Genomic DNA, 253,860 nt, shown 5'->3' on the forward strand with positions numbered 1-253,860 from the left:
GAGGGGAACCTTTACCTTTACCATTACCCAGTTCCTGCAACCGTTCTTCGTAGGTGTCAGCCTCCAGCCCCCTCATCATCCTCGTTGCTCTTCTCTGCACTCTCAACATCTTTTTTATATTCTGGCGACCAAAACTGGATGCAACATTTCAAGTTAGATCTAAATCTCAAGGGTTTAACTCGAGACGTAGCTCGGACCCGAGATTTAATTTTGCATTAAGGGGAGATCATACTCGAGGGACAACCTCCCTTGGGACAGTGCAATGCGCATTTCACACCCAGGGAACCAAAAATGACACCAGCGTTGTTCAGAGTAATTTATTGTTGCTCGCCTACAGACTGCAACCTTGCCAGACTAAAGTACTTATCTGCGTAACTATAGATACACTCTGTGAAGTGCTAGGGAGGATCCACTTCGCCCTCTTTCTACCTACCAGGCATTTCAAGCGGCGTCACCTCTTTGCTCTTTGGGAAAGACAACCCACCCACCCCCATTCTCCTCCTGCCACTCTGCACTAAATTCCACCACATCACAATTTTTTTCATTGCAACACAACCGATTGTCAACCCTGAAGTTAGCCAAACTGTGGCCATTTTCCTTTTTATAGTTCTCTAGGGAGGTTTCTAGGGGACGCAGTGGCTCAGACGCTGTCGCTCGAAAGGTCGGCAGTTCAGCGGTTCGAATCCCTAGTGCCGCTGCGTAACGGGGTGAGCTCCCGTGACTTGTCCCAGCTTCTGCTAACCTAGCAGTTCGAAAGCAGGTAAAAAATGCAAGTAGAAAAACAGGGACCACCTTTGGTGGGAAGGGAACAGCGTTCCGTGAGCCTTTGGCGTTGAGTCACGCCGGCCACATGACCACGGAGACGTCTTCGGACAGCGCTGGCTCTTCGGCTTTGAAACGGAGATGAGCACCGCCCCTAGAGTCGGGAACCACTAGCACATATGTGCGAGGGGAACCTTCACCTTTACTTTTGGGGAGGTTTCTCTCCTCACTGCTTCAGGGCTGACACAAGCTGGAGCAAAGGGAGGGATTGGGATGTAGAGATAGCTGAGGTGTCGTAGCCTAATTAAAATTCTTTCCCTTGGGAATCAAGGACGTTGGTGCAGGGGTTCGAAAGGTGGAGACTGAGGTCACCTTGCAACTGGGCTACATGCTGATTGGACCATGTGACTTGGGACGGGAGGGGGGGGGCAGAACGTGACAATTTTTTACTTTTAATTGGGTGTAAAACCAGCAGGAATTGAAGAGTTGGTTTTCCACCAAGCCTGTGCCAATTTGATATGTCCCAATAAAATGTTCTTTAAAGAAGATGCCGGCCTCAGAGTTCTAATGGAAGGGGATGTATTACTTGGAACCCTGACCATCGATGGAACCTGCAGCCCCAGGGCTCTTAGCTGGGGGGGGGGCACGGAGGGGCCGTGACCTTGCCTCTCAAAGCGACGTCGAGTCTTGGACAGTGGCAAAACTCTGCCTCTCCCTTCCTCCCCCCTTTCTGATCTGGGGGAGCATCCCCCCCATATGCTGATGCCTGGAGCGTAGCTTCTCCTCCGAGGCCGATTCTCCAGGACTCAAGAGCTCTTCGCCACTCCCTTCTTCGTGCACGGTTACGCAGTGGGGTCGCGACCAGACGGTCCCCTTCTCTGGGACTTCCTCTTGCTCCGAGTGCTTGGCGGTCAAGCCGCAGCTGTCCAGCATCTTCGGTCTCGGCTGATGCTCCAGACGGGGTCTCAATATCTTCTTCTCCAATCTGGGACTCTGGGAGATATCGGCAGGATCCGAGCGGCCCCATCTGCTCCGTTCAGCCGGTGGCTCGCTCACCGCTGGATGGCCGGACAGGTAAGATGGATGCAGCATGGGGAAGGCCCCCAATTCTGAGTCTGGCAAAGGACTAGTAGTGGATGAGGGTGTCGAGACCTCCTGCAGGTATAAAAAGCAGGGGGCTGGGGGAGAAGAGACCAGCCCCCTCTCTTTCCTGCCGTACTCCTCCTCCGTCACACTCGCACACTCAGCGCAGAATTTCGTGGGCTTCCAAGCAGAGAGAGGTGACCGGTGGAGGTAGCTCTTGGCAACAGGAGGTCCATGGGTCTCGTAGTCCCCCAGTGACCTGGCTGGGTCAAATTCCAAGCTGAAACCCAGCTTGCTGCTTTCAAGGATCAAATCAACCGGGGCTGGACTGCTCTGGGTGCTGGAGTCTCTATCCTTAAAAGGAGGTGGGGGAGGAATGGCATCCAAGAGAAGTTCAGAAGAAAGGACCATGGGATTCTCTGCCCCAGGCTGGGCCTGGATGCCGGGTTTGGGGAGCAGACCTGAAACCTGGATAAGGTTGAGAAACATGATAAAAACAAGGATATTGTTTAGATGTCCCAGACTTTTCAAGAACCTGCCGTTCAATTAATCATCATGTCAGTATTTGTCAACCCTGGCAACTTTAAGGCGGGTGGACTTCAACTCCCAGAATTCTTGGATTTGAAGCCCACTTATCTTAAAGTTGATAAATTGGAGACACACTGTATCTATTATCTATCTACACTCTGTTTGTCTATCTGTATCTATCTATCTATCTATCTATCTATCTATCTATCTATCTATCTATCTATCTATCTATCTATCTATCTATCTATCGTCTATCGTCTATCTATCTGTCATTTATCTATCTATTGTTTATCTGTCTGTCTGTCTCTGTCTGATTGTCTGTCTATCTGTCTATCTATCTGTCATTATCTATCATCTATCTATCTATATCTATCTATCTATCAATTATCTATCTTTTTATCTCTATCTATTAATCTATTTATCTATCTATTCTCTATCTATCTATCTATCTATCTATCTATCTATCTATCTATCTATCTATCTCTATCTTATCTATCTTTCCTGATTGCTTATTTGTAGCCTAGAACGATCATTAAGTGTTAAATTTGTACCCTATGACTATCATTAAGTGTTGTAAGTGTTGTACCTTGATGAAGGTATCTTTTATTTATGTACACTGAGAGCATATGCACCAAGACAAATTCCTTGTGTGTCCAATCACACTTGGCCAATAACAAATTTTATTCTATTCTAGTCTAAACTAGCTATTTCAATAGCAACAAACCTATCTTGTCAGTAAAACCCAAAATCAAAGTTTCATTTTTTCCCCCACCACCTCAAGCACAAAGTCCAGAAGCGGTTTCCAAATAGAAACAAAAGTAATTGTGGGGGTTTTATTCCTTTCATCAAAGCAATCAATTTTCCCATCTCTGCCAACTCCATCAACTTCTGCAGCCACTCATCCATCGTGGGAATCAAAACGTCCTTCCATTTTTGTGCATATAGTAATCTTGCTGCCATCAACCTATATAGCATCAAAGTTCCACATTCCCCCCCCCCAAGTCTCGATCAGGGGTGGGATTCAGCCGGTTCGGACCAGTTTGGGCGAACCGGATGCTAATTTTACATCTGGTTCGCCGAACCGGTAGTTGCGAAGACTGGCTGGCCTCGCCCCACCCCACCCAGGAGTCTCCACACCGCCTGTTTTGGATGCCAGGTAAGTGGAGGGCCTGTGCAGAGGCTCTGGGAGGGTGCAAAACAGGTGTGTGGGAGGAGGCTGAGTAGGCCACGCCCACCATGGCCACGCCCACCCCAGCAACCGGGCAGAGAACCGGTTGCTAAAATTTTTGAATCCCACCTCTGGTTTTTATCCCAACCTATATTTCGATGCACTCACGTTGATTTTCTCCGAGACGCAAAACACATTTTGGAACCTGATAAGCCGTTCCAATTCAGCAATTCGCTGGTTCCAAGTCTGCCTTTCTTCGGCCATAGTCTGTACCTGATAAGAAAGACGGGTGGGAGAGTTAGACAAAGAGATGGATTAGAGCAGAGGTCTCCAACCTTGGCAACTTTAAGGCTTGTGGGACTTCAACTCCCAGAATTCCTCAGCCAAGTTTTGCTAGATGAGGAACTCTGGGAGTTGAAGTCCACAAGTCTTGAAGTTGCCAAGGTTGGAGACCCCAGGATTAGAACAACGACCTGAGGACAGGCATCGATCAAACCCATAGAAATTTAAATGTTGAATTTATTTATTGGGTTGTTTATCTACCTACCTATTTATTCATTCATATCCTGCCTCAAGGGATGGAAATAACTCAAGGAGGCAGACATGTCCCACATACATTCCTCCTATTTTTGCCACAACAACAACCCTGCAAGGTGTGTAGGGCTGAGAAAGAGGGACTGGCCCAAAGTCACCAAAATGGTTCTTGTGTGCCTAAGGTCGGACTAGAACTCAGACTCTCTTGGTGATTGGTCCAAAGTCACTCAGTCAATTTTCGATGCTTAAGGCGGGACTACGATTTACCGTCTCCTGGTGATTGTTCCCAAAGTCACCAACAAACGTTTGGGCCTAAGGCATGACTAGAACTGCTTCCTGGTGATTGGTGGGACTAGAATTCACCGTCTCCTGGTGATTGGCCCAAAGTCACCCAGCCAATTTCCATTTGTAAGGCAGGACTAGAACTCACTGTCTCCTGGTGATTGGTCCAAAGTTACGCAGCCAATTTCCATGCCTAAGTTTGGACTAGAACTCACTGTCTCCTGGTGATTGGTCCAAAATTACCCAACCAATTTCCATGCCTAAGGCGAGACTAGAACTCACTGTCTCCTGGTGATTGGTCCAAAGTCACCCAGCCAACTTCCATGCCTAAGGCGGGACTAGAACTCACTGTCTCCTGGTGATTGGTCCAAACTTACCCAACCAATTTCCATGCCTAAGGCGGGACTAGAACTCACCATCTCCTAGTGATTGGCCCAAAGTCACCAACAAACTTTTGTGCCTAAGGCATGACTAGAACTGTTTCCTGGTGATTGGTCCAAAGTCATTCAGTCAATTTTCGATACCTAAGGCGGGACTAGAATTCACCGTCTCCTGGTGATTGGCCCAAAGTCACCCAGCCAATTTCCATGCCTAAGGTGGGACTAGAACTCACCGTCTCCTGGTGATTGGCCCAAAATCACCCAACCAATTTTCTTTCCTAAGGCAAGATTAGATCTCACCAACTCCTGGTTTCTAGCCTGGTGCGCCTTAATCATTAGCGCCAGAATCATCAGGCATGTGTTGGGCAACTATTAAAAAATCTAATAAACGAACAAACAAACTAATAAATTCTGCAGTTATTAGATACAGTTTTTCCACGCTGATATCTAAAAAAGATTTAATTCCCATAATTCCTCTTAGATGGAAAAATGCTTGACATGGGCAAGACTGAGAGAACAGACACGGTTATACCAAGTTTCTGCAGCATGAAAGGTTATTTGTGATCTTAATTCATTATCATCGGAAAAGAGGAAATGCAGCTCAACTGCATATTAATCTCGCAGCTATGAGCAAAACCTACAGATAGTACAAGATTTCGGAGCTTTTAAAATTATCTCTCCGAAATTACATTGGGAAACAAGCTCCCCAGCTTAGTCTATCATTGCAATCAATTAGGCAGCTTAATATGCAATTAATTATTATTATTATTATTACTACTAATAATAATAATTTTTATTTATTACCTGAAAATAAGACTCTGTCTTATATTTTTTTAAACCCTGAAATAAGCGCTTGGCCTTATTGCCATGCACTCAAAAGCGCGATTGGGCTTATTATCAGGGGATGTCTTATTTTATTAATAAGTAATACGACAGTTCTCTTACAATCCTCTGCAGTTTCTCTTCTAACAGCTGGTTGGCATGACGGGTGTTGCAATACTCTTCTTGAATCCTAATTGAAGAAAAGGGGAAAGTAATGAAAATTGTTCTGCATGAAAGTTCTTCATAGAGAAATTTGGGATCCGATGGGACAAATAAGGAAACCACTTTTTCTCAACCTTGGCCACTTTAAGGGGGATGAACTTCAACTCCCAGAATTCCCCAGCCAGCATCTTTTAAGGGGGATGAACTTCAACTCCCAGAATTCCCCAGCCAGCATTTATTAAGGGGGATGAACTTCAACTCCCAGAATTCCCAAGCCAGCATCTTTTAAGGGGGATGAACTTCAACTCCCAGAATTCCCCAGCCAGCATCTTTTAAGGGGGATGAACTTCAACTCCCAGAATTCCCCAGCCAGCATCTTTTAAGGGGGATGAACTTCAACTCCCAGAATTCCCCAGCCAGCATCTTTTAAGAGGGATGAACTTCAACTCCCAGAATTCCCCAGCCAGCATCTTTTAAGGGGGATGAACTTCAACTCCCAGAATTCCCCAGCCAGCATCTTTTAAGGGGGATGAACTTCAACTCCCAGAATTCCCCAGCCAGCATCTATTAAGGGTGATGAACTTCAATCCCCAGAATTCCCCATCCAGCATCTTTTAAGGGGGATGAACTTCAACTCCCAGAATTCCCCAGCCAGCATCTTTTAAGATGGATGAACTTCAACTTCCAGAATTCCCCAGCCAGCATCTTTTAAGGGGGATGAACTTCAACTCCCAGAATTCCCCAGCCAGCATTCTGGGGATTGAAGTCCCTTTATCTTAAAATGGCCAAAAAGGAGGAACACTGAAACTCCTCTATAATAATTCCCAAATATCAATGCGTTGTGGGAAAATGTTGGCAACGTTCATATTTGAATATTAAACTCCTCCCCAAAGTGGGTTGGACTTGGACTACAGGGAGCCCCGCCCCTTAAAGACCTCCTGTCCTTTCAATTCTTCCTTACCTGCTGTAATTTTCCTTTAAGGTCTCCAAAGTCTCTTCCCATTTTCGTTGCAGATCTTGTTGGCCAGATACAGGAATTTTGGCTAGCTCTTGCTCCTGAGAAAACCTAGCATGAGAACGGAAACTCATTTTCATTTGTAAATCACCCAGAATCACCCAAGCATGCTGAGCAGGAAAAGCTAGTCTTCCTCTTACAATCGTTCATGTAGTGTTTGAAGTTAGAACGGCCCTGAGAATAGATATTAAAAGGGCAGAATATTTCCCCTAAAAGGGAGGCAGAAACTCGGCTTCCCCACCACCACCACCATAATTCCATTTCTCACAACCTTTGTCAATGGGCCATTAAGGCCTGGGCCAGCCTATTCTACATAACAAAAACTGTCAACTCTTGTCAACTGTCAAAAACTTGGCAACTCCAAATCTCAACCAGCAAATGCTCTGTCTTACACATTGGAAAAAAGAATCTGAACACTAAGTACAAGCTCGATGGACATTACCTTGTAGATGGCCCTCACCCCGTTAAAGACCTTGGAGTTTTCATATCAAATGATCTAAGTGCCAAAGCCCGCTGCAACTACATCGCAAAAAAGGCTTTAAGAATTGTAAACTTAATCTTGCGTACCTTCTTCTCCAGAAACACTACACTACTAATCAGAGCATATAAAACATTTGCTAGACCAGTTCTTGAATACAGCTCACCTGTCTGGAACCCACACCTCATTTCAGACATTAATACAATTGAGTGTGTCCAGAAATATTTTACAAGAAGAGTTCTCCACTCCTCTGATTACAACAAAATACCTTATGCCACCAGACTTGAAATCCTGGGTTTAGAAAACTTAGAAATCCGCCGCCTTCGGCATGACGTGAGTTTAACTCATAGAATCATCTGTTACAAGGTCCTTCTTGTTGAAGACTACTTCAGCTTCAATTGCAACAATAGACGAGCACACAATAGATTTAAGCTTAATGTTAACCGCTCCAATCTTGATTGCAGAAAATATGACATCAGTAACAGAGTTGTTAATACTTGGAATACACTACCTGACTCTGTGGTTTCTTCCCAAAATCCCCAAAGCTTTAACCAAAAACTATCTACTATTGACCTCACCCCATTCCTAAGAGGTCTGTAAGGGGCGTGCATAAGAGCACCAGCGTGCCTTCCGTTCCTGTCCTAATGTTCCCTTTCATCTTCAAAAAAAAAAAAAACAGATCCAGGAAACTACAGACCTATCAGTCACTTTCAGGCATGGGGCCAGGTTCGGGAGCTGGAGCCACAACATTCGCTTAACAACTGTGGCAAGAAAGGTCGTAAAACAGAACAAAGCTCCTTTAGCAATTGTCTCAACTAGGAATAGAAACTGTGGCCCAGTTATGGTTGTAAGTCAAGGAGTGATATAGAAATTTGATGAATAAATTAAAATATATATATAAGCAAAGTATTAGTGACTGGCAGGACTAATTGATGGACGTGTCCAGGTGCATTTTTGGAGATCATTTAGATGGGTTGAATGGGAGTGGCGCGGTGGAGCTCTCGCCTCACAGTCAGGAGGCTGTGAGTTCAATCCTAAGGAGAGGAGGCAGTTATTTCTCTCTTTGGGCACATTGAGACTATCTCTGCTGAACAAAACGCTGCATTGGCGACAGGGAGGGCATCCGGCCATTAAAACACTCTGCTAGCTCCATTCAGTGGCCTAGACTCCACGAGGGATTATGGGGTTGTTAAATGAAGATGATGATTTAGAGGGGTTGAATGAATATTTCTGGATTTGCACCACAAATTGAAAAAAAAAGAAAAAAAAAGAAAACAGAAATAGTATACATCCATTTTGATGGTCTGGAGAATTAACAACCAATATTCCACTCCAGGGGAAGGATACTGTAAAATCTCCATTCCCACCCCACTCCAGGGGAAGGATACTGCAAAATCTCCATTCCCTCCCCACTCCAGGGGAAGGATACTTGAAAAATCCCCATTCCCTCCCGATCAGCTGGGACTCTGGAGGCAGAGAATAGATGGGGGCGAAGCCAGTCAGAATTTTTACTACCGGTTCTCCGAACTACTCAAAATTTCCACTACCGGTTCTCCAGAACTGGTCAGAACCTGCTGAAACCCACCTATAGTCAGTAGGCTTACAAGGATGCAGTCTTACTCACCTGGATGGCTTTGGGTTCACTTCGACCAGAAGTTCCTGAAGAACAAAAGGAAAATATATATATATAAATATTTCAATTCTCAGTCTTCATCCCCTTCAAAATAAAAGGGGGGGGGGGCTTCAGCCCTTAAGACTCCGATAAACAACGAGAGAAAAACCATATCTGCTGGGAACCTGAAGTCCAACATATCCAGTAGACACCAGGTTGAAAATGGGGGCTGTACATTTTTAGTGTGGTCTTTCATATCTTTGCAATCGAGCCAATAGACAGGTGGGTTTGGCCCTAGTAATTTTTCATCCATTGAGTATTCTCTCACTCCCCATTCATCCTTCAAGGCGTCTAGATATCCCCTCCCTGATGTTTTATTATCGTTGTCAAGGCAAAGTGAGCCAAGAGCTGGGTTAAACTAAAGTGGGATTTGAGCCCAGATCAGCCCATATTTTTCTACTGGTTCCCCTTCCCCACCCCCCACACTTAATTCAAATTTCAAAAAGTAAAGCAAGGATCAGAGTATCCCAAAACAGAAATCAAAATGAAGAACTATTCAAATTAAAGGATAAAAAGTTGCACAGAGAGAGAGGGAGGGAGGGAGGGAGGGAGGAAGGAAGGAAGGAAGGAAGGAAGGAAGGAAGGAAGGAAGGAAGGAAGGAAGAAAGAAAGAAAGAAAGAAAGAAAGAAAGAAAGAAAGAAAGAAAGAAAGAAAGAAAGAAAGATAAAATATAGTTTTTCAACCTTGGTATCTTTGCAATGTGTGGACTACAGCTCCCAGAATTCCCCAGCCAGCATGCTTTAAGACGTGTGGACTACAACTCCCAGAATTCCCTAGCCAGCATGCTTTAAGACAGGGGTCTCCAGCCTTGGCAACTTTAAGCTTGGTGGACTTCAACTCCCAGAATTGGCCAGCCAGCTTTGCTGGCTGGGGGATTCTAGGAGTTGAAGTCCACCAGGCTTAAAGTTGCCAAGGTTGGAGATCCCTGCTTTAAGATGTGTAGACTACAACTCCCAGAATTCCCCAGCCAGCATGCTTTAAGACAGGGGTCTCCAGCCTTGGCAACTTTAAGCTTGGTGGACTTCAACTCCCAGAATTGGCCAGCCAGCTTTGCTGGCTGGGGGATTCTAGGAGTTGAAGTCCACCAGGCTTAAAGTTGCCAAGGTTGGAGATCCCTGCTTTAAGATGTGTAGACTACAACTCCCAGAATTCCCCAGCCAGCATGCTTTAAAACTCATAGACTACAACTCCCAGAATTCCCCAACCAGCTCCATGCCGGCTGGGGAATTCCGGGAATTGAGGTCCACACATCATAGAGTTGTCCAAGGTTGTGAAACACCAAATTCGACAAGTGATTGAATCCCTGAAAAAAAAATCGGAGGCAATTTTAGGGTCAAATTCACCATCCTGACCGCTACGTTAATGAAGGCGAGAGACAGGAGTCCCACCCACAAAGATAAACCGCTTGTCTTCTCCTTCTTCAGGATGTGGAGGACCTGGGCCAGGTTTGCCAGAGAGTCCCTTGTTTTGAGAAAAACCCTGGTACCTTATACAGCATCTGACTCTTCCCAGCCACGGTCCTTGACCGTTCTTTGCCATCTGACTTCTCTGCTCCTCGGGGCACCGCCATCCCCTCTGCTTTCTTGAAGGACCGTTCTTGGGCCTTGGCCTTCAGAACATGCTCTGATGCGCCTTCACCATCTCTCCTTGCTCCACAAGGTTCTTCCAACAGCTCAGGCAGGTTGGCCAGGAAAGGCGTAAAGAGGCCCGATTCGGAACTGCTGCTGGTCTCATCCAGAGTCCTGATAGGTTTGGCATTTCCTTGGTTGGGACGGACGGAGGTGGCTTCTCCTTTGGCTTCGAAAGGTCCGACTCTATTCCTCTTGGGCAAGGACATTTTCCCCTCGCTTTTGTCCAGCAGGGACTCCGATGACATAGACTTGGTGCTGGGCGCTCTGTTAGTTGGAGAAGACCCCCGGGACTTCCAACCTAGGGACATGAGATTCGAAGGGCTCATGATTTGTCGGGTGACTTCGTTGAGGAACTCCGAAAAGCGGAGTTTGTCTTCTATCCGTCTGTTTTCTCCTAGGATGAGGGACTTCTTGGGGAGATTGAAGTCCAGGCTTTTAGGAGAGGAGGGCTTCTCCTCCTGTTGCTGTTGCTGGCATCTCCTGGGCTTCGGAGCCACGAGGGGCTTCGTTCCTGTTGGCCGTTCAGGGATGGTCTCGCTGGATCTGGTCTTCCACAACCGGCCGTCCTCTTCCACCACCCCATTTCTCAAGACCACCCGACCGAGAGGATGCTGGATGGTCTTGGAGGGCTGCTGCGGAGCTGGAATCTCAGCCTCTTCACCGAAGGCTGGACCGTGCTGCAGGCCGGTGGCCTTGTAGAAGTTCTGCTCCAGGCCTTCAGCTTGTCCCACCTGCAGCCGGCACTCCGGGTGGCCCTGACGAAGAGGCAAATCTCCCATCCCCACACCTCTGACGAACGGGGTGAAAGACCCACCCAGTCTTCTCTTCTCCCCGGTGGGGTGGTGGGAGGCCGTGCCCTCCATGTCGACCTCCCTCCCAGGTCCGGATGGAGAAGAACGATACTCCTTTTCGAGCCTGGCTTCTAAAGACCACATGGCCGAAGAGGTGGACGTGGACGAGCTGGAGGAGTGAATGGAGAAGCGGTCATCCAGGCTCTCCATCTGCAGGGGCAGATAGACCTTCTCCTTCCTTCGCTTGGCCTGCTGGACGGGCGTGAAGAACTTCTCAAGAACTTGGAGCTTCCCAGCCGGGACACCGCTGCCACCATTCTCCTCCGACCAGTGGGTTGGGTTGAATGCTGCCGCCTGCTCTTTTCTCTCCAGCTTTTGCCCGACGGTTGAGGCACTCATCTTGAGCAACGGGCTCTTGTCTGCTCCTAACCACGTCTTCTCTTCTCTATTCATTTAGCCGGGGCCGGCTGATTTAGTGGAGCAGAAATGTGACTTGTCAATACGATCAGCTTTGGATGTTTGATTGAACGAACAGAGGCCAGAAGTTGACCGGAGCATCCGCTGAGCCTTCATCTTCCCCACCAAACCGGGTTTCATAAGCAAATTCCTCCTTTGCCAACAACATCCTGGTGAAGATCCGAGTTTAATGTTAATAAGGGAGTTGAAGGCCTTTTTGGTATTCAACGGACAACGGCCCAGGCAGTTTTACGGATTGGGGTTTTTGGTTATAGTTAGACCACTGAATGATTGACAGACTGGATTTCATCACAGGTCTTAGTTGTTATTTATTATTTGAGACTTGAAGTTTTTAATTGTGTGTGTGCTGAGTGTTTTTATTCGTTTCTGGTCTCGGGCTATAATAAATGGAATTGAATTGGGACGGAGTTTAATGTAACCTTGCCTGCTATCCAACAAAATGCAATGCATTGGAGAGAAACCTAGGCAGGGAAAAAACCACAAATACATAGGTACAGAATTCTATTCTATTCTATTCTACTCTACTCTATTCCTTATTTTATTCCTTATTCTTTCTATTCTATTCGCTATTCTTGTGTTATTCAATTCAATTCAATTCTATTTTCTATTCTATTCAGAATTCTCTTCTCCTATTCTAATTCTCTATTCTATTCTATTCTCTCTTCTCCTCTCCTTTCTATTCTATTCTATTCTATTCTATTCTATTCTATTCTATTCTATTCTATTCTATTATGTCCTCTTCTTTATTCTATTTTATTCTATTCTATTTCCTCTTCTCTTCTCTATTCTATTCTACTATATTCCTTATTCTATTCCTTATTCTTTCTATTCTATTGTCTATTCTTGTGTTATTCTATTCTTTTCTATTCTATTCAGAATTCTCTTCTCCTATTCTATTCTATTCCCTCCTCTATTCTATTCTCTCCTCTCTTCTCCTCTCCTCTATTCTATTTTATTCTATTCTATTTTCTCCTCTCCTCTCTATTCTATTCTGTTCTATTCTATTCTATTCTATTCTATTCTACTCTACTCTATTCCTTATTTTATTCCTTATTCTTTCTATTCTATTCGCTATTCTTGTGTTATTCAATTCAATTCAATTCTATTTTCTATTCTATTCAGAATTCTCTTCTCCTATTCTAATTCTCTATTCTATTCTATTCTCTCTTCTCCTCTCCTTTCTATTCTATTCTATTCTATTCTATTCTATTCTATTCTATTCCTCCTCTATTCTATTATGTCCTCTTCTTTATTCTATTCTATTCTATTCCTCTTCTCTATTCTATTCTACTATATTCCTTATTCTAATCCTTATTCTTTCTATTCTATTGTCTATTCTTGTGTTATTCTATTCTTTTCTATTCTATTCAGAATTCTCTTCTCCTATTCTATTCTATTCCCTCCTCTATTCTATTCTCTCCTCTCTTCTCCTCTTCTCTATTCTATTTTATTCTATTCTATTTTCTCCTCTCCTCTCTATTCTATTCTGTTCTATTCTATTCTATTCTATTCTATTCTACTCTACTCTATTCCTTATTTTATTCCTTATTCTTTCTATTCTATTCGCTATTCTTGTGTTATTCAATTCAATTCTATTTTCTATTCTATTCAGAATTCTCTTCTCTATTCTAATTCTCTATTCTATTCTATTCTCTCTTCTCCTCTCCTTTCTATTCTATTCTATTCTATTCTATTCTATTCTATTATGTCCTCTTCTTTATTCTATTTTATTCTATTCTATTTCCTCTTCTCTTCTCTATTCTATTCTACTATATTCCTTATTCTATTCCTTATTCTTTCTATTCTATTGTCTATTCTTGTGTTATTCTATTCTTTTCTATTCTATTCAGAATTCTCTTCTCCTATTCTATTCTATTCCCTCCTCTATTCTATTCTCTCCTCTCTTCTCCTCTTCTCTATTCTATTCTATTTTATTCTATTCTATTTTCTCCTCTCTATTCTATTCTATTCTATTCTATTCTACTCTACTCTACTCTATTCCTTATTTTATTCCTTATTCTTTCTATTCTATTCGCTATTCTTGTGTTATTCAATTCAATTCTATTCTAATTCTCTATTCTATTCTATTCTATTCTCTCTTCTCCTCTCCTTTCTATTCTATTCTATTCTCTCTTCTCTTCTCTTCTCCTCTCCTCTCCTCTCCTTTCTATTCTATTCTATTCTATTCTATTCTATTCTATTCTATTCTATGTCCTCTTCTTTATTCTATTTTATTCCATTCTATTTCCTCTTCTCTTCTCTATTCTATTCTACTATATTCCTTATTCTATTCCTTATTCTTTCTATTCTATTGTCTATTCTTGTGTTATTCTATTCTTTTCTATTCTATTCAGAATTCTCTTCTCCTATTCTATTCTATTCCCTCCTCTATTCTATTCTCTCCTCTCTTCTCTTCTCCTCTTCTCTATTCTATTCTATTTTATTCTATTCTATTTTCTCCTCTCCTCTCTATTCTATTCTATTCTATTCTATTCTATTCTATTCTATTCTATTCTATTCTATTCTATTCTATTCTATTCTATTCTATTCTATTCTATTCTATAGCAAGATGGCCATGGTGAGCTAGAAGGGTGTTTTCACAGCTTTAGCTGAGGCAAAAAAAACCCATTTGGTTCCAGCAAATTGTGCCTTCGGTGCCACCCGCTTGGATTCTAGGAATATATTTACGCAATTTAGAGATCCAAATAGTTCTGGATGGATTTTACGCTTGCAAAATTAACAATAAAATAAATGGCTGCCTGTCTGGGGAATTCTGGGAGTTGAAGTTCAGAGGTCGCAAAGGGGCCGTTCTTGCCCGCCCCTCCTTTAGAGGAATGTTACTCAACCGTGGGCGCTTTAAGAGGGGTGGACTTCAATTCCCAGAATTCCCCAAACCAGCGCGTGTTGGAAGTCCACAGAGTTTACAGCTTGTAGCTGGTGATTATAATCGTGGATTAGCTTTTGATTGGGATATCCCAGGTGTTGTGGTTGATAAACTGTGTCCTAAAGTTGCCGATGGAGATTCTCCATCATCCAGGTCAGGGGTCTGCAAACTTGGCTCTTTTAAGACTTGTGGACTTCAACTCCCAGAATTCCTCAGCCAGCAAAACTCTGGGAATTGAAGTCCACAAGTCTTAAAAGAGCCAAGTTTGCAGACCCCTGATCCATATGTCCCACAGGGGCTTTTTTTTCCAAGAGGCAACTGGACTTTTCTGGTTTTCCTTTGAAGACATTTCGCTTCTCAGCCAAGAAGTTTCTTCAACTCTGACCGGATGATGGGTAACGGAAGGATTTATATTCCTTGCAGACTGCATCCTTTTAGAGGGTCCCTGAGGCCACTTGGAGCTTTGTCTGGGTCCTCAGATAAATGGGTCCTTTTGCACCACTCAGGTGACCCTGAGGACACAGACAAAACTCCGAGCAGCCTCAACGACTCACTAAAAACATGCAAATGACCAGCTGCCTGCAAGGAATATAAATCCTTCCGTTCCCCACCATCCGGTCACAGCTGAAGAAGCTTCTTGGATGAGAAGCGAAACCTTTTTAAAAGAAAAAAAAACAACAACCCAAGAAAGTCCAGTTTGCCTCCTGAAAAAGCAGGGTGGTACAATCCCAGGCCATCGTGGCTTCGTTCACAAACCAGGGTTTAACCATCCAGTGGAGCGGACCGAATTCGCATTTTCTTTAAACCCGGCTGAGCTGAGCAATCACACCAATAAATTGCATAAAGGTGCTTTAATGATTTAACAACGGTGGAGAGAGGAACACGGTATCTGGGCTTTGGCTCATAAAATGGAGCAAATTCCACGCCGAGATTCGATAACAGAGATGAGAGATTAGATAAAACACCTAACCTTGGCCAGATGAAGATGCGCGTGGATTTCAACTCCCAGAGTTCCCTATGGCTCCCGACATTCTCCATGCTAGCTGGGGAATTCTGGGAGTTGAAGTCCTCACATCTTTAAAAAATGTTCAGGTTGAGGAACATGGCTCTATTATCTAAAATCTCTTTCTCATCCCACTCCCATCCATCCATCCATCCCTTTGAATCCGAATAGAGCTGGAAGTTACCTTAGAGGCAGTGGTGGGATTCAGCCAGTTCGCACCACTTCGGGAGAACCGGTTGTTAACTTTCTGAGCAGTTTGGCAAACTTGTTGTTGGAAGAAATCATTAGGGCAGAGAACCGGTTGTTAAATTAGTTGAATCCCACCACTGCTTGGAGGTCTATAAAGCCTTAGTAAGACCACACCTAGAGTCCTGCATCCAGTTTTGGTCACCATAATATAAAAAAGATGTTGAGACTCTAGAAAAAATGCAGAGAAGAGCAACCAGGATGATTGGGGGACTAGAGGCTAAAACATACGATGAACGGTTGCAGGAACTGGTCTAGTGAAGAGAAGGACCAGGGGAGACAGGAGAGCATCTTCCAGTATTTGAGGGGCTGCCCCAGAGAGGAGGAAGGGGTCAAGCTATTCTCCAAAGCACCCGAAGGCCAGACAAGGAATAAGGGATGGAAACTGAACAAGGAGCGATTCAACCTGGAAATAAGGAGGAATTTCCTGACAGTGAGAACAATCGACCCATGGAACAGAAGTTGCCTTTGGACGTTGTGGGAGCTTCATCACTGGAGGCTTTCAAGAAGAGACTGGACTGCCATCTGTCAGAAGTGGCGTAGGGTCTCCTGCTTGGGAGTGGAGGGGGTTGGACTAGATGACCTACGAGGTCCCTTCCAACTCTGTTAATCTGAATCAAAGATGATCAAAGGCCTGGAGACTAAAACACAATGAATGGTTGCACGAATTGGGCCTGGCTAGTCTAGTGAAGAGAAGGACCAGGGGAGACAGGAGAGCATCTTCCAATATTTGAGGGGCTGCCCCAGAGAGGAGAAAGGGGGTCAAGCTATTCTCCAACGCATCTGAAGGCCAGACAAGGAACGATGGACCAAGGAGAGATTCAACCTGGAAATAAGGAGAAATTTTCTGACAGTGAGAACAATCCATCCATGAAACAGAAGTTGCCTTCGGAAGTTGTGGGAGCTTCATCCCTGAAGCTTTCAAGAAGAGACTGGACTGCCATCTGTCAGAAGTGGCGTAGGGTCTCCTGCTTGGGAGTGGAGGGGGTTGGACTAGATGACCTACGAGGTCCCTTCCAACTCTGTTAATCTGAATCAAAGATGATCAAAGGCCTGGAGACTAAAACACAATGAATGGTTGCACGAATTGGGCCTGGCTAGTCTAGTGAAGAGAAGGACCAGGGGAGACAGGAGAGCATCTTCCAATATTTGAGGGGCTGCCCCAGAGAGGAGAAAGGGGGTCAAGCTATTCTCCAACGCATCTGAAGGCCAGACAAGGAACGATGGACCAAGGAGAGATTCAACCTGGAAATAAGGAGAAATTTTCTGACAGTGAGAACAATCCATCCATGAAACAGAAGTTGCCTTCGGAAGTTGTGGGTGCTTCATCCCTGGAAGCTTTCAAGAAGAGACTGGACAGCCATCTGTCAGAAGTGGCGTAGGGTCTCCTGCTTGGGAGTGGAGGGGTTGGACTAGATGACCTACAAGGTCCTTCCAACTCTGTTAATCTGAATCAAAGATGATCAAAGGCCTGGAGACTAAAACACAATGAATGGTTGCACGAATTGGGCCTGGCTAGTCTAGTGAAGAGAAGGACCAGGGGAGACAGGAGAGCATCTTCCAATATTTGAGGGGCTGCCCCAGAGAGGAGAAAGGGGGTCAAGCTATTCTCCAACGCATCTGAAGGCCAGACAAGGAACGATGGACCAAGGAGAGATTCAACCTGGAAATAAGGAGAAATTTTCTGACAGTGAGAACAATCCATCCATGAAACAGAAGTTGCCTTCGGAAGTTGTGGGAGCTTCATCCCTGGAAGCTTTCAAGAAGAGACTGGACAGCCATCTGTCAGAAATGGTGTAGAGTCTGCTTGGCCGGGGGGTTGGACTAGATGACCTACAAGGTCCCTTCCAACTTTGTTAATCTGTTTATCTGGAGGTCTTGCAGTCCAGGCCCCCTGCTCAAGCAGATCCTATACCGTGTCAGACAAGGGACTGTAGAGTCCCTTCTGGAAAACCTCCAGAGATAAAGAGCCTTTGCTTGCCATTCAGTGGGCGGGTGCCACATCTGGACAGTTACATAAACGCAGATCCCCGGGGGCGCTCTCTGCTTGTGTTTCAAAGCAAACTGTTTTTAACAATAAAAATTGTATATTGACCCATTGTGCCGCACGGGGGGGAAAAATCAATCCCGTGATTAGATTATTTTTAAACCACCAAGTTCCGGATGTACGTATGAAAGCAAATCGGGTGCAGCCTTCCATAAACGCGGCTGGGCATTCGGGAAGGATCTCAGTCACGCTCCTCTGCCCCCCCCCACTTTCCCCGAGCTCTGATCGGCCAAGAGAACTTCAGTTCTGAAACATGGAAGACCCTCTCAAGGGGTCACCACCCCACCCCGCCCAAGATCAACAGCCTGGTCATTGTCGGACTTGAGCACAGGGTACCGGTTCGGACCGGATCGGGAGAACCGGTAGCGGAGATTGGGGATGTTCCGCCGTACCGGTAGCAATTGCTGGCTAGCCACGCCCCCAAACCGGTCCTCGGAGCATCTAAGGAAACGTCTTCCAACTCTTCAAGATCGACTTTAAGAGCTCCGAGAACCCGACTGTCGTGTCCCACCCCCCACTCCGACGAACGAGTCAAGGAAGTCCGTGACCAACTTGGCAACGAAGCCTCTGCAGCTTGCCAAGTTCCTTTGAGGTTTATCAGGGCAGGCAGGAGTCCAAGTTGTGACTTCAGCGATGGGGTCCGGTATCAGCAAACTAGATGAGACTTTGCTTGACTCAAGGTTGGAATGCCAAAAGGAGGTCCTTTATATAGGCTGTGGGGTGTGGCTCCATGACTCAGCATTTACCCAGGCCTGCCCCACCCCTCCTTCTGCTGGCGTTGCCTCTCAAATCTCCGGAAGCGAGGATCCTCCCACCCTGAATTGTCTTCAGCTGGATCTGCTGTCACTAATTCCAGCACCTGGCTGGCTTCCTGCTCACACGCTGTAGGAGTGAAGTTTATCGGGCTTGTCCGTTCACTCCTGGAATCTCTCCGGGCATGGGGCCAGGGCCGGGGGCTGGAGGAACGACAGGCCGTTCATCTTCATTATCAGACTCGGAGGCCCGGTTGGAGACGGGAGGGGCCCGGCTGAGGAGAGGAGGGAGGACGAGTCACAACACCAACATCTTGAAGAGCTGGAAGACGTTTCCTTAGATCACCAAACGTCAGCAATCTAAGGAAATGTCTTCTTTAACGTCTCCATTTCTGTGCCTGGATTCCGCTTTTTACACCTTCTCCTCCCCATTCCTCCCCCCACCCGTTTTTTCTATTTCTGTGCCTGGATTCTGCTTCTGCAACAGAAGGCTCAGATGTTCGCTTGAATTGGTGGAAGGAAAGTCAAGTGTTGGGTGGGGTGGGGGCTTCAGAAGGGCAGCAGGTGTTTCAAAATATGCAGCTCCCGGCTCTAACAGTGAGTGATGTCAAGTTGGCCCCGCCCACCCGGTCACGTGACCATGAAGCCACGCCCACAGAACCGTTAGCAAACCTTTTTACATTTCACCGCCGCTTCAGCGGGTAGGAAAGCTGACCCAGGAGCTGGATGCCAAAAAAAATAAAACTCCCCAAAGTGCTGGCATTTCCTCTTCGCATTGAGTAGACCGGGCTGGCCCCCGTGGGCTTCGGGTTTGACACCCCTACCCTAAAAATCAGGGAGTCCGCAACCTTTCAGACCTCAGGGACCATTAAATTCATAATTTGAAATCCCGTAGACTGCTAATATAATTAAAGAAAAAGATTAATGTATGTAGCACAATATAAAAAATGTAAATAATTTTTCTCGCGGCCCACCCGTCGGTGACCGCCGCCCTAAATCATTTCTCAAACGTTACACGTGAGTAGTTAAAGACAACAAGGGAAAAAACTGAAGGAAAAGTCTTTTTAATTTTCTCACCATTATTCTAACAGGGCTGCACTGTGAAACATCCCTAAGACACAAAGCGAACATCAAAAGCTTCGTCACTGCGAGGAACTTCCGTTAAGAAGGACGGCCAGAGAGGGGCTTAAGAACGGGCTTAAAAACAGGCCTGCATCACCACCCCCTAAAAAGGGAAGCTGGCTCAGCAAACCAAATTCCCCACTCCATTTAAGCATATAGGACTTTGTTGAAGGCAAACGCAGAAGAAAAATAACGATGAAAAAATAAAACTGCTGGAGGAAACTTGTGGATGGGTGTGCTCTTTCAAAGGCTAGAAGGCACCTTCACATCTTTGCCTATTTTTTTATTATTTTTTTGCCTATTCTAGGAATAATGGCAGCTGAGAAGGGGGGGGGGAGGAGAAAAAAAAACAACCAAAGGTATCCAAGCCGTTTGCAAAAATTGTGATACCGCGTAGAATCAGGATCCTTCCGCACGTTATTTTCAGGTTACAGCCGAGGGAAAGAAGAAAACCATTCTCCTCAGAAGCCCACAGAATCAGTACAGTATCTTTTGTTTTTGGGCATCGAGAAAAGTGTTAGCTGCCTTTGGTTAGTGAGTAAGCCTTAAAAAAAAAGGAAGATTTTACAGCTTTACGCCAAGAGAGCTTAAGCGTCCTTCTAGGGGCGGGTGTGGGAGATTTATGTACAAGGAACATTGTGGCCACCCGACGATGCATTTTTTTTCACTCCACAAGGAGGTCAAATTTCTCGGCTTCTTCGAACTCGGCGTTCATCTGCGCGGCCCACTCGTCCATCTTGGATTTCTATAAAGGCAATAAAAATGGCTTTTTATTTGGATAAAAAAGGACGCTCCTTGCTTTGACAAGTCAACCCACGCTACGAGATAAGAAGAGTCGGCTAAGGTTCTGCACCACGGCCACTAAGAATCCTGCAATACCTCTGGATTAAATTCATCCGCACATCTTTATAGAGGTAGTCCTCGGCTTATGGCCACAATTTGGGCCCCAAATTTCATCTGCTAAGCGGGACAGTTGTTAAAAAGTGAGCTTTGCCCAATGTTATTTTTAATTGTAATTTTTAATTGTAATTTAATTGTAATTTTTAATTGTAATTTTAAATGGGTTTTATCTCGGTCTTTGACCGTTTTAGTTGATCTGGCCATTAAATATTTGCTTTTAATTCGTTTTTTAAATTGTTATGTGTATTTGTTGTTTTAATATGGCTGTAAACCGCCCTGAGTCCTTCGGGAGAAGGGCGGTATAGAAATTAAATTATAAATAAATAAATTTTAAAAAAATGTTACAACCTTTCTTGCCAAAAGTGAATCACTGCAGGTGTTAACGTCGGTAACCTGGTTGTTGAGTGAATCTTATTTTCCCGTCGACTTTGATTGTCAGAAGGTCGCAAAACGGGGACGCTGCCACTATCATTTATTTATTTATTTATTTATTTATTTTATTTGATTTTTATACCGCCCTTCTCCCGAAGGACTCAGGGCGGTGTACAGGCATAATAAAACCGACAATACAATATACAAGTTTAAAATACGATTTAAAAAACTTATTTTAAATTAGCCCAATAATTAAAATTTACCATACTAAGAAAACCCCGTTTAAAATTAATAAATTTAAATAAATTTAAACATTAAATTAATGTTTAAAATTAATAAATTTAAATAAATTTAAACATTAAAATCCCAATTTAAGCCAGCCCTGCGCGGATAAAAAGATGAGTCTTGAGTTCACGACTTATATCATAAATATAAGTCAGCTGCCAAGCATCCAAATTTTGGCCTACATGTCCCTGGGGATGCGGCAATGGTCATAAGTGTGAAAAATGGTCATAAGTCTTTTTTTTTTCAGGGATGCTGTTAATTGGAACTGTCATTAAATGAACTCCAAGTGGCTATTAAGTTGCTGCGCGAAGACAGTTGTGAAGTTGAGTTTTCGCCCCATTTTACGCCTTTTCTAGCCGCGGCTGCTAAGTGAACCACTGCCATTGCTGAGTTAGTAAACCCGGTTGTTAAGTGAATCTGGCTCCCCTATTGACATTGTCTGTCAGAAGGTCAGGCAGACAGATCAACAGAGTTGGAAGGGATCTTGAAGGTCATCTAGTCCAACCCCCTCCCCCAAAGCAGGAGATCCTACGTCAGTTCTGCCAGATGGCAGTTAAGGTCGCAAGAGGGGGGATCACGTGACCCTGGGACACTTGCAACCGTCATAAATACGAACCAGTTGCCAAGTGTCTGAATTTTGATCGCATGACTGAATGGTCATGTGATCAAATGGTCGTAAGTGTGAAACAGAGTCACTTTTTTCAGCGCCGTTATAACTTCAAAAAAATCACTAAACGAAGGGCTGCAAGTCAAGGACAATTTATGTTTTTTCCTTCTCTTCTTTCTTTCCATAGTTCTTTATTATAACCATTTTTCTATCTCTTGTACCAGATATTACAGGCAAAAATGTATTACTTATTCTTTGTACTCCACTAAACTTTTTATTTCTAAATTTAAACCCCATTGTTTAATAGTAAATTGCTTTTCCGGGCAGAAAAGCTATTTATACTATTGTGTTTTTATTATTCAACTAATAATAAAAATAAAGGTAAAGTTCCCCTCGCACATACATGTTACCCGTTCCCGACTCTAGGGGGCGGTGTTCACCACTGTTTCAAAGCCGAAGAGCCAGCGCTGTCCGAAGACGTCTCCGTGATCATGTGGCCGGCATGACTCAATGCCAAAGGGTCACGGAACTCTGTTACCTTCCCACCAAAGGTGGTCCCTATTTTCCTACTTGCATTTTTTACGTGCTTTCGAACTGCTAGGTTGGCAGAAGCTGGGACAAGTAACGGGAGCTCACCCCGTTATGCAGCACTAGGGATTCGAACCGCTGAACTGCCGATCTTTTGATCAACAAGCTCAGCGTCTTGTCGTGAGCCACTGTATATATAAGTATATATAAGTATATAATTATTATATATTAGTTATAATTATATATTATAACATATTATATAATAATAATAAAAATGCAATAGCATACAAGATCTAATAGCAGAGGTAAATTTCCAGGATAGAAAATAGAAACGGCTGCCAATTATAGATGGTTGACGGTAGATTAAATGGACCTACAGTATGTAAAATCATGCGCATTAAACTCTAGTATTAACGTAGGATGTTGCTTGTTTCCTATCCAGATCAGGCACTTACTTGAGGCCACATAATTGTAATACAGGCCGATCCAGTCATCCTGCAGCCCTCTGCCAGGTGAAAACGGGCCCCGCAGAAGTCCCGCACGGCCCGTTTTGGCCAGCAGAGGCCCCGCGGGCCAGATTTAAGGCCCACCGGCCTTGAGTTTGTCACTCCTGCACTTAAATACCGTATTTTTTGGAGTATAAGACACACTTTCCTCCCCTAAAAGAGGGTGGAAATATTGGTGCATCTTATACACCGAATACAGCCATTTTTGTCCTCCAGAAACCCCGCCCCGCACATCCTGTTTTCGCCAAAAACAGGTCCGTTTTTCGCAAAAATGCGACGCTGGGAGGGGTTTGGGAGGCTAAAAATGGGCCCATTTTTGCCCTCCCCAGCCCCCAGGAACACTCTGCAGGCCTCCCAAATCCTCTACGCGTCCCGTTTTTCATAAAAACGGGGCGCGCAGAGGGTTTGGGAGGCCTGCAGAGTGCTCCTGGGGGCCGGGGAGGGCAAAAGCTGTTTTTTTTTCCTTGTTTACCTCTTTGAAATCTTGGTGCATCCTATATTCTGGTGCGAAAAATGTCCGATAAAATTATAGTCTGAAAAATACGGTAAAAAAATAAGCCCAGATGCCATCCTCTACGATTTGGAACGGATCTCTTGGTATGCCACGCAAATAACAACTGCTACCCCCATGCCTGGAGAGAGCAGTACTCTCTCCAGGTATCCACAAGGCAGTTTCAAGGGAACTGAGCAGGCCCTAATTTTAACACAAAGTTTACAGCCGCAGCTTGGCTGTTAAACCCCCAGCGCCCGAAGTCCTACTCACATCAAACTCGGGCACTTTCTTCTTCCTTCGCTTTTCTCTGCAGAATGAGATGCCAGGGATGTCGGTGTCCGGCTTCCGGAAGGCCCCGCTTTCCTCAACCGCCTTGGGGGCGCTGATTAGATGCAGAGTGGAGGGCTCAGCTAGCTCCCCCGGGAGAAGCAGCTTTTCGAAACCGAAAAGGGTTTGCCGCTTGCCAGGAGCACCGGCGGGCGTGGAGGTGCCCGCGAGGCTGAAGCTGGGGAATTCTGGCTTGTCTGTGAAGCTGCGGGACAAGGAGACATCCAGGCGGCTGTAAGACCGGCGAACACGTTTGGCCATGGTCAGGTCTCGTTCGCATTCCGGTGAAGAACCTGGCGTATTGGCGCTAACCGGGGACAAGGCGTTAGTCTCTTTCGGCGAGTTCTCTGCGTCAAGATTCAAGGAACAGCATGGGGTAAAAGGCTGGGGTTTCCTTGGGGACTCCCCTCCGTGGAGGCTTTGATTTTCAGGGGTGGCCGGCGGGCTGTTCTCCTTGTTTTCTTTTAAGGAGATCTGCAAAACAGGAATAGGGTTCCGTGTTACTTACTATAAGGTGGAAAGCTGTACTGGGGGGGGGGGGGGAATCTGAAGGTTGAGTCATTGCAACTGGAGTTGTTTTTGCTGTTAGTTTGAGACGTTTCGCAGCTCATCCAGCCTTCATCCGTCAGAATATACCCAATTGGAAGCTAAAACATATGAAGAACAGTTGCAGGAACTGGGCATGTCTAGTCTGAAGAAAAGAAGGATTAGGGGGTGACATAATAGCAGTGTTCCAATATCTCAGGGGTTGCCACAAATAAGAGGGAGTCAAGGCATTCTTCAAAGCATAGCTTCTTCTGTGTAGCTTCTTCTCTGGTAATATTGTACTAGAGCATACAAAACATTTGCTAGACCAATTCTTGAATACAGCTCATCTGCCTGGAACCTGCACTGCATATCGGACATAAATACAATCGAGAGAGTCCAGAGATACTTCACAAGAAGAGTCCTCCACTCCTCTGCTCGCAATAAAATACCTTATGCCACCGGACTCCAAATTTTGGGCTTAAGACAACTTTGAACTATGCCGACTTCGGTCTGACCTAAGCGTAGTACATAAAATTATCTACCACAATGTCCTACCTGTCAATGACTACTTCAGCTTCAACCGCAACAATACACAACCAAATAATAGATACAAACTCAAAGTAAACCGTTCCAAACTCAACTGCAGAAAATACAACTTCAGCAACAGAGTGGTCAATGCCTGGAATGCACTACCTGACTCTGTGGTCTCTTCCCCAAACCCTCAAAACTTTAAGCTTAAACTGTCTACTGTTGACCTCACCCCATTCCTAAGAGGTCTGTAAGGGGCGTGCATAAGAGCACAAACGTGCCTACCGTTCCTGTCCTAATGTTCTTTTTTACTTACTCTTTTCATGTATCCAAATTATGTTTGTACTTTTACCTGTTATCTTATTGACAAAATAAATAAATAAATATAAATAAATAAATAAAGCCCCTGAAGTCAGGACACCTCGAAAGAGAGGCTCTCCAATCATTTGGCCTGCTGGCAGTATATATTTAGAGCAATTTATGCTGATTTCTTTTATTCTGTGCAAATGGACCTGCCTCTCCAAACATCTTTGCCAGATGTTTTTAATTTACTAAAAGTCCTTTTGCCGTCTGTGTGAATTTCAGAGGCATTATACTAGTAAAGACAGGACTTCATTTCCCATTTATCGATATAATATAAAAATGGCTATGTATGTATGTATGTTCCAGCATAACTCTGGAACGCCTCGAGCAATTTCAACCAAATTTGGTAGACGGACGACTTACTCTCTGGAAAGAAATTCTGTGGGGGTAAGACTGGTGGCTCAGCAGACTAAGACAGTCTGTTATTAACACAGCTGCTTGCAATTACTGCAGGTTCAAGTCCCACCAGGCCCAAGGTTGACCCAGCCTTCCATCCTTTATAAAGTAGGTAAAATGAGGACCCAGATTGTTGGGGGCAATAAAAGTTGACTTTGTATATAATATACAAATGGATGAAGACTATTGCTTAACACAGTGTAAGCCGCCCTGAGTCTTCGGAGAAGGGCGGGATATAAATGCAAATAATGATAAAAAAAGACATCCCAACACCCCTCGGGGTCTGGGTGTGTGGGTGTGTCTCTGTGTGTATGTTCCAGCATAATTCTGGAACGCCTGGGCCGCTGAAATGAAAAAGAATGAATTATGTCTATAGTGTCATATCACAGGACTTCTTACAGTGATACTGTGCATTTTGGATTCAAGTTCTGTTAAGATACAGTCTGTTGTGCCTTAAAATGGCTTCTACTGTACAGCACAGTGGAGTTGCCATGGTAATGTTTTCACAGTACTCCAGAGTAGGGCTCCCTCTGGTAAGGGGAATTGGTTCTTAAACAAACAAACATTTTTGCTTGAAATAGATTCGGAAAAGGATTTGGTAAAGGACTGTATGATAAAATGGGCACAGAATATTCAGGAACCAATAATGTTGGTAACATGGGAGAAAATCTGGGTTAGAAATGTTAAGGTTACACAAGCACAGAATCTAAGGAAAATTTTTATAAGATGTTTTATAGATGGCACTTAGATCCAAAAAAATTATCATGTATGTATCCTGATATCCAAGCGAAATGTTGGAGATGTGACTGTGATGACGCTACATATTTTCATATTTGGTGGACTTGTAAGAAAATCAAGGCCTTTTGGATAAGAATTTGGTGGATTATTCAAAATGTCCTGAAGAAGAAGATAAAGTTCCTGCCACAATTTTTCCTTTTGGGAATTATAACGGATTGTACAGTGACTGAGACTAAATTGATCTTGAACTTAATAACAGCAGCAAGGCTGTTGATTGGACAATATTGGAAGAAAAAAGAGTTACCTACAATAGAAGAATGGATATTGAAAGTTACTAACTTGGCTGAGATGGCTAAAATCTCAGCCTTTTTGAAAGACAATACGCAGGAAAGATATTTAATTGAATGGAAAAAATGGATTGATTATTTACAAAACAGATATCAGATTAAGAGATATCAGATTGCCTTTGAATAATTAGGATGTATTATTTTATATAATGGGGGGGTTAGGAAATGAAAAGATTTGGATGAGGTTAATAGGATTAGAAGGGAAAATTTTATTCTATGTTTGGTTTATCTATAACAATACCTTGTGATTGACCCGAGAAGCGGGGGGGGGGGTTGCGGGGAGAAGGGGGAAAAATATTTTTGTTTGTTAAAACTTTTTCAATAAAAACAAACAAATAAACAAACAAACCCCCAGGAGCTCAGCTTCAAACAAAGAGGGCAAGTTGCCAGAGGAGGTACCTACTACTGCACATAATCCCCCTCAAAAGCCTTTCCCTGTAGGATTTTTCACGGGCTGTTGGCCAGGGCAATTAGGTCTCTAATTCTCACCACAGTGGTTGAGCTAGTCCTTTTCCTGTCTAATACAGGATAAATAAATAAATACCCGGGCAATGCCAGGTTACCAGCTAGTATAACATGAAAACTGGCCGGGGCAGAGAATCTAACGGATATTAATATGAAGGCCCTCCAGGGCATTCTCTATTGGAGAACTCAGGCCAAAGAGAAAATCAAACATGCTTAATCTCTCACAGAATCGTTAATTCTATGCTCTCTCATTAACCTCCCCTGCTCTAGAAGATTAGGGTTCTCCAATCCCCCTGGGCCCTGGACCGGTCCTTGGTCAGTTATGAACTGGGTCACACACGTGGCGAACGAAACTTCATCTCTATTTGCAGCTGCTCCCCAGAGTTAGCATCACCGCCTCAGATCATCAGGCATTAAGACTCTCATAGAAGCACAAACCCTACTATAAATTGCACATATCGGGGATCTAATTTGGGTGCTCTTCCTCTCACCCCACTCCACCCCAGTCCGTGGAAAAATTGTCTTCTACGAAACCGGCCCCTGGTGCCAAAATGGGGACCGCCGCTCTCAATGTGTCAGACTTCAATTCCCAGAATTCCCCAGACATTTTGGGGAAGGCTGGGCTTACTTAAAAAGTTCCAGACCTTGGCCTTCTTTTAATTCTCAAGAATTGCTATTAGCTCTGTGCTTACCCTTGGACTCCGACGAGGAATTAAATCACTTTCTTTCACCTGATCCTGAGAATAGAGCACACACACACACAAAAAAGTAGTTAACTTGGCATAAGACCATGATTTAATTTCATTCATAGTTTTATTACTTGTGTGCTGTATGTTTTTAAAAACGGTTCACAGCTCTGATGTTTTAATATTTTGATACACATTTTATATGCTGAATTGGTGAGCTTTTATGCGTTATCGCTGGATTTTGTTACACCATATGAAATGAATAATAATAATAATACAGACGGATCATCACTTGGAACACAACACACCAGATATCACAGTTGTCAAAAACCAAAATGTACAATTTATTGACATCGCTGTACCAGGAGATGCCAGAGTCAAAGAAAAAGAACTGGAAAAAAATCACGGCCATCAAAACTACACGGCTGTGGATGAAACATGTAACAGTGATACCCATTGTCATCGGGGCAATTCTTGGTATCATGTCCAAGAATTTTATAAGATATATCAACAAATTGAAGCTTCCTGCAATAACACCAGTGGAACTGCAAAAAACTGCACTACTTCACTCCCGCCTGGATTATTGCAATGCTCTCTACATGGGGCTCCCCTTGAGATGCACTCGGAGGCTTCAGTTGGTCCAGAATTCAGCTGCGCGGGTGATAGAGGGAGTCTCACGTAGCTCCCATGTGATACCTCTCCTGCGCAGACTGCACTGGCTTCCTGTTGCCTTTTGGGTACATTTCAAGGTTTTGGTTACCACCTTTAAAGCGCTCCATGGCTTGGGACTTGGGTACTTACGGGACCGCCTGCTGTTACCTCATGCCTCCCACCGACCCGTACGCTTGCACAGAGAGGGCCTTCTCAGGGTGCCGTCCGCCAGACAATGTTGGCTGGCGGCCCCCAGGGGAAGATCCTTCTCTGTGGGGCCCTACTCTTTGGAATGAACTTCCCCTGGTTTACGCCAAATACCTGACCTTGGACTTTTCGCATGAACTGAAAACATATCTGTTTGTTCGTGCGGGGCTTTCTTAAATTGTCTAGTTTTAAATTTTAAATTTCTTTTTAGTTTTAACTTGGGGTCTTTTAGATTTTTAACTATTTTAATTTCGGCCACACTGTATAATAAGTTTTTTAATTTATTTTTAACTGTACATTGTTTCTTTCTTACTTTGGCTGTACACCGCCCTGAGTCCTTCGGGAGAAGGGCGGTTTATAAATCTAATAAAATAATAATAATAATAAATAATAATACTTGGAACATCGTACATAGTAAGAAGGTACTTGGTTGATACCTGGGACGCTGGCAGCAACCCGTATCGACCATCAGCACCAGTCAGTAGTATTTGTGATGCATTTTTGAATGTTCAGTTGACTGAGTTTCATGTTTAATGAATAAAATATAATAATAATTCCACAGAAAGAAGTAATAGAACTGGCAGGGATAGCAAAAGTGGTCTTAATTAAGGGAAATAATATATCCGGTTTTGTTTCTATTTGCTTCTCGATTTTTACTCGAAACAGAATAAAATGAAACCTGGACTTTGGATTTTGACTTTGATAATACGATTCAATTTGTTGCTGTAGAAATGTTATTAGACAAATTCCTTGTGTGTCTTGGCCAATAAAAATTCTATTCTATTCTATTCTATTCTATTCTATTCTATTCTATTAATTATATAAAAGGAAAATAATTTACTTTATTACACACTTTACTAATTTAATTACTGCACCGAAAAAAGTTTTTTCTTCTTCTTTTCTTTTTCCTTTGCATTTTCTTTCCCCTTCGGCTTCTCTTCCCTATTTCCTATTACCTGTCTTTTTATTTGTATCTTTTATTCGAATAAGGTTTCATAAAAAATTATTTAAAAAAAAAAAAATCACATAAAAGATGGAACATGTATAAACAGCTTCATAACAACTACCGTGTTCCCCCGAAAAGGCGACCCTGTCTTAATATTTTTTTAAACCCCGAAATAAGCGCTTGGCCTTATTTTTGGGGAGGTCTTATTATTTTGGGGCGTGTGGAGCAAGACGGGGCTCCTCTTGCCGTCGTACCTGATTTCCAGCTCTGTCTCCCTAACCCTAACCCAAGGAAATGGCGGGGACCGGCTGCGCATGCGGTTAAATATTTTCGGGGGGAGGGACTTATTTTCAGGGGAGGGGCTTATTTTAGCGCATGCACTCAAAAGCCCGATTGTGCTTATTATTAGGGGAGGTCTTATTTTAATGTCGGCTGGCAGCCCCCAGGGGTAGGGCCTTCTCTGTGGGAGCTCCTACGCTTTGGAACGAACTTCCCCCTGGTTTATGCCAAGTGCCTGATCTTCGGACTTTTCGCCGTGAGCTGAAAACGCATTTATTTATCCAAGCGGGACTGGATTAAAAGTTTTATTTAATTTTACTTGGGGTTAATTATTAATTTTTTAAGGAAATGGGGTTTTATCATTTTAACTGTAATTTTAAATTCTGGCCTATTTAAATAAGTTTTTTAATTAGTTTTTATTGTGTATGATTTCTGTATTTTATCTGGCTGTGAACCGCCCTGAGTCCTTCGGGAAATAGGGCGGTATAAAAATTTGATTGATTAAATAAATAAATAAATAAATAAATAAATAAATAAATAAATAAATAAATAAATAAATAAATAAATAAATAAATAAGCCAGCCCTAACCAGAGGAAATGGTGGGGATTGGCTGCACATGCGGTTAAATATTTTCAGGGGGAGGGGCTTATTTTCAGGGGAGGGGCTTATTTCAGCGCATGCACTCAAAAGCCCGATTGGGCTTATTATTAGGGGAGGTCTTATTTTAGGGGAAACAGGGTACTCACCTGCTGGTTCCGTGGCTTAATCTTTCTCAGAGTTATCGTGCGCATGATAGAGGCACCCGGGCGCTACAAAGAAGACGGGAAAAAAACAATATTCAGCAGGGCAGCAACTAAAAAGCAGGTTGGAGAGAATTTTTCTAAAGGGACAGAATCTGAGATTCGTGTCTCTAAAATACACTGCATGCTTTGAGAGAACCTGAGCAATCATTCCTACCTTGAATTCAGGTACTCCTCGACTTACACCCACAACTGAGCCCACATTTCTGTTGCTAAGCGGGACAGTTGTTAAGTGAGGCTTGCCCCGGTTTACGACCTTTCTTGCCACAGTTGGTAAGCGAGTCCCTGCAGTCGTTCAATTAGGGGTCGCGGTCGTTAAAAGTGAATCTGGCTTCCCAAACAACTTGGCTAGTCAGAAGGTCGCAAAAGGGGAATCTCGTGACCCCGGGAACACTTGCCACCCTCACAAATACGAGTCAGTTGCCAAGCAACTTGGCAGATCGAATCTCACCAGGCTCAAGGTTGACTCGGCCTTCCATACTTCCGAGGTGGGTAAAATGTGGACCCAAATTGTGTGTGTGTGTGTGTGTGTGTGTGTGTGAGGCAAATAGGCTGACTCTGTAAACTGCTTAAACTGTAAAGCACCGAGAAGCGGTATATAAGTCTTAGAGCTACTGCTAGTTGAATTTTGATCATGTGATGCTGCCATGGTCGCAGTGTGGAAAAACGGTCGTAAACAGGGGTGAAATGCTCCCGATTCGGACCGGATCGCCCAATCTGGTAGCGATGGCAGCAGGTGGTTCAGAGAACTGGTAGCAAAAATCCCCCCCCCGGCCCCAGCTGAGCCATGTGATCATCAGAATTTGGGTTGTTTTTTTTTTTTACTTTTAAAAGCATTTTTTCTTTGGCCGAAAAAATGCTTTTAAAAGTTTTTAAAAAAAATAAAGCCTCTGATGATTGCGCAGCTCAGCTGGGATCGTCAGAACCCTTTCAAAGCATGTTTTCTACAGGCTCTTCAGTCAAAGAGGTTGTAAAAAATGCTTTTAAAAGGTTCTGGCGATCAGGCAATTCAGCTGGGATTGTCAGAACCAAAAGCTTTTTTCCCTCTGGGGATCCCAGCTGAGTTGCCTGATCATCACAGGCTTTTCAACGCATTTTTTTACAACCTCTTCGGCCGAAGAGGTTGTAGAAAAAAATGCTTTTAAAAGTTTTTTTTAAAAAAAAAAGGTTGGCCACGCCCACCCAGTCACATTACCCCCCCAAGCCACGCCCACAGAGCTGGTAGTAACAAATTTTACATTTCACCCCTAGTTGTAAGTTACCTTTTCACTGTCATTTGAACTCTGAACAGCCCCTAAGTGATTATCTGTATGGCTTACCCAATGCATCGCTACTCAAGCAGAATTTTAAATTCATCGAAGAATAAATGAAAGAACAAACAACAATGCTTTTCTCATGTCAATTAGTTTTTGAGTGAAGTTAGGAACTGCTATGTATTAGTTTAAGAAAGAAGGGAATTGATAGTGTGATGGTGTGAAATGGAATATGTTTTATGTTATATTTTAGATTATGTTTGTTAGTTACAATACCCTGTATTCTGTTCTGGGAAGTCTCGGGGGGGGGGGGGAGGGGAAGCTTATAAATTGATTGGTTGCCATTGTACAGGAATAATGGTAGAATTAAACAAGTTGGAATGGTGTAAAGTCGGGACTGCTCGGTAACCACTCCCGAAGGGAAAGGGTAAGGAAAGAGGAGTAAAGAAGGAAGAAAGTAGGTAGGCAGGTGGGTAAGTAGGAAAGAAGAGAGGGAGAAGAAAGGATAGGAGGAGAAGGAGGAGGAGAAGATAGAGGGTTAGAAAGGATGGTAGTGAGAAGTGGGAAAGAGGAGGGGAAGTAGGAAAGCAAGGAGAAGGATGGTGGGGAAAGTTGAAGAAGGATGAGAAGGGAAGAAAGGATTAAGGGAGGGAGTGGCGGTCGAGCAGCCCTGATTGAGTATAATTTGAGTATAGGATTGATTGTTGGATAAGTGATTGTATTGTACACTGGTCAAATTGTGGGAATTATTATGGAAAATAAAAATTTTGCCCTAAAATAAAAAAACAATGCTTTTCTCGTACCGGGGTGCCCGTCGTTTTCCTGGCCACCCCACTGGGGTTACCCTGGAACACTGGACGAGTTGAGGAAGGCAAATTTCTCTCGGACCTCCGCCTGGGGGGAGAGGAAGCAGCACCTGAGGAATACAAAGGATAAAAGGATTAAGTCAAAGAGGTTAAGAAAATCATGAAGTCCATACTCGGGGAAAGAGTCGTGCTACAAGCCAGGGCATCCTATACAGGTAGCCCTCGACTTATGACCCCATAATTGAGTCCAACGTTCGTGACTGCTAAGCGAGACATTTGTTAAACGACTTGCGCCCCGTTCTACGATCTTCCTTGCCACAGTTGTTAAGCAAATCAGTGCAGTTGTTAAGTTAGGAGAGGGTTGCTAAATGAACCTGGCTTTCTCGCGGACTTCGCTTGTCGGACGATCGCAAAAGGGGAACCACATGACCCCGGGACACGGCAAGTTGCCAGCCCCAAAGTCTGATCACGTCACCGTGGGGAATGCCGCAACAGTTGTACGTGCGGAAAAACGGTCCTAAGCCACTTGTTTTCCAGGGCCGTTGCAACTTCGGTCACTAAACAAACCGTTGTAAGTCAGACTGCCTGTAACGCTGACAATTACGAATAGGTGTTGCAAGTTGTTGAACACCTGCTTCCTCTGAGTACTAAGTCTAGAAGCGGCCTCCAAATAGAAACAAAATCAAATATAAAGGTAAAGGTTCCCCTGGCACATAATAGTCGTTCCCAACTCTAGGGGGCAGTGCTCACCTCCATTTCAAAGCCGAAGAGGCAGCGCTGTCCGAAGACATCTCCGTGGTCATGTGGCCGGCATGACTCAACACCAAAGGCGCACGGAACGCTGTTCCCTTCCCACCAAAGGTGGTCCCTATTTTTTCTACTTGCATTTTTTTTTTTTACCTGCTTTCGAACTGCTAGGTTGGCAGAAGCTGGGAGAAGTAACGGGAGCTCACTCCGTTACGCAGCGCTAGGGATTCGAACTGCTGAACTGCCGACCTTTCGATCGACAAGCTCAGCGTCTTAGCCACTATAGTTCTCCTTCATAAAGATAGCGACCGTACAACTGCCTTTTGTCTTAGTGTACACAACAGGCCCGACAGGTTAAAAATACACAAGAGACTTTTTAAGTTGACGGGTGAGGATGTTTTGGGAAAACTGAGCCATTGTCCTATGAAATTTTCTGACTGATGAGTGTACGCCATGAAGTCGCTGTCGACTCCTAGGGACCGGATAAGAAGGGTTTTCTTTGAAATGTTGCGTTCATTGCCCCTGCGATGGTCCTTCTCTTCTTTTCTCTCCTTCCACCTTTCCCAAGATTAATTGCCTTTTCCAGAGAGCTGCATCACTGGGTTACATGTTTGTTTTGTTTGTTTTTTAATTTGAATTTATATCCCGCCCTTCTCCGAAGACTCAGGGCGGCTTACACTATGTCAAGCAATAGTCTTCATCCATTTGTATATTATATACAAAGTCAACTTATTGCCCCCAACAATCTGGGTCCTCATTTTACCTATCTTATAAAGGATGGAAGGCTGAGTCGACCTTGGGCCTGGTGGGGCTTGAACCTGCAATAATTGCAAGCAGCTGCTGTTAATAACAGACTGCTTAGTCTGTTGAGCCACCAGAGGCCCCTGTTAAGTAAATGCAGCCCTTGTCGATTGTTAACTTGGGCTGTTGTGTAAACCAATCTCTGGAAAAGTTATTTAGAAGGCCCATCTCTTTCTGCATTCCCAAAATTTCCTCCTTTCAATGGGCTAAACCAGTGATGGCGAACCTTTTAGGCACCAAGTGCCCAAAGTGCGCGTACGTGCCCAAACTGAAAGGTGCATGTGTGTGTATGGACATGCGCAGTCATGCACGGATATGCGCATGTATGAACATGTGCAAATGTGCACCACAGACCTGAAGACCAGCTGGCCGGTGGGAGGCAGGGGCACCCCAACAGCGGCAGCGCGGCAAGGGAGAAGAACTTTTTCTTTCGTGAGCTTCTGTTTCGTCGTTTGCAGGGAAACGGAAGCTCATGAAAGAAACGCCACGGAGGTCTGACCTGGGGCGACGGCGGGTGTGCCAGCAGAGAGGCCTCTGGCAGGCATCCCATAGGTGGCAACAGAGCTGGCAACAGAGACAGGCAGCGATGAGGCTGAGGAAGAACATGGAAACTGGGAAAGGCCCGGATGAGGGTTCTGCATCGAAGGCAGAGGTGGGGCCAGGGCCATCGGGGAGTGATGTGCGGACTCCAGAGCCTCCAGAGGCTGACAGTAGTGAGGCAGAGGAACAGGAGGAGCCTGTTCCTAATGCACGCATGAGAAGAGCTGCCAGAAGGCAAAAGCAGCTCAAGCAAAAAGGACGACTCGGGAGTAAGGCCAAGAGATGATTGGCCCCTCCCATAAGGCTTAAAAGACCAGCAACGGTGTTTGGGCTTTGCCGGAAAACAACGTTGGTAGCTTCATCTTGTTGCATTTATTTTGTATCGGTGTCTTCTGAACTTTTGCCAAGAAAGGCCTTTGGCAGTTTGCCTAATTGGACCAAGGTTTGCGATAGGACTGAGGAATTTGTGTTGGGAGGAATTTGCTTTAGTTTAGTTGAACTACGCTGAGAATGAGTTAATTCTCAGCTGTTATAATAAAGTTTGTTTGTTTTTTCACCTACTACCGACTTGGGCCTGGGTCACATTGCCATCATGGGGCTAAGCCATCAACCATTGATCATATATCACTTTGAGCCCCCATAAACCCTAACATCTGGCTTTCCCCCACACCCCCAAGCCTACCAAACCTCACTTGGCTGGACTCCCATACAATCTGATTATATAACAAAGATGAAATAAGATGTACAATTAGCACAGGGGCCTCCCAAGGCTGTGTGCTCTCCCCACTTCTCTTCTCTCTGTATACCAATGACTGCATCTCCAACTATCCATCTGTGAAGCTACTGAAGTTCGCAGATGACACAACAGTGATCAGTCTCATTCGAGACAATGACGAATCCGCATATAGACGAGAGGTCGAACGACTAGCCTTGTGGTGCAACCAAAACAATCTGGAACTGAACACACTCAAAACCGTAGAAATGGTGGTAGACTTTAGGAGAAACCCTTCCATACTTCCACCTCTCACAATACTTGACAACACAGTATCAACAGTAGAAACCTTCAAATTTCTAGGTTCTATCATATCGCAAGATCTAAAATGGACAGCTAACATCAAAAACATCATTAAAAAAGGACAACAAAGAATGTTCTTTCTGCGCCAACTCAGAAAGCTCAAACTGCCCAAGGAGCTGCTGATTCAGTTCTACAGAGGAATTATTGAGTCTGTCATTTGCACCTCTATAACTGTCTGGTTCGGTTCTGCAACCCAACAAGAAAAACACAGACTTCAGAGGATAATTAGAACTGCAGAAAAAATAATTGCTACCAACCTGCCTTCCATTGAGGACCTGTATACTGCACGAATCAAGAAGAGGGCCGTGAAAATATTTACAGATCCCTCACATCCTGGACATAAACTGTTTCAACTCCTACCCTCAAAACAACGCTATAGAGCACTGCACACCAGAACAACTAGACACAAGAACAGTTTTTTCCCGAAGGCCATCACTCTGCTAAACAAATAATTCCCTCAACACTGTCAAACTATTTACTGAATCTGCACTACTATTAATCTTCTCATAGTTCCCATCACCAATCTCTTTCCACTTATGACTGTAACTTTGTTGCTGGCAATCCTTATGATTTATATTGATATATTGATCATCAATTGTGTTGTAAATGTTGTACCTTGATGAAGGTATCTTTTCTTTTATGTACACTGAGAGCATATGCACCAAGACAAATTCCTTGTCTGTCCAATCACACTTGGCCAATAACAAATTCTATTCTATTCTATTCTATTCTATTCTATTCTATTCTATTCTATTCTATTCTATTCTATTCTATAATGTCGTACTGGAGCATCTCCCCCCACCCGCCGCCCCCATTGGAGGTAGGTCAGCTCCAACCCTCCTGAGGTTCCATCAGAGCCTTAAGACCCTGACTCTGACAATTGGCTTGGGGGGGAACCCCATTCTGCTCCCGCCCACCTCATCTCTAATTGGACCATAGGGTATGGATTTGCATTTATTTATGTTTTTATTATATGCAATTTTTATCTTCATGATTGTAAGCCATCCAGAGTTACCCTGGGCAGCCCATACAGATAGTCCTCGACTTACAACCACAATCTGGTGGCTCAGCAGACTAAGTCTGTCTGTTATTAACAGCAGCTGCCTGCAATTACTGCAGGTTCAAGTCCCACCAGGCCCAGGGTTGACTCAGCCTTCCATCCTTTATAAGGTAGGTAAAATGAGGACCCAGATTGTTGGGGGCAATAAAAGTTGACTTTGTATATAATATACAAATGGATGAAGACTATTGCTTGACACTATGTAAGCCGCCCTGAGTCTTCGGAGAAGGGCGGGATATAAATTAAAAAATAAAAAAAATCGACCCCCAACATTTCCGTGGCTGCGCGAGACATTTGTTAAGTGAGTTTTGCCCCCATTTTACACCTTTTCTTGCTACATTTGTTAAGTGAATCACTGCAGCTGTTAAATCAGCCTGCACGGTTGTTAAGTGAATCTCGCTTCCCCACTGACTTTGCTTGTCAGAAGGTCGCAAAAGGGGATCATGTGACCCCGGGACCGTCATAAATATGAATTCAGTTGCCAAGTGTCTGAATTTTGATCACGTGACCATGGGGGATGCTGCAATGGTCGTTAAGTGTGAAAGCAGCCATAAGTCACTTTTTTTCAGAGCTGTTGTAACTCCGAACAGTCACTAAACAAACTGTTGTAACTCAAGGGCTACCTCAAGGGCTAAAGAAATAATTCTACCAACTATTCACATCTGCCTATCCCAGGTCCTTGGGAAGGACGCGACAGGTGGATAAAAATGCCAAATCCAACGGGCCTCTGTGGCTCAGACTGGTAAGACAGTCTGTTATTAACAGCAGCTGCTTGCAATTACTGCAGGTTCAAGCCCCACCAGGCCCAAGGTTGACTCAGCCTTCCATCCTTTATAAGGTAGGTAAAATGAGGACCCAGATTGTTGGGGGCAATAAGTTGACTTTGTATATAATATACAAATGGATGAAGACTATTGCTTGACATAGTGTAAGCCGCCCTGAGTCTTCGGAGAAGGGCGGGATATAAATTCAAATAAAATAAATAAATAATTAAATAAATAAATAAATAAATGAGTATCTGGCTCACTGTGTGGCCTAACCACAGTAAAAACAAATAAAGGCAGGATATGATGATGAAAAAGATGGGATATAATAATAATGAATAAAGGTGGGATATAATAAAAGCAATATATAATAATATTGAGTAAAGGTGAAGAATAGTAATAAATAAAGATGGAATATAAGAATGAACAAAGTGTACAGTAATTGAGACTAAATTGATTTTAAATCTAATAGCAGCGGCAAGATTACTGATAGGACAGTATTGGAAGAAAAAAAGAAGTACCTACAATAGAAGAATGGATATTGAAAGTTGCCAATTTGGCTGAGATGGCAAAAATCTCAGCCTTTTTGAAAGACAATACGCAAGAAAGATACTTAAATGAATGCAAAAAATGGATTGACTATATTCAAAACAGATATCAGATGAAGAGATATCAGACTGCCTTTGAATGATTAGGATGTATTATTTCTGATTGCATTGGGGGAGGTTAGGATTTGATGAGAAATGCAGGAGTATAATTGACTTAGGAGGGAAAATTTTTAGCATATGTTTGTTTTATTTTTAACTATACCTTGTGTTTGTTCCGGGAAGTCGGGGGGGGGGGGTTTGAAGGGGAGGAGGGGTGAGGGGTGAAAGAAAGCTTTTTTTTGGTAAAAACCTTTTCAATTAAAAAAAAAGAATGAACAAAGGCGGGAAATAATAAATAAAAGATAATAATAGTAATAACAACAACAACAATAATAATAATGTTAATTATTATTAGTAGTAATAACAACAGCAACAATAATAATGACAAATTATAGAGATGGAATATAATAATGAAGGCATGATGTAATAAAAATAAAAAGATAATAATTATTGATGGTGATGATACCTAGAACGCTGGCAGCAACCCATATCAACCATCAGCGCCAGTCAATGGTATTTGTGACACATTTTTAAATGTTCAGTTGACTGAGTTTCATGTTTAATCTGTTGGAAGAAATATCCATCTGGGTTCAGTTCCAAGTGGGGACAAAGACACTGGAAACATGGAGGCTGCTTGGAAAGACGGTTTAATGGTGGCCAGGATCACATGGCTTGAGATCCTGAACAGAAAAGGGATGAGATCCTGTGCGCTCCCTGGCTTTATGCTTTTTCTGAGCTTTGAACTTTCTGGGGCACAGGAAGAGTATCCTGATTGGTTGTCAGACTCCCAGGGGGTGGGGGTCTTAGCTAGCCTTGCTGGCTGATGTAATCTTCCCAGGTGTCATGTGGTGAGTTTCAGTTGCTAGATGGGTCCTATTATGTTGCTAATAGTGACAGATTTTATTTTCCTGGGCTCCAAGATCACCGCAGATGGGGAAGAAATCAAAAGACGCTTGCTCCTGGGGAAGGAAAGCTATGGCAAATCTAGACAGTGTACTAAAAAGCAGAGACATCACCCTGCCAACAAAAGTGCATTAAGTCAAGGCTCTGGTTTTCCCAGTTGCAATGTATGGCTGTGAAGGTTGGACCATAAGAAAGGCTGAGCGCCAAAGAATTGAGGTCTTTGAACTCTAGTGCTGGAGAAGACTCCTGCAAGTCCCTTGGACTGCAAGGCAATCCAACCGGTCAGTCCTAGAGGAAATCAACCCTGACTGCTCTTTAGAAGGCCAGATCCTGAAGAGGAAACTGAAATACTTTGGCCACCTAATGAGAAGGAAGGACTCCCTGGAGAAGAGCCTAATGCTGGGAACGATTGAGGGCAAAAGAAGAAGGGGACGACAGAGAACGAGGTGGCTGGATGGAGTCACTGAAGCAGGAGGCATGAGTTTAAATGGACTCCAGAGGATGGTAGAGGACAGGAAGGCCTGGAGGAACGTGGTCCATGGGGTTGCGATGGGTCGGACACTACTTTGCGACTAACAACAACAATATTATGTTGCAGATGATGGTCCCATTGACAAAGGTGGGGAAAATGAGTTTCTACCTCTGACCCACTGACAAAGATGGGGGGAGTGAGTTTCTGTCTTTGACCCATTGACAAAGGTGGGGGGAGTCAGGAAGCTGCTTTGACTTGAAAACATGTTTCTCCATTTCTCATCCAGGGAAATTATATTCTGCCTTTTTAAATATTTTCTAAAATATTTCATTCTTCTAGGAGGGGGTGGGGGTAGGTGCTAACTTCCTACAAATCAATAAGAGATAATAATGGCAAAGTAGAGTAATAAAGGTGGAATATAATACTGAATAAAGACAGGGTATGATAAAAATAAAAAGATAATAATAATTATTGAATGTTCAGTTGACTGAGTTTCATGTTTAATGAATAAAGATAAATAATAGTAGTAGTAGTAGTAGTAATAATAATAATAATAATAATACACCACCTAGGATGCTGGCAGCAACCCGTATCAACCATCAGCACCAATCAATTATATTTGTGACACATTTTAAATTTCCAGTTGACTGAGTTTCATGTTTAATGAATAAAGATTAATAATAATAATAATAATAACAACAACAATAACAATAATAATAATACACCACCTAGGATGCTGGCAGCAACCCATATCAACCATCAGTGCCAATCAATTATATTTGTGACACATTTTAAATTTCCAGTTGACTGAGTTTCATGTTTAATGAATAAAGATTAATAATAATAATAATAATAATAATAATATACCACCTAGGATGCTGGCAGCAACCCGTATCAACCATTAGCGCCAGTCAATGATATTTGTTGAATAAGTTTTTTAATTGGTTTTATTGTATTGTATTGTATTGTATTGTATTTTATCTGGCTGTTAACCGCCCTGAGTCCTTCGGGAGAAGGGCGGTATAAAAATTAAAATATTATAATATGATGATGATGATGATGATGATGACACATTTTAAATTTCCAGTTGACTCGAGTTTCATGTTTTATGAATAAGAGATAATAACGGCAAAGTAGAGTAATAAAGGTGGAATATAACGAATAAAGACAGGGTATAATATAAATAAATTATTAATAATAACAATAATAACAATAACAATAATAATATAAAGGCGGGATATAACAACCGTAAAGAAAGGCGGGAAATAAAAAGAGCAAATGAAGCCACCCACGCAGGGAAGCCCTGAAGCTGCCCAGGAAGCGGCGCTTTGGAAGCGAAACCTCCTCCTCATCCCCGGGCCTGGTCCACGGGGTCCCCCCCCCTCGCTCCCAGGCCTCCCCTCACCTTCCCGGGCCTCCCCGGCCGAGCGCGCCCGCCTCCCGGGGCGGCCTCCCGCCATGACGGCCGCCTCCTCCTCCTCCTCCTCCTGCAATCGCTTCTCCGCGCCGTTGAAATCGCCCGCCACAGCCCCGCCGGAAGTGACGTCGGGCCGTCTGCCGGATAAGCGCCGTCCGCCATTTTTGGGCGAGAAGGCGGGGACAGGAAGTGAATGAATAAGAGAGAGAAAGAGAGAGAGGGGCCGGCGTGACGCAATCAGAGCGCGACGTTCCCGGAAGAGACGTGGCAGAGGGCCGGAGGGAGGCGGCGGAGACAGGTGGGCCTCGCCCGTCGCCCGAAGGCCGGACCAGAGGCGGTTGGGCTGCTTCGGCGACGCTCGGACGCTCCTTACCGGCTCCTGGGCCTCCCCGGGACGGTTTCCTCGCCAAGGGAGGCAGGTAGGGTATATCTCCCCCCCCGCCCACCGCTGGTGGCTACAGGGAGGGGCCCGGCAATATGATCTCGAGGACCCCCCCTGGTCCTGGAGGGGAGGGGCGGGGACAGGGAGAGCGATGGGCTTTGGTGGCCAGGAGGGCAGGGGATGATGGGGCTGAGCCCCGATTGCAGCAGCCCCCAGGGGAGGATGGCGGGGGAATCTACCCGCCCCTCCCCATTAGATCGAACCCCTTGCTTCGGAGTTACGGCGGGCGGGCGGGCGGGTTTGGAGGCCCGTCAGTCAAGGAGCTGCCCTGTCAGGTGATGAGGGCTTCTGTAAGGGGGGTGGGAGTGGAAGGGGGGGTCTTTGGTGCCCTCTGAGCTTTTGTGGTTCTCTGGCAGACGTTTCATGACCCTACCAGGTAACATCATCAGCGTCAGAAGGGAAGGAGGAGGATTAATGGAGAGAAGGCGGAAGACCAATAAAAGGAGAATATTTTTATTCTCAGGATTGACATGAGGGGTCCTGTGTGCTCTCTGGGCTTGTTTGTTTTCTTGCAGACGTCTCGTGACCCAACTAGGGAACATCATCAGTGTTATTGGTAGAAAGGAGCAGGGTTTAGGGCGGGAGGAAAAGGAGGAAAAGGACTGTGAGGATCTTGGTGTTTCTCTGATTTGGATTGTTTTCTGGCAGACGTTTCGTGACCCAACTAGGAAACATCATCAGTGCTGGAAGGAAAGGAGGGGGATTAATGTAGAGAAGGAGGAAGACCAATAAAAAGAGAATATTTATATTCTCAGGGTTAACCTGAGGGGTCCTGGGTGCTCTCTGGGCTTCCTTGTTTTCTTGCAGACGTTTCGTGACCCAACTAGAGAACATCATCAGTACTAGAAGGGAGTGGGGTTTGTGGAGGAGGAGGAGGAAGAGAAGGAGGAAAAGGACTGTTGGATCCTATTTTATAACCGGTTAGAAAATAGAAGCAGAAGTTAGTAATTTATAATTAAGGACGATCAATAAAATAAAAGAGTGTGTGTGTGTGTATGTAGGTCTTTGGTTATTCAGGTTTTCTCCCGCGTAAAATTGGAAGTGTCTTGGCGACGTTTCGACGAAGTCTCATTCGTCATCTTCAGGCTTCAGCTTCGTGCTTCTGGGAGCAATGTGAGATTACAGCTCCCAGAAGCACGAAGCTGAAGCCTGAAGATGACGAATGAGACTTCGTCGAAACATCGCCAAGACACTTCCAATTTTACACGGGAGAAAACCCGAACAACCAAAGACCTACACACACACACACACACACACACACATATATATATGTTTTCTGAGGTTTTCACGGGTGTTTGTATGTAGGTCTTTGGTTATATATATTGCTCCCAGAAGCACGAAGCTGAAGCCTGAAGATGACGAATGAGACTTCGTCGAAACGTCGCCAAGACACTTCCAATTTTACGCGGGAGAAAACCCGAATAACCAAAGACCTACACACACACATATATATATATATATATATATATATATATATATATATATATATATATATATATATATATATATATATATATATATATATATATATATATATATATATATATATATATATATATATATATATATATAATATATATATATATATATATAATATATATATAAAATATATATAAAGGAGCAATGTAAAATATATACAAATATTGTATTTTATATATAAAATATAAAATACAAGTGTGTGCATATTGCTTACATATATATAAGCAAGCAGTAAATACTATAAGCAATATTACCACTGGATTATACTTGATTGTAGATTAAACTGTATAGGATGATTAGAAGGGAAGATTACATTGTATGTATTATGAGGAAAAAATGGTTATAATTATGGTGCATATAAAACTATTATGTTTTTAAAAGAGATTTGATACAGACAGTGCCCTGCCATTGCAGACATGGAAACGTTATGTATAATAAAGAAAAATGCATAATAAAAACAAATTTTTAAAAAGATAGGCATTCAACAAGGTCAGGTTTCTCAGTGTCACCTGCTGTCAGGTCTGCCATCGTAAATACTTCAGCCTGCTTCGCTTCGCTGGCACCCTGCCATAAAATGCAGGAGGGGGGAGAGTGGTGGCAGGTACCACAGGTGCCAATCTAGAACAGACCAGGGCATCCAAGGACACGAGCATGAGAACGGAATGTGAAACTACGTCAAAGAGGTGCCAAACCTCAAAGCGGTTATCAAAACACAACATTTTAATATCATTGGAAACTCATGAGTGGGTCAAGCGGGAGCAGGGTGGGGGAAGGGAATGAGAAAAAGGAAAGTTTTGAATGGGAATTTTCAGATCCAGCTTTCCTTTGGCTGTAACCACCTGGCTTTAATAAAAGTATTCTAGCATTAATGATGTTGCCTAGTTGGGTAATGAAACATCTTTTCCTACAAATGGGAGTCGAGGGTCTTTCTTTCCTAAATGCCCAAACTATGACAGGCCTGACACCTCTTTTTCCTTTTATGCATGCAGCTACGAAAGCGTAAAAGCATGATGTAAAGATGTAAAAGTAAGATCTGTAAGCTTAGCATCCCTCATTTGCATCTTGGCAGAGCTTCAAAATCGTTGTGCTCTGTGTATTGTCCAGTTCGTTGCAATTTTTGCCGAGGGAACGTCTTGGAACTGCGAATGTGATTGGGGAAGCACAGGTGAACCATGACCTTCGTGTAGTTCACCCCTCTGTCCGTGTCCTCTTTCTCCAGCTCTTCTCAGCCTAAGCCACCCCTGCGCCGACTACGATGGGGCTCTGCAAATGTCCGAAGAGGAAGGTCACGAACCTGTTCTGCTTTGAGCATCGGGTGAACGTGTGCGAGAACTGCATTGTCGCTAACCATGCCAAGGTAAAGAGAGAAGCCAGAGGCTTTGAAACGAGAGTCCGGAGAAATCAGAAGGTTGCTGCCTCGGATGAGCAGGGTGTGAAACCACGCAGTTAACAAATAGGAAAGGACCTAAGAGGGTTAGTCAAGGGATACAGGAGAAAGTCCTCGACTTACAACAGTTTATTTAGTGACCATTCAAAGTTAACAACGGCACTGAAAAGAGGGACGTCAGACCGTATTTCACAGTTACAACCAGGGGTGAAATGCTCCTGGTTGAGACCAGATCGCCCGATCCAGTAGCGCTGGCGGCGGGTGGTTTGGAGAACCGGTAGCAAAAATCCCTCTCTCCATCCCGCATGCCCAGCTGAGCCGCGCGATCATCAGAGGTTGTTTTTTTTTTACTTTTAAAAGCATTTTTTTTCAGCCAAAGAAACAGCTTTTAAAAGTAAAAAAAAAAGCCTCTGATGATCGCGCGGCTCAGCTGGGATCATCGGAGCCTTTTAAAAGCATTTTTTCTACAACTTCTTCGGCCGAAGAGGTTGTAGAAAAAATACTTTTCAAAGGCTCCGACGATGATCCCAGTTGAGTTGCCTGATCGTCAGAGGCTTTTCTTTTCTTTTAAAGGCAAAAAAAAAAAAGCTTTTAAAAGAAAAAAAAAAAACCTCTGACGATCAACTCAGCTGAGATTGTCGAAGGAACCTTTTAAAAGCATTTTTTCTACAAGCTCTTGGGCCGAAGAGGTTGTGTAAAAAATGTTTTTAAATGGTTCTGACGATCCCAGCTGAGTTGCCTGATCACCAAACCCTTTAAAAGCATGTTTTCTACTGAAGAGCTTGTAGAAAACATGCTTTTAAAAGTAAAAAAAAAAAAAAAGTTCGCCACGCCCACCCAATCACATTAACCCCTCCACACCAAGCCACGCCCACAAAACCAGTAATAACAAATTTTACATTTCACCCCTGGATACAACCTGCGCAGCATCCCCATGATCCTGTGATCAAACTTCAGACGCTGGGCAACTGACTCATACTTACGACGGCTGCTGTTTCCCAGGGTCACCTGATCCCCTTTTGCGACCCTCCCGACCAGCGAAGTCGATGGGGAAGCCAGATTCACTGAACAACCATGTTACTAACTTTATCAGCTGCCGTGATTCACTTAACAACGGAGGCAAGGAAGGTCGTAAAATGGGGCACTTAACCAACGTCTCACATAAGAACAAGAAAGCTTTTGGTTTTCTCTTTTTTTTTTTTATATAAAGAGTTTTTATTGGTCAAAAAAGATTTATGCAAATACATATCAGGTATGGTAAATTTTCATTTTTCTTATACATGATAAGAATTTTACTCAAAATTTTAAACACATACAACAGCCATATGGCAAGCAGGTGATACGAAGTAGCTAAGTTTCAATCTTACATACACAATAAGGAAGGGTCAAGAATAATCAGAATATCATACGAAAGAGAATAAGGAAAACCAACACAATACCAAATATCTTTGTCACTTCCTAGTTTTGGATCTCAGAACTCTGGGTCCAGCCTGACCCAACTCCAGGGCCGCAACAGCGGCAGCCGCCTCCACCCCATGGTCTATCACCTCCCCTTCTTCAATTCCTGGGTCATCTAAATCCAGGAGGGCTTTGTGTTCCTCCACGTAGGCCGCAGCCTCCGCAATTGTACTAATTTTTTTCGTAATGCCCTCCCGGAAAATCATCAATCCTCTGGCATCAGCCATCTGAAGCCCACTCCTTCTGGTACAATTTGCTTGATAAAAGTAATATTTCTTTCTCATTTCACGTACCTGTCTGGGAATCTGCCTCAGAATGGCTATCTCCTGCCCCTATAAGTCAGTGCCCCACTCCTATGTTTTCTAAGAATTTCATCTCTCGCCTCTTTTCACAAATTTGACATGAACCTCTCTAGGAACTGCATGCGTGCATATTGTGAATTAACTCTATAAACTCGATCCACATCCCAATTCATAAAATCAACACCTCTCCCAAGAAATTCTCCCAACAGTTTAGTCACAACATCTCTCAAGTCTTCTTGGTCCACTTCTTCCAAATTTTGAAACCTAAGGAAATAAGACATTTTATCCATCTGTAGTCCAAGCACAGCATTGCTTGTCGCCTCCCTCTTTTCTGCACTGCCCGCATCTCACCCTCCAGACCTTCCACTTTCTGCTTATTTTCTGCTGAGACTTGTTGAGTATCCTTTAAATCCTTTTGGATAGTCACAATTTCTGCTCTTATTTCATCCAGTTTCTTGTCCATATTAGATAACTTTTCCAGAATTCTCCATTTCTCCAGCAGTTGGTCTCTGACCTTTGCCATTTAAAAAAAATTTTCAAAATCCTCAGGCAAGCACAGTATCCTTATAATTTCCTCCGGATCCACCAGGGGCACTCACAGGAGCAACGAGTCCAGAGTACAGTTAATCAACCAGGAAGTCAAGGGAAGTGATGTCATCAAGATTCTCATAGTGAAGGCGGAAGCTGGACGCCACCATTGTTCCTCAGAGGAGGGGGCCTCAAACCTCCCTCCTAAATTTCTCCATCACCTCTTCTCTCCAGAGCTCCACAAAACCGTAATCTTGTTATTTTAAGTTCTCCTCTCTCCAAAGTGATTCAGATTCTTCCAGTCGCAGGGGAGAAAACCCCCACTCCGGAGTACTCCACCACGCTTGCCGATATTCCCTTCCCTTCTTCATTCCTCAATTCTTCTCCGTTCCCTGTTCACCACCAGGCTGCTGCAATTATAAATCCAAAGCCCCGGTGTCACCGGGCACAGCGGCCCAGGCGACGACCAAAGTAATGGCCGCGGCCTGTGGCCTCCGAACCCCGCCGAGCCTAGGACGCGCCAGCATCGGTCCCCCCAGTCCTGTATATCGGCTGGGAGACCCCTGGCGAGCCGTCCGTGCGGCAGGTGTCCTTTTCGGAACACCTGGCCCCTAAGGGCCTCGGCGGCGGCCGGATTCGGACACTAGAGGCAGGAGAAGCCTTCCAGACGTCCGTTGCCACCGGACACCGGAAGTCGTCTCCGCTTTTGGTTTTCTCAATTACAGTGTACAGGTGAGCCTCGGCTTAACAGTTTGCTTAGCAGCTGCAGAGTTGTGACCAATTTTGAAAAAGGAGACTTAGGTGTTTCCTTGAAAATAAGACCCAACCGGAAAATAAGCCCTAGCATGATTTTTCAAGATGCCCTACCCCCAAAATAAGCCCCAGGTAAGACCATCAGCCAGATGGATGCATTTATTTATTTGTTTGTTTGTTTGTTTGTTTGTTTGTTTGTTTATTTATTTATTTATTTATTTATTTATTTATTTATTTATTTATTTATTTATTTATTTATTTATTATATTTGTATACCGCCCATCTCGGGCGGTTCACAGCCAAAAAAAAACAATAGAAAACATATAATACATATAAAACAACAAAAAAAATAGAAAGTTAAATTCAATTGATGCCCTAAAACTTTTAAATACAAATTTAAAACCCCATTTAGTGCTATATTTCCCCGCAAATAGACGGGCCTTTGTGGCTCTGACTGGTAAGACAGTCTGTTATTAACAGCAGCTGCCTGCAATTACTGCAGGTTCAAGTCCCACCAGGCCCAAGGTTGACTCAGCCTTCCATCCCCTTTATAAGGTAGGTAAAATGAGGACCCAGATTGTTGGGGGCAATAAAGTTGACTTTGTATATAATATACAAATGGATGAAGACTATTGCTTGACATAGTGTAAGCTGCCCTGAGTCTTCGGAGAAGGGCGGGATATAAATGCAAATAAAAAAAAAAGACCTAACTGGTAAATAAGCCCTATTTTGGGGAGCAAAAATGAATATAAGACCCAGTCAAGCGTCCCTTGGTCACGGGCAGTGGTGGGATTCAATTTTTTTTACTGCTGATGCTGTGGGTGTGGCTTGGTGGGCGTGGCAGAGGAAGGATAGTGCAAAATCCCCATTTGATTTTTTTTCCCAATTTTTTTCCCCCCTCTGTGTTAGATTGTGATTGTTGCAAATCACCTTAAAAACTGAAATAAGAGGGTCTTCCCATTCTATGACATAAACAGGCTCCCCTTCTCCCCCCCCCCAATTTCTACTCGCTGCCCGTCACACCCATTTATTTATTTATTTATTTATTTATTTGTGGGGGCTCCTATCCTGTGGAACGAACTTCCCCCTGGACTTCGACAACTATCTGACCTTAGGACCTTTCGCCGCGAACTTAAAACCTATTTATTCCGCCTTGCTAGACAGGCTTGATTTTTAAAACTTTTAATTTGATTTTATGGGTTTGAAATTTCTGTCAATTTTATAGGGCGTTATTACATTTTAAATTTGGCCATTTGAATAAGTTTTTTAAGGGTTGTTTTTTAGTATTGTATGTATTGTTTCTTTTGTATTTTATTTTGGCTGTTCACCGCCCTGAGTCCTTCGGGAGAAGGGCGGTATACAAATTAAAATATTATTATTATTATTATTTATTTATTTATTTATTTATTTTCCTGTTTTGTTTGTTCTTTTCAGTGCATCGTCCAGTCGTACCTGCAGTGGCTTCAAGACAGCGATTACAATCCCAACTGCCGGTTGTGTAACGCGCTTCTTTCCAACAAAGAGACAGTTCGGCTTGTGTGTTACGGTCAGTAGAAAACTCTCTGGGCATTGCGCCAGGGAGGCTTCCCCCTACTGTGGCCCCCCAAAACGCTATTTGGGACAGGGGACCCGTCAGCTGAAGAACGTCCCAAAGGTGCTTTTTGTTGTGACCCAGGCCCAAGTAGGTAGTAAGAAACTCAGTCAGTGAAAAAACAAACTTTATTCGAACAGCTGAGAATGACTTCATTCCTAGAGTAGTTGAACTAAATTAAAGCAAATTCCTCCCAACACCTTGGTCCAATTAGGCAAACTGCCAAACGTTCAGAAGACAAAATGATACAAAATAAATGCAACAAGACAAAGCTATCAACGTTGTTTTCCGGCAAAGAGCCCAAACGCCTTTGCTGGTCTTTTAAGCCTTATGGGAGGGGCCAGTCATCTCCCGAGTCGTCCTTTTAGCTTGAGCTGCTCTTGCCTTCTGGCAGCTCTTCTCATGCGTGCATTAGGAACAGGCTCCTCCTGTTCCTCTGCCTCACTACTATTGGTCTCTGAAGGCTCTGGAGTTCGCACCTTACTCCCCGATGGCCCTGGCCTCACCTCAGCCTCCGACAGCTGGTCCTTTGCATCCTTTTACAACCAAGTCCATATTTTGGACAGTGAGGAATGCTGGTTCGGAAGAGGGGCCAAAATCTATATAAAAATTGAACAGCCCTTAGTAATTAGCAATTAGTAGACCGGTGCCTCTATTTTTAAAGAAGGTAGACCGATGCGCTCCCAAGTTTTGTATACTTTATTATTTTTATTATTTATTATTATTGGCCATGCCCATTCAGTCACCTGACCACCAAGCCATGCCCACCAATTAAGCCACGCCCACAGAACCGGTAGGGAAAATTTTTAGATTTCACCCCTGGGCGAGGGAGTGCGTAGGGTTCATAATTGCAGCAGGTGTCACGCTTCCATTGTATTATGCGCTTTCGACGCGCGATGACAGAACGGTTAGCCATCACTGGCATAGTGCCTCCAAGGCAGGATTTTGTTTTAACATCTCCTCTTCCTTCCAGATCTCTTTCACTGGTCCTGCCTCAATGAGATGGCCCACCAGCTGCCACAGAACACGGCCCCCGCCGGCTACCAGTGTCCCTCTTGCCAGGGTCCGGTCTTCCCTCCCACCAATTTGGTCAGTCCGGTGGCGTCCGCCCTCCGAGAGAAGCTCTCCACCGTCAACTGGGCTCGGGCCGGACTCCGGCTTCCCCTGGTAAGAAATTTAAGTCCTGCCATCATTGGGCTCCTTCATGAGCAATTTTTCACACCACCAGATAACACCAATATCTCAGGGGCTGCCCCAAAGAAGCGGGAGTCAAGCTATTCTCCAAAGCACCTGAGGGTAGAACAAGAAGCAATGGGTGGAAACTGATCAAGGAAAGAAGCAACTTAGAACTAAGGAGAAATTTCTGACAGTGAGAACAATTAATCAGTGGAACAACTTGCCTCCAGAAGTTGTAAATGCTCCAATACTGGAAGTTTTTAAGAAGAAATTGGATAACCATTTGTCTGAAGTAGTGTAGGGTTTCCTGCCTAGGCAGTGGGTTGGACTAGAAGATCTCCAAGATCCCTCCCAACTCGGTTAGTCTATTCTATTCAGGTCTAGTTAAACCTTTAATCTGCTTTAAAATGAATCCAGATTGGGGTTTGTTTTTCCAGCAGTTGAGAGCCTCAGGAAACGTAACAGTAACAGAGTTGGAAGGGACCTTGGAGGTCATTTAGTCCAACCCCTTGCTCAGACAGGAGACCTATCCAAGGGATTCAAACCACCGAACTGCCGACCTTTCTGAGTGACAAGCTGAGCGTCTTAGCCACTGAGCTACCTAGCTAGCTGATGGACGGATCTCCATTGTCAGAGATTTGGATTTGAGACCAAGGTTTCCAGCCTTTGATTTTGTCCATATTTTTTTTTTGAAAAAAAGCTATTTTTGTTTAAAAATAATAATCCCTGCAGGCAACCTCCCTATAATTACTTGGCGGCTTCAGTCTTGGTCAGGCACCATGGTACATTAAAAGAGAGGTTTTGCGGGACCTTTCGCAGATAATTCAGTTGTTCATAGGGACCTAAGAGGTCATATAGGCCAGCCCCCTTCAGTACACATATACACTAAATCACCTTGGGTATGGAACGGCTTTCCAGCCTTGGTTTGGAAACCTCCTGCAAGGCCGAGCCTATCCCTGTTCTGTTATGAGCCGTGGTGGCGCAGTGGTTAGAATGCGGCATTGCAGGCTACTTTTGCCGACTGCCAGCAGTTTGATCCTGACCGGCTCAAGGTCGACTCAGCCTTCCGTCCTTCCGTGGTCAGTAAATGAGGACCCAGATTATTGAGGGCAAAAGGCTGACTCTGTAAAACGCTTATGTTGTGCCTCGCCCGCCCCCCTCTCCGCAGCCGGGCCCCTCCCATCTCCTACTATCTCAGCCAGAGACTGATAATGAAGACGAATGGCCTGGCATATCTCCAGCCCCCAGTCCTGGCACCATGCCCGGACAGACTGAGCAAATAAACCTCCCCCCCCACAGCGTGTGAGCAAGAAGCCAGCCACGAGCTAGAATTGTCGGCAGCTGACAAAACGTGGACAGATCCCCGCTTCCGGAGAATGGAGAGGTGACGTCAGCAAAAGGAAGGGAGGGGCAGGCCTGGATAAGTGCTGAGTCATGGAGCCACACCCCATGGCCTATATAAAGGATCTGCTTTCTGGCATTCCTTGAGTCAGACAAAGTCTAATCTGGTTGCTGAAGTCACACCTTGGATTCCTGCCTGCCCTGAGGACTCTGACAGGACTTTGGCAAAGCTGCAGAGACTTCGTGGCCACGCTTGACACAGACTTTCCAGACCCGGCCGTCAGAGGAGGAGTGGGACACGACGGCTTAGAGAGGGCTGTGAACCACTGTGAAGTGGTATATAAGTCTTAAGGGTTAGCTTACCCCTTCCCGCCCTGCCCCTTCCAGGAATCCCCACATGCCCCACTTTGGCTCCGAGGTAAGTTATTCAATCTCTTCTTGAAAAACTCCAGTGTTAAGGAAGGAAGGAAGGAAAGAATAATTGAGTTGGAAGGGATGTTGGAGATCTTCTAGTCCAGCCTCCTGCTTAGGCAGGAAACCCTACACCATTTCTGACAGATGGCAGTCCAGTCTCTTCTGGAAAGACTCCAGGGATGGGGGGAAAAAAGAGATTTTGAAAGGAAGCAAACCGCGCTTAACCACCGCCCTGCTTAGCGACGGAAATTTGAGATGACAACTGGTGGACGTGGTGGCCCAGTGGTTAAGATGCTGGGCTTGTCGACCGCAAGGTCGGCAGTTCAGCGGTTCGAATCCCTCGTGCTGCCGCGTAACGGGTTGAGCTCCCGTGACTTGTCCCGGCTTCTGCCAACCTAGCAGTTCGAAAGCACGTTTAAAAAAAAAAATGCAAGTAGAAAAAACAGGGACCACCTTTGGTGGGAAGGGAAGAGCGTTCCGTGCGCCTTTGGCGTTGAGTCATGCCGGCCACATGACCACGGAGACGTCTTCGGACAGCGCTGGCTCTTCGGCTTTGAAACGGAGATGAGCACCGCCCCCTAGAGTCGGGAACGACTAACAGATATGTGCAAGGAGAACCTTTACCTTTACCTTTAAGCTGCCTTAGACTTACCTTAAACTAAGACAGGTGGCCAACAAATTTTATAAACAAGCAAACAAACATGTCCAGAATACTTCTAAGACAGGAGTCCCCAACCCATGGGCTGCAGCCATGGGGCCATGCAAGTGGCTGGCCGGTGCAAGTGCCCCACTTGCGCAGGAGCCTCATGGCGGGCACTTGTGGCCCCACCCGTCTGAACGTCGCTGCAAATGTGGCAGGTGCTTGCACAGGTGCACCTGTCCTTTCTGCAAAATCATCCCCTCTGCCCCCCCCTCCAGGCCCCCAATCCGAGAAGGATGGAGAACTCGGCTCTTAAAGAGTCCGATCAAATCACCCGTCACTTTTGACGTTCATTCCGGATCCCTTCAGATTATTAACCCGGATTTTTATTTCTGCTTTTTTTTTTTTTTTCCTGCTCAGATTGATGAAACAGAAGTGACTCAGGAGGTGGATACTCACAACGCCTCGGACTGCAGCGACTGGTCCAGTTTCACAGGTGAGTATGGGAGCTCAGGTGAGCTTTTCTCCACGGTAGCAGTTTTTAAGAGGAGGGGACTTCAACTCCCAGAATTCCCCAGCCGGCTGGGGAATTCTGGGAATGGAAGTCCCCTCCTCTTAAAAACTTCTACGATGGAGAAAGAGTGTGAAGAGCTGGATGAGGATGGCCTTGGCAATGGAAATCGTTTTTGAGTGTTCTATTTTTTTTATTGAAAAAGTTTTACAAAGACAAAAATTTTAATCCATTGTTCCCCCCCCACTTCCCTCCTCCCTCCTCCTTCTCCCCCCTCCCCCCCGAGACTTCCCAGAACAAAATGCAGGGTGTAACAATTTTCAATCAGAAGCTAAAATACCACAAAAATCTGACTCATATCCACGCTCTTCCAACACCCCCTTAACTCCCTTTTCCTATTTAAACATATACATTAATATGTGCCATTCATAACATTATTCATAGACTATAACCCCATAATCCCTTGCAGGGTGGAGTCTGGGCAGCTAAATGGAGCTGAGTGTTTACTGGCTGGATGCCCTTCCTGTCGCCAGTGCAGAGTTTTTTTCAGCAAATAATATTCTCATTGTGCCCAGAGAGAGAGAAAAATACACTGCCTCTACCTAGGATCAAACTCACAGCCTCTTGATTGTGAGGCGAGAGCGCCACCACACTACTCTAGAACCTACCACCTTATCCCTGGTGTAATTCCCTCAGGAGTGCAAGCCACAAATCTCATTTAAGTGGAGACCCGCCGTCCTTTTTTGTGCCTTAGAAGCATCTGTATTTCAAAATATAGGGGGAGAAGATTATTCCACACGTCGGGGTGAGTTTTTCATCCATCTTTCTTATAAGCAAAAAAAAAAACCCCTTAAATTCCCTTTCAAGTCTTATTTGAAAATAAAAGCAAACATCTTTGTACTTGAAATACCTCCAAAGCCCCTCCCCCCTTTTTTTTACAGTGCACTAAATTGGAAATAAATTGGAATGATTCATTGAAATTGGTCAATGAATGATTCCTCAAATGCTTTGCATTTGCTCATTGAATCATAAATTAATCAGAATACAGTTGGAAGGGACCTTGTGTTGTGGCCCGTTGGCAGAGTCCGACAGTGAGGAGGTTGGGGAGGAACTTGGGCCAGTCCTGGGGTCTGGGGAAAGCTCGGATGAGGGCTCTGCATCAGAGCCCAAGAGGGAGATAGATAGCACTGAGGCAGAGGAACAGCTAGAGCCCGTTCCCAGTGTGCGCATCCGCAGAGCTGCCAGAAGACAAGAACAAAAGCAGGGTCGACTCAGGAGTAACGCCACACCTTGGAGGGGATTGGCCCCTCCCATAGGAAACAAAAGAGGAGCGAACGGGGAGGGGGCTTTTGCAGGAAACAATTCGTTCGGTCGGCCGTTTCAAGAGTGGGAAGATCTGTCCGTGAATCCCAGAGACTCTGTGCCAAGTTTTGCCTTGCCCTGCGTTTGGAAACTATTGACGTGGCAGCTTCCCAAGCGAGATAAGGTCTGTGTTGATAAACATTCCTTTGAAAGACTGTTTGCCAAGCCTTGCTGACTGTGAATGAAAGGAATTCACAGTTGTGTCAATAAAAGGGGTTTTGCCGTGACCAAGACTCTGCTGCCTGCTTTTTAAGGGAGCCTAGGTCAGAACATCTTGGAGGTCATCTAGTCCAGGGGTCTCCAACCTTGGCAACTTTAAGACTTGTGGACTTCAACTCCCAGAGTTGTAGCTTTGCTGGCTGAGGAATTCTGGGAGTTGGAGTCCACAAGTCCACCACCACCCGTCGTCCAAGTCTGTGTGATTACAACTAATCTTGCTTAACATATTGTGAAAACAGTCACTCTAGAACAGGGGTCTCCACCAACCGCCCCACCCCCCAGGCTCTGGTCCGGTACTGGGCCACGCAAGCGGCAGATACACGCAGCTTCGTTTGAGCGAGCGGCAGACACTCACGCGTGTGCAGGAAGCTCCATTTGCACGAGCGAATCAACCCAGGACCTAAATGAAACTGGTTTGATCGGAGATAATAGATTAGGCAGCTTTATAAGAGACTTGGAAACCGCTTGTGGACTTTCCAGATTGCTAAATATAATAATGGAGGGTTAACGGAAGGATTTGAAGATTAGTGTCATGTTTAGCTCAATCTGTTGACTGATTTTTCTTCTTTTTCCGTGTGTGTATGTGTATCTATCATCTACCCATCCATATCTATCATTATCTATCACTATATATCATCTATCATTATCTATTTCTAGATCTAGATCTATCTCTCATCTATCTATATCATCTATCTTATCATTCTCAATCCATCTATCATTTTCTATCTCTAGATCTCTAGTTCTATCATCTTTCATCTATAGCTATCCATCTGTCTATCATTAATCTCTAGATCTATTTATATCATCTATCATCATCTATCATTATCTATATCTATCCATCTTTCTATCATTATCTATCTCTATATCCCTAGATCTATCTTATCATTATCAATCATCTATCAACCATATCTATCATCTATCATTCTATCTCTAGATCTATCATTATCTTATCATCTATATCTATCATCCATCTGTCTATCATTATCTATCATTCTCTTTATCCATCTATCATTATCTTATCATCTATCTTTCTATCATTATCTATCATCTATCTATATCTATCCAAGACAAATTCCTTGTGTGTCCAATCACACTTGGCCAATAAAAAAATTCTATTCTATTTCTATTTCTATTATCTCTCTCTAGATCTCTAGTTCTACCTATCATCTATCATCTATATCTATCCATCTTTCTATCATTATCTATCTATTATCTATCTACTATATCTATTATCTATCATTATCTCTATCTATCATCTATTTATCATCTATCATCATCTATCTACCATATCTATCATCTATCTTTCTATCATTATCTATCATCTATCATTATCTATATCATCTTATCTATGTCTATCATTTCGTCTATGTAGCTATCTATCATTATCATCTACCTACCTACCTACCTACCTAAATTATTATTATTTATTTATTTATTTATTCATATTTATATACCGCCCTATCTCCCTAAGGACTCAGGGCGGTTCACAGGCAAAATAAAAATACATATAGGATACAAAATAAAACATCAGATTAAAAAACTTACTCAACATACCCCAAAAGTTAAAATTAACAATATACACAATAAAACCCAGTTAAAACCCATATAAATTTAAAACCTAGTCCAGTCCTGCGCAGATGAATAAATATGTTTTAAGCTCGCGGCGGAAGGTCCGGAGGTCCGGAAGTTGACGAAGTCCTGGGGGGAGTTCGTTCCAGATAAATAAATAAATAATAAAAAGGGGGAGGAGAATGTATTGCTGTTTCTTTGCTTTCAGCCCTTAGCCAGGGGTAGATCCTACAAGTTAAATATTATAGACTTAATCATCACTTTTCCCTCTCTTTTTTTGTACACTATATTTTGTTGTTCTTGTTCTTGTTGTTAGGGTTGGATGTATGTTTTTGTTTTGTTTCCTTTTGTCCGTTTGTTTTACTGTTCTTCATTTTATCCTCTACAATAAAACAATACGTTAAAATTAAAAAAACAAAAACAAAACACCCAGTCACAATCAGGCTAAGGTTATATATCTTACTTTATTGATTCATACACTGATTTAAATGCTGCCTGCTCACTGGCTGAGCAGCCTACAAAAAATTGCAGACAGTCCTCTAATTCCCAGAAAAAAAAACTTTTTAACACCTCTAACAGCAAGCGCTAAATGCTAAACGCCTCAAAAAAACAGCAACCCACTTCTCACTGGAGCTCAAGCTTTTTCTTCCTCTTCCCCCCCCTCCCCAGTCTTAAATTCAGAAGAAGCTGCCCCACAGAATTCAGCCTCCCCCTTCGCCTACAATGCAAGTTGCAACTTTGAGTCCCCGCAGCAACAGCAGCAACAGCAGCAGAACCTGAAGAACGGCGGAGTGGCAGACCAACACACAATCGTCAGCATAAGTGATGGAGGTAGAGACATTCTCACGATCAATGCAGGTCGGCAGCTGCGTTTGGGGCGTGACAGAGGGAGATACATTGAATTGGGGGGCAGGTGTTGTGACCTTCTCCCCTTCAGAAATCCCAATGAACGTTGGCGTGTTTTGGCGATCTTTGATCATTGGAAGAATCCTTGCTTGAAAATCCGGGTGCCTTTATTTGATAAAAGTATTGGATAAATCCTTTTTTTTTTTTAATCACCCGAAACCCCAAAAACTCCTTTTAGACTCGAGTGAAAAAAATCTTAATACAAGTTCATAAGGACTTTGGAGAGTTGGTTTTTTTTTTTCCATTTCTACTTGTAATTTCTCTGGGAGAAAAACCCCTAAAATAAAGAGCAAGGAGAATAAAGCATTAAATACCTCCGTGCTGTTGCTGGCTTGCCAATATCCTATAGAAGGGCAAGGAAGAAGAATTTTAAGCATTATATGGGCCAGTTTGCATAATGGGGGGGGGGATTGTCCAGTACGCAGCTTCCTTTCCCAGACCGTTTCCCCGCCCCCCTTTTCCTTATACCATCATGATTCATAACGTCGCGTTTACATGATACCGCTGTACTTGGTTTCGTATAATCGATTATGCAAAATTTCTCCAGCGAAACTCACGAGTTTCATGGGGAGGGGGGGCTATTTCTGCCCACCTCACCCCAGTGGGGGCGGGGCTTCCCTTCTCTCTTTCCCTGCAGCCTCCTCATCGCGGAAAATTTACGACACCCGGGAAGCCGGCGTCGGCCAGGACTCGAGCACCACCATCGACTTCGACGAGGACAAATACCGCCGGAGGCCAACGCTCAGCTGGCTCGCCCAGCTGCTCAAGTGAGTCCCCCCGAGAAACGACTTCCCGGCTTTGGTTTGGGGAAGCCGGCTCTCCTCCGAGAGAGGCCGGCGGTAGAGAGCAGCAAGCAGAGATTGGAGAGGGGCCAAGAGCGAAGGGGAGGAAAACGTCACAAAACGAAGCGGGAGGGCTCGTTTCCTCGAGAGGTCCTCTCGGTTTTGCACGAGCTGTTCACGGGCCTGGGGGGTGGGAAACAACGCTCTTTTCCAAGCGCGGTGCCAAACTCCGCCTGGCTTCCAAGCCAGGTTTGAATGTCTGTGGAGACGGGAACTGGACTTCCTTGGTTTGCTTTCTTGAAAAAGTTTCACTTCTCATCCAGAACCGAAGCAGGTTCGTGGATTCTCTCCTAGCAGTTTCCTCATTCCTCCCCCCGCGCCCATTTTTAAAAGCTCTCCTTGGCGCAGGATCCGGCTTGTGGGATCTCACGGCAAGCCAGCCAACGGTTCGAAAGCACCCCCCAGAAGGCAAAAATCCAATTCAGAATCTCGAAAGGCGGAGCGGCGGCTTAACCTTCTCTTTCGTTCCGCCGGCAGGAACCGCTTCGGCACCCGAAAGCAGCCACGGTCTTTAATGCAGCGGTTCGTCATCTTCCTTCTGATCGGCGGGATCGGCTTCCTGACGCTCGTCATCGTCATGATGAAACTCGGCCGGGCCTCGGCCGACAACGACCCCAGCCTGGACCCCAAGTTCAACCCTCACATCCGAGTGGGACAGTAGTTGAGTTAGGGGGCGCGGCCTCTCCTTTGTCGCGTGGGCCCCGTATACCCCCACTCTCGGCTCTTCCTCTTGGCAGAATTGCACCCTGGAGGAAGGGAAGGGAGGGAAGGAGGGCGGCCTTGGGGTTGCAACTACCGGGTGTTGTCTCCGTGAACTTCCCAGCCTGGACAGACAAGGTTGTTGGGACACCTTTGAAGCCTGGATGAAGGTATGCGAGTTAAAAGACGGCCCATCTCTTTCTCCTCCTCCTCCACCTCCTCTTCCTTCTCCTCCTCCTCCTCCTCCTCCCCGCAGTCCGATGGGAATTGCAAACGGCCAATTTTCGTCGCCAGCTTTATGCAGAAAGTGCTGGTGGGCCGTTGAGGGACAGGATTGAACTGGCAATTTTTAAAGAGAGCAACGCCTCCCCTTCCGGTTTTCTTCTCTCGCTGCGACTCTTTGTCGGTGGGTGGGCCAAAGGGGTCCCTGTGTCCCCCTTCTCACAACCCGGGTTCCGCTCGAGCTCGGCAGACGCGATGAGGCCCTGTGGGGGGTGATGGGGGGGCTTTCCTCAAGGTCAAAGGGTTTCCCTGAAGTTCCTTTGAGACGGGAGGGATCGGCTGGGGATTGGGAATGGCCTGTTGCCTTCCCCACCTTTAGCAGTTTTTATAAAAGAATATGGTCAAGTTTGGGGATTTCTCCCCCAAGTCCTATCCTAAATCTATTTCGATGCTTCCACACAAGCTACCCTTGGTTGCAGGAACACCGCAGCTCCATCCGCCCCCAAATGAGCTCTTGTCTTAAGGTGAAGCAACATCTGTTTGCATCCTGCTTCCCTTAACACGGCTAGTTTCCAGCCCCTCGCCGCCACTTTCCTTCAAGTTACCTGCTAGATATGGGATGCCGGCTGTCTCGGGGAACCCCATGATGTGTGTCTTCGAGGCCCTCGGGCTTGGGGGCCCATTCCGTTAGGACCAAAAGCTGCCTCCACAGCCTTTCTATGCAATCCAGAGTCCAGGATTTGATATGCAGTCGGTTGAAGTGCTGCGGAGATGAGAAGGCGGCGGCTCCTCGGTGCTTACGAATCGCATTCTCTAATAGCCCAGGCGCTACGCATCCCCCAAAAAGAAGAAGGCCATTATTAACTTATGCCCCACTCTTCCTTGTCCTCTCGGGTTCCAGACAACCTTCTGCCTTCCGGGTTCCACCTCTGAAAAAAAAATCTCCACTCCATCTAGACATTCCTTTCTCCAGAAGGGTGCCGTCAACTTTGTCTTCTCCAGAACCACTTTTCCCCTTTCTCACGGCGTTGGCAGATTTGGTGGGCCCCGAAAGCGCCAGTCCCGATCCATTTTGTGGGGGAGGGGGGCACCCAGTGGAGGAAAGGTTTCTCACTCATCCCCAGATGTCCGATCAAGAAGGGTGAGGCAGGAGCCCCACCTCCCGGCCCACCATCCTTCGCAGGAGAAGCTTTTGGGCTGGTGGAACGACGGTAAATGACCTGCAAACGTTTATTTCTTGCCTCCGTGTTCTTCGGCTGTAGGGCGGTGAGAGTGCAAAACTCTGGCACATTGAAGCAATAGAGACATTTGTTAATATTCTATTAAACTCTCGTGGCTAATCCTAAAGGCTGGTGGTTACTCCTTCATTGCCCCTTCAGAGTTTCTCTTCTCGTCCCCTGCTTCCTTCTGATCATTCATATTTTTCCTCCCTGTAATCGATGGTGAGGTAGTCCATGCAGAATCGGGCCAAGTATAGAGCAAAATTCATGGCTGGGGGAAAAGGAAAAGATTCATTCATTCGTTTGTATCCCCGCTTTTATTATTTTGACAAATAACTCGAGGCAGCGAACATATCCAACGTATCTTCTGCCTCCTGTTTTCCCCACAACAACAGCCCTGTGGTGAAATCTTCCCCGGTTTGCCACCGGTTTGCTGCCCGCACATTTTTTATTTTTATTTTATTTTATTTGCATTTATATCCCGCCCTTCTCCGAAGACTCAGGGCGGCTTACATTATGTTAGCAATAGTCTTCATTCTATTTGTATATTTATATACAAAGTCAACTTATTGCCCCCCAACAATCTGGGTCCTCATTTTACCTACCTTATAAAGGATGGAAGGCTGAGTCAACCTTGGGCCTGGTGGGACTAGAACCTGCAGTAATTGCAGGCAGCTGCTGTTAATAACAGACTGCATTAGCAGTCTGAGCCACAGAGGCCCAATGCATGCCAAACGATGCATGCCAAACGATGCGATGCATGCCAAACGCACGCTTGACGCCGAAAAAGGAGGCTTGGGAAGGTAAGTAGAACAGCAAGGTGGGGGAACAGCTGTGCCGCACAATTAAGATTCACTAGAAAGCAAGATTTCCTGCCTTCTAGCGATTTTAAATCACGCGGCACAACTGATCGTCGGAAACACTGGTTCGGAGGAACCGGTAGCTTTTTTTTTTAACTACCGGTTCGCCCAAACTGGTAGTTTTTATCACTACTAGTTTGCCCGAACCGGTACAAACCTCACAGGCACCGGTGAAATGCTATCGGTACAAACCGATAGCATTTCACCAGTGCCTGTGAGGTTAGGCTGAAAGACGGACCTGCCCAAAGTCACCCAGCTGGTTTCTGTGCCTAAGACAGAACTAGAAGTCACCGTCTCCTAGTGATTGGCCCAAAATATCACCCAGCTGGCTTTTATGGCTAAAGCAGGATTTGAACTCACTGTCTGCTGGTGATTGACTCAAGGTCATCCAGCTGGCTTTCATGCCTAAGGAGGAGGAACTAGAACTCGCAGTGACCTGGTGATTCCTCACAACAATCCTGTGTAGTGGATTGGACTGAAACAGAGGGACTGGCCCGAAATCACCCATAAAGCGGGACTAGAACTCACCATCTCCTGGTGGTTGGTCCAATCAGCCACCCAGGTTTCATGCCTAAGGCGGGACTAGAACTCACCATCTCCTGGTGATTGGACTAAAGTCACTAACCGGTTTTCGTGCCTCAGGAAGGACTAGAACTCTGTCTCCTGCTTTCTATCCTGGTGCCTTAACCACTAGATTCGGCAACTGTCATCTATTTAGATCTGTGAACTTCAGTTTTCAGAATTTCAACTTGGAAAATTGGTTGTGGCAGGGGAAAAAAAATGAATGTAGGGCCCTAGATCATTGTTTCACAACCTTGGCACCTTTAAGAAGTGGTGGACTTCAATTGCCAGAATTCCCCAACCAGTACCGCTGGCTGGAGAATTTTGAAAGTTTAAGACCAGAACATTTAAAGCAGGCTAGAATTCTGGGAGTTGAAGTCCATCCATCTTAACGCACATTGGCTGGGGAATTCTGGGAGTTGAAATCCACCTCTCTTAAAGCATGCCAGCTGGGAAATTCTGGCTGTTGGAGTCCTCCCATCTTAAAGCATGCTGGCTTGGGAATTCTGGGAGTTGAAGTCCTCCCATCTTAAAGCATGCCGGCTGGGGAATTCTGGGAGTTGAAGTCCTCCCATCTTAAAGCATGCCGGCTGGGGAATTCTGGGAGTTGAAGTCCTCCCCTCTTAAAGCATGCTGGCTTGGGAATTCTGGGAGTTGGAGTCCTCCCATCTTAAAGAATGCCGGCTGGGGAATTCTGGGAGTTGAAGTCCTCCCCTCTTAAAGCATGCCGGCTGGGGAATTCTGGGAGTTAGAGTCCTCCCATCTTAAAGCATGCTGGCTTGGGAATTCTGGGAGTTGAAGTCCTCCCATCTTAAAGAATGCTGGCTGGGGAATTCTGGGAGTTGGAGTCCATCCATCTTAAAGCATGCCAGCTGGGGAATTCTGGGAGTTGAAGTCCTCCCATCTTAAAGCATGCCGGCTGGGGAATTCTGGGAGTTGAAGTCCTCCCATCTTAAAGCATGCCGGCTGGGGAATTCTGGGAGTTGAGTCCTCCCATCTTAAAGAATGCCGGCTGGGGAATTCTGGGAGTTGAAGTCCTCCCCTCTTAAAGCATGCCGGCTGGGGAATTCTGGGAGTTAGAGTCCTCCCATCTTAAAGCATGCTGGCTTGGGAATTCTGGGAGTTGAAGTCCTCCCATCTTAAAGAATGCTGGCTGGGGAATTCTGGGAGTTGGAGTCCATCCATCTTAAAGCATGCCAGCTGGGGAATTCTGGGAGTTGAAGTCCTCCCATCTTAAAGCATGCCGGCTGGGGAATTCTGGGAGTTGAAGTCCTCCCATCTTAAAGCATGCCGGCTGGGGAATTCTGGGAGTTGAAGGCCAGACTTCTAAATTTGCCAATATTAGGAAACGCCAGCCTAGATGGTGGAGGGATTAGAAACTAAACCATAGCTAAAAGAAGCTGGCTTGTTACCCTTGGAAACTCACTGCTACTCCTCCTCCTCCTGGTCATCATCTTACCTAAGGAGGTCAGGGCCAGGCACGTCAAGAAGCCATCATCCGCTTGCAATGTGTAGATGCTGGCTAGGAGGGCCAAATAGAAGCTGGTCACGTGGGAGAACTGTCAGAAAGCCAAAGAAGAGCAGTGGGAGGGGGGAATGAATGGTCTCCCGTTGCAAAGAGTAGAGCTTTTCTCCTCCCTTCTTCAATATTTTTAAAAAATATTATTTTAATTAATTTTTTAAAAAAATAGGAAAATGGCATGCTAACGTCAGAAACCGTAGCATCTCACATCCTGTCGCTTCATGGCAGGGGTCTCCAACTTGTGGACTTCGACTCCCAGAATTCCTCAGCCGGCATGGCCGACTGAGGAATTCTGGGAGTCGAAGTCCACAAGTCTTAAAATGGCCAAGTTTGGAGTCCCCTGATTTACAAGAATGGCTTCAGTCTCTCTCTCACTCTCTCTCTCTCTCTCTCCCTCCCTCCCTCTCCCTCTCCCTCTCCTCCCGCCCGCCATTCAATTCAGTTCAATTCAATTCAAAGAGTAAAGTCTTACACTTAGGGAAGAAAACCCAAAAGTATACATATAAACTGGGGGAAACCAGGCTTAATAGCAGCGACTGTGAGAGGGATCTTGGAATCTTAGTGGACAACCAGCTAAATATGAGCCAGCCGTGTGCAGCGGCAGCTAAAAAAGCCAATACAATCCTAAATTGCATTACCAGAGGGATGCAATCAAGATCAAGTGAGGTACTAATACCACTCTATAAAGCCTTGGTAAGGCCATACCTAAAATACTGCAACCAGTTTTGGATGCCACTATACAAAAAAAAAGATGTTGAAACTCTAGAAAGAGTGCAGAGAAGAGCAACCAGGATGATTAGGGGACTGGAGGCTTTGAAGAACGGTTGCAGGAACTGGGCCTGGCTAGTCTAGTGAAGAGAAGGACCAGGGGAGACAGGATAGCATCTTCCAATATTTGAGGGGCTGCCCCAGAGAGGAGGAAGGGGGTCAAGCTATTTTCCAAAGCACCTGAAGGCCAGACAAGGAAGAATGGATGGAAACTGACCAAGGAGAGATTCAACCTGGAAATAAGGAGGAATTTCCTGACAGTGAGAACAATCAACCCATGGAACAGAAGTTGCCTTCTGAAGTTGTGGGAGCTTCATCCCTGGAAGCTTTCAAGAAGAGACTGGACTGCCATCTGTTCGAAATGGTGGAGGGTCTCTTGCTTGGGTGGGGGGTTGGACTAGATGACCTTCAAGGTACCTTCCAACTCTGTTAATCTGTTAATAAATGGTGTAGGGTCGCCTGCTTGGGCTGGGGGGGGTTTGGATTAGATGACCTACAAGATCCCTTCCAATTCTGTTAATCTGTAATCTGGAAAGGCTGCAGTGGATCTATTTTCCCTGACCTGTTGTTTTTTTTTCCTGGCACCCCAGCTAGAGGTCATCTATTCCCCCCACCCCACCTCCCGTGGGACGACTGCATTGCAGAAGAGGCAAAGGAAGGTTCTTTACCAGCAGCGATACGGTGAACCGGAAGCTCATGAGGTCTCCTCTTTGAGAGACCAGGAAGTGGTAGAGGTCCCCAATGATCACGCCAATGTTGATGACGAACAGAACCCATGAGCCAATGATAAAGATGACCTTGCTTGGGAAAGTGACAGTTAGGAAAGGGTCTTTCCATGAGCCCATTTGCGGCATCTTGGCCAGCCGGGGTCTCCTTAGTCTTAGGGGAGCTGCGAGGAAGGAGGCCCTTCCTGGAGGAGGTGGGTCTCACAAGAGATCCTGGCCTGATGAAGTCATAAGGATGCAGAGGTTCTAGAAGCCGGACGATTGGCAGCATTTCCCCCCCAAAGCAAGTGGGTATCGGGCATCACCCGACGGCAGGTGTCAATCCTGAAGCTGACCTGACCGAAGCCATCTTGGAAGCTTCAGTGTTGCCACACTGAAGGGGGGATTTTAGACGGCTGGGGTTTTGTAGTCGAAACAAAATACTTTCTCTTGGGAAGCAAGGTCATTCTCACACCTGGTCCGAGGAAGGCGGAATGATGTCACCGGGCAACCAAGCAGTGCCCTGATTGGACCACGTGACTGATGGTTTTGAGAAACTGAGAAAATTTTAATTAGGTGAGGACCGCGGGAATCTTCAGAGTCGGTTTTCACCAGGCCTGTGCCAATATGGTATGTCCAATAAAGCTATTCTTTTGAGGAATCTGCCTGCCTCGGAGTTTTGCTTGCTATGGGTCTATTACTTGGAACCTTAATAGCAGATACAGATGGCCAAGGCAAGCTCGGAAGACATCCAAGCACTGTGGATAAGGAATAGAATAGAATAGAATAGAATAGAATAGAATAGAATAGAATAGAATAGAATAGAATAGAATAGAATAGAATAGAATTTATTGGCCAAGTGTGAAATACTGACAAAGTATGTAGGGAATCATAGTCCAAGTGTTACTTCTGCAGTGACTGAGGGACAAGCTCCTTCAAAAGAGACGCAACTTCAGTGGTGAAATTCAATTTTTACTACCGGTTCTGTGGGCGTGGCTTGGTGGGCGTGGTATGGCTTGGTGGGCGTGGCAGGGGAAGGATACTGCAAAATATCCATCTCCCCCCCCCACTCCTGGGGGAAGGATATTGCAAAATCCCCATTCCCACCCCACTCCGGGACCAGCCAGAGGTGGTATTTGCTGCTTCTCCGAACTACTCAAAATTTCCACTACCGGTTCTCCAGAACCTGCTTGATTTCACCGCTGGGCAATTTAAAAAAAAAAGTGAGACCACACTTGGAATACTTTATGCAATTCTGGTCACCACAATACAAAAACCAGGTTCAGACTCTAGAAAAAGTGCAAAGAAGAGCAAGAAAGACGATAAAAGGGTCTGGAAGCTAAAACACACAATGAACAATTGAGAAAATTAGGTATGCCTGGTCTAACAAAAGAGAAGGACTGGAGATGACATAATAGCTGTCTTCTAGTACTTGAAGGGTACTAGGGGATTGATTGACCGGATTGATTGACCGGAGGGCAAGACAAGAAGTAATAGATGGAAACTGATCAAAGTAAGATCCAACCTAGAACTAAGGAGAAATTTCTTTGGCAGAACAATGAATCGATGGAACAAAAGTTGTCTCCAGAAGTTGTGGCCGTGTTCTATCACTGGAGGTTTTTAAGCAAAATGCTGGACAGCCATTTGTCTGGAATGGTAGACGGTCTCCTGCTTCGAACAAAGGGGCTGGACTAGAAGACCTTCACATAACCCTATTCCATGTTTGAGAATCTATTGGATTTCGGGTTTTTTCCCCACGCGACCATGGCGATGCTGCGGAGGTCGTGTGAAAAATGGTCGGAAGCCTTTTTCCCAATGCAAATTTCAATGAATGCCATTAAATGAATTAATGTAAATTGAGGACTACTTGTGTTTTTATATGTGTGTGCATGTATAAAATTATATAAAGTCTACGTATGCAGATACAATACATAGTTTGGATATATACATATATGTATACATACAAATATACATACACATATACAGTATATATACGTGTGTGTATATAAAAAGTGTGTATTTAGATATACATAAGGTGTGTGCGTAGATATACACATAAGTATACATACAAAACACACACGTGAATATAGAATTATAGTGTGTATGCAGATATGATACATATGTATACATACAAATATAGAAATATACTTACATATATACATATATGACATACATGTGTTGTGTGTATAAAAATTGACATGTCAAGGGCCTGACTAAATATTATATACGTGTATATATATGTATATGTATGTGTGTGTGTGTGTATATATATATATATATACACACACATACATTTGTTTTCTGAGGTTTTTGCGGGTGTTTGTATGTAGGTCTTTGGTTAGTTGGGTTTTCTCCCGCGTAAAATTGGAAGTGTCTTGGCGACGTTTCGACGAAGTCTCATTCGTCATCTTCAGGCTTCAGCTTCGTGCTTCAGCTTTGCTCCCAGAAGCACGACGCTGAAGCCTGAAGATGACGAATGAGACTTCGTCGAAACGTCGCCAAGACACTTTCAATTTTACGCGGGAGAAAACCCAAATAACCAAAGATCTACACACATACAATATACATACCTTGATGAACGTATCTTTTCTTGTATGTACACTGAGAGCATATGCACCAAGACAAATTCCTTGTGTGTCCAATCACACTTGGCCAATAAAAAATTCTATTCTATTCTATTCTACATAAATATGCACATACATAAATGCACACGCAAATCTAAATAAACTAAACGCAGGTGTGTATATATTTGTACAAACAATTCACACAAATGTGTGTGTAGCTAAATAGATGATAGATATTTGCACACAAGACATAAAACCCACGGGCGGCGTACAAACAAAGCATAAAAAGCATAAACGGCCGACTAAACATTGCCACGCCAGGCCATTAAAAAGAAGAACGAAAGATGGGGAAAGGTTTCCATGGCGACGGGCCTTTCCTCACCCACCCCCCGCCACCCTTCCCAAGCTATTCGCTTCACCCGGCTCTAAAGTCCGCCAGGAGCTCGTTGACAAGCGAGAAACCCGGACGGAGCGGCCTCGCTGACGCTCTAGGCCACGCGTGTGTCTGTGTTTGTGTGTCAAACTCGTTCCCGCGGAACTTTTCCGGAAGTGCGAGAGCGGACGCGTCTCCATGGAGACGCGGTCGGGACTTCCCCGGCTGCCGCGACGGAAGTGCTCCGCGAGGGGCGTGGCCAACGGCTTCTTTTTTCCCCCCCCAATGGCGGCGGCGGCCCAGTCCGAAGGCGACCCGGAGCCTCCGGGCGGGAAGCGGCGTCCTCACGGGATGCTGAAGCTCTACTACGGGCTGCCCGACCCGGCGGGCGAGGCTTTGGCCGACCCGGCCAGGGGCGACCTCGGCGGCCCCATTGACATCAACGGGCCCCACTTCGACCCAGAAACCTACCTCACCAAGGTGGGGGCAGGGAAAGGGGCGGTGCTTCGGACACGCCCCTCTGCCTAAGGGGCCTCTGGGCATGTGCAGAAGGCCCGCGGGACCCTTTCGCGAGGGTTTTTGCCCTTCCCCCATCCTTCAGGGGGGACTACAACCGCCCCCCCCCCTCCGGTCTTCCCTTTTAGGCCATAGAATCCTAAGGCCGGAAGGGACCCCTGGAGGTCATCTAGCCCAACCCAAAGGCAGGAGCCCTTACTCCATATCCGTTTTTTTTCTTGAAATTCTCCAATCTTAAGTCCTTGGAGGGTGGTATGGAGAAGCTACCTTTCATCCGTCCTGGTGGGTAACAGTAACAGAGTTGGGAGGGATCCCTGGAGGTCATCTAGCCCAACCCAAAGACAGGAGCCCTTATTCCATGTCCATTTTCTTCTTGAAATTCTCCGTTCTTAGGTCCTTGGAGGCTGGAGGGTGGTATGGAGAAGCTACCTTCCATCCGTCCTGGTGGGTAATGGTAACAGAGTTGGAAGGGACACCTGGAGGTCATCTAGTCCAACCCCCTGCTCACGCAGGAGACCTACACTAGGGATTCGAACCGCCGACCTGCCAACCTTTCTGATCGACAAGCTCAGTGTCTTAGCCACCTAGCCAGGTAGAGAGGAAATCCTTAGATTGACAGCTTAATTTAGTTGGAAATGGGGTGGGGGGGGTGGGATTTAACCCCTTCCCCAAAGCACCTGCAGGTAGGACGAGAAACAACGGATGGACACTAATCAAGGAGAGAAGCAACCTGGAATTAAGGAGAAAACTGACAAGGAGAATGATTAACCAGTGGAACTGCTTGCCACCATAAGTTGTGGGTGTTCCAACACTGGAGGCTTTTCAGAATAGATCGGACAGCCATTTGTCCAGAACTGTAGAGGTCTTGAGCAGGGGACTTAGACTAGAAGACCTCCTATTATTCTATGTTTTAAAGGCTGGACTTTGGAGTTAATGGGGTGGGGGAGCTATAAAACCAGAGCCGTGGTGGTGCAGTGGTTAGAATGCAGGGTTGCAAGCCGACTGATCCTGTCTAGCTCAAGGTTGACTCATCCTTCCATCCTTCCAAGGTTGGTAAAATGAGGACCCAGATTGTTGAGGGCAAGAAGCTGACTCTGTAAACCGCTTAGAGAGGGTTGGAAAGGCAATGTGAAGCAGTATATAAGTCTAAGTGCTATTGCTATGCTATGATATTCTTGCCGGAGAGTAGCACAGCAGGTAGATTGCAGTATTGACTCTGCCCCCCAGCCTAGAGTTCAATCCTGACCGGCTCAAGGTTGACTCAGCCTTCCATCCTTCTGAGGTCAGTAAAATGAAGACCCAGATTTTTGGGGGGCAAGAGGCTGACTTTTAAACCGCTTAGAGAGAGCTGTAAAGCACTGTGAAGCGGTATATAAATCTTAAGTTCTATTGCAAAAAAACAAAAACAAGAAACCACACATCAGAATCTTAGTCTTCCCCAATGAGCCCCTCCCTCTCTGGAAATGTTGATCGGGATTCGGCCTCCGGGCTTTTCTCTGCCAATCTCATGATCTTGCAATGAAGACCAAAGAACCAAGCAAAAGTTATTTTCTGCTGCCACCAGCAAACATCTTCCTTTTCCCTTCTACCAGCTGCGGAAGGAATGCCCCCTGGCTCAGCTGATGGACTGTGAGACAGACATGGTGAAGCAGATCCGAGCGCTGGATAGTGACATGCAGACCTTGGTCTATGAGAATTACAACAAGTTCATTTCTGCCACAGGTAATTTGAGGACGGGGATACCCTTGTCGGGGTAGTGATTTAAGAGCTGACCAGCTGATGCAATGATGTAATGATGGGAGTGAGTCAGCAAGGTTTTTGGCTGTTATCCCTTTAAGAGCCTGTATAATAAGAAGAGGCCCTTTTAGGGCGTCTCTCTCACCCTGTGTTTTTTCTGTGCTGTAATTTATTTATTTATTTATTTAATTAAATTTTTATACCGCTCTTCTCCCGAAGGACTCAGGGCGGTTCACAGCCAAATAAAACCACAATAATAAATATAATAAAAACAATAATTAAAAAACCTATCAAATATGGCCCAATTTAAAATACATATAAAACAATAAAACCCAGTTAAAATTTACAACCCCAATAATAAAATATTAAAATTCTAAAATTCTATGCCAGTCCTGCGCGAAGAAATAGGTACGTCTTCAGCTTGCGACGAAAGGTCCGAAGGTCAGGAAGTTGACGAAGTCCCGGGGGAAGTTTGTTCCAGAGGGTAGGAGCCCCCACAGAGAAGGCCCTTCCCCTGGGAGTCACCAGCCGGCATTGCTTGGCCGACGGCACCCTGAGGAGTCCCTCTCTGTGAGAGCGCACGGGTCGGTGGGAGGCAAACGGTGGCAGAAGACGGTCCCGTAAATAGCCCGGTCCTAAGCCATGGAGCGCTTTAAAGGTGGTAACCAATACCTTGAAGTGCACCCGATAGACCACAGGTAGCCAGTGCAGCTTGCGCAGGAGTGGTGTTACATGGGAGCCACGGACGGCCCCCTCTATCACCCGCGCAGCTGCATTTTGGACTAACTGGAGCCTTCGGGTGCTCTTCAAGGGGAGCCCCGTAATTGCTGATTGTTTGACCTCTGCCTGTAGTATGTGTATGTATAGTATATATTGTTTTATAGATAAAACCATTATTTATTACAAACCTCCGTTTGCTGTTGTCGGTGACTATGCACTACGATGCTCTGGGAACATTCGGCATTGCAAGAAAGCCTTTCCAGCTGCAGAAGTTGTGGGTGCTTCATCACTGGAGGTTTTTAAGAAGAGACTGGACAGCCACCTGTCTGAAATGATATAGGGTCTCCCGCTGGAGCAGGGGGGCTGGACTAGAAGACCTCCAAGGTCCCTTCCCATTCTGTCATTCGGTTAACTCCTTTCCTTTCTCCCCCCCCCCCACCTCCGCTAGACACAATCCGCAAGATGAAGAACGACTTCAAGAAGATGGAAGACGAGATGGATTGCCTGGCGGCCAACATGGCCGTGATCACCGAGTTTAGCGCCAGCATCAGTGGGACCCTGCAGGATCAACATGAGCAGATCACCAAGCTGTCAGGTGGGTGTGTCTGGCATGCCCAGGAGACCAAAGCATATCATTGCAGCAGTGAATTTTCTTGGATCCAAAAAGGATACGGGAGGCTTAATATTTCCAGTCCACCTATGATAGGGATGAGTGGTGCAGTGGCCTAGAGGTGGCGCTCTCGCCTCACAATCTGGAGGCTGTGAGTTCAATCCTAGGTAGAGGCTGATATTTCTCTCCCTGGGCACGATGAGAATATATCTGCTGAACAAAACTCAGCATTGGCAACAGGAAGGGCATCCGGCCAGGAAACACTCAAGCTCCATTCAGCTGCCCAGACTCCACCCGAGAAGGGATTATGGGGTCATTAAAAGAAGATGATGATCTATGACAGGGGTGGGAAACGATGGCCTCTTTTACAGCCTGTGGACTTGCCAGCCAGTCAACTCCTGGCTGGCTGAGGAATTCTGGGAGTTGAAGTCCACAGGTCATAAAGGAGCCATAGTCTTCTCTACAATAAGATTCAGAGCCAGGTTGTTTTTCTAATTATGCAAAGCTGGCTGGGGGATTCTGGGAGTTGAAGTCCGCCAGGCTTAAAGTTGCCAAGGTTGGAGACCTCTGGCTTAGGCAAATATGTTTAATTACGAATATTATGTGCTGCAAGATAAGAGCTACCTCATTCATAGAAAACCTTACTTTTTAGATAATCCCTATCTTCATTACAAGCAGCCCTACTGACTCATGAGACAACCCGTTGGCTACAAATAGACCTCGAGTCAGGACCTCAACTGGGACCTGAGCTTCCGTTGCTAAGCGAGGCGCTTCTTACGGGAGCCATATCCAATCGTACCACCTTTATGCAAGGCTTCTTCAGCAAATCGCTGCAGTTGTTAAATGAATCTTGCGCCTGGCTTTTCCTATTGACTTAGCTTGTCGGAAGTTTGCAATCGCCGATCCGTTGACCCCAGAACAGTGCAGCTGTCGTTTTTTTCACTGCCGTTGTAACTTGGAACAGTCACTAACCGAATGATTATCTGCAATTCGATTTGTTCCATAAACTCTTGTCACTATATAAAGCGCTCCTTACATTATAACCTTACATTCTTATTACAACCAGTGTAAGATGTTTGGGCAAAGATCTCCTGGAAGAGCAATAAGGGTGGTGGGTTGGATGTAGATTTGGCATACAGGTAGTCCTCGACTTAGAACAGTTCATTTAGTGACGGTTCGACGTTACAACAGCACTGAAAAAAGGGAGCGATGACTGTTTTTCACGCTTCCGACCATTGCAGCAAAATTCGAACATGGTGGTGCAGTGATTAGAATGCAGTATTGCAGGCTACTTCTACTGACTGCCGAATTGTTGGCGGTTCGGCAGTTCGATTCTGACCAATTCAAGGTTGGCTCAGCGTTCTGTCTTTCCCAGATTGGTAAAATGAAGACCCAGATTGTTGGGGGCAAATATGCAGATGTGTAAACCGCTTAGAGAGGGCTGGAAAGCAGTGTGAAGTCGGCGGGAGGGAAGGAAGGAAGGAGGGAGGGAGTGTTGGTGCAGGGGTTAGAAGACAGTATTTCAGGCTAAACTCTGCCCACTGCCAGGAAGTTCAATCCTGACCCGCTCAAGGTTGACTCAGCCTTCCATCCTTCTGAGGTCAGTAAAATGAGGACCCAGATTGTCGGCAAATATGCTGACTGTGTAAGCAGCTTAGAGCAGGGGTCTCCAACCTTGGCAGCTTTAAGACTTGTGGACTTCAACTCCCAGGATTCTGGGAGTTGAAGTCCACAAGTCTTAAAGTGGCCAAGGTTGGAGATCCCTGGCTTAGAGAGGGCTGGAAAGCACCGTGAAGCGGTATGTAAATCTAAGGACTATTGCTGTTGCTATTTGACTCATATTTATGACGATTACTGTGTTCTGAGGTTATATAATAACTTTTGGCGACTTCCTGACCAACAAACTCCACAGGAAAGCCAGAATTCTCTTAACAACAGGGTTGCTAACTTAAGAGATGCAGTGATTCACTTAACAAACATGGCGAGAAAAGGCGTATGATGGGGCACAATTCACTTTACAACTGTCTCGCTTAGCAATGGAGATTTCGGGCTCCATTTGTGGTTGTAAGTCGAGGACTCCCTGTTATCCAGCTGGCTGATTTGGCATAATTCACGGGCAAATTTGGCAACCCTGCTTACACCTTGGAGACCAATGTGGGGTAGCTCCCAAACCTGCGTCTCCTGATCTGATTCCCCCTCCCAACCAAAGGTAGGATTTGCATAATTTTCCTACCGGTTTGCCCAGCGCTGAAAATGTGAGCGCGCGCACCTTCCACGGATGTTCTTTGCGTGCACGTGCCCCTTCCGCCCATGCGCCCAGCCTCAAAAACATGCCGAAATAGGACAGCATAGAGCTGGGACAGGTGGGTGGGCGCACCATCTATTTCCGCTATCTGTTCGCCCGAACCAGCTGAATGCCACCTTTGCTCCCAACCCCAGGAGTCCATACGCTTCTGCGCAAGCTGCAGTTCCTTTTTGAGCTTCCGGCCCGTCTGACCAAGTGCGTGGAGCTGGCGGCCTACGGGCAGGCGGTCCGGTACTACAGCAAAGCCCGCTGCATCCTCCACCAGTACCAACACATGCCCTCTTTCCGGGGCATCCAGGACGACTGTCAGAAGATCATGGCCGACCTCGCTCAGAAGCTGCGGGAGAAATTCCGGTAAGCACCCAGAGGAGGCGGTGAGAACAGGGGGAGACGGTTGGCACAGAAGGTGTTCCGTTCTCGGTCACTGAATTTGCAGAGGGCTAAAATAATCGAGCCACAAGGTTTTGCACGAACAAAAAAACCCAACACGGGCAGTCCTCAATTTATGACCATTTCATGACGGGTCAAAGTTACCACGGCCTTGGAAAAGGTGACTTACAGCCTGGACTCACACTTACGACCACTGCATCACGAGATCCCAATTCCAGAGCTTGACAACCGGCTTGGATTTTACAACCAGTTGCAACCGTTGTGTGAAAAACAGACATAAGTCATTTTTTTCCCCCCTGGTGCCATTGTAACTTCGAACGGTCACTAAGCAAACTAGTGTAAGTCAAGGACTTACCGGTAAAATGTGGCAGGTTACAATGGAGCAAGAGGGGGAGGGAGGACCACCTTCTGATGAGTCCGCCTGGGTTCTTTTTCCTCCAGGGATGGAGACTCCGGTGCCAAAGACTTAGCCGAATGTGTGGAACTGCTACTCCAGCTGGGAGAGCCGGCGGAAGAGCTGTGTGATGAATTCCTCTCTCACGCCCACTGCCGGCTGGAGGCCGAGCTGCAGACCCTGGAGGCCGAGCTGGGAGACGGGCCGCGTTTAGGGGCAGCCGGCCCAGCGACCGACATCCTCGAATTCACGGACCGCGGGTGCAACAGCTTCGTCAGCAACATCTGCCTGGTGATCGCCTCCTACCAGGAGCTGTTCATCCACCGGGAGGGCGCCCAGGGCATCGCCCGCATGGCTCACGACAAGCTGGTGGCCTTCGTCGATGGCCTGATGGAACGCTACTTCGCCCTGGTGGAGAGGCGTATTCAGCTCGAGAAAGGGGTGGGCGACAACTCCCTGCTGGTGCGGGCGCTGGACCGTTTCCACCGGCGCCTGCAAGCCCTGGCCAAGCTTTTGCCGGCCTCACGGGCGGCCGCCGAAGGGACCGAGATTGTGGTGCGCGCGGCCAAGGAACGCATCCGGCAGTACCTCCAGGCCTTAGAGAGCTTCTACCTGGACTGCCTGACGGACGTGCGCCAGTCCTTGGCTGCCCCTCGGCTGGTGGGGAAGGACAACCCCAGCTTGGCAGAGCTGCTGGGCACCATTTCGGCCTCCATCCTCAACCAGATCAAGTCAGTCCTCACCTATGTTCACCTCTTCACCGCCAAGGACATCAACTTCTCCAACAAGCCTTACTTCAAGGTAAAACAAAACAAAACAGGGATTTGTCCTTTTGTAACCCGCTGCAAAGCACCCTTTCTCCTCCTTAACCACTTTAAGACGTCTGGACTTCAACTCCCAGAATTCTGTTGCCTGGGGAAGTCTGGGAATTGAAGTCCACACATTTTAAAGTTGCCACAGATGAGAAACTCTGCTATTCTCGTTGTTAGTTGCGAAGTTGTGTCCGACCTATCACGACCCCATGGACAACATTCCTCCAGGCCTTCCTATCCTCTACCACGCTGACTGCTTCCTCTACCACGCTGACTGCTTCAGTGACTCCATCCAGCCTCCTCGTTCTCTGTTGTCCCTTTCTTCTTTTGCCCTCCATCGTTCCCAGCATTCGGCTCTTCTCCAGGGAGTCCTTCCTTTTCATTAGGTGGCCAAAGGATCTGAGTTTCCTCTTCAGGATCTGCCCTTCTAAAGAGCAGTCAGGGTTGATCTCCTCTAGGACTGACTAGTTGGATGGCCTTGCAGTCCAAGAGACTCGCAGGAGTCTTCTCCAGCACCAGAGTTCAAAGGTCTCCATTCTTTGGCGCTCAGCCTTTCTTATGGTCCAACTTTCATAGCCATCCATTGCAACTGGGAAAACCATCGCCTGGACTATGCACACTTTTGTTGGCAGGGTGATGTCACTTCTTTTTAGTAGGCTGTCTAGATTTGCCGTAGCTTTCCTCCCCAGGAGCAAGCGTCTTTTAATTTCTTGGCTGCAGTCCCCATCTGTGGTAATCGTGGAGCCCAGGAAAATAAAACCTATCACTCCCTCCATTTCTTTCCTGTCTATTTGCCAGGAATTGAGAGGGCCGGATGCCATAATCTTAGTTTTCCTGATGTTGAGTTTCAAGCCAACTTTTGCACTCTCCTCCTCCTTCACCCGTATCAAGAGGCTCTTGAGTTCCTCTTCGCTTTCTGCCATTAGAATGGCATCATCTGCATATCTGAGGTTGTTCATATTTCTCCCGGCAATCTTAATTCCAACTTTTGATTCATCCAGCCCCGCCTCTCATGCTGTGCTCTGCATATAAGTTAAATAGGCAGGGCGACAGTAGACAGCCTTGCCGGACTCCTTTCCCAATTTTGAACCAATCAGTGGTTCCATGTCCAGTTCTCACTGTTGCTTCTTGACCCGCATAGAGGTTTCTTGAGACAAATAAGACAAATAACTCTGCTATACAGGGCTGGAATAAGGCTAATGTCAGGGTTCCGACCAATGCCCTAATTAAAACATGACTCTCAAGCCAAGGTTTGGGAGCTGGTTAGAGAAGCTTCGTGAGTTGACCTCTTAAGTGATACCGTGTTTCTCTGAAAATAAGATCCTGTCTTATTTTTTTAATTTTTTTGCCACCAAAACAGGCACCAGCTCTTATTTTCAGGGAAGGATGTTATCCAGCAAGGATTTTTTTATTATTATTTTATTTCTTATCAACATATTGTAAATATACAGTGTCCTGGGCGGGGTCATGCGATCTCCTTTTGCAACCTTTTTTGACAAGGAAAAGTCAATGGAAAGCCAGTTGCTTACCGACTTATCAATGGCAGTTGATTCCCTTAACAAACTGTGGCAAGGAATGTCGTAAAACGGGGCAAAAGTCACTGAACAACAGAAATGTTGGTCTCAATTGGAGTCATAGGTCTAAATTGGGGTTGCTTGAGCCGGCCATCGGCTGTTTCACTTAGTCCTGCCCTGGGGAAAGAGACTGGGGGTTTCTGGTTGGGTTCCCACAACATGCTAAACCCAGGTTAAACCAAGAGCAGAGATTCAACCTGGAAATAAGGAGGAATTTCCTGACCGTGAGAACAATCCACCAGTGGAACAGAAGTTGCCTTCAGAAATTGTGGGAGCTTCATCTCTGGAAGCTTTCAAGAGGAGACCAGACTGCCATCCATCAGAAATGGTGTAGAGTCTCCTGCTTGGGCGGGGGGTTGGACTAGATGACCTACAAGGTCCTTTCCAACTCTGTTATTCTGCATAGAGCTGCCCACTAGCGTGTCCCTTTGGTTTCCTCCAGGGCGAATTCTGCAGCCAGGGTGTCCGCGAAGGCCTCGTGGTCAGCTTCATCAAGTCCCTTTGCCAGATCGCCCGGCAGTTCTGCGAGAGTTCGGGCGACAAAGGAGGGTCCAGCCCGCCGGCTCTCTTGCTGCTCCTCTCCCGGCTCTGTTTGGATTACGAGACGGCCACCATCAGCTACATCCTCACCTTAACCGATGAGCAGTTCCTGGTACAGGTAGGGGCGGAGGCCGGCCAGAGCGCAAGTTCAGAAGCCCAAACCATTGCAGGCCTCTCGTTTCTTCTCTCGGAACTTCATCGGATCCAAATTCTGGTGAAGAGCACAGAGAAAATTCCAGCCTATTCCTTGAGTTGCAGACCCAACCCTTCAAAAAGTCTTTTAATTTATTTTGACGCCAACATTACATATGACATCTAGTCCTTGACTTACGACTGCAACTGGGACTGGAATTTCGGTCTTAAGATGGAATACTCGTAAGTCAAGGCATCCGCGTTTAGCCATTTTTACAATGGTTGCTAAGGGAATCACAGAGTTGTAAATCCAAATATATTCTCCTGAAAGTCCATCCCTCTTAAAACTTGCTGGCTGGGGGATTCTGGGAGTTGAAGTCCACCCTTCTTAAAGCTGTTAAGTTTGAGAAACACTGGTGAGACTTTTTACACTTTACCCTGACTGCAAAACCTCCAAACTACAAGGGAAATCCTAGATGATGCTGGTCTACGACCGTAATAAAGATTTGATTTCACTTGACTAAGTTTGCCGCAGAGCTAAAAATCCATTGAGACAAGAAACGTTAGAATAAAATAATTTTGATCCCTGATCGTTGCTGATCAGCGGCCCAAACATCATCTAATGGGAAAACAACTTTTTAAGCATTATGCAACCGCCCGTGAGCTTAATTGTTTGAAATAAAAGCCACAGCAAGCTCAGGACAGGAGAAGGAACACATGTACACAGTGTCCTTTTTGCACAATTTGTCCTCGGAGTTTCCTTATTGCAATACATTGAGAGTTGCTTGCGCCATTGCACGGGCCCTCCTGCAATACCCAAGGGTGCGGATTTCCTGCTCTTGAGCTGTGGGGGGAACCCCAAGGAAAAGCCCAGAATGGGTCAGGCTGGGTGCAGTTTCTGAGCTGAACCCCTTATGCAAGATCTTTTCAGGATCCAGATTGGGTTAGGTTGAATATGCTTCACACCAGAACAACTAGACACAAGGACAGTTTCTTCCCCAATGCCATCACTCTGGTAAACACATAATTCCCTCAACACTGTCAAACTATTCGCTAAGTCTGCACTATTACTAATCTCATCGTTCCCATCCCATGTATGACTGCATGACTGTAATTTATTGCTGGTATCCTTACGATTTATATTGATATTGATTGTTTCCTGATTGCTTATTTATACCCTATGACTATCATTAAGTGTTGTACCTTAATCTTTTATGTACGCTGAGAGCATATGTACCAAGACAAATTCCTTGTGTGTCCAATCACACTTGGCCAATAAAAAATTATATTCTATCCTATCCTATCCTATTATTCTATTCTATTCTATTCTTATTCTTATTCTTATCCTTATAGTCTAGTCTTGTCTTGTCTTGTCTTGTCTTGTCTTGTCTTGTCTTGTCTTGTCTTGTCTTGTCTTCTATTCTATTCTATTCTATTCTATTCTATTCTATTCTATTCTATTCTATTCTATATTTATTCTTATTCTTATCCTTATAGTCTTGTCTTGTCTTGTCTTGTCTTGTCTTGTCTTGTCTTGTCTTGTCTTGTCTTGTCTTCTATTCTATTCTATTCTATTCTATTCTATTCTATTCTATTCTATTCTATTCTATTCTATTCTATTCTATTCTATTCTATTCTTCTTCCAGTCTTCTCTTCTCCTCTCCTCTCCTCTCCTTTCCTCTCCTCTCCTCTCCTCTTCTCTTCTCTTCTCTTCTCTTCTCTTCTCTTCTCTTCTCTTCTCTTCTCTTCTCTTCTATAAATATTAGTGATATTAGCCAACAGTCCTACATTAACTTTAGCATCCACGTCTGGCTCAGATTAAGGACTGTTTCCAAAACTAGGCACTTAACAGGATGGAGTTGACACCTCTAACCAGTGTTTCTCAAGCTCCCAGTATTCCCCAATTGTGGGAGTTGAAGTCCACCCATCTTAAAGTTGTCAACTTGAGAAGCGCTACCTTTCAGCATTGGTGGGTTTTTGGTGTTTCCAGCTTTCTATAAACACTGAGGCATCGCGTGCCAAAAGCAGAGGGAGCGTGGGGGTGGGGGTGTCCCACGCATACGTGCCCACACCCATAATTCAATGTGCCCCATCCCCCATGCATGCATGACCTCCCCCACGCTCCCCCTGCTTTTGGTATGCAATGGCATGGTAGACCTGGTAGGCCCGTTTTTCACCCTCCCCAGGCTCCAAGAGACTTTCTTGGAGCCTGGGAGGCAAAACATTCCCCGAAACCATCCGGAAACAGCCCGTTTCCCAACTTCCAGTGGGCCCAGAAGGCCTGAAAATTAGGTGGCTGGCACGCACATGCACACTGGAGCTGAGATAGCGCAACGCTTGCGTGTCCACAGACATGGCTTCACGTGCCATAGATTCGCCATCACAGCTCTATGCTGATGGTATAAACACCGAAGTAACTGTGTCTTCCCGGAGCCTTCAGGCACCAATCTCAGGATGAAACATCTCCCGGAAAAGGAGACGCTGTTTAAAATTCCGGTGAGCCAGGCTTGAAGCTCATCTTCCTAACTGCCGGGCTATCCTTTCTCACTGGGTCTTGTCCTTCTCTATAAATATTAGTGATATTAGCCAACAGTCCTACATTAACTTTAGCATCCACGTCTGGCTCGGATTAAGGACTGTTTCCAAAACTAGGCACTTAACAGCATGGAGTTGACACCTCTAACCAGTGTTTCTCAAGCTCCCAATATTCCCCAATTGTGGGAGTTGAAGTCCACCCATCTTAAAGTTGTCAACTTGAGAAGCGCTACCTTTCAGCATTGGTGGGAGTGTTTTTGGTGTTTCCAGCTTTCTAGAAACACTGAGGCATCGCGTACCAAAAGCAGAGGGAGCGCAGGTGTGTGTGTCTGAGTCCCACGCATATGTGCCCACACCCATAATTCAATGTGCCCCATCCCCCATGCATGCATGACCTCCCCCACGCTCCCCCTGCTTTTGGCATGCAATGGCACGGTAGACCCGGTAGGCCCGTTTTTCACCCTCCCCAGGCTCCAAGAGACTTTCTTGGAGCCTGGGGAGGGCAAAAAGGGCATTTCCCCCCACCCCACCCCGAAACCATCCGGAAACAGCCCGTTTCCCAACTTCCAGTGGGCCCAGAAGGCCTGAAAATTAGGTGGCTGGCACGCACATGCACACTGGAGCTGAGATAGCGCAACGCTTGCGTGTCCACAGACATGGCTTCACGTGCCATAGATTCGCCATCACAGCTCTATGCTGATGGTATAAACACCGAAGTAACTGTGTCTTCCCGGAGCCTTCAGGCTCCAATCTCAGGATGAAACATCTCCTGGAAAAGGAGACGCTGTTTAAAATTCCGGTGAGCCAGGCTTGAAGCTCATCTTCCTAACTGCCGGGCTATCCTTTTTCACTGGGTCTTGTCCCTTCAACAGGACCATTCCCCTGTGACGCCAGTCACCGTGTTGTGCGCCGAGGCCAGGGAGGCTGCCCAGAAGCTGCTGAACCATTACGTGAAGGTTCAGGGGCTGATCATCTCTCAGATGCTGCGCAAGAGCGTGGAGACGCGCGACTGGATCTCCACCATCGAGCCGCGCAACGTCCGTGCCGTCATGAAGAGGGTGGTGGAAGACGCCACCTCGATCGACGTGCAGGTGAGTGCGGGGAAGGCCCAGCCAAGCCCCGGATTTCCCTGGGAAGAAGGTGAAGCAGCCGTTTAGGGCGTTGTTGTGACCCAGGCGCAAGTAGGTAGTAGGAAACTCAGTCCATGAAACAAACAAACAAACTTTATTCGAACAGCTGAGAATTACTTCATTCCCAGTGTAGTTCAACTAAATTAAAACAAATTCCTCCCAACACCTGAGTCCTATCGCAAACCTTGGTCTAATTAGGCAAACTGCCAAAGGCCTTTCTTGGCAAATGTTCAGATGACACTGATACAAAACAAATGCAACAAGACGAAACTATCAACGTTGTTTTCCAGCAAAGCCCAAACACCGTTGCTGGTCTTTTAAGCCTTATGGGAGGGGCCAATCATCTCTTGGCCTTACTCCCGAGTCGTCCTCTTTGCTTGAGCTGCTCTTGCCTTCTGGCAGCTCTTCTCATGCGTGCATTAGGAACAGGCTCCTCCTGTTCCTCTGCCTCACTACTATCAGTCTCTGGAGGCTCTGGAGTCTGCACCTCACTCCCCGATGGCCCTGGCCCCACCTCAGCCTCATCGCTGTCCGACTCCGTTGCCAGCTCCGTAGGCTGCTGAGGGACCACAACAGGTGGGTCCCTGCACGGTGGGAACTCAAAAGAATCACTAACCTAAAATTTCTGCTGAGTTTTGACATAATGTGCCATTCCCCCCCCCCAAAAAAATCCAGCTTCTCAGTTCACACAACACTCAGAGTAAAAAACGGCCCGAAAAATGGCCCTAAAAACAGCCTGGAAAATGGGCTAAAAATGGCCCAGTAATGGCCTGAAAAACAGCCTTTTGGGGGGGGGCATTTTCAGGCTGTTTTTTTTTTAGCGTTTTCAGGTCATTTTTCGGGCCATTTTTCAGGCCAAAACCAGCCTGGTTTTTGGCAGTTTTTCAGGCCTTTTTCCAGCACCCTGGTACCCGCAAAGCCACACATGGCTGGCGTGCATGTGTGCATTGGAAAACAGAAGAACAGCTGGTGACAGCATGCGTGCCCACATGCGTGCCGTACGTTTGCCATCACGGGGGTAGGGTCTTGGGTGGGGGTGGGGGGTTGGGCTAGATGACCTACAAGGCCCCCTTCCAACTCTGTCATTCCGCTCTGTCATTCCGTGCTGCCGCTGCCTGTCCATACCAGCAACTCGCATCTCCCTGCCCTTGTCTCTTCTCCCAGGTGGGCCTGCTCTACGAGGAAGGGGTGCGGAAAGCTCAGAGCAGCGATTCCAGCAAGCGGACTTTTTCCGTCTCTAGACAGCAGAGCCGCTACGCGCCCAGCTACACTCCCAGGTGAGCTGATGGGGGTGGAGTGGGGAAGGCCTCAGAGTAAGGTTACCTCCTCTGAACGAAACCACCTTCAGGTGCGCTCCGCCACAATTGGGCCCAACATTTTTTTGTTGTTAAGCGAGACATTTGTTAAGGGGATTTTTGCCTGTGTTGTTAAGTGAATCGCTGCAGCTGTCCAGTTAGCAACCTGGTTGTAAAAGTGAATCTGTCTCCCCCATTGACTTTGCAAGGATTTTACCTCAGGGGTGAAATCCAAATTTTTTTACGTCTGCTTCTCTGGGTGTGGCTTGGTGGGCGTGGCTTGGGCGTGGCAGGGGAAGGATACTGCAAAATCCCCATTCCCACCGCACTTTGGGGCGAGCCAGAAGTGGCATTTGCCAGTTCTCCGAACTGCTCAAAATTTCCACTACTGGTTCTCCAGAACCTGTTGGATTTCACCCTTGCTTTACCTGTAATTTTAGGGAATTGATGCTGGTTCCAAGCTATCTATGAGCAAGATAGAATTATGCTTAAAGGTAAAAGTTTCCCTCGCACATATGTGCTAGTCGTTCCCGACTCTAGGGGGCGGTGCTCATCTCCGTTTCTAAGCCAAAGAGCCAGCGCTGTCCGAAGACGTCTCCGTGGTCATGTGGCCGGCATCACTCAATGCCAAAGGCGCATGGAACGCTCTTCTCACCAAAGGTGGTCCCTATTTTTCTACTTGCATTTTTTACCTGCTTTTGAACTGCTAGGTTGGCAGAAGCTGGGACAAGTCACGGGAGCTCACCCTGTTAGGCACTAGGGATTCGAATCTCTGAGCTGCCGACCTTTCAATCGACAAGCTCAGCATCTTAGCCCCTGAGCCACCACGTCCTTTCAGAATTACGCTTAGCTTTCACTTTTTAAGTTTTCAAAAGGGGAGCTAAGTTGACTTTTCCAGCTAATCAATTAAATTATGAGTTTAGGGCTTTTTTAAACTTGAAAGTTAACGGCTGCAAGTTTTGCTTTTCCTCATTGGCTTCCTTGACTTTCTGTAGGATGAAAGAAAGTGTAAAATAAAAAAGTACAAGTCGTTCTCAACTTCACAGCAGTTCATTTAGTAACCATTCAAAGTTACCACGGCGCTGTAAAGTGTCCTCATGCGTATGACCGTTGCAGCATCCCCATGGTCACGCGATTTACATTCGGATGCGTGGCAACTGGTTCACACTTATGACGGTGGCAACGTCCTGGGGTCACGTGATCCTCTTTTGCGACCTTCTGACTAGCAAAGTCAATGGGGAAGCCGGGTTCACTTAACAGCCGTGTGACTAATTTGACAATTGCAGTGGTTCACTTAACAAATGTGGCAAGAAAAGTCATTAAAACGGGGCAAAAGTCGCTTCACGTATTTCTCACTTAGCAGCCTAAATTCTGGGGTCAATTGTGGTCATAAGTCGGCCTGAAAAGGCCTGAGAAAAAATATGGCTTTTAAAAGAACATTTTTGTGGGTAAAAAGATCTTTAAAAGATCGTAAAAAGGGTAAAAAGATCGTTAATTACACAACCAATTTTGTACAAAATTGGAAAAGTGGAAGGGATCCCTACAGATGAGACTGTTATTAAGAAAATATCAGAATGTGCAGAAATGAATAGACTAACACTTGCAATTAAAGAAAAAGAAGATTCTGATTATATATGGGAGTTATTCTATCAATGGTTAGAAACATTACAAATATGAAAATTAGAAAGAAAAGCAAGAGAAGTGAAATATGGAAAAAGTTTTAACCAAGTTAAATCAGCTAAGGAGAGGATTGTTATAATAGTAGGTATGTAAGGTATTAGTACTAAGTTAAGAATGGACAAAATAGTAAATATGGCTGCAAATCTTAATTGTTATTGCGCAAAATATTTGTACCCACACACTGTTTAATGAAAGATGAAATGTTTGTATTAAAAGAAAATTAAAACTAAAAAAAAATTAACACAAACAAGTGCACAGTGGTAGATCAAACTGTGGGGTCCTCGGTGTTCTCTGAGCTTGGTTGTGTCCTTGCAGATGTTTCATGACCCAGCTAGGGATCATCATCAGTGCTAGAAGGGAGCTTGTGGAATGGAAGAGAAGAGGACTGTGGCACCCTTGGTGCTCTCTGAACTGGGTTCTTTCCTTGCAGACGTTTCATGACCCAACTAGGTAACATCATCAGTGCAGATGGTATATATCTATTTAAAGTAATCGATTATTTCTTCTTTCCACACCACAATTGCGTTCAGTGCCCCCATGGATACCAATTTGCTGAGCAACATCCAGAAGCTTTTCTCGGAGCGGATTGATATCTTCAGCCCCGTGGAGTTTAACAAGGTGAGGACAAGCGGGGTGCATGGAGCCCAGTTCTTCTCTTTTTCTCCTCTTCGCCCAGCACCTTCAGAAGCAGAAAGTGTTGTTGTTTTAAAGTAGGTTGGTTTGAGCAACGGCTGGGAAAGCTTTTAGCAGGAAGGAAGTGATGCACCTCCAAGGTTAAGGTACACTTAGACTCATACTGTCAGTCCTGCCCCAGTCTGATCCCTCAGGGAAGAAAAACCCTCGACTCCATTTGGTGGAAGCGAAAGGTACTGTTACTAAGGGATGCTGCTTGCATTAGAGTCAGTCAGAATCAGAGTCTACAAAAAGACAAAAACTATTCCCTTCAGTCCAGGGGTGAAATGCTCCCGGTTCGGACCGGATCACCCAATCTGGTAGCGATGGCGGCGAGTGGTTTGGAGAACCGGTAGCTACCTACCACTGCTTCCCTTCCTTCCTTCCCTCCCTCCCAGTGTTTAGAATGCAGAAGTGCAGGCTAACAATGCCGACTGCCAGCAGTTCGATCCCGACAGGCTCAATGTTGATTCAGCCTTCCATCTTTCCGAAGTCCATAAAATGAGGACCCAGATTGTTGTTGGGGCAAGAGGCTGACTCTCTAAACTGCTTACAGGGGGATATAAAGCATTGAGAAGCGGTATATAAGTGCTATTGCTAGTTGTGTCTGCGCCACCCGAGCCGGGGGCCCTGCCAGAAAGTGACTTGGAAAGTGAGGGGGAAGGGCCATCAGGACTTACCTCTGGAGCACCGGCTTTCCTGGCTCAGCTCCAGGAGTCAGAGGCAGGCCAGGTGGAGGAGATAACGAGGCCTCCATTCCCTGACTCTTTCCCCACCCAGGCCACGCCTCCAGACCCGGCTGATGGCAATCAGGCCTGGCTGGACCCTAGGTTTCGTAGGCAGGAGAGGCGGGAACAACAGAAGCAAGGGTGGGGCAGGCCTAGGAAGTGTTGAGTCATGGAGCCACACCCCACAGGATATAAAAGCAGCAAGGGCTGCTATACCTGTTCGTGGCAAGCAAATCAACTGCTTAGAGGGAGAATTAGAGCTGAAGTCCTGTTTGTTCCTGGTTTCCTGGCTGACTCATCGGCATCAAGAGAGATAACAGAGACACCAGGCAGACGCTGGCTAGTTTGCTGCCAGAGCTGATAGTTGCCGGCTAATTAAGTCATTGCTCATGTCTCCCGGACTACGGAGGGGGACAGATCAGGCTGACACTGTAAACCGCTATAAAGCACTGTGAAGCGGTATATAAGTGCTATTGATAGTTCTATAAAATGGGGCAAAGATCACTTAACTGCTTTGCTTAAGAACAGAAAGGTCGCGCTCCGCTGTCATCATAAGTCAAGGACTATGCATAATCAGAAGGATTCCTTCTGAGTTTGCACATGGTGGCTTCCCAATCTTTTCGAAATAAATAAAAAAATATCCCGCCTCTGGGTTTCCCCCTCCCTCTTTCAAACCCTCCGCCCTCTTCCTCCGCCCAGGTCTCCGTGCTGACGGGCATCATCAAGATCAGCCTGAAGACCTTCCTGGAGTGCGTCCGCCTGCGCACCTTCGGCCGCTTTGGCCTGCAGCAGATCCAGGTAGACTGCTACTACCTGCAGCTCTACCTCTGGCGCTTCGTTTCGGACGAGAACCTGGTACATTTTTTGCTGGACGAAATCGTGGGCAGTACGGCTCACCGGTGCCTTGACCCCGTGCCCATGGAGCAGAGCGTGATTGAGGTCATCTGCGAACGGGGGTAGAACGGGGAGCGGCACAATAAGGACGGAGCCTTAATTTGGACCATCCCGGGAACAGAGTTTCTCCGGCTGGGGAACTTTTAAGATGCGCGGACTACAAACTCCCAGAATTCCCCCGGCTGGGGAATTCTGGGAGTCGAAGTCCACGCCTCTTTAAAAGTTCCCCAAGTCCCTATATTAAAATACCCAACTCTTATTCCGCAAAAGGAACTTCTGAAAACGTTTCTCTTTCTACTGTGTGCGAAGCGACGTAGGGAAAATTGGGTTCGCCCTGTGGATGATGCGCCCTGCAGTCTTGAAACTTCGACGGTGGGGAAATTATAATAAATAAAGAGTAATTTAATTCTCTTCTGCTTCAGAACACTGGGTTAATTATTGCAAGCCAGCTAGTCTTACCTCCACCATTCACAAAATTCCAATTCTGAGTAAATAACTATCCTTGTCCCTCCTCTTGATTTTTTTTTTATAAGGTATCCTCGTCTGCAGTAACTCATGGCAACAGGCTCTTAGAGTAAAAGATTTGCAAGATCGGTTATTTGGAGGAAGCCCTCTCAGTGAACCACACAAGATCAATTACAGGTAGTCCTCAACTTACAAAAGTCCTTTTAGTGACTTAGCGACCGTTTTTCAAAGTTGCCCCACCATTGTAGCATCCCCGGTGGGTTCTTTTACACCCATTGGCACCGCTCAGGTGACCCTGAGGAGACAGAGAAACCTCCAAGTGGCCTCAACGACCCTCTAAAAAATGGAAATGACCTGCTGTCCGCAACGAATATCAATCCTTCCGTTCCCCTCCATCCAGTCAGAGCTGAAGAAGCTTCTGGGATGAGAAGCGAAACATCTTCAAAGAAAAAACCAAAAAGCCCAGTTGCCTCTTGAAAAAGTACCTTTGGGACAACCATGACCTGGAGGACTGAGAATCTCCATAGAGTCTAGCCCTTTCTGGCCTCTCAGCCTCATGGTTGCTACCTACAAGTCCTCGACTTAACAGTCATTCATTTAGTGACCGTTCAGAGTTACGACGACACTGAAAAAAAGTGACTTGGGACCGTTTTTCACACTCAAGAACGTTGCAGCGTCCAGACGGTCACTCGATCAAAATTCGGATGCTTAGCGACGTCCCAGGGTCACCTGATCCCCTTTTGCGTCTTTCTGAGAAGCAAGGTCAGTGGGGAAGCCAGATTCACTTAACAACCGGGCGACTCACTTAACAACGGCCACGATGGATTGACCAAGTGGCGAAAGAGCATAAAATGAGGCAAAATGCCTTTCAGAGGCTGTTTCGAGCTCAATCATGGTTATTGGTCAAGGATTGCAACAGTTCGTTTAATTCAAAGCTGCAGTAGCACTTTTAAAAAAGTGGAGGTAGGATCGTTTTTCACACTTTACGACCGTTGTCGCATTCCCCCCTTGGTCGTGTGATCAAAATCCAGACATTTGGGAACTGGCTCACTTTTGCAGTGTCCTTGATCCTCTTCTGTGACCTCCTTACAAGGAAAGTCAATGGGGGAAACCCCAGTCACTTAACAGGCGTGTTACTAATTTAACCACTGCAGTGAGTCACTTAACAACCGTGGCCAGAAAGGTCGTAAAATGGGGCAACGTTCACTCAGAACAAACTTTCGAGCTCAGTTGTGGTCATAAGCCGAGAACTATCTGTATCCCTCGCCCTTTTCCACACCCTGCTGTCGTGCCAATGTGCCTCTCGTAGCAGCTGGATGGAGTTTGCAGCTGGGTAGGACCATGTGAAGACCATCCTGTGAGGTCAAAAATAATGGTGGAGACCTTCTATCTCTTTGGGAATATAGGAGATTTCTAACCTGCACATCCATTCTTTCCTTGTGAGACAACGAGTGGTTCACTTAACAACCATGGTCGTCCATAACTGACCAGTGTGTTTTTTGTAGGGCCACTCATGCATTTAATGAGTCTTACACAAAGCCTGAAATCGAAGAGGAAACGATAATATCTTCTTTTTTAAGTTTGATTTATATATATTTTCTCTTCGTATACAATAAGTGCTTAGCGAACATCGTACTATCCAAGTCACCGGCTAGATTAGCCAAAACGTTTAAAAACATTCTGCTAAACATTGGAAATGTAACCAAACTCCGGGTACATATTATCACGTGGTGGATGTGCCCAAAACCAAAAAAAAAACCAGGACGAAATGCCTATGCGGTCAGAAAAAAATGTTAAAGCGACATATAGATAATAAACCAGAATTATTTTTGTTAGGCATATTTCTCTGGTAATATTACACATTTTGACAGCAGCAAGAATTGTATTTACGCAAACACTAGAGAAATGAGGAAACACCCCCAGAAGAAGAAAATAATTAAAATAAAAATACTAGACTGTGCAGAAGTGGAGAAATTTAACATTGAAGATAAAATAAAAAGACAGCACAGAATATTTTCGAACTTTGGAATTGTTTTCTCAACGGTTGGATAATAGAGGAAGAAACTTAAAAGGGTTTAATACTGCTGTGAAATGATAATTATCTTGAATAAACGTAGCAGAAAGCTACTTCCTCCACAGCTCCCTCCGTAACAAGGTCGGTGTTACATGTCGTATCCTGCTTTACCCAATAATGGAAAGTCAATGTTTGCCCCCCAACGTGACTCAACCGTTATATTCGAGCCCTTTCTAAATATTTGACCTGGGAAGACCTGCCAAAGGAAAACATGGTGTGTGCATGGAACAACAATCACGAAACTGCTCAGGGAGTTGCGGTGGGGGGGGGGGAGGAGAGGACAGTTTTCCCTGCCACTTCCCCGTTGTGCAACGTTTCGCTTTTTGTCCGCAGTCAACTCTGACGTCGGGCTGGGAAGGATGGGTGGTTCCAGGGGTTATTTATAGGGGAACAACGCCAGAGTCAACCACACCTGCACTCGAGAGAGACCGGACGATTGCCATCCTAAAGCGGGAGGATTTGTAGCGTTCCACACAGCAGCATGGATGAGTTTCTCCAGCGGTGGCCCGGGTGGAAGATACACAAAGGTGAGACCCAAAACCAGGGGCTAAAAATTGAAATTCAGCATTGCTTTTAAACTTGGGATATGCTACATGTTAGATAGATAGATTAGAGAGAGATAATAGATAGATAGATAATAGATGTAGATTGATGATAGATAATTGATAGATGATAGATAGATAAGAGATAATAGATGTAGATAGATGATAGATAATAGATACTGTATTTTTCGGAGTATAAGATTTTGGGGAGGAAAATAAGAAAAAAGCTGATAGGCAGGTGAATTGGCCTCCCAGAATACCTCCAATCAGCTGTTCCCAGAGGTGAATTTTAGCAACAGGTTCCTTGGTTGTGAGCTCTGTGCCTTGCTTTTTTTTTCTTTTTTTTTTTTCTGTCTCTGAAAGCCTCCGAAACACCTTCAGATAAAAAAGCCTCTGAAGCTGTTTGGGGGCTTCTTTTCTGAAGCTCTGTTTGGAGGCTTCTTTTCTGAACCTCCGTTTGGAGGCTTTTTTTCTGAAGCTCTGTTGAGAGATACTGTGTTGGCCATTAAATCCCATGTAGTTGAGTTGCATGGTCTACTAACAAGCCATGTGGTCAATTGTTAAGGCTCCACCTGACCAACGGATTCCTAGAAAGAGCAATTTTATAGTGGCATGAAGAATAGGAAGCTTCAAGACATGGGGAAAGATTCTATGTATGGTTAGAAAAGAGAGATGAATAAAAGACGATAGCTAAACAATGTTAATAATGGAAAATTAAATGAGGGAAAACGACAAATAAGAAATAGAAATCCAGATATCGCCAGAGTAAATGGAAAAGGGGGATGAGGGGGAAGGAAAGAAGATTAAAAATATAAATGTACAATTATGAAATGATGGGACTGGGTAAAATATAAAAGAAACTGAAAAGAAAGTATAGAATATTAGAAATTTGGAGTTGCTTGATTACCAAACAAGGGAAACATTATACAACAAAGAAGAAAGAAGAGAGGAATAGAGGGTAAGATAGAGGAGGTGAAGGAGAGAGAGGGATGGAGGGAAGGGGAAGGAGAGGAAGATAGGATAGGGGAGAAGAGTAGGGAGGAAGGTGAGAAAGGAGGGAAAGAGGAGTGGGGGAGAGGAAGGGGAAGGAGGAGAGAGAGGAGGAGGAAGAAGAAGGTAGAGGCGAGGAGAGAGGGAGGAGAAAGAGGAGGTTTGTTATGAAAGGAAGGGAAAGAGGGTGGTAGAGCAACCCCAAATGTAATTAAAGAGTCGTATCTTTGTGCCTTCTTCAGAAAAAATATGTATGATTATTTATGGACAAGAGAATGTACATTTACAACATGTGTATAAGAAATAAAAAAAATTAAAAAACTTTAAAAAAATAATAGGAAGCTAATAAATCTTTTTCTTTTCTTTTCTTTCCATTCCAGTCTCCATCATCGCAATCGTGTTCGTCTTGGCAGCCTTGAGTTCGGCCACAGGCGCCTTTTCCCGATGCTCCACCACCAAAATCAATAACCGCCTGGTGGCCAACTGCCAAGCCCAAGGCCTCAGGGCCATCCCGCACGTGGACGTGTCCACTCAAGTCTTCTTGTTGAATTTCAACCTCTTCTCCACCATCCAGATGTCCTCCTTCCCACTGTTGAGCGCCCTGAAGATGCTGTCATTGGGGAAACAATTAGGGGATCCCCTCTATGTTGGAGAGAGGGCCTTTGCGAATGTCTCCAACCTCACCTTCCTAGATCTGGGGGGCAACAGGAATCTGTCGTTGCATCCCGAAGCGTTCCAAGGTTTGACCAAACTCAAGGTATTACATTTGGACTTCAGTGGTTTTGACAACAGGATCCTGGAGAAGGGCTATTTCCGAGACCTTGTATCGCTGGAAACCTTGGACCTTAGAGGAAACCGTCTTCATCAGTTGAGCCCAGATCCAACCTTCCAAAGACTGAAAAAATTAAGCGTCCTTCGGCTGGAACTCAACCAAATCGGGGCAATTTGCGGGGACGACCTCCGATATCTCAGAGGGCGTCATTTGACCTTCCTTGACCTGTCCTCCAATCGATTGTCCAGGGATCGTCCTTCTTCTTGCGCCAACCCGTTTCTCAACATCACCCTGGGCACCTTGGACATCTCTTCCAACCCATGGGACGTGACCCGAATCGAAGACTTCCTCAAAAGACTGAACGGCACAACAATCCAGAACCTCAAGGTGCAGCATTCAGGAGCCATTGGCAGTGGGTTCGGCTTCCAGAACTTGAAGGACATTTCAAACACCACGTTCTCGGGCCTGCGTCACAGCCGCATCCGGACTTTCGACATGTCTCATGGTTTTCTCAACGCCCTGAACTCCTCCGTTTTCTCAAGCTTGCCAGATCTCAACACCTTGCTCTTGAGATCCAACCAGATTAATAAGATTCAGAAGGGGGCATTTTCAGGGTTAAGCAAGCTCCAAGTTCTTGATCTGTCCGACAATCTTCTCGGGGAGCTGTACACAGAAGGACTGGAGGATTTGAAGTCCTCTGCGCTACGACGTCTGATTCTGAAGTCCAACCACATTGGAATTTTTCAGCATGACGCACTGACGGGCCTAAAATCTTTGCAGTTCCTTGACCTGCAAGACAATGCTCTTGACCGAGTTCCCAGCGGGAATCTCCCTTCCTTGCTGCATCTTAATTTGGGGCAAAACAGGATCCGGGACATTTGGGGCATAGAAAAACTTGCTCCAAACCTGGTCCATCTCGATCTCTCCTTCAACCGTCTAAAAGACCTGGAGAATGCCTGGCATCACCTCGCGGAGATTTCTCCCTTAAGGTTCCTGAATCTTTCCGGCAACCACCTGTCAAGGTGTTCACAAGTCCAGAAGTCTCCAAGGCAGCTTACACAACTGGACCTTTCCCACAACAATCTGGGAGACATTTGGGCCACCCAGAGATGCACGGACCTCTTCCAGCATCTGGAGAAACTCCGGGCGTTAAATCTCAGCTCCAATCACCTTCGTGACTTGCCTGGGAACCTTTTCCAGAGTTTGACGTCTTTAGAAATCCTGGATCTCGGGGCCAACAGGTTGCACAAACTTCCAGAACAGATTTTCCGTAGTTTGAAATCCCTGCATGGTCTGAGTGTCCGTGGAAATCCGCTGATGACCCTCTCGCCCGCCACATTTCAACCCATGGGGCAGCTGAGATTCCTGGATTTGAGGGAACTGTCCTTAGTTTGCAGTTGCGACCTCAGAAATTTCAGCAACTGGCTGCAGAACCGCAACACAACCGTGAAGGCACCTGAGCTACTCCTGACTTGCGTTCAGACCGGCTCCAATTTCCAGAGGCAGCCCCTGCCTCAGTTCCTACACAAGTGTCTCTTAGACAACACACATTTCCCCTCTGTTGCGCAACAGGTTTTGGAGGGAGTTTGAACAAATTGTCAACTATGTCCTGAAAATCCAGCAGAGAGAACAATTTGGCTGGAAAAGACTTGTAATGGCAATGCAAATAGTCCTTGGCTTACGACCACATTTGAGCTCCAAATTTATGTGGCTAAGCGTGACAGCTGTAAATTCTGGCCCATTTTACCACCATTCTTGCCACAGTGAAGTGAATCATCGCAAGCGTTATGGTAATAGCACCGTTGTTCAAGTGAATCTGGCTTTCTCCCATGGATTTTGTCAAGTTGCAAAAGTGACATTTGTGACACTGCGACCGTCATAAGTAGAAACCAGTTGCCAAGTGTCTGGGTTTTGATCATGTGACCATGGGATGCTGCAACTGTCGTGTGACGAAGACACAAGTCCTTTTTTCTTTAGTGCCACTGTAACTTTGAAATTGTCAGTAAATGAATGGTTGTAAGTCGAGGACTACTGTACAGTACAAAATATGCATGAATCATTTTATTGCAATGTAAGGGAATGGGAAAAAATAGAGGCCGATTCAATATTTTGTCTACGTTGCAACTATCTGAGCTGAACTTTGTATATCTGTAAATAAACCAGCACTTTAGAAAATAACCTTCTGCCTAATAACTTCTTTCAAAGGAAATAGGTAAAGGTTCCCGTGGCACATGCGTGCTAGTCGTTCCCGACTCTAGGGGGCGGTGCTCATCTCTGTTTCTAAGCCGAAGAGCCAGCACTGTCCGAAGACATCTCCGTGGTCATGTGGCCGGCACGACTCAACGGCAAAGGCTCACGGAACGCTGTTCTCTTCCCACCAAAGGTGGGAAGAGGACCCAGATTGTTGGGGGGGCAATAAGTTGACTTTGTAAAAAAATATACAAATAGAATGAGACTATTGCCTTATACACTGTAAGCCGCCCTGAGTCTTCGGAGAAGGGCGGGGTATAAATGTAAACAAAAAAAAAAAAAAAAAAAAGGTGGTCCCTATTTTTCTACTTGCATTTTTTACCTGCTTTTGAACTGCTAGGTTGGCAGAACCACACACCACCCCTACCAGATCGGGCAACCCGGTCCGAACCGGGAGCATTTCACCCCTGGTACAACACTTAACGATAGTCATAGGGGACAAACAAGCAATCAGGAAACAGTATCAATATAAGGCCACAATTTTTGTTTTCTCATAATTTATCTCGTTTATTGTAATTACAGTACTGGAGAAGGGCTCGCGAGGCTGTTTTTAAGACCTCCTGGTGTCACCTACTTTTTTTGGGGGGGGGCAGCACCAGTGATTTGGTTTCTTTAGCCATTTTACCACGTCGTTTATGTAAGAGTGGAAAAGCAAGGGGGATGGATGGAAGGCCGAGTCAACCTTGGGCCTGGTGGGACTTGAACCTGCAGTAATTGCAAGCAGCTGCTGTTAATAACAGACTGCATTAGTCTGTTGAGCCATCAGAGGCTTTTATTTTAGCACATAGGGCACGTAATAGATGAAGCCGCCTGTGGTCAGTTGAGGCAGCTTCCGGCTTCTCCCATAGCTCAGTCAAACCGTTATCAAAGGCTGCCTTAAGATCTATAAAACCGGCGTATAAAGATACAGGTCTATTCGGTATGTATTTTTCAATCAGGTGATGAAGAACTAAGCCCTGATCGGTAACCCTAACCCATAAGACAAATGCCACCGGTTTCGCTCAGCTGAGTGGGTACATAAATTGAGCACGTCACCGTGTTCGGTTCAGAGTTGAGCGTCCGTTAACTGGAAGAACCCTGAGCTACATTTAATTCGGACAAGAAATTTATTGAAGTGACCCAATTTGCTAAGTGAATGTGAGGTGCGGTTTACACATTCCCTGCGTTAATTCAGCGCATCTGTCGAGCCCAGCTCTGGCTCAACAAGTGACGCTACAGGGATCCGGATCATGGGAGCAGCCCCTAATCAAAGATCCAATGGGATGACATATCTGGGACTTGTTTGAGGGGTGCAGGGATCTGCGTTTGGGAAGCATGGGAAGGGAATCAGCACACTGGCGGCCGGGATAGAGGGCTGGATGTTACGAAGAGCTGCTTTAGTTCCGGGATTTGGCAAATGACGTGGCAGCTGAAGCTGTCAGACGAGGAGGGAGAGAGCGGCCGGGCGTCCAATCAACGGAGCAATTCAGCCATGGGGCGGGGCATGAGCAGCGCGGGATGTTTAAAAAGGGGCTGAGAGGCAGAAGCTCTTAGCGCTGACTTTTATACAGAGAGACCTCAACTTTCACCGAGACCCGGTTTGTAGCAGACCCAATAAACGAAGTCACTGTTGGAAAAGAAAACCAAGTTGGCTTGTTTCTTCTCACGGCGTTTGACACAACTGTGGCTGAGCTAGCCGATTCTTCAACTTCCTCATCGCGGTTTCCTTGGGACGGTTGGCAGTTAAGAACGGTTTCCCTGCCAAAATACATTCAGCATCTCTGTGAGGTGGGGAAAGACAGAAATTTAGATATAATTCAAGCTACGAAAAAAGTAACGCACAGAGCAGTCTCAAAGGTGCTTTTCTCAAGAGGCAACTGGGCTTTTTTTCCCCTTTGAAGATGTTTCACTTCTCATCTAAGAAGCTTCTTCAACTGTTGACTGGGTAGTGGGGAATGGATGGATTTATCCTCCTTACAGACAGCTGGTCATTTGCATCCTTTTTAGAGGGTCGTTGAGGCCACTTGGAGGTTTACCTGTGTCCTCAGGGTCATCCGAGTGGTGTAAATGGGTCTGGAGCAGGGGTCTCCAACCTTGGTCCCTTTAAGACTTGTGGACTTCAACTCCCAGAGTTCCTCAGCCAGCTTTGCTGGCTGAGGGACTCTGGGAGTTGAAGTCCACAATTCTTAAAGGGACCAAGGTTGGAGACCCCTGGTCTGGAGCCTTCTTAGAGCTGCTGAAAGGACTTTGTGGAGCTTCTGCAAGGTGTTTTCTGCACTTTTGTCATTTCTCCGTTGAACATAGGAGCAGGCTGTCGGGGGACGAGTCTATTGTCGTCTCTGCACCTCAAACTGATGCGCAAATGGTTCCTATAGCCGGCATTTTTTTTCTGGCAATCGAATCATACGCCGGATTCGTTCCAAGGGCGTTTATCCCAAAGTGTGTAGCTAAATGTCTATGGAAGATTTATCTATGGACCCAGACTCATCCCCATCCGCCTGCACTTGTGTTCAATAGTGAAGGAAAAATGGCGGCAGAACATGGCAACATTCAACATAACAGAAAACACCTTGCAGCCAAGAAGGCTGCATAGCTACTTGCAACCACTCAGGTGACCCTCCACTTGGCCTCAACAACCCTCTAAAAAGGACGCAAACAACCAACTGCCTGCAACAAGTATAAATCCTACCATTCCCCACTGTCCTGTCGGAGCTGAAAAAGCTTAGTTTAGTTTACTTTTATTGTCGTTCGTTGCACCTCATACGACGAAATTAAATGCCAGTTTCAGTCTGTACAAAAATAAAACACAAACACACATCCTTCACATTTTATACAATTGAATTGAAACCCCCCGATATTGCATTCATATTGCACTATACCGTCAATATAGTGCAATTCAATATAGTTACTGCCCTGGGATAGGAACTGCTTTTCAGCCAATTTGTCCTTGTTTTTATTGCCCTGTACCGGCTTCCAGATGGTAATAGCTTAAAAAAAAAAAGGTGCCCAGGATGAGATGGATCTTTGATTTAAGCTATTAATTTTAGCTAATATTTTAAGTATACAGCAGTCGAATTAGATTTTTAAACTTGTTATAGTATTTTAATTTGTTTTGGATTTTTGTTGTTTTATTTGCTGTACACCGCCCTGAGTCTTCGGAGAAGGGCGGTATAAAAATATGAATAAATAAAATAAATAAATAATAAATAAATAAGCTCTTCCAAAGAGTGGAGAGGGCAACCAATGATCCTCTGGGCAATGACGTTGACCCTCAGGAGCGCTGTCCCATCTGCCACTGTGCAATTGGCAATCCAGACACAGATGCAGTAAGTTAAAATACTCTCTATGGTGCAGCGGTAGAATGCCACCAGCAGTTTTCCATTCAGTTGTTGTTTCCTGAGAAGTCTCCGGTAGTATAATCTCTGCTGGGCCGTTTTGACCAGTGCTGCAATGTGAGTGGCCCCAGCTCAGGTCCTGTTTGATGGTAACACCAAGAAACTTAAAGCTGGCCACTTGCTCCACTAAGGTCTCCATTGATAACCAAGGGCTGGATGTCTGATCTGTTCCTTCTATAGTCCAGTTGCCTCTTGAAAAAGCACCTTTGGGACAACTATGACCTGGACCAGGGATCTCCAACCTTGGCAACTTTAAACCTGGTGGACTTCAAGCTTTGCTGGCTGGGGAATTCTGGGAGTTGAAATCCTCCGGGCTTAAAGTTGCTAAGGTTGGAGATTCCTGACCTGGAGGGCTTGAGAATCTCCACAAACATTAGTGTACAAAGCAATTCTCTGTGCAGGGATGCTAATTTCAGCTCGCAGGTTTGCTGCGTTCTGTGTATTTTACGGGAACAGCCAGGATCTTCAAAGACTTTTAACAGTCACATTTGTTGCTCTTTAGAAATGTGTGACCCCGCAAAATTCAACCGCGTCACAGACGGCCAACCCATCTAAAGACACTTTTGAGTGAAGAAAGGTCACGTTAATATCTGATGACATAAAATCCCGCTGTTTGAAGCTTGCAAGCAGTGAGAGGAACAGTCATCATTCAAGCATTTGTAAAACCTTTGGACTGCTTAAATCAGGGGTCTCCAATCTTGGCAACTTTAAGACTTGTGGACTTCAACACCCAGAATTCCTCAACCAGCAAAGCTGAGGAATTCTGGGAGTTGAAGTCCACAAGTCTTAAAGCTACCAAGCTTGGAGACTCCTGGCTTAAATGCTGAAACATTGGTACCCATCGCGCCCCTGTCTTCTCCCTCCATACTGTGCCTTTTTAAGATTGTGAGCTTGAGAAGGCGATGAAAATAACCTTCTATACCTATCCACTTCTATAACTATTTTTCATTAATTCTAGTCCGTCAACAGCCTCTTCTACAGATACAACCTTTTGTCTCTTATTAAACCAGGAAAAATGCATCAACGCTTACGTTTTTGAAGTGGAGATAAATTGTTTTCACCCAATTCTTGCTGGAATCTTCAATCTTAAAAAAAAACCAACAACACAGTAATTCTTGAGTTAGCAACCAAATACTTCAATCTACTGGCAGTAAAAAAAAAATCTGTAATATAGAATTTTAAATTTGGTGGAATTTATATTTTTTTTACTACGATTCTGTGGGCATGGCTTGGTGGGCATGGCAGGGGAAGGATACTGCAAAATCCCCATTCCCTCCCTATTCCTGGGGGAAGGATATTGCAAAATCCCCATTTCCTCCCCACTCCAGGGGAAGGATACTGCAAAATCCCCATTCTCTCCCCACTTAGCTTAAAACATATCTATTCTTTGGAGCAGGACTGGCTTAATAGGGTTTTTTTAAATATGGATTTTATTGGGGTTTATTTTATATTTTGTATTGTATTTTAAATTTAGGCTATTGGAATAAGTTTTTATTGAAATGTATCGTTTTTATTTTATCTGCCTGTTCACCGCCCTGAGTCCTTCGGGAGAAGGGCGGTATACAAATTAAATTATTATTATTATTATTACTAAAGGAAGTGTTGTAAATTGAGGACTAGCTGCATTTCTTTTCGCTCAAAAGGGATACCATCCCTGTGAAGACAGCGGTGTGCAAACAGGCTCTGCTCAGGGCATGTTTCTAATCATGGTTTATCAGGTGAAACACGGACAGAACATGCAGTTCATCATAGCAGACGATCGAAAACCCTATTAATATTTCCAAGTCTTTTTTTTGAAGCCGGTAAGAAAAATAAAAAAAATCAAGATACCTTTTTCCATCCTCTTCATACCAAACGATACCGAACTCCCGAAGAGTCGGTGACTTCCAGAAATTCCTTCAGTCCATCTTGTGACGCAGCTGCTCCTTCAAGACCCCGCGGCACTCAAGCTCTAAGAGACAAGATCGTAAAATACGTTCGCTCGTTTAGAATCTTGATAGTATAAATATGTTGTGGCCCGCCAGCTGCCAGCAAAGCTGGGGACAGACTCGGACATGAGGAGGTTGGGCCAGTTGTGGAGTCTGGGGAAGGTTCCGATGGATGTTCTGCGTCGGACGCAAAGAGAGACGGGGCCGTCTGACATTTCCCAGCCGCTGGAAAGGCAGCTGTCTTTGGAGGCTGAGATGAGTGAGGAGGAAGAACAGCTGGGGCCTGTTCCAGATGCGCTTATGCGCAGAGCAGTTAGGAGAGGAGAGCAACCAGAGGACAAGGAGTCGACTCGGGAAGAAAGGCACACGGGAACCCTGAATGGCCCCTCCCTGGCTGGGAAATAAATAGAAGGAAAGGGGAGTGGTGGTTGTAGGAGACAACCGTTCGTATTTCTGAAGATTTTGCTCATTGTGTTTCGTGCATTAAAGACTGCGTGCCAGAACTTAATTCGCAGCCTTTCGGCTGGGACAGGGGTCAGCAACGCGTGGCTATGGAGCCGCATGTGGCTCTTTCGTCCCTCTACTGCGGCTCCCTGTTGCTGGTCGGCTCCACAATTGGTTTCGGTTAGGACAGGTAGAGGAAAAAGGACGTCATGCTAGGAGGAGACTCTATGGTGGGGGAATCAGACTTCCAGTCGGCACCAGAATTGAACAGGGGGCTTCAGGTTAGGACATTTGTGGCTCTTTAGAGGTTTAAGGTTGCCGACCCCTGGGCTGGGAGCTCAAGGCCTTGCAAGGAACTGATAAGCTCTGCTACTGCAATTAACTCCTTGCAGGACTATTGCCTGGACTGTTCGGTAGGTGAATGCAATTAATTCAGAGGTAAATAAAGAGGGGGTTTTCGGCACAAGGAGTGCTTGCTTCTGCTAAGGCTGGGTCAGAACAAAAAAGGACAATATGGCATTCAAGACAGGGGGAAATATGTATGTATGTATGTATGTATGTATGTATGTCTTGGCATATTCGGGTCTTTTCCCATGTAGGATTGAGAGTATCTTGGCGACGTTTCTATGAGGTCTCAATCATCATCTTCAGGCTGGTGCTTTCGGCTTCGTGCTTGTGCGAGCAAAGCGTGGTCAGAGCTGCCATCTCTCTATAAATACGCTTTGCTCGCACCAGCATGAAGCCGAAAGCACCAGCATGAAGATGATGACCTCGTTGAAACGTCGCCAAGATACTCTCAACCTTACAATATAAAGTATATATAAAATTCTAGACATTCTATGACCCCAGGGGTCACTGTTAGAAAGAATACAGGTAATCCTCTACTTGCAACTGCAATTGAGCCCAAAATTTATTTTGCTAAGCGAGACAGTTATTAAGTGAGTTTTGCCTCCATTTTACGACCTACCTTGCCACCGTTGTTAAGTGAATCTGGTTTCCCCATTGACTTGGCTTGTCGGAAAGTCACAAAGGAGGAATATCCCAGGGATCCTGCAACCAACAAAAATACATTAGGGTAATTTCCTTTAATGATCCCCAGAAGAAACAAGTTCAGGTTTCAATTCTATATTACACGGTGTGATTTCTTTTAGCCATTTTTGTATTTTAATACAAAATTTTTTGACTTCTGGGCAAAGCCACCATACATAAAAATACATTCGATAGATGAAAAAATAAACCAGAATACCATTATACTTTATAAACCTACACATTACAAACAAGGAAGTAGAATTAAAGGTGACTCATCCGATTTAAACATAAAAATACCAAAACTGGGGATTCTAAACCAGGTTTTTAAAATTCCTGTCCAGATTTTTAGCTTAATTTTAAGAACTGAATAAAGTTTATTTTTTTCTATACATACATTTCTATACATGCATTGTATTACATTTATCAAAATAGTTTTAATTTAAATTTGGTTTATTTGTCATCTGGGGTTTTGGGAGTTGAATTTGGGTTTCAGTTCAGAATAAAATCTTGCTTTTAAGCAAGCCTGCATAGTCATCTCAGACGCCCCGCATGGGACAAACCACGTTTGGAATCATGGCTTAAAAATATACAAAGGGTTTAATAATCTGATTAACATCTTGACGGGGATGTCTTCCTTGCGTTGGCTAAAATATTTCCAAGGTTATAAGAAGTCCGGATGGCAAAAATATAATTAAGATTATTAATGGATTCAGCACGAAAGAAACAGCCCTCCTTACCTGCCAGATCTGTAGGAAAACGGAAGTAGGTAGGAGGAGCCGGAAATAAGGGTGTCTGCTTTGCTATTGGTTGAGAAGGCAAGCCAATTATTGTTTTAACTTGAGGCGGGAGTATTTATTTGCGCCAATTAGGAGAGAGAGAGAGACAGACACAAACTGACTGACTGACTTGTGGACTTCAACTCCCAGAATTCCCCCTGCAGCTTTCAGTGACCAATTACTGTGTTTGCCTTGGAGGAAAAAATTGTACTCTGCTAATATTGGGGGGGGGAGCATTTTTCTTTTTTGGGGGCCACATCTGAGGCTAAGGAACAAATTAGAGGCTTTGGGAGCAACTTTTTTTTGGTTTATCTCCTCTTTTTCCTCCCCCTCACCCCCTTCTCTGTTTTTCCTCCCTTCCTTCCTTCCCTCCCCTCCCCTCTTTCCCTCCCTCCTCCCGCCTGTTTCTCTCCCTTCCTTTTCTTCTTCCTCCCTTTCTTTCTCCTTCCTGCCTTCCTTCTTTCCATCCTTCCTCTTTTCCCTCTCTCTCTCTCTTTCTTTCCATTTTCTTCCCCTTAATTCTCCTTCATTCCTTTTTCCTTCCTTTTTCCCTTCCTTCCTCCTTCCTTTTCCTTCCTTTTCCTTCCTTCCCTTCCTTCCTTCCTTCCTTTCCTTTCCTTCTTTCTCCTTCCTTCTTCCTTCCTTCTTCCTTCTTTCTCTAGCTTCCTTTCCTTTCCTTCTTCCTCCTAATTCTCCTTCATTCCTGTTTTCTTCTACCTGATTCCTCCCTTCCTTTTTTTCCCCTTCCTTCCTTCCTTCTTTCTCTAGCTTCCTTTCCTTTCCTTCTTCCTTCTAATTTTCCTTCATTCCTGTTTTCTTCTACCTAATTCCTCCCTTCCTTTTTTCCCTTCCTTCCTTCCTTCCTTCCTTCCCTTCTTTCTCCCTTCCTTCTTTCCTGCCTTCCTTCCTTCTTTCTCTAGCTTCCTTTCCTTTCCTTTCCTTCTTCCTTCTAATTTTCCTTCATCCCTGTTTTCTTCTACCTAATTCCTCCCTTCCTTTTTTCCCCTTCCTTCCTTCCTTCTCCCTTTCCTTCTTTCCTGCCTTCCTTCCTTCTTTCTCTAGATTCCTTTCCTTACTTTCCTTCCTTTTCTTCCCCCTAATTCTTCATTCCTGTTTTCTCCTACCTAATTCCTCCCTTCTTTTTTTCCTTCCTCCCTTCCTTCCTTCCTTCCTTCCTTCCTTCCTTTGTTCCTTCCCCCTTCCTTCCTCCCTCCCTCCCTCCCTTCCTTTTCTTCCCCCAATTTGTCTCTCATTCCTGTTTTCTTCTATCTAATTCCTCCCTTCCTATTATTTCCTTCCTTCCTTCCTTCCTTCCTTCCTTCCTTCCTTCCTTCCTTCCTTCCATCCTCCCTCCGTCCCTCCCATCTCCAGTAGAGCTGAAAGCGATGAAAAGCAACCAGGGGCTTTCCTCCCACCCGGATAGGCTCTTTGCCCCATGATGTCATTCCCTCCTTGGGAGGCGATTGGCTCTCCTTGCCTAAGGCTAGCATGGGCAGAGGGCGGGGCAGCCAGCTGTCAGGCTCCCTGGCCAGGCGCTCTGCAGGACAGGTGTGCCTCCTGGCATCCTTCGCACAGGTGAGCCACTCTAAGGGGAGACACGGGAGGGGGGAGGTCTCCATCCTCCTTGGGGAGGTTGCTGAAGCAAGTCGGGGGGATCCTCCTTTGATGGATGGGGAGGGAGTTAATTCTGTCAATCAAATCCTTCAGTGCGGCTGTCAGTGGCTCCGGATACGATGGCCAGTTCCCTTTGTGGAATACCTCCACTTTCGCTCTTTGGCAGTTGCCTGCATTTTGCATGCAAGATGCAAGTTGTAAACTTAAGAAGGTGGGAGGTGGATGGCGGGGGTGGGCTTGCTGTGCACCACATGCAGTTTGATGCACCAATGCATTCTGATGTACGGAATCTAATCAGCCGCGGAGGGAGGAATTTCCCAACAAAGGTAAAAGTAAAGGTTCCCCTCACACATACATGCTAGTCGTTCCCGACTCTAGGGGGCGGTGCTCATCTCCATTTCAAAGCCGAAGAGCCAGCGCTGTCCGAAGACGTCTCCATGGTCATATGGCCGGCATTTTTTCTACTTGCATTTTTTTTCTTCTGTGCTTTCGAACTGCTAGGTTGGCAGAAGCTGGGACAAGTCACAGGAGCTCACCCCGTTAAGCAGCGCTAGGGATTCGAACCGCTGAACTGCCGACCTTTCGATCGACAAGCTCAGCGTCTTAGCCATTGCCCAACAAAACGGCACCCCAAATATCCGTGCATGAGATATTTTGGTTTATGTTAAAAAGTGTAATTTTTTTTACAAGAGAGTGAAAATTCACACACACACACCTTCCTCCCATTGACATCATAAGAAACATAGCTGAGTTTCTCCTATTGAAATGTATCCTAAAATATACCGTATTTTTCGGAGTATAAGACGCACCTTAATTTTTGGGGAGGAAAATAAGAAAAAAGGTGATTGACCGGTAGATGGGCCTCCCGGAATCAGCTGTTCCCAGAGGTGAATTTTTAGCTCCATTTGGGACTTTTTTTGTTTGGGGCTTTTTTCCTGAAGCTCCATTCGGAGTATAAGACGCACCCAGATTTTCACCTTCTTTTTTTTTTCTTATACTCCGAAAAATATGGTATATAATAGCTATTTTACCCTTTCTTACTCTGGAAAAAAATATACAGGGAGTCCTTGACTTAGAACAACAACTGGGACCAGAATGGACATCGCTAAGCAAGGTAGTTAAGTGACTCGAGCCTGATTTTACCACTTGTTTTACAGCGGTTGTTAAGTGAGTCACATGGCCATTAAGCAAATCTGGCTTCCTCCATTGACTTGGCTTTGTTGGAAGCCCCCCATGTCCTTGGAAGATTGCAGGTTGCTATCGTATGACCCCAGGATGGCAAGTGCCCAAATTTTGATCATGTGACCCTAGGGATGGCATGATGGTCGTAAGGGTGAGGATCGGTTGCAAGTCCCTTTTTTCAATGCCGTTGTAATTTCAAAGGGTCGAATGCTTTTAAAAGTTTTTTTTTTAAAAAGTTGGCCATGCCCACCTAGTCACATTACATCCCCACCAAGCCACGCCCACAGAACCGGTAGTAACAAATTTTACATTTCACCCCTGAGCTGAAGCAAAAAGGACGACTCGGGAGTAAGGCCAGGAGATGATTGGCCCCTCTCATAAGGCTTAAAAGAGCAGCAACGAGCCGTTGGGTTCTTTGTAACAAAGCAACGTTGATTCCATTGCTTCTTGTCAGTGTCTCTTGAACTATGTGGGGTTTGTGCCAAGAAAAGCCTTTGGCAGGTTGCCAGACAGCAAAGGTTGGTGATAAGGCCGAAGAATTTGTTTTGGACGAAGCTGAGAATGAATTAATTCTCAGCTGTTTTAATAAAATAAGTTTGTTGAGGACTGAATTGTGTTTAGTAATCACTATTTATTTATTTATTTATTTTGTCACAACAATATATGTAGGTATCACACAAAAAGATTATATAGTATATAAACATATATATGAGTAAATATTAGGAGGTATAAGCATATATATGCTTATATAGGAAGAAGAAAAGAAAAACAATAGGGCAGGAACGGTAGGCACCTTTGTGCGCTTATGCACGCCCCTTATGGTCCTCTTAGGAATGGGGTGAGGTCAATAGTAGAAAGTTTTTGGTTAAAGCTTTTAGGATTATGGGAAGAGACCACAGAGTCAGGTAAAGTATTCCAAGCACTGATGATTCTGTTACAGAAGTCATATTTTCTGCAATCTAGATTAAAGCGGTTGACATTAAGTTTAAATTTATTTATTTTTATTTATTTATTTGCATTTATATCCCGCCCTTCTCCGAAGACTCAGGGCGGCTTACACTATGTTAAGCAATAGTCTTCATCCATTTGTATATTATATACAAAGTCAACTTATTGCCCCCAACAATCTGGGTCCTCATTTTACCTACCTTATAAAGGATGGAAGGCTGAGTCAACCTTGGGCCTGGTGGGACTTGAACCTGCAGTAATTGCAAGCAGCTGTGTTAAATAACAGACTGTCTTAGCAGTCTGAGTCACCTATTAGTTGCTCTCGTATTATTGCAATTAAAGCTGAAGTAGTCTTTGACAGGAAGGACATTACAATAGATGATTCTGTGAGTTAAACTTAGGTCTTGTCGAAGGCGACGGAGTTCCAAGTTTTCTAAGCCTAGGATTTCAAGTCTGGTGGGATAAGGTATTCTATTGTTTTCAGAGGAATGGAGAACTCTTCTTGTAAAATATTTCTGGACACGTTCGATTGTATTGATGTCAGAGATGTGGTGAGGGTTCCAAACTGGCGAGCTGTATTCTAGAATTGGTCTAGCAAATGTTTTATATGCTCTGGTTAGTAGTGTGGTGTTTTTGGAAAAGAAGCTACGCAGGATTAGGTTTACAACTCTTAGAGCTTTTTTTGCTATGTAGTTGCAGTGGGCTTTGGCACTTAGATCATTTGACATGAAAACTCCAAGGTCTTTAACGGGATGGGGGTCATCTGTAAGGTAATGTCCATCTAGTATGTACTTAGTTTTTGGGTTCTTTTTTCCTATATGTAAGACTGAGCATTTGCTGGTTGAAATGTGGAGCTGCCTCGGTTACAATGACAAGCAAAGTCAAAGGGGAAACTAAATTCACTTAACAACTATATTACTAAGTTTAACAACTGCTGTGATTCACTTAACAACTGTGGCAAGACCGGTCGTAAAATGGCACAAAGCTCACGTAACAATATAATAATAGTTATAATTATAACTTAGCGATAGAAATTTTGGGCTCGGCTGCAGTTGCAAGTCGAAGGACTACCTGTATAACAGAATGTTATTCCGAAATGCAAACCGATGTTGTGTAACGTACGACAATCCTACCCAGGCACGCTCGCACACACCCAGGCAGGGATCAAAACGAGGAGAGCTGCGTTGTGTGAAAAGCGTGTTTTTGCACAATCTTCCTGAGTCCCAAACCGGAGGTGAAAAAATTCCCAACGAGGGTAAGAAGGAAGGAAGGAGACCCAATTTGGTTGTCCTTTGTTAGCTCCGTGCGAGACTTTGCGTGCTCCCTCTGTGATTAATTTCTAAAAAAAGAAGGCAACGCATCTCGAATTACGAGTCTGGCTGCAGACGGAGAAAACAATGCAGACGTAAAATCTATTCTCCACGTAAATTAGTTGGTTGGAAGATGGATTTAAATGGAAAGGGGGGGAGTCCTTTGGCCAGCTGGAGAAAGCGGGAATATTCGGGGTCTCCAACTTTCTCGCTGCAGCCCCAGCGTTGTTGAAGGCAACTGCCCTTTTGTCCAAACGGGATTATTTTTTCTTCTTCTTCTACAGATTGAGACGGTGCCTGGCTATTTAATGGAGATCAAGACATAAAAGAGGCGCAGGAGTTCTCCGTGGGTGGGAAAAATATCTCAACCGAAGCTTCGGGATCTGAGCTCGGAAGGAAAAATGGATCGGCTGAAGGTTCTTCGCACTAAAGAACTCGAATTTGGGGGTGTATTTGGTAAGGAAGAGGAGAATTGGGGTGGGGGAGCCCAGAGCTTTGATATCTCCAATTCTCAATATTTTTTTTGTCCTTTCTAATCCCTCCTTTAAGGACCAGATTATAGGTAGTAATCATCTTCTTCTTCTTCTTCTTCTTCTTCTTCTTCTTCTTCTTCTTCTTCTTCTTCTTCTTCTTCTTCTTCTTCTTCTTCTTCTTCTTCTTCTTCTTCTTCTTCTTCTTCTTCTTCTTCTTCTTCTTCTTCCTCCTCCTCCTCTTCTTCCTCCTCCTCCTCTCCTTTTCTTCCTCCTCCTCTTCTTCTTTTCCTCCTCCTCCTCTTCTTCCTCCTCCTCCTTTCTTTTCTTCTTCCTCTCCTCTTCCTCCTCTTCCTCTTTCCTTCTTCTTCTCTTCTTCTTCTCCTTTTCTTCCTCCTTCTTCTTTTCCTCCTCCTCCTCCTCTTCTTCCCTCCTCCTCCTTTCTTTTCTTCTTCTTCTCCTCTTCCTCCTCTTTTCTTCTTCTTCTCTTCCTCTTCTTCCTCCTCCTCCTCCTCCTTTTCTTCCTCCTCCTCTTCTTTTCCTCCTCCTCTTCTTCCTCTTCCTCCTCCTCCTTTCTTTTCTTCTTCTCCTCTTCCTCCTCCTCCTCTTCTCCTCCTCCTCCTCTTCCTCTTCTTCTTTCTTCTTCCTCCTCCTCTCCTCCTCCTCCTTTTTTCCCTCCTCCTCTTCTTCTTCTCCTCCTCCTCCTCCTCCTCCTCCCTCTCCTCTTCCTCCTCCTCCTCCTTTTCTTCCTCCTCTTCTTCTTTTCCTCCTCCTCCTTTCTTTTCTTCTTCTCCCCTGCCTCCTCTTCCTCTTTTTCTTCTTCTTCTCTTCTTCTTCTCCTCTTCCTCCTCCTCCTCCTTCCAGGGGTAGCCCTCCTAATGGTTGCAATGCCCAGCACCGTCTTCTACCTGCTGCTGATCTGCAGGACGGAGCAGGCCAGCGTGCTGAGTCCCCCCTGGCCGCTGCCCTCCGTCCGCTCCCTCTGGAGCCCCCGAGACTTCGCTCTGGTCCTGTCCTGGCTGGCATTCCAAGCCCTGCTCTACCGCCTGCCCATGGGGAAGGTAAGATTGGGCTGCCACGGTCGGCTCTGGCCTCGGTTTTCCATCACTTTTTTACAAAGAAATCGGACACTTGTCTTGAATGACAACGAGTCTCCTGTTTGAGCAAGGGGGTGGACTAGAAGACCTCTGAGGTCCCTTCCCACTCAGTTACTCTGTTATTCTGCTTGGACAGAGATGGGCCAGTAGAGTGTTAAAGGGTTACAAAAAGGACAGCAGTAAATTTGAAGGCGTTTCCAGCTGGCAGAAGGAACAACCTAAAAGATGAGAGGCATTCTGTCCCTAATAAATAACAGAATTGGACCCTATGGCTCAGGGGAACTTTCCATTATGACAGATGGTCCTCGACTTAGGACCGGAACTGAGGCCAGAATTTCTGTTGCAAAGCAAGACTAAACAAGACTTCTGTTGCTAAGCGACATCGTTAAATTTCTTCCCGGTTATACGACCTTTTTTTTTTTTTTTGCTATGGTTGTTAAATGAATTGCTTGCAGTGGTTTGTTATGACCCAGGCCCAAGTAGGTATTATTAAATGCAATCAGTTTGAAAACAGACTTTATTAGAACAGCTGAGAATTAAACTCTTTTTCAGCATTGTCCAAACTAAATCGAAACAAATTCTTCCTAACACAATTCTTCAGTCTTATCACTAACCTTGGTCTAATTAGGCAAACTGTCAAAGGCTTTTCTTGGCAAAAGTTCAAAAGCAGAAGACGCCGACAATAAATAAATGCAGCAAGACAAGGAGCAAGGCTATCAGTGTTGTTTTCCGGCAAAGAGTCCAAACGCCATTGCTGGTCTTTTAAGCCTTATGGGAGGGGCCAATCATCTCTTGGGCCTACTCCCGAGTCGTCCTCTCTGCTTGAGCTGCTCTTGCCTTCTGGCAGCTCTTCTCATGCGTGTGTTAGGAACAGGCTCCTCCTGTTCCTCTGCCTCACTATTGTCAGCCTCTGGAGGCTCCGGAGTCCGCACCTCACTCCCCGATGGCCCTGGCCCCACCTCAGCCTCCGACGCAGAGCCCTCATCCGGGCCTTCCCCAGCCTCCAGGACTGGCCCACGCTCTTCCTCAGCCTCATCACTGTCCGACTCCGTTGCCAGCTCCGCAGGCTGCTGGCGGACCACAGCGTGGTTAAACGAAACTTTTTTTATTCTCAAGTGCCCATTTGGGTGGGCATGAATTTCTGTTTTGTCTGACCAGGTGGATTGCTGCCAAGATCTTATGAAAACTCTTGATATTTTTATTTTTTTATTTTATTTTATTCCGCAACAGATCACGGAAGGAAGCCTCCTTCGGGACAAGAGCCGGCTGCAATATCGCATTAACGGTAGATATTTCGGGACGACGAAAAAGGCTTGGAAAAATGAAGGCATCAGAAGGGATTAGGGCAGTGGTGGGATTCAAATAAGTTGACAACGGTTCCTTGCCCTAATGACCAGCTGGGTAGGCGTGGCTCGGTAGTCATGTGACTGTGGGGGCGTGGCCAACTCAACATCACTCACATGGATGGGTGCTTCGCCTTAGCTGTTACAATGTAACAAGGATTAACCAGAGAGGCAGTTTCTGTAAGCAGGGCAATAAAGATCAGGCTAGAAATACCACCAGAAGGTTTCCTTCCTGCCTTCCTTACAGGATTAGCCCTGTAAAGTGGAAAAAAACAAAATAAGATTTCTTCCAACAATGGTGAACTGCTTAGAAAGTTAACAACCGGTTCTCCCGAATAGGTGCGAACCGGCTGAATCCCACCACTGGATTAGGGACAAATGGGCGTGGGAGGGGAGAGAGACTTGGCAAAAGAGGGCCGTAGCATCGCTTCCCCAAATTGGTTTGTTTTAGGCAATTTAATTAAGGAATATACTTTGGAAGTACATGAAGTCCTCGACTTAACGACAGTTCATTTAGTGACCATTCGCAGTTAGAACGGCACTGTAAAAAGTGACAGGACCCACTTTTCACATGTCCGTATGGTCACATGATCAAAATTCAGACAGCTTGGCCACTGCTTCATACTTATAACCGTTGCTGTGTCCCGGGGGCCACGTGATCCCCTTTTGCGACCTTCTGACAAGCAAAGTCAATGGGGAAGCCAGTTTCACTTAACAACAGTGTTGCCAACTTCACAAATGCTGTGAGTCACTTAACAACGGTGGCAAGAAAGGTTGTGCAATGGGGCAAAATTCATTCAACAACTGTCTCGCCTCACAATAGAAATTCAGGGCTCAATTGTGATCGTAAGTTGAGGACTACCTGTATAAACTAGCCATTTCTATAACAACAGGCCTATCTAATCAGTAAAACCCAAAATCAGTTTCATTTTTTTTCCCCGCCTCAAGCACAAAGTCCAGAAGCGGTTTCCCTTTTTGTCTGATTTGGTTTTCTTCTGTTTGCTTTTTTCTTTTTTTTTCTTCTTCTTTTTTTTTTGTTTTGAGTTTCTATTTTTTGAATAAAATAAAATATTTTAAAAACCCAGTGGAGTATCGCTCGGACTACAGCAAATATCAATGCCGGAAGTTTCACTCCAAAACTTTTAAAAGAAAGGATGGGGAGAAAATTAAAAAGAAGAGCCATTATAATTAATGCATTCGGTCAATTCTTCAAAACTCCACCCTGGCGACAGGAAAGGCATCCGGCCAGTAAACACTCAGCTCCATTCAGTTGCCCAGACTCCACCCCGCGAAGGATTATAGTTGAGTTTTTAGAGTTCCCAGAGAGAACTACTGAGGCGTGGATCTCATTTAGGGTACAAATCCCCCTCCCTGCTTTTTCATTTTGGGTAGGTTTTCACGCCATGTTGGTCACAGCATTGACATTGGGCACCGGACTGGCCGGGGGGCTGCGCCTGAGCTACATCTACGATCACATCCTGCAGCTGGCCTTTGCAGCGACCATCCTGGCTTTCAGCCTCAGCATCCTTCTTTATTTCAAGGCCCTGCTCGCCCCAGAGACAGCTCTGGCTCCCGGTGGGAACTCAGGTGAGGGTCCCCCCTCCCCGGGGTTCTCTACCCGGTTGCTGGATGGGCATGGCCATGGTGCACCAAGGCAGGTGGTGGTGGGCGTTTTTGCCCTTCCCGGACTCTGGAGGTTTTCCTCGAGAAAATGACCTCCCCAGGCTCTGGAGGCCCTCTGGAGGCCGGAAATGAGCCCGTTTCCATCCCTCCCAAACTTCCGATAGGTCCGTTTTTCACCCTCCCCAAGCCTCCGCGTGCACCCTGCACTTACCTGCATCCAAAACGGGCCGCGTGGGAACTCTGTGGAGGGGCGGGGAGAGGTGGGCAGGCCAGGAGTGGGATTTGGGGGCTCTCTGAACTGCACAACTCTTAGTTAGAGGTTCTCCTGAACCCCTGCAAACCCCCAGCGGCCCACCCCTGGGTCCCCCAAATCTGGAAAAACTCAAGGGGGGCTCTGGAATGAGGAAAAACCCGGAAGAGGAAGGATCTCAAACCCCATTGCAGTCTTGTCCACCTCTCTTGAGATAGACTAGCATAGTGTTTCTCCCCCTTTAAGATGATAGAATACCAGAGCGGGAAGGGGCCTCGGAGGTCTTCTAGTCCAGCCCCCTGCTCAAGCAGGAGAACCCTAGACCATTTCAGACAATTCGCTGTCCAGTCTCTTCTTAAAAGCCTCCAGTGTCGGAGCACCTACAACTGAAGAGGGGGGGGGTCTTCTCCAAAGCACCAGAAGGCAGAACAAGAAACAATGGATGGAAACTAATCAAGGAGAGAAGCAACCTAGGAGAACAATTAACCAGTGGAACAGCTTGCCACCAGAAGTTGTGGGTGCTCGAACACTGGAAGTTCTTAAGAAGAGGTTGGATAGACACTTGTCTCAAATGGTATAGGGGGCAGGGGGTTGGACTAGAAGATCTCCAAGTCACCCGAGGACTACCTATACCTGAATTGGGCAGTTTTCCTGGGACGTAGGAGAGGAACAAAGGCCGTTCCGCTCACCCAGGGCGTTTCAGAAAAAATTATGGTTTTTTTTTTCCTCCCCTCCTGCAGGAAACCCCATTTATGACTTCTTCATGGGCCACGAGTTGAACCCGCGCCTTGGGGTCTTTGATCTCAAATTCTTCTGTGAATTGCGCCCAGGTCTCCTTGGCTGGGTAAGTGTCCCTGTGGTGGCGATGAGGAGAACATAACGGGGACCCCCCCAATAAGAAAGAGGCATATTTGGGAAGGGCCTTCTGATAGAACTATCTATCCATGGGACGGCTTGCCTCCAGGACTTGCGGCTGCTGAAGAAGAAACTTAAGACAGCCATTTGTCCAGAATGGCATGTCCCAGGGGGTTGGACTAGAAGACCTCTAAGGACCCTGTTATTTTATATTATGTGTCCTTACTAGAACTTGCAAGCTTTGAGCTTCGTCACTGTCTTCATATTCTCAAGAGTCTGTACAAGCCAGAAAGCAAATGACCCAGATTAAAAGGAAGGAAGGAAGGAAGGAAGGAAGGAAGGAAGGAAGGAAGGAAGGAAGGAAGGAAGGAAGGAAAAGTGAGGGGAGAGAGTGAAGGAAGGAAAAAAGGTAAGGGAGGGAGGGAGGGAAGAGAAGGAAGGAAGGAAGGAAGGAAAAGTGAGAGGAGAGTGAAGGAAGGAAAAGAGGGAAGGGAGGGAGGGAGGGAAGAAAAGGAAGGGAAGGAAGGAAGGAAAGAAGGAAGGAAGGAAAAGTGGTAGGGGAGGGAGGGAGGAAGGAAGGAAGGAAGGAAGGAAAAGAGGGGAGGAAGAAAGTGAGGGAAGAAGGAAGGAAAAGAGGGGAGGAAGGGAAGGGAGGGGAAAGGAGGAAGGAAGAGAGGAAGGGTGGGCGGGAGGGAAAAAGGAAGGAAGGAAGGAAGGAAGAAAAAGATGGGAGGAAGAAAGTTTTGAGGATAGGAGTTAAAACAGTTTATGTTTAGGATACGAGTGGTCTGTAAATATTTTCACAGCCCTCTTTTTGACTTGTGCAGTATACAGGTCCTCCATGGAAGGCAGGTTGGTAGCCATTGTTTTTTTTCCTGCAGTTCTAATTTATAGAATAGAATAGAATAGAATAGAATAGAATAGAATAGAATAGAATAGAATAGAATAGAATAGAAGTCTGTGTCTGTCTTGTTGGGTCGCAGAACCAAACCAGTCAGTTACTGAGATGCAGATGACAGACTCAGTAATTCCTCTGTAGAACTGGATCAGCAGCTCCTTGGGCAGTTTGAGCTTCCTGAGTTGGTGTTCGTAAGTTTTAGAATTCTACGGTATTGTGCAACATTAATGCAATATCGGGTTTTCAATTTCAGTGATATAGAACGTGAAGGATGTATGTTTGTGTTTTTATTTTTATAGTTATAACGTACACTGAAGACGGCATTTAATTTCGTTGTACGAGGTGCAATGACAATAAAGTCAGTCAAAGTAAACTAAACTAGAGTAGAGTAGAGTAGAGTAAAGTAAAGTAAACTTAACTTTAGCCTCCAGCTCCCTAATTTTATCCACATGTTTTTAAAATCCAGTACGACGGAGAAAACAGGGGGAAACGAATAGGGAAAATTGAAGATGAGTCTGTTCCCATCGCTGGGCTGACTGTCTCCTCCTTCCCACAGGCCCTGATCAACATGGCAATGCTGGTTAAAGAGACGGAGCTGAGAGGCAGCCCCTCTCTGGCCATGATCCTGGTTAATGCCTTCCAGCTTCTCTACGTGGTAGATGCCTTGTGGCATGAGGTAGGTTAAACCGTGGCTACGCAGGCCTGGCCACAGGGATGGGGAGTCCAAAAAAAAAATTGAACAAGTTATCCTTGGAACGTGGGAGACAGAAATATTTCCCCAACTCAGAAACTCCCAAATTATTTGGCTAGCAAATAATTTTAGAGGTATAAGGCTGGTCGCGCAATCTGACTTGACTCACCGCTTTGAGTGATCTACAGCTGTTTGCACAGCTGGATGAAGCTAGAGCGGTCTTTCTCAGCCTTGGCCAGTTTAAGATGGGTGGACTTCAACTCCCAGAATTCCCCAGCCGGCAAAGCAAAGCTGGCTGGGGAATTCTGGGAGTTGAAGTCCACCCATCTTAAAAGTAGCCAAGGTTGAAAAAGACTGGAGTCAAGAAATTCGTGGCTGAAGATTATGAATATTTTGCAGGAGGCCGTTCTGACCACAATGGATATCGTCCATGATGGCTTTGGTTTCATGCTCGCTTATGGGGACCTAGCTTGGGTGCCGTTCCTGTACAGCCTCCAGTCCTGCTTCCTCGTAACTCACCCCCAGCAGCTTAGCCTGCCTCTGGCGGGGGGCATCGTCCTGCTAAATGGTGAGTGAGGCTGCAAATGGGCCCTCTGAGCACGTACCGAACGCTTTCGTTATCTCCTGCTTGAATGAAGGGGAGAAGGGGGGTTTGGACTAGATCTCTAAGGTCCCTTCCACCTCTTATTATCCTAGCCTAGCCTATCCTGCATTCTTTTCTAATTCTAATTCTATTCTAATTCTGTTATAATTCTATTCTTTCCAGTCCAGTCTATTATTCTATTCTAGTCTATTCTAGTCTATTCTATTCTATTCTAGTCTAGTCTATTCTAGTCTAGTCTAATTCTATTCTATTCTTTCCAGTCCAATCCATTATTCTATTTTATTCTATTCTAATTCTAAATCTAAATCTAAATCTAAATCTAAATCTAATTCTAATAATTCTATTGTATATATTCTATTGTACATATTCTATTCTATTCCAGGGGTCTTCAACCTTGGTCCCTTTAAGACTTATGGACTTCAACTCCCAGAGTCCCTTAGCTGGCTGAGGAACTCTGGGAGTTGAAGTCCACAAGTCTTAAAGGGACCAAGGTTGGAGATCCCTGTTCTATTCTATTCTATTCTATTCTATTCTATTCTATTCTATTCTATTCTATTCTATTCTATTCTATTAAGTCTATTCTAATTCTATTCTATTCTTTCCAGTCCAATCCAATCCATTATTCTATTTTATTCTATTCTAATTCTAATTCTAATTCTAATTCTAATTCTATTGTATATATTCTATTGTATATATTCTAATCTATTCCAGGGGTCTCCAACCTTGGTCCCTTTAAGACTTGTGGACTTCAACTCCCAGAGTCCCTCAGCCAGCTGAGGAACTCTGGGTGTTGAAGTCCACAAGTCTTAAAGGACCAAGGTTGGAGATCCCTGTTCTGTTCTATTCTATTCTATTCTATTCTATTCTATTCTATTCTATTCTATTCTATTCTATTCTATTCTATTCTATTCTATTCTATTCTATTCTATTCTATTCTATTATTTTACAGAATAACAAAACAGAGCATCCCATCCTTCTATTCTATTATTCTTTCTATTCTTTTACAGAATAACTGACTATTTTCTCTTTTTTTTTTCCTCTTCATTTTCTTTTTGTTGTCTTCCAATAGAGCCTGAATAGTCATCCATTCCGACCTTAATGATTTGTCCCTGTGAACTTCAAATCCCAGAATTCCAGTCAACATGGCTGCTGATGAGAATTCTGGGAATTGAAGTCCATACAGCTGGAAGTGGCCAGGTTTGGGAAGCATTGATGTGATGGACCCTGTGCTGAGAGAGAAGGTTGGGCTGGATGCCCTCTAAGGTGCCTTCTAATGCTATGACGCTATGATTCAATCATCTCATTGACTTTTTTTTTTTTTTCGTTTTTCAGGCCTGGGGTATTCCATATTCCGTGGTGCCAATTCCCAGAAAAACACCTTCCGACGGAATCCCGCTGATCCCAGAGTGGCTGGTTTGTAGCTTCACACATTTCCATTTTATGGGGTGGGTCCAACAAGAGCGAATTAACCAACTCCAAAAGTTGGCAAGTGTATTCACACAACCTGGTGGCCTTGCTTCCTTTTAACCTAGGCCAGAGGTCTTCAAACTGGGCGGCTTTAAGACTTGTGGACTTCAACTATGGGTCCTTGAGTGGCGCAGGTTGCTAAACAGCCTGTTATTAACAACAGCTGCCTGCAATTATTGCAGGTTCAAGTCCCACCAGGCCCAAGGTTGACTCAGCCTTCCATCCTTTATAAGGTAGGTAAAATGAGGACCCAGATTGTTGGGGGCAATAAGTTGACTTTGTAAATATACAAATAGGATGAAGACTATTGCTTGACATAGTGTAAGCCGCCCTGAGTCTTCGGAGAAGGGCGGGATATAAATGTAAATAAATAAATAAATAAATAAATAAATAAACTCCCAGAATTCTCGTAGCTGGCTGGAAAATTCCGGGAGTTGAAGTCCACAAGTTAAAGCCGCCCGGTTTGAAGACCTCTGGCCTAGATGATTACATTTAGAATAGAATGAGCTGGAAGGGACCTTGGAGATCTTCTAGTCCATCCCCCTGCTCACGATTAAGCTTAAGATGTTTGCAGCAGGACGACCTTAGCAGGTGGCCAGAACCCAACTTTTGGGTAAGGTTGTAATTCGATGGATTGTGCAACCCCAGAAAATTTCAGTTAAGACGGTCAAGGTCTTAACAGTCCGCAAATGAATCTATAATATGTGTAGACTCTAGAAAGTGTGCAGAGAAGAGCAACAAAGATGATGAGGGGACTGGAGGCTAAAACATAGGAAGAACTGTTGCAGGAACTGGGTATGTCTAGTTTAATAAAAAGAAGGACTAAGGGAGACATGATAGTAGTGTTCCAATATCTCAGGGGTTGCCACAAAGAAGAGGGAGTCGGGCTGTTCTCCAAAGCACCTGAGGGTAGAACAAGAAGCAATGGGTGGAAACTCATCATGGAGAGAAGCAACTTAGAACTAAGGAGGAATTTCCTGGTAGTTAGAACAATCAATCCATGAAACACGGAGCCATTTCTGCGGGCACGTGAGCCATCGACCTAGGTCAGTTCCACCACGCATGCCTGCGCGCCTCCCACTGGCCAGCTGATATTCGGAGCTCTGCTGCACATGTGGGAGATACCTGTGCATGCCCATGCTGCCCCTCCCCTCCCAGGAGTCTCCACGCGGCTGCAGGAAAGCCTTCAGAGCCTGTGGAATTGGTATGGGTCTCCTGCTTGAGCAGGGGGGTTGGACTAGAAGACCTCCAAGGTCCCTTTGCAATCCGATTATTCTATGTTCTTACATTGTAGAGTAGGATTTTCTTGGGACGGCCCTGGTTTTTTTTTTTTCCTTAATTTTTTTTAAAATAATTTTTATTAAACTTTTGACTTTTAAGAACAAAGTAAAGAAAAATACAACAAAAAACAAAAACACATTAAAAACGCGTAACAAACATAACATTACATCATGTATTATTTTACAGCTTGCTGTATCGACATAGATATATATTCTCTGTTCTTATTCAATCGTTCCTCTACGTGCTTATATTTACGTTGGTGTCTATTTACAAAACTGTCATTATAACACTATTCAGTAATTTATACTTCCTAGTTTTAACCTAATTAGATTAACATTCCGATTAATTATTTTGACTTCTTTTTTCTAACCAAGCATATAATTTGTTCCACACTTTATAGTATTCCGACTCTTCCCTTTCCTTAATTTCCCTTCCCTTTCCTTAATTTCCAGCGTCATTTCTGCACTGTAGAATTTTTTGAATTATTATTTCCTTTCCTGGTACATTGCTTTGTTTCCATCCATATGTGACAGCAATCCTTGCTGCCGTTAATATATGAAGTATTAGATATTGTAAAGATTTGTCTATTTTTGGGTTAATTATTCCTAATAAATAAAGTTCTGGGTTTAAATTCCATTTTTGATTGGGTAATTTCCTCCAACCAATTTTTAATTTTTTGCCAATTTTTTAAAAATCTTTTTATATGTAGGGAACATTCATGCAGTCAAAAATATTCCCATAAAAAAAAAAAGGATACACACAGTAATCAATGAAATGGATGCATTAAAAGCAGAGATAGTCAACCTTTTTAAACCTATCGCCCACTTTTGTATCTCAGTAGTAAAAAATTTTAACCACCCACCGGTTCCACAGTAATGTGCCGTGTATCATCGTCTGCGCATGCCTCTCGCGCATTGTGGATTGGGGTTGGGGGGGCGCCGGCTACCAGCTCTGCTTGTCTGTTATAGCTGGGTGGTGTGGGGGGAGATGCACGAGCTATTCTGGGACGAGGCTCTTTGGTTTGCGGTTGCACTATAGCGCCATTTAGTTTCACTTACGAAACGCGAACTAAACTTATGCGCGGGTGATACAAATAGTATATTTTCAGACATTTAAATTGTCACGGGGAATTTGATGAAAACCTAATGAAAATGTTTTTAAATAACGCTATGAAAATTTTTCAAAAAGTCAATTAAATTTAAAAAAAGGAAAGTGCTTCAGTATCGGACAAAACCCCTACCGCCCACCATGAAAGCTGGAACGGCCACTTGTGGGCGGTAGGGACCAGGTTGACTATCACTGCATTAAAGGGGGGAAATTTCTTTAATGCATCCATTTCATTGATTAGTGCGCATATCCTTTTTTTTAATTTTTTAAAATAATTTTTATTGAACTTTTGACTTTTAAAAACAAAGTAAAGAAAAATACAACAAAAAACAAAAACACATTAAAAATACATTACATCATATATTATTTTACAGCTTGCTGTATCGACATAGATATATGTTCTCTGTTCTTATTCAATCGTTTATCTACGTGCTTATATTTATATTGGTGTCTATTTACAGAACCATCATTGTCCGGTTAACACTATTCAGTAATTTACACTTCTTAGTTTTAACCTAATTAGATTAACATTCCGATTTATTATTTTGATTTCTTTTTTCTAACCAATCATATAGTTTGTTCCACACTTTATAGTATTCCGACTCTTCCCTTTCCTTAATTTCCCTTCCCTTTCCTTAATTTCCAGCGTCATTTCTGCACTGTAGAATTTTTTGAATTATTATTTCCTTTCCTGGTACATTGCTTTGTTTCCATCCATATGTGACAGCAATCCTTGCTGCCGTTAATATATGAAGTATTAGATATTGTAAAGATTTGTCTATTTTTGGGTTAATTATTCCTAATAAATAAAGTTCTGGGTTTAAATTCCATTTTTGATTGGGTAATTTCCTCCAACCAATTTTTAATTTTTTGCCAATTTTTTAAAAATCTTTTTATATGTAGGGAACATTCATGCAGTCAAAAATATTCCCATAAAAAAAAAAAGGATACACACAGTAATCAATGAAATGGATGCATTAAAAGCAGAGATAGTCAACCTTTTTAAACCTATCGCCCACTTTTGTATCTCAGTAGTAAAAAATTTTAACCACCCACCGGTTCCACAGTAATGTGCCGTGTATCATCGTCTGCGCATGCCTCTCGCGCATTGTGGATTGGGGTTGGGGGGGCGCCGGCTACCAGCTCTGCTTGTCTGTTATAGCTGGGTGGTGTGGGGGGAGATGCGCGAGCTATTCTGGGACGAGGCTCTTTGGTTTGCGGTTGCACTATAGCGCCATTTAGTTTCACTTACGAAACGCGAACTAAACTTATGCGCGGGTGATACAAATAGTATATTTTCAGACATTTAAATTGTCACGGGGAATTTGATGAAAACCTAATGAAAATGTTTTTAAATAACGCTATGAAAATTTTTCAAAAAGTCAATTAAATTTAAAAAAAGGAAAGTGCTTCAGTATCGATAAACCCCTACCGCCCACCATGAAAGCTGGAACGGCCACTTGTGGGCGGTAGGGACCAGGTTGACTATCACTGCATTAAAGGGGGGAAATTTCTTTAATGCATCCATTTCATTGATTAGTGCGCATATCCTTTTTTTTTTAATGGGGATATTTTTGACTGCATGAACGTTCCCTACATATATTTTGTAAGGCTGGAACTAGGGCTGATATTATCACTCTCTTCCCCCCACCCCCCACCCAGGGCTCCGGACAATCCCTACGGCAACCGGTCGGCGCCTCCTGGTCTCTGGCTGGTGGGGTTTTGTGCGACACCCTAACTATTTAGGAGACCTGATCATGGCTTTTGCGTGGTCCTTGCCCTGCGGTAAGTGGCAGCCACTCTAGGAGAGGTTCCGGTTTTGTTTCTCTACGGCAACCTAAGCTGGCCTTCCTCCTTTTGGTTTCATTGCAGGGTTCACTCACATCTTGCCTTATTTTTATATCATCTATTTCACCTTGCTGCTGGCTCATCGGGATGCCCGGGACGAACACCAGTGCCTGAGGAAGTACGGGCTGGCATGGCAAGAATATTGCCGACGTGTCCCCTACCGGATTTTCCCGTATCTCTACTGAATTCATAAACGCCCATTTCCAGATGGTCTCTGGACTCGTCTCGGGCCAGAAATGTCTCCTGGATTCACGCCATTGTGAGGAAGAAGACGCCGGCGTAGCTTGGAGAATGTCTTCCTTTGATTTCATTGCCTGTCTTCCATTTGTCTTGATTTCGTTCCCGATAGGAAAAAATAGACTGGAAAAATAGACTTGGGAGCTGGAATTGCTTTTATCGAAATAAAACTGATTTTTAGGGCACGGAATAACAAGAGTCGGGAGGGACCTGAGAGGTCTTTTACTCCATCTCAACGCTTACGGCAGGAGAACCCATATCATTTCGGACAAATGGCGGGTCCCGTCTTTTCTTAAAACCACCAGTCATGGAACAGCCACAACTTCCAAAGTCAAGGGTTCCCTCAGCTTGAACCTCTAAGTAAGAACGAGCCTTAACAACATTGGTTTAAAAAGGTACAATTTCATACAAGGTCAAGTGACTGGACAGTAATGCAAAGCCAGAACTGAGATTCACGTGCCAAAATGACGTAAGTTCCAGTTTTCCCTTGCTTGCTTGCTTGCCTCCCGCTGCCCACCGATCAATCAAGGTTGACTCAGCCTTCCATCCTTTATAAGGTAGGTAAAATGAGGACCCAGATTGTTGGGGGGGCAATAAGTTGACTTTGTAAATATATACAAATAGAATGAGACTATTGCCCTATACATTGTAAGCCGCCCTGAGTCTTCGGAGAAGGGCGGGGTATAAATGTAAACAAAAAAAAAAAAAATCAAGTTCTTGCGAGATGTTTCTATAAGGGCCAGTCTGGGTCCAGGTTGGTATGTGGCTCTTTCTTCCAGCTGCGTGACTTTGGAGCAACCCCCCCCCCTTGCTTTTCTCATCCCACAGATCATGGCAGACTGTCACTGCAAAATACACACCGCAAGGCACAAGCAGGCATAAAGCGGCAACTGACACTATCAGGAAATTTCTCCTTAGTCCCAGGTTGGATCTCCTTCCGACTGGCTTCCACCCTTTGCTTTTCGTCCTGCCGCCTGGTGCTTTGGAGACAGCCCCTCAGTTGTCTGCCACATCGATTCATCTCCGCCCCCTGCCTTTTTATCCCCAGATCTAGAGCGGAGCTTCGCTAGCAGCGGTGGCTCTTCCGTCCCGAGGACCGGCCCATAGATTTCCACTGTTCTCCTCTCCTCTGCCTTCTGTGCCTCAGGCATTGGACCCAGCTGTTCCTCCTCTTCCTCATCAGCTGCCTCCAGACCTGGGGGCTGTTGACTCTCCTCCTGAGGGCTGACGGACAGCCCAGGCTCTGCCTCTTTCTCTCCGACAGCTCCATTCCCTCTTCCCCCTTGGAGCTCTCAGGTTGCCTTGATGCTGATCCCGACTCCCATGCCGACGCCTCTTCTTGATTCGGCTGCTGGAGGGGCTGGCAGGCAACAAGTCACAACAACCGTTCTTCATATGATGTAGCTTCCAGACATTTATTCATCTTTGTTGATCTTCTCTGCACCCTTTTCCAGGGGTCTCAACAGAACAATTAAAGTGCTTTGGCTATTTGCAAGTTTCAGTAAGATGGTCTTGAAGCTGAATATTTTTGAAGAGATTAATAGGATCTCGGGAACTAGGACTCCACTTCTTAAACTTTACAAATTAACAAAGCAATACTAGCCGGCAGGCTGAAGTAATAAAAGGAGAACTCGATATAATTTGGAGTGTCGTAAAAATGACAACTTTTTGGAAATTGGCATTAGAGGTTTTCAGACGTAAGAAAAATTAACTTTTAGTTTTTTACGATTCAACTAATGTTTTTGGGGATTGGAATATGCCAGCTTTTAAAAAAATAACATTTAAAACTCGAAACATTTGTTTTTTTTGCTCTTGGAATAGCAAATAATTGGATGCTGGGAAGAATAAAAATATTCTTTGCAATGGGAAATAGTGTTTATTTGTAGCTAGCGATGAAATCTTTTTTGAAAGGGGGTTTCTCTGAATCCCATTATTAATAATGCAGGTAGTCCTCAACTTTGGACAATTGATCTGTTGTTAAGTGTGTTTTTCCCCATTTTTGACCTTTTTTGCCACATTTGTTTAGTGGATCACTGCAGTCATTAAGTGAACCTGGCTTCGTTGACTTTTGCTTGTCAGAAGGTTGCCGAAGATGATCACATGACCCCAGGACGCTGCAACCGTCATAAATGTGAGACAGTGGCGAAGAGGCTGGATTTTGATCATGTGATCCTGGGGAAGTTGTGAAAAATGGTCATTATTTTCCCCCCAGTTCTGTTGAATGGTCATTAAACAAACCGTCGTACTCAAAAGTCAAGGACTACCTTGAACAAGGGAGGGAAAATAAGGCAAAGAATCTTGAGGTAATCCAAGATGGGAGATCTGAACTGGACTTGCTTTCTTGGGATCCTTTGGCAGCTCCAGAATTAAGGAATTACTGACTTCTGCAGTGGTTTGAAAGAAGATTGAGCAAGGAAATAAAAGGGAAAAAAAAACCCTACTGGATTTGGAATGTCATTTTTGCAAATTTTTCTACTCTGCATTGTTTGGGAAACACAAGTTTTTAAGCGGCACGACATACACATCCGTCTCTGAATAATGGTTTTAGACGTCCCACTTTAAAACTAATACAGGTAGTCCTCGACTTATGACAGTTGAGCCCAAAATTTCTATTGCTAACTCAAAGACATTTGTTAAGTGGGTTTTGCGCCCCCCCCATTTACGACCTTTCTTGCCATATTTGTTAAGTGAATCACCGCAGTTAAGTCGGTAACACGGTTGTTAAGTGAATCGGATTTCCCCAGTGAGTTTGCTTGTTAGAGAGTTACAAAAGATGGACGCTGCGGCTGTCATAAATGTGAGTCAATTGCCAAGCATCTGAATTTTGATCAAATGACCCTGGGAATGCTGCAACGGTGGTGTGAAAAAGGGTCATAAGTTAGTTTTTTCAATGCTTTCATGTAACTTTGAATCAGGGACGAAATCCAGCAGGTTCTGATAGGTTCTGGAGAACCGGTAGCAGAAATTTTGAGTAGTTCGGAGAACCGGCAAATACCACCTCTGGCTGGCCCCAGAGTGGGGAGGGAATGGAGATTTTGCAGTATCTTTTCCCCAGGAGTGGGGAGGGAATGGAGATTTTGCAGTATCTTTTCCCCAGGAGTGGGGAGGGAATGGAGATTTTGCAATATCCTTCCCCCAGGAGTGGGATGGGAATGGAGATTTTGCAATATCCTTCCCCCAGGAATAGGGAGGGAATGGAGATTTTGCAATATCCTTCCCCCAGGAGTGGGGAGGGAATGGGGATTTTGCAATGTCCTTCCCCCAGGAGTGGGGAGGGAATGGAGATTTTGCAATATCCTTCCCCCAGGAGTGGGGAGGGAATGGAGATTTTGCAATATCCTTCCCCCAGGAGTGGGGAGGGAATGGGGATTTTGCAATATCCTTCCCCCAGGAGTGTGGTGGGAATGGGGATTTTGCAATATCCTTCCCCCAGGAGTGGGGAGGGAATGGAGATTTTGCAATATCCTTCCCCCAGGAGTGGGGAGGGAATGGAGATTTTGCAATATCCTTCCCCCAGGAGTGGGGAGGGAATGGAGATTTTGCAATATCTTTCCCCCAGGAGTGGGATGGGAATGGAGATTTTGCAATATCCTTCCCCCAGGAGTGGGGAGGGAATGGAGATTTTGCAATATCCTTCCCCCAGGAGTGGGGAGGGAATGGGGATTTTGCAATATCCTTCCCCCAGGAGTGTGGTGGGAATGGGGATTTTGCAATATCCTTCCCCAGGAGTGGGAGGAATGGAGATTTTGCAATATCCTTCCTCCGGAGTGGGGAAGGAATGGAGATTTTGCAATATCCTTCCCCCCAGGAGTGGGGAGGGAATGGGGATTTTGCAATATCCTTCCCCCAGGAGTGGGGTGGGAATGGGGATTTTGCAATATCCTTCCCCCAGGAGTGGGGAGGGAATGGAGATTTTGCAATATCCTTCCCCCAGGAGTGGGGAGGGAATGGGGATTTTGCAATATCCTTCCCCCAGGAGTGTGGTGGGAATGGGGATTTTGCAATATCCTTCCCCCAGGAGTGGGGAGGGAACGGGGATTTTGCAATATCCTTCCCCCAGGAGTGGGGAGGGAATGGAGATTCTGCAATATCCTTCCCCCAGGAGTGGGATGGGAATGGAGATTTTGCAATATCCTTCCCCCAGGAGTGAGGAGGGAATGGGGATTTTGCAGTATCCTTCTCCTGCCATGCCCACCAAGCCACACCCACAGAACCGGTAGTAAAAAAAAAAATTGGATTTCACCACTGCTTTGAATGGTCACTAAATGAACCCGTACTGTACAGACAGCCCTTGACTTATGACCAGAACTCCTCAGCCAGCATGGTTTAAGACATTTGGACTTCAATTCCCATGTTGGCTGGGGAATTCTGGGAGTCGGAAATCCCCAGATCTTACAAGTTGCCATGACTGAGAAATCGCCGCACTACGATTTCACTCTCGACTCCCGTGTAAATCTATTTCCGTGTGTTAACCAGGTTAAAAAAGAAGCAGGAAACCAAAGAGAGGCCACAAACCAAAGATTCCTAGTCTTGCTTTTTTTTTTTTTTTTTATTACAGCTTTCCCACCGTTGCCACCAATCCACGTCCATTTCTGGCCATAGGAGAAAAACAAAACCGATTCTGCAATGCAAACCCCAACCTTTCTCCCCCAAGCCCTCTCCTGTCCCCCCCCCCGGGTTTCCCTCCAATCCTTTGAATGGAGTTGGGGGGGGGAGATTTTAGTCCAATTCTTCTATCAGAGGCTGTTTAGGAGGGGGCACTTTCCCTCCCCACATCTTCTCCAGCTCCTGGGTGATGGCGCCCACTTCTTTAGCATCCACCACATGGGCTACGTATTCCTCCTGGACTTCCAAAGCCAGGGAGGGGAGCTGCTCCTCGTTCTCCTTCACCCAAGAAAGCAGGAATTCGCATTTTTTCTTAGCCTTGTAGATCTTGGGCTGGTCCCCGGGGGCCACCCGGCGTTTGCCTCGACCCAACAGTCTGGTCAGGTGGGCGAAAGCCGCCAGGGCGAACCGGCTCTTCTTCTCCGGGCCGGGCCCCCTTAAAATCTGTCCCACCGCCTGCATCGCCCCGGCTTTTCCCAGCGGGCATTCCGGGTACCGGCCGTCCACGACGGCTTGCAGGGCGGCTTGCAGGGCCTCCGCCGTGCAGGAGAAGACCCTCCGGGACCCGCCCAACACAGCCGAAAGGTCCAAGAGGGTCTCGCAGACTTCGGGCAGCAGCTGGGCGTCGTCCGCTTCTCCGTTGTAAAGCGAGACAGCGTAGGCGTAGCCGTAGAGGACGTTAGGCAGCTGGAAGCGCACCAGGGGGGAGACGGGGCCGCCGGTGAGGTCGCTCAACGGACGGATGACCTCGGGCAGGGCGGGTAGCGAGTTCGAATCCTGGGCAGGAGGCTGGTTCCGGTCCCCGGCGTTTGGAAGCCGGGATGAAGCGGGATGAAGGTCTTGCTCGGCTCCTTCCTGCTGTGGCTGAGAGCCCTGAGCATCCTTATCTCCAAGCACCTGGACCAAGGGCGGCCCCTGGCTTCTGCCCACGACCCACCAGGGCTTCCAGGGGGGCAGGAGCCCCGAGATCTTCCCGCTGCTCAGCAGCTGTTGGAACCTCTGGCGCTGCTGAGAGCTCAGCTGCTCCCACAGGTCGAGGCCTAGCTCGGGCTCCGCATCCCCGGGCTCGCGTAGTTCCTGCAGCCGGAGAAGGGCCTCCCTCAGGCGGCCACGCGCAGCCTCATCCCCCCGCTGGCCCCGGAGCCGAAGTTCCAACTCTCGCGTCTGGAAGTCCCGGGCGCAGGAGCCGTGCTCCCGGTAGCAAGGCACGGAGCAGAAGCGGACGTGGCAGCGCGGGCAGGTGTAAGGCGCCCGGTCGGCCTGGCAAAAAGCGCAGCCTCCCGAGGCCTCCATGCGTCGGAAGCGCCCGAGCGGCTCCGAGAACGCTCGGCTGTTTCCGGAGAGAAGGGAAAACGCGCCTTTCTTCCCCCCCCCACACCCTCTTGTCCTAATGCGCAGGCGCTCTTCGGAGGGTTGGTGGGAGTTGTAGTCCTGCCGACCCACCTGCCACTTGCTTCATCGCTGAAGAAAACTACATTGACCATGATTTTATTTATGTTTATTTTTTATTTCTTTTATTTGTCACAACAGTATATATAAGCATAAGCATGAAATAACTATACGATATATAAGCATATATATAATCATAAGTATGTAATGACTATATTAATTGGATATAATGAAAGGAAACATTAGGACAGGAACGGTAGGCACGCTTCTTCTCTTATGCACGCCCCTTACAGACCTCTTAGGAATGGGGTGAGGTCAATAGTAGATAGTTTTTGGTTAAAGCTTTGGGGATTTTGGGAAGAGACCACAGAGTCAGGTAGTGCATTCCAGGCATTAACAACTCTGTTACTGAAGTCATATTTTCTGCAATCGAGATTGGAGCGGTTCACATTAAGCTTAAATCTATTGTGTGCTCGTGTATTGTTGCGATTGAAGCTGAAGTAGTCTTCGACAGGAAGGCCATTGCAATAGATGATTCTACGAGTTAAACACAAGTCTTGTCGAAGGCGGCGGGGTTCTAAGTTTTCTAAATTCAAGATTTCAAGTCTGGTGGCATAAGGTATTTTGTTGTATTCAGAGGAGCGGAGAACTCTTCTTGTAAAATATTTCTGGACACGTTCCAATTGTATTGGTGTTTGAAATGTGGTATGGGTTCCAGACAGGCGAGCTGTATTCAAGAATTGGTCTAGCAAATGTTTTATATGCTCTGGTTAGCAGTGTAGTGTTTCTGGAGAAGCTACGTAAGATTAGGTTTACAACTCTTAAAGCCTTTTTTGCGATGTAGTTGCAGTGGGCTTTGGCACTTAGATCATTTGATATGAAAACTCCAAGGTCTTTAATGGGGTGGGGGTCACCTACAAGGTAATGTCCGTCGAGTTTGTATTTTAGATTCTTTTTTCCAATTTGTAGGACAGAGCATTTGCTGGTTGAGATTTGGAGTTGCCAAGTTTTTGACCATTCCGACACAAAGTCAATGTCTTTTTGAAGTGTAGCTGTTTTGTTGGTAGTGTTAAATATTTTGACATCGTCAGCGAAGAGAACACAATTACTTATAATATGGTCACAGAGATCATTAATGTATATAATATAAAGAGTGTCGGTCCAAGGGACTCGGAGTTGAAGTCCACGAGTTTTAAAGGGACCAAGGTTGGAGACCTCTGACTATATCCCTGGATGTTTTTGCACTGTTTCGGGGAGTTGTGAAGACAACTGCAGCTTTAAGAACGGGTACTGGAATTATTTTCTTCCCCAAGGTTACACACAAACACACACAATCTTTTTTCTAACATAGTTTTTCGAAGAAAAGAATTTTGAGAATTGAAGTCCACGTAGCTTAAAGTTGCCAAGGTTAGCCCTAAAACTAGTTTTGGGGCTAAGTTGCAAAAGTGCAAAATAAACCAGCTTTTGACCAAATGGCTCCTGACGTTTAGCAAGAGAGCCTGGTCATGTGCTTATAGGTAATCCCTGATTTACAACCTTTCGTTTAGTGACGGTTTCAAGTAACAAAAGCACGGACTTATGGCCAAATTGCAGTTATGACGGTGTGCAACTGTGCCACACGATTTAAAATTCAGATGCTTGCAACTGGCATGTATTTATGACGGCTGCAGTGTCCTGGGATTGTGTGAAACCTTGCAACCTTCTGACAAGCAGTCGATGGGATAACCCAGATTCACTTAACGTCCAGTGATTCACTTAACAGCTGTGGCAAAAAGGGGCAAAACTCACATAGCGGTCTTGCTTAGCAACGGAAATTTTGGGGTCCACTGTGGTCATAAGTTGAGGACTACCTTTATATTACTCCGGCTGGCTAACATTAAAAAACAGAATAAAAGCAATAAAGGTATTAAGAACAGAATTGTGAGACTCTGAACTGCACCGGTTTTATTTCTGTGAGATTCCTGTTGGTTTCTTAACTCCTTCTGTGGACTTGGCTCTCCTCAATGTGAAAGCCCAACTAGATCCTATTAAAAGGTGGTCCTCAACCCACTAGATCAGGGGTCTCCAACCTTGGCAACTTTAAGCCTTCAACTCCCAGAATTCCCCAGCCAGCTTTGCCAAAGTTGCCAAGGTTGGAGACCTCTGCACTAGATCTCTTTATACAGGTAGTCCTCAACTTACAATATTTCATTTAGTGACTGTTTGAATTTACAACAGCAGTGGAAAGTGACTTATGGCCATTTTTTTCATGACCGTTGCAGCATCGTCGTGGTTACGTGATCAAAATTCAGACACCTTGGCAACCGATTCACATTTATGACAGCTGCAGTGTCACGGGGTCACGCGATACCAGTTTGCGACTGTCTGACAAAGGGGAAGCCGGTTTAACTGTGTTAATAACTTAACCGCAGTGATTCCTTTTAACAGCTGCGAAAGGAAAGGTCGTAAAATGGGGCAAAACTCACTTAACAACCGTCTCGCTTACCAAGATCAAATTTTTGGCTCAATTGTGGTCATAGAGTCAGGACTATCTGTATAATAGTGTTTTTTAATGGCTGCCTGGGGAATTCTGAGAGTTCAAGTCCACGTTTTAAAGTTGTCAACATTAAGAAACGCTTAATACAATTTACACAAAACACTTAAATACAAAATCTTAAGAGTGGTGTGGTGGAGCTCTCGTCTCAGCATCAGGAGGCTGAGAGTTCGATCCTAGGTAGAGGCAGTTATTTCTCTCTCTGGGCACTAGATCTGCTGAACAAAACTCAGCACTGGCGACAGGAAAGGCATCAGGCCAGTAAAACGCTCCGCTAGCTCCATTCAGACTCCACCCCGCAAGGGATTATGGGGTTGTTAAAAAGATGACTTAAAATACAAAATATTCCCGTGGAACTACATAAAGCCCTCCTCCCTCTTTTGCCGATGATCTGAAGGTTGACCTGCATTCAAGCCCCAAACAGGAAAAGCAGCAACAGCAACACCAGGAAATGGTCCAGGCAAATATATATGATTTTATTATATGACTGGGTGCTCTTTAGGAGTTGGCGTTTGGACCCTTCTTTTTACCAAAGCCGGGCACGATGTTGACAAATCGGCGATTGTACTGCATGCGCCTCTTGGCCCGGCCGGTTTTCTTCTTCTTCTTTTCTTGCTTAGCAACCTGAGAGAACATTAAGCAGGCATTAAAGATAGTAAACAGATTAACAGAGTTGGGAGGGACCTTGCAGGTCATCTAGTCCAACCCCCGCCCAAGCAGGAGACCCTACATCTGCCTCTACCTAGACCAGAGGTCTCCAACTTGGGCAAGCTGAAGTCCACCAGGCTTAAAGTTGCCCAGGTTGGAGCCCCCTGACCTAGACAACAAGATCAAAGATCTGGCCAGCCTTCTCCTCCCAGAATTCATTTTAGCTCTTGATGTTGGGCTAAAGTCCTTAAGTCACCCTGCAAAAATACACCCTCCTCTCGTAGTTTTCTCAGCTGTGCAGCATTTGGGGAAGAGATGAAAACAGCAGGCAGGAGGGCAACACTACGCATGTAGCCTGGAAAAGTTATCCCCCCGCTTATTTTATCAGTTATGATTGTCTGAATAGTACTTAGGTGTTTTCTATTGGGAGTTGCATCCAGATAGAATGTGAGGAACAGAATATTGCTTCAGGATAAATATAGACTAGACTATTTTATTGAGGCAAGTGTGGTTAGGCACACAAAGAATTGGATGCAGCAGCTCTCAGTGTACATGCAAAAGAACAGAGTAGTAGTAATCATGATGATGATACTGCCAGCAAGAGGAGCTAGCAGAAAAGATGTGCATACTACAGCTATACAACATGGGTGGACAGACATAAGACAGCGCTGTGGGAATTGGGTGTTTAGCAGAGTGATGGCACGAGGGGAAAAAACTGGTAGTTTTGGCATGTGAGCCATCGTTTCCTTTAAACCAAAGTTAAGCAAGGCAGCAATTTTAGCAGCTGCTTTTCTGTTGCCACCATCTGGTTCTACCAATTGCAAAACTAGCTGGTTTAACTAAGCAGTAAAACGGCTGGACAAATTGTGCTACCAAAACAATAGCAAGTCCAGGGCCACAGCTGGAAAATGCAAACAGCAGCTTGATGCTTCCGGCCTAAGTAACTTGGCAGCAGGAACCCTAGCATAGGTTTTCTCCTTTTATCACCAACAAAACAGATATAAACAAAAAGCAGAATTTAAATACTCTTGTTGAAATCACCCATTGAGTAAAGGAGCATGACTGTCACACTCAGCAGGGAAAAAGAATGGGATGGTCCTAAGGTCTCTAGACTAAAGTAAGCGGGTTGGATTAGAAGACCTCTGAGGTCCCCTTCCAGCCTTAGGGTTCTAATTTCATTTCTAGGCGAAGGGTCTCTGCCAGCAATTGAAATTGAAATGAAGAGCCAGCAATTCAGGAGCTGTCCTTGGGGGCCCACAAGCAGCAGGCTGAAGGGTGCCCCAAACACCACCACCCCTCCCAAACACAACTGTGAGTCGTTTCGAACTGCCTACCTTGGGGGTCTGGCCCCTCACTTTGCCAGCTCGAGCCAGGGAACCGTGGACCTTCCCTAGAGAGAAAAACAAAACGAAGGAGGCCGTTTTTACAGGAGACAAGAAAACAAAGTCAGCGTGCCTGGTAACAGTTAGAAGGGACCATGAGGTTAATGTATAAATAGTCCTCGACTTACAACCATAACTGACCCCATAGTTTCTGTTACTGAGACATTTGTTAAGTGAGCTTTGCCCCATTTAACCACCTTTCTTGCCACGGATGTTAAGTGAATTATTGCAGTTATGTTAGTAACATGATTAAGTGAATCTGGCTTCCCCATTAACTTTGCTTGTCAGGTGGCAAAAGGGGATCACATGACCCATGAACACTAAAACGATCCTAAATAGGAATCGGTTGCCAAGCATCTGAATATTAGCCAATCACAATTTAGCCTTTAGTACTCTTGTGAATTTTAGGTGATTACGTCATTGTTTTGTGTGTTATCCGAAGTCACAAAACTGAGTTAACTGAATAAAGAGTAATTTATGATTAAGTTCATCATGGCTGTATCTTCTACCAATACAACAGAGAAATTTGTAGAATAAAAATCACATATTTTTTTCTTTTTCTGTGTACACAGGGATTTTTTTTAATTTTTTTTTTTGTATACAGCAGTCCTGGGAATGTCACAGCTCTTCTAATAAGCTTCCATCCAGGTCCTCTCTTTTTGGTACTTACCACCAAGCATGCGCGCAGTAACCTCCAAAGTTGTAAGGTCACTGATGCCACATTGACCAAGGACAGAATCATTTTCCAAGGGGATCCCACCCAGAAGAATCACTTGATCATCAAGGGCAATGCCCTCCAGGGACTCGATGCGAGCCTAAACAGGGAAGAAAGAAGAGTGGGAACATAAATAATGGACACTTTGCTCACTAAGGTAGCAGGGTTTGCCAATCTTGATAACCTTGTGGACTTCAACTCCCAGAATTCCCCAGCTAGCATTATCATTTTTTAATATCCACAACAGCTCTTGAATAAAAGGTGATGAAGATACTGAAAAGACCATTTACAGCTCCTCTAGCAGAGAGCAGACGGGAAGGGAACCTCCAACAGGCCTTGGACATTATATGGAAGTTCATGTTTAAAAATTTGGCAGATGACAATATTTAGGAAACGCCTTACAAACACAAAATTCCACTGCAGTCCTGCCAGCACTCATCAGTTTTTACACCATGAGTGTTTCCCAGGACAAAGAAGTTTGGAAACACGGGCGATAAAAAAGGATTTGGGATCCATATTGTGTTTGTGATAATAAAATAATAAAAATAATAATAAAATAATAATAATAATAAAAAAACACTGAAATAGAGAGGAGAGGATGTTAAGCAGAAATGTGGAATCAAAGCACAAGACCTATAGCAAACAATCAAGATTCACTGCAGTACTTATTTTTAACACTGCACACTGGAGGGGTCTCCTCGAAAAGAATACTGGGAAACACCCTTACAGAGGCAAAGAGATTCGTTCATATTTATTCATTTCAGAAAACGAGAAAAATGATGCATGAATACATATCCATAAGGAATTACCTAATAGATCTCAGGTTACTTCCTAACTTTGTTATCTGCAGCGTTCAATGGTCTTAGAGGAAACCTTTGCCTCTTGAAATTCAGGTGTTGCTATGGCAGGGCTGTCAACTCCCCCCCCACACACATGGGCCCGAGAGTCACGTGCTGGCCACGCCCACACCCGGTTTAGCAAAAGGGGGGGGGAGTCACACTGCCATGATGTTGAGAGTTTGACACCCCTGTGCTATGGGAATGTTCTAATAAAACTTGCCACAGGCTGCTGTGAGCTAGGAGGACACATTTCCTACATTTCAATTTGTCTATTGGACAGTCCCTCACCTGAAAACTGATTTGGAGAAATGTTGCCCAAGATTTGCGGTGAAAAGGATCACCCTCATACCTCCTAGTTCCTTCAACAGAATTCTTGGTGTTAATATAGGATTATAGGATTATCAAACTATGTTTCATTCTAGCATAGCTGAAATTCACACTTAAAGAATTTAGAATTTAAGATTTAATTTAAAATTAAGAATTTAGCTCAAAACAACCACTGCAATTGTCTTTCATCAATAACCTCAAAATAAGCTGCAAAAGACTAATAGGAAAGCAAGCTTTGCCCTAAAACACTATTTTTAAGGCATTATTTCTCATCCAAACAAAGATGACCAACCAGAAACTGTAAGAATTAGGAGGGGGGGAAAAAAAGCTTCAACAATAAAAACATCACAAAAAAAGCAGAACATTTTATATGAGCTTCGAGAGTCGCTATCTCCATGATAGAAAAATATTCTTTAAAAATAAAAATACACAGTAAATATAAAATTCTGAAAGAGCTAGGGACCAGGCTCTTCTATAGCAATAGCACTTAGACTTATCTACCGCTTCACAGTGCTTTAAAGCCCTTTCTGAGTGGTTTACAGAGTCACCCTCTTGCCCCCCAACAATCTGGGTCCTCATTTTACCCACCTCAGAAGAATGGAAGGCTAAGTCAACCTTGAGCCGTGAGATTTGAACTGCTGAACTGCAGCTAGCAGTCAGCTGAAGTAGCCTGCAGTGCTGCACTCTAATCACTGCGCCACCTCGGCTCTACACATTACTACTCTTGGCCAAAGATGATTGAATAGAAAACTCATTACAATCAGGTATTAATCAAAGAACAATAACTTATTACCGCAAACTGATTTAGAAAGTCTCGTCTGCAAAAGATTTCAGCCCTAGCCCTGGTCTGAAGGAAGATTTATTTGGGAGAAACAAATGCTACTGGTCTAGTAACCATCAGAATGAAAAGTTCAGATAAAGCCAAAAATTAAAAAAAAAAAAGATTTACCTTAAGATGAGAGATTGTTTCATGTGCAGACACCTCAAGGGTGTGCAGATTCTGAGCACGAACGAACAGCTGCATGGTTTCACCTGCAGTGATGAGAAAGCAAAACAGCCATTAAGATTAGCAACCAAAGACCTCACAAAAATTGAGTATCCTAACAATGGCAGAGTCTAATCAACTGATCTCTTCCACCCCTTGCTGTTTTTAGACAAAGAAGTGAATAAAATAAAGAGAATGTTTAGCAATCCACAAAGAAGAGCTGTGGGCCTCTTTTTCAATCCACTCCATCCTTCCAACAACAACAAAATGTGAACTTGGGTTTTTTATCCTGATAGATCAAGGACTTAGAAAGGTGATGGAGGGAATATAGGGTTATATTTGCTGAGATGGGCTCCATACACGTTTGGTTGATAAGTATGAGCCATTATTTTGTATGGTGACACAAAGCAAAGATAGAAGATGTTAGATGGAGCTGCCTAGATTTACTTTTATTTAGTAGTTATTAAATTTATTTACCGCCCATCTCATTGCAAGGCAATTCTGGGCAGCTTAAGAGCAATAAAACCATATCAATAAGAATATACAATTATAATTAAAAGAACACAAAATTAAAAGATTTCTTTGAAATGAAACATTTCTCAGAGTAACATCTGTCCAGCAGTGGAGCTGAGCATCTCTGGAAATTGTGGGTTTTTTATTGTTGGATGTTTTTAAGCACAGGAAGGTCAGCCAGCCATCTAAGATGGTTGGATTGGTTTTCGTGCGTACAGGTAGTCCTCGACTTACAGCAGTTCATTTCCTGACCGTTTGCAGTTACAACGGCACTGAAAAAGTGGCTTATGACCATTTTTCACACTTATGACCACTGCAGCATCTCCATGGTCAAAACACAAGACACTTGGCAACTGGCTCATATTTATGACCGTTGCCGTGTCCCAGGGGGTCACGTGATCCCTTTTGTAACCTTTTGACAAGCAAAGTCTATGGGGGAAGCCAGATTCATTTAACAACTGTAGCGATTCCCTTAGCAACTGCGGCAAAAAAGGTCATAAAATGGGCAAAATCCGCTTAACTGTCTCGCTTAGCAACAGCAACGTTCGGGTCAATTGCGGTCATACGCTGAGGACTACCTTGTAGTGCAGTGTTTCTAAACCATATGATTTTAAGATGGGTGGACTTCAACTTCTTAAATCATGCTGGCTGGGGAATTCTGGGAGTTGAAGTCCATCCATCTTAAAATCGCCAAGATTGAGAAACATAGCAGCAAAGGGCTGACCTCCAGCACCACAATTCCAGGTTCTTCCTTGTCTCTTCCATCAAATCCCCTTCCACACTCGTCACCATCTTTTTTTCCTGGTCTAGACAGGTAGTCCTCAACTTACAACCTTTCCAAGTTAGAACTCAGGACCTTTTTTTTCCACACTTACGACCGCTGCAGCATCCCCGCGGTCAGGTGATTAAAAAAAAATTCCAACGGTTGGTCACCGACTCACATTTATGACGGTCACAGTGTCACGCGATTTCCCCTTTTGCGACCTTCTGGCTTGCAAAACCAATGGGGGTGGGGGTGGGTGAAGCCAGATTCGCTTAACAACCAGGTGACTAACTTAACCACCGCAGTGATTCACTTAACGACTGGAGCAGGAAAGGTCGTAAAATGGGGCAAAACTCATTTAACCACAAAAAAAGTCGGGCTCCGTTTTGGTCGTAACCCCCCCCCAAAGCTTCAATTTCAGCCACCCCCATGTAGCTCGAAGCCGCCCCTCATTTAAATAGCTTTATTTCTTGCCTCCTCCCCTCCGCCCCCGCGATAGCCTTCGAGGCCCAATTTTGTTTCACCCTATCAGAACCGAGGCCGGGGAGCATGGGCGTGGTAGTCCAAACCTGGGGCGCCGCAGGGACAAGGCAAGAGAGCCGGGGACGCGCCGGGGACTCGAGGGGCGGGAGAGCGAGAAGGGGAGGAGAGGCGGCCGGGGATGATGGGTAGCACCAGAGAGCCAGTCGGAAGGCTCTCGGGGAGGATTTGGCCGCGGACGATGGGAGTTTAAGGCCTCGAGAGGGAGAGGGTCCCTCCAATAAATGAGACCGTCGAGCCCGTAATAGGGAAAGTTTGCGCCCCTCACCCGCCTCACGGAGAGCCAAAATGGCGGCCTGAGAGAAGAGAGACCGCCGCCGCCTCACGCCGACGAGGAAAAGGAAAGACTGACGGAAGGGGCGGGGCCACGAGAAGCGCAAGCGCACTGCGGGAAAGGAAGACCGCGCCTCCTTCCGCTCTTTCTCCCTCCCTCCCTCCCGCTGCGTGCCCTCGCGCGTGACGTCACCCCGCAGCGTCTCCGTTGGCGTCATCCGCGCGCGCCTCCGAAGGCAAAATGGCGACCTTTCCCTCAGCTTTCGCGGCTGCCGGGCTAAGGAAGACGCTGCTGGTGCTGCGAGCGGCCGGGCGGCCGAGTCAGCCCGGGCAGGCGGCTTTGCTGGTAGGGACAGAGGCGGAGGGGAGTCTATGGGCTCCGAGGGGTGGGCTGGGGTGGTTGGAACAACCTTTTCGAGAGGGTCTGTGCAGCGGGTAGCCTCAAAGAGGCAAATAAAGCGGATTTTTGCCGCCCTCTAACGGCCGTCCGGATTTTTGCAGCCTAGATACGGCACCTCTGCTTAGAGTGTTGCGGTGTGGCCTAGAGGTAGAGCTCTCGCCTCACAATCAGGAGACTAAATTCAATCCTAGATAGAGGCAGATCTTTCTCTCTCTGGGCACCGTGAGAAAATATCTGCTGAACAAAACTCCGCATTGGCGACAGGAAAGGCATCCGGCCATTAAACACTCTGCTCCATTCAGTTGCCCAGGCTCCACAGTGTGATATGGGGGTCATTAAATGGTGTTGATAAATGATGTTCAATGATGACCTCATACCAATAGAACCAGCTTTCCAAGCAGAGGTCATCATTGAACATCATTTATCATCACCAGCTGCCCAGGGCTGTTAAGAGGAGGTTTCCCGCTTATGTTATATTTTTAATCTCGCCTTTCTTTGGAAAGAAAGTGTCGAACATACCTGATGCTCTTTCCTTCTCCTGTTTTCCCCACAACAACCACCCTGTGAGGTGGATTGGGCTGAGGGAGAGACTGGCTGGCTTTCATGGCTAAGGCAGAACTAGAACTCAGCGGCTTCTGGTTTGTAGGCAAGCACCTTAACCACTATCTCAAACTGGCTCTTTTTGAAGAAGAAGTTGGGTGCTTAACCCCTTGCATTTTGCCCATAGATTTCTCCCCAGTTCCAAAATGCAAAAACATATCTCTCTTTTTTTCTCTTTGCTCCTTAGGAATGTTTTTTTTATGGGATGGTGCAATTCATTAAACTTTAATTCTAAATATTATCTAGCCCAGTGGTAGTCAACCTAGTCCCTACCGCCCACTAGTGGGCGTTCCAGCTTTCATGGTGGGCGGTAGGGGTTTTTTCCAATACTGAAGCATTTTCCTTTTTTTTTTAAATTTAATTGACTTTTTAAAAAAAATTCATAGTATTATTTAAAAACGTTTTCATTAGGTATTCATTAAATTCCCCGTGACAATTTAAATTTCTGAAAATATATTATTTGTATCGCCCGCGCATAAGTTTAGTTCACGTTACGTAAGTGAAACTAAATAGCGCTATAGTGCGACCGCAAACCAAAGAGCCTCGTCCCAGAATAGCTTGCACATCTCCCCCCCCCCACATCACCCAGCTGTAACAGGCAAGCAGAGCTGGTAGCCGACGCCCTCCCCAAACCCAATCCACAATGCGCGAGAGGCATACGCAGACGACGATACATGGCGCATTAGTGTGGAACCGCTGGGCGGTTAGAAAATTTTACTACTAACAGAGATATAAAAGTGGGCGGTAGGTATAAAAAGGTTGACTACCCCTGATCTAGCCTTTCAATTTAAGTTTTATGTCTTCTGCTAACATGCATCTCTCATCCTCTCTTGCTTCCTGGGGTAGAAATGGGAAGTCCTGGGGGGGGGGACTGTTTTCCCCCCAGTTTTTCCAGTTTTCTTCCCATCTCTATTCCTGGGCCCCATCAGTGATTTTCATTTTTGACTTTCACTTCCATCCTAGTCAACTGTCATTCTGTTTTTGTTTTGGGACTCTTGAATCCTATCTTTCCAGTCACGGGGGTTCCAGGCCAGCAGAAAAAACATACTTTTTTTGAATAAATAATTTTTATTGTAGTTTTTCTTTTCCATAACTCTAGTATATCGTCAAACAGACAGTGTCATTTTTATATACTTTGGATTAACAGTTCAAGCAAAATCTACATTTATATACATATATATACATTCTCAACTTCCTTATGAATATTACCTATTTTTTTTCTGTTGTCTATTCACCTATACCATTTTTCCCAAAGCGCATAATATTCCGAATCATCTTTTTCTTTTAATTCTAAGGTTAGTTTATTCATTTCGGCACATTCAAATATTTTCTGGATAATCAGTCGCTCTGGTAGTAAGTTATGTTCCTTCTAAGATTGCGCGAACGCAATTCTTGCTGCTGTTATTATATATAGGATCAGATATCTTATTTTTTTTATTAAATTTAGTTTTTAATATTCCCAAGAGAAATGTTTCCGGAATTAACTCAATTTGGCAATTTATTAAATCTTGTAGCCAACCTTGTATTTTGGTCCAATACTTTTTCACTTCGGGGCATTACCACCAGGCATGAAAGAAGGTACCTTGTTGCTGGTTGCATTTCCAGCACTTGGGGCTTAGGTTTGGGTACATTTCAGCCAGCCTTGCTGGGGCTAAGTGCCAACGATAAGAGCATTTTATACTGGTTTTCCTTATAGGCAACTGATTTTGTTAACGTGTAGTTTTTGTTCCAGATAGCTTCCCAATCGTCTAGGTTTATATTATGCCCTATATTTTTAGCCCATGCAATTTCTTTCACTTTCTTGTGTTGGGACTCTTGAATCCTAGCTTTCCAGTCACGGGAGTTCCAGGCCAGCAGGAAAAACATACTTTTATTCCTCAACTTCTATTCAATTGGGTGCAGCAATTACAAATGAACTTTGTAGGGGGGAATGTTCACTGCTATCTCATCTTTCTGTTTCAGAGACAGGTTTCAAGTAAGTCTAATTCTGTAGACTTGGCGTACCCAGGGATTATTGAGTCCACCGAAGAATATAAATTTGTGGAAAGGCTGATACCACCTACCACAATACCCATACCTCCAAAACACGACCAGTATCCTACACCTTCTGGATGGAGGCCACCACAAGGTAAAAAGGAGCAAAATATTTCCAAATTTGATTTTCTTAATGTATAAGATTTGAAAAAGTGTTCTAATAAGTCTTTTTCCTGAAAGGAAAATTGAGCAAAATCAGGACTTCTTGGTAGAGTAATTGCAGTCATTATTTTTTTTTTAAAAAAAGCTTCTTAGAACTCAATTCTTCCTGACTCATACCTCTGTTGTAAGTTCACATTTTACCGTTTCCCCTAAAATAAGACATCCCCTGATAATAAGTCCAATCGGGCTTTTGTGCGCACGCGCTAAAATAAGCCCCCCTCCCCGAAAATATTCAAATGCATGCGCAGCCAGTCCCCTCCATTTCCTCTGGTTAGGGTTAGAGAGACAGAGCTGGAAATCAGGTAAGATGGAAAGAGGAGCACCGTCTTGTTCTACGCGTCCCAAAATAATAAAACCTCCCTGAAAATAAGGCCAAGCGCTTATTTCATGGTTCCAAAAAATATAAGACATAAGGGTCTTATTTTCAGGGAAACACGGTAATGGTTCTGCAACTCAACAAGACAGATACAGACTTCAAAGGATAATTAGAACTGCAGAAAAAACACTGGCTACCAACCTGCCTTCCATGGAGGACCTGTATACTGCACAAGTCAAAAAGAGGGCTGGGAAAATATTCACATCCTGGACATAAACCGTTTCAACTCCTACCCTCAAAACGACGCTATAGAGCACTGCACACCAGAACAACTAAACACAAGGACAGTTTTTTCCCAAATGCCATCACTCTGCTAAACAAATAATTCCCTCAACACTGTCAAACTATTCATTAAGTCTGAACTACAATTAATTGTTCCCATGACCCATCTCCTCCCACTTATGACTGTATGATTGTAACTTTGTTGCTTGTATCCTTACAATTTATATTGATATTGATTGTTTCCTGATTGGTTATTTGTACCCTCTGACTATCATTAAGTGACCTTATGATTCTTGATGAACGTATCTTTTCTTTTATGTACACTGAGAGCATATGGACCAAGACAAATTCCTTGTGTGTCCAATCACACTTGGCCAATAAAAAATTCTAAATTCAAATTCTAAATTCTAATTAAGCGTGTGCAAAAATAATAGTTCAAGAGGGCAGATCAATCTCCCCTGGCCAGATTTTGTTATAAAATTACTTATTGTATAAAAAGACAATATAGTCATATTCATTTTAGGTCTCCAATTCTTTCACAGATCCTCCTCCTGAACTTTCCTACTTTGTACGACGGTCACGCATGCACAACGTGCCTGTGTACAAAGATACTTCTCACCATGGATCCAGAAAGATGACGATTATCAGGAAAATTGAAGGCGACATCTGGGTAGGTTATAGCTTTCTCTATAGGCTGGCGTAAGAGCTGTTGACGCTGTGACTTCATTTTAATTCTTCCAATCTCTCCGGAGATTCTCAGCTTTGCTAGCTGAGGGATTCTGGGAGTTGAAGTCCACAAGTCTTAAAGTTGCCAAAGTTGGAGACCCCTGATCCAGATCATGGTTGTCCCAAAGGTGCTTTTTCAAAAGGCAACTGGGCTGCCTTGGTTTTTCTTTGAAGACGTTTCCCTTCTCATCCAAGCAGCTTTTTTAAAATTCTGATGAAGGTTCTTGGATAAGAGGCGAAATGTCTTCAAAGAGAAACGAAGTTCGGTTTCCTTTTGAAAAAGCACCTTTGGGACAACCATGGTCTTGATGACTTGAGAGCACGTGAGCAGAAGCGCCCAGTACTCCTTCGAGCGGAGCTTTGCATGTGTGTGCTTGCCCACCACTTATGAGTGGAGCTTCCCACAGGCTCGCTTGCCCGTCGCTTACACGGCCCGGTTTCAAACAGGCCGCAGCCCATTAGTGGGCCAGGGCCCAGCAGTTGGTGACCCCTGTTCTACCTGGCTGTTTGAGCGATCGCTTGCAGGCTGCAGTTGTTGTGACCGAGGCCCAAGTAGTAATTACCAAACACAATTCAGTCCTGAACAAACTTATTTTATTAAAACAGCTGAGAATTAATTCCTTCTCAGCTTAGTCTGAAACAAATTCTTCGGCCTTATCACCAACCTTTGATGTCTTTGGCAACCTGCCGAAGGCTTTTCTTGGCAAAAATCCCACCAAGTTCAAGAGACGCTGACAAGAGGCACTGGAATCAACGTTGCTTTTCTACAAAGAACCCAATGGCTCGTTGCTACTCTTTTAAGCCTTATGGGTGGGGCCAATCATCTCCTGGCCTTACTCCCAAGTCGTCCTTTTTGCTTTAACTGCTCTTGCCTCCTAGCAGCTCTTCGCATGTGTGCACTAGGAACAGGCTCCTCCTGTTCCTCTGCCTCTCTGCTGTCCGCCTCTGGAGGCTCCGGAGTTTGCGCATCACTCCCAGATGGCCCTAGCCCTGGCCCCATCTCTGCCTTCGATGCACAGCCCTCATCTGGGCCTTCCCCTGACTCCAGGATTGGACAATTGCCCTCCCCAGCCTCCTCACTGTCCGATTCCACTGCCCAGTTGTGCAGGCTGCTGGCGGACCACAACAGCAGTTGGTTCAGAGCGCGGTGGCCTCTATGCTAATTGGCACTCCCCAAGGGGGAGCTTGTCAGACCAGGGCTGCAGGCCCTACACAGGTTACTGGTAGGTTTCCGGGTGCTATAGAAATCAAGCAAATAAATAAATAAATACCTGTAAATCTACATTCTTTTTTGCTTTCTCCAGGCCCTAGAGAACGAGGTGAAGGCCTTCCTTACGGAATTGTCCGGACGAACGCCAGCAACCCAAGTCAATGAAAATACCTGTAGTATCCGTGTCAAGGGCTATTTTGAGGAAGAACTCAAGACGTGGTTGATGGACAAAGGCTTTTAAATAAAGGATAGCAAGGGATGTGGCGAGATCTGTCCCTTTGCGAAGACAGCGATTGGGTAGCTTGTTCTCAGCCATTGGGTGCGATCGTGTACTTTTTTCAGGAGGCAACTGGACTTTTGTTTTTCTTTGAAGAGGTTTTGCTTCTCATTCAAGGAGCTTCTCCAGCTCTGACTGGATGGAGGGGAATGGAAGGATTTATATTTGTTGCAGACAGCTGGTTATTTGCATCCTTTTAAGAGGGTCGTTGGGGCCACCTGGGAGGTTTTTGCTTCCTCGGGATCACCTCCTGAGTGGTGCAAATGGGTCTTGAGCCGTCTTGGAAGGTCCAATGGGTTTTTCTAAAATCGATTGCGTTATAGGTAGTCCTCTACTTACGATCACAATTGAACCCAAATTTTTTGTTGCTCAGTGAGACAGATAGGTAAGTTTGCCCTATTTTATGATCTACCTTGCCACAATTGGTAAGTGAATCACAGCAGTTGTTAAGTGAGAAATAAGGTGGTTAAGTGAATCTGGCTTCCCCATCGATTTTTGTCGGTCAGAGGATCGCAAAAAAGAGATCACATGACCCTTGGACACTGCAACCGTCACAAATATGAATTAGTTGCCACGGGGATGCTGCAACAATCGTAAAATTGAAAAATGGTCATAAGTTACTTTTTTCAGGGCTGTTTTAACTTTGAACTGTTGTAAGTAGAGGACTATCTGACCTGTAATTCCTTCTAGGACACACGTATCAAACTTGCGATGTTTTTTGCCTTCGCGGCGTTGCGATGGGCGTGGCCTGCATCCAGCCCGCGGGCTGCCAGTTTGATACCCCTGTCCTAGGATTTCCTCTTGGTCTCCCATTCAGATAGGAATTAGAGCCGACTGGCTCCGAGTCTAGGTGTGGTTGACTATTAGTATCTGCTGAGACAGATCTTTCCTTAAGGCAGTGCAAACTTTGGCAACTTTAAGATGGGTGGACTTCAACTCCCAGAATTCTTCAGCCGGCATGGAGTTGAGGTCCACCCCTTCTTAAATCATGCTGGCTGGGGAATTCTGGGAGTTGAAGTCCACCTCTCTGCCAAGGTTGAGAAACACTACCTTAAAGCAATCTTAACTAAGTGTCTGCTCGGAATAAGACAGGATGAGACATTGACAATTCCATTTTATTTACAGCTGCAAAAAGTAAGAAAATGTACAGAGGAAACTCTCTTACAAAAAAAATAATAATAATAAAATAAAATGCTGTTTCCGAAGCCTTGATTTAAAATGAAGTGAAATTTGCCCCCTAGGAGGAAGAGGCTGTATCACAACAGTCTGTGGTTGTGCATCTTCAGAAACTACTCTGCTGGACTTCCCTTCAGCAATGAATTCTTTTCAGCTCTGCCATTGGAACGAAGAAATCTTGCTTCTTCACGCAGGATCTCTGGATGGCAATGTGTTTCTCTCCAGTTTCAGAAATTTTAGGGGGGAAATGATAAAATCAATACAAAAAGGGCCAGGTTTTCCTAAAGCTAGCAACCAGGCGCTCAAAAGAGGTGACAGTCAGACATTTGCTCCCATTGACAACGATAGCCACAGCTGCCCATCGGTGCCACAGACACAACCATCCCTTGTCAGTTGTTTTTAGGTCTGTTGGTAATACTGATTGTAGTTCCACGTGTTCTGGTATCCATAGTTACCGTAATTCTGCTGTAGCAACAGGAGGGGAGGAAAAAGCATTGATGTTAAGTGAAGAAATGTGGATTACGGAAATGTTACTTTATATAGCTGCTTGTTAAGGCGCCTAGAGTCGTTAGATACGAGATGGGGCAGCAAATAAAAATATATAAATCAATTAAGTCTTCCACCGTATTCCCCAAACCAAGTTGGAGTCACAATGCCAGCCACTTTGACCAGTGAATAGAGGCAGCGAGAGCTGGAACGATCACTAACTTTAGCAGTATTTCATTTCACCCTTTTAGCCAATTTAGCACTAGTGGACTAGATGACCTCGCTAAGGTCCCTTCCAACTCTGTTACTGCTAGATATACACGCTGCTTTCCAGCCCTCTCTAAGCGGTTTAGAGTCAGCATGTTGCCCCCCAACAATCTGGGTCTTCATTTTACTGACCTCGGAAGGATGGAAGGCTGAATCAACCTTGAGCCGGTCAGGATCGAACTGCTGGAGTGAGCAGTGAGTTAGCCTGCAGTAGTGCATTCTAACCACTGCGCCACCATGCGTCTTCCTCGTTTCTCACTTAGCAGTAGCACTTAAGACTTATAGCCCGCTTCACAGTGCTTTCCAGCCCTCTCTAAGCAGTTTACAAAGTCAGCCTCTTGCCCCCCAACAATCTGGGTCCTCATTTTACTGACCTCGGAAGGATGGAAGGCCGAGGACCGAACTCTTGGCTGTGGACAGAACTAGCCGCAATCCTGCATTCTAACCACTGCGCCACCACATCTCTTGCAATTCTTCCATGGTTTTAAGTCAAGGGCTACCTGTAAAGTCTCTATTCACACTAACTAGAGCACCGTTTTAAAAACCAAATACTTATTATTCCAGCTCTGTAGCCCAATTCGATCTCTCTTGATACTATGGATGGCGCAGACCATGGGGTTGGGGATCACATATCGATAGAGCTTAAATTGGGCTACAGAGTCAATCCTGTCAAATTTCCTGCAAACCGATGCCCCGAGATCCCCTGGTAGGGCAGGGCCTAATGCACCCTCCCAATATGGTGGCTGTGCTTTCTGGGAATCGTAGTCCGAAGATCGGCGGGGGTGGGTGGGGAACAGATGCTTCACAATCTGATGTGGGCAACTCACCTGGTACCACGTGTTATAGTTGTAAGAGCCCGCTGCGCTGGTATCCGTCGCCATCAAGGGCGTGATTCCCGTTGTCGACATGGCTACGCCGCCGCCCCCCATGGCTGCATCTTCAAGTCTCAGCCTTTTGTCATCGGCTTCATCAGCGCTGCTTGGGAATTTCAAGAACAGTCAATGTCAGCTGGTCACCTTTGGCTCGGTGGCAATTGATAAACAGCTGAAAATTCTGGGCAGTTCACAAATAAAATTATCTATGTATCATTATCATTATTGTCTATCATTATCTCTATCATTATTATCTATCATATGTATGTAATCTATCATATTATCTATATCATTATATCTAGTCTATATATATATATTTGTTTACATTTATACCCCGCCCTTCTCCGAAGACTCAGGGCGGCTTACAATGTATAAGTCTCATTCTATTTGTATATTTTTTTACAAAGTCAACTTATTGCCCCCCCCAACAATCTGGGTCCTCATTTTACCTACCTTATAAAGGGTGGAAGGCTGAGTCAACCTTGGGCCGGGCTCGAACCTGCAGTAATTGCAGGCTCTGTGTTCTAATAACAGGCTTCTCTATTGCCTGAGCTATCCCGGCCCCCGGGATATATCTATCATTATCATCTATCTGTATCATCTTTCATTTTTTTAAAATTTAATTGACTTTTTAAAACATTTTCATAGCATTATTTAAAAACATTTTCATTAGGTTTTCATAAAATTCCCCGTGGCAATTTAAATTTCTGAAAATATACTATTTGTGTCGCCCGCGCATTAGTTTAGTTCATGTTAAGTAAGTGAAACCAAATGGCGCTATAGTGCGAAGGCAAACGAAAGAGCCTCGTCCCAGAATAGCTCACGCATCTCCCCCCACATCACCCAGCTGTAACAGGCAAGCAGAGCTGGTAGCCAGCGCCCCCCACAAACCCAATCCACGATGCGCGAGAGGCATGCGCAGATGACGATACACTTTATAAATCACCATTACTGTGGAACCGGTGGGCGGTTAGAAAATTTTACTACTAACAGAGATCCAAAAGTGGGCGGTAGGTATAAAAAGGTTGACTACCCCTGATCTAATCTATCATTATCTAGCTATCATCTATCATCCATCCATCCATCTATCTATCTATCCATGGGGCTGAGATGAAACAAAAACAGTTGGAATTTAACTTTTCCACAATTCTGAATTCTATCTATCTACCTACCTACCTACCTACCTACCTACCCACCCACCCACCCACCTACCTACCTACAGTATCTATGTCTACAAACTGCACGGTGACCTGGTGCAATGTACAAACTGAGTCTTGGCTAGGCAATCTCTCTTTGTTCCCTCCGAAATGCAAACGCAACTAGAGAGGGAAAGAAGGATAGAGCGGCAGGAAGGGAAGCATTCTTACCCATTTTCCAGAAGCCTCTTCCTCATCATCTGCTGGTTCAGGAGTTTCTGATGCTCTTCGTAGCACATCAGCAGGCTGGGAGGACAGAAAGGGGGGGGGGGAGGGTGTTGAACTTTGGTCCTTTGATCTGGGCCGTCAGAGGCTGAAGAGAACGTGCTTAGTGCTTCTTCCACACGCCCCCATTACCTGTTTATGCTCGACCCAAAATCTTCCAGAAACTCCACCCTGCGCTGGGAGAAGATGATCTTGGTCTCCAGGGGCAGCCCGCTGGTCAAGGCTCGGTCGAAACTGCTCATGGTGTTGCCTTCGTTCTGCCGGACATCGGCGCTGAATTCCATCTCCAAGAGGTTCGCATAGAGCTTGGCATTGTCCTGCACCCAAAGCAAATCCGGCCATGGCATTTTTTTTGGGGGGGAGGGGTTAAGGGGGGGAAGAAGACAAAATTCAGAGGAGCAAAGGGCAGATCCAAGTAATCATCCAAACCAGTATTTCTGAACCCCATCAACTGGGAGATTGGTAGACTCCAACTCCCACAATTCCCCAGCCAATATGCTTTAAGATGGGTGGACATCAACTCCCAGAATTCCCCAGCCAGCATGATTTAAGATGGGTGGACTTCAGCTCCCACAATTCTCCAGGCAGCATGCTTTAAGATGGGTAGACTTCAGCTCCCAGAATTCCCCAGCCAGCATGATTTAAAATGGGTGGACTTCAGCTCCCCACAATTCTCCAGGCAGCATGCTTTAAGATGGGTAGACTTCAGCTCCCAGAATTCCCCAGCCAGCATGATTTAAAATGGGTGGACTTCAGCTCCCACAATTCTCCAGGCAGAATGATTTAATGATTTAGGTGGGCTTCCCCAGCCCATGCTGGTAGGAGAATTCTGGGAGTTGAAGTCCACCCAGCTTAAAGTTGCAGAGATTGAGAAAAACGGTCCTAATTGTTTGTATGTTTCATAAATTAACGTTGACCTTCAGATCGAGAAAGATTGTCTTAAGTGAGTCAGGTTTTGGCCATCGTAAGGAGAAAATGTTACTCTGCTCTTTCCAAAAACACACAGATGTATGTATGAATGAAGCCCCAACATTAAATCCTGTCCCCCATCCGCCTTGCTTTTGGCAACTCACACGACTGCATGTAGTCCTTGACTGACAACCACAAATGAGCCCAAATTTTCTGTTGCTAAGCGAGACAGTTGTGAGGTGAGTTTCACCCCATTTCACGCTCTTTCTTGCCACCGTTGTTAAGTGAATCACTGCAGTTGTTAAATTAGAAACACGGTTGTTAAGTGGAACTGTCTTCCCCATTGACTTTGATCCCAAAATGAGATCACGTGACCCCTGCAACCGTCATAAATATGAATCAGTTGTCAAGGGTCTGAATTTTGATCACGTGACCATGGGGCTACCACAATGGTTGTAAGTGCGAAAAATAGTCCTAAGTCACTTTTTTCAGTGGCGTTGTAACCTCGAACAGTCACTAAATGAACTATTGTAAGTCCGGGACTACCTGTATTTTTTTTTTTTTACTTTAGACTCTTTCTTTCAACCTAAAGAAAGTCAAGGAAGCTAAGGAGGAAAAGCAAGAATATAGCAGTTAACACTCGTTAAAAAAAACAAAAACAACACCCTAAAATTATAATAATTAACCAATTGCAGATAGCTGAGCTGAAAAGGTCTTAAATATGAACCGGTTGTCAAGCATCCAAATCTAATTCAACTCCCAGAATTCCCCAGCCAGCATGATTTAAGATGGGTGGACATCAACTCCCAGAATTCCCCAGCCAATATGCTTTAAGATGGGTGGACATCAACTCCCAGAATTCCCCAGCCAATATGCTTTAAGATGGGTGGACTTCAACTCCCAGAGTTCCTCAGCCAGCTTTGCTGGCTGAAGAACTCTGGGAGTTGAAGTCCGCAAGTCTGAAAGTTGCCAAGGTTGGAGACCCCTGATATAAGTAACTTTTTCCAGTGGGGTTGTAACTTTGGAACTAAACAAATGGACGTAAATCGAGGACTGCCTGCACAGGACCCTAAAACGGGGGTTTGTGTTTTGGTTTTTTTACCGGGTCCTTCTCCAAGGCTTCGAGGAGAATCTTCCGTGCTTTGGCCAGGTTCTTCTGCACTTTGAGGACTTGCCGAGCCAGCTTGACGGAGTAGAAGGAGGAGATGGGCATTCCCTCGTTGTCCCGGATGGCTTCCATCAGCAGGGCCTCCGCCAGGTCCATGTTCCCCAGCCGACGTTCCAGGCTCACCCGCCGCAAACGCACCATGACCAAGCCGGGCACATAGTCCTCGAAGGTCTTCAAGATACGCCGAGCTTCCTCTACCTCCCCTGCGGGAACACATGGAAGGACATTTTCAGGACAGGCAGTCCTCTGCTAACGAACACAACGGGAGCCCAAAACCTGTGTTTGCTAAGTGAGACATTTGTTCAGTGAGTTCTGCCTCCATTTTATGACCTTCCTTGCCACAGCGGTTAAGTGATTCACTGCGGTTGTTAAGTCAGTCACCCGGTTGTTCAGTGAATGTGGCTTCCCCACTGACTTTGCTCGTCAGGTCGCGAAAGGGGGAATCACATGACCCGGGACACTGCAACCGTCATAGATACGAGTCAGTTGCCAAGCATACGAATTTGGATCGCATGACCATCGGCATGCTGCAATGGTCATAAGTGTGAAAATTCTAGTCCAGTCCTGCGCAAATAAATAGATGTGTCTTAAGCTCGCGGTGGAAGGCTCGAAGGTCTGGAAGTTGGCGAAGACCTGGGGGAAGCTCGTTCCAGAGGGTGGGGGCCCCCACAGAAAAGGCCCTTCCCCTGGGTGTCGCCAGTTGGCACTGCCTGGCCGATGGCACCCTGAGGAGTCCCTCCCTGTGAGAGCGCACGGGTCGGTGAGAGGCATTCGGTGGCAGCAGACGGTCCCGTAAGTAGCCCGGCCCTATGCCATGGAGCGCTTTGAAGATCATTACCAAAACCTTGAAGCGCACCCGGAAGGCGACAGGCAGCCAGTGCAGTCTGCACAGGAAAGGTGTTACGTGGGAGCCACGAGGGGCTCCCTCTATCACCCGGGCAGCCGCATTCTGAACTACCTGGAGTCTCCAGGTGCTCCTCAAGAGGAGCCCCATGTAGAGAGCATTGCAGTAATCCAGACGAGATGTCACGAGAGCGTGAGTGACCGTGCATAGGGCATCCCGGTCTAGAAAGGGGCGCAACTGGCGAACCAGGCGAACCTGGTGAAAGGCTCTCCTGGAGACGGCCGTCAAATGGTTTTCGAAAGACAGCCATCCATCCAGGAGGACGCCCAAGTTGCGCACCCTCTCCATTGGGGCCAATGACTCACCCCCAATAGTCAGCCGCGGCTGCAGCTGACTGTACCGGGATGCCGGCATCCACAGCCACATGACCCCAGGACACTGCAACCAGATACGAGTCAGTTGCCAAGCATACGAATTTGGATCGCATGACCATCGGCATGCTGCAATGGTCATAAGTGTGAAAAGTGGTCATGAGTTATGAACTGTTATATGTTGAGGACTATCAGGGTTGTCAAACTCAAGGCCCGCAGGCCGCATTTGGCCCGTGGGGTGGTTAGTTCTGACCCTGGAAACAGCGAAGGACCAGCCCATGTTGCCTCTGCCAGTGACTCAGGAGGGCCACGTGCGAGCTCCATTTTCGCTGGCAGACGGCGGGCTAGCAAAACAAACTAAAAGCAAAACGAAACAAAAGGAGAAATGCTTCCCCTTTTGCATTTGAGTGTCCAAGAAGAGACAAGAAAGGCAAAAGGGAAAGATCCCCCCAGCCCCATCCGGCCCACCTCAGATACTCCCGGCACGAGTGATGTTGACCGGACCATGCCTGGAGATTCACCGGACGCGTCGCGGTGAGACTGGCTGGAAAGTAGCGGGCTCTGATGAGCCTGGCAAAAATCCAGCCGGACAAACTGCTGTGGGGGTGGGGGGTGTCTTCGGACCAGAACTGTCCTGTAGGGATGGTGAAGAAGGAGAGGCCGGACGACTAGGAGGAACAGGCAAGTAGGAGAAAACTCTTTGATCCAGCGGCGGGGGGAGGGGCCATTGTGACTGCCAAAAAGCTGGGGCAACCGGACTAAGAATTGTGCAGGAGCGAGGCTTTTGGACGGAGTATTCGTACCGGGTGAGTGACTGGCTAATTCACAGGTAATATAGAGCTGACCACACCCACCCCGGCCACGGACCCCAGGACCCCACCCCAAGGTCAAACACAACTCTGATGCAGCCTTCAGTGAAATCGAATTTGATACCCCTGCTGTAGAAGCATCATTAATTCAGGGCCTCAGATTATTAACTCAAGATATTATCTAGTTCAGGGGTCTCCAACCCCTGGGCCATGGCCCACTACCAGGTTGCGGCCTCTTCAAAACCAGTCTGCCTGAGTACAAAGATCCACTTGCAGGAGCGGTGGGTCCTGGCATTTGCGTGCAAAGCTCCACTCGCGTGAGCAAAGGACACTAGAGTGGAGGGCACTCATGCTTGCCAGCGAAGTTCCATTCGCACAAGTGAAACTTCGTACGCCAGCAAAAGGATCCACCGCTTGCGCTAGTGCAGCTTCGCATGCAAGCGCAAGGACCCACTGCTCGCCTGCGAAGCTCCATTCGCCACTGCTCGACCAATGAGGCTGTGTGCATATGCGCGTGTCTGCCCCTCTCTCTCTCACATACACACATCGCACTGGGCCATGAAACTGCAAAGGTTGGGGATTTCTGATCTAGTTAGTATGTTAAGAGGTTTTGAGATTAAACTAAGGTTGCTAAGTGAATCCACTGACTTTGCCTCTTCCTCACCTTGTTTCTCCTCAAAGGCTGCCCACAAGAGGTGAATGTTGGGCTTACGAGGCAGATGGTAACAGCACGCCCGCTGGAAAACGCTCCTGGCTCCAGCTATGCTGTGGTTCTCCAGGTACCTGATATACTAAATTAAGGAAAGGGGGAGGGAGAACAGGGGAAAACATCAGAAAAAGTGGTTTTAGAGTTGCAAAGAGAAAGATGGATGCTTCGTAGGGCAACATCTACTCAACCTGTTTCTCAAGCATGAACGTATGTGGACTACAACTTCCAGAATTCCCCAGCCAGCCATGCTGGTTGGGGAATTCTGGGAGTTGAAGTCCACAAGTCTTAAAGTTGCCCAAGTTTGGAGACCCCTTGTTCTGACCCAGCTCCCCAAACACGACAAACCCTCTGTAGTTAAATCAATTATTCCTTTATTAGGAGCGCCAGCAACCCCAGCAAAAAGTTCTCTCTCAACGCAGGCTAACAAGTTTGTCCAGCAGGGAGATGAATAGTTGTCTGCCATGCCTATTCATCTCTGCCTCCTGCCTTTTATCCCCAGAGCTAGGGTGGGGCTTCGCTAGCAGCAGTGGCTCTTCCGTCCCAAGGACCGGCCTATAGATTTCCACTGCTCTCCTCTCCTCTGCCTTCTGCGCATCCGCACGTCAGGCACTGGGCCCAGCTGTTCCTCCTCTTCCTCATCAGCCACCTCCAGACCTGGGGGCTGTTGAGTCTCCATCTGAGGGCTGACGGACGGCCCAGGCTCCGCCTCTCTCTCTCTCTCTCTGATAGCTCCATTCCCTCTTCCTCCTCGGAGCTCTCAGGTTGCCTTGATGCTGATCCTGACTCCCACGCCTCCTCCGATTTGGCTGCTGGAGGGGCCGGCAGCTGACATGCCATAACACCCCTCTGCTATATATCGGCCATGCTGGCTGAGGAATGCTGGGAGTTGGTTCACATATCTTCAACTAGCCAAGGTTGAGAAACATTGCTCCAGAGTCTCTTCTAAGAAAAATAAATGCCTGTCCTTCAGGGGGCTCAGAATGATCTGCTTGCCAGCTGCTCCCTTCCCCAATATTCCTTCTGAATGGATCCTAGTACTATCCCTCAGCGCCAATTCAAACATGCTCAATCCAACAAGATGACACTTGCAGCTTTGAAAAAGAAAAGGGGGGCTAGCTGCTTGCTCAGAGGCTGTCAAAGAGCCACAAAAAAGTACTGTTCCCCTGAAGTCCCCAGAATTCCCTCCAGAGGTTGTGGCTGCTCCAACACCAGAGGTTTTTAAGAACATTAGACAACCATTTGTCTGAAATGGTATCGAGTTTCCTGCTCAAGCAGGTGGTTAGACTAGAAGACCTCCAGAGTTCCTTCCAACACTTTTATTCTGTCATGCACCGAGCAGGTAGAACAGACAGAGGGATCCGCTTAGCCTAACTGACCTTAATCCAGAACTCCTCGTAGAGGGCGCAAGCGATGACGCAGCGCTCAAACAGCACGATGGTGCGCTCGTGCGAACCACTGGCGATCTCAAAGTCTAGGTAGTCCCGCCAGTTCCGCAGCTGCGCTCGCTCCAGTGGCTTCACGTGGAAATACGGTCTCTTGATCTAGGGGAAAGGGTGACAGGGCCACCATTATCACGAAGAAGTCATGACAAGCCAGCACAACTAAAAGAATTAAGGTACAGAGAGTCCTCGACGTACGACCAGGACTGAGCATAACATTTCCATTCCCAAGCAAGACATTGAGTTTTGCTCCATTTTATGACAGTTCTTGCCAAAGTTCTTAAGGGAACCACTGCAGGTGTTACATTAGTAACAGGGTTGTTAAGTGAATCTGGCTTCCCCATTGACTTTGCTTGCTAGAAGGTCGCAAAAGGGGATCACATGACCCTGGGATACTGGAACTGTCATAAATACGAGTCAGTTGCCAAGCGTCTGAATTCTGATCACGTGATCATGGGGATGCTGCAACAGTTTTAAGTGTGGAAAAACAATTGTAAGTCAGTGCCGTTGTAACGTCAAACGATGCTCTTGAGAAGGCCAGATCCTGAAGAGGAAACTCAAATCCTTTGGCCACCTAATGAGAAGGAAGGACTCCCTGGAGAAGAGCCGAATGCTGGGAAAGATGGAGGGCAAAAGAAGAAGGGGACGGCAGAGAAGGAGGTGGCTGGATGGAGTCACTGAAGCTGTAGGCATGAGTCTAAATGGACTCCAGAGGATGGTAGAGGACAGGAAGGCCTGGAGGAACGTTGTCCATGGGGTCGCAATGGGTCGGACATGACTTCGCAACTAACAACAACAAAAAAGACTTCCTGTACAACTGAAGCATTGCCATGTAGATATGATCAAAATTCAGGCACTTGGCAACCAGTATGTGTTCACAATGCTTGCAGTGGGCTGAAGTCACGTGATCGCCATTTGAGATCTTCCCAACCAGTTTCTCACAAACGAGGTCAATAAGGGAAGCCGAATTGACTTTAGGACTGTGGGATTCACTTAACAACTGCAGCAATCAGTGTAACCAGGGTGGCAAAAAACGGCCATGAAATCAGGCACGACTCACTGAACTTAGCCTTGCTTGGCGATAGAAATTCTGTTCCCAATTATGTACGTAGGTTGTAGGACTACCTGTAGAGATACAATTGAGACGGGTAAGAGCACAAGGTAACTGTCAGACCTGCCCCAGCTAGGTCCCTTGGGAAGAAAGATCATCGACTCCATTTGGATGAAGCGATAGGTTCTTTTACTAAGGATTACTGGTTGTAGCAAAAGCAAGGCTGGATCTGATTATTCCTGCCCAAAAGTTACAAGGTTTCTCCTTCCAGAAGCTTTCTCCCTTTGACCAGATTGTCAGCGTCCAATGGCTGTGTGATGTTTTGGGAACCACTCTGATGTGAGGTTCATCTTGGAGGGCTTTCATTCTTTCCCAGGCCGGATGTTCTTGGGCGGCTGGATTATTCCGGTTTGACACCCCTGGTTCCCCTCAGTGCATTTCCCTCCCCCACTTGCATCCTTCTCTTTTCCCCAAATTCCTCGGGCCCCTTCGTACATACCCCCTCCTCAAAATTCCAGCGCTTGCTGACTTCGGCTTCATTCTGAGCGAAGATCTGCTGGCGGATCGAAATGGATTGCTCCAGGACCTTCTCCGGGTCGAGCGACCCCTGAAACGCAAGAAGAGCTGAAATCAGGGATATCGAAAGGACCCTCGTGAAAAGAAGCGGGGAACCGGAAGAGGATCGAAGCAACTTCCCATTGCCTTTTTTTTTTTTTTGCTTATTTTCTTTTACTAAGGATTACTGGTTGTAGCAAAAGCAAGGCTGGATCTGATTATTCCTGCCCAAAAGTTACAAGGTTTCTCCTTCCTGGAGCTTTCTCCCTTTGACCAGATCGTCAGTGTCCAATGGCTGTGTGATGTTTTGGGAACCGCTTTGATGTGAGGTTCATCTTGAAGGGCTTTCACATTCTTTCCCAGGCCGGATGTTCTTGGACGGCTGGATTATTCCGGTTTGACACCCCTGGTTCCCCTCAGTGCATTTCCTTCCCCCACTTGCATCCTTCTCTTTTCCCCAAATTCCTCGGGCCCCTTCGTACATACCCCCTCCTCAAAATTCCAGCGCTTGCTGACTTCGGCTTCGTTCTGAGCGAAGATCTGCTGGCGGATCGAAATGGATTGCTCCAGGACCTTCTCCGGGTCGAGCGACCCCTGAAACGCAAGAAGAGCTGAAATCAGGGATATCGAAAGGACCCTCGTGAAAAGAAGCGGGGAACCGGAAGAGGATCGAAGCAACTTCCCACTGCCTTTTTTTTTTGTTTTTTTGCTTATTTTCTTTTTACTTATTTATATCCCGCCTTTACAGGCAAGTCCTCGATTTACAACAATTCATTTAGTGAGAGCATCTGCACCAAGACAAATTCCTTGTGTGTCCAATCACACTTGGCCAATAAAAAATTCTATTCTATTCTATTCTGACGTACTGGACAGCCACCTGTCTGAAATGGTACAGGTTCTCCTGCTTGAGCAGGGGGTTGGACTAGACGACTTCTAAGGTCCCTTGGAGCTCTCTTCTGATTGACTGACTGACCTCCTGTATTCTGATGGCTTTGTGATTTCTGCTATTGCCCACCCCACTACCTCTGGGTATGGGTTAGTTCAGGGAAGACAAACAGGGAAGACCCCCATCCTAAATTGGGAGACTGGAAAGAGAGGAAATTATTATTATTATTATTATTTATTATATTTGTATACCGCCCATCTCCCGAAGGACTCAGGGCGGTTCACAGACAAAAAACAACAGAAAACATATAATAGATAAAAAACAGCTAAAGAATAGATAGTTAAATTCAATTGAATTGAAACGAAAGGTCCAAGCCAAGACATGGGCTCACCAACGCCTGACTCCCCTCTGCGGCCTCCTGCTTGCTTTCCGCCTTGGGGGGCAGTTCTTCCCCAGGCGGTGCTTCTTCCTCGGCTTCCCCCTCCGTCGTCTTGGGGGCCGCATCGGAGGCCAACTTGGACTGCATCCACATCAGCTCTTCCATGGAGAGAATGTCCACAGGGGGATGGCTGGACAGATGTTCCTTGAAGCTGCGTGGAGAAGAAAGGGGGACTTTACAGAAAGCGGCTACAGGCAGTCCTCGACTTACAACAGTTCGTTCAGCGACCGTTCGAAGTTACCACGGCACTGAAAAAAAGGGATGACCGTTTTTCACTCTTATGACCGTCGCAGCATCCCTGTGGACAAATGTCTGTGCAGATTCTGTCACCCATGGTTGTCCCAAAGGTGCTTTTTTTCAGGGGGCAACTGGGCTTTCTGGTTTTTCTTTGAAGACGTTTCGCTTCTCATCCAGGGGTGGGTTCCAATTTTTTTTAACTATCGGTTCTGTGGGCGTGGCTTATTTGGTGGGCGTGGCTTATTTGGTGGGCGTGACTGTGGGCGTGGCTTGGTGGTCATGTGACTGGCTGGGTCTAGCTTGGTGGTCATGTGACTGGGTGGGCGTGGCTTGGTGGTCATGTGACTGGGTGGGCGTGGCTTGGTGGTCATGTGACTGGGTGGGCGTGCCCAACTTGACGTCACTCACACCAAGGGTTAGGGTGCCTGGCTTTTCCTCGCCTCAAAGGCCTCAATGAGATACAATTTCCCTGTCTATTTATTTACTACTACTGAACATCCAAAATATACTATTTAATCCTATGTACATATGCCATATGTGTACATACGTATTACATAGTATAGAGTGTATATAGGTGTGAAGGAGGGGTCAAACGAATCATCGGACTCGAGTCTCTTTGCACCCACAAGAGATCTAAGCCCAAACCTCCCTAAATTGCATTGACTGTTGTTTACCGCCAATTGGCTGTGACAGTTCGTAGACCAGACTCTTGTTGAGAGCAATAGCAATAGCATTTAGCCTTACATATAACTTCACAGTGCTTTGAAGCCCTCTAAGGGGTTTACAGAGTCAGCCTCTTGCCCCCAACAATCTGGGCCCTCATTATACCGACCTGGGAAGGTCGGAAGGCTGAATCAACCTTGAGCCAGTCAGGATCAAACTCCTGACAGTTGGCAGAATTAGTCTGCAATACTGCATTCTAACCATTGGGGGAGAAGGGAGGGAGGGAGGGAGGAAAATAGCAATAGAACTTACATATCGCTTCAGTGATTTCACAGCCCTCTCTAAGCGGTTTACAGAGTTAGCCTCTTGCCCGCAACAATCTGGGTCCTCATTTTACCCACCTCGGAAGGACAGAAGGCTGAGTCGACCAGGATCAAACTGCTGGCAGTCGGCAGAATTAGCCTGCAATACTGCATTCTAACCACTGCGCCACCATGGCCCATAAGAAACAACACGGAACAAACTTGTACTCATTTGAACAACGTGGATTTCTTCCCGATTTCTTGTGCCGTTTGCCAAGCGTCCAAATTTTGATCCTATGGATGCGGGGAAATGGCAACAATCGTAGGTGTAAGACCTGGTTGTAAGTCAGCTTTTTCAGTGTGGTTGTAACTTTGAACAGGTCGCTGATTGAATGTTGTAAATCTACCTGTAATTCGTAATGCCTCTGCCCGCCATATCAAATCGCCCACTTACTTTTCCCAGTGATGGCTGTACAGCTGGGTAGGAGTGGACAGCACCCTGTCATAAATGCCAGTGACGGCCCTCAGGTCTCCCTGATCCTTCTGCCATTCCACATACATCTCCCAGAGCTTGTCCGAACGGAAATCGACTCCCGCGGCAGCCACAGCGGCCTCAAAAGTGCTGCAGAGAAGACAGACAATATTAACAGCTTCAAAAGCTTGTTCCACTTTATAAGGCCTTGGTAAGGCTGCACTCGGAATATTGTGTCCAGCTTTGGTCACCACAATGTAAAAAAGATGTTGAAAGAGTGCAGAGAAGAGTCTCAAAGATGATTACGGGACTGGAGGCTAAAACATATGAAGAACGGTTGTGGGAATTAGGTATGGCTAGTCTAGAGAAAAGGAGGACTGTCAACTCGCAAAGCAAGGGGGATGGGAAAACGGGCGAAGAAGCACGGCAGCCAAAAGTAAAAGCACATTCCAGATGTATCTCTCTCAAGGCTATCACCCAGGGTTACCCACAGCAGTCGGAGGAGAGTGAACTCTACAACCCACAAAGCTCTGTTGGTGAATGTGATTGATGACACACCCAGGGGGCGGGGCGGGAGGGGGGAAACAGAGTCATGCCTGGGTTGTAAATTACGTGGGGTCAGAGTTGGCTTCACTTGGAACTTGCAGGCATGAAGTTCCTAATAAATAACTGGATTTCTTTTAAGAATTTGATTTGGATTAAGCTGAGAATGAATTAATTCTCAGCTATTTTAATAAAATAAGTTTGTTCAGGACTGAATTGTGTTTGGTAATAACTACTTGGGCCTCGGTCACAACAGCAATAATCTCAAACAGGCCTGAGGGGGCAGAATTGATTTTTGGAGGGGAAAAAAACAACGGGAGGACAAGATGGGAGGATTCCAGGTCCTGGGCAACTCCTTGCCACTATAAAGTTGTCATGTGACCTACCCACAAATTTTCTGAGCTGAATCGGGTTGGTTCATATCCAAGGTGGACTGCAGGAAAGTGATGTAGTGGATCCAGAGGTCCATGCTGAGAGGGATGGACTGCAACCCTCGCTGGAAAACCTGCAGGGACAGCAGAGAAAATAAACACTTAAGGGGGTCTTTCCCCACCCCCTCCACTCGTGCAAAGGGGACTTTCTGAGAATTAAGGTGTTTTTTTTCCATGCTAACCTTTCAGATCCCTACATTTGCTCTACAACACAGCAGGGGCCAATAGGAGAAGAGAAGCAGATGCTACGGGAGCAAGTAGGGCAGTGATGGCTAACCTTTTTACTCTTTGTGTGCCAAAAGTGTGCGTGTGTGCACATGACACTGCATGCGCGCTGGCACCAATAATGCAAAGTGCACCTCCCCGCGCACAACCCCCCCCCCATGCACGCACGAGGGGTGGTATCCAAAATTTTAGCAACCGGTTCTCTACTCAGTTGCTGGGTGGGCGTGGCCAGGGTAGGCATGGCCTACTCAGCCACCTGCACCACCATGTGTGTTTCGTCCTCCCCAGGTTCCGGAGGCTTTCCTCGAGCCTCCGGGATGGCAAAATCAGCCTCCCCCAGGCTCTGGAGGCCCACCGGAGGCCAGAAACAGGCGGACTTCCGGAAGGCCCATTTTTCGCCCTCCCAGAGTCTCCACGCAGTCCCTGCACTTACTTGGCATCCAAAACAGGCCGCGTGGAGACTCCTGGGAGGGACAGGGTGGGACAGGGTGAGTGGGGCCAGCCAGTCCTTGCAACTACTGGTTCAGTGAACCAGATGTAAAATTAGCATCCGGTTCACCCAAACCGGTCCAAACTGCTTAATATTCAATAGGGCGATACTAAATCATCAACAACAACAAAAGGCAAGCGTCTGAATTTTCCAGAACTCTTCTTCAGGCAGTTATAAATGACCCATGGATTGAGCATGGCGAGCATATCCACAAGGGAAAAAAAACGAAATGTTCTTTTCTCTAGCTTTGGAATTATCTCTATCCATAAGATCTGTTACTCACAAGGGCCATGCCCACAGCCACCTCGGCTTAATTACTATGGCTCTACTCCGGAGCAGTGTTTCACAACCTTGGCCACTTTAAGATGGGTGGACTTCAGCTTCCAGAGTTTCCCCGGCCAGTTACTTCAGGCTGGGGAACTCTGGGAGTTGAAATCCACCCATCTTAAAGCGTGATGGCTGGAGAATTCTGGGAATTGAAGCCCATCCATCTTAAAGCGTGCTAGCCGGGGAATTCTGGGAGTTGAAATCCCACCCATCTTAAAAGTTGTTATGGTTGAGAAAGATTTGTCCAGAGGTACACTGCGAAGATTCACTTCACATTCAAACCTGTTGATGCATATGCTAAGCAAACACCCATGTATCCAAGCACACATTTTAAATTAGGCTCAGGTCTTGGTTGACCTCAGTGAACAATACATGGCATGCTGCCGCCTGTCCTTGATAGGTCAGGACAGGGATGCGCTGCGCACAATCTCCGCTGTTACTAGGTACCTCCTCAGTCTCCTTGATGAAGTCAAAGCGTCGTTCCATGTCAGCGTACTTCTTCCAGTAGCCGTAGCAGTAAGGGTACCTCAGGAAGAAGTTATCGAAAGCTTTGCGTGCTGCGTAGATGTGATTCTGCAACAGCAGCCAGGAGAAAAAGCTTAGATGGTTTTGAGAGGGACACAGGAAAATACAAAACAATGCAAATGTGCAAAGACAGCATGGGAAAGCCAAAATGTTGCCTCAGGAGAGCCAGTTGTGGTTTATACACATGAATTAAGCAAACTGTGGTTTGGCATTACTGGCAGTCCTTGCTTAACAAAGCTAACTGGGACCAGACACTCCGTTAAGTGTTGTGGTCCAAAGCGGAGAAACAACATCAATGCCTCACTTAGTAGCGGCAGTGCCAACAGTCACCCGCTGCATTCAGAACTATCACTTCCCGCTGGCTTGCCCACTGACTTTGCGGGAAGCTGCCAGGGAATGTCACTCACTAATCAGGATCACATGACTTTAACAGCCAGTCCTAAGTATGTCGTCTGATCGTAACTCCCACTTGTTTGACGCTTGTCGGGCCCAAGCACAAAGATGACAGCGCAATTCAACTGAGTCAAATTCTTCATTTGCTTAACCTAATGGGCAGAATCTCGACGGATTAAAAGTATAACCTTCTAACCCGTTGGATTTAGCCTAAGAGATTCTAGGGTGTGGTTCCTTTGAATCCCCCTCCCCCATCCAGAATAACGGAGTTGAAAGGGACCTTGGAGGTTCTCTGATACAACTCCATCCTCAAGCAGGAGACCCTAGATCAGTGGTTCTCAACCTTTATAATGCTGCGACCCCTTTAATACAATTCCCCATGATGTGGCGACCCCCAACCGTAAAATTATTTTCGTTTTGAATTTATCGCGCATGAAACCGTATTGGCTAGCAATCTGAACTGCTTGCCTTGAAGATGGAGGCATTAAAGCGGAGACTCCTCCCCTATTAAGTTTATCGCGCCTGAAGCCAGATTAGGCTAGCGATTGGGAGTGATTGCAGCTGGCTTGAGAGGGAGACATCAGAGCAAAGATTTCTCTCTTTTTTAATTCATTGCGCCTGAAGCCGAATCCGGCTAGCGATTTGAAGAGCCTGCAGCTGGCTTGTGGAATCAACCATTGGAGCGCAATTCTTCAACTCGCAAGTATACTTTCCATTTTCCGATGGTCTTAGGCGACCCCTGGCAAATCGTCATTCGACCCCCACAGGTTGAGAACCGCTGCCCTAGATCATTCCAGACAAGTGGCTGCCTAGTCTCCTCTTAAAAGCCTCCACTGATGGAGCACCCACCACTTCTGGAGGCAAACAGTTCCACTGGTTAATTGTTCTCACTGTCAGGAAATTCCTCCTTCGTTCTAGGTTGCTTCTCTCCTTGATTAGTTTCCATCCGTTGCTTCTTGTCTTCTGGTGCTTTGGAGAATAGGTGGTACCCCTCTTCTCTGTGAGAGCACCTCAGATATTGGAAGCCTATCTAGTCATCTTTCTCCCTAGACCAGACATACCCAATTCCTGCAACCGTTTTTCATGTTTTAACCTCCAGCCCCTAATCATCTCTCTTGCTCTTCTCTGTAACATTATCATCGAAAAAGGACAACAAAGAATGTCCTTTCTGCGCCAACTCAGAAAGCTCAAACTGCCCAAGGAGCTGCTGATCCAGTTCTACAGAGGAATTATTGAGTCTGTCATTTGCACCTCTATAACTGTCTGGTTCGGTTCTGCAACCCAACAAGAAAGACACAGACTTCAGAGGATAATTAGAACTGCAGAAAAAATAATTGCTACCAACCTGCCTTCCATTGAGGACCTGTATACTGCACAAATCAAGAAGAGGGCCGTGAAAATATTTACAGATCCCTCACATCCTGGACATAAACTGTTTCAACTCCTACCCTCAAAACGACGCTATAGAGCACTGCACACCAGAACAACTAGACACAAGAACAGTTTTTTCCCGAAGGCCATCACTCTGCTAAACAAATAATTCCCTCAACACTGTCAAACTATTTACTAAATCTACACTACTATTAATCTTCTCATCGTTCCCATCACCAATCTCTTTCCACTTATGACTGTATGACTGTAACTTTTTGTTGCTATCATTAAGGGTTAAATTGCAACCTATGACCATCATTTGTGTTGTAAATGTTGTACCTTTGACGAAGGTGTTTTTTTTCCCTTTTATGTACACTGAGAGCATATGCACCAAAACAAATTCCTTGTGTGTCCAATCATACTTGGCCAATAAATAATTCTATTCTATTCTAACTCCATGTTTAGAACTCTTTTTATATTGGTCTTCTCTCTGGAATGTGCTATCTCCTCCCTGGGAAGCTGCAGTGCAATTGTCGACCTTCCTCCCCCTCCAGCCTCCCATTCTGTTACACAATTTGAACTAGTGCGGTCATCAACTAAGCCAGGGTTATCTTGCACCACGGTTGACGCAATACACTAAGCCATGGCTGGGCTGATGCATCTCGCTATGGCCCAATGATCAGTTCATAGTTGTCCCAACGGTGCTTTTTTCCCCCCAAGAGGCAACTGGGCTTTCTTGTTTTTTCTTTGAAGACATTTCGCTTCTCATCCAAGAAGCTTCTTCAGCTCTGACTGGATGATGGGGAATGGAAGGATTGATACTCCTTGCAGACAGCTGGTCCTTTGCATTCTGTTTAGAGAGGCATTGAGGCCACTTGGAGGTTTATCTGTATCCTCAGATAAATGGGTCCTTCCACACCCATTTGCACCAGTCAGATGACCCCGAGGACACAGATAAACCTCCAAGTGGCCTCACCCACCCTCTAAAAGGATGCAAATGACCAGCTGTCTGCAAGGAGGATATATCCTTCCCTTCCCCGCCATCCAGTCAGAGCTGAAGAAGCTTCCTGGATGAGAAGTGAAACGTCTTCAAAAGAAAAAAGAAGAAAGTCCAGTTGCCTGGATGACAGAATCTCCACAGACAATCAGTTCCCTTTGGTTTCTTCATACCTCCTGTTCCACATATTGCAACAATTCGGTCCATGCGGTGAAGTCCAAAGGGTTATCTTGAGTGGCTCTCCAGTAGCGCTCAAACTCCAGAGGGTAGGTGATGGAGAGATCCTCCATGGGCTGGCTCAAGGCCATCATCATCCCCACATCTGAAGCAGGAGGCTGAGGGGTCTCCTCTCTGGCTGGCTCGGCCTGTAGGGTTGCTGTGTTGTTTTCCGGGCTATCCCCATTGACCTCTTGCATCGGCACGGCCTCGTCTGGCTTGGGAGGGCCATTACTCTCCTGATTCTGAAGCACCTCTTCGACAATGCCTGCGAAGAAATTAGAGAGTTTCCCAGTATTAATTTTCATCTACTTGTTGATTTGTTCTGCATCCTGGGGCTTCCTCCGAGTTGAGGATAACTTTCTATAGAGATACAGGTAGTCCTCTACTTAAAGGTAAAGGTTCCCCTCGGATTCATTCCCAACTCTAGGGGGTGGTGCTCCTCTCCGTTTCAAAGCTGAAGAGCCAGCGCTGTCCGAAGACGTCTCCGTGATCATGTGGCCGGCATGACTCAATGCCAAAGGCGTACGGAACGCTCTTCCCTTCCCACCAAAGGTGGTCCCTATTTTTGTACTTGCATTCTTTACCTGCTTTCAAACTGCTAGGTTGGCAGAAGATGGGACAAGTCATGGGAGCTCACCCCATTACACGGCAGCATCAGGGATTCGAACCGCTGAACTGCCAACCTTTCGATCGACAAGCTCAGAGTCTAAGCCACTGAGGCACCATGTCCCAGTCCTCTACTTAGTCCCACAGTTGAGCCAAGAATTTATGTTGCTAAGTGAGTTTTGCCCCATTTTATGACTTTTCTTGCCACATTTATTAAGTGAATCACTGCATATTAAATTAGTAATACCGTTGTTGAGCGAAGTGGGCTCCCACACTGACCTTGCTTGTCAGGCGGTCGCAAAATGCGAATGCAACATGACCCCGGGATACTGCAACATGTCATAAACATGAGACAGTTGTCAAGCCTTCAAATGCCAGTGAATCGACTGCTGACAGTAAATCGCGTGATCACAGGGGATGTTGCAACGGTCATAAGAGTGAAAAATGGTCATAAATAAAGCCATAGCGGCGCAGTGGTTAAAATGCATTCGTACAGGCTACGTCTGCTGACTGCCACTAGTTTGGCAGTCTGAATCTCGCCAGGCTCCAGGTTGAATGATTCAACCGTCCATCCTTCCGAGGTGGATAATATGAGGACGCAAAGTGTTGGGGGAAAATGCTGACTCTGTAAAACCGCTTAGAGACGGCTGTAAAGCACTATGAAGTACTATATAAGTCTAAGTGCTATTGCTACTGTCCTTCCGTCCTTCCTTCCATCCTGTTTCTTTCCTTTTCATTTCCTTCCTTCCATGCATCCATCCTTCCTGTTTCCTTCCTTCCTTTCTTCATTCTTTATTTCCTTCCTTCCTTCCATGCATCCATCCTTCCTGTTTCCTTCCTTGCATCCATCCTTCCTGTTTCCTTCCATTTCATTTCCTTCCTTCCTTCCATCCATCCTTTTCATTTCCTTCTTTCCATCCTTTATTTCCTTCCTTCCTTCCATGCATTCATCCTTCCTGTTTCCTTCCTTCCTTTTCATTTCCTTCCTTCCTTCCATCCTTTTTTATTTCCTTCCTTCCATGCATCCATCCTTCCTGTTTCCTTTCATTTCATTTCCTTCCTTCCTTCCATCCATCCTTCCTTTTCATTTCCTTCCTTCCCCCCCCTCCCGTTACAATGCAGGATTGCACGCTGACTCTGCCCACTGTTATCAGTTCAATCCTAACCAGCTCAAAGCCGACTCAGCCTTCCATCCTTCCGAGGTGGATAAAATGAGGACCCCCAACTGTTGCGGGGGTGTGTGTGTGTCAAGAGGCTGACTCTGTAAACCGCTTAGAGAGGGCTGCAAAAGCACAGTGAAGCTGTATATAAGTCTAAATGCCATTTCAATGCCATTGTAACTGTCAACGGTCAGTGAGCGAAACCGTTGTAAGTCGACAGTTTTAACTTCCTTAACGTACGACCACAGCGGAGTCCAGAACCATGTTCGTAAGTCATGGGAGAGAGACAGACAGAGGCGATCACCTCGCTTAACGACCACCGTCCCGTCATTAAGTGACTGCAGATTAGGGGGGTTTTTTTGGTAAAAAGTTTTATTTTTTATTTTTTAAATACAAAGATTAAAACATTCCGTCTTTCCTTGTGCAGTGTATTATCTGGGTAGTACAAACAGATCTGTGCTGCATAGTCCCTCGTTTATCACATCTTTCACATTCACGTTATCATTACATATTAAACATTTAAATACTGTAAAACTCTCCGTTTCCTTCTTAGCATCTTCTAGTTAATAATACCATATTGACATCAGATCTCATTATTCTCTCCATACACATGCTAACAATTTTCACCTTATTTATGTCTCTACCTTAATTTATTTTCTACTTTAAAAAAAACAAACCATTAAGTGACTGTTCAAAGGATTGTTAAAAAGGAGCAAAAAATCTCCTATTTCTATGCTCACGTTCCATATTTAAATTTTTTCTCCCGTTTAATTTGCATGGCTCCTCCCACCTCCTCCCATTTGTATGAAACCCCTCCCACCCACCCACCCCCCAACGACAACCTGGAGCCATTGCAAGGCCGGGATCCAAGACAGTTGAGATTAGAGCCTCCCTGTCCAGGAGCAGTCTACCGTCCACCGAAGTTTGGGAAGTTCCGCTTTTCCCGCTAAAACTGGAGTCGGATCCGGACCCTTCAACCTCCCTGGGTCCCCCCCCACCCGCCCCCTCATCCTTCCTCCGGTATCCCGGCAACGGCGCCCCCGAAACTCCTGTTTTTTCCACCCGCCCCGGGTTTCCCTCTCACCGGCTTCGGCCCTCGGGAGCTCTTCGACCCTTTCCGCCTCGCCGTGGCCGAGGGCGGCCGGCGCCTCCTCCGCTTCCTCCGCCATCTTCCCCGCCGCCGCCCGAACGCGCCGTCTCCCTCACGGATCCTCGTCGCGGGGTCCGGCGAGGCCGCACTACGCCTGCGCGGCCGCGATGACCCGGATGTTGTCGGCCAGGAAAGATTTCCTCCTGGCGAATGGGCGGGAAGCTTAGGGCAGCTCCCATAGAGAAGAAAAGGGTAGAGAGGTAGGTTTCCTGGAGGGGGAAACAATAGATAAGGATGCAAGAGCGGTCGGTCTCTTTAGATAGATATGAGAGAGAGAGAGGGAGAAATAATAGGTAGATTAGAATTAGATAGATTAGAATTAGATCGATAGAAGATAAGTAGATAGATGAGAGAGAGAGGGAGAAATGATAGATGAGAGAGAGAGAGAGAGAGAGAGAGAGAGGAAAAGTGATAGATAGATAAGAATTAGATCGATAGAAGATAGATAGATAGATGAGAGAGAGAGGGAGAAATGATAGATAGATAGATAGATAGATAGATAGATAGATAGATAGATAGATAGATAGATAGATAGATAATAGATAGATTAGAATTAGATCGATAGGAGAGGTAGGTAGATGAGAGAGAGGGAGAAATGATAGATTAGAATTAGATGATTAGAATTAGATAGATTAGAATTAGATCGATAGAAGATAGGTAGGTAGATGAGAGAGAGAGGGAGAAATGATAGATAGATAGATAGATAGATAGATAGATAGATAGATAGATAGATGAGAGGGAGAAATGATAGATAGATAGATAGATAGATAGATAGATAGATAGATAGAGATAGATAGATAGATAGATAGATAGATAGATAGATAAGAATTAGATGGATAGAAGATAGGTAGGTAGATAGAGAGAGAGGGAGAAATGATAGATTAGAATTAGATAGATTAGAATTAGATAGATTAGAATTAGATTGATAGAAGATAGGAAGGTAGATGAGAGAGAGAGAGAGAGAGGAAGAAATGATAGATAGATTAGAATTAGAGATTAGAATTAGATAGATTAGAATTAGATCGATAGAAGATAGGTAGATAGATGAGAGAGAGAGGGAGAAATGATAGATAGATAGGTAGATAGATAGATGAGAGAGAGAGGGAGAAATAGATAGACAGATTACAATTAGATCAATAGAAGATAGGAAGGTAGATCAAGAGGGAGAAATTATAGATAGATTAGAATTAGATAGATTGATTAGAATTAGATCGATAGAACATAGGTAGTGAATCACTGAGGTTGTTATGTGAATTGTACAGTCATTAAGCAAATCTGGGTCTCCCATTGACTTTGCTTGTCGAAAGCTGGCTGGGAAGGTCACATGTGAGGGCAAATCACATGGATTTTGTTATTTGCTAACTAACATAGTTACCTTGTATTTTAATTTGATTTATTCTCTCTCTTTTAAAATGATGTTCAGATTTGTTAGCATTCCTAAACTGATAAATGCCGGGAGAAATGTCAACAGCCACTTAGATGTGCAGATGATACCAGACTAATGGCAGAAAGGGAAGAGGAGCTAAAAAGCCCCTTGATGTGGGTGAAGGAGGAGAGTGCAAAAGTTGGCTTGAAACTCAACATAACTAAGATCATGGCATGCAGCCCTCTCAATTCCTGGCAAATAGACGGGGAAGAAATGGAGGTAGTGACAGATTTTATTTTCCTGGGCTCCAATTTCACTGCAGATGGGGACTGCACCCAAGAAATTAAAAGACGCTTGCTCCTGGGGAAGAAAGCCATGGCAAATCTAGACAGCGTACTAAAAAGCAGAGACATCACCCTGCCAACAAAAGTGTGCATAGTCCAGGCGATGGTGTTCCCAGTTGCAATGGATGGCTGTGAAAGTTGGACCATAAGAAAGGCTGAGAACCAAAGAATGGAGGCCTTTGAACTCTGGTGCTGGAGAAGACTCCTGCGAATCCCTTGGACTGCAAGGCCATCCAACCGGTCAGTCCTAGAGGAGATCAACCCTGACTGCTCCTTAGAAGGCCAGATCCTGAAGATGAAACTCAAATCCTTTGGCCACCTAATGAGAAGGAAGGACTCACTGGAGAACAGCCTAATGCTGGGAAGGATGGAGGGCAAAAGAAGAAGAAGTGGACGGCAGAGAACAAGACAGCTGGATGGAGTCACTGAAGCAGTCGGTGTGAGCTTCAATGGACTCCAGAGGATGGTAGAGGACAGGAAGGCCTGGAGGAACGTTGTCCATGGGATCGCAATGGGTCGGACACAACTTCGCAACTAACAACAGCAACAACAAGCTCATAAACAAACTGGAGACTACCTCCAGATAAGAAAATTTGTTAGTACAACTTGGGGTGTGGCTTATCTCTTTTGTGAACTCTAAACAACCTTTTCCCTAAGAATTACATCCCTTCTGATGTCAGACCTCATTTTAATGAACATGTGTGATACTACGCGATACAAATACATAATACGTTTGATCACATGTAACTGATTTCCTATGCAAAAGGGAAAGTTACTTTTATTCTGTCCAATCAACTTTCCTCTTGGATTTTGTTGTGTTAACTAAAAACGTGGGAAAACATCGGGCTCAAAATTCTCTCTCCCCCCCCTTTTTTTTTTCATAGAGACCCACTTTATCAGGGTACCCTAATAAAACTGCTTTTAAATGATCTTCCGACTCAGTTGCTTATTGGAAAGGTAAACTGAGGCAGAACCTAGAGCCAGATTTGGCTTTCTCATGCCGGTTGCCAAGCGGCTGAATTTTGATCATGTGAACGTAGGAATACTGTAGTAACAGTTATAAGTGAAAAACAAACAGCCCTGTCAGTTTTTTGAGTGCTGTTTGGTCACTAAATGGATGGTTGTAAGTGGAGGATTAGTTCGATTTTCTTTGCTGAACTGTATAAATAGGACTACATCCTTTTGTCTGTGGGAATCCCACTATCCTCTGGAGGGAATTTCTCCATATTGTTCAATAAATAAGTGGTGCGGTGGCCTAGAGGTGGAGCTCTCGCCTCACAATCGGGAGGCTGTGAGTTCGATCCTATGGAGAGGCAGATATTTCTCTCTCTGGGCTCTATGAGAATATGACTCCACATTGGCGTCAGGAAGGGCATCTGGCCAGTAAACACTGAACTCTATTCAATTGCCCAAACTCCACCCTGTAAGGGATTATGGGGTTATTAAAAGACGATGCTGATGCTGATATTGTTGAATAAGTGTTAGCTGCAGTGAGCCCTGATTACTTTATGTTCGCTATCCAAATTTTTTATTGCTTAACACAGTGTAAGCCGCCCTGAGTCTTCAGAGAAGGGCGGGATATAAATGCAAAAAAAAAAAAAACAACCTTTGGTTTGGGTTCCTGCATTTGATTCCACAGAAAAGGTGGCAGAAGTTGGGATTCCTAATGTGCGAACTGGGTTATTTTGCAGTGTCAGGTTAAGAGACAAACTCTGGCCATTTAAAGTGCTCCGACCCACTTAACAGAACAGCACAGAATAACGGAGTTGGAAGGGACCTTGTAGGTCATCTAGTCCAACCCCTCCCCACCCCCAAGCAGGAGACCCCACAACACCGTTTCTGTAGGTTTTTTTAATTTTGTTTGTTTCTTTGTATTATGGCAGAGCTTTGCAATTTTCACCTTGCAATTCACCAATTCCAGAGGAAAGCAACGTTTGAATAAAGGAGAATATTTGTAGCTCAAGTAACATTTTGAGCCAAAAGTATCATTTAAAGTAACGTTTAAACCGATGTTTAAATTTGGGACAGTCCAAAGTTGCACCTTTGAAGGTCTCGAGTCTCAAAATCTTGAGACTTTGTGGACTCCGACTCCCAGAATTCCCCATGGCTAGCTGGGGAATTCTGGGAGTTGAAGTGCACAAATCTTAAAAGTTGCCAAGTTTGAAAACCCTAGTATAAACCAAGGAAAAGCAGAAACTGGCCTCTCTAGGAGAGAGAATCTCTTCACCCTTTTGACAGTCTCTATGCTCTCGCGCTCCACCCGCCCCTCCCGGTCCCTGCAGGGCCCCGCCTCTCGACAGTGACGTAGCAGCTTCGTCGCCTTCGGCTTTCTCCTCTTCCCTCCCCCTACTTGCTTTACGGCCGTCTTGGGCGACGCTCCTCCTTTTCCTCTCCTCGCTAAGATGGCGGTGGCCGGGGTGAGCTTGCGGTTCCCGTCGAGGCCTAGAGTTCATCCGCCTGCATCCGGCTACCGGGAGGGCTGTGGGGGGCCCGGAGCCCGGGGTTGAGAAGGGACGAGGGAAGGCCTTGAAGCGGGGAGTCTCGCCGGGGATGGAAGAGGCCAGGCGGGCGGGCAGAGCCCGAAAAGGGGGAGTGTCAGGCTGCTCCGTTTTTCCCTTGCCACGCGCATGGGCGGTTTAAACGGACCCGAACGGCCAGGACTACAACTCCCATACGCTCCGGCCTGAAGGCCACGCCATATAGGAGCTGTCGTCCGAACTGTATCAACCTGGGGGACTTTTTTTAAAGGAGGTGGCGGACTTCAACTCCCAGAGTTCCCCAGCCAGTCTAGCTAGCATAGCTATGCATAGAACAGCTGGCTGGGGAACTCTGGGAGTTGAAGTCCGCCGCCTCTTTCCAAGTCCGCCAGGTTGAGAGAAAAACACGGGTCTAGCGTGTCTTGTGTGGATGGGGGCCGAGCTGCTTTTTGCCCTGCCACGTGGGAAGGCGGCAAACCAGCATTTTGCCTCCTTTCTGAACTGGCTTCAGATGAAAGACCCCTCCCCCCAACTCGTAAATTAACCCATGGAGGGACCCCTTTTATGGGATGGAAGAGAATCTGCCTGCAGAAGTGGTGGAGACAGGGCGATGGGCATCTTGAGTGGAGCCTCCAGCTATAGAGGCAGCTGGGATGAAGAACAGGAATGGGCGGTTCCCTGGCCTTTGGGGGCCACCCAGAAGCGAATGGGGAAGGATGATGGGTTCTAAGGTCCTCTGAATTCGCCCTTTTGTGGCTGGCAGCGACCCCTGATAGGTGCCGCAGACTGGATCCTTGTCTTCCAAGTGGAGATGTTTCGCATGTTGTGGGGGTTTGCTGGATTTTAGGGTGGTGGGCGTTGGCCATGCCCTTGAGCAGAAGATCCTGGTTTTAGAATAGAATAGAATTTTTTTTTTAATTGGCCAAGTGTGATTGGACACACAAGGAATTTGTCTTGGTGCAGATGCTCTCAGTGTACATAAAAGAACGTTCATCAAGGTACAACATTTGCAACACAGTTGATGGCCAATATATCAATATAAATCATAAGGATTGACAGCAACAAAGTTACAGTCGTACAGTCATAAGTGGAAATTGATTGGTGATGGGAACAATGAGAACATTAATAGTAGTGCAGATTTAGTAAATAGTTTGACAGTGTTGAGGGAATTATTTGTTTAGCAGAGTGATGGCCTTCAGGGGAAAAAACTGTTCTTGTGTCTAGTTGTTCTTGTGAGGGATCTGTGATGAGGGGTGTGGCGTTGGCCCTGGATTTGCACCCAGGTTGGCTTGGAGAGCCAGGCTTTGGGGTGGAATCTCTTGATTTTGGGGGGACTGCAGGAGCAGGATAAGGAATAAAATAGGAATTAAAGAATTGAATTGAATCAAATCGAATCTTATTTGCCAAGTGTGATTGAACACACAAGGAATTTGTCTTTGGTGCATATGGTCTCGGTGTACATAAAAGTAGTGGATGGAAATTTAGGAAGGAGAGAAGCAAGCTAGAATTAAGGAGAAATTTCCTGGCAAGTGAGAACAATTAACCGGCGGGTGCTTCCATCACTGGAGGTTTTTAAGAAGAGTTTGGACAGCCGTTTGTCCAGAATGGGTCTCCTGCTTAGGTGTGGGGGCTGAACTATAGAACTATAGTTCCATATAAAACTATATGGAACTATATACTTCCAACTCCTCTATTGCCTTATTCTGAGATGAGGAGGCGAAGGTGGCCCTAGATTTGCACCCAGAAATTTTTATTTAGGTAGATCTTTCCAGGCCAGAACATCAAGACACAGGATTGCGTGGTCCTGGGCATTTTAACGGGTTCTAGAGCCAGGAGGAGAGGGGCCTAGCCTGATGGCGGGTGTGGTTCTGGAGAATGGCGTGTGTAGACCTAACAGGCCAATGGAGAGAGAATTTAGTAGGTGGTCACGGACCTCCTGCTGACGTTGCGTTATGATGATAGCCCGTCTTGCTTTGCAGTAGCAAAGTCCTCTGGCCACCACAACTGCAGAGTCACCTGCCAAGAGCTTGACCCTATCTGTTGGACAAATCAATGCACAGAGCTCGGCTTCCAGCTGCGCTTAGGCTGAAAAATCGATTTTTAAGACTTGGAAAAGACTACGTGGCGCATGTTGTTAAGTTATGGCTTCGCTTCCCCGGTACCTCTTAACCCTGTGGCTGTTTGCTTCTCCTGCAGACTCTCTACACTTACCCAGAGAACTGGCGGGCATTCAAAGCCCTCATCGCTGCTCAATACAGCGGGGCCAAGATCAAAGTCCTCTCCACGCCGCCCCAGTTCCATTTCGGCCAGACCAACAAGACCCCCGAATTTCTGAAAAAATTCCCAGTTGGAAAGGTGAGCGGCCGTTTTTCCTTGTCTTAACCCGAGCTATGCCATGGAGTTCTGGGATTTTTTTGGTAGAACGAGAGATGTCTGTAACCTTACCGTGTGATTTTGATTCTCGCTAGTTTCCAGGAGAATAGTTGGCTAGAGCTGTGAAAATTTATTCGTTCATTTATTTGCATCCCACATTTATTTTACAAATAACTCAAAATGGGAAAGATGTCCAACACGCCTTCCTCCTCCTATTTTCCCCACAACAATCTTTGGGTTGGGCTGAGAGCCTCACACCCGTTTCAGATGTGATGATCCGTGTATCCAGCAGACTGGTGCATCTTCAAAACAAGCCACATTTCTTTTTAGGGTATCCCTCCAATTACATAACTGAGCAAGTGCAGCGTTTAATGATATTTTTCGGTTGGTCTTGTTTAGTCAATGCTGTACCCCCCAGATCAGTATTTCTCAACCCTTGATGACTTTAGGATGCTTGAACTTCATTGCCAAAATTCCCCAGCCCAGCCATGGTTGAAGGATTCTGGGAGTTGAAGTCCACTCATCTTAACATTGCCAAGGTTGAGAAAGAGTTTTATAAACAATAGGAGTTTTCCTGTCAATATTACTGCTTCCTGGGGATTGTGAGAAATTAAATCGTGGCTCCCTAGATTTTATTTAAATATCATAAAAACCTTTCTGATAATAAGCTCTGCGCAACTGTACAGTACCTATTGCCGCGGTGATGAACCTATGGCACGCGTAGGTTCTGGGGCACACGAGTGTTGCTGTAGCTTGGCTGCAGCGCACATGCGCATGCTGGCCAGCTGATTTTCGGGCCTACAGGAAGTCAGGAAACAGGCCGTTTCTGGCCTCTGGAGGACCTCCAGGCGGGGGAGGGAAGCCATTTTTGCCCTCCCCAGGCTCCAGAGGCTATCTTGGATCCTGGGGAGGGCGAAAAACAGGCCCACTGTGCCATCGCATGCCAAAAGCGGGGGTTGCGTGCGCAGGGGGTGGGGCGCATTGAATTATGGGTGTGGGCACACGTGTGCAGGACACACACCCCCGTGTTCCCCCCACTTTTGGCACGCAACGGCAAAAAGGTTAGCCATCGCTAACCTATTGGGTTGCAGGTTAATCGCCTCTAGAGATTTTTTTAATAGCCAACTTCTCATAGTCCGTTTTAAATCGACATTTCTCAATTTCAGCAAGCTGTTTAAGCTCTGGGAATTGGAAGTTCCAAGTGCCTTCAAATTCCTGAGGTTGAGAAACAATGCTGCAGATGGCACACGCTGGCCTCTTCGGAGGAGATCTGTCTCTGTCTGTCTGTGTTCAAGAGAGGCTCTTTTTCTAACCCTCTGTAGGTTCCAGCCTTCGAAGGAGAAGATGGATTTTGCATATTTGAGAGCAACGCCATCGCACACTACGGTAAAACATATGTCAGTTTTATCCTAAATCTCAAGAGACTCAGTGTTGGGTCAGGTTTACAGGAAACGGATGTCAGCTTTCCAGAACAACCCAACTCCGATAAAAAAAACCTCAAGAGACAAGCATCATCTCAAAATCTAAATTTATTGGAATAGATATACTGGCACATCTGGGAAAACCCAAATCAAGAGTTCCAGGTTTTCTCTCAATAAATCAAAAACCCCTATCCAGCCCCTGCACCCATCAGTCCATCACATGGCCCAATCACCCTCTGTCCCAACTTGAGGCCCCATTGCGACTGCTGCTCCTCCAGATGCAGGAGCCCCCTGGCCTTGACTGAAAAGAAGAATGCTATTATGTCGAACAAAACCCTCTTATCAGATCCCCCGTCCTACTTTTCCCAAGCACAAACAGGTGGCAGCGTGGAAGCTCCCGAGGTTCATATAGCTTCCAAAGCCGACAACGGACTTCACTAAAGTTGCCAATATAAGGTAGTCCTCTCCTTACAACAATTCACTTAGTGACAGTTCAAAGTTACAGGGGCACTGAAACAAGTTGAGTTACGACCATTTTTAACACAACCATTGCAACATCCCCCATGGTCACGTGATTTTCATTCAGACATTTCGCAACTGATTCACACTTAAGACGGTTGCAGTCTCCTGGGGGTCACGTTATCCCCTTTTGCGAGCCAAGTCAGTGGGGAACCCAGATTCACTTTAACAACGGTGTCCCTAACTTCAGTGATTCCTTTTAACAGCTGTGGCGAGGAACACGGGGTGAAGCTCACTTAACAAATTTCTCCCTTAGCAATGTAAATTTGTGGCTGTTAAGTCGAAGACTAAACTGCGTTCTTTTTGATCGTGGCTTCTCTTAACTGGCCGGTTTTCCTCTCCCAGTCAGCAACGAGGAACTACGAGGCACAACTCAAGAGGCAGCTGCCCAGATCCTTCAGTGGGTGAGCTTTGCTGACAGTGACATTGTGCCCCCAGCGAGCACTTGGGTTTTCCCCACGCTTGGCATCATGCAGTACAACAAGCAGGTAAGAGGCACTCCAATTTTATAGAAAAAAATCATCTAAAAAGCTAGAAGGGGCACAGAAATCACTTTTTTTAATGTTTCGCTAATCATGAAGTTCAGAGTACCGTATTTTTGGGAGTATAAGACGTACCTTAGTTTTTGGGGAGGAAAATAAGAAAAAAGCTGATAGGCAGGTGGATGGGCCTCCCGGAATACCCCCAATCGGCTGTTGCCAGAGGTGAATTTTAGCAACAGGTTCCTTGGTTGTGAGCTCTGTGCCTTGCTTTTTTTTTTTCCCTGCCTCTGAAACTCCATTTCAGAAAAAAACTTTTTTCTGCCTCTGAAAGCCTCCAAAACAGAACTTCAGAAAAAAAGCCTCTGAAGCTTTGTTCGGAGGCTTTTTTTTCTGAAGCTCTGTTTGGAGGCTTTTTCTGAAGCTTCATTTCTGATGCTTTTTTCAGTCTCTGAAACCTCCATTTGAGAAGCTGGGCAGGGCTACATTTGGCGTATAAGACGCATCCAGATTTTCACCCTCTTTTTAGGGGGGAAAAAGGTGCGTCTTATACTCCCAAAAATATGGTAGATAGCTACAAGAAGTGATCAACTTACAACTTAGTTGCTTAGTGACTGAGGTTATGATGGACCACCGGGACTTATAACTTCAAACAGTCACGAAGCAACTACTGGTAAGTTGCAAGTTGAGGACTTCCTGTAGCTGTTTAGGACCCGGTTCTGGCAGCTGGGTGGGACACACCACATCCGTGGTCAAATGACCAGATGTTGGCGGTGGGTGTCTTGCAGCTGGCCTGCATTTATTACCATTTGCAGTGTCCCCCATCACGTGATAGCATTTTTCAACCGTTTTACAGAAAACCAGGATTTTGCAAAGCTGGCCCATAATGAACAAAAGGTTTGCTTTACAACCGCCGCAAAAATGATGGTAAAATCGAATTGAGTTACCATGGGTCACTTGCTTTGCAACTGTCACAACTTACAACCTTAATGGGCAGGCTCCATTATAGTCATAGGTGCTTGCTTAGTGACCGTTCAAAGTCACAACGGCTCTGGAAAAAGCGAGTTATAACCGTTTTGCACACCACCATTGTGGCGTCCCCACGGTCACGTGATCAAACTTTGGCTGCTCGGCAACCGACTCATATTTATTCATAAATATTTATGAATAATATTTATATATTATTCAGGACACAGTTCCAGTGTCCTGGGGTCACGTGTTCCCCGTTTGCGAGCAAAGTCACTGGGGAATCCAGCTCCCCTTCCCAATTGTGGCAAGGTTGTAAAATGGGGCAAAACTCACTCTTGTCTCACTTAGCAGCGGAAACTTTGGGCTGGCTCATTGTGACTCGGAAGACTTCCTGCACTGGAAAACCAAAGCTAATTATATTTTGTGCTGTGTTTTAATATATTCATAAGGGATGTGGTGGCTTAGTGGCTAAGACGCTGAGCTTGTTGATCGAAAGGGTCGGCAGTTCAGCAGTTCGAATCCCTAGCGCCGCGTAACGGGGTGAGCTCCCGTTCCTTGTCCCAGCTTCTGCCAACCTAGCAGTTCGAAAGCACCTAAAAAATGCAGGTAGAAAAATAGGGACCACCTTTGTTGGGAAGGTAACAGCGTTCCATCCACCTTTGGCGTTGAGTCATGCCGGCCACGTGACCACGGAGACATCTTCGGACAGCGCTGGCTCTTGGGCTTTGAAACGGAGATGAGCACCGCCCCCTAGAGTCGGGAATGACTAGCACATATGTGCAAGGAGAACCTTGACCTTTACCTTCAATATATTCAAGAGACTTCGTTTCATATTCCTACAAAGGCCCTCTGGCTTTTGACAGCCTCCGGGCGATATGTGTGTGTCTCTGCATTTCCTCTTTGACTCCCCCCCACATCCCTAGGCTGCCCCCCCCTAAAGTTTTTGCTGCCCCTTGCAGGCTACGGAGTATGCCAAGGAGGAAGTGAAACGGATCTTGAGCCTGCTTGATTCTCACCTGAAGACTTGCACATTTTTGGTCGGGGAGCGCATCACATTGGCGGACATCACTGTGGTCTGCACTCTGCTCTGGCTTTACAAGCAGGTGAGTCTCCATAGGCGGCTGAGGAGGTCCTGGAGGGGGGAAGGGAGCTGGTCAAGGGCCTGGGATTGCTGGTGGAGAAAGAGCAGGGCTGGGCCTTCTCCCCCCTGGGTGGAATTGGCCTCCAAGGACAAGAGGCTGGTTGGATCTTCTTGACTGTAAGCAGAACCTGCCTTGAACCAGCAGCAAACAGCATAGGATTTAAAGCATGGCAGCCTGATTTGAGAAGTCGTTTTTCATTATCCCAATTTTGAGATTGTGTGGAAGCATGGAAGTCCAGGAACATCATGGAAGATCCTGAGACCTGGTTGAACATCACTGTCCACTTAAATCAGAGCTGTCCAAACTTGGCAACTTTAAGACTTGTGGACTTCAACTCCCAGAATTCCTCAGCCAGCAAAGCTGAACGATTGCAGGAACTGGGCATGGCTAGTCTAGTGAAGAGTAGAGAAGGACCAGGGGAGACAAGGTAGTAGTCTTCCAGTCTTCCAGTATTTGAGGGGCTGCCCCAGAGAGGAGGGGGTCAAACCTATTTTCTCCAAGGCACCTGAAGGCCAGACAAGGAATAATGGATGGAAACCCATCAACGAGAGATTCAACTTAGAAATAAGGAGGAATTTTTTGACAGTGAGAACAATCAACCCATAGAACAGAAGTTGTAGGAGCTTCATCCCTGGAAGTTTTTAAGAAGACACTGGACAGCCACTTGTCTGAAATGGCATAGGGCACGGGTGTCAAACTTGCAGCATCACAGCGGCGTCATGTGACGTATTGGGACTTCCCCCCCCTTCGCTAAACCCGGGGGGGGGGGGGGCGTGGCAGGCGCGTTATGCATCCGGCCCGCGGGCTGCAAATTTGATACCCCTGGCATAGGGTTTCCTGCCTGAGCAAGGGGTTCGACTAGAAGACCTCCAAGGTCCTTTCCAACTCTGCTGTTCTGTTACAATTGCATTTTGAATACTAGGCAACTGGTCTGCATTTAATGGCTGTTCGCAATGTCCGGTGGTTCATGTGACTATGATTTACAACCTAAAGCAAACACTGCTTGTTGAGTAAATCCATTGTTGGTAAAGAGCTTTTTTTTTTTTTTGTGTCAGAAACTGCTAGTTTCCTACAAAGAGTCAATTTTAGATCTTAAGATCTCAGCTGTTCCCTTTACAACTGCTACAGTTTGCTTAACGGTTGTAAAATTGGTTTAGGATCATAATCCTGGGCTTCCATTCCTATTGTAAATTGACAACAACCAGGAATCAAAGTTATGCATTAAGAGTTGTATCATTAAGTGTTAAATCTGTATGTACCCCATGACTATCATTAAGTGTTGTAAGTGTTGTACCTCGAAGGTATCTTTTCTTTTATGTCCACTGAGAGCATATGCACCAAGACAAATTCCTTGTATGTCCAATCACACTTGGCCGATAAAAAATTCTATTCTATTCTATTCTGGTTTCTCCCTTTTGTCTAGTCCACGTTGAAAGAAGCTGATTGGGTGTCGCTTGAGCTGAGATTTCCTGCCTTTTCTCCCATTTTTTTTCAGGTGTTGGAGCCCCCCTTCCGTCAGCCATACGAAAACGTGAACCGTTGGTTTGTGACCTGCATAAACCAGCCCCAGTTCAAGGCCATCCTGGGGGACTTGAAGCTGTGTGAGAAGATGGCGCAATTTGACGGTCAGGAAATTCACCCCTGATTCTCTTTTAAATGGGCAATTCTGTCTTTTAAGGTTGGAAAAGGGCAACGGGAGGTGGGATGCGTTGCAAGCAGCTTACACCACCTCTGGACTTTGTGTAGCTTAATTCCTTCCCATTCATTCCAAACAAGAAAAGAGAGCAAGAATCTCATTAGATATGAGGATATGATAGAAGGATTCCACTATTTGAGGGGCTGCCACAAAGAAGAGGGGGGTCCCCTTATTCTCCAAAGCACCAGAAGGAAGGACAAGAAACAATGGATGGCAACTAATCAAGGAGAGAAGCAACCTGGAATTAAGAAGACGCTTCCTAACAATGAGGAGAATTAACCAGTGGAACAGCTTGCCACCAGAAATCGTGGGTGCTCCATCAATGGGGTTTTTTAAGAAAAGACTAGACAATCACTTGTCTGAAATAGTATAGGTTCTCCTGCTTGAGTAGGGGGCTGGACTAGAAGACTCCAAGCTTCCCCTCCCCTCCCCTCTCTTCTCTATTCCATTCCATATTTTTATTCTATTCTAGCTTCTCTTCCCTTCCCTTTATTCTATTCCACATCTCCTCTCCTCTCCTCTCCTCTCCTCACTTCACTATTCTATTCTATTCTATTTTTTCTTCTCTTCTCTTCTCTTCCCTTCCCTTTATTCTATTCCACATCTCCTCTCCTCTCCTCTCTTCCATTCCATTTCATATTTTCTTTTCTATCCTATTCTATTCTATCTCCTACTATTGTATTCTGCTCGTAGGAATCCATTATACAAAACTGATATACATTTTTCATCCTTTATTAGCAAGTGGTCCCCAACTTTCCATAGTTTTAGGACTGGTTGGGGGGGGGGGAAGAGGAAACATTTCTGTGTGAGCAGCAGGTACTCGCACACGCAGCTCCATTTGTGCAAGCCATGTGCGCTTGTGCGTGTCACTTACACAAGTGGCTCAACAGGGCCTCTGGTGGCTCAACAGACTAATGCAGTCTGTTATTAACACAGCTGCTTGCAGTTACTGCAAGTTCAAGCCCCACCAGGCCCAAGGTTGACTCAGCCTTCCATCCTTTATAAGGTAGGTAAAATGAGGACCCAGATTGTTGGGGGCAATAAAAGTTGACTTTGTATATAATATACAAATGGATGAAGACTATTGCTTAACATAGTGTAAGCCGCCCTGAGTCTTCGGAGAAGGGCGGGATATAAATTTAAATTTAAAAAAAATATATGAAGCTTTGTGGGGTGAGAGTGCCGGCTTCTTGCACCAATGGAATTGCAAGGAGTAGGGGACCCCTGCTTTACAAGTAGTTCACTTAGTGACGGTGAGTGTTCAGGGCTACAATGGCATTGAAAAAAAAGTGACTTAGGAACGTTTTTCACACTTACGACCATTTTGGCGTAAGTCAATGGGAAAGCCAGGTTCGCTTAATAACTGGCAAGAAACGTATAATGGGACAAAGCTCAGCTAACAAATGTCTCACTTAGCAACAGACATTTTCAGCTCAATAGGGGTTGTAAGTCAAGTACCGTATCTTTCGGACTGTAAGACGCTCCTAAATTTACAGGAGGAAAACAAGAAAAAATATTAATTTTTGACCTCCGCGTGTTGCATTTTCGCCCTCCAAGGCCCCCAGAAGCACTGCAGTGCTCCGCATGGTCTATTTTCACCAAAAACAGGCCCGTTTTTGGCCTGCAGGGTGCTTCTGGGGGCCTGAGAGGGTGAAAACACAGAGCGTGGAGGGTTTGGGAGGCTAAAAACACCCGTATCCTATAAGAAACACCTAAATTTTCACCCACTTTTAGGGGGGAAAGTGCATTTTATACTCCGAAAAATACGGTACTTGTATCGAAAGCCCACCAACCTCAGGAAAATAGAAGTAAGCTTAGCCCGTGGAAGAAATAGCGTGCAGTTTACTGTCCCTTTCTGTCTTTGGCTCTGCAACTTCCAGGACTAAAATTAGAACGCTGTGTAGAAAAGGGTCGTATTTCATGTTCCCTGAAAGGAAGGGATGGTTCAAAAATTTCCAGAGGGGCCCCCGTGCACTTTATATGGGTCAACCTGTTGCCGGCCTTGCCACCTTGTTTTCGAAAAATGTCTCCTATTTTTTCTGCAAATTCAGTTGATCCAAGCCCCCCCACCCGCAGCCCAGCTGGTGAAGATGTTTCATAGCTGGAAGCCCCCTCCTCCTCTCAGTTCTTGCGAATGGACTTTAGCAGCTTTATCTATTTTGTTAAATTTATTTGCTGCCTATCACTGGGGGCATCTTACAACAGAACAGAAGTAAAATGATAGAACAATAAAATAATCGATAAAGAAGATCACAAAAATACAGGCGTATGATAACAAACAGATGCGCTCTTATTAAAGCCATCCATGCTTAAGCTGTAGGGGAAATCTGTAGGACACTTCTAAAATAAAATAAAAAAAATACATGGACTGCAGTATAGTAGCCAGTTTGTATTATGATGATTATGATTATGATTATGATGATGATGATGATGATGATTATTATTATTATTATTATATACACAAACACACACTTAATACATCAGTCATTCCGTGTGATATCTCGGTGTTTCTTCAGTGACTTTGTCTTCTTGTTGCTCCTCCTGTCTTCATTTTCTCTTAATCTATTACAAAATCTCTCAAAAAATACAATATTTTTATTATACCATTCTCTTATATAACTATTAACTTAGTTATCTGTATCTCTTTTCTAGCCAATGGTAAAATTGACCCCATATCTTAAAATATTCTGTTTCCTCACTTTAATTATCGAACTTAATCTATTCATTTCTGCAGAGTCTAGAATTTTCTTAAATTACTTTCCCTTCCAGGGGGAAGTAGCCAGTTTGTTGTTGTAGTTTAAGACACCAAGCTAGGAACCAGGACAGTATGAATTGAATTCTAGTGCTGCCTTAGGCACAAAGCTACCTGGGTGACTTTGAGCTAGTCCGTCTCTCTTAGCCTCAGAAAAGAAGAAGTGATAACCCACTTCTAAAAATGTTGGTGCACCTTAGTAAGACCCCACCTAGAGTACTGCATCCAGTTTTTGTCACCACACTATAAAAGAGACTCTAGAAAAAGTGCAGAGAGGAGCAACCAGGATGATTAGGGGACTGGAGGTGAAAATATACGATGAACGGTTGCAGGAACTGGGCCTGGTTAGTCTAGTGAAGAGAAGGACCAGGGGAGACGGGAGAGCATCTTCCAGTATCTGAGGGGCTGCCACAGAGAGGAGGAAGGGGTCAAGCTATTCTCCAAAGCCCCTGAAGGCCACACAAGAAATAATGGATGGAAACTGAACAAGGAGAGATTCAACCTGGAAATGAGGAATTTCCTGACTGAGAAAAATCAACCGATGGAACAGAAGTTGCCTTCGGAAGTTGTGGGAGCTTCATCCCTGGAAGCTTTCAAAAAGAGACTGGGCTGCTACCTGTCAGAAATGGTGTATGGTCTCCTGCTTGGGCCGGGGGTTGGACTAGATGACCTACAAGGTCCTTCCAGCTCTGTTAATCTGTTATTTTATCTTGGGACTTGAAGTCCACCTGCCTTAAAAGGGCCAAGCTTGGAAAACGCTGCTTTAGCGCTTTTTTAAGAGGCCAGAAATTGACATTTCGGCATCGAAACCCTGAATCCTGTTCATTTTCTCTTTTCTTCCTTCTTGTGGCTTTGCAGCCAAGAAGTTTGCCGAGAACCAGCCTAAGAAAGAAACCTCCAAGAAGGAGAAAACGCCGAAGGAGGAGAAGAAAGCGGAGAAGAAAGAAGAGAAGAAGCCAGAGCCGGAAGAGGAATTGGACGAGTGTGAGCAGGCCTTGGCAGCCGAGCCCAAATCCAAAGATCCTTTTGCTCACCTGCCCAAAAGGTAAGGGACACCCCCCCCCCCAATTAGTTGGAGGAGTGACTCCCATTCTGGGGGTTTGGGTCAACCTGGAAAATGTCCCACAGTGTTCTTCAGTCAAATGTGGAAGCAACCAGGAAATCAGGACTACATGAAAAATTAGTTCCATCATCATAATTTTAGGCATACCTCACTGTACATCAAACCTACAAAATCCCTTTTTTTTTTCTAAACACAATTCCACGTTTATAGACAGTCATCGACTCCCGACAGCAATTAAGCCCGAAAATTCCATTGCTAAATAAGCCAGTTAAGTGAGTTTGGCCCCGTTCTACGATCTTCCCGGCCACCGTCGTTAAGTGAAGCGCCGCAGTTACGAAGTTAGTAGTAGCACGGTGGTTAAAGCGAACCTGGTCCCCCGTTGATTTTGCTTGCCAGAAAGTTGTAAAAGCGGATCATATGACCTGGGACAATGCAACAGTCATAAGTACATGCCAGTGGCCAAGCAGCCGAATTCTTGATCACATGACTGGGATGCCGCAAAGGTCATTAAGTGTGAAAAACAGTCATTCTGGATCGCAACTTTGAACAGTCAGTGAACGAAAGATTATACAGGTAGTCCACAATTGTACCCAAAACTTCTGTTGCTAAGTGAGACAGTTGTTAAGAAGAGTTTTGCCCCATGTTGCGACCTTTCTTACCGCAGTTATTAAGTGAATCACTGCAGTTGATAAGTTAGTAACCTGGCTGTTAAGTGAATCTGGCTTCCACGTTGACTTTGCTTGTCAGAAGGTCGCAAGCGGTGATCACATGACACTGCAGCCGTCGTAAGTATGAATCTGTTGCCCGGCTTCTGAATTTTGTTCGTGGAGATTCTGTAACAGTCGTAAGTGGGGGAAACGGTCATAACTCACTTTTTTCAGTACCGTTGTAACTTGGAAAAGGTCCCTAAATGAACTATTGTAATTTGAGGACTACCTGTACAAAGTCTTATCTATCTAAAAAGGAGCTGCTCCCTCTGACAAAACTAATTTAGTTTTGGAAATTTATTTTAAATATAGTATAGTAACTAGGGACACTGTGGCTAAGATGCTGAGCTTGTCAATTGAAAGTTGGCAGTTCAACAGTTCGAATCCCTAGTGCTGCCGTGTAACGGGGTGAGCTCCCGTTCCTTGTCCCACCTTCTGCCAACCTAGCAGTTCGAAAGCACATAAAAAATGCAAGTAGAAAAAATGGGGGACCACCTTTGGTGGGAAGGTAACAGCATTCCATGCGCCTTTGGCGTTGAGTCATGCCGGCCACATGTCTACGGAGACATCTTTGGACAGCGCTGGCTCTTCGGCTTTGAAACGGAGATGAACACTGCCTCCTAGAGTCGGGAACGACTAGCACATACGTGTGAGGGGAACTTTTACCATATTGTATAGTGTAGCCTTTATTGTCATTGTACATAATACATACAACGAAATTGGCTTAGCCTCCCTGGTGAATCCATAACAGAAAATACAAAACAACATAAAAAGTATAGAGAATAATCCCTATACAAGTAATTGGGGGGACAAGAGACTAATCATATGCATGTTTGATTTGTTGAGCGTCCAACGAAAAGAGGGAAAGGATATTTTCACTGTTCTCTTGAGAGTGAATCATCTTACATGCTGTTGTCTGCTGGGTACACGCAGAGGCATGAAGAGGGAAAATCTAAATAAATAAAACACGAAATACATAGGGATAAGCCACATTCAAATCCACCCTTCAAAAGAGAAAGGAAAAAAGTTAAAAGACGGGAGAGGTGTGGTGCATTACAGGTAACCCTTCACTTTCAAACACAACAGAGCCTTCCCGTCGCAGTCTGAATTCGTGACCACTCTTAAAAGAGGTCAGTCACGTGACAGACCCAATTTTGTCTTTTTTGTGTGTGGCGGTCGTTAAGCAAGCGCCACGGTCATGAAGCAAGCCACTGGTTCGCTGTAGGCACCATTTTTGGCGATAATCAGAAACGGTGGCTTTGATTAAAACGTGGGCTTGGGAACGTGGCATTGTGAAAATGGGCTTCATGGCTTCTTGCCCTAACCTCAGCTGCACAGCCCGGTAAGGAAAGACCCACACACACACACAGCTGTTCCTTGGCTCCATTTTTCTGGCCATGCCAAAGAGAAACTTTGGGGCTGCCCAGGATGAGCCACGTGGTGGCAGTAGAGCCCCACGCTGGCCGGTTAGCTGCCTTTGGGCTTCCTTCCAGCCCGGCTGAGCCAGGGAGGCACAAAGGAAGGGGGGGATCTTGTTTTTCGGGCTTGGAGGTGGCAGCGGGCCAGGTTAGGCTGCCTCCCTCTGGAAGGGAGTGGGGGCTGCTGGGCGGGAGAGGCCCTAGCAAAGTTTGTTCCCTGCCCTAAAAATGGGTGAACCTCCATTTGGGGGCGTCAGCTGCTGCTTGCAACTGGAGATGTCCTTCCCCCTTTTCCTGGGGAAGAGGAGAAGGAGGAGGGGCCGGGGAGCAGATTCTTGAAGGGGGGGAAGAGGAGGAGTCCCTTCTCTGCAAAACATGATGCTGACCCCGAAGTGCCGCATTTCATTTATTCTGGCCGCCTTGCCTTTCAGCTGTTGCTCCCAGCGAGCTGTCCTGTGATCCATGATCGGCTCAACACAGTAGCGGACTTGTTTTCGGGCAAGGAACCTCCCTCTGGCCTCCCCTCCCCCCCAAACTCCTGTACCAGGCAGAAGAGAGAGAGAAAGATACATAGATGAGAGAGAGAGATGGATGATAGGTAGGTAGATGAAAGAGAGATGGATGATAGGTAGATGAGATAGATAGATAGATAGATAGATAGATAGATAGATAGATAGATAGATAGATAGATAGATAGATAGATAGATAGATAGATAGATAGATAGATAGATAGATAGATTAGGTAGGTAGGTAGGTAGGTAGGTAGGTAGGTAGACAGATAGCGTAGGTAGATAGATAGAGTAGGTAAGTAGATAGATAGATAGATAGATAGATAGATAGATAGATAGATAGATAGATAGAGTAGGTAGATATGGTAGACAGACGGGACAGACACACATAAGTACAGTAGTGGCCAAAATTGTGGAAACCTTTTGGGAAAAGTGTATTTTCTAAATCTAGCTAATAACGCCACTTTTTTGGGGAAAATAGAATAGAATAGAATTTATTGGCTATGTGTGATTGGACACATAAGGAATTTGTCTTGGTGCATAAGCTCTCAGTGTACATAAAAGAAAAAAAATACCTTCATCAAGGTACAACATTTACAATACATGATGGTTATAGGGTACAATTTAACCCTTAATGATAGCAACAAAAAGTTACAGTCATACAGTCGTAAGTGGAAAGAGATTGGTGATGGGAACAATGAGAAGATTAATAGTAGTGCAGATTTAGTAAATAGTTTGACAGTGTTGAGGGAATTATTTGTTTAGCAGAGTGATGGCCTTCGAGAAAAAACTGTTCCTGTGTCTAGTTGTTCTGGTGTGCAATGCTCTGTAGTGTCGTTTTGAGGGTAAGAGTTGAAACAGTTTATGTCCTGGATGCGAGGGGTCTGTAAATATTTTCATGGCCCTCTTCTTGATTCGTGCAGTATACAGGTCCTCCATGGAAGGCAGGTTGGTTGCAATTATTTTTTCTGCAGTTCTAATGATCCTCTGAAGTCTGTGTCTTTCTTGTTGGGTTGCAGAACTGAACCAGACAGTTATAGAGGTGCAAAGGACAGACTCAATAATTCTTCTGTAGAACTGGATCAGTAGCTCCTTGGGCAGTTTGAGCTTTCTGAGTTGGCGCAGAAAGAACAGTCTTTGTTTTCCTTTTTTGATGATGTTTTTGATGTTAACTGTCCATTTTAGATCTTGCGATATGATAGAACCTAGAAATTTGAAGATTTCTACAGTTGATACTGTGTTGTCAAGTATTGTGAGAGGTGGAAGTATGGAAGGGTTTCTCCTAAAGTCTACCGCCATTTCTACGGTTTTGAGTGTGTTCAGTTCCAGATTGTTTCGGTCGCACCACAAGGCTAGTCGTTCGACTAATTTGTAATGCAATAGGAAAAAACACTTTAAAATATGAAGAGCATTCATATTAACATTAAATCAAACTCAGCTGACCCACCCTTATTTGCTGAATACTGCTCCAGTGCACTGTTCAAAACCCAAGAAAAAAATTTAAAATTGAAGTCCCTAATATCCATCTTCTTTTTCTCTTCCTTATTAGTATCTATCTGTCTCTTCCCACTTATTACTATAACCATGTTGCTTGTATCTTTCAATTTGTACTGTTTTTGTTTCCTAGTATAGTTCGATAGCTTACTAGTAACCTTGACTATCACTAAGTGTTGTATCTTTTTATTCTTGATGAATGTATTTTATTCTCCTTATGTACACCGAGAGCATGTACACCAAAGACAAATTCCCTTTTTTGGGGAGCAGTACCATAAAATTATATATCAATGGAAAGATAAATGTAATGCCATAACTTTCATGAAGGATTTGCTATTAGAATAGCAGTTACAGTATAAAGAAGTGAAACACATAGAAAAATCCAGATATACAAAAATTATCCCCATAGCAAAAAACGAGAATTACAAAAATTTATCCCTGTCAGTTAATCCTTCGTTGGGTAACCTTTAGCATGAATGACGGCCTTACAATGTCTTTCCATAGAGTGATCCAAGTCTTTTAGTTCTGCAGCTATTATCATGCGGAACCAAGATTGAAGGATGGCTTCTATTAACTGGGTTTTATTGCTGGGTCGCTTCGGACTAACAAGTTTCTTGATTCGGCTCCATAGGTTTTCAATTGGGTGAAGGTCTGGGCTATTCCCAGGCTATTCCAGCAGTGGAATAGGATTATCTTGAAACTCCCTGCAAAAAATTGGTGTTATTAGCCATCAAAAATACACTGTAGGTAGATAGGTGAATGATAGGTAGATAAAGAGATAGGTAGAGATGGATGGATGAGGTAGGTAGTTGATAGACGGACAGACAATGGACAAATAGATGATAGAGACAGATATACTTTATTGTTGTTTTTCTCTACACAATGGCACACATTAACATGAAATTCTAATACCCTCTTGAAAGGAAAAAAAATGCCACCCACTAAACCATGTTTGTTATTATCCCCAGTATAACGATAATACAATATAGCAACATATATTATACACACACACACACATCTTGCACAGACTACATATTAGTCCTTGATTATAGAGCAGGAAAAAAGAGTCTTTTGAGAGTTAACAAGAGGGCTGCTTCTGTGCTCATAAAATAGAAAAGAAAAGAATAGAATTCTTTATTGGCCTAGTGTGATTGGACACACAAGGAATTTGTCTTTGGTGTCTATGCTCTCAGTGTACATAAGAAGAAAAAAATACATTCATCAAGAATAAAAAGATACAACGCTTAGCGATAATCAGGGTTACTAATAAGCTATCAAATAGTACAAGGAAACAAGTAAAAACAATATAAATCGAAAGATGCAAGCAACATGGTTATAGTCATAAGCGGGAAGAGATAGATACTAGCAAGGAAGAGAAGAATAATAGTGATACAGTCTTAGTAAATTATTTGACAGTGCAGACATCTTGTCTCACCCACCCAATTTCTCGCTCCTGGATAAACCCGTTTTCCATTCGCCGTTTCATCTTGGAGTGAGTCAAAAAGTGAGCCGGCCGTGTTTTCAGTCTCGGCTGCAAAGGGGTGGTCAGCGAGTGGTTTTTGCTAGCCTTTTCCCCTCCAGTGGCTTGGAAAATGATGGGTCTTGTAGTCCTGTAAGGTGGCTGGTTTGACAGACAAACCCTGTAAGCTCTTGCTGGGGTTTTATTAGACCAGATGCAACGTTTCTCTACTTTGGAAGAGTTTGAGCCTCTAATGTGCCAATCCTCGGAGAGATGTTTTGCTCTGCAAAACATCCTCGACTTCCAACAGTTCGTTTAGCGACCATTTGAAGTTAACAACGGCACTGAAAAAAAGTTGACTTACGACCGTATTTCACACTTAATGACCATTACAGCATCCCCAAGGTCATGTGATTTATATTCAGATCCTTGAAAACGGACTCACGTTTATGACGGTCGCAGTGTCCTGGAGCCATGTGATCCCCTTTTGCGACCTTCTGACAAGTCGATGGGGAAGCCGGATTCACTTAACAACCGTATGACTAATTTAACAACGGTGGCCAAAAAAAAAAAAAACAAGTCATAAAACGGGCCAAAACTCACAACAAATTTCCCTCTTAGCAACATACATTTTTGAGCTCAATTGGGGTTGTAAGTCGAGGACTACCATATATAGAAATGTGTTTTTAAAAAGGCAATTTGAACACATCCCGCAATTTATCTCAACCCTGAGCAAAATCAGTATTATTATCAAATCGTTTGATTAAATTACCATCCCAAAATAAACCCCTGCAAGACCTAATATGCTAAATTGAGATAATGCGTACAAAATAGTTAATGAAAAACTCATGTCAACTTAACGGGGGGGGGGGAGGGGGGGGGAGAAAAAAATAGCTGATTATTTTACAAGGTTATGAAATCTGTGCTAAAGGACCTGATTTTATTGCCATGCCGAAAAGAAAGGAGGAGCCTTTTCAAAAAAACAGATACGGAACATTGCTCAGATTTGTTATAACGCCCGGGGTGGGGGTGAGGGTTATTTTATTATATATGATTATTTTATTAGTTTTATTATTTTTTTATATATCTTTGTAAACTGCATGTGTGAATAGGCAGCAATATAAATCTCATAATAATAATAGTAATAGTAATAATAATTGAACCAAAGTACAGAAAAATTGCTTCAGGCTGTAGTTATAAAAACAACAGAAACAAAGGCAGAATATAAGGAAAAAACAGCTGGATGACAGATTAAATAGATGGGAAACCAAAGTTTTGCATGGACAGCACTTGAAAAACATTGAAGGAAAATGTGATGACAACTTGACATGGGCATGGCTTAAGATGGGAACCATCAAGAAAGAAGCGGAAGGTTTAATACTCGCTGCTCAAGAACAAGCACTACAAACTAATGCCATGAAAGCAAAGATACAAAAATCCACCGACAATCCAAACCGCCGACTTTGCAACAACAAAGTCGCAACTGTTTCACATTTAATATGTGAATGCAGTAAAATCGCACAAACCGATTACAAAGCTAGACACGACCGAGTTGCTAAATTAATCCACTGGTCATTATGTAAAAAATACAACTTGCCTGTATCCAAAAAAGTCATGGGAACTTAAAGTGGAAAAAGTTATAGAAAATGAGAAGGTAAAGATCTTGTGGGACTTTCAAATACAGACGGATCATCACTTGGAACACAACACGCCAGATTTCACAGTTGTGGAAAACCGAAAGGTACAATTTATTGACATCGCGGTACCAGGAGATGCCAGAGTCGAAGAAAAAGAACTGGAAAAAATCACGGCCATCAAAACTACATGGCTATGGATGAAACATGTAACAGTGATACCCATTGTCATCGGGGCAATTCTTGGTATCATGTCCAAGAATTTTACAAGATACATCAACAAATTGCAGCTTCCTGCAAAAACACCAGCAGAACTGCAAAAAAATGCACTACTTGGAACATCGTACATCTTAAGAAGGTACTTGGTTAATACCTAGGACGCTGGCAGCAACCCGTATCAACCATTAGCACCAGTCAATGGTATTTGTGATGCCTTTTTGAATGTCCAGTTGACTGAGTGAATAAAAGAGATAGCAATAATAATAATAATGGCAAATGGCAAGTAATAAAGGTGGAATATAATAATAATGGCAAGATATAATAAAAGTAAAAAGATAATATGATGATGATGCCTATGATGCTGGCAGCAACCCGTATCAACCGTCAACGCCAGTCAATGATATTTGTGACACATTTTTAAACGTTCAGTTGACCGAGTTTCATGTATAATGATGATGATGATGTTCTGACTAGCGCAGTTTTTTGCAGTTCCGCTGGTGTTGGAGCATCATATATTTTAAGAAGATACTTGGTTGATACCTCGGACGCTGGCAGCAACTCGTATCAACCATTAGCACCAGTCAATGGTATTTTGGACACATTTTTAAATGATCAGTTGACTGTGTTTCATGTTTAATGAATAAAAGATAATAATAATAATAAAAAAGGTGACTTTGGACCGTTTTCCACATGGCGGTTTATTTATTTATTTTTCAAATTTTTATACCGCCCTTCTCCGAAGACTCGGGGCGGTGTACAGCAAATAAAACACCAATAATCCAAAAATTTTTAAAATACCATATTCAGTTTAAAAATCTAATTCAATCGCTGTATGTTAAAAATATTAAGTAAGAAAATTACAAAATAGAAAAAAAAAACCTGTTAAAAGCCCACTAAAAACCCACATCCTCATGGTCAGCATTCTCATGGTCATATGATCAAAATCCAGACTCTTAGTAGCAACTGATTCATATTTAAGACGATGGCATTATCCCGGGGTCACACGGTCCTTTTTCTGTCAGTGGGGAAACCTGATTCACTTAAAAACCAGGTTACTAATTTTACCAACTGCAAGTGATTCACTTAACAGACAGTTGATAGGCGAATGCCAACCCCTCTTAAATCTTAACATTTACAAGACAACCATCCGCCCTGTTGCACTCTATGGCGCTGAATGCTGGGCAGCAGCGACAGGGACCGAAAGCTCGTTCTCCCATGCCATGGAAATGCGAAGGCTCCGTTGGATATCGGGCACCTCCCTTCTCGACCACATCACAAATGACCAGCATTCGACAGCATTTTGGGTGTGGCACCAATGATAGAGAAGATGAGAGAAGGCTGACTCCGATGGTATGGACACGTCCAGAGAGCAGGACCTTCCACCATGGCCAAGTCCGCCTACCAACTAGAAGTCAATGGCCCTCAACCCCCGCGGGCGCCCAAAAACAGATGGCAAGACATCATCAACAAAGATGGGCTGGCTGCGGTCCTGTGCCCTGGAGATGAAGTGGCATTCAATGATCCCAAAAGCCAGAGGAGGAGAAAAAGAAGGAGAAAGAAGAAGAAGAAGAATGGGAAGAGGAGGAGGAGAAGAAGGAGAAAGAAGAAGAATGAGAGGAGGAGGGCCTCTAGTGGTTCAGACTGCTAAGACACTCTGTTATTAACACAGCTGCCTGCAATTACTGCAGGTTCGAGTCCCACCAGGCCCAAGGTTGACTCAGCCTTCCATCCTTTATAAGGTAGATAAAATGAGGACCCAGATTGTTGGGGGCAATAAGTTGACTTTGTATATAATATACAAATGGATGAAGACTATTGCTTGACATAGTGTAAGCCGCCCTGAGTCTTCGGAGAAGGGCGGGATATAAATGCGAATTAAAAAAAAAAAAAAAAGGAAGAGGAGGAGGAGAAGGAGAAAGAAGAAGAAGAATGGGAAGAGGAGGAGGAGGGCTGTCCCCTGATACCACTAGACGAGATCGCTGGGGCTGGCTGCCTTAGAAGAGTGAGGAAAATGCTCAGGGACGACTCACACCCTAGTCATCACTTCTTTACCCTCCTACCATCGGGAAGGAGATATAGAAGCCTAGACAGCTGCACAAACAAGCTGAAGAACACTTTTTATCCGTGGGGCTGTCAGACTCTTGCACGCGAAATAATATCATAACTATGTAGCATGATGGACTGCAGGGCTGGTGCAACGTGTAACATGTTCACACCGGTGTAATAGGACTGGGTGTTTCGTTAATACGATTTATTGGGTCAGGGTGGTTGTTGTTTTTTTGTCTTCAGTGTGAGTAGTATTGTGTTGCAGGGAGAGTGCACTGAGGGGGCTCCGCCAATCTCATTGTACATACGTTGTGCAGTGACAGTAAAGGTTATTATTAATGAGGAGAGATTCACTTAACCACTGTGGCAAGGGAAGTCATAAAATGGGCCAAAACTCCCTTAACAAATGCCTCGCTGAGCAACGGACAGGTGAAGCCATCCGCGAGCACAACTGGCGCTGCCAAGGTCCCTTCCAACTTGTAATATTCTGTTATCCCCCAGCAACGATGGCTGGGCATCAAACAGGAGTTTAGCCATCGTGCTCCAGATTGGCACTTGGCTGCCCAAGATAGGAGGGAAAAGCTGGTTGCTCTGCCACCCGCGCTTTCCCCCTCAGCCCGAATAACTGGCTTTTCACCTTTCTGCCTTTGAAAGCTGGGGATAGGAAAAGGCAGTGAGAACATCCAGCCGTGCCCTTTCCCTCCTCCTTCCCCTCCCCCCCCCATTTTTTCTCTGCTGCAATTGAGTGAGACCCTCTTATTCATTTCTCCTCCTCCCCCGCCAGCTCCTTCATCATGGACGAATTTAAGCGGAAGTATTCCAACGAAGACACCTTGAAAGTGGCCCTGCCTCACTTCTGGGAGCACTTTGACAAAGACGGTTGGTCCATCTGGTACGCGGAGTACCGCTTTCCCGAGGAGCTGGCCCAGACTTTCATGAGCTGCAACCTTATCACCGGTAAGTTCGCCCTCCTTTCCACCAACACCCCACCCCGATTTCCTTTTTTTATTAACGCTTACGAGCTTGGCCCGATCTGTTAACCGACCCTCTTTGCTTCTTTCCCTCAGGCATGTTCCAACGTTTGGACAAACTGCGCAAGAACGCCTTCGCTTCCGTCATCCTCTTCGGTGCCAACAACGACAGCGGCATCTCCGGCGTCTGGGTCTTCCGCGGACAGGAGCTCGCCTTCCCCGTGAGTGTGTGAGGGTCTAGACCCCCCTCCCCCCAGTGCTTCGGACAGGCCACACGAGAGAGAGACCGGGAGCAAGAGGGCTGTTGCCAAAAAAGGAAGAAGTGAAAGGGGTCCTGGGTGGTCTCAGAGCTTGGTGGTTCTCTTGCGGACGTTTTGTGACCCCACTTGTCGTGTCCCACTCCTCCGCTGACGACCGGGTCAGGGAAATCCGAATCAGGCGTGCCTCTGCAGCTCTGCTAAAGTCCCAGCAAAGTCCTCAGGGCAGGCAGGAGACCAGAAAGTGACTTCAGTAAGATATGTTAGACTTTGCCTGACTCAGAGAATGCCAGAAAGCAGGTCCTTTATATAGGCCATGGGGTGTGGCTCCATGACTCAGCACTTATCCAGGCCTGCCCCTCCCTTCCTTCTGTCGCCGCCGCCTATCAATTCTTCTGACGCGAGGGTCACTCCAGTCTGCAGCTGTTGGTAATTGACTCACATGCTGTGGGGGAGGGGGAGGGGTCTAGTTGCTCCGTTTGCCTGGGCATGGAGCCAGGGCTGGGGGCTGGAGGTACTTCCTCCTCCTCAGCCTGTCTGGGCATGGAGCCAGGGCTGGGGCCGGGAGGCATACTAGGACATTCCTCAGCGTTCGGAAGCAGATAAGAAGGCCCCGGCTGTGGTGAAAGCGGGCAAGACACAACACCACTAGGGAACATCATCAGTGCTAAAAGGGAGGGAGGTTTGCAGGGAGGAGGAAGACTGTGGGGTACTGAGTGCTCTCTCAGCTTGGTTGCGTTCTTGCAGACTTCATTACCCAAACTAGGTAACATCACCATTCTACCGTCAGCGTTAGAAAGGAACGGGAGTTGTGGAAAGGAGGAGGAGGAGGACGACTGGGGGGGGTCCTTGGTGCTCTCTGAGCTTGGTGGTTTTCTGGCAGACCTTTCATGACCCAACGGCATGATTCATTGAAGAACAAAGTAATAGAATAACAGAGTTAGAAAGGGACCTTGGAGGTCATCTAGTCCAACCCCCCTGCTCATGCAGGAGACCCTGTCCCCACCATTTCAATTAAGTTAAGCAGCGAATCGCTAAAACAACCGGCAAGGAAGGTTCTATAAAAGGAAGGGAAAACTCACTTAACAATTTCCTCGCTTAGCAGTGGAAATGTTGGCTCGACTGTAGTCGTAAAAGTCAGGAGTGGTGCGGTGGCCTAGAGGTGGAGCGCTCTCCTCACAATCTGGAGGCTGTGAGTTGGATTCTAAGTAGAGGCAGATATTTTTCTCTCTCTGGGCACGCTGAGAATATTATCTGCCGGACAAAACTCCGCATCGGCAACAGGAAGGGCATCCGGCCAGTAAAACACTCCGCTAGCTCCATTCAGTTGCCCAGACTCCACCCCGCGAGGGATTATGGGGGGGGTCGTTAAAAGATGATGATGAATTGTGGTCGTAAGTCGAGAACTGCCTCTAATTTGCACGCCAGGACCTGGTGAACGCCTTCCTTGGCATTGTGTGGTTGGCAAAAAAAAACCTGTGTGGCACTTCTGCCTCTTGAGACAGGGAGGTCTTGGCCCGCTTCCTGCCCCCTCCTCACGCCTCCCCCCCTTTCCTCCGTGTCTTCCACAGCTGAGTCCCGACTGGCAGGTGGATTACGAATCCTACACCTGGCGGAAGCTGGAGCCGGAGAGCGAGGAGTGCAAGACGCTGGTGCAGGAGTATTTCGCTTGGGAAGGCGACTTCAAGCACGTCGGCAAACCGTTCAACCAAGGCAAGGTCTTCAAATGAGGAGGCCGGACGCCGATGCCACCCCCTCCCCGTTCCCCCCCCCAAATACGGACACGATGAGGGACGATCTCTCCAGAGGGGCTACCATCGCCGCTGTTCAGGAAGACAAAAAAATTTAAAGAGAAGACCCCCCCCCCACTCGGGCAGCAGGAGAGGCAGTGACAATTTTAAGCTGTGCATTAAAACCCTGAATGCACATTTTTTTAAAATTCTTATTATTTTGCAACTGCTTGCAGCTGGAACGTGGGGCAGATCCTTCTCATCTGGGCTGCAAGAGCGATGGGTGGGAGAGAAAGACGGGATTTCTGGTGTCTTTTATTTCTCTTTGGGGACAAGTGAGTGTAACTCACCCTACAATGGTTTTTCTCCAGCTTGGGCCCTTTTAAGACGGGTGGACTTCCAACTCTCTGGCAGTTGAAGCCCACCCATCTCAAAGGGCCCAAGAATGAGTAATACTGCACTTACGCAACCTTTCCCCCAATCTAAAGCCGTCTGTAAAACATTTTGGAGGTCAAAAACCCATCATCCCCAGCTGCAGTGATTTGAAATGCAAGGCGTTGGGGGGGAGGGTGTCAGTAGGCACATCATTCTGTGTGCTTTCTTCTCTTTTCTTAGCAGACGCCATTTTTTTACTGCATGAATATTGGCCAAGAATCCTTCGCTGGCGTCTAGTTGGGTGGACTGAAAACAAAAGCCGGTTTCAAACTTGGCCGGTTTTTTAAGACTTAAAACTCCCCAGAATTCTCCAGCCAGCAGGGTGGGAGTTAAAATCCACGAATCCTCAAAAGATGCCCGAGGTAGGGAATTTTGAGATGTTGAAATCCAGCGGTCTTTTAAATGTTGAGAAACGCTGTTCTATACACACCTGTGCGGCTATTTATCCTTCTGGTTTTATCACACCGTGCTACAAACAAGTATGTCGGGTTTTTTTGGCAGCTGCAGCACCCTGCTGGCTTGTACTTAAGCAGTTGTCCACTAAGACAGGGGTCTCCAACGTTGGCAAAGCTGGCTGAGGAACTCTGGGAGTTGAAGTCCACAAGTCTTAAAGTTGCCAACGTTGGAGATCCCTGCGCTAAGACATTCCTTAATTCCTGCTAAGCCAGGTACCACCTATTCTGTGCCTATGCATTTGGTTTTTCCTACCGAAGTGCAGTATCTTTATTTTTCTCACCGAGGGACTGCATCTAGTTAGATAGGCCCCACTGTTCGCGTCTTGTCAAGATCCTTCTGAATCTTCAGCCTCTGTCTTCCAAAGTCTTAGCAATGCCCCTCCCAGCTGGGTGTCATCTGCAAATCTGAAGGATTCCGCCCCCCCCCCCCCGTCCTCTCATCCGAATCATTTAGGAAGATGTTGAAGAGTAATTGAAAACCTTGAGGTGTCCCACTGCTTGCTTCTCTCCACGTAGATCAGAGGTGGCATCAGCCGGTTCGCACGAACTGGTAGCAGAAACCACAGGTGGGCTTGTCCTGGCCCTATGCCGTCCTATTTAGACACGTTTCTGAGGCCGCGAGCAAAGCACGTGTATGGAAGGCGGAGCGCGTGTGTGGAAGGCAGGCGTATGCGCAAACCAGGCGCACGCGGCGAGTCAGTTGTAGCGTCCTGTGAAACCCACCACTGATGTAGACCATAGCTCCCTTAAGAGCAACAGATTTTTCTACAATTTTATTTTATTCAGAAGATAAAAATACAAAAAGAAATCAGACATAACGAAACGAGACAAAAACATTAAAAATGTGAATTAAAGAAAAAGCAAAGGAAAAAAAATATCCCCACCCTTGTTGAACACTTGACAAAATTGCAACAATAATAGCTTCTCTTCCCCACCCCTTTGCAAAATTTATAAGCTTGCCCCATCTATTTGCAACCCAATTGACCCCCAATTGTAATGAGATCTACCCTGTGACCAAATAACGCTTATATTTCCCGATGTACTGAATTTCCAGTCCAAATGCTGATTGCCAGCAATTGTTTTCTAGTTTTAAAAGGCCTTGCTGAGATCAACACTTGGAATACTGCATCTAGTTTTGGTCAACACAATATAAAAAAGATGTTGACACCCTAGAAAGAGTGCAGAGAAGAGCAACAAAGAGGATTAAGGGCCTGGAGACAAAAGCATGAAGAAGAGTTGCAGGAACTGGATATGTCTACTTTAATGAAAAGGACTAGGGGAGACATGATAGCAGTGTTCCAATCTCTCAGGGGCTGCCCCAAAGAAGAGGCAGTCAAGCTATTCTCCAAAGCACCAGAAGGCAGGATAAGAAGCTATGGGTGGAAACTAACCAATGAGAGAAGAAACCTGGAATTAAAGGAGAAATTTCCTGACAGAACAATTAACATTTTTCGAACTATAAGACACCTTTTCTCCCCCCAAAAGAGGGTGGAAATGTTGGTGCATCTTGCACACCGAAAACAGCTGTTTTTTGCCTCCCGAAGCCCTTTCCTGCCCATTCCATTTTTGCAAAAAAAAAAAAAGGCCCGTTTTTCACCCAATTTTGGCAAAAACGGTGTTTTTATCTTCCCCCAGCCCCCAGGAGGACTCTACAGGCCTCCCAAAGCCTCTGCACGCCTCATTTTTTTGCAAAAGCGGGTGAAAAACGGCTCCTTTTTTATCTCATTTTTGCGGAAAGCAGGGTGCGCAGAAGCTTTGGAGGCCTGTAGAGTCCTCCTGGGGGCTGGGGGAGGACAAAAATATTTTTCTTCTTGCTTACCTCTTCGAAATCTTGGTGCACAGTGCGTCTTACAGTCTGAAAAATACGGTAAATCAGTGGGCCGTGTTGGCCTCCTGAAATTGTGGGTGTTCCATCACTGGAGATTTTTAAGAAGAGACTGGAGGGACGGCCGTTTGTCTGAAATGATCTAGGGCAGTGATGGCTAAAACCTAACTGCCCCCGCTTCTGGCACGCAATGGCATGGTGGGCCCGGTAGGCCTGTTTTTCTCTCTTCCCCAGAATCCAGAGCCTTTCTAGGAGCCTGGGGAGGGCAAAAGCGGCCTTCCCCACCCCCTCCGGAGGCCCTTTAGAGTCCGAAAACAGCCCATTTGCCAACTTCTGCTGGGACCATAAGGCCGGGAGCTGAGGTCACATGCCCGCTGAAATGGCTATGCGTGCCACCTGTGTCACGCATAGGTTTGCCATCATGGGCCTAGGGTCTCCTGCCTGAGCAGTGGGTTGGACTAGAAGACCTCCAAAGGCCCCTTCCAACTCTTAAACTCTTGTTATCCTGGCCCGTTATCACATTAACATTTACGAAAGGAAAAAAAGATACAGTGAACAGTGTTACCGCCGAGGGCAGTTGCCTCTCCAGCTGGGCTCCGCCACGCAATGCGCCCAGCCAGATGGTGGGAGGACGCCCACCGCAGTGTTTGAAGTGGAGCTGCTGAGTTTTGCAGGAGCCCCAAGTTGGCTTGCCTATGTTGGTGCCGCACCTGGCTCCTTTGTGCGCCTGGCGAGCCCGGCATCTGTTTGGCAAAGGTGCCTGCGGGACGGGTGCCAACTTCCCTTTCGCCAATCAACAGCTGGCTCTTATTTCAAACACTCGAAGCAAGCTATAAATGGAAGAGCCGCCGTTTCCATTGGAAGCGAAGGGACTTTTTCATTCATGTTCTTTATTTGTATCTTGCTTTTATTATTTTTACAAATAACTCGAGGCAGCGAACACAGGAAGATGTTCCTTCCTTCCTCCTATTTTCCTCAACAACAACCCTGTGAGGTGGGTTGTACAAAAAGAACGACGCCTAACGTCAACCAGCCAAGCTTTTGTGGATAAGGCGGCACTTGAACTCGGGGCCTGGTGCTTGGCCTTTCACCAGCAGACCAGGGGTTCCCAAACTTGGCAACTTTTAAGACTTGTGGACTTCAAGTCCCAGAATTCCCCAGACGGCCATGTAGTGATGGGTGGGTGCAAAAGCATAGAGACTTAAAAGAGGGTAGAGAGTCTCCTAGAGCAGGGGTCTGCTGGCTGAGGGACTCTGGGAGTTGAAGTCCACAAGTCTTAAAGGGACCAAGGTTGGAGACCCCTGTCCTAGAGAGGTCGATTTTAAACCAAGGAAAGCCGAAACCAACCTCTCTAGGAAAATCTCTGCCCTCCTTTAAGTCTCTATGCTCTCGCATCCTCCCGGCACTACATGGCAGGCTAGGGAATTCTGGGACTTGAAGTCGGCAAGTCGCCAAGTTTGGAAATCCCTGGTTTAAACCAAGGAAAGCAGAAGCCGGCCTCTCTAGGAGAAAGAATCTCTATCCTCTTTTAAATCTCTTGTGTTCTCACACTTGTGAGCAGGGAATTCTGGGACTTGAAGTCCACGCATCTTAAAGTCGCCAAGTTTGGAAGACCAAACTGGCTTATTTTTTCCATCTCTGGCTGCAGATCCTTGGAAATCAATTAACAGTAACAAGAGTTGGAAGGGGACCTTGGAGGTCATCTAGTCCAACCCCCTGCTCACGCCGGAGAGCTGTACTAGGGATTCGAACCGCCGAACTGCCGACCTTTCTGATCGACAAGCTCAAGTGTCTTAGCCACTGAGCCACCTAGTCAGGGTTTTGTTTTGTTTTTACAAATCAAGTTATCTGAAGCTCGGGATTCAGATCATTTTATTTCTCTGCTGCAGGAAGTTGGTGGCGGCGGCTCTCCCGATGCGCTGAGAGCTCCCAGAATCCCCCGCTGCGGGAAAGCCTTGCTTCACCCGGATGGGTTGAAGGCCTGAGATAAGACAGGCCTGCCTTGCCAGCTTGTTCAGTTCAGGCCTGAAAGAGGCAGTTGGGCGGGTGGCGATGACGCCGGATTTCATTGCCAGACTGGTTTCTGGATTCCGGTGCCCCATCATCCTGACTCAATTCTCCAAGGAAGTAGGGAGTTTGCCGGCTTTCTGGAGAAAGTACTACCTAGATCCAAGAGATTTCTGCTTTTTCTGAAAGTAAGGTAAAGGTTTTCCTCGCACGTATGTGCTAGTTGTTCCCGACTCTAGGGGGCGGTGCTCCTCTCCGTTTCAAAGCCGAAGAGCCAGCGCTGTCCGAAGACGTCTCCGTGGTCATGTGGTCGGCATGACTCAACGCCAAAGGCGCACAGAACGCCCTTTTCTTCCCACCAAAGCTGGTCTTTATTTTTCTACTGGCATTTTTTACCTGCTTTCGAACTGCTAGGTTGGCAGAAGCTGGGACAAGGAACGGGAGCTCACCCCGTTACACGGCAGCACTAGGGATTCGAACCGCTGAACTGCCGACCTTTCGATCGACGAGCTCAGCGTTTTAGCCACTCTGAAAGTAAAGGGAAGGCCAAAACAGATCTCTCCGACACCCTATGTGTTGATTTTGGCCATGGCTAACCCTCTTCCTGATGTAGTACCCACCCTAGGAAAATGAAATATTTTAGGAAATATTAAAAGGGCAGAATATTTCCCCTAAAAGGGGAAGGGGAGGCAGCAACTCACACCCCCCAACCTTTGTCAATATGCCATTAAGGCCTGGGCCAGTCTATTCTGCATAACAAAGATCTTCCTCCTTCAGGCAGAGCTATAGTTGGAATTGCCCAAAGCACTTCCATGACATCATCACCCAGCAAGAGTCAACCAAGCCTGGGACACAGACAACCTACAAAGTTATTCCTGCATGGCCCCAAGGGAGTCTGACAACCAATGAGAACACAACCTCAAATTCAAAGCTCAACAGAGGGCATGAAATCAAGGCACTTGCAGCTTCTCTGCCGTTCTTTGCTTCGCCCAAGATCTTCAAGGCATGTGATCCTATTCATCAATAAACCATCGTTCTAAGCTGTCTCCATGTTTCCAGTGTCTTTCTCCCCACTTGGAACTGAACCCAGATGGACATTTCTTCCAACACTGACCAGGGTGAAAAACAGCAGTAAGGCTTGGGTATTGCATCCAGTTTTGGTCACCATACTATAAAAAAGATGTTGAGACTCTAGAAAGAGTGCAGAGAAGAGCAACAAAGATGATGAGGGGACTGGAGGCTAAAACATATGAAGAACAGTTGCAGGAACTGGGCCTGGCTAGTCTAGTGAAGAGAAGGACCAGGGGAGACAGGAGAGCAGTCTTCCAGTATTTAACAGATTAAACAGAGTTGGAAGGGACCTTGTAGGTCATCTAATCCAACCCACCACCCAAGCAGGAGACCCTACACCATTTCTGACAGATGGCAGTCCAGTCTCTTCTTGAAACCTCCAGGGATGAAGCTCCCACAACTTCCAAAGGCAACTTCTGTTCCTTTGGTTGATGGTTCTCACTTGTCAGAAAATTTATCCTTATTTCTAGGTTGAATCTCTCCTTGATCACTTTCCATCCCTTGTCTGGCCTTCGGGTGCTTTGGAGAATAGCTTGACCCCTTTCTTCCTCTCTGTGGCAGCCCCTCAAATTTTGGAAGACTGCTATCCTGTCTCCTCTGGTCCTTCTTGTCCTTAAACTAGACATACCCAGTTCCTGCAATCGTTCTTCATATGTTTTAGCCTCCAGTCCCCTAATCATCCTGGTTGCTCTTCTCTGCACTCTTTCTAGATTCTCAACATCTTTTTTATGATGTGGTGACCAACGGATGGAAACTAATCAAGGAGAGAAGCAACCTAGAACTAAGGAGGAATTTTCTGACCAAACAATCAACCAGAGGAACGGCTTGCCTTCAAAAATTGTGAATAATCCAACACTGGAAGTTTTTAAGAAGAGATTAGTCAGCTGTTAGTCTGCGATAGTACAGGGTCTCCTGCTTCAGCAGGGGGTTGGGCTAGAAGACCCCCAGGGTCCAGTGGTGGGATTCAGCCAGTTTGCACCAGTTCAGGAGAAGCGGTTGTTAACTGTCTGAGCAGTTTGGCAAACTGGTTGTTGGAAGAAATCATTAGGGCAGAGAACCGGTTGTTAAATTACTGGAGTCGCACCATTGCCAAGGTCCCTTGCAACTCTGCTATTTCGTTACGTGTTAAATTCTTCATGGGAGCCAATTCGTTCCCGAGGTCCAGTTTGCAGCCAAGCGCCTGCAAAGCAACACCAACCTTGAGCAATTCTGTAAACAAATTGCATTGCAGCCAGAACGTGTTTTGCACAACGCAGCTCACTATAAATTAATCTGGGTTTTACTCAATCTAAATTCCTAGGCTTGCCGGAACCATCCGTAGATCGCAAAGGTTCAAAGAGACTTGAGCAAAATACTCCCTGCCAACCAAGGTTCGGTCTTCCAACTCCAGAACTGCCTTTAAAGGGAGTGCTGTGGCTTGGGAATCAGACCTCAACCAGGGTTATCTGGCATTACCTAATTGGCTACAGACCAACCAACGGAGAATGCAAAACAACCCCGATTTGCTAGCATTCCAGACAACTCACCTTTTTTTCCGCGGCTTGTTTTGCTTGGAGGTGGATGTCTGATGTGTTCAAACTAGACAGGCTGGGACAAAGAGAAGGGTGGGGCCAGAACGAAAACTCTTGTGTTTGATTTAATATAGATATTGATTTAAATTAAACTGATCAAGGGCAGTTGCCGTAATATGATGAGTCGGTAAGTTATTTTCCCTTTAGGTCAAATATTAAACCTTTGTTTCTCAACCTGGAAAGTTTAAGACGGGTAGACTGCAACTCCCAGAATTCCCCAGCCAGCGTGGGAGTTGAAGTCCACCCCTCTTAAGTTGCCGAAGTTGAGAAACACAGCATTCTGGGAGTTGAAGTCCACCCCTCTTAAAGTTATCAAAGTTGAGAAACACTGCATTCTGGGAGTTGAAGTCCACCCCTCTTATAGTTATCAAAGTTGAAAAACACTGCATTGTGGGAGTTGAAGTCCACCCCTCTTATAGTTATCAAAGTTGAGAAACACTGCATTGTGGGAGTTGAAGTCCACCCCTCTTATAGTTATCAAAGTTGAGAAACACAGCATTGTGGGAGTTGAAGTCCACCCCTCTTATAGTTATCAAAGTTGAGAAACACAGCATTCTGGGAGTTGAAGTCCACCCCTCTTATAGTTATCAAAGTTGAGAAACACAGCATTCTGGGAGTTGAAGTCCACGCCTCTTATAATTATCAAAGTTGAAAAACACTGCATTCTGGGAGTTGAAGTCCACGCCTCTTATAGTTATCAAAGTTGAGAAACACAGCATTCTGGGAGTTGAAGTCCACCCCTCTTATAGTTATCAAAGTTGAGAAACACAGCATTCTGGGAGTTGAAGTCCACGCCTCTTATAGTTCTCAAAGTTGAAAAACACTGCATTCTGGGAGCTGAAGTCCACCCCTCTTATAGTTATCAAAGTTGAGAAACACTGCATACTGGGAGTACATTGGAAATTTGGGGCTCAATTGTGCCCAATAAGGTGAGAACTACCTGTATACATCCCCATGAAATCGCCAGGACTTGAAACTTGGCCTTTACGGCACACAATTGTAAGAGAAGGAGAACCTGGGCGGAGGCGGCGTCAAAAAAGGGATCAGCCTAGAATCGCTACGTAGCCACAAGCGAGCTAATCCCAACTTCCCTGGAGTCACAGTGACGCTTATCTAGCTCTTAAACAAGCGCTAACCGTCCAATTGAGACGATTCCTGCGCTTAGGCTTTTCGCAATAGAGCGGCTGAATTGAACTTTCAGGTGCGGTCCTGGTCTTTCTCACCTGACAAGCAAACCTCCAGAGGCGCATTCAATTAAAAGCTTTATTCATTAACCTTCATTTGCATGACTTTCCAGGCCGTTTTGGGGACCTCTCCCTCATCTCTGTCGTGCAAAGAAGGTTCGACGTGTCCAAAAATCGGCGCGAGACTTCCGAAACAAACAAGTCCCGCAAACTCGGTTTATCTGCAGCCCCAGCCTGACTAAACCAGGATTCTGCGGGGTGAGGCCATGAAGGGAAACACCCCTGCTGGGTACAAGCAGCGAGCTCGGCCTGTCCCTGTCTTCCCTCCGTGCCCTTCCCTTCTTTGGGACAAGGGCCGTGGGGGAGGGCGGGGGAGGGAGTTGGCTGGCAAGAGGACTAATTGCCTCCATCTGGCTGCTGCCCCTCCTCCCCCCCAAAGAGTGATTCAGCCTGCATCCTGCTAAGCGGGTCAAATTCGGACACACATTGAAGGGGCATTTCATATCCTGGCCAAAAACCCAGCTGGAATGGAGGACGAAGAGCTGGAGGAAGAAATGGACTGCAAAATTCTTCTCTCTCTCTCTCTTTCTCTCTCTCTTTTTTTTTTTTGCACAGTTTTTCCTGGGTTTTAAACCCCTGAGCTCTCTTCAACACCCCCATGCAACGGACTAGGTCCTTTCAGGGGGTTGGTGTCGTGTCTTCTCCTGCAGAATCGGTTCCTTTCCAGGCTGGAATTCCCAGTAATCCTGGCGCCATGTGGAAGAGGAAGAGGATAGTCCTCCATGTCTTTGAAGAATAATTCCTGGAGGAGGATCAGGAAAATTCCCAACGAAGAACAAGGGAAAAAAGAAAAAAAGATAATTTAAGGAGGAAGGAGAGGAGGAGGAAGAAGAAAAGAAGAAGAGGAGGAGGAGGAGGAGGAGGAGAGGAGGAGGAAAAGAAGAAGAGGAGGAGAAAAAAAAGGAGGAGGAGGAGGAGAAGAAAAGGAGGAGGAGAAGGAGAAGGAAAGAAGAAGAGGAGGAGGAGGGAAAAGAAAAAGGAGGAGGAAAATGAAAGAAGAAGAAGAAGAAGAAGAAGAAAGAAAAAGAAGAAGAAGAAGAAGAAGAAGAAGAAGAAGAAGAAGAAGAAGAAGAAGAAGAAGAAGAAGAAGAAGAAGAAGAAGAAAACTAATTCTCCAACCTCGGTAACTTTAAGACTTGAGGACATGAACTCCCAGAATTCCTTCAGCCGGTCTCCTACCTTGGCAACTTGTGGACTTCAACTCCCAGAATTCCCCCACATGCTGGCTGGGGAATTCTGGGAGTTGAAGTCCCCAAGTCTTAAAATTGCCAAAGTCGGAGACCCCTGCTCTTGCGGCGACCAAAATTATCGTCTCCGAGTGAAACAGGCAGTTGTTAAATATGCTCAATCCCTCAATTAAAAAATGAAACAAGCAAATAGTAGTAACTGTGAGAGGGATCTTGGACAACCATATAGATAGGAGCCAGCCGTGTGCAGCAGCTGCCAAAAAAGCCAACACAGTTCTGGGCTGCATAAACAGAGGGATAGAATCAAGATCACGTGAAGTGTTAATACCACTTTATAATGCCTTGGTAAGGCCACACTTGGAATATTGCAATCTATTTTGGTCACCACGATGTAAAAAAGATGTTGAGACTTTAGAAAGAGTGCAGAGAAGAGCAACAAAGATGATTAGGGGACTGGAGGCTAAAACATATGAAGAACGGTTGCAGGAACTGGGTATGTCTAGTTTAATGAAAAGAAGGACTAGGGGAGACATGATAGCAGTCTTCCAGTATCTCAGGGGCTGCCCCAAAGAAGAGGGAGTCAAGCTATTCTCCAAAGCACCAGAAGGCAGGAGAAGAATGGATGGATGGAAACTAATCAAGGAGAGAAGCAACCTAGAACTAAGGAGAAATTTCCTGACAGTTAGAACAATCAATAAGTGGAACAACTTGCCTGCAGAAGTTATAAATGCTCCAACACTGGAAATTTTTAAGAAGATGTTGGATAATCATTTGTCTGAAGTGGTACAAGGTTTCCTGCCTGGGCAGGGGGTTGGACTAGAAGACCTCCAAGGTCCCTTCCAACTCTGTTATTATATTATATTATATTATATTATATTATATTATATTATATTATATTATATTATATTATATTATATTATATTATATTATATTATATTATATTATATTATATTATATTATATATTATATTATATTATATTATATTATATTATATTATATTATATTATATTATATTATATTATATTATATTATATTATATTATATTATATAGATTGGGGGATTGGGGGGAGGGTGGGGGGTGGATGGAAAGCAGCTGCAAACAAAATTGGAATAAATTGGATCGACGCTTCGCCGGATGGCTCCTTTCAAAAGAAAACAACTCGGCCGGCAGTGAAGTTTGGGCGCCTTTCCAAAATTCTTCAGCAGAAACTTTGAAGTTCCGCAGCTCTTCCGCCCTCCCAGGCCCTGCTTGCGGGGCGGCGGCTGACCCACAAACGAAGCCCTCGTCTGGGAGGGAACGGGTTAAAACTCCAGAAACTTTTCGCCCAAGTGTGCACAGCTGGTGATCCAGATTTGGGGGATCCCCCCCCCCACCATCCCCAAGAACGAAAAAACAAAACCAGACAACCCTAAGGAGGCTGTTCCCCAGAAGCAGCAGCTGCAGCAGCTGGGGAGGCAGTGGGAAGCTGGCCTCTCTGCCCCACATCTGGAATTCATTTTTGGGAATCCAGCATTCTTCTGCAGTGCGTGTGTGAAAGAGAGAGAGAAACAGATCAGGTTTGGCAGTGACTCATCCAAACCCGAGTTATTTTCTTTTTCTTTTTCTTTTTTTTTTTTAGAAGAAGAAAAGGAACACGGCCTGGGTGTTCACTTCTGCCAGTCTCCAAAAAGGGGATTTATTCTGCTGGGTCAGGAGGACCAGAACGGCTCTGCACATTTGCAGGTTCTGGAGAAACTTTGGGAAAGTTTCCCCCCCCCACAACCCTCCCTCCCATACAAACACACACACACACTTCCTCAGCTGCAGTTCTCTCTCTCTATCTCTCTCTCTCTCTCCCCCCAGCATTCACTCTCTTTCTTTCTGTCTGTCTTTCTCTCTCCTTCTCTAGCACTCTCGCTCTTTCTCTCTCTCTCTCTCTAGCATTCACTCTCTTTCTGTCTGTCTTTCTGTCTCCTTCTCTAGTACTCTCGCTCTTTCTCTCTCTCTCCCCAGCATTCTCTCTCTCTTTAGCACTCTCTCTTTCTGTCTTTCTCTCTGTAGCTTCCTTCCTTCCTTCCTTCCTTCCTTCCTTCCTTCCTTCCTTCCTTCCTTCCTTTCTTTATAGAATACAGAATATAGAATAACAGAGTTGGAAGGGACCTTGGAGGTCTTCTAGTCCAACCCCCTGCCCAGGCAGGAAACCCTACACCCACTTCAGACAAATGGTTATCCAAGCTCTTCTTTAAAAACTGTTGGAGCATTCACAACTTCTGGAGGCAAGTTGTTCCACTGGTGAATTGTTCTCACTGTCAGAAAATTTCTCCTTAGTTCTAAGTTGCTTCTCTCTCTTTCTCTATCTATCTCTGTCCTTTTCTCTCTCTCTAGTACTCTGTCTCTCTCTCTCCCCCCCAACATTCACTCACTCACTTTCTTTCTTTCTTTCTGTCTTTCTGTCTCCTCCTCTAGCACTCTCTCTTTCTCTTTCTCTGTCTTTCTCTTTCTCTATCTATCTCTGTCCTTTTCTCTCTCTCTAGTACTCTGTCTCTCTCTCTCCCCCCCAACATTCACTCACTCACTTTCTTTCTTTCTTTCTGTCTTTCTGTCTCCTCCTCTAGCACTCTCTCTTTCTCTTTCTCTGTCTTTCTCTTTCTCTAGCACTCTCTCTTTCTGTCTTTCTCTTTCCAGCACCCTTCCTTCTTTCCTTCCTTCCTTCCTTCCTTCCTTTATAAAATACTCTTTATAGAATCTTTAGAATCTTTAGAATCTCTTTATAGAATCTTTATGTACTTTATAGAATTCTCTCTCTCTAGTACTCTCTCTTTCTCTGTCTCTCGCACGCACAAGCACACACGGCCTCTCCTCCTCCTGCTTCCCAAGGCCTTCAGCCCAGAGGAGCCGGGCAGCAAAATTCGGTTTGGCTTCTTCCCGATTGCGCTGCAGCCGTCAGGAAGGTTTTTCAGAGGCAGCACAAACTTTCCTCTTGAAGACAACTCTGTCAGCAGCATATTTCTTTCTGCAACAATTTTTGTGGTTGTGATTTTTCCCTTCCTTTTCTATGGTTGTGCTTCCCTTCCCTTCCCCTTCCCCTTCCCCTTCCCCTTCCCCTTCCTTTCCTTTCCTTTCCTTTCCTTTCCTTTCCTCCCTCCCTCCCTCCCTTTATAAATTAACAGAGATGGAATGGACCTTGCAGGTCATCTAGTGCAACCCCCCACTCAAGTAGGAGACCCTACACCATTTCTGACAAATGGCAGTCCAATCTCTTCTTGAAAGTCTCAAGTGATGAAGCTCCTTCCTTCCTTCCTTCCTTCCTTCCTTCCTTCCTTCCTTCCTTCCTTCCTTCCTTCCTTCCTTCCTTCCTTCCTTCCTTCTGCCTCCCATCCTTCCGAAGTGAGTAAAATGAGGACCCAGATTGTTGGGGGCAAGAGGCTGACTCTGTAAACTGCTTAGAGCTGGAAAGGCATTATGAAGAGGGATATAAGTCTAAGTGCTATTGCCATTGTTCCTTCCTTCCTTCCTTCCTTCCTTCCTTCCTTCCTTCCTTCCTTCCTTCCTTCCTTCCTTCCTTCCTTCCCTTCCCTCCCTAGTTATCAGAATGCAGTATTGCAGGCTAACTCTGCCCACTGCCAACAGTTTGATCCTGACCGGCTCAAGGTTGACTCATCCTTCCATCCTTCCGAGGTCGGTAACATAAGGACTCCAATTGTTGGGGGACAAGAGGCTGACTCTGTAAACCGCTTAGAGAGGGCTGGAAAGACACCCTGAAGTAGTATATAAGTCTAAGTGCGGTTGCTATCATTCCCTCGTCGTTCATTTATCTTTTTTCTTCTTTTCTTTCCTGACCTGTACGCTGAAAACGGAGCTTGGTTTGGGAGCACGAACAGAGGCAACCCCCACTTTACCAACTTCAAAAACACCCTGGCTGGTGCTAACCAACATCCCATGGTGCTTGGCCATGTCCCCTGGCCTCCGAAGGAGTTGCCCCGCTCAGCTGCGTTTAAGACGGGCAAAGGTGAACCAAGCCGATCTTTTGGTGTAGTAGAAAGGCGTTGGCAGCCCTTCCTATATCAAATACTTTTGCTTTTAGTCATTCAGGCTGCGAGCCTCAGCTGCATCTTGTGGCAGGGAGTTCCACAGTATCAGCGCACGATTACGCGAGCAAATTCTTTCCTCCCGTTGGCTCCAAGGTTCAGTGGAGATGTTTGTTTCGCTGGATTTAAGAGGCTTCTTCAGATGTCAGCGGCATCATTCTCACTTCAAAACGGGGCAGTTTGTCTTTTTTGCAGCTTCCCTTCCCACCCATCTCCACCAAATCCTGCCCTGACAGCATCATTGGTAATGGGAGTACTTTTCATCTTTTGGTTAGTTTCCCCAATCTTAACTGCAAGGCCGGTTTCGATCCAATCCCTGAGAGAGAGAGATCAACCGAAAGAGATCACGAGATCATAGCTTTAAAAAAAAAAAAAAAAAGAACACAGCCACCAGTTTCCTGTTAGCTATGGTGGTTTTAATACATTTTTCTCATGAGGAAGTTCTCAGCCTTGGATAGACTTTGCTTGCAAGTGGATCTTCATATCATTAGGGGTGCAAGCCCAGCAGAGGGTTGGACTAGAAGATTTTCAAGATCCCCTCCGACTCTATCGTTGTATGGGAAGAGAGGCAGTTCATTCTAATGCTCAAGGCACACAGGCTAGAAACTAGGAGACGGGGAGTTCTAGTCTTACCTTAGGCATGAAAGATGGCTAGGTAACTTTGGTCCAACCACCAGGAGACGGTGAGTTCTAGTCCTGTCTTAAGGCATGAAAGCCAACTAGATGCCTTTGGTCCAATCACCAGGAGACGGTGAGTTCTATTCCTGTCTTAAGGCATGAAAGCCAACTAGATGCCTTTGGTCCAATCACCAGGAGACGGTGAGTTCTAGTCCTGTCTTAAGGCATGAAAGCCAACTAGATGCCTTTGGTCCAATCACCAGGAGACGGTGAGTTCTAGTCCTGTCTTAAGGCATGAAAGCCAACTACATGCCTTTGGTCCAATCACCAGGAGACGGTGAGTTCTAGTCCTGTCTTAAGGCATGAAAGCCAACCAGATGCCTTTGAGACAATCACCAGGAGACGGTGAGTTCTAGTCCTGTCTTAAGGCATGAAAGCCAACTAGATGCCTTTGAGACAATCACCAGGAGACAGTGAGTTCTAGTCCTGTCTTAAGGCATGAAAGCCAACCAGATGCCTTTGAGACAATCACCAGGAGACAGTGAGTTCTAGTCCTGTCTTAAGGCATGAAAGCCAACCAGATGCCTTTGAGACAATCACCAGGAGACAGTGAGTTCTAGTCCTGTCTTAAGGCATGAAAGCCAACTAGATGCCTTTGAGACAATCACCAGGAGACGGCGAGTTCTAGTCCTGTCTTAAGGCATGAAAGCCAACCAGATGCCTTTGAGACAATCACCAGGAGACGGCGAGTTCTAGTCCTGTCTTAAGGCATGAAAGCCAACTAGATGCCTTTGAGACAATCACCAGGAGACGGTGAGTTCTAGTCCTGTCTTAAAGCATGAAAGCCAACTAGATGCCTTTGAGACAATCACCAGGAGACGGTGAGTTCTAGTCCTGTCTTAAAGCATGAAAGCCATTTGGGTGACTTTGGGTCAATCACTAGGAAACAGTGAGTTCTAGACCCACTTTAGGCATGAAACTAGGCTAGGTAACTTTGGTCCAATCACCAGGAGATGGTGAATTCTAGCCCTGCTTAACCATGAATGCTAGCTGGGTGATATGGGACCTTTTGTGCTCTCTTTCTCCCCCCCCCCGCACCTCTCTCTCTCTCTCTCTCTCTCTCTCAGCCCAACCCACCTCACAGGGTTGTTGTTGTGTAGAAAATAAGAGGAAGAAGGACTATTAGATACGTTCTCTACCTGAGTTACTCACGAAAATAATAAAGGTGGGGTTTAAAAGAGTCTAACAAGTCATCATTGTAAATTCTAAGATGGAAGACGTCAGTATCCAGGTTCTGTGGACTGTGCGAATATAAGTTTTATTTATTTATTATTTATTTATTATTTATTATTTAGATTTTTATACCGCCCTTCTCCTGAAGGACTCAGGGCGGTGTACAGCCAGATTAAAAAACAGTACAATATACAAATTAAAACAAAAATTAAAATAACATATTCTATAAATGGCCGAAAATTTAAAACCGTCAAATTTGACCCATAAAATTCATAAAATACCCCAATTAAAATTATTAAAATTCAAAAGTTTAAAAAATTAAGCCAGTCCCGCTTGGATAAACAAGTGTGTTTTCAATTCACGGCGAAAGGTCCGAAGGTCAGGTAATTGACGCAAACCAGGGGGAAGCTCGTTCCAGAGGGTAGGTGCTCCAACAGAGAAGGCCCTTCCCCTGGGGGCCGCCAGCCGACATTGTTTGGCGGACGGCACCCTGAGAAGACCCTCTCTGTGTGAGCGTACAGGTCGGTGGGAGGCATAGGGTAACAGCAGGCGGTCCCGTAAGTACCCGGGCCCTAAGCCATGGAGCGCTTTAAAGGTGGTAACCAACACAAGTTTCCGAAAGAAACCTGATTTTTCACTCTGGCAGAAGAGAAGAGGAGAAGAGAGGAGAGGAGAGGAGAGGAGAGGAGAGAAGAGAAGAGAAGAGAAGAGAAGAGAGCTGGAAGGGACCTTGGAGGTCTTCTAGTCCAACCCCCTGCTGGAGGAGGAGGAGCAGGAGACCCTAGAACAGTGATGGCTAACCTTTTTGCCGTCGTGTGCCAAAAGTGGGGGGAGCATGGGGGGGGGGTCATGCGCGTGTGTGCCCACACCCATAATTGAATGCCCCCTGCCCCTTTGCGCATGCACGCGTGACCCCGCCCCCCCACGCTCCCCACGCTTTTGGCACGTGATGACACGGTGGGACCAGAAATCCCATTTTTTTGCTTTCCCCAGGCTCCAGAGCCTTTCTAGGAACCTGGAGAGGGCGAAAATGGCCTTCCTCACCCCCACAGAGGACTCCGGAGGCCAGAGATGGTGCGTTTCCTGCCGTTTTCACCCTCCCCAGGCTCCTAGAAAGGCTCTGGAGCCTGGGGAGAGCAAAAAAATGGGCCTTACCCCCACCTGGAGGCCCTCCAGAGCCCAGATCAGCCTGTTTCTCGACTTCCGGTGGGCCCAGAAGGCCCGAAAATCAGCATGCGCGTGACGGAGCTGAGCTAGTGCAACACTCACATGCCCACCGATATGGTTCCGCGTGCCACCTATGGCATGCATGCCATAGGTTCGCCATCACGGCCCTAGATCATTCCAGACAAATAGCTCTCCAGTCTCTTCTTTCAAATCTCCAATGTTGAAGCGCCCACAATATCTGGTGGCAAGATGTTCCACTGGTCTTCGCTGTTAGGAAATTTCTCCTTAATTCCAGGTTGCTTCTCTCTTGGATTAGTTTCCCTTGTTTCTTCTCCTGCCCTCTGGTCCTTTGGAGAATAGGTGGGCCCCCTTCTCTTCGTGGCAGCCCCTCAAATACTGGAAGACTGCTATCCTGTCATTCTCCCGCTTGAGCAGGGGGCTGGACTAGAAGACCTCCAGGGTCCCTTCCAGCTCTCTTCTATTCTAAAATTCTTCTTTTCTTTAGACGAGCTAGCCAGTTCACGGAGGCTGGAGGCCAACATGGAACCCCTGAAAGCATTTTAAAAACTGCAATAATAATAATAATAATAATAATAATAATAATAATAATAATAATAATAATAATAATAATAATAATAATAATAATAATAATAATACAAAATGACAGTATACACAGCAAACGAGATAACTACGAAATCCAGCATTGCTGTGTATGCTGTCATTTTGTGTAAATAAAATAATAATAATAATAATATTTCGACCAGAAAGGAGAGAGATGAGTTATCATGAAAAGCACCGCCTGGCACTCCCGTTCGTCTTGAGTTTATCCGAAAGGGTTGGTCACTCTGCCAAACCCTCACCTGCGCAGACGGTGCGAATCAGGGCGGTGGCTGTTTGCGCAAGAGGCTCGTCTGGGCTCACCTGGGGAGGGACTCGGCCATCTGCATAAGATCACAAGCCTTTCGCATTTGCTAAAGCTGAGTTTTGCCTGTTCCTTGAACCCGCAGCAGGCAGGTCGGCTTGCAAAGGAAAGCTGGCTGGCGATCTAGCGATTGCACTCACCCCAAAATCAAGCCTGATAAGTGTGAATGCCAAGAGTCTCTCTCTGTCTCTCTCTGTCTATGTGTGTGTGTGTCTCTGTCTCTGTCTCTCTGTCTCTGTCTCTCCCCGACTCTCTTTCCCTCTCTCTGTGTGTCTCTTTCTCTCTCTCTCTCTCTCTGTTTCTGTCTCGGCCTCTCTCTCTGTCTTTCTCTCCATCTCTCTCTCTCTCTCTTTCTGTTTCTCCCTCTCTCTGTCTCTCTCTCTCCGTCTCTCTCTCCATCTCTCTCTCTCTGTGTCTCTCCCTCTCTATCTCCCTCTCTCTCTGTGTCTCTCTCTGTCTCTCTCTCTCTCCCCGTCTCTCTCTTCCTCTGCGTCTCTCTCCCTCCCTCTCTCTCCCTCTCTCTCTCTCTCTCTCTCTCTGTCTCTCTCTCTCTGTCTCCCTCTCTCTCTGTCTCTCCCTCTCTCTCTGTCTCTCTGTGTCTCTCTCTCTGTCTCCCTCTCTGTCTCCCTCTCTGTCTCCCTCTCTCTCTGTCTCTCTGTGTCTCTCTCTCTCTGTCTCCCTCTCTCTCTGTCTCTCTGTGTGTCTCTCTCTCTGTCTCCCTCTCTGTCTGTGTCTCTCTCTCTCCCTCTCTCTCTGTCTCTCCCTCTCTCTGTGTCTCTCTGTGTCTCCCTCTCTCTCTGTCTCTCTGTGTGTGTCTCCCTCTCTCTGTCTCTCTCTCTGTCTGTGTCTCTCTCTGTGTCTCCCTCTCTCTCTGTCTCTCTGTCTCTCCCTCTCTCTCTGTCTCTCTGTGTCTCTCTCTCTGTCTGTGTCTCTCTCTCTGTCTCTCCCTCTGTCTCCCTCTCTGTCTCCCTCTCTCTCTGTGTCTCTTTCTGTCTCTGTCTCTCTCTCTCTGTTTCTCTCTCTCTGTTTGCCTGTCTGTCTCTCTCTCTCTCTCTCTTTCTGTGTGTGTCTGTGTGTGTTGACAAGTTGCATCAACCCACCCTCTTGGATTCCCTCTGGGGCTCACCCCACGGTGCAAACCCAGACTGAACTTTCTCACTTTCTTTCATGATTAACTCAGGAACCAGGCTAAGCGAGCAGGGAATGAAACTGTGGAACTCCCCACCACCTGATGTGGCAAGGGTCACCGGTTTGCATGGTTTTCAAACGGGAATTGGGCACACAGGCGCACAGGATCCAATTCTTTTTTTTTGTTTGTTTACATTTATACCCCGCCCTTCTCCGAAGACTCAGGGCGGCTTACAATGTATAGGGCAATAGTCTCATTCTATTTGTATATTTACAAAGTCAACTTATTGCCCCCCCAACAATCTGGGTCCTCATTTTACCTACCTTATAAAGGATGGAAGGCTGAGTCAACCTTGGGCCGGGCTTGAACCTGCAGTAATTGCAGGCTACTGTGTTTTAATAACAGGCCTTACCAGCCTGAGCTAAACCGGCCCATATTCGTGGCTAACACTTTGAAGACTGAACCGTTCCTCTTCGTATCAGTTTCCGGAATAAAAAGACCAAATAACAGAATTGGAGGAAACCTGGAAGGTCATCTAGCCCAACCCCTTGCTCAAGCAGGAGATCCTATACCATTTCAGACAAGTGGCTGTCCAATCTCTTCTTTAAAATCTCCAGTGATGGAGCACCCACAAATCTGGTGGCAAGCTGTTCCACTGGTTAATTTGTCCTCCCTGTCAGAAAATTTCCCCTTAGTTCTAAGTTGCTTCTCTCCTTGATGAGTTTCCATCCAAGTTGCTTCTTGTCCTGCCTTCAGGTGCTTTGGAGAATAAGTTGAACCCCTCCCTCTTCTTTGGAGCAGCCCCTCAAATCTTGGAAGACTGCTATCATGTCCCCCCCCCATCCTTCTTTTCCCTAGACTACACATACCCAATTCCTGCAACTGTTCTTCGTATGTTTTTAGCCCCGCAGTCCCCTAATCTTCTTTGCTGCTTTGACAGATAACTGCGAGAGATAAAACGGTAGCTTCATTGTTTTTTTATCCGTTACCCCTGGTTTCTCACTTACTGCGTCTTTATTGTTTTAAAAAAATCAAAGCGAAGGAGGTCCAGAAGAAGGGAAGGAATGGTAAACGGATGGCAAGGACACTTCTATGCAAGTAACGTTGAATGTTGAGATAGCAGAAAAATGAAGATATCTTGTTGTGATACAATAAATAAATAATGCAAGTGACATGCAGAAGCTGCCTCTCCTGAAGCCGTTCAAACTTCTCTTGGGCCTTGGTTTGATTCACACAATGCATTGACCTAGGCAGGCGAATACAGATATAGATTAACAGAGTTGGAAGGGACCTTGTAGGTGATCTAGTCCAACCCCCTGCCCAAGCACCATTTCTGACAGATGGCAGTCCAGCCTTTTCTGGAAAGCCTCCAGCGATGAAGCTCCCACAACTTCTGAAGGCAACTTCTGTTCCATGGGTTGATGGTTCTCACTGTCAGGAAATTCCTCCTTATTTCCAGGTTGAATCTCTCCTTGTTCAGTTTCCATCTATTCTTCCTTGTCTGGCCTTCAGGTGCTTTGGAAAATAAGTTGACCCCCTTCCTCCTCTCTGGGGCAGCTCCTCAAGCTCTTTCCCAAGTCTCAATATTTTATTTTGTTTTTGTAACGAGGTGACCGTAACTGGATGCAGGATTCCAAGTGTGGCTTCTTACATTTAGAGAACAAAACAGAAAAAACAGAATTGGAAGGGACCTTGTAGGAGGTCATCTAGTCCAACCCCCTTCCCAAGCAGGAGACCCTATGTCATTTCACACAGGTTGGCTGTTCAATCTCTTCTTTAAAACCTCCAGTGATGGAGGCACCCACAACTTCTGGTGGCAAGCTGTTCCGCTGATTAATTGTTCTCACTGTTAGGAAGTTGCTCCTTAATTCCAGGTTGCTTCTCTCCTTGATTAATTTCCATCCGTTGTTTCTTCTCCTGCCTTCTGGGGCTTTGGAAAATAAGGGGACACCCCCTCTTCTTTGTGGCAGCCCCCCAAATATCGGAAGATTGCCTCCTCTTCCAAGAGTATGGTTATACCAGCGATGGTGAACTTATGATGCGCCAGTTGTTCCATCCTGACCGGCTCAAGGTTGACTCAGCCTTTCATCCTTCCCAAGTTGGTAAAATGAGGACCCAGACAGCGGTGGGTCACTACCGGTTCAGGCGAACCGGTAGCAGCGGCGGAGGGAGGCTCCGCCCACCCACCCAGACGTCATCAAATACGTTCTGCATGTGCGCAGAAGTGGCGCAGGCATGAGCGAACGAGCAGCAAAGATAAGCGAAAGTCACGCCTGGACCCAGATCGTTGGGGGCAAGAGGCTGATATTTGTCAACCGCTTAGAGACGGCAGTAAAACATGGCGGAGCGATACCTACGGGCCGTTGCTGCCGCCGCTAACTAACCAGGATCGGACTCCAGGGGATGGGAAGACCGTGTAAATTTGCAGGCCTGTTTCGACTCCCAAGGCTGGCATTCTCCAGGGGTTGCCCTCGGGGCCGCCCAGGGATTCTGCTCGATGGCAGGTGCGAGTGATGGCTCACTGGGGGCAAACCGGGTGACTCCGTGGTCTGGCCTCAACGGGCCACGCGGGTGAGTCACCAACCTGACCACGATGACTCCCGGTTTTCTTTGTCTCCGTTGCTGCAGCAACGCCAGCCTCTTCGGAGGAGGAACGGAAGCCCTGGCACAGATGTGCCCCTTATGTGCCCGGCGTGACTCACATTTCCCCTTTGGGCTTCCCCCAAAATGTTAGTTGTCGTTGGCTGCTATGGCAACGGACCACGAGCGGCTGAGTCTTCCCTTTAATCCCATCGAAATCTATAATGAAATCTTATTTGCAGCCTCTCCGTAATAAGTATTTACAACATCAGCTTCCAAAGCAGTTGCGTCGAGCGAAAGAGCAATAATATCCCCTTTCGGCTTCCCTGTTTGATATTTGCAGGTAGACTACTCCGGGTAGGGAAGTTTCGTTGTTGACAAACAACTCTTTCCTTATTGAAAAAAATAAATAAATCTGATTTCCTGGAAAGAATGGTATAAATAGTCAGGGTGACCGTTATGCAGGGGTGAAATCCAGCAGGGTCTGACAGGTTCTGGAGAACCGGTAGCGGAAATTTTGAGCGGTTCAGAGAACCGGTAGCGGAAATTTTGAGCGGTTCAGAGAACCGGTAGCGGAAATTTCGAGCGGTTCAGAGAACCGGTAGCGGAAATTTCGAGCGGAAATTTTGAGCGGTTCAGAGAACCGGTAGCGGAAATTTCGAGCGGTTCAGAGAACCGGTAGCGGAAATTTCGAGCGGAAATTTTGAGCGGTTCAGAGAACCGGTAGCGGAAATTTTGCATAGTTCAGAGAACCAGCAAATCCCACCAGACTGGGGTGGGAATGGAGATTTTGCAATTTCCTTCCCCCAGGAGTGGGGAGGGAATGGGGACTTTGCAGTATCCTTCCCCTGCCACACCCACCAAGCCACGCCTACCAAGCCACAAGCCACTCCCACAGAACCAGTAGTAAAAAAAAATTGGATTTCACCACTGCCTCTCCGTATCAAAATTATTGGGTATAAAGCAATGTTTCCTAACCTGAGCCGCTTTAAGATGTATGGACATCAATTCCCAGAATTCCCCAGTCGGCCTGGGGAATTCTGGGAGCTGGAGTTCGCACTTAGTTGCTGAGGTTGAGAAACATTGGTCTAAACAAAGTTTCCAAACTTGGTGACTTTAAGACTTGTGGACTTCAACTCCCAGAATTCCCCAGCCAGCGCATGCGCTGGCTGGGGAATTCTGGGAGTTGAGTCCACAAGTCTTAAAGTCTCCAAATTTGGAGATCCCTACTATAAAGGAACAATTGTCCCCATTTTGCAAATGTGAGCCAAGCTGTAGTACAGGTGGTCCTTAACTTACAATTGCAACTGGGATGAGACTTCCCGTCACTAAGCAAGGCAATGGATAAGTGAGTCGGGCTCGAATTTATGACTGCTTTTGCCACGGTCTTTAAATGAATCCGGATTCCCCCATTGAAGCCAGACGGGAAGGTTGCAAATGGGGATCACACGACCTGGGACACAGCACAACCATTGTAAATACATGCCGGTAGCTAACCACCCAAATTTTGATCACATGTTCAGGAGCATGCTGCAACTGTTATAAGTGTGAGGACCCGTTGTAAGTCAGTTTTTTTGGTGTTTTGGCAGCTTTGAGTAGTCTTTAAAAGAAAGGTTGTGAGTTGAGGATTACTTTACGGTATACCGGTAGTCCTCGATTTACGACCACAACTGCGCCCAAAATTTATGTTGCAAAGGAGGACATTTGTTAAGTGGGTTTTGCCCCATTTTGCAACCTTTCTTGCCTCAGTGGTTAAGCGACTCACCTCAGTTGGTAAGTTAGTCACCCGGTTGTTAAGTGAATCCGGCTCCCCCATTGGCTTTGCGGGTCAGAAGGTCGCAAAAGGGGATCGGGTGAACCCAGGACACTGAGGCGGTCATAAATACGAGTCGTCTGCCAAGCGTTCTGAATTTTGATCGCGTGAGGACGCGGCAAAGGTCATAACTCTGAAAAACAGACCTTTTTCAGTGTCGTCGTCACTTTGAACGGTCATTAAACGAATGGTTGTAACGGACTATCTCTATTTAAGGGCTCTCATAGCTGGGCTGCTAAATTGCAGATGAACACTAGGTGGCAGCAGCAGGTTACACGTTTCGGTCCCTTTGCTGCCACCTGTTGGCTTCTCAAATACTGCAGCCCGGATCTCACTCCCCTTCTCAAAATGGCGCCGCCGATTCCAGCTTCACATCACTCAACGGCAGGCAGCTGTAGGCCAGGTGCAGAGCCCAAGAGATGGGCACTCCTGAATGTCATGCGCAGACCAGCGCAACCTGCGTGCCGGGGCTGAGAGCTTGGCACCGCTCTGGCATAGCAGCACCGAAAGGTCACCAGGGAACGTCAAGCTGGAATCTCAGCCATTCCACGGGGTTGTTTTACTAGAAATTGGCCGGGCTGGGGGAAACGTGCCAGGGTCCCAAGAATGTGCCACCCATTCAAATGCAGATTTATTTTCCTCGTGACCTCCTGATGCTTAAGACCGTCCTTGAAATTGGAGAGTCCAGATTAACAGAGTTGGAAGGGACCTTGGAGGTCATCTAGTCCAACCCCCCCCCACGTGCCCAAGCAGGAGATCCTACACCGTTTCTGACAGATGGCAGCCCAGTCTCTTCTTGAAAGCTTCCAGGGATGGAGCTCCCACAACTTCCGAAGGCAACTTCTGTTCCTCTAGTTGATTGTTCTCACTGTCAGGAAATTCCTCCTTATTTCTAGGTTGAATCTCTCCTAGCCTCAGTTTCCATCCGTTGCTTCTTCTCCTGCCTTCAGGTTCTTTGGAGAATAGCTTGGCTCCCTTCCTCCTCTCTGGGGCAGCCCCTCAAATATTGGAAGATGCTCTCATGTCTCCCCTGGTCCTTCTCTTCACTAGACTAGCCAGGCCCAGTTCCTGCAACCGTTCATCGTCTGTTTTAGCCTCCAGTCCCCTCATCATCCTGGTTGCTCTTCTCTGCACTTTTTCTAAAATTGCTAAATCAGTGATTCTCAATCATAGTCCGTGGACCGCAGGGGTGGGGGGAACCACGAACCTGGGGTCCACACAGGCTTGAAGAAATGTTCGGATTTAAATCTTGAATTAAATCTTGGGGGTCCATGGGCATGGTCCATGTCAAAAAATGTATTTAAAGGAGGTCTGTGGTGAAAGAGGCCAGACAAGGAACAATGGATGGAAACTGATCAAGCAGAGATTCAACCTGGAAATAAGGAGGAATTTCCTGACAGTGAGAACCATCAATCCATGGAACAGAAGTTGGCTTCAGAAGTTGTGGGAGCTTCATCCCTGGAGGCTTTCAAGAAGAGACTGGGCTGCCATCTGTCAGAAACGGTGTAGGGTCTCCCGCTTGGGCGGGGGGTGGTGGACTAAATGACCTACAAGGTCCCTTCCAACTCTCTTCATCTGTCTCTAGAACTGAAGAAAATGTTGAGAACCGCTGTGCTAAGTCAGAAAAATAAAAAAGACAGATAGTCCTCAACTTATGATCGTAATGGAGCCCCAAATATCCGTTGCTCAGGGAAACATCTGTTGAGTTTCACCCCATTTTTATGCACTTCCTTGCTGAACCTCTTCAGTGAATTCCCTGCCGTTACAAATACCTTTAAGTGTTCATAATATTTTTAAGTGTTAAATGATCCCAGCTTCCCCTTTGACTTGGCTTAAGGGCTTAAAGGCCATAAAAGGGGAACATGTGCTGCAACCGTCATAAGTACATGCCAGTTGCCAAGTGTTTGAATTTTGATCATGTATTCGATTGTGTGTAGGTTGCAGAATATATCTGCCGAACAAAACTCCACGCTGGCGACAGGAAAGGCATCCGGCCAGTAATTACTCGGCTCCATTCAATTGCTCAGACTCCAACCTGCAAAGGATTATGGGGTCATTAAAAGATGATGATGATGATCGTAGGTAGGTTGCAATGGTCATAAGTGCGAATCAAGGCCCCATGTCCCTTTTTTTCAATGTCCTTTCAAACGGCCACTAAGTCGACCGTCGTAAATCGAGGACGGCCAGTAACGTTTTTAATCTATGATTCCAGGTAAACCTGAAGATCCCGCCAAAGGATCCGGTTTAATCTCCCACTGAATTGTGAATTGTGTGAATTGTGAATTGTGTGAATTGTAAATTGTGTGAATTGTGAATTGTGGTGTGTGAATGCAGTCTTTCGGGGCACCTGATGTGCGATTTTAATTTATCCTACAGTAGCTGACTTTTAAGCCACACTTTGGAGGGAGGGTTGTGTTTGTCTACCATGGCAAAACCTCAGAGTGGGTGGGCGGCAATTTTTCCGGCTCATCAATTTTATTAAAAAGCGGAAACATTCGTCCGCTGCAGCTCTTCATAAAATTTGGTGGGCTGGAAAATCCGCCGCCAGATTCCTGATTTTTATGTCGCCGTGCACATTAATCAAGAGGATCTGGGCTCTGCGGTGTTAGGATTTTATTTATTTTATTTAAAACCTACGCGCAGGAAAGCCTCGACTTACAACAGTTCGTCGCGTGACCGTTTTCAAAGTTATGACGGCACCGAAAAAAGGGACTCACGACCGTTTTTTCAGAGTTACGACCTTCGCTCGTGATCAAAATCCAGATGCTTGCAACCTGGCTCATACTTATGACAGTTGCAGAGTTCCGTCGTGGGGTGGGGTGGGGGTCAAGTGACCCCGTTTTGCGACGTTCTGACGAGCAAAGTCAAACGGGAAGCCCTGGATTCGCTTAACAACCGCGTGGGGTAAGTGATCAACTGCAGCGCTTCACTTAACAACCGAAGGAGGGAAGGTTGTAAAATGGGGCAAATCTCACTTATCGAATGTCTCGCTGAACAACAGACATTTGGGGCTCAATTGTGGGTCGTAAGGCGAGGACGATCTTGTAGCCGTCCCATCTTTCAGACAATTCTCAACCGAAGATTAGAAAGACACCAAAAAATCAGTTTAAAAACTATAAGACGCAACCGGTTGAAATAAAAAACATTAAAACAAAAATAAAATCTTGGGGCTTATCCATATCAGGGGTCTCCAACCTTGGCAACTTGAAGCCTGGAGGACTTCAACTCCCAGAATCCCCCAGCCAGCAAAGCTCCAACCTTGGCAACTTGAAGCCTGGAGGACTTCAACTCCCAGAATCCCCCAGCCAGCAAAGCTCCAACCTTGGCTGCTTGAAGCCTGGAGGACTTCAGCTCCCAGAATCCCCCAGCCAGCAAAGCTCCAACCTTGGCTGCTTGAAGCCTGGAGGACTTCAGCTCCCAGAATCCCCCAGCCAGCAAAGCTCCAACCTTGGCCGCTTTAAGCCTGGAGGACTTCAACTCCCAGAATCCCCCAGCCAGCAAAGCTCCAACCTTGGCCGCTTTAAGCCTGGAGGACTTCAGCTCCCAGAATCCCCCAGCCAGCAAAGCTCCAACCTTGGCCGCTTTAAGCCTGGAGGACTTCAGCTCCCAGAATCCCCCAGCCAGCAAAGCTCCAACCTTGGCTTTAAGCCTGGAGGACTTCAGCCCCAGAATCCCCAGCCAGCAAAGCTCCAACCTTGGCTTTAAGCCTGGAGGACTTCAGCTCCCAGAATCCCCCAGCCAGCAAAGCTCCAACCTTGGCCGCTTTAAGCCTGGAGGACTTCAACTCCCAGAATCCCCCAGCCAGCAAAGCTCCAACCTTGGCCGCTTTAAGCCTGGAGGACTTCAACTCCCAGAATCCCCCAGCCAGCAAAGCTCCAACCTTGGCCGCTTTAAGCCTGGAGGACTTCAACTCCCAGGATCCCCCAGCCAGCAAAGCTCCAACCTTGGCGCTTTAAGCCTGGAGGACTTCAACTCCCAGAATCCCCCAGCCAGCAAAGCTCCAACCTTGGCCGCTTTAAGCCTGGAGGACTTCAACTCCCAGAATCCCCCAGCCAGCAAAGCTCCAACCTTGGCCGCTTTAAGCCTGGAGGACTTCAACTCCCAGAATCCCCCAGCCAGCAAAGCTCCAACCTTGGCCGCTTTAAGCCTGGAGGACTTCAACTCCCAGAATCCCCCAGCCAGCAAAGCTCCAACCTTGGCCGCTTTAAGCCTGAGGACTTCAACTCCCAGAATCCCCAGCCAGCAAAGCTGGCTGGGGCATTCTGGGAGTTAAAGTCCTCCAGGCTTCAAGTTGCCAAGGTTGGAGACCCCTGATCCATAGTAACCTGCCCCCTTCTATTTATTTTATTTATTTATTTATTTATTTAATTAATTAAATTTTTATACCGCCCTTCTCCCGAAGGACTCAGGGCGGTTCACAGCCAGATAAAAACAAAACAACAATACATAAATACAAGATAAAACAATATTTAAAAAAACTTATTACATTTGGTCCAGATTAAAATATATTTAAAACAGTAAAACCCACTAAGTAAAATTAAAAGCGGAATTAAAAATCTAAAATTCTATGCCAGTCCTGCGCGGATAAATAAATACTTCTCTCAGAATTTGGGTCAAAATTTCACAAGTTCCTTGAAATTATGACCGCCGTGGAGTGCCAAATTTCAAGGAAGTTGCTGAGTGGGTTTTGCTCCCTTCTGCAACCTTCCTTGGCCACGTTGTTAAGTGAATCAGTGCAGTTCTTAAGCTGGTAACTTGACTTTGGTTTCCCCCCTTGACGTCGCTTGTCGGGTGGTCGGAAAAAGAGGATCGCGGGATCACCCAGGACATTGCAACTGTCGTAAGTACCTGTCAGTTGCCAAGCCTCTGGATTTTGATCACGCGACCGTGTATGGACTTCAACTCCCAGAATTCCCTTGTCGGCCTGGGGTATTCTGGGAGTTGGGAGTTCTTACTTCAGTTGCTGAGGTTGGGAAGCGTTGAGTCTAAACTTAAGCAAGGTCTCCAAACGTGGCGACTTTAAGACTTGTCCGCTAAACAACTTAAGGACGACTTGACTGTAGACCGCCATTGAGCCCGACGTTTCTGTTGTAAAGTGAGACATTTAATGGAGATTTTTTTTGCCCCGCTTTAATTATCTTGCCACAGTCGTTAAGTGATATCACCGCCGTTGATAAGTTAATAACCCGGTTGTTAAGAGAATGTGGCTTCTCCAGGAACTTTGCTTGTCAGAAGGTCGCAGAAGGGGTGAATATCACCAGAGGTAGCAGAGATCGTGGGTGGGGTGGGGTGGGGTGTGGTGGGCCCGGCCAACCACCCAACCAACCCGGCTCTATGACGTCCTATTTAGGCTTGTTTTGAAGGGCGGGCGTATACGCAGAAGGTGCACGAGCGAGCAAAGTGCATGTGTGGAAGGTCGGGCGCACGCGCAGAAGACGCATGAGTGAAAAAAGCGCATGCCTGGAAGGTCGGGCGCACGCGTGGATGGTGCACGAGCGAGCAAAGTGCATGTGTGGAAGGTCGGGCGCATTTTATTTATTTATTTTATTTTTATTTTATTAAATTTCTATACCGCCCTTCTCCCGAAGGACTCAGGGCGGTGTACAGCCAAAATAAAACACAGAATATGTACAATTAAAAGAATTTAAAATGAACTATTACTATGCGGCCGATAATTAAAACATTTAAAAATTTAAAATATTATTAAAACCCCCAATTTAAAAGCAACTATTTATGCCAGTCCTGCTTGGATGAATAAATATGTTTTAAGCTCACAACGAAAGGTCCGAAGATCAGGCACTTGACGTAAGCCAGGGGGGAGTTCGTTCCAGAGTGTTGGTGCTCCCACAGAGAAGGCCCTACTCCTGAGGGCCGCCAGCCGACATTGTTTGGCGGACGGCACCCTGAGAAGACCCTCTCTGTGTGAGCATACGGGTCGGTGGGAGGCATAAGGTGCAGAAGATGCATGAGCGAAAAGAGCGCATGCCTGGAAGGTCGGGCGCATGCGTGGATGGTGCACGAGCGAGCAAAGTGCATGTGTGGAAGGTCGGGCGCATGTACAGAAGACGCATGAGCAAAAAAAGTGCATGCGTGGAAGGTCGGGCACACGCGTGGATGGTGCACGAGCGAGCAAAGTGCATGTGTGGAAGGTCGGGCGCATGTGCAGAAGACGCATGAGCGAAAAAAGCGCATGCCTGGAAGGTCGGGCGCACGCGTGGATGGTGCACGAGCGAGCAAAGTGCATGTGCGAAAGGTCGGGTGCATGTGTGGATGGTGCACAATGAGCAAACGCATGCAGGAAAGGCGTGCGCAAAGCAACCATGCGTGCCTGGGGCGAACCGGTGGTAAGAGTATTGGAAACCCACCGCTGGGGATCATGTGACCACCACCCCCTCCCCGGGATACTGAGACCATCATAAATACGAGTCAGCTGAGCAAACTTCTGAATTCTGATGACGTGAGGACGGGGATTTTGCAAAGGTCATAACTGTGAAAAACAGCCCTTTTTAAGGCCGTTGCAACTCTGAACAGTCCCTAAACAAACAGTTGTAAGTCGAGAACTACCGGTATACGCAGGTACTTTGTGATTACTTTGTGATTGGGGGGAAAAAGGAAATTTCTCCGTGGAATAAAAGGAATTTCCTCTTTTTGAGGAATTCCAGCCAGAGGGTTGGAACAGATGGATCATAACCCCAGAGCCCGATTCCCTCTCCCCTCGGTCAGCTGTCAGCCCCCCACCCATATCTGTCTTTATCCATCGGAGGGAAGGGGCTTGCCTTGCAGGAGACCCCTGCAGTCATTCCCACCCGCTGGACCCAAGCCGAGATAGTTTAAATACTTTCCCTGTTTTTGCTGCAGGAGAAAATGCTGGCATGAAAACTCTGCCCTGCACAGGGGGAGAACCAGACTCCCCCCCCCTCTCTCTCAGCTTATTAAGGGAAGGGATCTCCAGCCCAAGAGATCCTGTTTCAAGGCCACTTGACCGCGTGATCCCGCCAGGGCTGGCCCCAAAGCTTTGGCATCCCAAAGATCCTTCGGCTCAACTAGGGAAGATGACCTGGCAGGTCAAGGAGCCCTGATAGGGATAATTCCAGGATCCCCGATTATCTATCTATCTATCTATCTATCTATCTATCTATCTATCTATCTATCTATCTATCTATCTATCTATCATCTATCTATCTATCTATCTATCTATCTATCTATCTATCTACTATCTATCTATCATGTATCTATTATCTATCTATCTATCTATCTATCTATCTATCTATCTATCTATCTATCTACTATCTATCTATCATGTATCTATCTATCTATCTATCTATCTACTATCTATCTATCATGTATCTATTATCTATCATCTATTATCTATCTACTATATTATCTATCATCTATCTATCTATCTATCATGTATATTATCTATATCATCTATCATCTATCTATCTATCTCTCTATCGTGTATCTATTATCTATCTATCATGTATCTATTATCTATCTATCATCTATCATCTATCTACTATCTATCTATCTATCTATCTATCTATCTATCTATCTATCTATCTATCCATCCATCCATCCATCCATCCATCCATCCATCCATCCATCCATCCATCTATCTATCTATCTATCTATCTATCTATCTATCTATCTATCTATCTATCTATCTATCTATCTATCTATCTATCTATCTATCTATCTATCTATCTAGTATCTACTATCTATCTATTTATCTATCTATCTATCTATCTATCTATCTATCTATCTATCTATCTATCTATCATGTATCTATTATGTATCTATCATTACTATCTATCTATCCATCCATCCATCCATCCATCTATCCATCTATTTTTCATCTATCTATCTATCTATCTATCTATCTATCTATCTATCTATCTATTATCTGTCTGTCTGTCTGTCTATCTATCTATCCATCCATCCATCCATCCATCCATCCATCCATCCATCCATCCATCCATCCATCCATCGTCTACCTATCTACCTACTTACCTACCTACCTGAGAAGACAGCGACCGCTCTTGCGGTCCATTTAATGACCATTTAAACCATGGTCATTAAGTGAATCATGCAGCCATTAAGTGAACCCAGCTTTCTTTCAACTTTGCTTGTCCACCAGGAAGGTTGCAATTTGCGATCACATGACTGCAGGGCCCTAGAACCGCCATAAATACAAGTCAGTTGCCGAGCTCCCAAATTGTGATCAGGTGGCTGTGGGGCCACTACAACGCAACAGTTGCAAGTTGCTTTTTTCAGCACCGTTGTAACTCTGAACTACATGTAGTCCTCCCACTTACGACAATTCATTTAATGGTCGTTCAAAGTTACAACGGCTTTGAAAAAATATGACATTTTTTTCAGTTATGAGCTTTGCAGCCTCCCTATGATTATGTGATCAAACTTCGGACACTCGGCCATTGGTTCATACTTACGACCGTTGCAGAGTCCCAGGGTCACGTGATCCCTTTCTGAAGAGCAAAGTCAGTGGGGAAGCCAGCTTGACTTAACAACCGGGTTACTAATTTAAGAACTGCAATGCTTCGGTTAGCAAGTGTGGCACGAAAGGCCGTAAAATGGGGCAAAATTCACTTAACTAATGTCTCACTTATAAGCAGAAATTTGGGGCTTACAACCACCATTGTGGTTGTAAGTCAAGGGCTGCCTATATTGTTAAAAATGAATAGTGGTAAATTGAGGATTACGGTAAACTTCCTTCTCTTCTCTTCTCTTCTCTTCTCTTCTCTTCTTTCCTCCCTTTTTCTAATTTCTCTCTTCCTATTTTGTTTTTCATATTTTCTTTCTTTCCTCCTTCCTTCCTTCCCTTCTCTATTCTATTCTATTCTATTCTATTCTATTCTGAATCTTATTCTATTCTGAATCCTATTCTACTCTATTCTACTCTGTTCTATTCTATTCCATATTTATTATTCTATTCTATTTTATTCCTATTCCTATTCTATTCTATTCTACTCTGCTCTGCTCCGTTCTGCTCTACTCTACTCTACTCTATTCTATTCTCCGCCGCGAGCTTAAGACACATCTATTTATCTGCGCAGGACTGGACTAGATTTTTAAATTTTTTAAATGTTTAAATTTTAAATTGGGTTTTAAATTTGGGTTTTATTATTTACATTTGTATTTTAATATTCAGCCTATGTAATAAGTTTTTTAAAGTAATGTTTTATCTTGTATATATATATATATATGTTTTTAATATGGCTGTACACCGCCCTGAGTCCCTAGGGAGATAGGGCGGTATAAAAGTACGAATAATAAATAAATAAATAAATAAATAAAAATATTCTATTCCCCTTCTCCTCTCCTCTCCTCTCCTCTCCTCTCCTCTCCTCTTCTCTTCTCTTCTCTTCTCTTCTCTTCTCTTCTCTTCTCCTCTCTTCTCTTCTCTTCTCTTCTCTTCTCTTTTCTTCTCTTCTCTTCTCTTCTCTTCTCTTCTCTTCTCTTCTCTTCCAAGTACAAGAAATGAGATTTCCCACCCCCCCTCCGGTATCTCTAAAGCCTCCCGGATCATGTGGAGGAGCCATTCCAAAGCCACCAATGTTTGTCCTGGACATCTTCTTCAGGGTCTGAGGAATCCACCCCGTCTCCTCGAATTGCTCAGGTTTCCTTTTCGATCCTGAGCTTCTAATCCTTTCGCTTAAGGGAAAGCCAGAAATAGAACACAACCTACTTGAGGTCCTTAAATTAAGCCGCTAATATTTATATTCCGGCTATTCTGGAAATAGCCCAGGCCTTCAGGAAATCTGCCCCCCCCCCACCCCAAGGTTGTGGACCTCAGAGCATAGGCAGAGTTCCCTTGTGTGTGTGTGGGGAGGGGGGGAAACAACCCCTCTTTATAAACACTGGAACAACAATGACCTCATATGTCATGACGGACCGTTTCTCACAGCGCATCCTTTCCTACCACACCTGTCCGCCTACCACAGGTGGCATGCGGAGCCATATCGGTGGGCACGTGAGCTCAGCTCCGGCACGCATGTGGGCACCAGCCAGCTGATTTTCCGGCCTTCTGGGCCCACCAGAAGTAGGGAAACAGGCAGTTTCCTGCCTCTGGAGGGCCTCGGGGAGGGGTGGGGTGGGGGAAGGCCATTTTTGCCCTCCCCAGGCTCCTAGAAAGGCTTTGGAGCCTGGGGAAGAGCAAAAAACGGGCCTTCCGGTCCAATTGGAAGTTGGCAAACGGGCCGTTTCCAAGCTCTGGAGGGCCTCTGGGGTTGGGGAAGGCCGGTTTTGCCCTCCCCAAGCTCCTAGAAAGGCTTTGGAGCCTGGGGAAGAGCAAAAAACGGGCCTTCCGGTCCAATTGGAAGTTGGCAAACGGGCCGTTTCCAAGCTCTGGAGGGCCTCTGGGGTTGGGGAAGGCCGGTTTTGCCCTCCCCAAGCTCCTAGAAAGGCTCTGGTGCCTGGGTGGAGAGAAAAACAGGGCCATCGCATGCCAGGAGCGTGTGTGTGTGGGAGGTCATACATGCACGTGTGGGGGTGGGGCGCATAGAATTATGGGCGTGACCCCCCCCACTCCTGACACGCGATGGCAAAAAGGTTAGCCATCACTGTTATAGAATGAATGAGCCGGAAAGGACCTTGGAGGTCTTCTAGTCCAGCCCCCTCCTTCAAGCAGGAGAACCTGTACCGTTTCAGAAAAGTGGCTTGTCTTCTCTCTCCTTAAAAACCTCCAGCAATGGAGCACCCACATCTTCTCGTCACTAGAATGTAGTGGCAAACAGTTCCACTGGTTCAATGTCCTCATTGTCAGGAAGTTTCTCCTTAATTCCAGGTTGTTCCTCTCCTTGGTTAGTTTCCATCCGTTGTTTCTTATCCTGCCTTCTGGCGCTTCGGAGAATAAGTTGTCACCCTCTTTTTTGTGGCAGCCCCTCAAATACTGGAAGACTGTTATCATGTCACCCCTAATTCTTCTTTTCTTTAGACTAGCCAAACCCAAATCCTGCAATTGTTCTTCATATGTTTTAGCCTCCAGGCCTTTGATCATCTTAGTTGCTCTTCTCTGAAATGTATACAGGTAGTTCTCGACTTACGCCCAGAATTTCTGCTGCTCATTGTTAGGTCAGTTTTGCCCCATTTTACGGCCTTTCTTGCCACATCCGTTAAGTGAATCAACGCAGTGGTTAAGTTAGTAACGGGTTTGTTAAGTGAATCTGGCTCCCGCCTTGACTTCGCTTGTCGGAAGGTCGCAGAAGGGGATCACGTGACCCCGGGATGCAAATCTGAGGCAGGGGCCAAGGGACTGAATTTTGATCATGTGACCCTGTGGATGCTGCAATGGTCATAAGTGTGAAAAATGGTCATAAGTGACCTTTTTCGGTGCCGTTGTAACTCTGAACGGGTCTTTTCCAACTTCACAGTGTCTTACAGAAATAACGTTCTTTTCCTTCCTTCCTTCCTTCCTTCCTTCCTTCCTTCCTTCCTTCCTTCCTTCCTTCCTTCCTTTTCTCCCTCCCCCTCCCTCCTTTCCTTTATTTCTTCCTTACGTTTTCTTCAACCTAATTCCTCCCCTTTCTTTCTCTTTCTTTCTTTCTTTCTTTCTTTCTTTCTTTCTTTCTTTCTTTCTTTCTTCCTTCCTTCCTTTCTTCCTTCCTTCCTTCCTTCCTTCCTTCCTTTTCTCCCTCCCCCTCCCTCCTTTCCTTTATTTCTTCCTTACGTTTTCTTCAACCTAATTCCTCCCCTTTCTTTCTCTTTCTTTCTTTCTTTCTTTCTTTCTTTCTTTCTTTCTTTCTTTCTTCCTTCCTTCCTTTCTTCCTTCCTTCCTTCCTTCCTTCCTTCCTTCCTTTTCTCCCTCCCCCTCCCTCCCTTCCTTTATTTCTTCCTTACGTTTTCTTCATTATTATTATTATTTTATTATTATTATTTATTCAATTTTTATACCGCCCTTCTCCTGAAGGACTCAGGGCGGTGTACAGCCAAGATAAAACAAAACAATATAAAAATATACAATTTAAAATACAAATTAAAAAACTTATTATAAAGGTGGCCTAAAAACTTTAAAAATATATAAAACTAAAAACCCCATTAAAATTAGTAATAAATTTAAAACCAATAAAATTTAGGCCAGCCCCGCGCAAATAAATAGATGTGTTTTCAATTCCCGACGAAAGGTCCGAAGGTCAGGTATTTGGCGTAAACCAATTCGTTCCAGAGGGTGGGAGCCTAATTCCTTCTCTCCTCTCCTCTCCTCTCCTCTTTCTTTCTTTCTTTCTTTCTTTCTTTCTTTCTTTCTTTCTTTCTTTCTTTCTTTCTTTCCTTCCTTCCTTCCTTCCTTCCTTCCTTCCTTCCTTCCTTCCTTCCTTCTTTCCTTTTCTCTCTCCCCCTCCCTCCTTTCCTTTATTTCTTCCTTACTTTTCTTCAGCCTAATTCCTCCTCTCTCCTCTCCTCTTTCTTTCTTTCTTTCTTTCTTTCTTTCTTTCTTTCTTTCTTTCTTTCTCTTTCTTTCTTCCTTCCTTCCTTCCTTCCTTCCTTCCTTCCTTCCTTCCTTCTTTCCTTTTCTCTCTCCCCCTCCCTCCTTTCCTTTATTTCTTCCTTACTTTTTCTTCAGCCTAATTCCTCCTCTCCTCTCCTCTCCTCTCCTCTTCCTTCCTTCCTTCCTTCCTTCCTTCCTTCCTTCCTTCCTTCCTTCCTTCCTTCCTTCTTTTTTCTTCCTTCCTTTCTTCCTTCCTTCTTTCCTTCCTTCTTTCCTTTTCTGTCCCCCTCCCTCCTTTCCTTTATTTCGTCCTTACTTTTCTTCAGCCTAATTCCTCCTCTCCTATTTCTTTTGTCCTTCCTTCCTTCCTTCCTTCCTTCCTTCCTTCCTTCCTTCCTTCCTTCCTTCCTTCCTTCCTTCCTTCTTTCCTTCCCCCTCTTCCCCTCCCTTTCCCTCCCTCTTTTCCTCCCACCTTCCTTCCTTCTTTCCCCAGCCAACTGCCCCACCCTCAGTTCAGTTCAAATAAACATGACCGCAATAAACTTTTCCAAGTTTCAGCTAAAATAAACAACTTGAGGCTTTTCTCCCACCAAAATCCCTCCTTTCTGGGCCCCTTCGATACCTCCTCAATAGCAACACCCTCCTCTTTTTGATAACATTTTGAGAAACCAGCCGGCTATTTACAGACGGTCCTTGATCTGCAACAGTTCATGTAACGACCGTTCAAAGTTACAGCAGCACTGAAAAAACGTGACCGATGACCATTTTTCACACTTAATGACCGTTGAAAGCATCCCCATGGTCGTGTGATCAAAATTCAGATACTTGGCAACCAACTCGTATTTATGACGGTTGCCGTGTGCCGGCGGGGCTCACACGATCCCGTTTTGCGACATTCTGACGAGCCAAGTCAAGGGGGAAGCTGGATTCACTTAACAACGGTGCTTACTCAGGTTTAGCAACTGCAGTGATTCATTTAACGAACGTGACAAGAAGAGTCGTAAAATGGAGCAAAACCGACTTAACCCATTTCTCCCCTAACAACGTACATTTCGGGCTCAATTGCGGTCGTAAGTCGAGAACTTACCTGTATAACGGATTTATAAATTGTGACCATCTTTTTACAATTATTCCAAGCCTGACCAAACTCATTGGTAGCTCAATCTGGGAACATGCATTCTGCACATGCTCAGACACCCCTTTCCCGCCCCTGGCCCAACTACAGGTAATCCTCGACATACGACCACAATTGAGCCCAACATTTACGTTGCTAAGCGGGGACATTGCTTATGTGAGTTCTGTCCCATTTTACGACCTTTCTGGCCACAGCCGTTAAGCGAATCACCGCAGTGGCTAAATTAACAACCCGGTTGTTAAGTGAATCTGGCTTCCCTATTGGCTTTGTCAGAAAGTCACAAAAGGGGAATTACGTGACACACACACACCACCGCCACACTGCAACCGTCATAAATGTGAGTCAGTTGCCACACGGTCTGAATTTTGACCGCGTGAACACACAGGGATGCCACAACGGTCGTAAGTGTGAAACATGATCGTAAAGTCACTTTTTCCCAGTTCTGCCGTTATAACTTTGAACAGTCACTAAATGAAGCGTTGTATGTTGAGGAGTACTTGTATTTTCCATAGTCCAGGGAGCACGTCAGTTTAAGAAGCTCCAACACAATGTTTTTCAACCTGGTTGTGCCCCTTTAAGATCTGTGGACTTCAACTCCCAGAATTCCCCAGCTGGGGAATTCTGGGAGTTGAAGTCCACAGATTTTAAAGGGCACAACCAGGTTGAGAAACACTGCAGGTAAGTCACTCGAACCCAATACAGTAGAACCTCTGGTCACAATTTCCATAACTTCGTGACCAGAGGTTCTACTGTACTTCCTTCCTATGCAGCTGCGCTGAGTATTCCTTCAGGAATTTGGAAAAGTTTTTGTTCCGGATCTTCGTAGAACAATCAACAACCATCAATATGCAGGAATTGCCTGGATGATGAGCCACTCTTCAAGCATGTCCTTTCCCTTTTTTGTGTGGGCTTATTTAGGACTATTTTCCAGCGAGAGTCTGACTTCGGCGGAGTTTTTGCTGGAGCCTGGAGAACGGCTCTCGTCCTGCCCTCGGGGTATGTGTGCAATCCTCTGCAGAGTTCTGTGCCGGCCACTTCTCCTTGACCCCCAAAGATTTGCAACTTCCTACCACACTGGCTGGATGATTACAGATCCCTCACATCCTGGACAGAAACTATTTCAACTCCTACCCTCAAAACGACGGTATAGAGCACTGCACACCAGAACAACTAGACACAAGAACAGTTTTTTCCCGAAGGCCATCACTCTGCTAAACAAATCATTCCCTCAACACTGTCAAACAATTTACTAAATCTACACTACTATTAATCTTCTCATCGTTTTCATTACCAGTCTCTTTCCACTTATGACTGTATGACTGTAATTTTTTGTTGCTATCATTAAGGATTAAATTGTACCCTATGACCATCATTTGTGTTGTAAATGTACCTTTGATGAAGGGATCTTTTCTTTTATGTACAGTGAGAGCTTATGCATCAAGACAAATTCCTTGTGTGTCCAATCACATTTGGCCAATAAATTCTATTCTATTCTATTCTATTCTATTCTATTCTATTCTATTCTATTCTATTCTATTCTATGAGAGCTACGTCTTCGCAGTGTCATTCCAAGACCGTTTGATCTAGATCAGGGTTTGTCAAGACTGATAACTTAAGATGGGTGGATTTCAACTCCCAGCATTCCCCAGCCAGCATTCTCACCATTCCTGGGAGGGGAATGCTGGGAGTTGAAGTCCACAATCTTAAAAGTGATCAAGGTAGAGAAATCATTCATCTATTATCTACTATAATGGCTTGCTTATTTATTTGTTTGTTTGTTTGTTTGTTTATTCATTCGCAAATTCTACATTCTGCCCACTTCAACAAACTCTGAGCATTCTGGCCAATTCTGGGAGTTGAAATCCACCCATCTCAAAGCATGCTGGCCGGGGAATTCTGGGAGTTGAAGTCCACATATTTCAAAGCATGACGGCTGGGGAATTCTGGGAGTTGAAGTCCACCCATCTCAAAGCATGCTGCACACCTTCAAGTTGTTGAAGTTAAGAAACGCTGAACTAACACGTAGCCTGAAGTTAATATTAAGACCCTCACCCACATATACGGCATTCCTTAGGATTACCCTGGATTACCTAAAACCATCCTGGAGCCTAGTCTGGAAATCATTATCTAGGTTAAATAGACAAGAGATTCTTTTGCATTACATCTGTTCCCCCTCCCTGAACGCTTTCCTATCGCAGGACGAGACCCCTGCAGTCTTCTAAAGTCCACACAACAGAAATTTTCTGCAAACCTCTGTTAGGACATAAATATGACATACAGAGTTTGTGTAATCTGCTGAATTAGCTCGGTAATAACCCCGGTTGCCTTGGTACGACTTGAACAGTTTATTCGATCTATTCTTAACCCCTAGGTTAGAGTTTGAAGTGGGGTGTTTATGATGCTTTGTGCAAACCCCCAAAGTGAGTTTGTGCGTGCACTAACCGAGTTAGGCGAGTCAGCCAAGAGACAAGAGAGAAGAACTTGACTGGTTGGGAAATTCTGGGAGTTGAAGTCCACAAGTATAAGTATTTATTTTGTCAAACAGCTATAAGTATAAACATGATTATGAATACATGGGAGGGATACAAATAAATGGGGATGGTAGGACAGGGACGGTAGGCACCCTGGTGCGCTTATGCACGCCCCTTGCAGACCACTTAGGAACGGGGTGAAGTCAACAGTAGACAATTAAAGTTTACAGATTAACAGATTAACAGAATTAGAAGGGACCTTGTAGGTCATCTAGTCCAACCCCCTGCCCAAGCAGGAAACCCTATACCATTCCCAACAGGTGACTATCCAGTCTCTTCTTGAAAGCCTCCAGGGATGAAGCTCCCACAACTTCAGTTCCATGGGTTGATTGTTCTCACTGTCAGGACATTTCTCCTTATTTTCCAGGTTGAATCTCTCCTGGATCAGTTTCCATCCATTGTTTCTTGTCTGGCCTTCAGGTGCTTTGGAGAATAGCTTGACCACCTTCCTCCTCTCTGGGGCATCCCCTCCAATATTGGAAGATGCTCTCCTGTCTCTCCTGGTCCTTCTCTTCACTAGACTAGCCATGCCGAGTACTTAACAGATTAACAGAGTTGGAAGGGACCTTGTAGGTCATCTAGTCCAACCCCCCCTGCCCAAGCAGAAGACCCTACGCCATTTCTGACATACGGCAGCCCAGTGTCATCTTGCAAGCCTCCAGGGATGAAGCTCCCACAACTTCCAAAGGCAACTTCTGTTCCATGGGTTGATGGTTCTCACTGTCAGGAAATTCCTCCTTATTTCCAGGTTGAATCTCTCCCTTGATCAGTTTCCATCCATTCTTCCTTGTCTGGCCTTCAGGGGCTTTGGAGAATAGCTTGACCCCCTTCCTCCTCTCTGTGGCAGCCCCTCAAATATTGAAAGATGCTCTCCTGTCTCCCCTGGTCCTCCTCCTCACTAGACTAGCCAGGCCCAGTTCCTGCAACTGTTCATCGTATGTTTTAGTTGCCAAGTTTGGACCTACAAGGAAAACTGCCTAGTGGGGGGAAATGATTCAATAAATGAGAGGACATTATTTCTGAATCTTTTTTCAAAGCCACCTTGCAGGAGAAATTTCTAAGCATCGTGTCTTTCCCTTTTTCCATTTCTCTGTTGTTGCTTTTCGGTTTTTTTCCCCCTGCAGATTGTTTCTCCCTGCAAGAGAAACTCAAATTGATTGTAATCTGGTCTCCTTTTTTTATTTTTTATTTTCAGCCTCCGATTCATCACAACCCACCAGTTGTTTCTGTTTCTGCAGCTTCAGGAAGTCGGACTTCCTTCTTGCACCAACTGTGAGTTCCCCAGCCCAGCCTAGCCCAGCTGACTTTCAAGAACTTCTCCCCCGAAGCAGGCAAACGGCTCTTGATTACATAAATCCTTGTCTTATGACCACGATATTACAAATATTACAGATTAAAAGAGTTGGAAGGGACCCTCTAGGTCATCTAGTCCAACCCCCACCCCGCCCAAGCAGGACCGTTTCTGACAGATGGCAGTCCAGTCTCTTCTTGAAAGCTTCCAGGGATGAAGCTCCCACAACTTCTGAATAACAGAATATTAACAGAATAACAGAGTTGGAAGGGACCTTGTAGGTCATCTAGTCCAGGGGTCTCCAACCTTGGCAACTTTAAGCCTGGTGGACTTCAACTCCCAGAATTCCCTAGCCAGAAAAACTGGCTGGGGCATTCTGGGAGTTGAAGTTCTCCAGGCTTAAAGTTACCAAGATTGGAGACCCCTGATTTAGACAACACTGCAACCATCATAAATACGAGCTAGTGGGCAAGCGTCCAAATTTTGATCACGTGACCATGGGAATGCCACAACCGTCGTAAGTGTGAAAAAAATATTTACAGATCCCTCACATCCTGGACATAAACTGTTTCAACTCCTACCCTCAAAACGACGCTACAGAGCACTGCACACCAGAACAACTAGACACAAGAACAGTTTTTTCCCGAAGGCCATCACTCTGCTAAACAAATAATTCCCTCAACACTGTCAAACTATTTACTAAATCTGTACTACTATTAATCTTCTCATCGTTCCCATCACCGGTCTCTTCCCACTTAAGACTGTATGACTGTAACCTTGTTGCCGGTATCCTTAAGATTTATATTGATTGTTTCCTAATGTGATTTGATTGCTTATTTGTTCCCTATGACTATCATTAAGTGTTGTACCTTATGATCCTTGATGAACATATCTTTTCTTTTATGCACACCGAGAGCTTATGCACCAAGACAAATTTCTTGTGTGTCCAATCACACTTGGCCAATAAAATTCTATTCTATTCTATTCTATTCTATTCTATTCTATTCCATTTCATTCCATTCCATTCTATTCTGTTCTATTCCATTCTATTCCATACCTTGATGAAGGTATCTTTTCTTTTATGTACACTGAGAGCTTATGCACCAAGACAAATTTCTTGTGTGTCCAATCACACTTGGCCAATAAAATTCTATTCTATTCTATTCTATTCTATTCCATTTCATTCCATTCCATTCTATTCTGTTCTATTCCATTCTATTCCATACCTTGATGAAGGTATCTTTTCTTTTATGCACACCGAGAGCTTATGCACCAAGACAAATTCCTTGTGTGTCCAATCACACTTGGCCAATAAAATTCTATTCTATTCTATTCTATTCTATTCTATTCTATTCTATTCTATTCTATTCTATTCTATTCTATTCTATTCCATTCCATTCCATTCCATTCTATTCTATTCTATTCCATTCTATTCCATACCTTGATGAAGGTATCTTTTCTTTTATGTACACTGAGAGCATCTGCACCAAGACAAATTCCTTGTGTGTCCAATCACACTTGGCCAATAAAAAATTCTGTTCTATTCTATTCAAGTGTGAAAAATGGTCATAAGTCACTTTTTTCAGCGCCGTTATAACTTTGAACGGTCACTAAGCGAACTGTTGGAAGCCAAGGATTACCTCTGTAGAGGAGAACTTGGCGATGCTGTCAACAAAAAGGAATCATCTTAAATATCACCCATCAAAAGCAGAAAGACATTTCACGGCCGTCCTGATCTGTCCCCTTCTAATTCTGTTAATCTATATCTGTATTCGCCTACCTAGGTCAATGCATTGTTGTGAATCAAACCGAGGCCCAAGAGAAGTTTGAACGGCTTCAAGAGAGGCAGCTTCTGCATGTCACTTGCATTATTTATTTATTGCATCACAACAAGATATCTTCATTTTTCTGCTATCTCAACATTCAACCTTACTTGCATAGAAGTGTCCTTGCCATCTGTTTACCATTCCTTCCCTTCTTCCAGACCTCCTTCGCTTTGATTTTTTTAAAACAATAAAGACGCAGTAAGTGAGAAACCAGGGGTAACGGATAAAAAAACAATAAAGCCACCGTTTTATCTCTCGCAGTTATCTGTCAAAGCAGCAAAGAAGATTAGGGGACTGCGGGGCTAAAAACATACAAAGAACAGTTGCAGGAATTGGGTATGTGAAGCCTAGGGAAAAGAAGGACTGGGATGGGGGGCATGATAGCAGTCTTCCAAGATTTGAGGGGCTGCCCCAAAGAAGAGGGAGGGGTTCAACTTATTCTCCAAAGCACCTGAAGGCAGGACAAGAAGCAACTTGGATGGAAACTCATCAAGGAGAGAAGCAACATAGGAATAAGAAGAAATTTCCTGACAGCGAGGTCAATTAACCAGTGGAACAACTTGCCACCAGAAGGTTTGTGGGTTCTCCATCACTGGAGCTTTTTTAAAGAAGAGACTGGACTGCCATCTGTCAGAAATGGTGTAAGGTCTCCTGCTTGGGCAGGGGGGGTTGGACTAGGTGACCTCCAAGGTCCCTTCCAACTCTGTTATTCTATTATTATTTTGGCCTCCAAGGTCCCTTCCAACTTGTTATTTAAAATTCAGTGTGGGGGGGGGGAAGTGCATGTGGTCACACCATATCTTCACAAAGAATGACACTCAATATTTTTTTTGTAGATTTCCATCAAAATAAGGTCATTTATTTAATGACTTTAAACACTTATTTTTTTTAAATTTTTTCCTCTTCTCTCCTTTTCAACCTGAAGCTCTGCTGATTTTAGCCATGATTAGCCGAATTTATAGAACAGGCGACATGGGGCGATCTGCACTGGGGTGTGGGATGGTCAACACAGTGCTAACAAGCGTGCAAATAAACCGGCCATCTTGGCACACCCACCAGCTGAACTGGTAAACAATTACAAGTTCTACCACTTTGTTTTAAAAGCACAAAATACGCCCATAAAACGATTTGGAATTTTCTGACCACTTAGCAGTTGATATTTATTTAATATTTCAGGACACACGTTGGCAGGTTAATGTACTACGTCCACTTTTTTTAAAAAAAATGGGGGAGGGGGGAGAGAAATCTGCTTGGAATAATTCTGAATAGTGTGGTAGAGCTTATGTGGCTTCCGATAATTTGAAAAATAAGATTTGACTTCTTTTTCTGCACAGGTTTTTCTGCGTCCTGTCCTGTTCTATTCTGTTCTACTCTACTCTACTCTACATTCTCTTCTATTCTGAATCCTCTTCTATTCTACTCCACTCTATTCTGTAATTCTATTCTATTCTGTTCTATTCTATTCGATATTCTATTCTACTCCTACCCTGAGTAGGGGAATGGACTAAAAGACCTCCAAAGTGCCTTCCAACTCCTATTCTATGCTATGCTATGCTATTCTACTCTTCCCCAATCTATTCTATTCTATTCCACTGTATTCCACTCTACTCTATTCTGTAATTCTATTCTATTCTATTCTATTCTATTCTATTCTATTCTATTCTATTCTAAATCCTATTCTATTATGAATCCTATTCTACTTTGCTCTGCTCTGCTCTACTCTATTCTATTCTATATTAATTATTCTATTCTATTCCTATTCATTCTAATTCTATTCTATTCTAAATCCTATTCTATTATGAATTCTATTCTACTTTGCTCTGCTCTGCTCTGCTCTACTCTGCTCTATTCTATTCTATATTAATTATTCTATTCTATTCCTATTCCTATCCATTCTAATTCTATTCTATTCTAAATCCTATTCTATTCTGAATCCTATTCTACTTTGCTCTGCTCAGCTCTGCTCTACTCTATTCTATTCTATATTAATTATTCTATTCTATTCCTATTCATAACATAACATAACATAACATCAGAGTTGGAAGGGACCTTGGAGGCCTTCTAGTCCAACCCCCTGCCCAGGCAGGAAACCCTACACCATCTCAGTCAGATGGTTATCCAACATTTTCTTAAAAATTTCCAGTGTTGGAGCATTCACAACTTCTGAAGGCAAGTCGTTCCACTTATTAATTGTTCTAATCCTATTCATCCTATTAATCCTATTCCTATTCATTCTAATTCTATTCTATTCTAAATCCTTTTCTATTATGAATCCTATTCTACTTTGCTCTGCTCTGCTCTGCTCTATTCTATTCTATATTAATTATTCTATTCTATTCCTATTCCTATTCATTCTAATTCTATTCTATTCTAAATCCTATTCTATTCTGAATCCTATCCTGTTCCTGATTGTTTTCCATCATCCTTCCCCCCCTATTCAAGAACCTGGACGATGCACCTCAAATCTCCGTTTCCCTTTTAAAAACAAAAACAAGAAACCCTTTTATTCTAAAAGAATAAAAGTTTATGTTTCCTAAAGCCGAGTTCCTTTCATGTCCCTCTACCCATGTTCTGGCCAATATCCTTCGGCTCCTGTTTCATTGTCTTGCTGATTAGGTTAAAAAGCATTCAGCCCCGCTTAATTTTCTGTTATGATTTCTCATTGAGGAAGGAAGACAGAGGCCGATCATTAAGAGCCATGTTTAATTTCCTGTGCAGATTGTGGGAAGATCTGGAGCAGGAAAGATTCGTTACCAGCCAGCGGGTGCACCAAGCCCTCCTCATCCCTTCCAGAACTCTTAAAATCCCATTGACAATTCCTTAAATGTTTGCGGCATTTAAACATCCCCTGACTGGAGGCAGTAAAGGCGCCATTATTACCAGGTATGAAAGCAAGCATTAGCTTGTCAGGAGAAGACAGGTAGTCCTTGAATCAGGACTGTAATGGAGCCTGCCTATTACAATTGTCGGAAGAAATCAGGGGTGAAATGCTCCTGGTTCGGACCGGATCGCACCTGAGGGTAGAACAAGAAGCAACGGGTGGAAACTAATCAAGGAGAGAAGCAACCTAGAACTAAGGAGAAATTTCCTGACAGTCAGAACAATTAATGAGTGGAACAACTCCCCTGCAGAAGTTATAAATGCTCCAACACTGGAAATTTTAAAGAAAATGTTGGATAGCCATTTGTCTGAAATGGTGTAGGGTTTTCTGCCTAAGCAGGGGGTTAGACTAGAAGGCCTCCAAGGTCCCTTCCAACTCTGTTGTTGTTGTTTTGTTATTGTTGTTGTTATTATTATTATTTACACAAAATGACCGTATACACAGCAAACGAGATAATTATGCTGGACTTCGTATCACAGATCACTAGACGAACACTTCCCAAGCGTTTAGGACTGCGTGATGTAGCGGCGAATTATGTGAGCAGATCCCAGTAAGGTGGCCTTCTGCAGCTGACCAATGGTGATCTTGTTGTTGTTGTTGTTGTTGTTGCTGCTGTTGTTGTTGTTATTATTATTATTATTACTTCCAACTATGTATTTTCATCCAGTATATTTTTTTTCCGGAGCATGACCACCAACACTTTCTAAATGCTTCTCTTTGCTCATCAAATCACGGTTAGACCGTCTTCTACGATCAGGGCTAGCGGCTGCAGAAACAGCCGTGCTGTGCAGGGAAAAAAACCAAAACAAAAAAACCCGGATTGCAGCAGCCGTCCAACAAAACAGAGTCCTTCCCCAAGTGACGGTTTCCAACCCTCGGCGGGAGGATCATGTGCTGTGACCACAGGAGTGCCCAGTTTTTTCCTCCAGCTTGCTGATCTTGGCTCGAAAAACACATGTTTCCGGCCCCTTGGCGGTTTTTACTGCAAGCACACTGGCCTTCGGTGAAGGAACAAGCTGGCGGGGTGGGTCACTCATTCCCCTTCTGGGCATGGGTCTGCCAAGCAACAGCCAGGGTTAAGTCTGATCTCTGGCCCGGTTTCTTTGCTCCCCCTGAGCTTTTGATCGCAGGCAGTTTTGCAAGTGTGGCTTAGTGCAAGAAGGACCTCGGGGCGGGGTGGGGGAAACCTTGGTTTCTCCAGTTCAAAGATCTTAAGATCTCTGGGGCAAGGATTGCCATAGATCACATCAGACCTAAAGAGGCAGGTGAATGAGACAGCTAACTTGGTTCCGGGGGAACTTCCGTCTACGCCAGCCATGCATTTGAATGCATCAAGCACCTGTGTTGCGGGCAGAACAGGATAACAGAGTTGGAAGGGACCTCCGAGGTCTTCTAGTCTAACCCCCCTGCTCAAGCAGGAGAGTCTACACCATTTCAGACAGACGGTTGTCTCTTCTTGAAAGCCTCCAGCGATGGCGCGCCCACAGCTTCTAGAGGCAAGCTTGTTAAAAGGCAGGCTCTTTCATGAGCTGCAGGCAGCTGTGGGCAGCTGAGAAAAGTTTCTGCTTTTTAAAAAGTTGGTGAGTTGGCACCGGTGGCCCCCAGAGTCCGCCAATCAATCAGAATAGAGTTGGAAGGGACCTCAGAGGTCTTCTAGTCCAACCCCCTGCTCTGATTGGTGGTCCAATCTCTCCTTAAAAACTTCCAGCGATGGAGGAGCACCGCATCGTCCGCGCAAGCTGTTCCACTGATGAATTATCCTCACTCTCAGGAAATTTCTCCTTAATTCCAGGTTGCTTCTCTCTTTGATTAGTTTTCATCCGTTGCTTCTTGTCCGGCCTTCTGGAAAATAAGTTGACCCCCCCTCCTCTTTGGGGCAGCCCCTCAAGTATTGGAAGACTGCTACTATGTCACTTCTAGTCCTTTTCATTAAACTAGACCAGGGGTCTCCATCCTTGGCAACTTTAAGACTTAAGGACTTCAAGTTTTTCCCCGAAGGCCATCACTCTGCTAAACAAATAATTCCATCAACACTGTCAGACTGTTTACTGAATCTGCACTACTATTAATCGTCTCATAGTTCCCATCACCAATCTCTTTCCACTTAGGACTGTATGACTATAACTTGTTGCTGGCAATCCTTATGATTTATATTGATATATTGACCATCAATTGTGTTGTAAATGTTGTACCTTGATGAACGTATCTTTTCTTTTATGTGCACTGAGAGCGTATGCACCAAGACAAATTCCTTGTGTGTCCAATCACACTTGGCCAATAAAATTCTATTCTATTCTATTCTATTCTTCTAAACTCAAGCTGGCTGAGGAACTCTGGGAGTTGAAGTCCACAAATCTTAAAGTTGTCAAGGTTGGAGACCCCTGGTCTAGACAACCCCAATTCCTGCAACCATGTTTTCTATGTTTTAGCCTCCTGCCTCCTAATCATCTTTGTTTTTTGTTTTTTTATTTTGTCACAACATTATATACAGGAACATATATTGAAAGGAAACAATAGGACAGGAACGGTAGGCACTTTTGTGCACTTATGCATGCCTCTTATAGTCCTCTTAGGAATGGGGTGAGGTCAATGGTAGACAGTTTTTGGTTAAAGCTTTTAGGAGTTGGAGAGGAGACCGCAGAGTCAGGTAGTATATTCCAAGTATTAACAACTCTGTTACTGAAGTCATATTTTCTGCAATCAAGATTGAAGCAGTTGACATTAAGTTTGAATCTATTGTTTGCTCTTGTATTATTGCAATTGAAGCTGAAGAAGTCTTTAACAGGAAGGACATTGCAATAGATGATTCTGTGTGTGTTGCTCTTCTCTGCACTCTTTCTAAAGTCTCAACATCTTTTTTATATCGTGGCGATCAAAACTGGACACAATATTCCAAGTGAGGACTTACCAAAGCACTATAAAGTGATCGTTCAAGTTGTCCTCGACTTACAACAGTTTGTTTAGTGACCGTTCAAAGTTGCAACAGCACTGAAGTGACTTGCGACTGCTTTTCACACATACAACCATTATAGCATCCCCAAAGTGTCAAAGCGATTAAAATTCAGAGGCTTGGCAAGTGACTTGTATTTTTTTTTTTTTTTATTTGCATTTATATCCCGCCCTTCTCCGAAGACTCAGGGCGGCTTACAGTGTGTAAGGCAATAGTCTCATTCTATTTGTATATTTATATACAAAGTCAACTTTTTATTGCCCCTAACAATCTGGGTCCTCATTTTACCTACCTTATAAAGGATGGAAGGCTGAGTCAACCTTGGATCTGGTGGGACTAGAACCTGCAGTAATTGCAAGCAGCTGTGTTTTAATAACAGGCTTCTTACAGCCTGAGCCACACCAGTCTCCCGGGGTCACAGGATCCCCTTTTGCGACCTTCTGACGAGCAAAATCAATGAGAGAAACCAAATTCACTGAACAACGTGTGGCTAACTTAATAACGGCGGTGATTCACATAACAGCTGTGGCAAGAAAGGTTATAAAATGGAGCAAAACCCACTTAACAACTGTCTCATCGCAATAGCAATTTTGGGCTCAATTATAATCATCGGTCTATAACTCCCAAGCTAGTTTGGTCCCAAGCATCTTTGCTACAAAAAGGAATCAAGAATGAGGAGCATTTCCTCTGCTGCTTGAGGATACCAATTGTGGTTAGCTAAACCATACCTGCTATGTAGGCTTATTGTGGTTTGTTTAACCACGCTTCTGTCAACTGGCCACAAAACCACCTATTGGCAACACTATAAGCTGTGGTTTGCAAATCAGTAAACCAATTGCTCTATCGTTTTACAGCTAGTCCTCGACTTAACGGCCACAACTGCGCCCATTTCTAATTCGCTAAGCAAGGCAGTTGTAAAGTGAGTTTGTCTCATTTTACGACCTTTCTTGCCACCGTCTTTAAACAAACCACTGCAGTTGTTATGTTACTAAGAGGGTTAGTGGGTGATGTGACGTATTTGTATTTGACATGACGATTCATCAAGGCTCGGCACAGTGCAGCAAAAGATTAGAATAGAATAGAATAGAATAGAATAGAATAGAATAGAATAGAATAGAATAGAATAGAATAGAATAGAATAGAATAGAATAGAATTTTATTGGCCAAGTGTGATTGGACACACAAGGAATTTGTCTTGGTGCATAAGCTCTCAATGTACATAAAAGAAAAGATACGTTCATCAAAGTACAACATTTACAACACAATTGATGGTCAATATATCAATATAAATCATAAGGATTGCCAGCAACAAGTTATAGTCATACAGTCATAAATGGAAAGAGATTGGTGATGGGAACTATGAGAAGATTAATAGTAGTGCAGTTTCAGTAAATAGTCTGACAGTGTTGAGGGAATTATTTGTTTAGCAGAGTGATGGCCTTCGGGAAAAAACTGTTCGTGTGTCTAGTTGTTCTGGTGTGCAGTGCTCTATAGCGTCATTTTGAGGGTAGGAGTTGAAACAGTTTATGTCCAGGATGCGAGGGGTCTGTAAATATTTTCACGGCCCGCTTCTTGATTCGTGCTCCGCACAGGAGAATTGTTTGAGAGAGTGCACCGCGCGCAAGTGGCTTTGTTTACTTCTTACCGAAACACGACATGGCACACATGCACGCATTAGACTCCCTTCTTTCTCAGTGAATATTCAATCATACAAAGGTGAGCACAATAATTCACCTTTTATTAATTCATTATCTATTTAATAATTTCCAAATACGTGTAATTTTATTTACAAGTTTATTCGCTTACGTTATAGTTTCAGTTTTAATAGTTAATCGATGGCATAATTACAATAGAAATGTAAAGTGTTATTGTTACAAATGTTTTTTTATTTATCATGTTATAGTGTATTCTGTATTATTGTTGCAATGAATAAAATGTTTCTTTTAGTTACGATATTTTTTCTTCTTCAATTTATTTGTGTCCTCCTTCTCATTGTAAAAAAGTTGGTCACCTTACCAATTTAGAAAATCTGATAGATCAGCCTTCCTTTTTTCTCTCCATTTTTTGAGAACTATATTCACTTTTATAGAATATGGAGGATGCCTGAAAACTTGATGCTTTCAGCAGATTGATTGTTGCTTAACCCAATAAAAGAATTTTTTTTTTGTCTGTGTATGGTCCTGGGTCTATGCAGTCAAAAGTTATCAAGTTACTAAATCCACTTCCCAATAATTTTTGGTGGAATGATAAGCAGTCTGAGCCTCTGGTGGTTCAGACTGCTAAGACAGTCTGTTATTAACACAGCTGCTTGCAATTACTGCAGGTTCAAGCCCCACCAGGCCCAAGGTTGACTCAGCCTTCCATCCTTTATAAGGTAGGTAAAATGAGGACCCAGATTGTTGGGGGCAATAAGTTGACTTTGTATATAATATACAAATGGATGAAGACTATTGCTAACATAGTGTAAGCCGCTCTGAGTCTTCGGAGAAGGGCGGGATATAAATGCAAATTAAAAAAAAAGAAAAAAAGAAATCTCCATTATCAGTTGTGCTGTTGTATAAATAGAATTACATGGGTGAAACTGGGACAAAAATTAAATTCTATCCATTCAGCGTTTTCAGAATGCCGTCACCTTAGTACATGTTTTATGGGGTAGAATTGTGTTACATAAAATCTTAAGGGCTTGGCCAACAACAACAGCAACAATTTATTATTACAGTCTTAGACCAGGACAAATAAAAGTAGATATACACTTAAAACATCTAGTATAAAATAATAAATAACAACTAAAATCTATAATAAAATCCAGTGTCAATTATACGTGGTCTGACTATACGATAGTTGCAATCCCTAAACTGTGTGGCCCGTTGTAGGTTCAACGCTAAAAGAGAAATGACTAAGCAGTGCAAAGGGTTTGCCAAAATTGTTATACAACATCGCTAGGACAGAGAGAACTGATGATGTTACCTAGTTGGGTCATGAAATGTCCAAAAGCAAACCACCAATCTCAGAGACCAACTAGGACCCTACACAGTCATTCAATTCATCACGTGCTGGATTCTCCTAACCCTGGTTTACCCTGGTCTTTTTAGCCCACCCCAACTATTCAGAGCAAAACTGGAGTTGTTGAACCTTCAGCTAAACAGAAACTCCATTCCCGTCCTGTTTATTATTTTTTTCCCCATCTTGAATAAAATAAAATAAAACAGCAGGACGCCACGCCGGAAGCTGTGTGGTTTGTGGTTATTTGACTGTGACAAAAAAAAAGAGAAGAGGCTGGAAAAAAAGAGAGAGAGAGAGAGAGAGAGAAAGTATGAGAGAGAGAAAGAGTGAGAGAGAGAAAGAGTAAGAGAAAGAAAGAGTATGAGAGACAGTATGAAAGAGAGAGAGAGTACGAGAGAGAGAGAGAGAGAGAGAATGAGAAAGAGTATGAGAGAGAGAGAGAGAATGAGAGAGAGAAAGTATGAGAGAGAGAGTATGAGAGATAGAAAGAGTATGACAGAGAGAGAGAGAGAAAGAAAGAAAGAAAGGAGGAAAGAAAGAAAGAAAGAAAGAAAGAAAGAAAGAAAGAAAGAAAGAAAGAAAGAAAGAGAAAACGAACCATGCTTGATGAGGGCTCTCAGAAGGTTTTGAAACGAGACCGTTTGGATGACTCAGTTCTTCTCTGCCTTGCGATGCTTCCAGCAAAACCTTCCCAAATTCATCAAACCAGCAGGAAAAATATTTTGACTTGCAAAGGACTAAACCATTTGGGGGGGGGGGGGTTTGCTCTGTCGTTCTCCGTTTTCTCCTGCTCAACTCGGCTTCAGGGCAGGCCATGTTTCTCAACCTTGGCCATTTTAAGCTGCGTGGACTTCAACTCCCAGAATTCCCCAGTCAGCATCGCATCGCTGCCCGGGGAATTCTGGGAGTTGAAGTCCAGGCAGCTTAAAGTGATCAAGAATGAGAAACATTGGCTTCAGAGCACTCTCCCAATCAAATATCACGGACAGATGTTGTCCAAAGCCAAATTGTGGGTGAACAGAGAGATTTGATGATTCTCAGACCACAAGTCAAGAAGATCTTGGGAGAACCTCTTTTGATATAATGATTTTATTCAAAGACAACTCTGTGGCATTCTGCGAAATTTATTTAATTTCAAGAAGAGACTGGAGGAGGAGGAGGAGGAGAGGAGGGAGGAAGAGGAGAAGGAGGAGGGGGAAGGGGAAGAGGAGGAGGAGAGGAGGAGGAGGTGGAGGAGAGGAAGAGGAGGAGGAGGGGAAGGGGAAGAGGAGGAGAAGACCACAATTCAAGGCATGAAAATAATTCAACCAAATTAAACCATAACAGAGCAATGTGTACACTTATATAAAACTCAAGGGGTGTTTACTAACTACTGCCATTAAAAACAAGCCCTCCAGGCTCTGAGTGGCGTCTCTCGTGGACCGTAGTCTCCAAAGTCTGACTTCACTTTGACTGCTTTAGGTTTTAATCACTTCCTAGGGCTGAGAGAAACTGACCGGGCCTACCGTCATCCATCTGTGCCCGAAGGCGGAATTAGAACTCGCCTCCAGTGAGATTGTAGCTTGATGCCTTCACTGGAGGGGTGGGGTGGGAGGGAATCAATGGGGTGGGCAACAAGAGCTGGAAGTTGATTGAGGTCAGTGAATCTTTTGGGGGTCTCTGAGCAGCTCCCTAACCCCAAACTTGGGGCGCTGGAACTGGTCAGACAGGATGATCCAAAGAATGAATGGTAAGCCAACGAGTTACAGCAGCCTTAAATTGTCTCTACTGTTGTTGTTATTATTATTATTTTAGTAACAGCAGTATTTAAAGACATCGTCCTAGCTAAGGTAGCATTAAAGCGGCATTTATCCTTTATAATATGCATTGCTCCATGTAGTAAAAATTAATAGAATAGAATAGAATTTTTTATTGGCCAAGTGTGATTGGACACACAAGGAATTTGTCTTGGTGCATATGCTCTCAGTGTACATAAAAGAAAAGATACCTTCATCAAAGGTACAACATTTACAACACAAATGATGGTTTACAGTTAAAGGATTTAAAAGGATAACAGTTAAGCAATTAGTAAAATACGTATTAACTTAATGGTAATTAAATAACATAAAAGGGAGACAATTTGGTGTCTGCGTGGAAACAGTAGGCTTAGGCCCCGGTGAAGCAAGACCCCAACACCGGGAGGCGGTGAATTCTAGTGCCCACCTTAGACACAAAAGCAGCTGGGCGACCTCGAGCCGGTCATTCTCCCTCAGCCCCAGGAAAGAAGCAATGGCAAACCGCTTCTGAAAAATCTTGCCAAGGAAACTTCAGTCTCTGAGAATCAGGCTGGAAGCGGGGTGAGGGGAATTAAATAAAACTTTGGGAGGGGTCAATGGATGATCTGAAACCTCACCAAGGGGGTGGGAGGAGCCGAAGAATTGGGGGATTCCCCCCCCCACCCCAGGTTAGGTAGCACCGGGTGAAACATTTCAGCAGAATATTTTAACAGATTTAACAGATTAACAGAGTTGGAAGGGACCTTGAAGGTCATCTAGTCCAACCCCCCGCCCAAGCAGGAGACCCTATACCGTTTCTGACAGATAACAGATTAACAAAGTTGGAAGGGACCTTCTAGGTCATCTAGTCCAACCCCCCGGCCAAGCAGACTCTACACCATTTCTGACCGATGGCAGTCCAGTCTCTTCTTGAAAGCCTCCAGTGATGAAGCTCCCACAACTTCTGAAGGCAACTTCTGTTCCATGGGTTGATTGTTCTCCCTGTCAGAAAATCCCTCCTTATTTCCAGGTTGAATCTCTCCTTGGTCAGTTTCCATCCATTATTCCTTGTCTGGCCTTCAGGGGCTTTTGAGAATAGCTTGACCCCCTTCCTCCTCTCTGTGGCAGCCCCTCAAATATCGGAAGATGCTCTCCTGTCTCCCCTGGTCCTTCTCTTCACTAGACTAGCCAGGCCCAGTTCCTGCAACCGTTCATTGTATGTTTTATCCTCCAGTCCCCTCATCATCCTGGTTGCTCTTCTCTGCACTTTTTCTAGAGTCTCAACAACTTTTTTATAGTCTGGTGACCAAAACTGGATGCAGGACTCTAGGTGTGGCCTTATTAAGGCTTCATAGAGTAGTATTAGTACCTCACTTGATCTTCATTGTATCCCTCTGGTAATGCAATTTAGGATTGCGTTGGCTTTTTTGGCTGCTGGCTCCTATTTAATTGGTTTTCCACGAAGACTCCAAGATCCCTCTCAGAGTCACTGCTATTAAACCCGGTTTCACACAGAAAATGGGCTAAAGTTATGGTGTGAACGCAGCAAAGAGAAAGATTTTAACAAGGGGGCGGGAAGGGGAACAACCCTGGAGAGATGGGGAGAAGATGTGGGGGGGGGAACGGAGACATTTTGGGGAAGGGGGGCAAGTTTGGCAGGAGGAGCGAGGCCCCCTGTTTTATCTTCAGCACTAGATTTGCCAAACCCTGGTTTTATTTTAGTTTTTTTTTTCCTTTTCAAATTTACGGTTTGTCTTCCTTTCATGTATGTGTCGGGTGGAGGGGTGGGTGGGTGGGGAAGATGACCTAAGATTTCCCTTTGCCCTCCCTTTCTCCTCCCCCTCCTCCCTCCCTCTCTCTCTCTCTCTTGCAGACTTGGATAAGGATGCTTCTAATTAAATATCTTGCAAGGCAGGTAGCAATTAGTCCTCACTTTCTGGCGCCTCTCTTCCCAAGATGGGGAAATGATTTGCAAATGTGAAAAAAGAGTCGTGCCAAAAAAACAGGGCAGGGAAGGACGCCAGGCCAGGGTGAAAACGAGGCCCGGTGGCTGGAGGAAGGGATGAAGCACAGTAGAGCCTCCCAATTCAGGCGCAATGTACCCCTGCTTGTCGTTTCCCGGGGCCGGACTTCGCCTCCTGTCTTCTCTAATGGGCAGCCCAGTTTGTTTCCCTCTTCTGTCCTTGCCTTTGGGATCTTGCAGATAGACTGCTCCCGAATGTTGGAGTTTCATCGCCAGGGCTGAAAATGAATAGAGCCAGTCTAGTGGTTAAGATACCAGATTAGAAAAGGAGAGACTCTGAGTTCAAGTCCCTCCTTAGGCACGAAAGGCAGCTGGGTGACTTTGGGCCAATCACTAGGTGACAGTGAGTTCTAGTCCCACCTTAGATATGAAAATCAGATGAGTGTCTTTGGGCCAATCACTAGGAGGTGGTGAGTTCAAGTCCTGCCTTAGGCATGAAAGTTGGCTGGATAACTTTGGGCTAGTCCCTCTCTCTCGGCCCAGCCTACCTCGCAGGGTTGTTGTTGTTGGGGAAAATGGGAGGAGGAAGGAGCCGAGAGGTAGTGAGTTCTAGTTCTGCCTTAGGCACAAAAAATGCCTGGGTGATTTGAGACCAATCACCAGGAGACTATGAGTTCTAGTCCCGCCTTAGATATGAAAATCAGATGGGTGACTTTGGGCCAATCACTAGGTGACGGTGAGTTCTAGTCCCGCCTTAGATATGAAAGCCAGATGAGTGACTTTGGGCCAATCACTAGGTGACGGTGAGTTCTAGTCCCGCCTTAGATATGAAAATCAGATGGGTGACTTTGGGCCAATCACTAGGTGACGGTGAGTTCTAGTCCCGCCTTAGATATGAAAGCCAGATGAGTGACTTTGGGCCAATCACTAGGTGACGGTGAGTTCTAGTCCCGCCTTAGATATGAAAGCCAGATGAGTGATTTTGGGCCAATCACTAGATGACGGTGAGTTCTAGTCCCGCCTTAGATATGAAAGCCAGATGAGTGACTTTGGGCCAATCACTAGGTGACAGTGAGTTCAAGTCCTGCCTTAGGCATGAAAGTTGGCTGGGTAACTTTGGGCCAGTGCCTCTCTCTCGGTCTCGGCCCAGCTTACCTCGCAGGGTTGTTGTTGGGGAAAATGGGAGGAGGAAGGAGCCTTAGGTATGTTCACCGCCTTGGGTTGTTTGCAGAAAAAATAATAAACATGGGATACAAGGACATAAGTGACTGTTTCCTGTGTGAATTGGCTTTACCATTACACATCCTCTGTTTGCAATTAACCACGTCTACTGTGCATCGGGGCCCCGTGGCCCTGGCATAGTTAAAGACTTATAAAAGTCTGCCTTATTCCTATTTGAAAAAAACAAAACAAAACAAAACAGGTTAATCCAGTGTTCATCTCCGCATCAAGTGGCAATGGGTTCCACTGTTCACATCCTGCTTTTTCCTAAAATAAACCCTTTGGTCTTTCGCACATCCCTCCTGCTCCTCCTTTCTCTCCTCCCGGTCTAATTCTTCACAAATGTGGGAAGGGGGTCAGAGAAGAGACGGAGCCTGTTCTCTCCTTCCACATCTGGATTTCAGTCTGGCTCCAGGGTTGATGCCAGAGTCAAATTTCATCTGAAATTAGAGAGTCATTTGTGTGTTTTTGTGTGTGTGTGTGTGAGTGTGTGTGTGTGTGTGTGTGTGTGTGTGTAGAAGCCAACTTCACCGGCGCTGCAGGAAAGAAAGGACAAGGAATTCATACAACCCGCCAAATCCAAAACCAAGTTAACTAAATGGCTGTAATTTATTGCAGAGGGTTTTTTCTTTTGGGAAACTTAGCAATTCCAGAGAGTTTGGCTTCAACTCCCAGAATTCCCCGGAGAATTCTGGGAGTTGAAGTCGACACCTCTAAAGTTGGCAAGTTGGCAAAAAAACCCACTGATTTACAGCATCTGTGGGCCCCAATAAATTATCTCTCATGTGTCGGCCAGATGTTTCTTGGCCCTCCAACAGATGACGCGGAATCTTTTTTGGTTCCTAAATATCCCCACCTCTAGAGTCGCATTATGGCTGAGCTGCTCATTCTAAACGGGAGAGCCCAGAATATTGTGATTGTTGCATTATGGTTCATCGCAAAGCCAGCCAGATGTTGCGGTGACTGGATGTGGCGTTTTGCCCACCTCTGGAGTCCTGGGACCTGGGCTAGACAGATGTGGATGTCTGATGGGATTATTACAGGCAGACAGTGGGTTTCACATCACTTCGCTGCTGGTTTGCTGCACACGGAAATGTGAGCACATGTGCACGCGGCTTAGAAAATGTGACTGAATAGAACAGCGTAACGCCAGGGCAGGTGGGCAGGTGGGCAGGTCCACCTGCAGGTCGCCACCACCGGTTCGCCTGAACTGGTGTGAACTGGCTGAATCCCGCCACTGGTTACAGATATCATCATGGTATCTAAGCTTTTCTGAGTGAAGCTGCCTTTTTCAATTGATTGATTGCAAAGGGCCTCTGGTGGCTCAGCAGACTAAGTCTGTCTGTTATTAACAGCAGCTGCTTGCAATTACTGCAAGTTCAAGTCCCACCAGGCCCAAGGTTGACTCAGCCTTCCATCCTTTATAAAGTAGGTAAAATGAGGACCCAGATTGTTGGGGGCAATAAAAAGTTGACTTTGCATATAATATACAAATGGATGAAGACTATTGCTTGACACAGTGTAAGCCGCCCTGAGTCTTCGGAGAAGGGCAGGATATAAATGCAAATTTAAAAAAAATTGATGGGGATTTTGTCAATGTTTGATAGTGTTCAAGGGATGTCCCAGATGTTTTGGAATTGCACCCAAGGGAGCCTATGACTATTGCTACTATCTTTGCTTTCTTTTGCCAGTCCTTCCATTTTATTCATTTATTTATTTATTTTTGTCACACAGTATATACAAGCATAAGCATGAAATAACTATACAATATATAAGCATATATATAAGTATGAGTATGTAATAACTATATTATTTGGATATAACGAAAGGAAACAGTAGGACAGGGACGGTAGGCACGCTGGTGCTCTTATGCACGCTCCTTACAGTCCTTTTAGGAATGGGGTGAGGTCAATAGTAGTCAGTTTTGGTTGAAGCTTTGGGGATTTTGGGAAGAGACCACAGAATCTGGTAGTGCATTCCAGGCATTAACAACTCTGTTACTGAAGTCATATTTTCTGCAATCAAGATTGGAGCGGTTAACATTAAGCTTAAATCTATTGTGTGCTCGTGTATTGTTGCAATAGAAGCTGAAGTAGTCTTCGACAGGAAGGACATTGTACTAGATGTAATAGATGATTCTATTATGATTTCTATTTGTAGGTCTTTATATTTTGTGATTTTCTCCAGTTTTCTTTCTTTCATTCATTCATTCATTCATTCATTCATTCATTCATTCATTCATTCGTAGTCCTTGACTTATGACCATAACTGAGCCTGGAATTATAGTAAAAAATCCTGCCAGTCCTTATGTGCGGGCCCTTCATGTGACTGACTCAATTATAGGTCTTTTTAATTGTTGTTGGTTTTTTTTGAGGTGTTTGTCAGGCAAAATCACCATGGCCGTTAAGCAAATCTGCGGTCATTAAGCAAATCCACTTAACAAGTGTGGCACGAAAAGTCGTAAAACGGGGCAACACTCCCTTGACCAATGCTTTACTTAGCCACACATACATTTTGGGCTCAATTGTGGTCATAGCTCGAGGACTACCTGAATTTTCCCCAAAAGTGACCCTTTTTCAGATCGATGGGATGTGGAGAGCGGGGCAAGGTGAGGGATCCGGGTGAAATCCAGTAGGTTCTGACAGATTCTGGAGGGCTTCCCACCCCCACGCATGCGACACCCACCCCCGCTCCCCAAACGGGCCATTTTTGCCCTCCCCAGACTCCTAGAGAGGCTCTGGAGCCAGGTGAGAGAGAAAAACAGGCCTTCCCTACCCCCCCCACCCACCCGGAGGTCCTCCGGAGGCTGAAAATGGCCCATTTGCCAACTGACAGTCCCACCAAAGCCTCCGGAGGACCTCCAGGGGGGTAGGGAAGGCCGTTTTTCACCCTCCCCAGACTCCTAGAAAGGCTCTGGTGAGAGAGAAAAATGAGCCTTCCCCCCACCCCACCCCATCCCGAGGCCCTCTGGAGGCAGGAAACAGCCTGTTTCACTACTTCTGGTGGGCCCAGAAGGCCCGAAAATCAGGCTGTGTGCGCTGGACCTGAGCTCGCATGTCTACTGATATGGCTACGCGTGCCACCTGTGATGAGCCTATGCTCTTCTGGTTTCCAGCGCACCAGTTGGTCTTCGTGGGCGCCGTAGCACAGAAAAACGGCTTGAAAACAGCCCAAAAAATGACCTGAAAATGTCCAAACGAACGGCCAAAAAAACAGGCATGCGCACACCGGCCAGCTGGTCTTCCGGCGCTCTGGCATGCAAACATGCACACACATGCAAGTGTTCCAGTTTGGGCACTTGGTGTCGAAAAGGTTTGCCATCACTGGTATAAGGTCTCTTGCTTGGGCAAGGGGTTGGACTAGAAGACCTCCAAGGTCCCTTCCAACTCTGTTATTCTGTTAATATTCTGTTAATAGCCCTAGGATTCTATGTTCCACGAAAGCTTGGAGAAGCATCAAAAGAGAGAAAACGAGGGGGGTGTTGTGTCTTGCCCGCTCTCACCGCAGCCGGGGCCTTCTTATCTGCTTCCGAACGCTGAGGAATGTCCTAGTATGCCTCCTGGCCCCAGCCCTGGCTCCATGCCCAGACAGGCTGAGGAGGAGGAAGCACCTCCCGGCCCCAGCCCTGGCTCCATGC

The 253,860-nt window shown here is 45.4% G+C and overlaps 12 protein-coding genes, 1 long non-coding RNA gene and 2 other non-coding genes across 29 annotated transcripts; 7 read left to right on the forward strand and 8 right to left on the reverse strand.

The window, feature by feature from the left end:
• Positions 1–19,766: 19,766 nt before the first annotated feature.
• Positions 19,767–43,727, reverse strand: CDCA5 (cell division cycle associated 5). The gene is made up of 7 exons (XM_058160755.1): positions 43,709–43,727; positions 41,267–41,680; positions 32,850–32,962; positions 30,740–30,802; positions 27,916–27,960; positions 23,802–24,332; positions 19,767–20,585 (listed from the first exon to the last, which is right to left on the reverse strand). Exons 1-7 carry the CDS (start codon positions 43,725–43,727, stop codon positions 20,505–20,507), a joined length of 1,266 nt encoding a protein of 421 aa, XP_058016738.1. The 3' UTR covers positions 19,767–20,504.
• ZFPL1 (zinc finger protein like 1) lies at positions 41,534–60,466 on the forward strand. The gene is made up of 8 exons (XM_058160626.1): positions 41,534–41,697; positions 44,419–44,556; positions 49,062–49,173; positions 50,192–50,385; positions 53,210–53,285; positions 57,120–57,281; positions 57,994–58,123; positions 58,676–60,466. Exons 2-8 carry the CDS (start codon positions 44,455–44,457, stop codon positions 58,857–58,859), a joined length of 960 nt encoding a protein of 319 aa, XP_058016609.1. The 5' UTR covers positions 41,534–41,697; positions 44,419–44,454; the 3' UTR covers positions 58,860–60,466.
• Positions 60,467–60,530: 64 nt separating this feature from the next.
• LOC131186735 (cation channel sperm-associated auxiliary subunit TMEM262-like) lies at positions 60,531–64,895 on the reverse strand. The gene is made up of 3 exons (XM_058160627.1): positions 64,719–64,895; positions 63,220–63,319; positions 60,531–60,610 (listed from the first exon to the last, which is right to left on the reverse strand). Exons 1-3 carry the CDS (start codon positions 64,893–64,895, stop codon positions 60,531–60,533), a joined length of 357 nt encoding a protein of 118 aa, XP_058016610.1.
• A 3,049-nt stretch (positions 64,896–67,944) lies between these two features.
• VPS51 (VPS51 subunit of GARP complex) lies at positions 67,945–86,766 on the forward strand. 2 transcript variants are annotated; one of them, XM_058160569.1, is made up of 11 exons: positions 68,037–68,171; positions 68,601–68,799; positions 69,800–69,929; positions 71,113–71,259; positions 73,714–73,933; positions 74,411–75,164; positions 77,192–77,407; positions 80,829–81,047; positions 82,251–82,363; positions 84,592–84,679; positions 86,161–86,766. In XM_058160569.1, the coding sequence occupies exons 3-11, from the start codon at positions 69,830–69,832 to the stop codon at positions 86,419–86,421; spliced, it is 2,118 nt and encodes a 705-aa protein (XP_058016552.1). In that variant the 5' UTR covers positions 68,037–68,171; positions 68,601–68,799; positions 69,800–69,829; the 3' UTR covers positions 86,422–86,766. The 2 variants fall into 2 exon arrangements, with proteins under 2 accessions (XP_058016551.1, XP_058016552.1); XM_058160568.1 differs by lacking the exon at positions 68,601–68,799 and having other exon boundaries at positions 67,945–68,171.
• Positions 86,767–88,592: 1,826 nt separating this feature from the next.
• On the forward strand, positions 88,593–93,898 carry LOC131186688 (toll-like receptor 5). 2 transcript variants are annotated; one of them, XR_009152406.1, is made up of 3 exons: positions 88,593–89,421; positions 90,807–93,581; positions 93,739–93,898. XR_009152406.1 is itself a non-coding variant. In XM_058160533.1 (2 exons), exons 1-2 carry the CDS (start codon positions 89,376–89,378, stop codon positions 92,786–92,788), a joined length of 2,028 nt encoding a protein of 675 aa, XP_058016516.1. In that variant the 5' UTR covers positions 88,593–89,375; the 3' UTR covers positions 92,789–93,588. The 2 variants fall into 2 exon arrangements, 1 of the variants encoding a protein (XP_058016516.1); XM_058160533.1 differs by lacking the exon at positions 93,739–93,898 and having other exon boundaries at positions 90,807–93,588.
• A 135-nt stretch (positions 93,899–94,033) lies between these two features.
• On the reverse strand, positions 94,034–100,372 carry LOC131186689 (uncharacterized). Its single transcript, XR_009152407.1, has 4 exons — positions 100,162–100,372; positions 98,653–98,773; positions 97,854–97,907; positions 94,034–95,208 (listed from the first exon to the last, which is right to left on the reverse strand). It is a non-coding gene; the product is annotated as an uncharacterized LOC131186689 (long non-coding RNA).
• Positions 97,325–97,470, reverse strand: LOC131186910 (small nucleolar RNA SNORA79). Its single transcript, XR_009152443.1, has one exon. It is a non-coding gene; the product is annotated as a small nucleolar RNA SNORA79 (small nucleolar RNA).
• On the reverse strand, positions 98,503–98,580 carry LOC131186911 (small nucleolar RNA SNORD126). Its single transcript, XR_009152444.1, has one exon. It is a non-coding gene; the product is annotated as a small nucleolar RNA SNORD126 (small nucleolar RNA).
• A 1,960-nt stretch (positions 100,373–102,332) lies between the features above and the next one.
• Positions 102,333–122,241, forward strand: TM7SF2 (transmembrane 7 superfamily member 2). 9 transcript variants are annotated; one of them, XR_009152418.1, is made up of 12 exons: positions 102,333–102,574; positions 106,338–106,509; positions 107,388–107,584; positions 108,851–108,905; positions 110,356–110,550; positions 111,577–111,680; positions 113,146–113,265; positions 113,680–113,848; positions 115,217–115,297; positions 119,402–119,524; positions 119,612–120,353; positions 120,539–122,241. XR_009152418.1 is itself a non-coding variant. In XM_058160795.1 (10 exons), exons 1-10 carry the CDS (start codon positions 106,455–106,457, stop codon positions 119,770–119,772), a joined length of 1,260 nt encoding a protein of 419 aa, XP_058016778.1. In that variant the 5' UTR covers positions 106,173–106,454; the 3' UTR covers positions 119,773–122,241. The 9 variants fall into 9 exon arrangements, 1 of the variants encoding a protein (XP_058016778.1); XR_009152419.1 differs by lacking the exon at positions 102,333–102,574 and adding an exon at positions 105,890–105,998; XR_009152421.1 differs by lacking the exon at positions 102,333–102,574 and adding an exon at positions 106,014–106,148.
• A 2,113-nt stretch (positions 122,242–124,354) lies between these two features.
• Positions 124,355–125,794, reverse strand: ZNHIT2 (zinc finger HIT-type containing 2). The gene has a single exon (XM_058160166.1). The coding sequence runs from the start codon at positions 125,720–125,722 to the stop codon at positions 124,544–124,546; it is 1,179 nt and encodes a 392-aa protein (XP_058016149.1). The 5' UTR covers positions 125,723–125,794; the 3' UTR covers positions 124,355–124,543.
• A 3,007-nt stretch (positions 125,795–128,801) lies between these two features.
• Positions 128,802–135,409, reverse strand: FAU (FAU ubiquitin like and ribosomal protein S30 fusion). The gene is made up of 5 exons (XM_058160168.1): positions 135,332–135,409; positions 133,212–133,294; positions 131,052–131,196; positions 130,334–130,389; positions 128,802–128,975 (listed from the first exon to the last, which is right to left on the reverse strand). Exons 2-5 carry the CDS (start codon positions 133,284–133,286, stop codon positions 128,850–128,852), a joined length of 402 nt encoding a protein of 133 aa, XP_058016151.1. The 5' UTR covers positions 133,287–133,294; positions 135,332–135,409; the 3' UTR covers positions 128,802–128,849.
• Positions 135,410–135,524: 115 nt separating this feature from the next.
• MRPL49 (mitochondrial ribosomal protein L49) lies at positions 135,525–141,359 on the forward strand. The gene is made up of 4 exons (XM_058160169.1): positions 135,525–135,682; positions 138,299–138,464; positions 139,673–139,800; positions 141,161–141,359. The coding sequence occupies exons 1-4, from the start codon at positions 135,578–135,580 to the stop codon at positions 141,305–141,307; spliced, it is 546 nt and encodes a 181-aa protein (XP_058016152.1). The 5' UTR covers positions 135,525–135,577; the 3' UTR covers positions 141,308–141,359.
• Positions 141,360–142,441: 1,082 nt separating this feature from the next.
• Positions 142,442–164,956, reverse strand: LOC131186507 (pre-mRNA-processing factor 39-like). 4 transcript variants are annotated; one of them, XM_058160165.1, is made up of 14 exons: positions 164,791–164,956; positions 161,895–162,205; positions 158,883–159,008; positions 157,349–157,467; positions 156,402–156,569; positions 154,698–154,896; positions 153,365–153,472; positions 151,752–151,916; positions 150,331–150,457; positions 147,577–147,845; positions 145,698–145,882; positions 145,512–145,586; positions 144,100–144,247; positions 142,442–142,984 (listed from the first exon to the last, which is right to left on the reverse strand). In XM_058160165.1, exons 1-14 carry the CDS (start codon positions 164,873–164,875, stop codon positions 142,919–142,921), a joined length of 2,151 nt encoding a protein of 716 aa, XP_058016148.1. In that variant the 5' UTR covers positions 164,876–164,956; the 3' UTR covers positions 142,442–142,918. The 4 variants fall into 4 exon arrangements, with proteins under 4 accessions (XP_058016148.1, XP_058016146.1, XP_058016147.1 ...); XM_058160163.1 differs by having other exon boundaries at positions 144,100–144,250; XM_058160164.1 differs by lacking the exon at positions 153,365–153,472 and adding an exon at positions 153,907–154,014 and having other exon boundaries at positions 142,442–142,981; positions 144,100–144,250.
• On the forward strand, positions 164,910–167,393 carry LOC131186509 (uncharacterized). The gene is made up of 2 exons (XM_058160167.1): positions 164,910–165,056; positions 166,280–167,393. The coding sequence occupies exon 2, from the start codon at positions 166,358–166,360 to the stop codon at positions 167,102–167,104; it is 747 nt and encodes a 248-aa protein (XP_058016150.1). The 5' UTR covers positions 164,910–165,056; positions 166,280–166,357; the 3' UTR covers positions 167,105–167,393.
• Positions 167,394–168,853: 1,460 nt separating this feature from the next.
• Positions 168,854–194,102, forward strand: EEF1G (eukaryotic translation elongation factor 1 gamma). 2 transcript variants are annotated; one of them, XM_058160174.1, is made up of 10 exons: positions 168,854–168,983; positions 171,240–171,398; positions 172,739–172,802; positions 173,702–173,844; positions 175,764–175,907; positions 177,442–177,571; positions 181,253–181,439; positions 191,728–191,900; positions 192,011–192,135; positions 193,743–194,102. In XM_058160174.1, exons 1-10 carry the CDS (start codon positions 168,969–168,971, stop codon positions 193,899–193,901), a joined length of 1,299 nt encoding a protein of 432 aa, XP_058016157.1. In that variant the 5' UTR covers positions 168,854–168,968; the 3' UTR covers positions 193,902–194,102. The 2 variants fall into 2 exon arrangements, with proteins under 2 accessions (XP_058016157.1, XP_058016158.1); XM_058160175.1 differs by lacking the exon at positions 168,854–168,983 and adding an exon at positions 170,047–170,067.
• The last annotated feature ends 59,758 nt before the right edge of the window (positions 194,103–253,860 follow it).

Source organism: Ahaetulla prasina, chromosome 17, assembly GCF_028640845.1.
Source record: "Ahaetulla prasina isolate Xishuangbanna chromosome 17, ASM2864084v1, whole genome shotgun sequence".
In the NCBI taxonomy this organism is placed as follows: Eukaryota; Metazoa; Chordata; class Lepidosauria; order Squamata; family Colubridae; genus Ahaetulla; species Ahaetulla prasina.

Coding starts and splice junctions, on each gene's coding strand:
- LOC131186509 (XM_058160167.1), top strand. CDS start 166,358: ATGGCAGAAAGGGAAGAGGAGCTAAAAAGCCCCTTGATGTGGGTGAAG.
- EEF1G (XM_058160174.1), top strand. Junction 172,803..173,701: donor CAACGCCATCGCACACTACG/GTAAAACATATG, acceptor TTCCTCTCCCAG/TCAGCAACGAGGAACTACGA. Junction 181,440..191,727: donor TTTGCTCACCTGCCCAAAAG/GTAAGGGACACC, acceptor CTCCCCCGCCAG/CTCCTTCATCATGGACGAAT.
- LOC131186507 (XM_058160163.1), bottom strand. CDS start 164,875: ATGGCGGAGGAAGCGGAGGAGGCGCCGGCCGCCCTCGGCCACGGCGAG. Junction 159,009..161,894: donor TGCAATATGTGGAACAGGAG/GTATGAAGAAAC, acceptor CTGCTGTTGCAG/AATCACATCTACGCAGCACG. Junction 147,846..150,330: donor AGCCTTTGAGGAGAAACAAG/GTGAGGAAGAGG, acceptor GTGTTCCCGCAG/GGGAGGTAGAGGAAGCTCGG.
- TM7SF2 (XM_058160795.1), top strand. CDS start 106,455: ATGGATCGGCTGAAGGTTCTTCGCACTAAAGAACTCGAATTTGGGGGT. Junction 107,585..108,850: donor ACCGCCTGCCCATGGGGAAG/GTAAGATTGGGC, acceptor ATTCCGCAACAG/ATCACGGAAGGAAGCCTCCT. Junction 115,298..119,401: donor CGCTGATCCCAGAGTGGCTG/GTTTGTAGCTTC, acceptor CCCCCCACCCAG/GGCTCCGGACAATCCCTACG.
- ZFPL1 (XM_058160626.1), top strand. CDS start 44,455: ATGGGGCTCTGCAAATGTCCGAAGAGGAAGGTCACGAACCTGTTCTGC. Junction 49,174..50,191: donor AGTTCGGCTTGTGTGTTACG/GTCAGTAGAAAA, acceptor TCTTCCTTCCAG/ATCTCTTTCACTGGTCCTGC. Junction 57,282..57,993: donor CGTCAGCATAAGTGATGGAG/GTAGAGACATTC, acceptor CTTTCCCTGCAG/CCTCCTCATCGCGGAAAATT.
- LOC131186735 (XM_058160627.1), bottom strand. CDS start 64,895: ATGGGCTCATGGAAAGACCCTTTCCTAACTGTCACTTTCCCAAGCAAG. Junction 63,320..64,718: donor GGTTCACCGTATCGCTGCTG/GTAAAGAACCTT, acceptor GCTTTCTGACAG/TTCTCCCACGTGACCAGCTT. Junction 60,611..63,219: donor CCTGGCCCTGACCTCCTTAG/GTAAGATGATGA, acceptor CTTTTCCCCCAG/CCATGAATTTTGCTCTATAC.
- VPS51 (XM_058160568.1), top strand. CDS start 67,977: ATGGCGGCGGCGGCCCAGTCCGAAGGCGACCCGGAGCCTCCGGGCGGG. Junction 73,934..74,410: donor AAGCTGCGGGAGAAATTCCG/GTAAGCACCCAG, acceptor TTTTTCCTCCAG/GGATGGAGACTCCGGTGCCA. Junction 75,165..77,191: donor CCAACAAGCCTTACTTCAAG/GTAAAACAAAAC, acceptor GGTTTCCTCCAG/GGCGAATTCTGCAGCCAGGG.
- CDCA5 (XM_058160755.1), bottom strand. Junction 24,333..27,915: donor TTCCTCGTCGGAGTCCAAGG/GTAAGCACAGAG, acceptor CCTGTTTTGCAG/ATCTCCTTAAAAGAAAACAA. Junction 20,586..23,801: donor AGAAAGTGCCCGAGTTTGAT/GTGAGTAGGACT, acceptor TTGCCTTTATAG/AAATCCAAGATGGACGAGTG.
- LOC131186688 (XM_058160533.1), top strand. CDS start 89,376: ATGGATGAGTTTCTCCAGCGGTGGCCCGGGTGGAAGATACACAAAG. Junction 89,422..90,806: donor CGGGTGGAAGATACACAAAG/GTGAGACCCAAA, acceptor TTTCCATTCCAG/TCTCCATCATCGCAATCGTG.
- MRPL49 (XM_058160169.1), top strand. CDS start 135,578: ATGGCGACCTTTCCCTCAGCTTTCGCGGCTGCCGGGCTAAGGAAGACG. Junction 135,683..138,298: donor CCGGGCAGGCGGCTTTGCTG/GTAGGGACAGAG, acceptor TTTCTGTTTCAG/AGACAGGTTTCAAGTAAGTC. Junction 138,465..139,672: donor TGGATGGAGGCCACCACAAG/GTAAAAAGGAGC, acceptor ATTCTTTCACAG/ATCCTCCTCCTGAACTTTCC.
- ZNHIT2 (XM_058160166.1), bottom strand. CDS start 125,722: ATGGAGGCCTCGGGAGGCTGCGCTTTTTGCCAGGCCGACCGGGCGCCT.
- FAU (XM_058160168.1), bottom strand. CDS start 133,286: ATGCAGCTGTTCGTTCGTGCTCAGAATCTGCACACCCTTGAGGTGTCT. Junction 131,197..133,211: donor AAACAATCTCTCATCTTAAG/GTAAATCTTTTT, acceptor TTCCCTGTTTAG/GCTCGCATCGAGTCCCTGGA. Junction 130,390..131,051: donor TACTGCGCGCATGCTTGGTG/GTAAGTACCAAA, acceptor TTTTCTCTCTAG/GGAAGGTCCACGGTTCCCTG.